We start from the raw sequence: 243,793 nt of genomic DNA on the forward strand, positions 1-243,793 counted from the left end.
GCTGGTTATTTTTTTTTAACTCAAATGTTAGTGCTTTTACTGACTGACTGTATTGGTTTGCACTGGGGGTTTCTCTACATGACTTTTGGTCAGTATTGATACTGCCTCTAACCAGATCTCTACCCTGCCATATCCTCTTACCTCCTGCAATTGCTCAGGAGTCTGCACTGAATGTGAGAATGGCTTCACTGCCACATCTACTCACAGAAAAGTGATTTATGCGTGTCCTGCAGGCCAGAGATGTTCATCTTCAAAGCTCACAGTGGGTAGCATAAGCTTTAGAGACAGATAACACTTTTGCAGGCTGGCACTAGGTTTTATCCCACCCCCAGCAGCAGACCCTGCTGTACCTGAGTGCTGCCCTCCTGCAGCAGACTCCTCGTGCTTCCCACTGAGCCATTCCCCAAGCTAGCACTCAGCAAACTCAGCTGCCTCAACTCATTAGGTGTTCCAAGATGCAAGATGAAGCTCAGAGGAGAACAAGTAAAGATTTTTAGTTAATAAGACTAGAGCAGGAATAACTTGAAACTCCCACTGTAAACCTGGAAATAAACAATTAGAATCAGTTTTAAATCACTGGGGGGTTTTAGTTATTTTTGTGTTTCCTCTCCAATTTAAGGCCTTGCTGAGCTCACTGCAGGCTGGAATGGGTTTCAGATGCAGCTTGCCCTTGGAGTAGTGGCTGAGAATCAAGGCAATGTCTGGAGTAAAAGGGAATGGAATTCACCTTTCCTGCCCCTATTGTCTTTTAAATTGCTTCTGCCTTGCTTTGTCTGAGATAGTTTGATATCTGTTCCTGGGCTCTTACTAGAATAACAGTAGGGAGTCTGTGAAGCTTGCGAAAGGTGATGGGTTAATTACCAACACACTTGTGTGATGGAGAGTGCTCAGGATATTGATGTAGAGCTTTATACTAATATCTACTAATAAACCTTATACTAACATATCACAATAGTATAAAGCTTATTTTTCAGACAGGACAAAATTCACACAAGCTGTAAAAAGGTCCTGCTTATCTCCTCACACAATACCTCCAGGGTCCTCCAACATCCTTGAGGACAGAAACTGGTTCTGCAAGGGACCAAGTGATCAATACCTTTTAGTACATTATTAACACAGTTGGCTGGGGACATGAGTGTTGTCCCACAAAGAGGGGTTCAGTACCCTCTGTGCAACGAGTCAATCTACACCCAGAGCTGAGATATTACTCTGTTGTATGTTTGTGCAGGTATGGGTGCTGGATAGTAATCCAAAATCCAGCACATCCCAGCAGCACCTCCTGTGCTGTATTTATACACAAAACATTATCATAGTCTATATTCAAATGTTATTCTGTTAGTGATTGGTTAGCAGTCCTTCACCCAGCATGTAAATGAATACTCACTCATCTACCCTCTTCTTTTGGGTCTGGGGTGTAAATTGAGTGGGTGGGCTGTGAGTCTGTGGTCCTGATCTCTCCCTGCCACCTTTACCTTTCCCTCAGTAACTGCAGATGTTTGATGGCTTCATGCTAATTAGGCACTATCCAACCTTTGGGCCTTCTGAGGCAGGAGGTTCCCTCCCTGTTATTCTCTGGTCCCTCTTGAAAGATATGAGTAGTCAGGTTAACACAATGACACTGGTGATTTGTGGTCATCCTAACCTCAACAGTGTTACCATAGCCTGGGTATTAACCTCTTCCTCCAGAGCCTGTTTTCCAAGACAGTTAACTTAAAGGGAAATTCCATGCTCTAAAGTGCATCATGAGGGCTGAGGGATGGCTTGTTGTGGCTGTATCAGGTGAGGTGCAGGAGGGAAGACAAGCCAGAGATGATGTGGGAAGCCTGATTAGCCTGCTTTGAGCAGATGGCTTAGAAAGCCACTAGCCTGGGGAAGCAGAGATACAATGATGAAAAGCAGGAATAGGATGTTTATCACCACTGAGCTCAGGGACAGGATTGTCTGAGCTGTGTGTATTGCCAGGACTTCTTCCTGGAAGTATGATCCCACATGAAGTTATTTTTACAATGGGCACAGTGTACAAAGGGTCACAGAACATTAAATCCACCCTTGGTAAGCCAGTCTTGGTCTAATGATAGCAGTCATTGGACTCCTCCTAAAATCAACATCATCATCACAAAGGAATCCCTTACCCCAGGATAACCTTAAAAGACCTGTACTTGCAAGGACAAACAAAACTTAAGCACCAGGTGAAACCTCTTGTCTTGTCTACTTACTTTTGGAGTTACCCAAAAGATTGCTGTGACATTTAGCTTCCTTGGAGGACCGGGGTCTGCTCTGGCTTAGCAAGGTTCTGCCTCCAGAGTTAGAGTGGCCATCTCTCTGGAGATATCAGCCAGCAAGGTGAGAGATGAGAGAGTCTCGTGCATTTGAGTCCTGTTGTGGTAGTCAATCAAAACTATCTCTAGTACTTCTGCTGATCCCCTGAACAGGCTATGGAGTTGGTTTCAGTGCTCTGGGGCTTTATTTCAGTGGGAGCTAATAAAAGTTAATTCCAGCAGCATCGTGGGAGTGGTAGCTGATGTCTTTTGGAGCAACCATAGCCAGATAAGATACTGCAGAGTCTAAATAAAGGTGTCCCTATATAGGCCAGACAGTTCCTGTAGGTGTTTCTTGGGTTTCTAGAGAGCATCCACAAAGCTGGTGCATCCTTTGTCTACCTAACTTTGCCTACTGACCCTCTGTGTCACTGCCACACCTTCATAAAACAACGGGTTTAAAGCTTTACTCACCAGAACCATGTGAACTGAATAAATTCCTGTCTTAGAAATCTCATGATTTCTTCTGTACTGTCTTTGTTATTGATCTGTGCAGAGATCAAGCTGTTACTGAAACCTCCTTCAAAAGGCTGTAAGCAGCTCCTGTGATCTTCCAGTCAGTCATAAACTTTCTAGCTGAAATCCACGTTCGGTCATACCATTAAAGTCCCTTTTAGTGGATTACAAACTTCAGCTCAGCTGGAGGCAATTATTATCTGATATGTATCCTGAGTAGAACATAATTATACTTGTCACTAAGTGGCACTGTGTAAATTACCCTTTAATTGCTACACATCAAATCAGCAGCTACCCGGTCATTTTTCTGTGAAGATAAAGAGTTCCAGTATTAGCTTTGTCACTCTGGCATCTGCCTTCACCAATTCCTCATTTGTCCTCTTCAGTGCTTAAGATGTAATTTTATGTGATGAAACCTTTTTAACATATTTGGCACTGGTTCTTTAAACTCCCCATTGGCCTTAAATATGGTGACAGAGTGTTTAATGTTAAAAACACAGGCAGTGATAGAACAGATATGTCCTTCAAGAACTACTGTCAAAATAATTGTTATGTATCATCTGGGGCCAAAACCTCTTTTCTGTCTGGTATGTTGATAAAACAGGGGCCATCACAGGGGCTGAGGGATGCTGCTGTTTGTCATGATTTCACTGGGCTATGCTTAATTTCTTTTCTCCTTATGATGGAGCAGATAACTGCATTGGAACACTGTTAATGTGGATGCACGTTACACCTCTTAACTCATGATGAGTGAGGAGTGAGATTGCTGTGGTGGAGAGCTGTTTATCTTATCTGGGAACATCTGGAGGCCAGGCCTTGGACCAGACTGCTTCTTTTGGCTGCATTCCCATGCACTAGCTGTCTTTGAGTGGACTGACGTGAGTCCTACTTGCTCCTGTTGCCAGGGCTGGGACAGCTGCACTTACGGTACATGCACTGCCCTGCTCTTGGCTCCCAGGAACCCTTCCCCAAACTCACTCTGCAGCAGCAGCTCTGAATGTTTCTCACCCAAAAGAGTCTCACGTGCTTTCTGCTTTGATGCTGATAGATCTAGAAGCCATTTCAAAAGGCTCAGTTGTATGTCTCTGGGACAAAATGCAGGGGAGTGTGTATGATAGAATAACTGCTGGAAGACTTGTTTTGCTCAAATGGAGGCTCTGTCCACTGCTTTTTTGCAGCATAAAGCAGACAGGACAGGTTGGTTGCAAGGATGGTTGTTGGAATGAGGTATTTTGGTTTTTTCAGTTTCTCTGCCCCTTTCTATTGCTGATACCAGACACCCTTTGGCAAAGAGACTGCAAGAAACAGCCAGGGCTAGCAGCCAGCCTGCCCTGGTTTTACATTCCAAGGCTGTGATTTCTAAAGCAGCTTATGCCATGAAGTGTGGACAGACTGTTCAGAATAAGAGAAGGAACATTTCCAACTCAAGAGAACCTCAGCAGTGTGCTTACGTGAAGCCTTTCTGGTCTCCTGCCTTGGGGTTCAAGTCCTGCAGCTGAAGCAAACTCTTCCTGTCCAGGAAAGGTGCTGCTGCCCTGGCCTGCAAAATTCAACATATGACTAATTCAAAGTCTGTAATCAACGTATAAGTGCAGTTCAAAGTCAATGGCTCCAATTCCTTGCAGTCTGTGAGCCTCCCATTGCAGTGTTTTCAGTTGGGTCCATTCTAGAGGTCCTTTCTCCAGGAATTTGCTGTCTTACAGAGGAACCACTATGTGCTTTTTTCCATTACCTTATTTCTTTCGTACTGTCCTTGTTTTTGGTATAAGGCTTTCTCAAGACATATGTATTGTCAGAGGTTGAGGTCAGGCTGTGAATCTGTGGGTGCTGGGGAGCAGAAAAAGTAGCCTTGAGCTGAACCAGAAGTCTGGCCCAGGACTGGCTCAGGTATTCCAAGGTGATATGAGAAAACAAATCTGAGTTTCTCTTTGTCATCTTTATGAGCAAATCTGTGCAACCTGAGGGGCTAGAAATGCAGTCTGTTGGGTTTAGAATTTTGTTTTTTAAGACAAACAAGATTTTCCAACAGTCCAGGGAATTTAGGAACCACAGTGTTTAAAAAAACCACTCTCCATCGTGACAGTTGGTGGTACAGCAGCTTGTTGTAATCCTGATAGAGCAACCACAGATTGGTTTTAGAAGTCCTTGATTTCCATCTCTGGATTCATTGTTTCCACCCTGTGTATGCACTAAACAACATTTGACATTTATTTTCCATGATCTCAGTTGGGGTGCTATTTAAATGATGAATTTAATGTTATACAACAGTGGGTGAAATTCAAGGTTATGGCTTGATCTCTTTGGGTTTATAGCTGTAGATGCTTCCTCTAGATAACCTACCCCTAAATGAGACCTCAGCACACTGTCTTTAATATATTCAAGCCATGAAAATGGTTTCAGGCTAACCACATAAATGTCCCCCATTAATGAGAGGTCTTGGCAAACTCAGCACCTTCAGTGATGAGCTGCTTCCATGTGCCTTTTGGAAGTAAACCAAAATGTGATCACTGCTTCCCAGCTCTGATGGATTTTTCTACATGCCAGGGTGATTTGCTACAGTGAGTGTCTTCCCACAGCCTCTGCTTCCTCTAAGGGAGGGGTTGCTTTATTCTCACCTAACCAAATGCTGAAGCTGGTTGCTTTATTTATGATCCTGCAGTCTCCATCCAAAGATACGTGACATTATTCTTCTGTTGGTTCCCTTGTGCTTAGCACCACGATAGCAGTGGACCTTTTGGAGCTGTAAGAGCAAAAATGTCCATAACTACATGAAAGTGTTTTCTCAGAGTATCCTTTGAAAGGCTTCTCACTGTCACCAGTGACAAGTACAAATCTTTGATGTCTCTCAGACTTGTGCCTTTCAAAACCTGCCACAATTTCCTTTCAGACCGCTGCTGCTGAGTTGACACTTACAAAACACGGACTTCTGCAGCCCACAGCTGGCAAAAATTGTCCTTAAGCTCTGCCTGGGAGCTCAGTATGGTTTTTGGTGGCTGGTTCCATGAGCTAGATTTTACCTAAGGTAAATTTTGTTTCCCTGAAAAAATCCTGGTGATTACCCTTTCATTCAGGCTTTCTAAATTAGACACGGATGCAAGGAGTGTAATTGCTGTGGGATGTCTGCCATGGAGGCTGGGTGCCATTCTTTGGTAAATATTTGTCAAATTTAATGTTGTGTTTGCTTCCATTGTGGGGTGGTGGTTTTTTGGTGACATTCTTTGTGGTCAAATCCCTGCATACTTGAGCTAATGTGTTTGCTAGCAGGAATGCCTTTGGGAGAAGGTATTGTGATTATTTGCAGGAAGCAAACGTGTCAGCTTTCAAGTGTGAAAATTGTTATTATAAATCCAGGTCTGTGAGTGTGTTTCATCCACTGTGGGACCAGTAGCAGTCTCGTCTGACACTGGTGTCTGTGACAAAAATCAGTGCATATTTTGAAGAAATACCTGCTGGAAATGAATCCAGTTGAAAAAACAACAACTGTGTCTTTTGTAAATTGAGAAAGGAGAAGAAAGAAAATACACAGAAGAACTTATTGTCTTTGCTTTACTCTGAGATGTGGCTATGGCCACCTTGCACTTTCTGATTAGTTATTTTACACTACTTCAATGCTCACTAGTCTCTTCTGAATGCCATGTCACAGGATGGACAATTGGGTTCAGAATTCAGTTGATGGCATCACAGCGGATGCTTTGCCAGTCTGTTTTACTGCAGCAAATAAGGACTGTCTCCACTGCAGGAATTCTTGGAGCTTGTCACTTCTAATGCACTGCTAATCCATCAGTTGCCCAGTCCCTGAAGGTGACTGCTATCTCCATAGTTGTGCCAGCAAACTGTTCCCTTATCTGACCTTTTTTCTTCCCCACCCTCATTAACTGAGGGATAAAAAGTGTTGTGGGGCAAATAGTAGTTTAATGAGTCTGTTGACTTCTGTTTCACAGTGCAGATGAATTGATTTGGGGAAGATCATGAGAGGGAAAAGCATGCCTCATGGCTTTAGTGCTTCAGCATAAGGTACAGTTTCTTTCTCCTTTTCAAAGGAAGCTAATCCTACAGCCAGACAGCTATGGTGAGAAACAGAGGTAATGCTTTCTTTTCACATTTTGATCATCTCAAAAAGTTACCCATTCCTCTGCCAAATAACAACATGTGTGATTCACCAAAATAACCCCCAAAATCCTGTACCGGGAAGCAGTGAATGAGCAAAGGTTTGAGTATCTGGAGAGATGTCCCAGGGCACCCTGGCTTTAAAATGGGCTCAGGATCAGGCCAGTAAGCTGGTGATTGTCAGCCTACCGTGCGAGCAGACTGTGCTTTTAACTACCATCGTGACACTTGCTGAAAAGCTTCCTGTACAGAAAGCAGCAATGATGGACTAACAAGCCTTATTAGAGAACTGGTGGAAGAAAAATGGATTAATTTTTTTTAATGGGTGTCTGGAAAGAAAGACTTTCTGAATGTGAAATCTGCCAGGCAAATAATCAGCTGTAAGTTATTTGATCCTCTTTTACTGGATGGCACAGAAGCAAAACGTGATTCAGATGTTGTTTGCCCACTGTCAGCACAGGTTGAATTTTACCTACTGAGAATGACATGGATTATACACTGGTAAAGCTGTGGCATAAGGAGTGCTCTTGCTTACATGGCAGGATGTTTTCTCCCAGCATCTCCAGCCCTGTCAGTGGTCCCACTTCATCCTGAAAGTATGGGTATTCTCTTTGAGGTAAAGGAGCTCTCATGGTGGATAAAAAAAGATGCCAGCCTCTGCACAATGCCATCCTGCTGGCACCAGAAATGCTGGCAGTGAATGATGGAAGCACAGCATGGTGCCTGTGTGCTCATCCAGTGCAAGCAGCACTCCCCACCACCACTCCTGCTGCTGGAAACGTGCCCTTCCTGCAGTGGGAGCATCAGGGCTCCCCTCTGATGAGGTAGCTCTTGCCCAGCTGCACCAGTTGTTGGGCTGAGGCATGGTGCTGGAGGAGGGCTCAAGACAGACACAATCCAGCTCCTGCTGCCCAAGGTATCACCAGTTCTTCTGGGGTGAGGTCTGACATAGGGAAGATCAGGAAGGGACAGCATCCCCTAGTGTTACCTGCATTTGCCTTTGGATGTTTTTCCTTTCTGCTAAGCCCATAGCATATCCCTGCCTTTTACTTGCCTGCTCAGACTTGTCCTGCTGGCACCTCACTGCCCGTGGACTGTGTCCCTGCAGAGGGAGTAAGGAGGGAATCTGAAGAAGTCTGATCCTCTGAAGAAATACACGGGTGTTCTGTTCAGTGTTACCCCATGAAGTCCTGCCCCTTGATTCGGGTCACCCCCTGAGGAAGGAGATTTTCACATTTGAGTGAGGAATGATCTTTAAATTGACGTAAAACCACTGAATACCAAAAGTCCAGGACACTTCAACCCATCCACTGCAGTGTGAGATACAAACCAGTTTGTTCCACTTGCCAGGCACATAGAGACCAGAATTCCTGAGCATGAAGTGTGCTGGAGTGCTTTGGATAGTTGATGCTTCTGGGAGTAAATGATATCAGGATACTAAATTTTTTCAAACGTCTGTTCAGCCTGACATCAGTGCTGGCACTGAGATGTCTGTGTGCTGTTTCTCCCACTGCTGTCTGCTTTTTCACTCTGCTTTTTGCAATCCAAAAGCCACTAGTATTGCTGGTGATTGGAATAAAACGAAATGCAGAGTCCCATCAGGGAATTCGAATCATTTAAGGAGGGGAAAAAAAAGAGAAAGAAAACAAAAACCTGGAAGAAATTTCACTGCTCATGGCAGATGAGACCAAGAGCCCTCTCCAGTATATGGGTTTCTCCCAGTCTTGCTGCTGGGCTGAGCCCTCCTCCTCACACTCTGCTTTCAGTCTGTGCTCTATCTTGGATGGAGAGACAAATAAAAGTCTGGTGACTTCATAAGTTGGAAAGGTGGCCGTTTGTGAGAAAACTGAGCTCTTCTGAAAAGGCTCATGTTGGATGCCAAGTGATGTTGCCATAAAATGTGACATTCCAGGATGAGTCCTAGCTACAAAATCAGTGATGATGATATCTAGGGAAAGATTCAGATTCCTTTCTAGCCTGATGTATATGGTCTTGGTTTCTAGGCATCTGTCTACTTCATCTGTAGTAACATCAACAGCCAAAACCATTTGATACCTGTCTCTTGACACCATGCCTTAAAATTGTAATTTGTTCCTCAGGCCTTAAAGGCACCAAGACCTGGATGCTTTCTTCATCCTGGTGTCCTGGGACCAGCCTGTCCTGCTAGCAGTGGAGAGGACTTTATCAGCCCTACTTCTAGCCCAGTGCTGCTGGTGGATATCTGACCCCAATGCAACAGCCCAGCCCTGCAGGATGGTTGTCCTTAAAGTGCTTACATCACTTGACTGATCAGTGACAGTTTTGAAGGTTGCTTTTCATATAGATGTGACTGCTCAAAGAAACAAAAAACAACCTCCTTCCTTTTTTTCTGGGCCATGCTGAAATAGCTTGGTGTTATTTTATAGGTTTTAAAATTAGAGATTGATCTACAACAGGGTTTCAATTGCTTCTCTGACCCTGGATGAGCTTCCATATTTTAAGCATGTGGAAAGTCTTTTTGGTAGCCTCTTGAGGCAATCTTTTGCAGTTAAGTACTTTGGTTTGATGTGAAGAGCAAGGGGCTGGGAATTAGATAAGTGAACATATGTGAGACTGCAAAAACATGCTTTTGAGGATGTTCAAAGCATTTCTGCTCTAACTGTAGTGCTGAGGAAGAGGGAGGACAAGGGAGGAGCTGGGTGTATAATTGGACAAAGCCATTCTCCATGTTTCAAAGTGCTTTCAGGGTGAATGGAAATCTTCAGAGGAATGTGTTTTGCACCCATTATGGCTGTGAGATAAAGCACATATTACTGTTGTGCCTGTGTGAGCAGAATAGGCACTGTCAGTCCTGCCAGCTGTTAACATGCTATTATCCAAGTAGCTTCAGATACAACATTGTTATCTAATTATTAATTTGAAAGTACTTATTTAAAGCTTTCCCACCCATGCACATCTGTGGTTTCTCTAGAGTAGCTTTAAAGTCTGATGTATTGAATGCCACAGGGATTGTCACAGAAAACACTAGTAGTCAAGGGGAAAAAAGAAGACAAAAAGATTTGCTGCCTCTGTGTGCTGTCTCCTGCTTTCCCTGCCTGTATCTCTGCCAAAATGGGCAGCATTCATTTAATGCTCAAGTAAGCTGGGGCTCTGGGAGATGGCTCCATGCACTGCAAAATGTGGGTAAGGACTGGAGGCAGTGGGAATGCAGAGTCCCACAGGAGCTGAGCTGGAGCCTGCTGGGCTGAGTGGGATGATCTTCACCAGCTGCACTGGCCTTTGAACTGGTCTCATATTTATTGTGCTTCAAATAATAGTGATTTGCTGTAGGGCCCTGGTGCCTTGAGCTGCAGTTAGATGAAGCTGTTTTATTGTGGCTTGGTCCAGCAAGGGACAATTTCCTGTAGGACAACCACATACTTTATGATGTCAGTTATACTGATTTTCTGTTGCTGTCAGATGCTGACTAATATTCTTCAGGCTCTGCTGATTACAGAGGGTGCATTCTATTCCTGCAATACTGGTCTACAGAACCAGCCACATTTTTTGTAACTCCTGTGCTATCCTCAAAATTATGAATCAAATCAAAGATCAGACACGTTGATGCTCTGACCTATCCCAGAGCTGTTGTGGAGAGTCCCCATTAGGTCTTGCCCCTGCTGAGAGGCAATTCCCTCCCAGGATGGAGAAGAGGCATGAGGTGACTTGATCTAAGTGAACCTGCTTTAGAAGGGGGTTGGGCTGGTCCCTTTCAACCCCCACCATTCTGTGATTTGATGATAGGCATGGGCATGGATATTGAGGTCACCTGCTTGAAGCTGGGATGGACCCCTACACTTCTGGCTGTTAACAGACTGAGCCTCTGGGCCATGTTGAATCTGGGAAGTTTTCACATCCATTAGTACATTCCTGCAATTCTAAGTTTAGCTAAGTGCTAGTCACAAGTGATGTTTTCCAACCCCTTGGGTGCAGAGCAGGGCCCTTATTCCCTGCCTCCTCTGCACTGTGCATCCAGCTGGGTTTGCCAATTGTTCTGGTGCTTCTGACATATTGTTGCTCTTGAGGTTTTTCCAATATAATGGATGCAGGCAACATAGAAATTCACTGTGCTCAATATAGCTTTCTGCTACAGGAATGATGGAGGACAAATTATTCCTCCCTGTGGGGGTCTTAGGTGCTGTTATTACAAGGTTCTTGTATTCCCCTGGCTTTGCTAAGCTGGTTTGGCACTTGCAGCAGATGCTTGGAGGCTGTGGGGGTGATGCTGAGCAGATGTGATACAGATCTCTGGGAAGAAGTCTTGGAAAATTCCTTGGATCAGTGCAAGTGGCTCTTGACTGTCTTACTGTGACCCTTTACCCGAGGCACACAGTTGCTCTTTCCAGGATTGAAAGCTCTGTTACCTTGCTGCTGATCCACCAGCACAGCTGCCTCAGAGCAGGTTAGGAGGAATGTGGTGCTTTTGTTCACATGCACAGCCATCTGTGTGCAATGAACACCACACTTGTCTTCCTCTGTCATGCACAGAAGGACTCAGTTGCTCTCCTGAACACTCTCACATTGACATGACCACATGCATATGTCCACAGATACACTTCCACTCTCCTGTACAGTCATTCTGCTGCCTGTAGACAATTTTTCATTCCCCCATCAGTGGGGGGAATTTTTTTGCTTTGCTAACCCTCAGGAGAGAGCTTTTCTCCATCTCTGTCTGACAGAGTGTTACCCAAAGCTGCAAAAGTCCTTTCCTCCATGCACACTGTCTCATCTCTCTGTTTCAGTGCTCTGCTGTGAGGTTTGTTCTGGTCTGATGTTTCCAGCTCCTGTCCAAGAGAAGTGCTTCTGCACATTGCTGAGAAACACTGGGGGGTAACACACACAGATGCTTGAAGGCTTGTGTGGATAAGCCCTGTGAAAGGCAGTTTCTGCAGTTTCTAAACCCTTCAAAGCCAGTTTTCAGGTGTAGTTTGTGGGCTTGGATTGGCTATGGGCAGCTGCAGCGGGTGTTAGTGCAGCGTTATGCAGTGCTGTGGATACTTCAAGCTCCCGAAGATGCAAATTCAGCTCACCTGCCTAAGGAGAAACCAACTACATTTAACTAATACAAGGGTCATCTGACAGTAGGCTGCTTTCCTTAGCCAATCTATGCAAAATGATAGCTAATCCATTTGGGCAGCATTTTTCCACGTCAGTGATGGATTTACCTGACTAGTCAGAGAAGCTCCAAATACGCAAGTGCAGCTCTTTCATAAGCACATATCCAGAGATATCCATTCTTTTCCCAGCAGGGCAGAAAGGCTGCTTTATTATTCATTGTGGGAGGGGGTGGGGGTGTGGAAAAAGGATAGTTGCTGCAATGGGTCTGGAGGCAGCTGTACAATCTGAGACAGGGCAGAGCCATCCCACAGAGCTGCTAACAGTGGCCATGCACAGAGTGAGATCCCTCCTGATACAGAGACATCTCCTACTGCTTCCTCACTCAGGGACAGAGATAATGTGTGCTGTCTGTGTGGACATCTGACACCATGGCACCAGCTTTGTCCAGGATTAAAGCCTCTCTGTACTAAATACCTTTGCTTTTAACATTAGCAGCTGAAATTTGTTGTTTGTGCCGCAGCTGCTTTTGCAGTCATCGGTCACCTTTGGACTGAACACGTACACAAGCTTTGCAAGAGATACTCAGTGTCCTGGGGAGCTTATATGCTGCATTGGCAAGAGGGACAAAAGTTGGGGCAAATTAGTGATGACAATTTTAAACACAGGAAAAATTAACTGACTGCCCTGGGCCTGCAGGAAAGGCTGTGTTGGAGCCAGCCTAAGTCAAATGTCTTCAATTTCAGCCAAGAGTCTTCAGCATGTCACCATTGCTCCCCTCTGTTCTGTGGGGACACATTGATGTCTTGGTATGGGGAGGGTACAAGAAGCACCCCTTTGTCATTGGGAATGGTTTTTTGTTGTTCAGATGCAGAGATACAGACTGAGATTTTGCTTTTTGCCTCTAAGCCTTTGAAGTTTTTTCCTCCAAAGAAAATGTCTAAAGCAAGTATTTGTGATTCTTAAAACATCCAAGATAATCCTCAAGCACTCCAAACCCAGGCATCAAAACCTATGGGCTTCTCTTTTCAGTCAGGGATTTTAATAACCTAGTGTTCCTGTAAAATGGGAGAAAGGTAACTTGGGTCTTTGTTGGTTGAATACATCTACTCCATGCACTGCAGTCAAACTCTTTAACTTCAACAGGGAGTCTTAGGGTGGCAGGTGCATGCATGGGATAAAACCTTCTCCCAGATGGGCATAGGCATGCCTCTTACTTACCAGCACAACTTCCTTGGACAAGGGCAACCATGAAGAACAACTACAATGAAGTCTGCATGAACACTAAGTGATCAGAGTCCCACAGCTAGTCTTGCTGCATGGTGCTTTGGTGATGGTTTTTTCCTCTTAGAGGTTATATAGGTTTTAGCTCCACCCATTAATTAGGGATATTATAAATTAAAGCTCTTCTCTTGCTGGGATACGCAAGTGTGGAAGTATTATGTTTGCTCCAGGGTATGCTCTGTTGCAAGTTTCCCTGAAGAAGATCTTTTTAAGCACAGGTTTCAAATCCAGACAAATTTGGACAGCAGAAAGCGAATGAAGCCCCAGCAGTTTACGAAGATGTGTTTTTGTTTAATTAGCTAAACTAAGTTGTGATCAACCCACCAGCTAGTACTGATTTATGAAGGATTGCTAATTGGGAAACTGCTGTTACTATTTTTGGTCCATCAAAAAGAAAGCTGGGGACATGATGATATTTTAATGTAACCAGATGGCCAAAGCTATTATACTGAAAAACATCCATGAAGGAGAAGGCTGGAGCAGCACAGGCTGCCCTTAAAGAGAGGAAATGTACCATCTTCTGATACTCCAAGGACTGGAAAGCTTTGGAAATTCTACCTTAATGTTGTATTGTCTTGCAGTGTTGCTAATGTGACCTGGGGTAGACTTCACATTTGAACACTGTAAGTGCTAGTAAATGGAGTACTTTAAAATTCACTAGATCATTTGAGATCTTGGCTGTTACAGCCGAAATTCATACTTAGTGGAGTCAAAGGGTCAAAAATGTTTTGATTGTGGGTGGGTTTGTTTCTTTGTCATTTGGGGGTTTTGTAGTGTGAGTTGATATAACTGCATTAATCCCAGGGGAAATCAACATATTTTTATTGTTTAGAGACTTGGCCATGTAGTTTTTCCTTGATGATCTCAGTTTGCTTGAAATAAGAGACCTGTAGGCTCAGCTGAACACACAGGAAAGGTAGACTTTGTGTAAGATGTATTTCTTCCAGAGATGTCACCCTGAACTGTAATATATCTCCATGTTTGGCCTCTATCCTTTATAGTCAGACTCTTTTCTGTGGGCTACCTCCATATTCCAGCTAATACCAGGTGGGACCCAAGTGCTGCTCTACTCCTGCCTTTCTCCTCTCCAGGTTTTGCTAATAGTTGCCAGACTGTCTGAATATTTTGGCAATACACAAGACAAGGATGACATCCCCTCCATTCTTTTCCTCCCTTGACTCTAGTAGCATTGCTTCTTTCATTTGAAGTCGGGTCTAGCATCTCCAAAGTGGACTTGCTGGAGTCTCCCTTGGTGTAGTTCTAATCCTCCTTGAGGTTATCCTATGGGATCAGTGGAGTCAGTGCTGCTGGGGCTCATGGTACACTGTGCCTTGCTGTGCCTTGGTGCCAAGACCTGGTTGTTCTAAGTATTGAGCTCTCTCCAGTCCCTGTTCTGGATACAGAACTCTAATTTGCCTCAAAGGATATCAGAGAGTACTAGTGACTCACCAGACCCCAGAGATATTCTGCAGGCAACAATTCCAATTGCAAAATGCTTGCAGTTAATGAATTAATTATGTTACACTCTCCTTCAAGCAGCAAACCTGAAACTAAACAAGTGATCAGCAGGAGACTCGCTGGGTGCATCTCCCTTAGCTCAAATAAACAGCACCACAGGAAAAGCCAGAGCACACTCTTGCTGCCTGGTGTGCTCAGAGCTGTGCACCACATTCAATAATTAAAAACAATCAAGATTTCTTAGAAAAGAAAACCTTGGAAAGAGTGTTGCTACATTGGTTCCCAGAGCATGTGGGTACCAGCTGCTGTTGTGCTGTGGATGAAATCTCCCTCCTTCTCCTTCCTCCTTTTTCTTTCCTTTTGAGGCATAGTGATTAAGAGTTAGAGACCTTTGTTGTAGTGTTTGAACCTCAGGTCCATAGGGCTCAAAAAGCTACCTTACTGATGCTCATACTTCACTGCTACCCTTTGCCTTTCTTTCCCTCAAGGATTCATTTATTGTGAGGGTCTGTCTGGCAGTGGGTACACCACTTGTACTGCCTTTGGCACATCTGAAAAAACAGATCTTGGATGTTTTGTGGCTGGAACTGCAGTTGGTGCCAAGGAATTAGCTCTGTTATTAGACTTACAGGATGTCTGTGTGAAACGTGATGCCAGAGCCAGCCAGGACAGTAGTTAGAGTCAGAACTGCTGTGGCAAATCCTGTCCTGTCCAATCCTGTGACAGTGGATGTTTCAGTCTATCACTGAGGCACGTTATTTCACTGATTTCTTAAAATATATTTACTCTTAATTTACCATTTTCCTAGCCAGCTTTCAACTAGCAACACCAGCTACTTGACACATAATTAAATCTAATGACAGTTAAAATTATGCATGCTTGAGTGTTTTGGTCTTTGAAACTAAATTTATGATATTTGCACTTTCTCTTGTGGCAAAAACATGAGCTCTTCTTGTAGACAGATGGCTTTCCAGGTGGTAAACATTTGGGAAGACTGGATTTAGTAGCAAGCCTGCAGTGTGCATATAAAACTGGCTTTTTTGACTGATGGAGTCCCTGATCTCCAACTATGTTGATGGGATATTTGTTCTTGGGAAAGCAGAATAAAAATGAGCTAAACTTTCTCTTAATATGTTTACAGCACCTACTGCATCTTGCCAACTGCTGCAGTTTGGCCTTTAAGCTGCCTGGGAAGACTTGTGGGCGTCACACACACAGAGTGGATTTATGTGCTTTATCCTGTAGCATTCAGACCTCTAACATTTTTGGTTGATAGCTGCTTGAAGTATACACTAAGGGAAGTGAAGTAGCTCTGGTCATAGCATGTGACAGTCTGATGTTGCACTTCAGTAAAGGTAGAGGTGATAAACTGAGGAAAATGTCACCATTTTTAATCAGAAGTGGCTGGACTGGGTTGAAGCATTTTTGCTCTTGGTGCCTTTCTGCACAACGAGCATGTTTGCTTCTTGCATTGCTGATGAGCATGAAGTCAGTGACTTATTATAGCTCCAAGGTCTCTTTCCTGAGTAATAGGAGTTAGCAAATGGTCAATCATTGCATACATAGACTTAGGATTATTTTTCCCTGCATTTCTTTGCTAACATCAGCAATAGATTTATCTGCTGCTTGGCACTCAGAACCTGAGATCTTTTTCTGCAACATTTGCAGTTGGCTCTCAGTTTTACCACACTGAAAAACGAAATCAGCAGCAAATTGTCTGCTTTTGCTCTACCTCTCCTTTCCCAGACTACTTTCAAATATGCCTCTGTGTTCTTGCAGCATAATTTTTTCTCTGCTATTACACTGCCTCCTTGATTATCTTGATTCCACCACATTTCTGGTGTACATAAATCAGTCTCCTTAATTGCAAATCAGGTGTAAGCACAACTGACAGTTGAAATATTGAATTTGGAGATGTAAAAGTGATCAGAAGCATTTAAAATGGACACTTTTTCCTTGAATATGACAGCTCATGAAATAAATACATGGCATAGATCTCCATGCAGAGCTGGCCTGGGTCCAGGGATCTAGGATGATAGACAGCGTGCCTGGGTGTCACTTCAAAGGAAAGCTGGCCAGATACAAGAAAGGGTCTGATACTTTTCATTCAATAAATTCTTCACTCATGCACTGGAGACAGTTGGAGTTTGATCTGGAGAAGGAGTAATGGCTGAGTGAGGGTGTGAGGATCATGCATTTTGAGAAGAAGGGGAAAAAAATCCAACCAAAGCCAGTGTGAGTGTGTGCTGCTGGAGCAGCTCTTCTGGGCCCTGCATGGGGGAGGCACAAGCATGGCTGGGGCAAGGATTTTCAGTAGGGGCATCCTGTTGGTGGTCATGGCAGGCCCAGATGGGACAGCACCAGCAAGAGAAATGTTTTTTTGCTAGGCAGCTCTGCCAAAGTGCAAATTTGCTCTCCAAGATCTGCTCTGATGTAAGCAAACACTAAAGAAAACACTGAAATGATAAGTTTTGTAGCAAGCATCCCAGAGAAATTAAAGGAGATGACCTGCTGCTCTGGAAATCCCACCCCTTGCAACCTGGCTACATCATGGACTAATGACCTAGAGCTAAAGATGTAACCTAGCCACTCCTTGTCCAACTTGGATCTCTAAGTGAAATGAAACCATGCATCATGTTTTGCATTCCCTTCTGGGGGCATGTGCCAAGGTTTTAATCTGGTTAGAGGTGGACTGAAGAATCGCTGCCATGGTTCTTTCCCAGGGAACAAAGTGGGACACCTGCACAGGTTAAAAGGGTGGCCCAAAGCAGCCTCATCTTGTGCTCTTGCAATCACTGGGTTGCAAGAATAAGGAAGGAGCTCAGGTTGGACACACGTATCAGTCAGCTTAAACCAGACTCCATCCGTGGGCGAGAAGGAAGGTTTGTGCCTATGATTGCTCTGACTTTGCAAATGGGAATTGGACAGAGAGTGGCCACTGCACCACTCTCCACTGTGGATGCCCAACCTGGTCCAAGTGGGTTTTGGGCAGAGGGATGCACAATGTGATGAGCAGCTGCTGTTTGCTTTGCTATGTTTCATGAGAGTCCTGTGGCTTGAGCAAAATGGACAGAGGGTCTTTAAAATCGAGTGTAAGGAAATTGATGAATGAAACTTCATCTTGATGTGACAAATTGTGTTGTTTTGCCTCCTAAAGGCTGAAGTGAGACAACTCAGTACTTGTGAAAAAGGAAAAAAAAAGAGAGGATAAATCTTTTCCAGGAGGATTCTTAAATTTCTGGGTGGATTTGGAAATAGTTTGGGTAACACAAACATCATCCTTTTCTGGCAAAGGAACTATCCAACCGAAAGCATTGCCTGGCCCCAGCTGTGGTTTGCTGCCTGTGTCAGTGGGCACCTGGCCTGTCCTAAAGCATCTCTGTCCTGGCCCTTTTGGACACTCCACTGGTCATGATGTATTTGCAGCTATACTTGCTTTGTGTCTTGAGGCATTGCTAAATGCTGCCTGGCTTAAATTAGCAAAAAAAATGGAGTTTTGACTTCTACTACCTGGAGTTCAACTGGTGAAATGCAGTCTGTGGGGCACTGAATGATCTGGAGATGGGGGGTAGATTTAAGATGACAGGATGGTGAAAGAGTTCCTGATCTCACCCTACAGAGAAGAGTGAGCTAGGAAATAAGGTGCATGTGTACTGTGCTTTCTAAAGATCCAACCCACAGTAGCTTTCCTTCACAGCCATGGGAACTGCTTGTGCTGAGCTCGTCTTGAGCTTGTCTGGATATTTCTGAGCAAGGAGAAGTTACAATGGCAGTTTCAAAAAAAACCTCAAAATCAGGCCAAGCTTCCCATTCTGACCCATGATAAACACTTGACTATGTAACTGGAAAATGGTTCATGAATAACAGGCCTCTTCACCTCTCATGCCTGGGCTTCCTCTTCCTTACGGTGTGGTAAAATGATGCTTTACTCTCTCTAATGGGCTTTAATTAATGTGTCTCCAGCCTGAGGATGGTCTGAAAACTAAAATTACTGTTAGTGTAGGAAATAGCCAAATATACTGTTATTTCTGCTCCTCTGAAAACAGGAAGGGAATAGTCCTGAAGTAGGACTTGCTGGGCAGCATACTGCAGTGTAAGCAGGGGGCATGTAAGGTGCAGGAGGGGAACACAAAGTGAGGGGCTTCCAGTTTCTGCAACAGTTCAATGTTAAAACTGCACACAGTCCTCTTTCCTGACATGTGAAAGCTTCCCTACACATAACAAACTTTTAAGCCCATGCATGAAAGAAGCAATTTCTTTTCCAAGTGTATCACCCAGGGAGGGTGGACACTGAGCCCTCAATTCAGGTTCTGTGTAAGCAAAGGGAGCTCAGTGCCAAGTGGTGTCTCGCACTGCAGTTCTGGAGTTACTCCTCAGCATTCATTTGCTTATAATTCTGTAACCTGGTTAGAGTTGTGATGGCATTGCATGGTTGTGTCCTTGCTAATGAGGTAATGGGGCTAATGCAAGCTGAGGACTCCTGCACAGATGTTGGCAGCATCCCAGGAAGGTACTTTTAGACTCATTGGAAAAGTGCCAGGCATCATGGAGGATATATTTATACTACTGATGCTTTATCACCAGTGAAAGCCAGGTCAAGTGTTCTTGGTGTAGGCAGGACTATATTCAGTTTTTGTAGCAGTAAAGCAAAATCATCTCCTGTAAAGGGAAAACGTAACCTCACTAATAGGGAACTAGTGCTTTTATAAGTGAGAATATTAGGGACTTCAGATAGCATGGCTTTGTCCATTGGAAATCATATCTCCTCACCTCCTCTGTCCTTTCCTTCTGGACTTAGTGATGCAGGTCTGGTCCTAGGTGCCCTGAGAATAACAATATCAGTGGTTCCCAGTTCCAATTGATACAGATTGGCAGATACAGTTGTCCAGGACAGATGATGCTCCCTAAGTGGGTACTTGTGTTTGGGGTCAGTGCATTAGGGGATTGCTGAGTGTTCTCTGACTGGCACTATCATGGAAAGCCTGTCTTGCTAATATGAACTACAGACACCTGTGTGAATGGAGAATCAAGCCCATTGCACACACATGAGTGTAAAATAAATGTGAACACCACCAAAACCAGGCTGAATATCCCTGGATATGCCTCAGTCACGTTGTCCAGTCCTACCCCAAATTCAAACTGGATTGCATGTCACAAACATCAGCTGCTTTGTCTTTATTTCATTGTTTTCAGTTCTCATACAACTACAAATTTAGCATTACTGCTAAAGAAAAAGAACAAACTATAGCCATTCACTGGATAACATCATTTTAAACTCTGTGAGACAGCTGACACTACTAAAAATCATGGCCCTATTATAGGCTTTCATTATTGATGGCTGCTTGAGGAGACATACATTGTAAAATATAAAGATAAAAAGCAAAAGGCTGTTTAGGTAGATGTTCAGCTGAATGTTGCTAGTATCAAATCAGTGGCACTGAAGAAAATGAGAGCAGACATACAGCACAGCTCCTGGACTAAATGTGTGCACATTATGGATCTGCTCAGCCTTTGCCTTCATGATGTACACTTTAAATCAGAGCAACACCGAAGACAATATTGATTGTTCTTGGAGATATATTTTACCTTCAGGCACTGCTGTTTCCCAGAGGAGCATGAGCAAGCACATATGTTTCTGTGCAGTGCTGACTGCTTGTGGACAGGGATCTCCCTGAAATCCTCTGAAACCGATTCCTTCTCTGGAAATACCCACTGCTGCTGCTAAGGGACCGCTGTCTGTTCTTCAAGTACTCCCTGTAGTTCTTGGTGAGCAGGGTGTAGAGGAAGGGGTTGATACAGCTGTTGCTGTAGGTCAGGCAGGTTGTCAGATAGTTAATGTTCTTCATCACCTTGGGAGATAAAGGGAGGGATTCATAATACTGGAAGAGCAGCTGCCATATCCAGAAAGGCAAGAAGCAAGCCCAGAACACCAGCACTATTGTGAAGATTAAATAGAGCACTTTTTGGTTTGGCAGCCTCTTGGTCTGCTTGAAGGATGCTGTTTGTGACACCCAGTAAATCTTAGCTAATCGGATGTAAAGGTAGCCAATGATTACCCCTGGCCCCACAATGCTCGTACCAAAAAGGATGGTGAGATAGACCTTGTAGGACATCTTGCTCCAAGTGGGTAGGCAGATGCTTTTGTTGTCCCTTTGCACCAGCTGGATCATGATGAGCATTGGAAGAGTGAGCAGCAGTGACACCAGCCAGATAACAACAGCAATGGCCTTTCGGTAGCTCTTGGACCTCTTCACTGTGTCCAGGGGCTTCAGCACGGCAAAGTAGCGCTCTGTGCTCATGACTGTGAGGGTGAAGATGCTGGCATGCATAGTGAGGAAGTCCAGACTGAACAGGATGCGACAGCCAATGTCCCCAAAGTACCACTTCTGAATGAAGTAGGTCCCAACGATGAAGGGGATGGTGAGAAGGTAGAGCAGGTCTGCCAGCGCAAGGTTGATGATGTAAATGTACATGGAAGCAGATGATCGTAAGTAGTGACACATCACTAGCAAGGTGTAGACGTTGCCTGTCACCCCGATCACACACATGAGGGAGAGGATTGTCCCAATGGTGCAGATGGCAATCATGTCCTCCATGGAACCAGGGGCTGATATGCCATCCCCAGTGGCATTGGTGGAGGCGTTGGGTCTGATTCTGAACAGGCTGCCCTCGCTTGTGTCTGCCACCATGGAGGGGGTTGCAGGAAAGTGGCTCTCCAGCTCATCAGTTAGGGACATCCTCCTGGCCTTTAACTGCCACAGACTTTGTTCATGCCACAGGGATCTGAAGGTCTGCTCCTTCTCCTCCAACAAACGTGAGTGCTGGAAGATGGTGAACCATTTCTTAGTGGGGTCTCACCCAAGGAAGATTTGCATTCCACACTGAAAGAAAGACATCAGAAACCAACATATTAGAAACCTGCCAGAACAACACACATGATGATTTAGCAGCTACGTGTCCCTCAGCACATATCTACCCAATCTGCATGTACCAAAGGTCTTTACCACTGAAACCGCTTGTGTGAAGCTCGTGCTGTTATTTGAAGAGCAGAGTGTTGAGGAGTGACATACCTTACTGTGTCCATGGAGAGGGAACAAAAGAGATTGTGTGTATCATTGGCCCCACTTGCTGTAATCCTTAAACTTAGTTTGGGGTTGGAGGGAAAAAGTATCCTTCCTAAATTCATAACAACAACTTACAGACCTAGCAGCATGATTGCTTAAATCCCTTTGCTAAACTCTTCAACTCTGAAGGAGTAAAAGACCACCAAAAAAGGAAAACAAACTTTGGGTTTACTATTTGCAGCCAAACTGTCTGTTTTGTGTAAATACTTAATACACCCAAAGCACTGTCCAGCATTTTTGCAGTGTTTTCACAGAGCAGCTTCCCTTAAATGAGAAGCTCCTGCTATGTCTTCAGCTATAGTTTCAGATTGTATTTCAATGGTGGAATGAAAAAGGCATTTTATATCTACAGAGCAAGGTGTAGGTGTCACTGTGGGTTTTTTATGTGTGTGTGTGTACAGATTTTTTTCATGATGTCTGTCAAGTGTGATCCCACAGGTTTTCATGTGTCCCTGCACAGAGCTACTTCAAACAGACCTATCTGTGAACCAGCCTTACGTAGTGAGGTGTGTGATTGCAGTGTGTGAGGCATGTAGTCACTCCTGGTACATGGGAGCTTTTGGTTAGCTCAAGCTCAATGCTATACAAATCATGACTGTGTGGCTCTTAATTTATACTGGCTCTGAGTGTAGGCAAAGGGAGATCACACCTACCTGAGAGAAACACTGAAGAAGTAGCTAAAATGCCCAGATTTTAAGGCATACCAAAAGCCTGTGCTAACCACTGCACACAGAAGTGCCTTTGCATTATGTGTTTTCTAGAGCTCAGACTGTCTCTTTGTTTGGAGAGCACTGTGAGAAGGGGTGCTGGACCACCTTGTCTTTGCAGGGCTCAGAAGGCAAAAGCTTCCCTCTACGTGATTCCACTGGGCAGATTGAATTTGTTCTGTCCTTGGAATTTGCAGCTCTTCCCAGTGAGTTTGGTGTCCTTTTGCCTTCATATCAGCTCTGACTCCTTTGTCTCTCTCTTCCCACTAGCTTCTTGTCAGCAGGATTATAGCACCTGTCCTTTCTCCACTGCCCTTGTGTCAAAGACCCTGGCAGAGACCTTTGTAGCCCTTGAGGATGGACAATGTTCATCCTCTTCATGACTTGCCCTCACCTTCTCTTCTTCCCATTACCATGTGCTGCAGTGATGGGTGCTACAGAAGTGTCATGCAAAAACTGTAGAAAAGAGAGCAATCCAGTACAAAGGGAGACTTTTCATCACTTAACAATTGGGATAGAGGTGCAAAGAAAAAGAGAAAACCCCCAACACACAGACCCCATCTCCCACCCGAGACCCTTGGGTACAGGGATCTGAGAGGGTTGTTCTGCAGTGGTCAGTGCTCCTTCAGGCCATCACTGAACTGGTTTCCACCAGCTTCACCAACGTCTCAGCTTTCTCAGACCTTGCAAACAGGAGTCTGCCCCCTCTCTCCTTCCCTCCCCTGCTGCTGTGCAGCCCCTCCTGCTTGGCTTTGGGCACATGTAGCCAGCCTGTCCCTGTATCAGCTTGCTCCCTCATCATCCACTCTATCAACATTCATCTAGGAGCTGTGCTGCCAGGAAAAGCCTTAGGTGTGAAGGAGATGGGATGCTGGGGAAGCTCTGCAGCTCCTCCACCACACAATCCCAGCACACTCAGGTAGAAATGAATGGCTCTGCACAGGATGCTCCTGCTAAGCCTGAAGCTGGTCACACACACAGCTATCAAGCTCAGTTGGATTAGTGATAGCTCATTTTCAGGAGCACATTTCCATGACCCAGGTGCTGTCTTCTTGTAGCTGCCTCACTTTATTTTCTGGGCACTTGTAGCAGTCCTGTGCTGTGCCCATCTGTGCAGTTCCCTGGTGTGGCAGCTGCTGCTGGAGGAAGCTCAACACACCGCGTCTCCCTGTGCTGCTGAACCTACGTTTTGCTTCATTCATAAAATCACTACAGCACTGATCAACCTGGACACTTCACCTGCAAACAGAGCCCATAGCTGGGGAAGCCCTCACTCCTTGAGGAGGAAAAATAAGCAAACTGGGGAAACCTTGCATCTTTTAACATTTACTGCACTCATACATGAACACACACACACACACACACACACACACACACGAGAGCTTGTTATTCCAAGCAGCCATTCAAGCATCTTACAGTCTAAGCAATTTTCTCAGCTAATCCTGCCTTTCCCTCTATATTATCATCACACATGCACATTCAGTAGCTGCAAACAGAAATGAATTCCTCCTGCTCAAACCTTGTTTCTTAAGTCCAGCAGATGAAGTTTCCTACAGGAAATAAAAATGGAGCTAATAATATTAAAGCTGAAACTTCAAAAAGGTAAAAGAAAGGGAAAAATAAAAGAGAAGTATCCTTCTTCGTGGCAGAGAGAGAGAGATCCCCGTGCTCCGTGGCAGCTGGAGAGCAGCGGCAGGAAGGCAGCGTGCTGCCCAGCCAAGTATGTTTGAAATCTGTGCGCTCGGAATACTCTCCCTCTCCTCCCTTCACTCCTGCCTGCTATTTCTGTTACCCAGTGACGTTAGGCAGAGTGTGGCTTTGACTGCAGCCAAAGAAGAGCCTTTTTAAAGAAGCAGCATTTTGAGAGCTGTAGCTTGTTTAGCCAGCTCCCCCCTGCCTGGCTGTGAGCCAGCTGGGGCTGTAGGATGCCAGGGCTTGTTTTCATCCATAGGAAAAGCCATCCCACTCCCTCCCATCTCATTGCAGAGTGCAAACACTTCAAGTTGCTGGAGCAAACCCAATGTGTCAGGGGAGAGGGTCCAGGCCAGGGAGAGTCAGGTTCCTGTGGAAGGGTCGGCTGTCTGGGGAAACAGCAGAACTCGATGCAGAGATCAAGTCCAAAGTGAAGCCAAAGTTTATTTGGGTTGGATGGTGTATTACCAGATGAATCTGTGTGGTGGCATCACACACCAGAGCACCTCACATATTTCAGGCTGGCAGTAACAAGTTGTTTGGGGTTCAGCTGGTTGCCTTTACCTGGCATACTCAAAGAGGGTAAAGGCAGAGCAAGATCAACCAGAGGTACCTAGAGTAAAACACAGTGGGAGGAAGGGACTGCTGCTGAGAAATGCTGAAGCTAAACCAGAGATTGTTTTGTTAGCAGCTGAACGTTGCCCTGCTTGCTTGCACATGATGGGATTGCTTTTTCTCCTAGTTCTCTGCTTTAGCTCTGTGTACCACAGGTATTTGTTCTTGGTTTAGGCCAGTGAGAAGGGGTACACACTTCTCCCAGTATGTCTGCTGCTAGAGATGGGTCTGTGGGAGAAGCCTGCCAGGCTTGTTGCTTGCTTCAGCAGTTTGCATTGGGCAGCCACAGCAACTAGTTGATGCTTCCCAGAATGGGGCTGCAGGGAGATGGCAGCACCTGACACACCAGCCAGCCTGGCCCATCCATCCTGCATCTCTGTCACTGAGAGCTGTTTCCTCCTTTAACTCTTTCCTTGGATGGTTTGTATCTTTTCTTCTTTGTTCTCAACCTTTTACACTGCTATCTGGATGCTTACAGATCCATCTTGTGTCTACAGTGAACCCAGTTTTAGGTGACTGTGGTAGCACCTGGAATGATGGATGAGCACCAGCTGTGGCTGTCCCCGTAACAGGGCAGTGGGTGTGCAAAGCAGGGCCTCTCTGAGATATGTTATTTTGAGTGGGGTGAGGACTCAGTTTAAGAGAAAATACTCATGTGGAGGCTTAATTTTGCAACGAGAATAGTTTTTAGAGCTTTCTGAGCTCTACAGCCCCAACTCAAGCACTCTCAAATGTACGTGTTTTGCTCTGAAGATTTGCTCTAAATCTGCATTTTATGGCTGTTCCTGAGATATCTTTGGTAAAGTGTGGACTGGAAGCTGCTTTGCTCAACGGGCAAGATGGAGCTGCCCAAGTGCATGACTGCACTGAGCACTGATGGCAAAGCATTTGGCAAAGTGCTTGCTTTGTGGGTGGCCCACTGGGAGTGACAAGGTCATGCATGTGGCAGTCTCCTCCTCACCTAAAGAGCAGGGACAATCGACTGCTGTCCTTGAATCCCCTTGCTCCTGCCTGTATGTAGCTCAAAGGGTACATTGGCATGAGCTCTGTGTGAGTGCAGTGATGCTGACTGGGTCCATGGATGCCTCTGCTGAGCATGGCTCTTCAGGGCTGCTTCTATCTCCAGCACGAGGCAAGTGTGTGCAGATCTCTCCAGTCATCTACACTGGAACTGTCACACTCCTGTCACTCTTCTCTCATCGAGGTGCCAGTTGGGTTGGTATTGATTCATGCCAGGGAAAGGAAGGGGGAGTGGTGATGAGAGAAAGTTTCAGGCTAACCCATCAGTTTCCTGGACCTGGTCCCAACCTGGTCCTTCCTTTTTTGATGTTTAAATATTTTAAGAAGGGTCATACCAGTGAGTGTGTTTATCAGGAAATCTCATTGCCCACAGGGCTGCCATTGGGGGCGGGTTGACTCCCGTATGGTCTGTGTCTTGCTGCAGTCTTTAGAGGAGGTGTCTGGAGAGGCATTTGAGAGCAGCGTGGACAGTGTCAGGTTCATAAACTTGGCTCAGAGGAGTATTTGTGGTTGTGGTTTTGCTGCTTCTGTTCCCTTTGTTTTCCAGGAAAACATCCCTCATCTCCTCGTGTCCTGAGTTTCAGGGTTTTTCACATTTGTCAGATGCTATTAGAGCTATAGATGGAATTCCAGCCTGGGTGATTTGTAACAGGAGCAGGAACTGCACAGTCAGTAATGGGTGAAGATAGGAGTCCTCTGAGATATGAAACAGGTCTGTTTAACCATTCAGACAACATCCATTGCTACAGGGCTCAAGTTCTGTGTTCAGTTCCTTCAGAAGTTACTGCACACGTAATAACCATTGTTATCCTCTTAAACACAGGGCAAAGAGACTTCTCCTCCCCTTTGATATGAAGATTTTATGCTAGTGCTAAGTGAATTTTATTGTGTTTGGTTACTGATTCAAACCTCAACCAAACCAGTCAAATCTCTTATGTCTCCTGAGCTGGGCTGTGCACTCCACTGCTGAGCACCACATCACTGAGCACCCCACTGACTGCTGCCCCCTGGTCCGTGTAGGGCTTCTTTGATGTGTTCCACTTTTGCTGGGGAAGTTTTGATACCAGGTTTGCTGACAGCCATGGACTCCCTTGGGCTCTGAGTTGAAGTACAAGTTTGTGTATCACATTTAAAAGTGCTGCTCCCTCTGTGTAGGGAGAGCACATAAAAATGCAGCCAAAATTGATAAAAGAAAAGAATCTCATGAATGTGTCTGCATTCTTGGTCTGGGTCAGGTCTAGGAACACAGGCAAACTCAGGGGAAGATATGATTACCTGACTTGGTTTACTCATCTCCTTGCATAACCTCCTTTACTACCCAGAAGTAGTCAGGATACAGCCTATATCTTGTCTCCACTGCAAATAGTATCACAGAAACTCAAATTAGCTTCTGAGAAGCTGCCCTGACTTTGGGATCACCCCAAGGGAGACCAAGCCTTTGGAGCATCATGCCAAACAGGGCACACTGGAGCCACAGTAACAGTGAGAGCACACAGGAATGGCAGCAACTCTTGAGAAACAGCAGTCATGAGGTGATTAGGACTTGCTGTGAAGGACGTGGCAAGTGTCCCTGGTTACCTCTTGTTCCTAGGAAAGTTGCATTTAAATCCCTCTGTTGCAGCACTCAAGGTCTTGGACACATGCAAATGCTATACTCAAATTCCCAGCTGGTCTCCAACTGTTTTTCACTCTTCCTGCTATCTGTCCCTGCCAGTGAAAGAGCCACCCAAACTCAGCCAATGCATCTGGAGACTTCACTGAGCTTTCTTGGCATTTTTGGTCTTCTCTCTTCCTGGTTTTTTTTTGCAATATGAAACTTCAGTTGTCATTTCTGAGCTGGTACAGCTTTGCTCTTGGCTGCTTTGTGTGACAGCCAGATTCCAGGGGCTGAAATCACTAGTTTGTTTTCCCTCATCCAGGATCTTTCAAGCAGATAGAGGGTTTGGAGCTGCTCTGCTTTCTTCCCTTGCAGAAGGGGTAAATTACAAGGACAGTTTGAAGAGTGGTGCTGAAAGGAGACTGAAAGGTACTGCCTTGGGTTGTTAGCTGCCACGTCTGTGGTGTTTCTGGCCCAAATAATGTCACTGCCAAGGGCAGGGGAAGCAATCCAGATTTTTCCCACTGCTACCCTGAAGTTTGGGTGGGAACAGGCAGAGGGCTCAAGCTCTGACTCCCTGGGATTTGCAGGTAAAACCTACACTATCTCCACCCTGGAGCATTGTGAAGACTGGTCTTGAAGGGATGAGAGAAGCAGAAGGTTCCAGTGTTTCTTCCAGCTTTCCTCTTGGGACTATTCTTATGTCTATAATGAACTGTTGCCTCTTTCCCGAGTTCCACCTTGCTATTGCATGGTTCCATTCAAGATCCCACAGAACACACCTGTTCTTATACAAGTTTCAGTTTTTAGACTCATGGGGTCCAAAGCTTGCTCTGTGTTGTTGGGAGGTACTCTGTGGCCCATATAGGAGTGTGCTGGGGCACGGTGGGCTGACCTGCTCTCCCAGACTGATGGTGTCAGGAGCTGAAATCCACAATGTGGGTTCTCCCTTCAAGGCTTGAAGTCCCTCTGAGGAGTCCTGGTGGCTTCCTTAGGGGCAGGAATGCACGTGTGGCTGTGCCAGGGACCTGAAGTACTGGACATTCAGCTTTGACATCTGGTGTTTGAGATGGAGATGGGGATGAAGAATTCATCTGTTTGGGGATAGCACTGAGCTTGGACAGGCACTGTTGAGCTGTGCTCAGATACACTCAGGAACAGCTCCCTCAGGCACAGCCCTCTCTGTCATTTCAGTCTGAAACAAAATGTGGAAAACAACATTAATACATTACTAGGGGCATTTTTTCAATGCAGAAGTCAAGGTGTTTGATGTTTCCATGTCAAAGTGGGGCTTGATGAAATATCTGTGCATAAATGTTTCTTCCAAGAGAGAAGCAGAGCAGCAGCTACACTTCTTAGTTCTCTGCATGCAGAAGTTTGTAATGTGCTCATTTATGAGCAGTATCTAATGCCAAAGGGCCTTGGTACAAATACAAACAAGGACTTAAATACATTGATTTATGATATATTTTGCCTGGGCAAGTCTGTTTTGCTAAATCTTTTTACCTCCCAGTGTTATTTACCTGTGCAAACCACAATAGTAATGATGATTAGACCCAGCCCATGTGCTATGATTTTCATCAGAGCACCAGTGATGTCTTTGGTTTTTCAGAGGCTTTCCCCCAAAGCAATTACATGTACATGCAAATTTTATAACTCATTTATTCTGCTTTGCTTTTTTTGGTTGGTTTTTTTTGGTCTGCACAAGCTCTTGGGTCTTCTGCCACCATTAGAAATTGTCATGTAACTGCTGGTTCTGAGATGTCTAGAAAAGACAAAGCATCCAGGACCTGCCAAGAAGAAGTTTTCCTCAGCTCTTTTTTACTGCTGCATCAAGAATTGTTCTTTGAGGTATGGAAAACTGTAGAGGACAGAGATAAGGATGTTGGAAATCTTTCCTAATGAGCACATATTTCATATAAGTATAGAAAATGGTGATTAGATGCAAGTGGTTTTATATCTCACATCAGTGATTAATATGTCTGCTGATGGATTTGTCTCAGCCAAACATATACTCCCTAGCCAGGAGCTGTTGTCTGCAATGGGAGAGTGTGTCCTGCCCATGATGGCCCATCATAAGCTTGTCTAAGCCCCAGTTGGTTTTTGGAGAGGTTTAAGGAGTGCTGAAGCTATTTTGGGAGTGCTTATAGCTGGGTTCTGCTAATTGAAATGAGCTGGTGATTTTGCTGACAGCCTTTTGCACTATACAGTGCAGCCAATGTGTCATCCTCACAGCTGCCTCATTAAAACTTTTAAACCAAGCTATACTGTTGGATCCTCCTTGACTTCATGAAGACAGTTCCCCCCCAGCCTGCACAGCCCCATTTACATTTTTATTAGCAAGGTCTGACATATGCTATTTGAGCTCCTTTATCCTTTGACCTCCTCACCTTCTTTTCAATTCTTGGAAGAGCTGCAGTGAGTTTGATTACTCAGGGGAAGGCAGGCAAGCTGTGGTAGGCTGAAGAGGTCATTACTTCCCTCCAAATGCCAAGAAAAGCTTCTTTCTTACAAATGCCTTTTGGGAGAACTTCTTCAGCACAGAAGTGGATGCAGCCTGGGTAATATTTCACATTTTCCTCTGTGTCAATTATAATCTGATTATCTTTTTGACAATATTTGCAGAGTGACTGGGTAGAAGGACACAGACAAGTGCTCCTCTATTCTCTTTATTGCAAAGCACTCGAGATTAACAAACAAAGAAATTGCAGCAGAGATCTCCTAGAAATCCTCCAAATCACCATCAGAAAAGCTGTGGGGAGCACAGTCAAACTGAGAAGCACCTTCCATGGGTCAAAACCTGATGTTAGACTAGATGCAAAAGTTGCCTTGTTACCTCCACTTTCTAGTCTAAATGGCTGTGCTGATCGTATCACTGCTTTGCAGTTCGGTTCAGTGTCCTCAGACATCTCCTCCCTCCAGCTGCCCTGTTCCCCCCTGGGAGGCTATTCTGCATTTCTCACTCTAGTTGCTCATAACTGGGAGTTAGAGGATTTAGGAAAGTGTTTGGGGTCAAAAGACTTGTAGGGAAAAAGTCAAGCTCCCATTATTTCCAGCTAAAGTTCCTGTTGCTGGTCTCAGGTGTTTCCTCAGCATGGAGGTCAGTACACATCCTTAGCCCTTGCTGCCTCTGCCTGGCAACAAAGATTTCTGATGGAGCTTTCAAGCATGAAAGGTTGTCTGGTAGCATGTAATGAGCTGCAAATGTCATTGCATAGAGTTTATGCCACTGTGGACTCCGTGTGGCATTTGCCATCCTGCACACATGGGGTAGAGCTGGAAGGGCCTGGGCACGGTGACAGTAACTGACAGCTGGAGCTGGTAAGGGTCACCTCTTGCAGCAGCAGATGCTGATTCAAATTCTCCTTTACCAAGCTGCTTTTCTATAATAAATTATAATCCCACATCATGCATTTTCCTGCTTACTCTGGTGAGCTACTTCTCACTGGTAATAGCTCAGTGCTGACTTCTAGTGCCTGTCGTCATGTTGCTGTGAAGACAGTAAAGGAGATAGTAAAGTCCTTTTTTCCCCCCTTGTGGCAATGTTGCTAAGTTCTGAGCTGCAGTCCTCATGATGCTGTTTCAACCCCACCTGAGGCTGATGTCCTCTTTCTGCTTTATGCTGTGTTCCCTCGAGTGCTTTCAGGGCATCTCTTGACCAGAAGCATCCAGCCCCTCCCAGCAGTGCAGTGGCAGAAGTCTAGGAGTCACCAAGCAGGAGCAGAGGCAGTGTTCTCCTCTCTAAGCCCCCTCCCTGTGTGGCATGGGCTGTGCAGCACAGATCCCCTAGACTATGGGCAGCCCTAGCTGAAAGAAGTGTCTGGCATGAGGCGTTTGCCCCAGTGGTTCAGTCAGCAGTGTGTGGGACCATTGCCCTGCCCTGGGTGGTGATGGTGGTGGGTTCCAATCCATGGTCAGAGAGGGCTACAGGAGAGGCTGGATCACCCATGAGCTGGTAATTCAGGTGAGATAAACCCTTTCTTCTCCTTAAAATCCAGTACTGGAGCATCTGTCCTCAGATATGATGAGCTTTGTGTGTTTCCCTCCCGTGCCCCATGTGCTGCTGTGAGGTCCCTGCCCAGACAGTTGGGAACGGCTGCCTGCAGAGTACTTGGAAAGGCAAGATTTTGAGCTAAAAGCACTGCCAGCAATGACAGGTGTTAATCAAAAAACTCCAAAGCATGTGCCAGATTTTAAACAGAATGCTTTGCCTTCCATGGGTTGCTTCCTGTGATGAGCAGCAAGTAGCAGATGGGTCACTTGTGCTGGGGAGACAATCCCTCTCTACAAGAACCTCTCCGGCACCAGGGCAAGGTCTGGGCAGCAGCAGTGGACCCTGCAGAGCACAGGGGAGACAGTGCATGGTGTTTGTTTCTCTTGGCTTTTTGATGTAGGAACTGACTGAAGGGTGTTGGGTCAAGTGAGCAGTGGACATGGCACTTCATCCTGACCCGGGAGCTGTTCCTCTCAGGCAGTGATTTCTTTCCTCCTTTCATTTCTCTTCCCTCAGGCCACAGTGATCCTCTGCCTGCTGTCCTTTCCTGCTATTTCTTGCTCCTGTATTTTATAAAACTGAGTAGGGTGTAGCCATTTACATTTTATGTCAGCTCCAATGTAGAAAAAGGGGCTTAATTCCCCAGTCAAAGAGCAGTAGAAAGACAGCAGGTGCCTGGTTTCACTGTTGGAGAGCACATTTTATTGTTTCAAAATACTTTTCTTTGTCTTGGTTTGGTCCCAAGTGACACTTTGCTTAATGAAGGCTTTCTAGCAAGTGAGTGCTGCACCTCCCAATGAGAAGGGGCTGCATGCAGCAACTGGTAGGGACTGAGGATGGGGTTGGGATTGCTGAGGGCTCAGTCACCCCTCCTGGCATGGGGTCCTCAGTGTCTTTCCCCAGCATGGGGTTCTCCTGGAGCTGCTGGTGACCTCCATCTTGTTCCATTCCTTCTACCTCCTCCACCCACTGCAGATTTCCCTTCTTAAACAGTGATCACAGAGGTGCCAGGTTGGCCTGGCAGGGCAGAGATGGGTCCAAGTCAGAGCTTTTGAGAACTCATTACAGGGCCAGCACTGCAGCCCCCTCCCACTATTACCAAGCAAAAGCAGCTCCACACAAACCCATCACACCACACCAAGATAAAGGCCCCTGCTGCCTCCCTGCCCACACTTGGCAGGGCTGAGCTGCTCCAACAGTACCCTCTGGCACAAGTAGATCATGTTCCTCATTCCTGGAGTACTTAACACTTTACTACTCTCACCTGACCCAAACTTTCCATGTGGACACAGCATCTTTCCCAAATTGGCCTCAGTGCTGATATTTTCTTTCACCTCTGCTAATATCCCAGCAGTAGCTGAGCCCAGCTGTGCTGTATCACAGAAAAGCTTATGGCAGCAGCCACAGAATGATCATCACAAAGCTGCTGCATAAAAGTCACCACAAAGCTGTAGCATAAAACACCCTTGTGGCTTCAGAACATTTTTATTGTACCACTGCTGCACATTTGGAGGTCTTGTAAAATCTTCATCTTCGAAACAGAGTGTTCCCAGCAGGCTGAGGAGCTGCCTTTGAAGTGTGTCATGGCCTTTGGATGCTGTGGGCAGCTGAAGAGTGGTTTTTGGGGGGATTTTGGAAGTGATGTCAAAGCCACAGCTGTTTTATTGGTGAGTCAAAGGGAGCAGAATCCCTTGTGCATCCCTGGATTTTCAGACTGTAAATGCCAAAATACAAACATATCAGTGAAAAAAACCCTCCAAAACATAAAAAATCCCACTCAGTACAGAAATCAGTAGTAGGTTGAAGTCCTCTTCTTCTGTGTCTCCAGACCCTGATTGAGCACATCACCCCTTGATTCCCATCTGGATGATATGAGATGTAGTTTTTGGCCATATGACTGAGCTGTCACTGGGGTGGCTGTTACAGCTGCACCTGTGCTGGCTCCTGTTCATCCCCCTGCTTTGGATCCTGCCTCACTCTGCAGCATCTTGGGGCTCCACTTTGTGTGCTTATACATCATAGCTGTGCCCAAAGCCACTCTTATTTCAATGTGAAAGCTGCACCGTGTATGAACTGGGAGAGATTGTCTCTGATGTGTGTGTTTGGAGCTGCAGATGGGTTTCCTACACACCTTCTGGGCTCTGTGTGCTGTGTGCTGGTCCATGGTGCCCATCTGGGCACCCAGCAAAGGAGAGCAGATCAGCACTTTTCCATCCCCACTACTCAAATCCCCACAATTCCATGTTAACCCATAGCCTCTCTGCTGGAGTTGCCAGCACTATTTGCATGCCTTTAGCAGCCAATTTTGAATAAAATTTTCTCCAGGCTAGAACACTGAAGGTCAGGAATACACAAAGGCTTATGAGTCTGGGGCTGGAGGATGCCTCTAAGCAGTTACACTTTGCGAATCACCTGTGTCCAACACAAATGAGACATATTGGTCTGCTGCTGCATGGCATGAGTGGTTGTTGGCACAGCCTGTTGTTGTGAGCCTTTAAGTGTTAACACTGAAGGATCTTAGTGACTTGAAGCTGCCTTGGCCAGCCTGCATTAGTACTGTATGACTCAGTGCAATTAAGTACCCCACAACTTTTTGCAAAGAGCCTCTCAGTGACCTGTACTTGACCCTGTCTGAGGCTCAGTCCCCTTTGGGACATTACCCAAGTGTTAATCCAAGGCTCTGTGCCACAGCAACATCTAGCCATGCCTTCTTGCAGCGTAGCAAGAGCTACTCATTCCCCAGTTGTGCACAGAAAGCTGCTCAGAAAGCAGTGGGAGCTGACAGCATTTCATCTGCTCAGCAGGTATGGGCATCTCCCTGCCTTTGCTTCCTGTGCCAAGTGGCAGCTCTTGCCAGCAGCATCAAGTGTTTCCCTGTCAAACTCCTTTACGTTGCCCTGCTAGCCATGCCTCTGCAGGACCATGGCCATGCCCAGGGCACACAGTGCAGGGACCTACTTGCCTACTTGAATTGTCTCAAATTAGTGACATTGCAAAGAGCCATCATGGTCTTTATTACTGTAGAGGAGCATTTGCTGCTAGAGCCCTGTTATGCCTACAGACCTAGCTGGGAGTCTAATAAACTATTGGGATCAAGAAGCAATTTGACTTCATCTTTACTCTCCAGAATCATGTTGCATCATCAGCAAACTTTGTCCTTTCCCCAGCTCATTTATGAAGGCACTGGATGACTCTTTTCACTTTGAAAATTGACTGTTTACTCCCACACTTTGTTTCTTATCTTTTGACCATTTATTTATTTGTAGGGTGACCTTTGCTTTGTCTGATGGAAGATCACTTGTCCAAGGACCCTTCTGAATGTTTACAGACAATCCAAGCAAAGTGCAGTAATTACATTTCCCTTTTCTACACCCTCATGGGCTTCTTCACAGAGCTCCCATCTATTCCTGGGGCAGAGCCTCTCTTTTGAAAACCTGTGCTGCCTTTTCCCTAGTATGATTACTCATGTGCCTCTTCATTCTCTTTATTCTACTTTCTCCTAATTCATCATGCTTACTGCTCTGTAGTCCCTCTGCTCATCATTGAAACCTTTTTGGAAAACTGGCATCACATGAACCACCTTCTAGTCATCTGCACAAAGAGAGCGTTAAGCAAGTAACATGTCACAGTTAATGATGAAGCTGTTTCATCCCTGGACTTCTTTATAGCTTTTGGGTGAATACAGTTCTTGGTCTGGAAATCAGTTCCTACAGGAGGGGAAGATCATGCTGTGCTGCATTTGTTTTACTTCATTGATTGTCTGATGTTTAACTCACTGTGTAAGAAGAAATCTATGTTTTAGGACATGAGGTGCCTTGCAGTGACATGAAAAAATCCTTGGATTGGGTATGTTGCTTTTGAAAATATCAAATCTGGACTGCTGACCCCAGGTCCTTTCAGAAGGGATAAAGGAGCTGTTAGATGTACCAGAGAACATTGTTCAGCATCTACAGCTCTTAATGTGTAACACCATGTGTTATCTGGGGGGAGGATTTAAAAAGAAAAGGAACAATTTCAAGGTCCCTGCCAACCCTTAAGGTTCTGTGATTCTGTAATGAGCAGAAAGAGAAAAGAATAACTCTTTCTACCACACAGAACATATTCTTTCCTGCTAGGACTGGTTGTGCCCAGGCTCTCGCTGTTCTAGGCTACTCGCTTCACTGCTCTTTGCTTTCTGTGGTCATAAATCTTGGCATCAATCACATTCTTCTTGGAAATATTTACTGTGGATTTTATACACAAGAGTCTAGAAAATGAATCCCCCTAGGGCTCTTAATGCAGATTGGCTGTGCTTAGGCTCAGTGAGCAGGAGTGACTAATGCCAGTCAGCTGTGATGAGGGGTGGGCTGCATATATCTGTTTCAGCTGAAAGGAGGAGGGTTGAACTATATAGTAGTACCAGGGTTAGCAGAGCAAGTCCAGGTTTGAAGGTGGCTGTGGTCTGAGGAGCTGCTGAAACCTTGTAGGTCCAGGAAGGTTGAGAGGCAGCAGGAGTCCTTAAAGAGGAGTATGAGTATGGAAAAGTTGTATGCTTTGTTACTCCTACTAAGAGGCTTTTTTGTGTTTTGTATTTGTACCCAGTATCAGTTGGGCAAGTGGGCAGCAGGAGTAACAGGAGAGATTTGCTCTTATAATAAACTAAAACTGGGGTTGCTGCTTGAACTGCTGGTGGGGTATAGGTAGTAATGCTTTTTGAAAGGTTACTAAAGCCTACACAGACATTGGTGAAAGCCTGAAGAGGTGCTGCTCATATACCTAAGTTGGATAGACACAGGTTTAGCATGCAGAGCCCTTGGAGCTAATGTTGGGGTTATATGCACCCACTTTGTGTTTCAAGTATGAGGGTCGAGAGGAGGAGAAAAGACACCTGCCTGAACCAGTTAAAGCAGGTTGTGTGTTTGTCCTGGGCTGTCCTTGATGGTGAGTGGAAGAAAAACTCTTTTCTCACAGAAGTGTCTGTCAGGTGCACCCTTGCCTGGCATCATTTTGTTGTGAGCAGCAGAAGGGAGCTCTGAGCAAATTGATGTGTCTGGCTCTGTGCTCAGCACCAGTCCCCAAAGCAGGACAAGTGCAAGAGTATTGTGTGGTGCCAATTAGCCCTGCAGCTCATTACAACTAGTTAATTCAGGCACAGGTCTGTGCTGATGTGATTATGCTGCTTCTGGTCCCAAAGCAGGCTCATGTGCTCTGTGTGGCATCACAGTGATTTTGTGGTGTTATGGAGCATCGAGGAGGGAGGGTGCTGGGGGCTTTGTGGGAAGAAATGAGAAAGAAACTGCAGCAGGGGAAGACTGAAAGGAAAGGACCCCCTGGGAGCAGTCACCCAGGGTAAGAAACTGGTGGATTTGATGGTATGTGTGTGGCTGCTATAGAGTGATGAAATGGCTTTGGAGCAGGGGGATGTTTCCCTCAACTGCCCTGGTGCTGCTGGACAGCCTGTGCTGTGATGCTGCAGTGGGCAGGCATCCTGCAGGGAAAAAATAGACAGGCTGAACAGTGTGACACTTTGGTAATAACAACTTGTGCATTGGAAATTAGGAGATGGCCTGCCCCTGTGACCTGCCATTCAGGCTTGCTCTGCTCTGCTGCTTGCTCTTATCAGCCCAAGCTCCCAGCTGTGAGCAGAGCAATCTGCCCAAATCATCCTGCCACCTCTCCTTTGGCCGTGTTGTGGCAGTGACTGAGCTGTGCTGACACCTCACGGAACCTTCTCGTGTTGCGTGGGTTCATGAGCCCAGGTCTTGTCTGTGTGTGCACCAGATACCAGAAACAGCACAGGCTCATTCTTTGCAGATATCTCTTTTGCATTATTTATAGGTAGGGAGTAATTGGCTGTCAGTGCGTAGTACAACTGCTCTTCTGTTTGTCTTGCAGCAGACTATATGTCTTTTTTTTCCTCTCCTCTCTCCAGTAAAGTCAGCTTAAAGTGCCAAAAGATGAGAAAAAATTGTAGCTAGTAAGACTTTGACTTCAGTAAGGCAAGCAGCTCACCCACTGGTATTAACTTAGTAACTCAACAGCTACCAATCCTGCTATTCCTGTTACCTCAGAGTCCAAAATCCTCCTGTAGTTACACTTAAAACCTTTAAGCAGAGTCCTCACATGTCTCATACTTGTCTTCTTGCCATAATCCCTACCTACAGATAATGTAAAGATGACACAATTGCTCCAACTGCTCTGTTCAAATGCTGCTTTCCAGCTGAGATTGACAGCTTGCAGTCCTCCCACCAAATTATTCCTCAATTCATGTACTGTCTCCAAAATCCCAACCTTCTCCAGAGCCCCTTAATGAAACAGATGCTATAACACTGTTAGTCCTGCTTCTGACACAGCCCTATAAGAGCAGAGATGAAGATGACTGATTTGATTAGTGCCTCTGCCAACTTTGGTTAAGTCCAGCCAGCAGCCTTACCTTGGCTGACCTCAGTTTTGGTGCTTCTGATATGAATGGGTCTCTGTTACTCTGACCTTGCCTCTCTTGCAGTCTGCTCTGTTAAATAACCCAGTAGCAGGGAGGTGTGTGGGAGAGGAAGCTTTAAAATGTAATCTTATATTTTTAATATAGGAAACACTTGTTTGAGGGCTTGAGGGGTTTTTTTTCTGTCTTGCAATGGAGGGTAACTTATGGGGCCCTGTGCAGTGGTGAAATAAAGCCTCAAGCTCTATATTTCCCATGCAAAATTGCCAATTTCCATCTGCTGAAATGGGTTTGACTCAGCTGGTGAAAATTTCATAACTGTTGGAGAGTGAGCTATGACAAGGAAGCAATCTGTAATTAAATCCTCAGGGATTAGTTCCCCATCCAGGGTGTGCACTCTTATTACTCTTGTTGCATTTTTATGAAGTCTTTTTTAACTGTGTGCACAGGGAGAGAAAGAGGCTGATGTGGATGAGGCACTGAGGTGAGACTCAGGACGTCTGTGTTCAGCTCCCAGCTCTGTTAATCCTTTCATGCATGGACCTGCACAAGCCATATTAGAAGGGATTCAGCTCATTTAAATTAGGTATGTGGAAGCTCCAGGTTTAGTTTGAGCCAGTCTTTCAGGCTTCATGTGTGAGCTGATGCAGAGACAGAGGAGAACTTTACTGAGCAACTAGCAAGCAGTGTGTTTTAAAAACTGACGAGCCTACAGTGGCCAGTGATGCATCTCCCTGGGAAGAGGACTGTCCTGTCTTTAGGGAGGTAATTCATGCCTTAACCCTGACATAGCTCTTGCCATGTTTACAGCCCCCTCCAAGCTCTATCCCTAGTACTTTGACCCAAACACTTGATTTCTATATGAGGAGTATTGCTTGAGGGATGGCTGCCCTGTCTGACAGCTAAGCTGGAACAGAGTCACTTGGGAATAGAGTGGGTGCTATAAAGGGGGTTAAGTGGTGAGATTCAATATGAAAGTTGCAGAAATAAATGAAATCCAGTGAAAAATAAAGTGGCAACCTTTCCAGCAAGAAGAAATCCAAGCTAATCAGTGAATAATCTTTACAGGTTTGCATTTTTCCTTTTCCAGGAAAGGTGAGGACTACTTAGATTCCTCCTTCTCCCTGGCACAGGTCCATGGCTGTTGACTGGGGTTACACAGGAGACTCTTGGGTACTTTAAGTACTCTTTGGGTACTTTCCCTCAGCTGAGAAGAAATCCCCCCAGCAGCACTGCTCGTCCTGAGAAGGAGAGTCAAGTGAATGCAATGTCCTCTCTGCAGCTGTGCCTGTGATGGAAGGACAAGATCTTTCAGCCAAAGAAATTGACAAATGGACTGTGAATCTTCCTGAGAGCTGCCAAAGAGAAAGGAAAAAAAAGGTCCAGATTGTATGAAGAGATTGTCTGAGGCTCTTCCTGTGTATCTGTCAATTCCTGGAGAAGGGAAGCGGTGTTCTGCCAGGGTTTGAGCCACCTTCCTATCTCTGCTGTGGTGGCATCCCCTCTGGTCTGCACTCTGCTCTTTGTTGACACGTCCATGAGATGGATAGACCTGGAGTCCTCTGCCAGCAGAAGTCTTTGGACTTGTAATCATCTCTGCCATCTCCCCTGCATGGGGCTGTTCCTGAAACCTCACACCATGTATCCCTTTGGATTCTCTGGTACTACAAGAGCACAATGGCTCACGTTAGAGTGATGTCCTGAAAGCTTAGGGACAGGTTTGAGCTCAGATATGTCACAAAAAGATATGTGACTCGAGAAAGATGATGGCTGTAAGGGCCAAAACAGGGCAAGTCTGGGGAAAGAAGTCTTTTCCCCTGTGATTGGACATGGTTGAACTAAAACCAAGCAGAAAATGAGAGCAGGTACTAGGAGGTGTTATTATCCTGCATTGCCTGTTTGCTGTTGTTATGACTCTGCTTATATTTACTTACTAAGGACTGAAGCTGTGATTTTACTTTTGAAAGTGATCTGATAAAGTGCTTTTTAAAATCTTTCATAGAGATAGTAGTTACCTAGCTTTTTTTTTTGCAGAAGATTTGCAGATTAATATGTACAAAGTTGTAATGCAAGGCAGTCATTTTGATCTCTTCTGTCTTATGTGCTGATTTCCACCCCCCACCACCTCTTTTGCATGATTCTGTACAGACATGATAATGCTGCAATACAAATAACTTGCAAACACAAGTGCTTCCTCTGCATCTCAGGGTGATGGTGAGGTTAATGTTGCATCTCCTGTCTGTGCTTCTTCCAGCATCACCAACTTGGCTCCACAGCCATTGTGTCATCATTTCTCGTGGCACTGCGATTGAACAGTAATCTGGGGTTTCTCAGATGATGTGAGAAGCGGCTTTTGGTGCTTTCAGAGCAAGGAAATGAAGTTAATTTTGTTTGGTGGTGGGAGGAAGGGACAGTACAGCAAGGCAGATGATGTTCTGAATCAAGCCTCTTTGCTGAAGGACACATATAATCTGTATGAGGGGAAAAAAACCCTATAATGAAATTTCTAAATCAAATGGAGTGTAACTGTGGTACCAGTTTCTAGGCTGATTTTACTCCTGGCTTCCTCTGTCTGCTGCTGAAGCCTGTATAGCTCTTCCTCCTCTTTTGCATCATTCACATGTTCATCTTGTTTACCTTGTTGCTGTGGAAGAAGTTTGGAGTGTAACGGGGTGTTTGAGGAACAAGCTGGAGTCAGGCTTGCCCTTCTGCACAAGGCAGTGCAGATCTGCTTGCTGCTGAGCTTCTCTGTTAGCCAAATGTCATTAATGGCTTTGGGTCTCAGAGCAGCATTGCCCTGGTCTCATCTTGGCAGGTCCCTCCTTGTAGTATTGACCTTGTCCTGCCTTGGCACAGAAGAACAGTGTGTTCTTTCACCGGTGTTTCTGTGTGCTGCGCCCAGCAGAGCAGCTATTTGTGGGCATGAAGGCTGCCTTCTTGGTCAACTCATCAGGAATTCACTATGACTTTGAAGTGCTGTGTTTGGGAATCATCAGTGTGGCTTTCTCCATTCCTTCCTGGCTCCAAGCAGTCATGTCTGGTGCCTCCATACAGGGCTCATGGCCTGCTGTGGTGACAGTTACTGTAAAACATCTTGCTTGCAAAACACTGATGGGGAAGGTCTTTGTGCTAGCCTGCCTTGGGGATTTAGAGGGAGCCAAAGTCAATCTGTCAAACTCCAGTGTCCCATGTGATGAGTTTTTCCCTCTGGCAGGCTGAATAGGGACAGTGTTGTTGACAATGGCTTTCCTTATTCCATATGCTTTGAAAAATCAGTGCTTGTAGGAGGGAACATCTCCCTCGACTGTGCCTGCTATGCTTAGGCATTGTTCAGAGGTGGTGACATCCTGTTTATCTGTCTGGATGGTTCTCAAAGACCTCTCAAAACAGGACAAATGGCAGCACTTCATCTAATGTGGAATGGTCTCTCCTTTGCTTGTCATCTCTCCTCCCCTTTAACTTACCTCTCTAAATAGGAATATCCCCATGCACTGCTTCAGGGTTGGGCTGCATAACTTCATTATAATGTTATGCTGAAAAATACCTGAAGTTGGAAACATTTCAACAAAAGGACTGTGGTGGTTTGGGGCAACCAGCCTGAGGCTATATTTTCCCCAAAGCAAAAACAAAAGAAGCCCAACATCAGAAACACTCATATAATAGGATACATTTAGGTTAGTAATGTGAAACATCACTGATCACCTTGGCTTCTGTGGTAGTGCTATTTGAAAAGTCTCCAGGCTTCTCTAACAAAGTTTAAATAGCTTTGTTAACAGAGGAGAATTTAAAATCTGCCACAACTTCCTTTAGTGACCTAGGGCCAAAAAAAGAGTGATTTTAAACTCATCTGCAGCAGCCTCCGCAGCCAGTGGGTTTTGGGCTGGATGAGAAGTTCCTTTCAGCTGCCTCATGGGAAGGGCATCTCCCCAGGGAGAGGAGGGAGAAGAAAGCTCTAAAGTCTGATGGCTTTTGTGCTGAGCTGACAGATGATACCAGGATATTTTTAGTATGTTCAAGATGTATTGCTTCTCCAGAACCCAAGCAGTGTACTGTGGTGTTCAGGGATCTCATTTAATAACTGTTGAACGCGAGCTATCCTCATAATGAGGCCAGGAGTTAGAACTGTCAACAAACACATTATCCTGTGTTTTGTTGATGAAAGAGAGCAGAGGTTGTAATACATGCTGGGGGAGACTGACAAGGTCTGAAGTCCCCAGCCAGGATCCTTGCAGTCAAGCCTGGTTCTGTGGTGAGCTGGAGGTGCTCATCATGAGCTTTGCTGGAACAGCTCTGTGGTCCCAGCCACCAGCAGTGCTACCGCAGAAATGAGCAGCATCTTCCCTGCCTGAGCCTGGTAGCTGTTTTCTTGAGACAAGCATTAGTTTTATGTTACATCCCTGCTTCTTGGACTGTGGATTTTCTACATGTGACTGCCAAAATGTCAGTCTGAGGGAAACAGAGGAAGAGAGGAAAATGGCTCAAGCTTTAAAAATCAAAGGAGCAAATACAGCATCCCATGCAGCTGGGCTTGGGAAGTGTTTACACTTAAAGCCAGTGGGACAACACAACATGGCAACAAAACAAATGCATGAACAAGAGCTGTTTTCTCCTCAGTGTTAATCTAACTATCAAAAAGGGACTTCTCCACTTAAAGGAATGACCCCTAGGGCTGGGGAGGTGCAGATAAAACTGAAGCTGGTTAGAACAGTGTGACTCATGTTTTCTGTAATGGCCGCTTCTAATTTCACCTCCTGTTTTCCCTGGAAAGCAAGTAGAGTCTTGTTTCCTTTGGATAGAATAGGTTTAGGGGATGTCAAAACATTTTTCATTTAAATTTTCTATGGTGTTTAAATGTGCAGGCAGTGCTGTTGCTTCGTGGGAGAGGCTTCACCATCACAGTTGGTGACTGAAGCATGTGAGTCTGGATGCACTTTGGCAGCATTTTGGGATCTGTTGTTGACTTACTGCCTGTGGTGGACTGTGATGGATCAGGAGTGAGCTGTGGAGCTGGAGGGAAATCCAGGGTGTTTGATCACTGACAGCCTAAACTGTCATGAGTTGTAGTTTCATGTAGTTGGCATGCTCCTCATTGAGGGTGGGCTCATGGGTGTGTTCCTTCTGAACCATGACAAGTGATGCTCTACTGAGCCAAAAGCTTGCTGGTTTAAAGGTAACTTCTCAAGGCTGTCATATGGGCAAGCTTTCTGCATTTTAGAACCATGGTGTTTGGAAGTGGTTCTGGGCTACATGGTCAAAGTTGCATTATCTTACCTACCTGTTCTGTCCTACTGGCATCTCTGTGGGTCATTGGATAAGGACAAGGGGAATGAAAAGCATGAAGGCAACTCTGCACCTGGAGGAGCTGGAAGGCTTATTTGACCTGTCCTTTACAGAATGGAGTAGGTGAGGCCTGTGAGCCAGATGCTCACTGTTGCCCTTGCTGGAGCGCAGAACTCTTGGAAGCAAGGTGATGGTGTGTTCAGCAGAGGTAGAAGCTCCTCCCTGAAGCCTGTTGATTTGGAAACATGCTGCTACTTTTAAATTGCTGCTCCCTGTGGAAATATTCTTCCCACTTTCTGAGTAGCCACTGCAGTGATTACTGTGAACCTCTGCTGTAGCCAGTGGAGGGATAAAATGATCTGCTTCCAGCCTTGGCCTTCTTGAACTCACTGTACAATGTGCAAAGAGGAGCAAGGGCTGACTGTGCTCTGTGACTACAGTGTGCTCCTTATACTAATGCTACACTAGATGATGAACAAAAATCAGTGGTACTGTAAGAACCCTGATAAATCTGAGGCTTTGCTGTATTGACACTGGGATAAAAATGAAAGGAAAACAACTAAGCAAAACCAGATGTACCTGGAATTCTTGAATGGCTTTTTTGTTATAGCTTGTGTTGATTTATGCCCTGTTGATACATGTATTACACTGGCATGTGACATCTCTGTCTGTGACCAGGATCCCACTAAGGCAGTCCTGTAGCATGATGAAATGATAGTCCTTCGTTTGAGGCCACATGAGACTTGCTGTGATTGAGTCTTCTTGAGCAGAGCTCTTTGAGAGAGTGAAACACTTGGGAAAGGCTTCTGGGGAAAAAAGAAATCAAACCAGGTAGATGTAATGCCAAACTCCTGGAAGATGGCATGAGTGTATGATGGCATCTCATGTAAAGACATGTGTGAAATGACATGTCTCTGTGTGCACTGTCACCCGTTTGGTGTGCTGCTCGAACAAAAACCGGTCCTTTGGAAAATACCAAAAAGAGTGTCAGAATGAGTTATGGGCCTTTGTCTCTCCCACCATGTGCACAGCAGTGAAAGAGTGGCTGGGCTTTGTTAAACATTGAAGCTGGTTCTGAGAAACATGAAAAGATTCACAAAACCATGAGTATCTTAGAAACATGAATCATTAGTGAGTAGTTAAATGCAAACTGTGAAGCAGAACTTGCATTTTTCCTTTTTCTTCTCCTTTTCGGTGAGGCAGCTTATGCTTGTAAGAACTAAACTTCTGTCCTCTCCAAAAGTCATGGCTTTTAAAGAACTTTATTGTCAAGAACTGTGGATGTTTTTTGTCATGTGTATGAATATTTCACCTTGGTTTCTTGACACACTGTTGCTGGGCACTTTCCCTGAGTGCCTTCTGGTTCACCCACCTGCTGCTGACTCTTCTCTGGGTGTTGTACACTCAAAGTAAGGGGAACAACCATTCCTATTAAAGGAGTTCTCAGGAATTCAACATCTCTAATGTATTGCAGCATTGAACATGCTGCACAGGTTTTTAATTTCCTTCACACTGATTAGCAGTCCAGAAAATCCCTTCAAACCAATTAAATCATGTGCACCTGACTGAAGGCTGCTGCAGGCTCCAGGGATTGCTTCAGTACAAAGCCCCATCAGTCCCTGCAGACTCAGGATTTGCCCTGACCTGGGCATCTCCCAACAAGGGGACTAAAAGCCTGCAGTATTTTTGCACTGTGCTTCTTGCTTGGATGAGCAAGAAAGGCAACTTGCTACAGCTGTTGGGTCTTAGGGATGGTTCAGTTATTTCACTGGTTTCAGTTGCTGAAAGCATTTGCATTACATTTGTCCATATTAAAGTTTCATTTAAAGATGAGCTCTTGGGCTAATGGGAGCCAAGCAGTGTGGGAAGGAGAATCTCCTAGTTTTCCCTGCAAGCACAGGGAAAATAAGAGTTTGGCATCTCAGCAGAGCCTCTTTTGGGAATATCTACCAGTGCTTATATGGCAAGTGGTGCCTGGTGTCATGTGGAATGACTCGTCTCACCAGGGTTGAATGGATGTTCCAAAAATTAAGTGCTGGGTTATTTGAACTCTTGCAGCTGGGTTGAAAGAGCAGTCACAGTTGACAGGGTTTTAAACAGGCACTTCTGCCCTCTTTATTTTCCAGGCACTCTGTAAATGATTTAACCACTTCATTATTTTTCAGCTCTAAAGGTAATGGTCTTTATGGCTCTAGTAAAGTGCTATTATTAGTAGTAGCAGTAATCATATTTTCTCCTCTAAGTGCTTCCCTACCTCTGGGCTGAGGCCCCAAAGTGTGTGTGCTGTGCCTTTTCTGACCCTTGAATTGATGAGTTTTCTTCTAATGTTCTTATGCAGGGGCACCACGAGTTACACTGCCCAACCTCCCTCAGAGTAAATCAGCCATACAGCTCCATCTGGCCTTGTGCAGTGAGGTCATTACTAGTAAGTATCCAAAGTCATTAAATCCAACTGTCTTCCTAAGAAGTTCTTGTTTCCTGCCTGCACTAAGATTTTCAGAAGGGAGCCTGGCAGTGGAGCTTGGCTGTTGCTGCCTTATGCGAGCACCACACTGACCTTGTGGGCAACTGGAATGAGCTCAGCACTTCTAAAGAGTGTAACTTTTACTCACAGCAGGCTTTTGAGGCAGTTTATTTTGAAGGATCTGAACTTTGCTTTCTAGATAGGTCACTTGAGCTTGTTCAGTCTGGCATCACAAAGATGGAGATCAACTGGGCAAGGATAAAGTCTGTTTTCCTTCTCCCAGGCTGCTTAGAACAACTGTTAATCTTGTTGACTGACCTTTGAAGATCTGTTACTGCTCTGTTTCTGATGTGGTCTCCAGAATAAACCTGCCCCTTTGCAGTAACATGCTGTGAGCTCATCCCCTCCCTTGGGCTTTCTGTGACACTCATGTATGAGCTTCAATGACAAGACCTTGGGAAGTGAGCTGGGGCTTGAGCAGCATCACACTTGAGGCTCTGTCTTTGGTCATTCTTCAATGTCTTCTCCACTTGCTTCTGCTTTCAGTGTCGTATCAGACCTCGGAGAGTGAGGGTGGTGTGATCAGCGTGCAGGGGGCTGGGGCTGGGGTAGCTGTGCTGCGTGGTGCTGCCCGAGGAGTCCTGGTGAGACTGTGCCGAGCAGTTGCTGAGCCCTGCTTGCGTGTGCTTGAAGCTACTTTGCCCCTACATGCTGGGGCTTGGCTCAGGCTTCGGTGCTGCTCTTCTGTGAAGCAGGATGGCCCTCAAGTGGCTGACGCTGGGACTGGCACAGGAGCTGTTTTATCCTAAGGTGCTCTGGGAAAGGATGCAAAATCCCAGTCCTGCTCTGCAAGGAGACGCAGCAGAGTCAGGGCAGTGCCTGTCCTGGTTTCAGCTGGGATAGAGTTAGTTTTCGCCGTAGTAGCAGCTCCAGGAACGCAAGGCTGAGGAGGAGTGATGCACACCAGCATTTGGAGGAAGGAAATCCACTGTACCATGAATTGGGGAACATGAGAAGAAGTAGGAGTCTAAATGGAGTGAGGTTTCTGCTCTGTGCACAGAACAGCTGTTGTGAGATGCTGAGCACAAATGCATTGCAGGGACAGTGGTGAGGCTGTGAGGTGGAAGATGAGCAAAGGAGAGAGACTTCAGGTGGCTTTGTAGCAGATACCTGTGACTGAAGGGAAGCTTGGTAGTGCCACTGTGTTGAGTTCTGGGCTCCTCACTTCAAGAGAGATGGAGAACTTCTGGAGGGAGTGCAATGCAGGGCTACCAGGATGAGTAGGGGACTGGAACATGGCTCTGATGAGGAAAGGCTGCAGGACCTGGGGCTGTTCAGCCTGGAAAAGACTGACTGGGGACCTTGCCAATGCTGATAAATCCCTAAAGGGCAGATGTTGAGAGGATGAGGCCTGTCTTTTTTTTCTGTAGTGCTCAGTGACAGGACAAAGGGTAACAGGCAGAAGCTGGAACAGAGGAAGTTCCACTGGAACACAAGATCTGTGAATGCATCTATTTTTTCACTTCTTGGAAATGCAGCACAGCATCCCAATTGCAGAAGCAGAAGGATAAGGTTGTGTTGGGCCATGCATGTTTTGGGGTAGAGGAAGACTGGCACTTAAAATGTTTGGTCTGCTGAAGATCTGGCCTGTGAGTCTGGAGATGTTTGGATTCACCTGGGATTACTGTTTCCAGCTCTATTAGATTGGTTCCTCATTTGACATTCAGAGGAAGTTGCTCCTTCCTACTGCTTCTGTTTTGTTTTAAAGCAGATGTAGTGGTTTCAGGGTTACTAAATACAGAAATAAAACCTGACCAAAGTTATCTCTGATTTGCATGGTTCTGAATATAGTGTGACCCTGGGACTGGGAGTGCTGGTGTGACACAGAGCCTAGTTAGGAGTTTTCTTCCAGATGCCCAAGTACAAGCACCATTTCACCTGAGTACTCTCTTTTTTCCCTTCACATTTTGGATCTTTTTGAAAAAATGATGAAGAAATGAAACCCTTGCATGTTTGTGGAAAATAAATAGAAAGCATCATATAGTCCCAATGTTTTCATCTAGAAATGTTTTTATACCTCACCCAGCCCTGCTTCCTCACTGACTCATAGTGTTTATGAGTTTTTTTGCTCACCTGGAGCAGAGAGAGGGTTTGTAACCTAAAGCACTGGAGCCAGAGTGGAAATCCCAGTCACCTGCACAACAGTACTTTGTGCAGCTCCCAGCAATGCTCTGTTGAACACTCAGGTAGGAGTCATAGCCATTGATTCACTTTCCCAGACAGGAATTGTTGACAGATGTGACACAATCCTGTGATCCTCTGTAGTCTGTAAATGGTGCAACATGGGTAAAAGCCCAGAATATTTTCCAAAGTGCCCATCATGCCCCTGGTCTGTCTGATCTGCTGAGATCTGTTGGTGCAGCTCTCTCTCTGGGGCTTTTTGGAGCAGCTCTGTCTCTGCTGCCTTCACACTGTGGTCCATGCTGGGGCGTTGACTCGCATGGCTCCAGCCTCAGCCTCCCTTCTGTTTGACAGTGAGACATGGGCTTACACCAGGCCAGGACTCTTGCCAGAGCTCTGGCACACCTAGGGAATTGGCTCCTGAAATTTTCCCACTCTACTGTAATTGTTACTGGAGGTTTCAGATACAGCTGCTGTTGTGTTTTAACCCCACCTGGCAACTAAGCCCCACAGCTCCTTACTCGCTCCCCACCGTGGAATGGGGAGGAAATCAGAAGGGTGAAAGTGAGAAAACTCAGGAGTTAAGATAAACACAGTTTAACAGGTCAGTTAAAAAAAGCCAAGTGTCCAGTGACTTGAAGCATAAAGCTTTAATATATATAATTTTTCTGCAACAGGATGGATAGTTTTGGATTATTTTGGACTTTTTGAGAATAACGTCTGCTGTCCAGCTCCTGTCTACCCAGGAGCCAGAGCCATAGAGGACTGAAGTATAAGTTTATGCAGTTGTTTGTTTGTTTGAAGTGGCTGGGAGTGCAGTTGTAGCAAGAGGAATACCCTGAACACATATGAGAGAAGTCAGAAACTCGTCTGCTTTAAGCAGTGTCTGGCTTCTTCCTCAGCTGTTTAGGGCACTTTATTTTTGTCTAGTCAACCTTTTCCCTTCATTCTCCTTCTAGTTAAGGACTCAAACTGTAGGAGAGCCCTGAAAGCAGCCCCAGCCCTGTGGCTTTTACTTCAGTTTCTCTCCTGGAGCTGCAGTGGAGGAAGGGTCAATACTTGGCTCCTGACTTTCCATGGGAAATGAGAAATAATAGAACAGATGCAGCTGTGTGTTGGAAATGAAGCAATTTGCATTCTCCTGTGTATTTTTGGAGATCTTATCACAGCTGCAGAAATGTTTTCTCACTATTCCACCATGTCAAAATGTTTGTTTTCTCTCAGCTTTTATTATTTTTAAATGAACTGCAATGCTAAGCTGCTGTGATGCTGAGGTTATGATATGTGTGCCAAGTGAAGTCAGGTTCAGGATGAAGTTAGCCAGCAGACTGCCTTTTTGGGCTTGTGCTTGCTGTGACAGCAAAGGGCTCTTCTCTTCATTGTTTCAAGCATGCAGCACAGTGATGGTTTTTGTGCACATCATTTTCTTGTCCTGCAGGGACAAAGAAGGTGACATTTCTTATTTTGTTTCTCAGGGACTTTCACAGCTTCGTGGACATCTCTTGCAGGTTTTTGTTGGTTTTCTGTGCCCTTCCTCCTGCAGCCCATGTTTCATCTCTTGCCCATGTTTGCATCTTTTTGAGTTCCTTTTTACCCTTTTGGAGTATGTGCTAATGGGCACACAGACAGGGATACACTGTGGGGTTTATGACCTTGTTCTGTATTTCCTTCCTAACCATCCCTGATACTGTTTCAGTTTTTAACTGTAGGTAGCACTGAGCTACACTTTCAGCATATCTACCATAATCCTGACTTTTTAGTCTTGTGAGGGTTGGTAGTTGATAGGAAGCTCACTGCTGTGATGGACAAATGCTGAATTGATTGCCCATGCTTCTTCCCTTCAGTCCCCTCAAGGCAAAACTCTTCTGCTTATGCCCTTATGTGTGTGTATCTGGATAATGGATCTATTGTCATATTAGTAGAGGGGGGAAAAAAGCAGTAATGACTGTAGGTCTGTCTGTCTCTAGACCAGGAATGAGAATGTGAAAGGCTCTGATTTGTCCTCCAGTTCCATTTGTATAATCCATGATTGATGTGCAGCCTTGGGGAATAATGAGGCTGTGAGTTGCTGAGCTTGTACTGTCTGGTCATGTTTACGAAACTCAGATTTATTGTGTTGCACAATGGATAAAACTTCAGGTAAAAAAATGTTGTCAAGAGTTACAGCAACGAGGAAAATATGTGTGGTGTCAACAAAGGAGTGTCCTGATGGACTTGCCTGCAGCACACCAGCATCTGACTATGCCCTATGGAAGGCATCTCTTGGAGAAAAACGTTCAAAAGGGTGAAAGTCAGTGTTAGAGGAACTGATGTGAGTCTTCAGAGAGCCCCAGTTATGGCAAAGGGAATTGGAAAAAAAACAACTTGTGTTCTTGGCAAGAGTCAGCTTTTGGGGTGAAAAGGTTAATTAAAACCAACTAGAATTTGTTTGAATACAGAGGTGGATATCATGAACGTGTTGGGCTGTGCATTTGAGCTGGGCTCATATGAGGGAGCCTTTGGATGCAAACGAAAAAATCCACAAATGCTGCATTATATGGCTGTTGATTCTACCCAAGTGGTCTGTTCGAAGCCACTAAATTGCCAAGATACTGCATTGTGCTTCCCACCATCCAGGACAAGGACTTGTGAAGAGCTAAAGCTTAGACCTCTTGTGTATCCTGGCCTCTGAGTCAGGTAGTGGTACCTCTGGGGTGCAGTCCTGCTTCTCCTTCATGATCCTTTTTGCCTTGTGCTGATGGGCTCTGGATGGTGGCACCCTGAGCAGGGAAAAAGGGCCCTATGGGAGCCTCTATTTGGATACCAGAAAGATATCCCACAGCAAGCAGTAGCTTAGAGTCCCTTGCTGGGAGAATGGAAGCTGGGATGGGTTCTTTGGGAAACACTAGCTACGAGGTTTTGCCTGTAGCCAGCCCCCAAGTGAAGGATGGGATCATTTAGCTGTTGTTCACTCTGAGGTAGGTCAGAGATAATCTTACTGTAAAATGGATGTCTTCTATTCAAGATTTTACACTTCAGCTCAGCCTGAAGTAGTTTGGGCTATCAGGTGTAGGGATTTTTAGACTCTCTTGGTATAAGACAGCTGCTAATGACCAGTAAATATGCTCTGCTCACCACTTGCTCCCAGATAAAAACTGTCACTGTCTTTTAAAACAATGGAAAGTAAATCAGAGTTGCTTTCCTGGCATCTGTACAAGAATGCTGTTCAAATGTAAATATTAAAATTTATCTTCCATGTAAGAAGGATAAATAAGTATTCCTAAATGTCCCGTGACAAAGCTGATGACGTGAGGCAGCCACATCCCGTTGTCTTCAAGCAAGATGGGAGAAGCAGAATCTTTAAATCTTACAAACTTCTATTTAGGTGATGTTTCCAATACTTTTACTGATGAGATTGTGACTAAATAGGCAATGGGTTCCCTTCACTGGGTGGAAGGTGGCATTGCAGAAGCTCCCTGAGGTCTTTCTGGGCAGTGGTATGTGTTAGCTGGGAACTCACCTCATGTGAGATGTTCTCCAGTATACCTGGTCCAGGAGGCAGAGATGACCATGTAATTACCTCACAGTCTGCTTGGTCTTTGTGGAAACAGCCCTGTGTCTGTCAGCAGTGTATGAACAGGTAACTGTGACATTTGGGTTGGGGAATGACTTGCTGGTGGCAGCTCTGCAAGAATCGGGTGTTGTAAGAGATCCCAAACTGAACATGACTGTGATAAATTCAGTGGCCACTCCAGGTAGTGGGATGTCATCTGAAGCACAGTGTCTTCTTTTCTGAGCTCTGTTCAAGGAAGATTTTTGTGCTTCCCTTCATCGAAGTCAGTCAGGCCCTTGCTGCCCTTGTGAGGCTTGCTGGCAGGGGAATGATGGCTGTTAATGCTTGGTGGAAATAATATCTCAGGACCTAGTTGTTTGAGGAACTGTCTTCCACATGAGATAAATGGTATGGTTTGTTTTCTATAAATGAGAAAAACCCCTTCTGCCTTTGGTAGGATATCTAGAAAGGAGGAATCTTGTGAAGTCAATAAATCTAGAGTCATGCTTAACTTGTGAAAATAGAACAATGTGTGTGGCCAGAAGGTGTGTTGGAGTGATGGCTGGTTTGGGAATGCTATTTCCTGTTGGGGAATTTGGGATTCATTAATCACATCATGAACTATTGGGCCTATTCTCTCCACTTCATCTCTCCACCTTCTTCTGAGAAGTTAAAACATATGGAGGAAAACAAGGCACTTGGAGGTCTGACAGGCAGTTAAGCTGGAACACGGCTCTAGACCCATCTCTTTGCCTGAGATATACCTGTAAGACAAATTCTCTTGTTGGCACAGCTGCCTCACTTTTGAAACATGGACAATCTTTTGCTCAGATTCCTCCCTCAGCCTCATGACATTGAGATCTGCTCTGATGCACCATGGGCTGAAGTTTCTCCATAGCTAGAAGGGAAACCCCAACACCAGGTAAGAGAGCGGGGGGGTGAGCACAGCCCAGAGCATAACCAGAGAAAGAAACTCCACCCAGCTTTTCTGCCTTGCCTGAAGTAGTGGTTCAACAAGCCTTGCTGCAGGTTGAGTGTCTGTTGGAACTGTATTGGAGAGGACATGCAAGTCCCTTGCAGTGTCAGAGGTGTTCCCCACCTGCCTCCCTGTCTGCAATGGCTGTCAAGGGGCTTGGGCTGCAGTGGAATTGACGGCTTCTATCTCCTCAGTGTGCACTGAATATTAAGAAGTCATAGGCTTGTGATTAAACATCCCTTTTAAAGAGAAGTAAAAAGAGTCTCTAGATACTTGATACTGATGAAAACAGAGAACAGGCCCAATGGTGTCAAAAGGTCAGGTGTCTATCATCTGGAACACTGATATGGAAAGGGAAGCATTAACTGGTTCTCGTTTCTTAATGGAAGCCGTGATACCTCAGGGAATTGTGGGATTTCCTTCTTTCACTGGACTACAATGTGAGGTCAAGAAAGGAGAAGGAAATCCCCTGTCTTTTGTGCCAGGGCTAAAATAATTCATTTCCTCCAAAAAAGAAATCCATGTCCATAAAGCCCTCTTCTTATAAATGACCAAATTACAAGCAGTAGTGTCAGATCTAAAACGAGTCATACAAGGAAGAGTTCCAGAGGATGTAGCATGTCCCCAGATGGTTTTTGCTGTGATGGTTTTGGTGATTGAGGAAGAGGTATTGTGTCCCCTTTCAACCCCCTAAATCGTAGAATCATAGAATGGTAGGGTTGGAAGGGACCTTTCGAGATCATCTAGTCCAAGCTCCCCACAGAAGCAGGTTCACCTAGATCAGGTCACACAGGAACGTGTCCAGGCAGGTCTTGAAGACCTCCAAGGAAGGAGCCTCCACAACCCCTCTGGGCAGCCTGTGCCAGGGCTCCCTCACCTGAACAGTGAAAGAGTTTTTTTCTTATGTTTAGCTGGAACTTTTTGTGTTCCAGCTTCATCCCATCACCCCTTGTCCTGTTACTATCTACTATAGAAAAAAGGGATGTTCCAATGAGGCTATTGAGCTGTCACAGGCTATAAAAGAGATTCTATTTTCCTCTTGACAGGTGAAGAAAGGGCAGGCTTGTGGAAGTCACCTGCTCCTGTGCAGGAACAAGTCTGGGTATGGAAATAACCTCCTTAAATTGAGTGGACAGAGGTGCAGCCTCTGGGCTTGTAAGGAGATCAGTCTGCATGGCCCAGGTGCTCAGAGCTTCTGCGGTGATACCCAACACTGGAAGAGCTCACCTTCCCTGCACCCTCATTGTCCCAAAGCAGAATGTTCATCTCCCACTGTGCAGATGCTAATTCACACCCAGGATGGAGGTAGTTCCTTTAATTATGGGAATGCACACACACGGGTGCTTGTTCCCAGCATAGCACACCTTGGTCTCCAAACTATGATTATTTATACACATCATTTCTACATATTCCATACATGAATACTTATGCACTAATTTTCCACTGAATGATTGGTCAAAATTTCTTTGCCTAGCATGTAAATCAGCACACATGTCCACTTTGCCTTCTCTTCCTTCTCCTCCTGCCGTAATTCCTCTTCATCTTTTGTCAGGCATGGGCAGTTTGTCACAGTCTCTTGACTCTACCTCCCATTAATCCTATCCAAGTTTCTGCTTTGGACATGCATATACAATAGGGAATTGTTTTAAGATTAATCATTATTCCTATAGACAGGGAAATCATTGAAGTATTTTTAAAGGAAATGGCTCTAATTTAATGCCCTGAGCCTGGAACATAAGACAATGACCCAGCACTGAGTATTTTTCTAATACAGAAGCTGAAGTCCTGGGCTATGACTAGAAGAGCAAACTAAGTAATCCACAGATTCACTTGGGGGGTAGTAGCTGTTTTGCAGCACAGTGATTAAACTGAGAGTTGATCACTTACGTATGATGTCAGCTAAATAAACCCCTGAAATCATGTCTGCCTAAGCTCATCATCCACCTCTTCAACTATGAAGGTATGTTGCTTAGGGAAGACCAAGCATGTAAAAGTACTTCCAGTAACAGGGCTTTCTTCTCAGAGCACAACTTGTAAACACAGCCAACTTATCTGGACCTTTTGGTCTGTGCATCATGTGGTGAAAATAGGGACAAAGTGCAGACACCAACATGAGCAAGTGAGGCAATTGTGGGCTGGGAGGAGGCAGGGCTTTTCTGAGCTATAATCAAAGCTTGTAGCAGTGTGGAGCTGCAACTGCTGCTTGTGACTGGATGCAGTTCACACAGCACAGTGGCTGTGAACTTCAGGGAGATGGTAAAGGATCAGAAAAGGTCATTTTATGTGCCAAAAGGAATGGTCAAGGCAAGCAAAAGAGCTTATGGTGCTGTGGGGCTATCTAGGCTTATAGGGAGGAGGGAAAGAGTGAGATCTGCCAGTCTCCAGGTCACTTTCCTATTGAACCTTGTATTTGCTGATAGTTAAAATGAAATTTGACAACTTTACCTCTAATAAGGGTTTTTAAACCAGTGTGTAAGAAGCAAATCAACACACTGAGTCAATTACTATTCTGTAGAATAGGGTGCTGGGCAGCTAACAAAATCCACCACACCTTACCAAAACCAAATAGGGTCTTATGTGCAGAATAATAACAAAGGAAAAATTGCAGCAAGATATATGAGTGGTCATTGATGATTTCATAGTGAATTATCCTTCTGCATGTGTCTCTTTATCCAACTCATTGTATTATAGTGGTCCCACATTTATATGTGGGGTCCCCTAGAGGTGTGTTTTTCAGTATTTTAATACTGTGTACCCTCAGCAGGTTTGCTGGTAACACCAAACTGGGAGGATTGGCCTGGGAGCTAATGAGGCTGAGGATTTACATGGCATCCAGAGCCATAAGTGGCATGAGGGAATCCCAGTGCCATGCTATCCCATGCAGCAACAAAGGGTAGCTCCTCTAGTAGAGGAGGTTCATGCCTACAGCTGCAGCATGCTTCCCTTTTACTGACCATGGCCTAGAAATCAGAGAAGTAAAAGATCACAATGATGGCTACAATTCAGCTACCTACAGGATCAAGAAGATAACCTTTCTATGATTCTATGATAACCTGTCCTCAAACTTGCCCTTGATGTACCTTCTACTTCAAGGGCAGTGCTCTTGAAGTAGGGACTGCCTGTCAAGGTGTAGGAACTCCCTCCAAGGGGGCTTGGCACAAGGGGGTCTCCAAATAAAGATGTTCCCTAAGTGCTGAACAATGCAGCATCTGGGGGATACAGAACTGGGAGCAGGGAAGTTGCTGATACTGTGACACAGAAACCTTGGGGAAATGGATCTGGTTGGGTCTTTGCTCAACTGTCCAGTGGGTGAAGAATCAAGTACTATGTTTCCTTTCAAAGCAATGGGCTTGCAACAGGAATGAGTTCTGGCCTTTTATACAGGTTTTAAAGGCTCAGTCTATAAAATAAAGTTAATAGTTATCTAAAGTTCACGATGTGGTTCTTGGGCTAACCTGCAAAAGCTCTTCCTGCTAGCAATATTTTGGATGCCTTCATTGGTTTCCTTTGCAGTGAGTCAGTAGTGCCAACATATATGAGACTGTTGTTTGTCAGTGGCATTTCTTGCTGTTCTTCTGAATAAAGCTTACTGTATAAAGAAGGCAGCTTTGCTAGGAAAAGCTTTACCTTTCCTTGTGTTTGCAGCTGTATATGATGCCCAGCTGGTGAATTACTCAGCAATAAAGATCAATTTTATGACATTACATGGATTGTCATAAACAATTATGGCTCCCTTTTTTGTTTCAGCCATAAATTACTTCATGTGCTCTTTTCTTGATGGACCAGATTAGCAGGAAAGGCCCTTGCAAACATGAAAGTGGAGGTCTTATAGTTGAGGTTTGGAAACGAAAACCAGTGACAGGACACAAAGACCAATGATATAATAGCACAATGGTTGTTAATGCTGGGACTTGGCATAGATCCCTGGGCCTTAGTGTTACTCTCTCAGTTCCTAGGACAAAAGATTTATTACAGAAAAATAACAGTTCTCTGAAGCAAAAAGGAATAGAAGCCCAAAACACAAGTTCTAGTCATGCATATGCCTGAGAAAAAGCCTTGGTTCTTCTGTGTTCATAGTATTGGATTTTCATCTCATGTCTTCTGGTTCTTTTCTCACGTTGAGTTTCTGGGTAAGGATCTGACTAAAGTTCATGTTAACATTCTGGGGTAATATTTCTGGATTAAAGGGAAGCAGTTTTATGGTGTCTTGGTGAATCAAAGGAGATTTCTTGATCATAGGAGAAAGTTCATGTTGGAGGTTCTCTCTCTTGGAAGGCAAAAGCAAGCTTGATTTAGGAGTAGCTTAACAATAACCCTGATGGTAGTGACATCAGTAAAACAGAATACAGCTATCTGTCCTTCAACCAGAAAGGAAGTTGTCTGTAAGTTTGTTGGGCTTTGAGGACAAAATTGTATATGGAACTTGGAAAAATTTGCCTTAAAGATAAATTGGTGCATATGCAGGAGTAGGCTTCTGGTCAGCTCTTCCAGGTATCCAGGAGCTTTTACAAATGGTTTAGCAGATACACAGCATCTTGTTTGTGATGTGTCTCTTTCCACACAACTCAAGCCCACAAAGAAAAATCAGTTCCTATTTCTGGGTAAGAGATGGGGAAACGTCTCACTGAAGACATAAATAGCAAAATATATTCTTAATTTATCAGGCAATTTATGGTGCAAGCTGCTGTATATAAACGAAAATGAATGTTGCAAACCAGTTCTTGGATGCTGAAGATCTTTACCTGTCCCTGGAAATAGTGTAGACAGACTATGTTTCCCTAGATGTCTGTTCCATGACTGTAAATAGCAGGCAGTTGAGGAACTGGGATCACTGAGAGACAACACTGCCAGTGAAAATGAAAACCTGCTTGAAACCATGGCTGGAGAAACTCAGTGTTGTGGGCCTTAGGAAGAGGTGAAGCTCCTGTGTGTCTGAGTGTTACCTAATTTTTGTTCTTGGAAACCGGCTGCTTCTGTGAAAAAATACTCAAGGCAAAATTAAAATGAGAATTTTGAATCAAATTCTCAGAATATTGATGTGTTCTATGCTGACAGCTTGCACTGGAACTGGAACACTTCTGCTGTTCAGACAGGCTGGATTTAGATGAATGGTTTAGCAATTTCTCAACTTACTCAACCCTCCAGAGGGGCAAAAACTCCCAATGTGGATCTTTGCTGCAATGTTCCATGGCTACAACTTGTTCCTTTCTGGTTTTTGTCACACATGAGTTAAAACAGTGCTGGCCAACTGTCTTTCTCTAATGGCCTGTTTGGAATAACCATTACTGTTTCCCTTAGAAGAGTCTATTCTTGTCTAGAGAGTGAAAGTGTTTGTCCTTGGTGCCTCACAGCTGAGTGGTGCTGAGGGACTGCTCTTGTCTGGAGCAGCTGAAGGACAGAGAAAGCTCCAAAGTGCAGTTCTGCCCACTTCTACACAGAGGTGTGGAGTCAGCAAGGTGTTAGGACCTTGCCTATCTCCATATCAGGGTACACCTGGTGCCAGGCACGCAGATCTGCTTCTAGTTTCTTTCTTTGACTTCAGACCTTTAGTTAAGCCTTGAAAATGAACACTCAGAATGGTTAATTACGTGTTTTTCTGTCTCTTATTCTGTGTTTGAACCAGTCAGGAAGCTCCCAGTGCAGAAGGATGCTCAAGCTTAGGCCTCCCAATAAAGCCAATGGAAGGCACAGCACTTCTTGCCTCTTGCTGTCATTCAGATTTGCTTTTCATCTCTAATTTGTGGAGTATTGATTTGTTGATTTAATCTCAGAGTTATGTTTAAAAATCTCTTGGTTTATGGTTCGCCTAGTTCTCAAAATGCTCATGCCAGTGTTATTATGGATAAAGCTTCTTGGGTCTTTGTTTTACAGTTTGGGATGGTGTGATTTAAAGATGCTGGACAGACAGTCTTCATGCACAAGTGTATCAGCCTCTTTCCCTCTTTTTCTCCTGTTTATTGTAGAGTTCCTCAGAAGACTGAATGCAAACTTGGATAGCAAATTGTTTGAAGCCTACAAGGGTAGGACAACTGTATCCCTTCCTGGAGTTACCTGTGGAAGACATTTTCATATTTGTTCTCATTTCTCTTTGGAAAGGTTTTGTCAGCAGAGGCGCAGGGGTTACACTGGAGTCAGTGCTTTTCCACTTTCCCAATATACAGCAAATCTTGTTTACTGGGATGTTCACAGCTCTTGAAATAAGAGTCTCACACTCTTCTCATCTTTAAAATCTCTGAGAAACAAGAACATGCTTTGCCAAGTGTCTTTTCATAGAATGTAAAGCTTCATGCATGGGCTTGTCATCTTTTAGCTGCTGCTTGTGTCAGAAGGGAAAAGCTTTCCAGAAAAGCTGAACTAAGCATGTGCAGGCATGACATGAAAGGGCAGGTAGGCACATCAGATGAGAGCAAGACTGGGCAAGTTACTGAAATTAGGGAGAAGGTAGGAGAAAAGGAACCCAGGAAGGAAAGAATAGGGGATCTTGCAGCTGCTATGGTAATGCTGTTTTGAAGATGCTCTTGTGTGGTATCTGTGCTGTGCCCTAGTCGACTGGGACCTTGCTTTGCTTTTCCTTGAGCCTGATTACTGGAGGATGTGCTCCCAGATGCAGCCTCCAAGCAGATGGTGTGAGGGTACAGTGTTCCCTCTCCTCACTTTCCCCTTCACTGGGAGTAGGAAACTCCCTGCTGAAGACACAGATGTCTCCCAGCAAAAAACCCCTGGAAAACAACCATAAATAAGGCAATAGGAAACAAATGGCTGTGGCTAGCGTCAGCTGCAGACATTCTTTTAGTATGTGTGAATTTGGCTGTCTGAACTATTTGTGAATAGCAGAAACACTTGTGTTTAACAAGCTCAATGTGAAGTCACTGTTTAACTATGCTGACAGCCAGAGTGGCAGCCTGTGAAGAAAAAAATAGCAGCCCTATGACCTACTGAGAGAGTGGCTGCATAGCCTTGGGTTTAATTCCTGATCCTGATATACACATTTGTTGATTTGCTGAAGTAAATATTTAACTTGTCCTTCAGAGATCTAGAAGCCTTGTGTATGAGCTGGAGGTGATCTTTCCAGGCCAGCCCAGGTCCTACCCAGAGAAAGGATATGAGGTAAGGGAAGTAAGGAAGGCATTGTTTAAAGAAGCCCTGTTGGTCCCTGCAGAGAAGATAAAACCGAAGCACAGCAGAGCACAGTGTGTGAAATACTGCACAACAGGTCCTTGAAGGCTCCATTCCATGGTCAGAGCTAATAAATGGCATTTGCTGGATTACAGAGCAAATGTAAAAGTGGTAAATTGAAAAATGAATACCTGTAGCATCAATCTTAAAGTGCTTTGCCAAGGCCAATGAGTGTTATTTGTTGTCTGGGAATTAGTGAAGTTTCTTTGATATACCAAGGGCTGTGAAGACCCTCTGCCCCCTGGTCCCAACTGCTCATGCCAAGTTATACAGCGGGCACAACTTCAGTCATGGTTTGACAAGATCTTTTTCCATGCTGAACCTTGACAGGGGATATTCTGAGTTCAGTCCAGCACTGCAGGATCTCCTGCACTGGGATCCTTTGTATGGCAAGTTAGCACCTAACTAGAGTCCATTCACATCCCTGTTGCAATTTACTATTCAGGTACCCATAAGCAGGTTCCTGGGAGGTTTTCTGGGGGCTGTGATTTTTTTCCCCATGCAGCAGTGTGGACTTACCTTGCTGGCACTGCTCAGTGGCACTGCTGCCCTGTGCTCCCGGAGAAGTGAAAGTGAAAATCCAATTGCTCTTGAAAGAAAAAGAAACCACTGGTGTTCCCTTTTTAATCTGGGATCCAAGAGGCTGCTGCATGTCCTGTGCAGATCTCTGGATGAGGAGCTGAACTGGGAGCTGGAAAAGCTGCTCGTGTGCATGGAGAAGGGAAAGGAAGAGGCACAAAGGCTTCCTCGGACACAAACACATTTTGAGGTACCCACTTTTCTTCTTTACAAGTTCCCCACTATTCTTCTTTAAGAGATCCTGTCTTAACAGCCAGTCTTCTCTTACAAATTGTTGCTGCTGCTCTTTTTAAGTAGGCATTTACAGACAAGCACTGAAAAGTTCAGTGGCAGAAAGCTTGCATGTTATCCCCATGAGGAAGAGTGTGTGTTGCTTTGGGTGCGTGATCTTGCTCAGGAAATAACTCTGCTTTTTATAGCCCTGACTGGCAACTTTCAGGCAGCTCTGAACTGCTTTCAAGTTGCTTGTGTGAGTGCAAAAATGTGAGTGTCCTTTTATGTAAGCGTGAGTGACCACTGAAGGAATAGAATAAAACTATTTAGATCATTTTGACCTTCATGTAATTGCCAAATCATTTCCCCCACACACTTCTTTTCTTTTCCCTTGTAGCTCCTTAACATGTTTTGCTACTCCTTTTCAAAACTGCCATCCTGGTAATACTTGCACATAAAGGGTAATTTGCCAGGAAGGTTGTAGTAGAAACCTTTACAACAGTCTCCCTTTTCAAGGAGAAGCTGTCACTCCTGCAGCTGATTGGGCAATTTTTGCCCTGGACTTACTTCTCTGCACCCAAAAGGGACCTGTGGGGAGTGGTTCCTCAGTTTTGTTTTGTTCAGAACAAAAACAAAACAGGGAATCAAAACAGAAAGTGACAGTCAGTAAGGAAATTGGGTTCGTTCTACTTCCCTTAAGGTGCTGCAAGCAGAAAATAAGATGTTAGTTGTGTTTTCTAATGATTCCTGTGGAATATGTTTTTAAGAGCAGTTCCTGAAAAGCTGTGTGCTTCACTCTTAGGATTTTGATAGAGATTTCTCAGCTCAAGCACAGTGTCCTGCTGAGGACTTTCTGCACTGGCTTGTTGGAACTGAGGAAGCAAACTGTGCTGAAAGGTTTGCTCAGCTTTCTCCCTTTCTGTGATTTTGGTTACCTTTGTTTTAATTGCAAAAGCTTGTTGAGAGTCGTATCCAGCATATCAACAGGTGAGACTGGTATTCAAAGTCGTAAAAAGCCCTACCTCTTATGTCAATTCTCCTCCTTTTCTAGGAAGGAACTTAAGAGTGAGGAAAAAAATCTATGGGATCTTCTGAAGTTCTTTATCTTTCATTTTGTTGCTTCCTTATTTCCTTCCATTTTCTTTGAAGTGTTTGGAACTGAATTCCTCTTCATGGAATACTGAGGGTACCAGATCAATCTTGCACTATTCCACCAAGATGGTTCTGCCTGCCCATGTGAGGCATAGGCTCAAGTGCTGATAAAGCTATAGATCCTCAGCGTGTGTGGCTGGAAGAGAGAGAAGAGGCAGGGAAATGCAGGGCTTCCAGTTTGAGAACAGCACCAGATCTGGAAGCATTGGATGTGCTTCATGTGGCTTGAGGCTTGGAAGCACCAGATGTGCTTCACAGTCAGTTGGAGAGGGAAATGCCTCCAAAGCCCAGGGCAGCAGCTCTGCTCTACTGCCTGCTCCATGGCTGGGACTGTGGGTGACCCATGTCTTGTCACCATGGGGGTCCCTGCTGGAGGGACAGCCCCAGCTGAGTTGTGCCAGAGGCAGAGGTTGGTAGGTCTGAGGATGTACATTGGAAAGGGAATGAACTGGTTGAACTTGGGCTGGAGTAGGAAAATGCAGGTGTCCAATCAGAATATTCAAGGTCATCAGCTTTTACCTTTGAGAGATGGTAGAGGTGATGTTGTTGCATTAATGACTCACCATCTTGTTTTGGTGAACACTGGGGTTGTTTATTGTGTTGTGTTTTCTATCAAGAGAGTTTCAGTTATTGATTTTTACTCAAATAGAACTTTTCAAAAACAAACCCCAAAGACCTCCCTGAGCTTTTCAATTTTGTGTTTCTAGTTAAAGCAGCTTCCTTCAGCCAGTGAGGTCAGGTAGCCTTTGGGAAAAGCTTATCAGCTAGGAGTGAATGGTTGATGTTCGGAGAAGGAGTTCTGGATTCTCATGGTTGTTACTTTACACTGTTAGGATCTGGCATTGCTTTGTTACAGCTCTGTAGACAACTTCAGTTGCTCTAAAAAGTAAAGGTTTGTATTACCTTGAAAAGAAAGGCAAGCAGGAAAAAACACTTGGTGAAAAAAATACTTTCTATCCAAAGAAGTATGTTTCATTTGAGATTTCAGTGATTTATTGTTAAAGTAATTTTAAAACTGGTGGCAGGAGGTGGCCAAGACAGCTGAAAACTCTCATAAACCCTGCCAAAACAGAGGATTGTAAGACAAGCCAGTGGGAGGGGTAAAGATGGTAGAGATTTGGTGGATAGTGTTCTGGCTTTGAAAATGAAGAGGAGTAGGAAGTAATGTTACCAAAGATAAAAGGAAGGGAGATATGCTTGAACAGAATGAGAGGAGAGGCAAGGATGAGGCAAGAAGTCTGCAAAAGAGAGGAGAAGGCAGAATGAATGAGGACAGAAGATGCAGAATGAACGAGGACAGAAGATGCAGAATGAACGAGGACAGAAGATTCAGAATGAATGAGGACAGAAGATGCAGACTTCAGTCTGAAAAATAGTGGGGAAAAAAAAATCCACACTTATTGTCCTTAAACTCTGGGAAAATAACTCTGCCAGAGGTGCTGTAGCTGGTCTGTAAATACTGCATGAAGCTGGGGAACGTGCTCTGATGAGAGCAAGGAGATAAAATGCTCTGGAGGTATTTAAAAGACACATAGACATGAGGCTGAGGGACAGGGGTTAGTGGTGGCTGTGGCAGTGCTGGGTTAACCGTTGGACTTGGTGATCTTAAGGGTGTTTCCAACCTCAATAATTTGTGATTCAGTGATTTGAAGGGTACCTTGGGCAGCGTCTGGGCATTCTGCTCACCCATGCAGAGGGAGGCACTAGTATTGTTAACTGGTGCTTTGCAAAGCAGGAGACAGGATAACATGAGTCATGTAAAATGGTGCTGGTTGATATCATTTGGGGAAAAAAAACCCCAACCCAAACAAACCACCCAAAATCAAAGTGATCAGAAAGATTTTTAAATATATGGAAAGAGGATGAGAAAAGATGCTGAGCTCATGTGGTGCTCTGGGTGTTGTTAATGCTTGATGGGGCAAGGAGAAGAGTATACAAAGTTATACAAATAGGAAGGAGCCCTGTGTGTATAAAATGGCAGAATTGGTCCCTGGTGTGACGTGGATGTGGATGGATCAGACCTTTATGGGTACATGTGGAACAGCACCTGGACCTTGGCTTGGTCCAGTATCTCCTTGGCCTGATCCTGTGTGTCTAAAGCTTGGAGCACTCAGATATTTACCCCAGAGCTCAGATTGCCTCCTTAGCCTGTCTGGAAAGGGCTCATTTTTGGCTGTGTTCTTCCTGTCTCACCTGTTCTAGGAATTGGGGTGAGAGTCTCAGCAGCTCTAGACTAGCACAGATGCCATTTGATAAGCCATTAGTAATTACTGCTGAAAAGTTATTACATAATTGTTTTGAAGCCTCTTCAAGATACTTCTCAGGTGGTTACATCCAAAAAAGTTGTTGTAATGAAAGCTTCTAACAAAAATCTCCCAGGGACAAAGCCTTGGTTTGTGTTTCCCAAAGCTAGGCTGGGGAGAGAAGTTAAGTGAATTTTCCAGATATTTCTTTTCTCCTTTGGAAAGTGACAGTTATGTTTTATTAAAGCATATTTCACATACTCAGGATAGTTGTATTGAAATGATTGAGGATGAGTTTCTGACTAAATCCAGGATCTTTTATGGGAAAGAAATACAAAGTTTTTTTGTTTGTTTGTTCATTTAATTTGAAGAGATATTTCCCATGAGGTCTTCTAAAGTAAAGATATAATTCAATTTGACAATAAAGATTTGGTCTTAGGTCATGCAAAACATCCATTCAGCACAAAACATCTTCCTTGACTGGTTTTTTAATGTGTTTTGGAAGTGACAGCAAGTTGTTATTTATGGCCTGTACTACTAAGTGATGTGTGCAGGGTGGCTGCCTTGAGGAGCCTGGGGAACCTGGACATGGAGCCTCCTGTCCAGCAGGCTCAGGAGAGACTTCTCTGAGGAAGACCATATATCTTCCACTGCTGTGATGGGCTCAGAGATTGAAAGGGGTGTGGGTTTGGCATTTGCAAAAGCCATCTTAGAGTGTAGTAGCAGCTGAGGAGCATGAGCACTGCTTTGGCTAGAAGTTTCACAGCACTTGGCTTGAAGTCATTTTCTTTTTGATTGGATAGAGATAATGGATGCTAAACACTGCATTTACTGTCCAAACAGGGAGATGACTGAGGGAGAAGCCTGGTGAGCCTGCCCTGGGATTGTGGAGGATCTAGGAGAGCATCCAGCACTGCTGCAGCTAAGCTCCCAGGACAGCCTTGATGGAATCTTTCCACTTCATTTGCTTATGTTTCCTTCTTCTGACTGTTGCAGCTCCCTGTTCAAGTGAGTCTCTCTGATCTCAATGTTTATCACTGCATGTTAGTAGCTAAAAACTAGTTGTTAGAAAGCTCAGTTGTGTTCAGTTAAAACTAAGACCACAAAACCACTAAGAGGAGAAATTAAGAAGGTGAAAGTTGATTCATTTGGCCTGGATCTGACTTGTGAGGGGTAACTTTCTGAGTCTGTCTGAAGTTGAGTGAGGTGAATCCTCTCTCAAAGGAGAGAAGACTTTATCTTAAGAGAGGACTTATCTCTTTACCAGGAGAGTCTGAATGAATAAAACCCCTTTGTAAGCTCTCAGCACCCTGCACCAGCATGTTCCATCACCTCAGCCAGGCTGCTGGTGCATTTTGGCTTGACTGTAAAACTGTTGCCTACAGGAACATGAAACCGAGTGGGTATCAGGAACCTGGGACTCTGCAGCCAGCTGTATGCAGTCTGGCAGCTCAACTGTGCATGTCATATCTCCTGGGATCTGGATGTTAATTGGAGATAGACCTGATAGGATTGTGTCAAGGGGTTTCTGAAGGGAAGAAAATAAGAACAGATGATTCATCTGAGCCTTTCTGGGCAGAGGACCTCTGAGCTCAACAAGAGAAATATCTTTCAACTCACTTTTAAGTTGCTATCTTCCCAGTTAAAACCCCAGTGACAGCAACAAGGGAATTATGTTGTGTTTCTACACCAAAAATTCTTTTGAGGGCTGGGCCCAGCACCATACAAAAATTGCACACAATGTCTCCTGGGGCTGTCACACTAAAAGTCTGGGGAGGAAAGGGGTAGAAAATAAATTGTCTTTGTTTTCTCATTTAGTTATTGCCATGTCCAGTGACAACCACACTGAGGAGACACTAGACTCTTCTTCTGGCAACACAGCTGTGACAGTCTACCACTGTAAAGACTGTGAGAGTGAGATATGTGAATCAAGTGATTATGCAGGCTTTGCAAAAATTGCTGAAACCAAGCACAGGAAATTCTCAAATGAAGTAATTCAGTTGGAGACCAATGAAACACACATTGTTATGTGCTTTCTGCAAGAAAATACTGTGCCTGGAGGAGTTTATGCCATCTTCTGGCAAAAAGACACGGGACTTGGAGACTCATGTGGCATCCCAGATCCTGGAGGTATGCTCTACTGGGAGCTTGGCTATCAACATTTGGGAAACATATTTCAGTCATGAAATGAACTGTTATAGATTTGGGCAGATAGTGAGATTAATGAGTAAACTAATTTGTCAAAATGAGGGTGTTTTTTGTGAAGGAAGTCATTAAGTAATTCACCAAAATTAATTAAACTGCCTCAGGTCAAACATTGCTTGAAACAACACCCATATGCATTCAGAGAAATTCATGTCACCCTGATTTATAAAGATACTTTGGAGATTTGTTTTGGCAACAGCAATGCTTATGGTCAAAATCTGTGCCAGCTTGCAACAAGTGAATCCTGTCTGCTTCAGGGAGTACACACAGAAATCCAGCTCTGGCCTAAAGGGCTGTTCTCTGTTGCTCTTGTGTACAATTCAGGCAATAACCAGGAGTAATCTGTCCAGCCTTCTCACAAAACTGTCAAAATCAGAGAGCAAAATGCCTGTCAGGACATTTACCAAGTGTCTCCAAAAGGGCAAATCTTCACCTGTGCCACCTGACCCACCACGTAGTTTCACAGAATCACAGAGTGGTGAGAGTTGGGAGGACCCTGCAGAGCTCATCCAGCCCAAGCCCCTGCTAAAGCAGATTCCCTTCCAGCAGAGGGCACAGGAACGTGTCCAAGTGGATTGACCCCCATCTGAGTTGACTTTCAGCCAAGTCAGTGACATTTTCCTAGTTATCGTTTGATTGAATATGTGTACCTATTTGACTTTGCCCTCATGGCTGTAGATGATTCTCTGAAAGCAGCTTTCGTTACCTCTCCTGTTACACTTAGAGCTTTCTAATCTTATTACTGACAGAAGAAAACAGGAGAAAATCCTCAACCTACATATGCTTTTGTTCAGCCTAGTGTATTACATTTCTGACCACTGGTAAACCTTTTGTCTCCTGGATTTGTGCTTACCACTGCCAAATACCTATGTACACACTGAATACAGACAGCTTAGATGTCACTACAACCTGCATAGCAAAAACTGGAATCTGCTGTAGATGGGAGTGCCTGTATCCCTTGCTAGGGGAACAGGTGGATGTGCTGAGTGTGGGATGTGTAGGTAGCAATGAGCTTTCAAGAATCTCTTAGAAGAGGACAAAGCTGTATAATGGCAGAGTGGCAAGCACAATAGACAGGAGATGCCCTCTGGGGTCTCTGACATTTATACAGCTGCTGATCTTGCTCGTTCCTCTCCTTTGATTCCTGTGGGTAAATGAGAGCTGCAAGTTTTTGTAATCATTAGTATTTTAATAGATTTTTAATTACCTTTTTAATTGCAAAAAGGTAATGATAAGCTTTTTACAAATGTTTTAATGTTCTCAGTTACATGTGAAAACATTTTTGCTTTCAAATTTGAAGATTCCCACCATTGGGTCACAGAGCAGTTCATCAGCTGTAGTGAGAAGAAAATCCAAGTGATGACAGGTTGATTTGAACAGTTGGTGAATTAAACATGGTTGCAGCAATCTCCAATTTTTTGTGGTACACGAAGGATTCATTTTTTAACTTATTAACATCTTTAACCTTTTTAACCCTTGATTTAAGATCTCATAAATGATCCATATTTATAACTAAAACTTGTTTTTTCCTTTCAGCTTCCTCACAAAGGTGGGAAGGTGACAGCACTATAGGGAAGATTAAAGTTTGCTGTAAAGCAGAGACGAACATCTTGGTGCCCAACCGTACTCTGATGTGCTACACTGAAATGCTAGATGAGAAAACCAGCAGATCAACAGCTGAAATCCCTGGTGAGAGATATCTCCATTAACCTCTTCAGGTGTTTGTTTGTTCTTTGCTTTGAGAGAGTTTTGCCCAGATAGCTGGATGTGTACAGTTTTACCTGAGAGGGGATCCTCATGAGATAGATGTTCAGAGGTCTCTGCTGTGCTGTGGAGTCAATGATTAGTTTTGAAGGTTGATAGAGACATTCTTTTGTTACAGGTATCTTCATTGTGATACTCTCATTCATCAACTCCTTCTCATGATCAGCTTTTCTGGAGTACAGTGCAGAAGCACCATGCCCAATTCTTCCTAGGTAGTACTTGAGGCAGGCTCATTTCTTGACCCACCTGATTCACTTGGACTCTGTTTTTTCCTACTCTGCAGATAATCCTCAACATTTAGTCAACCAAAAGAGCAGCATTGGCATTGTCACTACACTACTGATTCTTGGCCTTTGTGTAGCACTGGCAGTGTATTGTGTCCGACAGAAGCGAAACGGTCAAGGTACAGTCTGAGAAGATGTTACATTGCCTGTGGGTAACAGGCCTTGCCAGCTGCACTGCTAGTGGGAAAAGCATACAGGGGTTTCTGGCTGGATCTCATTTCCATAAGATGGTTTATGAAGTTGCTAAATTATATTGACTGTGAAGGGGAGGCTGGGCTAACAGCTGCTGTGAACTCCACCTCTGCATTTGGTGCCATGACATAGTCCCCAGTCAGATGGCTTTATTATGAAAAACAAGCACAGAGTGAATCTCCTCACTGCTGCAGCAACACAGCCAAGCCATGGCCCCACTCAGCCTTACCCCAGTGGGATCCAGTTCCTTGGGGCAGTCTGACTGCAACGTCACTGTGCAGCTTCCCCTGTAGAGACACGTCCCAGCACAGGAGCCTGCTGAACCTCCTGACATGGGCTGACAGGTCCTTTGGGTGGATGGCTCCCACTCCCAGTGTACCCACTAATGTGACAGTTTTGAAATGGCTCTTTAAAATGACTTTATTTGTAAAAGAATGTTTTCATTAACCATCTGCAAAGGGGGAAGTTTGTTTTGCAAACTAATGTTCATGGAAAGATGGAGAGTCGTGTGAATAAAATCATCTGGAAATATCTGCCTTCCTCTGTACCATCATCTGCTCTCCCCTCCTCTCTCACAACACAGACTGCAGTGTAAAGTGAGATAATATTAAACCACCTCTCACTTCAGAAATAGTTGTGCTACAGCAGAGTGTAGAAGTTAGGATGCAACTGTGCTCTCGTGTATCCCCCGTGCCGTACATGGTGGGGATTTGTGGAGAGCACACAGGGCCTGTGGATTTGTTTGAGATGGAGATCAGTGAGTTGCTCAGGAATTTCAGATAAATGTAAATTGGGGAAAGACATCTGCAAGCCTGTTAGTTTTAATTATACTAAGGAAATGTTTGCTAACACTGGTCCTATTTTGCTGTTCTTTTCCTAGGTCGTGTCCTAGTGCTCCAACAGGTTTTTAATGGTAAGATTTGACTTTTGGAGGTTTCATTATGGTAAATGATGAAATCACACCAATACAGTGCCAGGAGGGTGTTCACTGAAGCACTAGATGTGTTTTACTAGGATCATGTTCAGTGGAGTCCGTTTCCTCTCTGCATCAAGTCAGAGACTCAAGTCAGAGTTTAGGCCTTGCATGACTTTGCAGTGTTTCCAGTACTCATGTGTTGATCATTTACAGACCCCCTTGATCCCATCTATGGTTAGATACATCATGAGTCTATCTATGAAAAACAAGAGTTACACAAGGGTTTGCAAAACCCAGTGAAGATAACACAAGTCTCACTGCAGTTGTTGTATTAAGACATATTAATAGATACACTGGTGTGACAGGTAAAAAAATTATGGCTGGTGGCTCCCCTGAGATCTTGCCCTGTGATGTAACGCCCAGTGATGTTTCAGGCCTGGCCTAAGCACAGGTTGATAAGCCACAGCAGCCAGGGCAGAGATGACATGAACTTTCTGGGTAAAGAAGCTGCAATTCTTTCACCTTTCAGAGCAAAAGATTGTCCAGTAGCAGAAGGGACAGAGTAGCTGCTCTGAGGAATTCCCACTCCAGATCTCCAGGCTTAAATACAGGCAGCTGGATTATAATTCTCACCAAAGTCAACTTGTGCCTTTGATGGGCTCATGGATCCTTTTCATTCAATTCTGCAGCTGCTGGGAAATACAAAAAGGGTGCTGACTCACAGAACTTCACATCTATTTGAAAAACATCCACCAATGAGGAAATCAGACCTGTATGCCAGCAGCTGCTCCTCAGTGATGATGTACAGTGTTCAACTGAAGAAACAGAGCTCATTTGGTACCAGATGTTGTGGTTGCCCAGCTCAAGGCCTTCATGAACAACATGAGAAACTTCCTGGATCTCCCATCCTCTCCTGCTGTTTTACAGCAGTCATTGCAAAATGTGTGGCTGGCTCAGCTGGTTTAAACCAGCTCAATGCTCTCAGTGGTTTTCAGGGTTGAAACTGACTTCATCTGAAATTCTTCAGAGATTTATGTCTGTGCTCAGGAAAGATGTGTTAGAGGCAGAGGCTCTCTGCATGTCTCCCGTTTCATAGCAGGCCCATATGTCCTTATTCTTTTTAACTCTCAGGTGGTCTGTAAGAGAGAGCATTTTCTACAGGTGACTGGTTTGTTGAATTAAAGAGGCCTTTTGAACAAACATTTGATTTTGCAACCACTTGTAGGTTGAGGACATCTCCTTTGTGTCCTTGTTCCTGTGCAAGGGTGGACAGGAGGGCTATACCCAACTCCTTCAGAAATGACATTGGGTCATGGAAGCCACAGCCCCCTCCCAGGCTGAACAGAACATTGTATCAACCTCCCTGACAAATTAGGTCAGAATTCTGTCAGTTTTAGTGTTGGACACTTTCAACAGTGACTCCAGTATTTACAAAAGCAAATTGATGTACCTGCTCTGTTTCCTTATTAGAAAAGACTACAATATTTCTATATCTGAAGACAGCTTTGTGTATCCTGCATGCAGACAGTATGGAATGAAACCTGCACTTTGGGGATCCCCATGGGTAGTTCACAGGTGCTACGTCATCTTCCAGTGATTCGAATAACCACTAGTTTGCATTAGAACTAATGTAGTTTTAGGTTTCTGAGCAAAAATCAGCAGCAGCACAACTGGAAAAGCAGTTCCATGAAACAGTATGGATACCTGCAGAATCGTTTTTGCGTGGTTTTATTACCCGTAAAGCTGGAGCTAAAAACTTCCATCAGGAAATCTCGTAGGATGTAGTGTAACTCTTGGAATTTGCTGCAAACAAGTCAGAAAGGAAAAGTTCATAATGAAAAACATCCAAAAATATGCTAGTAATTTATTTTACAAATGCAGAAATGCCTTCTGTGCTTAAATGTGGCTCTTCTTTGGCACAGGAGCCCAGTGCTGTCGTCAGCTGGGTTTTTTCCCCTCCCAGTAGGGACTTTACTGATCTAAGATACCCTTTTAACTGAACTCTCAGCTATTTGTTGAATTTATCTTTTCAATTTTGATGTGGTGGAATGCAGCCAGAACTTCATGAAGAGATGGTAATCCCCAGCTATTCAAAGGCTTTAAACATCTACTGAATATTTTGATTGATCCACTTGTGAACCCTGTTGTAGCATGATGAATGTTATGATCTGTTTATTGGATAAGGCACAGCTAAGATTACCTGTAAAGAATCCAGACTCTGCAAGGAGTAGAAAAAACACTTTTTCTCTTTATACATTACCTTAGAACAACTGCATTTCCCCTTTTTTTTTTCCCCAGAACAGGACTGCTGTAATCTTTCAACAGAGCAGAGCTCTGTGTAAAATGAGTGAGGAAGAGGTTTGTTTGGGACAAAAGTCTGGGAAAGGAGCATTCAAGTCAGGTCTTTCACTTTCTGACCCCATTGCAGCTATCAAGGATGTTACTTTTGGTTCTGTTTCCCTCTGCTCCAAATTGTCGCTGTGGGTGCCTTTGAGGAGGTGCCAAGTGGTCCAGCTTACACAGTCAACCTGTAAACTGTGCTTCTGGAGATTTCCAGTCATAAACACAGTATTTTCCTATACCTAGAAAAATATTGCTTTAAAATTGAAGGTAGTTCTTCTGTGTGGTCTTTTGATGAGAAAAACAAATGTGTCTATGTATATCTGTTGAAAAAAATCTATGTGTGTATATATATGGTCAAATTGATAGCTGGCATTGGGTAGTTTTGGTGTAAACTCAGATTTTGAGTTCTTTGGCACAGGAACAAAGTGGCGTTTGAGAGTTCACATTGTATTAACTTGAGGGATTTGGGTTTCACGATGTGCAGATTTATTTCTACTCTTCAACACCAGTTGGGGCCAGAGAGCTGGACATGTTTTGAGAGGAAAGGTTATATGGACACTTCTGCCCAGTGACAGTTGCTTTGCTGAAATAGTCACAAGGTTCAAGACACAGACTGATCTTTATGGGTCACTCAAGAACTTTCCTTTCCATCTCTTCTTTCTTCTGAAGATTATGCAGATTGTGATAGTCAGAGGTATCCCTACCAACTGTTTCACTCTGCCCTTCTCGAGTTGTGTTGTGCTGGTAGACTTGAATCATCCCACATCTCAGGAAAAACTGTTATCAACAGCTTTAAAGAGTGAGAGTGTTTGTTCTAAGCAACTGCATTGTTTTGCTTTGCAATATACAAATATAGGCAAATTTTTGTTTATGAAATAAAAATATAGTAAAGATACTAAGCAGTCTGACTCACCAAATGCCATCATTTGATAGTTATCATTTCATTTCAGTTGCTTTTCTTTTGTGGTTTGTGTTGTTATACTCATCACAATAAAACAACAGTTTAAAACTGGTAATTCCTTGGTAACCCTGTGTTGATTGTGTTGTTATTTGGTATGCTCATCTCCTTCCCAAGCATCACCCTGACATGATTCCCAATCTCATAATCCACTTCTTAAATATTGCAAAAGCAAAGACAAGGAGTAAGAAATGTCTTTTGTCACCTGCTTTTGTATCCAATAAGGGAGATTTTGTAGGGCTAATGGAAAGTTCATTTCACATCTCACTGTTTTCTTTACAGTAACTGATGGAACTGATGAAAGCTTTCAAGCATTCAAGAATCTCTTCAGGAATGCTCCTTTTCCCAGTGTATTCACACAGAGAACAGTACCTGCAAGAAGAGCATCCTATTAGAGAGGGAGTAGGAGCTACCTGTGAACTGTTGCCAGGATTCCCTGCTGCTGGTGTTGAGCAGCTTTTGTGTGCTGCAGGCACTACAGAATGTGTTAAATGTGAAGCCAGGAGGCATGCGTGAGGCACGGCCATGCTGGCACTTAGAAATGACAAACGTTGTCATTGCCAAGGTGCACATCAAACCTGTAGTTTTGGGAGCAGGGTTAGTATTATAATTTAAGGTTTGCCTGAGGTAATGGAGCATCTCTCATCTACTTACTCCTTACAGTGCTAAGAATTCTGCATTCAAGGCCACTAACCAGGCAGGCTGCTATGCCTGTGGGAACGCTGACAGAATTGATTGTACCAAGCACCTACCTTTCCAGTAAGGTCAAAACCGGGAGATATTTGACTGACTTTAGCATTGTGAAGTGCAACTTTGAGCCTACCTTTCCTCAGTTAGCTGTAGAGGGAAGGTAGATGCTCATCATAGAGTCTTTCTAATCCTGCCCTCAGATGTTCAGTAGTAGGAAACTGTGGGCGTTTTAACTGTGAAGTCAACACCAAGTTGTACCTCTCAAGAAATCTCTCCTCCCTCTCTCTCTCTTGTGGTACTAAGACAAAAGCAGCACATGGCTGACTTCTTTTAATAGACAACTGATGTAGCTGGAACAGAACAGGCCAGCTTGTGGCACACAGCCCTTTAACTCATCAGTCAGATAATAGAGACCAGCTAAAAGGCTTTTGAAAATGATGTGGATGTCTTGTCTTCCAACTGCATCACTCTTTCTTCTGCTTCTCTCATGCTTCCCTGGCCAGAACGGTACGTACAACACAGATGCCCTTCCTTTTCACAAGTTTCATGTTTTCTGTCTTTCTTTTTTCATATTTAACTCCTCAGTCTGTTGTCTCAAACAGGTTCCTGGCAAATTCACCAGTAGCAAAGCCAGGAGGAGCTTTGTAAAACATTCTCTGAAGTGATAGAATGAGATTTGTTTAAAAAAAATATGTGATCAGAACTTTTTTACACAGAAGTTACTCTCTGTAGAAAGAAGTGGAAGCTGCTTTCCCAACCATTCAGTATGAACTGTATGTGTATTGTTAAGGCTGACAGGGGCAGCCCACTACTGTATAGAAATGAATATTGATAATTACTACGGGCATAATTATTAAAAGCTGTAATAAAACTTTACCAGAAATATCTACTACTGAATAGTGTAGCTGTTGAGAGTACAAGCTGGAGGCACACTTGGGGAAAACAGTGTGAACCTCAGACAAAAACAGGCTGAGGAAAAAGATGTCTCTAAACAGTCAGCCCTTTTTCAACTCCATGACCACTGGCAACAACCAGCAAAGACGATGACCTGAGAAAAAATCTGTTATCCGTAAACCAGCACGTCTGGAAGGGAGATGCAGTGAAACTTGTGAGAATATTTGAGTGTCTTTGCCATTCTTTAGTCAGTGGTAGTTGAGGAGTTAATACTGATTTCTGCAAACATAATTGAACCCTTGAACTTCTGCCCTGATCTTTTAGAGAAAACAATTGATGGGTTGCGGCTGCTTCTGTTCAGCTGCGTGGGTTCTTGGACCATGAAAGTTTGGGTCAGCTTAGAGGTACATCAGTGATTTTAGGCTGATGGAGAGGAGTTTCCTGGGCTTTCTTTCCCTGCTTGTAAAGGCTGAGTGCTCTGTGCTTCTCCAGCACCTCATTTCTCTGCTGCTTTGGAAGGTGTGCTGACAACTCCTGTTGCCTGAATTTCTTCTCCAAGCATTGCAGGAGGAATGTGCTTATGTATGATCAGGTTGCATTGTTCTACTGTATCTAAATTCTCATGGTCTGGTCTTTCTGTGTTGGGCTTCTGTGACCCTTTAGTAAACTAAATTGATTTAAGTATGTGTGCATGCCTGAACTAAATAATTCTACCCTTTCTCTCCTTTGTTTGTCCTGGATAGGCAATACTCTGTATGTAATTATTCTTCCTTTGCTTTTAATGTAATTTCTTGTAGATGTTTCCCACTTGATCTATCTGTTCCTCACTATTCCTTGCATAAGTACTTATTGTGCAGTTTCCTTTGATAGTGAGGTCGTTAGAGGACTCAGAAGATCTCCTTTATTTCCATTCCTTTGTTGCTTAATACAGGCTGCAGTTATACCCTGTGCAGTTCTTTTCCTAAGAGGCTACATCATCCCATTTCCTGATGATGCTTAAAGTCTCCTTTAAGACTTTAAAAAAAAAGAAGAAAAGATGTAATTTTCTTTCATTCTCTGCCATTTGTTGATACCTTTGAATTCCAGATTTAGATGCCTGACCAATTTCTATTACTGGACAGAGTTTGGGTTTGAGGATCATATTGAGAATCTACAGAGCAGGGTAAATTCTTTGCATGAGTGACAGAAGCCTTCCTTGCCAAGACCTTTTAAGCTTTGGAGAGATGTTGAGTTTCTCAGCCCAGTGAGCATGAAATGTGCTGTAGGTTTCAGGGCAGCCAAGAGATGGTGATTTATACAGGGATAGCAATGTTAAATCCCCATTTTACAGAGTGGTTCTGTTGATGGAGTAGCTGTTTTTGAACACTGCTTCGATATTAATAGGTCAAGAAGAACTCTAATATATTTTCAATTGCATTTCTTATTTTTAGGTGGAGAAAATGAACAGTCAACAGATGTTATCAGTGTTTTGGAAGGAGATTCCATCAGCATAACTTGCTCATTGAACAGTTCAGCAAATGAATTGGGAATGTACTTAACAACTAGCATATGGCCAATCAATGTGCTTCATGTTTCCAAACAGAACAAAGTACAAACCTTTCCTGCTTTGGCTAATCGCATCAAATATTCAAAGGAAGGCAGCAAACTCAGGATAACTCTGCACAATGTACAGGAATCTGATTCCAATGTCTACCAATGCACTACATTTATTTTAATCAATGACCGTCACAAAAGGCTGACTGAGAAGTCAACCATAGTAGTGGTGAAAGGTATTACAGTTCCACCTTTTGTGTCATGAATTAACAAATACTGATATGGATTTTAAATCAAACATTGGAAGAAAGCATGAGAGGGAAAGTCAGACAGAACTTTACCCATGTCTGCTTAGGTAAAGTTCTGATTTAAAGGAAAGTGTGGGTGTGTTCCCTGAAAAGGTGAAGCAAACACATTAGATAGAAAACCTCTAGAACATTGATTCATGACTAATCTAATCCTAGCTACAGATTTTCACATGACTCAGAGGTTGCTGCAGCAGTTTGGAAACTGTGAGGACCTGGAGCTCTTTCCAAATCTTTCTGAATAACTAGCAGTGCAATGAGCCCTTTTTTTGGTAGTTGGTGGGTTTTCTTTTGCGAAATTCTTTGGCTTTTACTATTTTATCTCAAAGGGCAAATTGGCAGCTGGTGCCAGGCAGAGTTTGCAAACTAGGCATCAATGGATAAAGGGATGTGAGGTTATTTCACTTCTTAACGGTTGAATGGGCACAAGTTCTCCCTGTGGCAGTCATTTCTAGTTAATGGAAGATTTGTTTGGGGCTTGTTTTGCATTAGAAGGTGTTTGCATCTGCAATATTCTTTGGCAGCTTATTCCTCTACATACCTGCCTTTCTGATAAGACCATCTAATCTGAGACAACTTGGCCAAAAATTCATTTTCTTGCTTTCCTGTCCCAAAGACACGTGAAACCTTGTTGATTGCTGGGTCTGGAACAGTCATTTATATCTACAAAGACATCATGTCCTTCCTTAGGCTTCTCTTGTCTCAATTCAATTCCATCTGGTTGATTATGTACCATTTCTACAAATTATTCAATCTCTTTTTCATTCTGATCTTCCCTAAGATGCTTACAACCTCCCCAGGTACAAATGGGATAAATTCTGTCTTCATTTTCTCATCCACATTAATGTCGAAAGGAACAGACCTTTAGAAGCAGCTAAACCGACTCAGTCAGTCCTACTTGCAGATGCTGGGGCAGGAGAACATGCCAGGGTGTACTTAAAATCTCAAAGGACATGTAAAAGAAGCCTTTTAAAGAAGTCATTCTACCTAAAGTTTTGTGGTCTGTTCTTTCTGGTTTTGACCTCAGCATTTGCTCCTTAGTTAAAATGCACTGCATAAGCCTGTGGTAGCCATTAATCTCTCTTGTTTTTAGCTAAAAACAAAGTTATTGAGCAGTCACCACTCTATGTCAAGACACAGGCAGGCCACGCTATCAACATTACATGTGTCCTGAAAAGCTCACATGAGGATCAAGGGATCTACTTGCTCAAGACTCACGAGCAGCCTGAAAGAGTGCTTTATGTTTCACATCAGAATACAACTATTGCTCCTGGCTTTGCTCAGCGCTTGGAGTATTTAAAGGAAGAAAAGAAAATAGTGATAACTCTCAACAACTTAGAGGAAAATGACAGTGGTGTCTATATATGTGCTGGTGTGCTGAAGAATTCCTCTGTCCTCGAAGTGAGTCGAAGCGGCACCATCTTACTGATTAAAGGTACTACCCTTTTGCTTGTTTAATCCTAAATAACTCTAGGCATGTTGTGATACAGAAGGTGAACTAAAAGCTTGCATGGCTTTATTCAGGACAGGTAAAGCACTAATGCATGGCCAGACTTCTTCCAGTACCTGGGAAAGAGCTCTCTGAGTGTGCGCTCCTCTGCACCCTCTTGTACTAGGACACAGAAACAGGCACCTGCCTCATACAACCAGAGGGGAGCTATAAAAAAAGAAAACTCACTGTAATCCCCATCTTTTTTTTGTTTTGTTTTTAAAAAGTCAAAATCAGACAACAAGCACCTCAGTGTGGCTGTGAATAATCTGTCAGGTTGAGGGAATGAATCAGTATTTTTAGCGTCCGTTCTCAAACCTTCATGTCACATAAACCTCTTTTTAGAAACCATTCTCTATAGCAAGCCTTTGTGTCTAAAACACTAAGGAGTACAGAATAAGTCCTCAGGCATTTACTTGAAGCACCACAGATAATAGCTGAGATGATCTCACACCCCCTTGTAACACACAGCAAGCTGTGAGAGTATGTTCCAAAAACAGGGCTTTGGGTTTTTCCTTTTTCTTCAGGATTGTGTTGTAACCATTTGCTAAGAAGAACACAAAACCAGCAGTAGAGTGCTTGACTTCACTCTTACTGGTGCAATTTAACTCTGGGCTTTGGTGAGATCTTTGGATAACTAAAATAAGGTTTGCATAGGCCCTAAGAGCTGCAAAGGATCTATCTGCAGTCTACAGAGAAGACTGTGGTCTCATTCTGTGCTGCCAGCCATAACTGATGCAACAACCTAGTAATGTGAGCTGGGGAGAATGGCAGGTGCCTATCAGGGAAGCAGAGTGTTTAACATCTTATGTAGTTCAGATATGCATTAGCTGAGGTTTTACAAAACTGTAACTCTTTCCAGTAGCACTGCTCTGCTCAGGGTATGTATTTCAGACCACAATATCTTCCTACTTCTGTGCTGCTTGCCAATCTAGCTGATATGCAATTCCTATATACTCCTGTCAGAGCCCTCAATATTTATTGCTTTAATACTACAGTAAAACACTTTCTGTTTCCCTTATGAGCGTGGGCTCCAACTTCTGATAAGTGGAATGGAAGCTCTTGCTTTGGGAGAGAGTTCCTCCCTGACCTGTAGTCATCACCAGCCTCTGGAAGAGCACAGGCAATGCCAGAGAAAACACTGATGGGATGATGCATGTGCCTGGCTGGCCAGTAATTAATCTTTTTTAACAGCAAAAATAGAATCCTCCTTCTTCATATTGATAACAGCAATAATTTTGCATGCAGGAGTGGAGCAGGAAGACTGCAGTAACAGTTCCTGGGTCAGCTATGTTCTTATCATCATAGTAGTGCTACTGCTCTGTGCACTGACTTGCTGTGCCCTGTACCATGTTGATGTAAGTATGGTGTTACAAAGCCAAAGCAAAACCAGCTCTGGGTTGAGTGAATATGTGCCTTTGATATTAGTTGTAAATAGCAACTGAGTCAATCAAACATTTGATAACTGTAAGGAATCATGGCTTTCTGTTGTCTCCTCTTTGCCCTTGGTTAAGGTCTCCCAGCTGTAAACTCTTGCTGGTAAAAACTGTACAAAGGGAGTACAATTTTTGCCTGTCCTAGGGAAAAAAGAAGGCAACCAAGAAATGTTTCCTTTGCTGGGTTTATTTACATTAATATTCAGTAGAGAGTGCCCAGAAATAGTGGTACATCCTTCTGCTCCAAAACGATTATTCAAAATCAGCAGAGTATGATTCACAGGCCAGGCCTTTCTCTTGTTCCTCCACATATGGCTTCAGTACTGCTAAAAACCAGCCCTATAACATCATTCTGACAAAGCCAGGAGTCCTGGTAGATGCTGGTCTTTCGAATTATGACTAACAAACTAAGTACAAGCTTTATTTATGTTGGGGATACAGTTACATTCAACTTTTTAAAGAACTTGATGTGTGTAGTCATGTCAAATTGACAATAGAAAGTTAAATAAATAGGTTGACAATTTCCACCTAATTCTCTAAGACCTCATTGTGAAAGGAAATTTGAAAGTACATTTCCACTTCAAACAACCAGACTCCTAAGATGTAAATGGACTCCTTGGTTGGGGTCTTTCCAAGCTCTGTTCTGAATGGCTGCCTGGTCTGTTTTGCAGGTGAAGAAATATTTCCAGAAAAGAAAACCAAATTCAGTATATGAAGACATGTCTTACAGTTCTAGACATAACACCTTGGTCAGAACCAACGCTTACTCCATCGACAACTAAGCTTCTGCCAGCTGGGACTGTGCATGGATCAACTGTTCCTTTACAGGTCTCTCTGTGAGCTGCCTTAGCAACCTGATGGGGTAGCTCAGCTGAAATGCTATCACATACCTTCCTCAGTGGAAAGAACAAACCCTCATTTCCAAAGCTGTTTCTGCTTTTCTGATCATCTATCATTTTGTTTAGTTCTGTTTTTAATATACAGAAAGCAGAGCCTTGCAAGCACCCTGCACATGTGTTTGGAGTTTAGAAAGCAGTATTTTCAGACTGGGCTTCTTTCTTTGATTGATAAATAAGTCTTTCAGGGAAGGTGGGGTAGATGATCTGCTTCTGAGCTTTGCTAAGTGCTCAGGAAGACTGTAACAAGCCTGTTAGTAATATGCAATGGATCCACGTATGCATGGATTACAGTTCCCTTACAAATCCTCATGGGTCTGCCCAAGAGCTCAGGTAGCTAAAACTACTCAAGAGTTACAGCCAAGAATGCTGAAGAGACTTCAGAAACATTGTGGCAGAGAGGTTTACAAGTGAAGTGCTGGGTACGTGTGGGCTTACCTATTCAAAGATCACAACAGTCCCACAGTAATGCAATCAAACCAAACTTTAAATCACTTCCTTTGTTAGAGGTACTGACATGACTGGTGTGGGTCTTGACACGGTTGACAGGCACAATGACTGGACTTGGGGCATGATGGGACATTTTTGGGACAGCAGAAATATTTGTAACATGCTGGTGTTGCCTCAAACTCCAGGTCTCTTAGCAGGACTACACAGCAGAATGCATTTCTACAGGGTGATGACTGTACACATAAGATGAACTAATCTGGGATAAAGCCAATGCTCACTTCCCAGTCTGCATGGGTGAGTCTGATCCAAAGCCACTCTTAACAAGGGCATTTATCAAACACTCAGATCATTCAAGTAGCAATTAGATTTGGCTTAGAACAGATTGCTATGATGAGCTTAACTCTCCTCTAGCTAAGGAAGAGTTACAGCTTCCTCCAGGGGTGTTTTGATTTTGCAAAGCTGGGTTCAGGATGGAAAGCCAACAATCTTGTCTGCCCAGAGGCATAACAAATTGTCCTGTGTGAGGCAGGATTGACAGGGTTGGTTTGTAGTTTCTGGGGACAGGTTGAGGCTGGAACTTTTCTTTATAGTTTCATATTGTATTGGTTTAGGTTTTTTTTGAGGGATTAGGGCTGGTTTGTTGTTGATGAGAATGTATATCTAGAGGAGAACCAGGCAGAAGGGATCCTTGCTCTCTGGAGGTGAGTTCTGCTGCGATCTCAGCTTGCCAAGCCAAGCCAGCTACTCAGGAGAGCCCATTTCCCTCCAAATACCACTTGTGAAATGCTGTGCACCTGACCCAAGGGAGAAATCTGCTCACTCAGGCAGATGTTGGATGGGTGGGTTTACCTTGTGGCAAAGAGGTGTCTGTTGATTGCAGACCCTCCAATCTTCACATAGCTGTACCTGAATAAAATGATGGTTGAAGCTCCCTGGCTGGGAGGAGACAGGTCTGCTGGCATCAAACTTTGAATTTTTAGCTTCTCTCCAAAATTGTCAAGGAGCTGAGCACTGCAAGATGCAACTGGGAGCTCAAGGGCCCCTGGACAAGCTGACCTCTGGGGAGAGATGACGATAGCTCCTCTGGGGCCTTCTGCCTGCACTGCTGAAGGGGCTGGGTCAACAGGCTCAGAAGGGTCAGACTCAGATGTTGTCTTTCAGCCAGGATGTGTTTAGAACAACAGAATCATTTTGGCTGGAAAAGCCCTTCAAGCTGCTGCAGTCCCAGCCCTCCCCTCACCCTGCCCAGCCCAGCACTAACCCCTGGCCCTCAGCACCTCAGCTCCATGGCTTTCGGATCTCTCCAGGGCTGGGCACTCCCCCAGCTCCCTGGGCAGCCTGGCACAGGGGCTGACACCCTGGCTACACCCTGACACTGGCTACGTGCAGCATGCAGGAAATCTTCCCAGTTCCACTTGAAATCTTCAAAGGTTTTAACTTACTTTTTGGTAAATCACTGATGGTAACTTACTGATCTCAACTCTCTCCTATAGCCAGAGCATCCTACCTTGTCTACAGTATCCTCACACGCAGAGGATTTATGTTTAATGTTAAGAGATCATAAGTTTTAATGTAAGAAAGTGAAACAAAGCAACTGCACTAAACATCAGTCAGACTGAACAAAACCTTTTGTGTTAACATTACAATTTTACATCAAGTAGATTATGTGCCCAGCTTGAGGACTCCACTGTGTATAAACAAACTGCTAATAGGGCTGAATGAACTTGCTGATGGTGTTAATTCCTTCCTGTGCAGCTACTCCACAGTTGTTTGGGGTTTGGGTGTTATTTGATTGCAGCAATTGGATGATGATGATTTCTGAAATCCTCCCCAGAGACCATGTCCATGTCCCTAAAGGAGATATTCACCTGAGCTGCTATACTCTTGTGCTTCTGACTATAATGAGAATAACATCTAAACACTGGAGGTGCCAAGAGGAAGATGCTCTCTCATTCTCTCTGTGAATTGGTAACCATAAGTAGTAACTCTCTGGGAGAAGCCTTGAAGTTCATTTCTCTCAGCAGTTCACACCACCTTGAGTCATTTGGTCTCTCTCTTCTTAACACAGTGGAAAACTACATGTTTATTTCTTCACGGAATCTGTGTGAGCTCTGAGTTTCAGAAGCCAGTATTGCATCCACAAATCTGGTAAGACACAGAGGGCTAAATTATGGAGCTGTTTCTCATAAAAGATAAACTTTCTCTGGGGCTTCTTGTTCAAGCAATGCTTTATCAAAGGCAGTAACCATTTCATCCTCAGATGGCTTCATTACTCTGCTCCAATACAACAGAAACAGCTTTGTTTTTTGGGTGCTCTTTCTCTACACGTACAGCCTTACAACTCTTAGACAAGCCTTCTGAGAAACCACAACGGCCAGTTTAGTGCTCATGGTTTGCACCTGCATTGTATTATCTTTGATCAGAGATATAATTGACAGTAAGCTTGTGGGTGAATGACATTTAAGGTATATGACTATTTTGTCATCTGGTTTTTAAAGGTGAATGGAGACAACATTCTGCCCAAATGATTTCTGGGAAAGCAGCTGATTTAATACTCTGTAAATTCCCTGTGTATTTATCTACTACTCTCATTCTCACACACCATAATGCTCACAGTGCAAGCCTGCTGAAAATGGTGGCAGTCAGGGACTAAACTCTAAAAGCTTTTAGACTCAAAACTCTTCCTTTCAAAAAAGAAAACCAATTTAAGGCTTCAAAGAAGCCATTAGGAAGAAACTATGCATGTATGTGTGTATACACTGCAGGTGAAAAAACTGGGGTTCCTAACAACTGTCAGGGCCAAAATCAAAACCAGGCCTTCCTCAGAGAACTGTGTGCTCCTCCTTGGAGAGGCTGTTTTGGAAACAAAACTTCTTGCATGCAGAAATAGATAATTGCATTTCTGTTGTAGCCAAAACAGGAAACAGAGGAGAGTTTCTAGGAGGGTTTCAGCTCACAAACTCCAGTCCAAACAGAGAACGTTCCAAACTGATGCTTTACAACTTTTAGACCTGTTTAGAATTAGGTCAACATCCTCAAAAGGATGTCTATTGTCCTCCTGCTTCTTTTGTTGGCAAATCTTACCATTATGATCATGGCAAGTTAGCAAATGGTCTTGGTGCACTTGGCTGGAGGGAGAGATTGGCTGTTCTTTCAATGCTCGTTATTTAGTAGCAAGGTTTAACACTTGGACCTGAGGGCACCACTTGGATGGAATAAAAAGAGGCAGAAATAGTCATAATAAAAAATAATTACATTCATTAATAACATGCTTTCTTCAGCTAGCTTCTCTTAGGCTGCTCTTATGCCTCAAGAGAAATATTGTGGTCTTTGTGGTAAAGATGCAGAAGCCTGGCTGCTGAAAGGATGCTTAAGGTGTTATGTTGCTGCTCGGCAGTCTGGCTGATCACCATCCTGAGTGTTGGACTCATGATAATGATCTGGCAGAAGGCTGTGGTTTCTGTGTACTAAGAAGGGCCATTGCATGGCTTCTGCAGAGCAGAGAAACTCTGGTGCTTAAGCTCATCGAACACAGCCTCGCTGGGCCTTCGCTGAAGCATCAGCAGCAAGTGACCCGGCCTGCGGTCCCTCACTGTCACGCTCCCACTCTGTGTTACAGCTGGCTGTGGCCATTAGATTAGTCAGTGGAAAGTTCCTTGCTGGGCCAAGTCTAGCCTCAGTCGATAATGTTCTTGCAGTTTACTAACAAGGATATGTCAAGCACCATTACTCTTGTAGCGAGAAGCCCAACACTGAACTCAAGGTGCAGCCTCACCAGTGCTGAGTATAAGGGGACAATCAGTGCCCTGCTCCTGCTGGTCACACTATCTCTGACACAAGCCAGGGTGCCTCATTCGTCACCTGGGCACACTGCTGGCTCACATTCAGGTGGCTGTTGACCAACACTCCCGTATCCTTTTCCTTTAGGCAGATTTCCAGCCACACATCCCCAAGCCTGTATCATTGCCTGGGTTTGTTGTGACCCAAGGTCAGGACCTGGCACTTGGCCTTGCTAAACCTCATACAATTGGCTCAGCCCCTCACTTCAGCCTGGCCAGGGCACTCTGAAGAGCCTTCCTGCCCTCCAGCAATCTATGCAGTTTTATATCACCCAGAAACTTAAACTTATGACTTATTTATGTCATGTAGGTGCATCAGTTGACAGTGCTCAACTACTGAAACCAGCAGCACTGCCTTTCACAAGGTTTAACATTTGTGTAGGTCCTGAATAGACCCACTGGCATCTGAGATGCACTGACCTCTGAGCTCCAGCATGCCCCAGCTATGCTGTTACCACTGCCTGAGCTTGCTGGGTTAAAGCCATGTAATTCAACTGCTGCATGGATGCACCCTGCATATTCTACAACCATCAGCTCCCATTCTGACAGAGTGCAAAGGAGGAACCACCACAGTCTGGAGTATTAACAACAAAGCTGCTTTAGACAGAGCCTAAGCAAGAATCTGTGTGTGTTTGTGAGGGAGTTGGTGGTTATTTACTTATTTTAATTTAAGCAGAGGTATTTTAGAGATTGAAAACTGATTGCTGAATGGGAAGGATCCTGCTCCTACATATTTAGCTGTCTGTTAGGTTCAGAGTTAGTTATTCAACAATTATATTTGAAGGATTATAGGGAAAGTATTTCATTGCAGTACTGGGCACTTTCAGATGTGAGCCCAAGATTCAATAGATCAATAATCTGAGACAGTAAATGTGACCCAAAACTCAGTTCATTTAACAGCTGTGCAGTTACATTTCTGCAGCTACACTTGTGCATTGATCTGCTGTGTTTTCTGCCTGCCAGCCCTAGACTTATTTTGACAGCAGACTGTACCAGTCTGTCTGAGCTGTGACTGGACACTCATGACCTGCTGTTGAATTCTGTCAGCTGTTAGGCAGCCCAGCTGTTGATAATCCCAGGGTTCATGCTAATTTGCTGATATCAAGGATGTTTTCATCAGCCTGAATCATCTATGGACCAATTTGCAGATTATTTGTATCTGCTGGGACAATACATTATTATCACTTCTAAAATTTCCTTTGCTAGTTGAAAGATTCTTTGCTGTTTCAGATAACTTCTTCAATGGTAAATGTTTGGTGTGCTCAGCTATACACACATTCCTTTTTAAGTGACTCTGATTTCCTTTTGTTACACAGCTGGGTATAGCAGCCATTTCAGAGCAGCAGGAAACCAATTCCCTACTTAAGGTTCCCTGCAGTTTAAATGAGCAGGTAATGAGGTGCAGCTGAGGCTGCCTTAGGTGCACAGGGATTCACAATATAAAACAGAGGAGCAGAGAAAGAGGGGAGGTGGATTTGAGTTGTGGGGTAGGGTTTTTAGGTAAGTGTTGTGTTAGTTAAAGAAGAGAGATGTCTTTCTGCATATTCTTCTTTGGTTTTATGTGGCTTTCTAGTAAGCATGGGCCTCGTGACTGAGTTAGAAATACTATTAGTAGCTAACTTATTCCTTTGGGGCATGTTGTGGTGGTTATGGGGAAGAAGCTGGTAAGAGGGGTGCATGAAGCATGACTGCAGAAGGTTGGCCTTAGAAAATACATTCAGCTCTGTGTGCTAGGTTGCTGTGGTAAGTGTGTGAACCATGAGCTTGTGTGGGGAGGCATACAGTGAGTTTTTGAAGGTGAACTACTTGTGATAATTGTCAATACAAAGACACCCTGGAAAGAGTGGGAGAAGTTTGTGGCTGCAGCCCCCTCCCTGATACAGACCTCTCTTTGTGACTGCCTTTGTCTAACAAGTGTCTAAACTAGCCCCTAAGAGAACTTTTCTCTCTTCTGCTATGCTGCATAATCAAAAAAGGCAGCCACATGTAGTGCCTGAGCAAGTAGACACTGTGGTGTGAGTTTTTTCATAGTGCTTGTGTTGGGAACACACTCCCTCAGCTGCAAGTTTAGTCTGTAAGAGGTAGGAGCTGTATTTTCATTCTTTGGTCTCTTCCTCCCCACTTTTGTGCATTACTTGTTTCCTTTGCAACAAAACCAGACACGTCTTCAAGAACCACAAGAACAACAAGTATTGGCTCTGAGGTACTTCAATTTACTGTACCAAATAGCACTTAAAGCTATGTTTAACACTATAAAAAGCCTGGCCAGTTGAGGAGAAGGGAGGTTGTTACTATGAAATCCTTTACAGCTGGAGGAAAAGGAAATATCAGAGGCTATCAGAAGGAAATCCACACTTAATACTCTGTGGTCTCAAATGTTTCTACATGCTGCTTTGTTTCTTATCTGTGAAAGCACGTTTAAAAGACTTTAAATGGTGGGTGTTACAAGAGGAATTGGCATCAATGCTTAACAGGAAACCCCTTGATCACATGTTGGTGTTTAGTGGTATAATAGTAAGTGTTTTTATTAATGTCTGTTCTTATGCTTGGATTGAGCCACCCCTTCCCACCCCTCTGGCATCCCCGTTAATGAGGGAGGAAACCCTCTGGCTTCTTAAAAATGTCCTTCTAAGAGACTGGAAAAGGACATAGGATGTTACTAAGGCACAGCAAGAGGCATCTTGAAAGATGTTGATGCAGAAGCCATGGGCCAAAGCAAGCAAAGAACATCAGAGCTGATAGAAGCATAGAGCTAGAAAGGTCTTTGGTCTGTGCCTCTACTACAAAAGATAATTAGCTGTATCCAAGTCTAGACCCTGCCAGGAGTTAAGTGCTTGCCCAGCCTCTTCCTGAAGGCTCCTGTTGGTGGCATAACTCCAAGTCTGTGCTAGAGTTTAATTTCCTTGTCAGTAGTCTGACCTAATATTGAGCTGTGCTCAAAACACTTCATGTAACTAGGAGTGTCAGGGAAACAGAACCACCCTGCTCTTGGAGTGGAAGGCTTTGGGCCTGGAACAGGGCACCTTGAAGGTACTGCTGCCTGAGGAGAATGACTCACAGCAAATTCTCTGTAGAGCTTGTAGCAACACAAAAGAGTCATGAGAGACATTCTATTGATCTGCAATTTGTGCTTAATAAGAAAACATAATTCCTAAAGCAGTTTAAGCAAAGCAGGGAGATGCATCATTTAGAAGGGCTCCAGAAGGAAATGGGCTCAAGGGACAGACTGATTCACCTACCAGTGAACATTAGTGTGAGGAGCAGAATGTGCTCCCTGGCTGGGCAATGGGAACAGAAGCTGGCAGTTGTGCTCTCACATGTCAGTGGCAGTGTCTAAATCTCTAGAGCTCTCTGCCTATGCAGACAGACACATGTAGGTGTGCAGATGTGCTCACCACCCTCCATCCTGAGCCTGTTCCTATCAAATATTCATCAGAGGAAGATTTTCATCTGTATATTTTGCATTATTCAGACTTGGAAGTACTTCAGTGACTTTCATGTTGCCTACAGGACTTAGATACCAGGGATAAAACAGAGGCCTCTAATTTTCTACATTCAGGATTTCTACTTCATTACAATTCTTTTGAAGATTAGTCTTAATGATTGATCTTTTAACTGAGTCTTCCTCACAGGAAAAAGAACCTCACAGCTGAGAACAGATGAACACACTCCAGAGGAATCTCTGCAACTCGACCATGGGTGGATGATGCAGCTAGTTCTATTTCTTTCCAATATTTGCCTTACCCCAAAAGGCCTGCATTTAGTAGTTATAGATTGTAGATAGTAACAGATAGTTGCTGCTTCCACATACTCCCCCAGGACAAGAATGAGTGCTCTCCTTTGAGTAGTCCTGAGTTTTGTTTGACCAAAACAAACCAGACAATATTGAGGCAGTTTGAACTGAGTTTTAAGCTGTCAGTTTTGGCTTGATACTTTACAGTATGTGATTTATTTTTTTGTAGGGACCATGAAGCACCTGACTTGCTGCTTAAAGAGGCTGAGGATGCTTCCCATCCCCTAAAAGGCAGGTGTGCTGTTGACTGCCACAAAACTTGGATTTGGGGGCAGGCAACAGGCAGCCCCAAATTTATTGAGAATATGATGATAGTCTTATTTTTAGCTCTTTATAAAGTGGCATACAGAGCTCACAAAGAGCTTAACTCGCCTGTCAAGCAAACAGACTCATAGCAAATGGACCAGGTGGTTTGACATGGAGAGAAACAGCTACAACATGCACATAAATAAGCCCCTCAGGTTGTTTGTTACCTCTCTCGTGCTCTTCTTTGTGGCACAGTGTGGATGAAAGAGTGTCTTTGGGTGGGCTCTGTATAGACTTGTGTACAGCCACCTCTGTGCTGAATTTGGTAGTGAAACTGTTGTGGTTTAACCTCAACTGGCAACTGAGCCCCACACAGCCCCCTGCTCAGTCTCATCTGCTGAGGTGGGGAGGAGAATTGTAAAAGTGAGAAAACTCGTGGGTTGGGAGAAAGACAGTTTAACAGGTAAGGCAAAAGCCAAATGTGCAAGTGAAGCAAAACAAGGAATGAATTCCCCAATGCTCATCACAAGTGGGTGTTCAGACATCCCCCAGACAGCCAGGGTCCATGACATCATGGTTGTTTGGTAAGACAAATGCCATCACCCTGAATGTCCCCTTCTTCCTCAGCCTTGTCTGCTGAGCATGATGCCATGTGGTCTGAGACAAATGAGAGAAACAGCTTCTGTTCTGAACACAGTCTGGGTAGGCTGGCTTCAGAGGGGGATGTAGAATTTGGCTGGGACTGAGGGTGATGTTGGACATCCTCCTTTTCAGATACTGTTTTCCAAACATTCCCATTTTTCTGGCTTCTAAGGGGGCAATACATGAAGTACATCATTCTCTGGTAGGAAATAGATGACAAAATGATGGTATTTTCCATTGTCACTTGCTATGAAGAACTCCCTTGGAAAGGCAGGCAGACCTGCTTTGCAGAGCTCTGAGGAGCTCTCAGGTTGTTTTCTTACTGCTTAGCAAAAGGTCTTCTAACTTTATCTGCTTGTGTTGGAGGCTGCTGCAGTTGTGTCTCATGTTAGCAAATCCTACTCCAGGTTAGTAAAAAGATGTGAGCTTTAACATTGGGTAGTTAGAGCAAGTTGAATATTTTTGACCTGAAGAAAATGCAAACTATTAGAATAATATTTATTTTCCACCACAAGCAAAAGGGAAGCTTGGTAGAGTAAACTACAAATCTTCAAGTCTTTCAGACAAGCACCAAAGCCCAAGAGTTGCTGAGCTTCAACATCTGTCACTAAAACCTCTTCTTATGTGTCCATTCTCTGTATATTTGTTTGGGAGCTGGTGGTGTGGGTATGTGTGTGGAAGAGTTTACCCACATCCTTTCCCTTTTCTGTGACTGCTTGTGGTAGCTGTACTGATACAAGGATCTCAGCAGGAAAGAAGACTTTAGTTCTCATAGTTGGAGGAAAAACCTTGAGCGCACCAAAGAGCTCTTCATTTTTGAGCAACATTTTGAGTTGCTGTACTGAGACACTTGATGTGATTTCCAAAAGCTGCAAAATCTTCCACATGCAGAGGTCTTCCTGCTATGGAAGAGCTGAGTTGTGAAAGCTCCTTGCTTCTGTGTCTATTGATTCTGACTGGAGGTGGGCAGCAGCACACAGCTGCCTCATGCCCTGGGCCAATTAGTGACTAGAAATAGCTTGACCTGGAATGTTTTACTGACCTCTCAAGAAATGGGTGAGAAACTATAAATGATGAAGCAAGTGATATAAATATACTTGAAGCAGGTTTCATCTTGTTGACCTCCAGCTGTCTACAATGAAGTCTTCCATTGAGGCCACTTGTAAAGTGTGCAGTAGCAGCAGGATGCTTGCAGCAAAAGATCCTGAGGAGCTGGATATCTCCTACAGAAGCAAAACACAGCACCCACTGCTCCAGTCTAGTGTTCTCCATGGACAATTAGTACAGATGTAGATGTCTGCACTGCAGATAAGTTTGGGCTGATGGCTCCCAGCCCATGGAGTGGATTGTCTTGGAAAAGCATTGGCAGTGGAGCTGGAGCTTCCCAGCAAGGCTGGCATGTGAGTGAGAAGGAGAGTGAAAACAGTGAAGCTACTTCCAGTGATTTCATTCCTGTTAGAGCTTTCATGAAAGGACTTCAGTATGCTTTACACTGAGATTGTAAGACTGTTGTTAATTAAATAATTAGCTGTTTAAAATGTATTTATTAGGGCTTAACAGCCAGGCCACAGATAGGCATCAATTACAGAGCCACAATATCTGCAATAAATGTTTTTCACCCCATAATCAAATAGGGCTTAATTAGGCAATGCTGGGAGAACAGCCATAATAAATAGAGTGGGTAAGACTTGCCTTTATAATTGAGATTTAATCAGCAAACTCTTGTATGTTCATTGAATAATTGATTATTCTACACATTTATCAAGGATTAAAAACTCAGTGGTAGATATGCAAATCCCCTGGTATTAAATACATCTGAAACTCTCAAATAGTGTTTCATGCATATTAACATTGTGTTTAAATCTCAGTGACTGCTTCAGGAGGGTACTTTATTGCTATTTATCACTTATTTTTTTCAAGCTAAACAGCCTGTGTGTTTGTTGCTTTGGAAGGAGATGGACAAAAATAGGGCAAGGGAGAGTGAAAGGGAGATGACACTTGTGCATTGCTGGAATGAGCAAGCTACCCTGGGTGGGACAGCAGGAGGTATTTTTACATTGTCTACTAGTGAGCAGATGAACCAAATGAAGCAGCTAAACACAGGGGAAGATGTACCGATTGTCCCTGAAGAGTTACTGTCATATTTGGTGTGTGATAGAACAAACATAAAGAACTGTCTATGGACAAAAGTGGGGAAAAATAAATAAGATCTCCAGGCAGAAGCCTTAGTGATTGTGTGAGATGGGGATGAACAGTGCCAGTGTTGTTCAAGAACCAGTACAAGGGCTGGCCCATGGGCTAGTTGCAGTTGCTGGAGGGACACCCCTCCCCTGCAAAGAGCCCAGGAGAACAGATTCCTCTTACTCAAGTCATTCTTGCAGACAGCTTTTTGACAAGGTTAAGGATGGAGTAAGAATGCAAACATGAGGTTGTGGTTAGTCATGACAGTTCATGCCTGAAGTGAGAGCTGAGTGGCAGGTTAACACCTTGTTTAAAAGTGAAAGTAGTGTTTGAACCAAGGATAGAGCCCAAGACTGCACCTCAGTAAATCCTCCTGGCTTTTTCATCTTGGGCAGCTCCTACCCTGTCACATGCAGTACTGGGAGCAGAGGTTCTTGGAAGCAAAGCACAGAAATGACCCAGGTAGGAGACACACCAAGCTAATAGGGTTTTGGTCCAACTTTAATGGTTTGTAGCAGAGCACTGATAACAGAGCTCTTAGCATCAGTGCAGAGGAGTTAAATACTTCCCACATTCCTGACTCATGGTGAGCAGTCTGGCAGGAGCAAGTGTCAGCCATGAAGATCTCTAAGAGCTAGGCTAGTATACAAGGGCAATTAATTTCCATGTCATTTGTCTTGTGCTTCTTGTGGAATCACCTTTTACAACTTCTGGCCTCCTAAATATTTTCCTAGGGGCTGAGACTCTTGATCAACTGAATTTAAACCTATGACCTATAATTTAAACCTAAGTGTACATTCCTTTGCTATCTCCTGCAGAGGATTCACAGGGCAGGTGCTCTAAGCCTCTTTCCCACAGCCTGAAGACCCCTCCTCTAAATCTGAGATCTACATTCAAGACTAAGGAGCCAACCAGACACAGTGCAGCTTCTGCAATATGAATGGCTTATTTCCCACTTCTGGAGGCATTTCTTGCTAGCTTTAGTTTGGACACAAGAGGGTGGTATTTCCTCAGGAATTTGTCCAACGGTGTGTTGCAGGGTGAACAAGCTTGTAGGGGCACGTGTTCTAGAGAGAAAAGAACCACGTTTCATTTTCTTCTGGCACGGTAGGATTAGCTTTGCTCCTACATGGTCCAATGCTTGAGTGCTGTGGAGCTGAGTGGACACAGAACATGCTGCCTCTGAGCTAATGCTCATCTCTAAACAGACCTTCTCCCTGGGAAACTGCAGAACACCTTGCTCTGACTCACAGCAATTATTCCACAGTTTCTTCTCATGATCAAGACCCCTGTGAAAGCCCTTCCCCTGATATATTTTCAGGGGTGCAAGCTGTTATCATGCCTCTGTTAGGTCTAGCCATTTCTACAGCAAGTACATCTTTCACCTGTGGTGCACAAATACCTGGATTCCAATTGCTGACTGCACTACTTTTAAATGCTTGACAAACACAGAGGAAGAGCTCTTTCTGCCTCAGGCAGGGATTAGGGCTCCTGACTGTGTGGAGCAGTGTTGAGAGAAGATCCATCTTCAGAATAAGCACATCCTGTTCCTGCACTTCAGATTTTGCTTTCCCCAAGCCAGCCTCACCTGCAGTATGATATCTCAGGGACAGGAATCTTAGGAGGTGGTGAGGGCTCTGCTTCTGATTCCCAGCCCATTTGTATCTCAGATTTGGAAGGAGGACACCGGTCAGTTTAAAAAGCCTGGGAAACATTGCTTGTTGGGAAGTGGCTCATGTTCAGCTTTGGAGGTTCAGCTTTTAAATCCTGTCTGCTGCCATGAACTACCCAAGAAGTGAGTGCCAGTGTTGATCCAACATCACCCTGCTCTGCCATCCTGTCACCTCCCTGGTCTGCTCTCAAGCCTTGGTGTGTATCTACTCTGTGCTGGGTCACTGGCAAGTGCTTCTTCAAGACTGCTGATCTGCTTTGGTCTAACAGGTTTAGCTCCATGCTTAGGTTGGAGACACTGGTTGGCCCAGGAGCAGAGTAAGAACTTCTGGGAATGATTGTCAGATACTCAGTTACAGACAAGCTGTGCACTCTTCCCAGGTGAACAAATGAAGAGGATTGGCTCTCTTAGGAGGTGTGTGATATTGGTGACAGCTGAATGCCTCCAGCCATGTACCTCAACCCAATCTCTCCTCATAAACTAAAGGCAGGAAAGGAGCCTGAGTTGAAAATGTGCTTTAGCTGGGTGTGTTTTTTGCCATTTTAAGGACTGTGTGGTGACCCTGCTGTGCCTGAGACCCTGTGTCACAGTGTCCTGTTCAGGGCCTTTCATTTTGGAAGGCAGAAAGTAGAGCCTTCAGTGGGCCCACAGAATTGTTCCACTCCCTGAACAAGTTTAATGGTAACTCCCACCCTACTCTGTACGTGCTGCCTGTACAGACAGACATTTGGCATTGTCTCCCTGAGTTGCCATTGGGCTCCTTGGACTCACAGTGGTGGCCTGGACCAGGCAGTCTCAACCTCTGGCAGCAGCAACATGAGTCAAATCTCTGCAACTCCCAGCTTTCCCAGAGTGCTGGATGCCTCACTGGATATGTAATCCCTGTGCCTGAAACCAGCAGGAGACAATGCAAAGCAAATCACCCCAGACTAAATACATGGTCAGGATGTGTTGGAAGTTGGCAATGTGGCTGGCTGGGGTAGCCAGAGGAGAGGGAATGGTCAGCTTTCTCTCTAGTTCCAAGATAATGCTTGGGATGTTTTAAAAGACTTTAACATGGGTTTGGAAGGGGAGAGCTGGAGCAGATTCAGCTATAAAAAGCTGGATGAAGGCTGAAGGGTGCAAAGTGCCTGGGAATTGTGAGAAAGATTACGAGCCAGCTTTGAGAGAGGATGGATTTGGGAGCAGATAATCCTTCACAGCAGTTCAGAACAGGACTTTGGCACCTTCCTGTGAATCAGGAGACAGACTTCTGCTCTGTTCCATGATCCTCAGCACCTTTTCGATCTTTTGTATGAGCTGTGCTACACACTGGCAGCAGTTTCTCTGAGGCACCTTCGTTAAAGGAACATTACCAAACCGAGTATCGATTGTCCTGCCTGTTTTACTGTATCTAATGGCTAATGTTGTTGGAGTGGGAAAGAATGCCATAGCACTGACTTAGACCTTTGTGTCTTAATGGACTTATTTTTGTGTTTCACCTGGTTTGCTCAGTGAAATTAGAATGGACTTTGCTTACTTTTTCTGTTCAGAGTCACTTTCTGGCTCTTTGCCCAGCCCAGAAGAGCCTCAAGCTCTCCAGTATTGAATGCTGATGAGAAGTGGGGCCAAACTCTACTACAAAGCACTCTGCTTTGAATAAGGAGACAGCTGTAATAGTGACTGTGACCTTTACTTTTACTTTTCTGCAAACTAGATAACCTAACTTGATGGTGCTTGAAAAATCCTGGAATACTAGTCACTGGGCAGTGCCTGTTCCTGTAAGCTGTGGTTAAAAGGGAAATTAAGAATTCTTGTTATCATTCTGAAGGCAAATACCCACTTGAACATCTTGGTTCTACAACATTTGAGAGGAAGAGTGTGAGATGTTAGATGAGGTCTAAAGGTTGAAATGGCCTCTTCAGCTGAGCATCCTGCCTGTGGGCAACACAGCCAAAACAGCTCTTCCACGAGTCACACTCCTTGCACTCTTCTTTTTCCCTGTTAAGTGAAGAGAGGATGCTTCAGCTTAGAGCTTATTCATCCAAGAAACCTGTGTTTGATCCCCTTTGTCCTCACCCTGCAGGTAGAGAGAAATGTCTATAGATCTTATTATAAGGCTTCAAAGGTAAAATGCAGCTTCTGGAGTGCTGCTCAGGCTGCCTAATAAATTCCCTGTAAAGATCATTTTGCCTGCTAGGCATTCATCCATCCTGGGAAAAGGCATGGGAGACTCCCACCCATTCAGTCCCAGACCATCCCTAGGCACAGCAGCTCTTCTGATAAGCAGTTTGTGGAAGGAGCAGGCAGGTCAATCACTACCCAGTGCAGCAAGGACATGGAAACAACTGTGTATGCTCAGCAGGCAAACCTTAATGATAGGCTTAAAATACCATGGGTCAGCTGGTATAAATCTCTTCTAATGTCATGAGCTGTGCAGGTTTCCATCACCTGAGGCTTGAGTTCTGTATTTATCTGAAAAGTTCCCCAAGGTGACCCTGCTCTGGTAATGCTGCCAGATGACAGAGTTATTTCTCAGGAGACTCTGCTGCCTCAGTCAGTAGGCCCACATGCTTCCTTCTGCTGGAGTTTGAGGGCACTCTCACCTTTTGTGCCATCAGCCCTTCTGTAGCTTCCTCCTGTGCCTTTGTGTAGGTGCAGATGGGACCTGGGGCAGAGAGGAAGCTGCATGCGGGTGAGCTGCTAATGAGGTGGGGTTTGTGCTGTGCTGGGAGGCACATGGCTCAGCCAACAAGCAACTGGAGGAGGCTGGGTAAAGTGTGCTGTAGGTGAGGTGGTAATAGCCCAGATTGCAGTGTTCCTTGTTTCAGCTTTCATTGGGCTATCAGCTCGTTTATCTATAGCTCTGTGTATCTACTTGCTGGCAAGTATTGAGCAACTAGTTATAAATTACAGTCTTTGCTGTTGTTGGCATTTCTGGTGTTGAAACCTTATGCTTTGCACATGTTGATGCATGTTTGCATATACATGGTTTGGTCTCTCTCATCCACAGAAGTTACACTTCTGAAGGAGGGACACCTCCTGTGTGTAAACACACACTGTGCTTAAAGTGAATGTGTTTTTTATGAGGTTACTTCCTTTCCATAAGTGAAACATGACTGTACTTGCAGCCATAAATAATTTTACACCTTTCTTGTTTACAATCTCCCCATGTGGGACAGGAAGAGTAAATAGATATAGGTCTTATCTATTTAAATGGCTAAGGAGGCAACAAGAAGGCTTCAAAAGCATGTTAAAAGTAATGCTTTTTGTACATGTAATTTAAAGAATCTCCTTAATGAGAAGGAAAAGGCATGGGAATGACTACCCAGAGGACAATTCAGAGCTGGAAAAAGTGTAAGAGCTCTATCAGGATAAAAGACACTGAAATCTACAGCTGCCATCAACCCTTCACTGGCTGTATAAAGCTGTTAAATAACAGGAGTCCCTCTTGCCCTCAGTGGCACGGTACCTAGACACACCATGAAGCAATTCCAGCTTCAGCCAGCAATTTGAGGTGTATAATAGATAGTTTACTAATTTCTTTGCTATTTCAGCCAACAGCGATGCAGCAGATATGAAAAACTAGGAGGACAGGAGGAAAGGGATTAAGATCTTACACTGACCAGCCCCCCTTGGGTTTTATTCCCACAGGCAAGTGCTGATGAGCGTTCTCCATTTTGTTTCTTCACTGATTAAACTGAGAAACCAAACCAAAGGACACAGGAGAAAAGGGTTAAAGGATTAGGAGATGGTCTTTGAACTGCCATGTGGCAAGGTAATGAGGCATGAATTATTAAAATGATTTCAATTATAAGCAGCAGCCACGTGCACCGCTTTGCATTGGCTTTCTGCCTCTCTGTAAAGAGACAGCTTTGCAAGTGCTCATGGTTCCTTAGAAGAAATACCACTCTTCCAGAAGTGTTAGTTGTATAAACAGTGTAATTTGTCATTGGCCAAGCTGCTTTTGTGGTTAGATAAGTTGAAGGATCAATGGAATAGGCATGGCTCAGCAGCAAGGCAAACTTGCTCTTTGACAAACCTATAGGAAGGGATTACTACCACAATGCTGAAAGGATATGGGTGTTAGTGGCCTCAAACAGAATGGTGAGCTGGGAGGGACTGGCCTTAGGCTGCTAGTAACACTTACTTCTAAAATGCTTTGGCTTTCATGGAAGAAGAAATATGTTTACACCATGTGTCCTTTTGCTGGTGCATATCTTGAACGTAGTGGCTCGAATTTCACTGCTCAGAGATTTGTAGGCAGTGATCACACTGATTTATGCTCAGCCTCTGTAAAGACAGGCACCACACTGCTAGCTGACTTTCTCATATTTCCTCTTGATCTAAATGCCTACAAAAATGGGAATATTATCAGGAATAGCTCCATCTAGTGACTGCTAAAATCTTTGCACAAAAGTCTCTTGGGTCACAATGGACAACTTTAGCTCAAACTCCTTGGCAAAACTTACATGGCCTTAAAGAGCAGTCACCACAAGTTTGCTTCAGCAGAAGGCTGTAGATGTGCTCTGGGGAGATGAGAATATGATCAGAATTCTTTACCTACCAGATTTAATATTTTGTACTGCTCATGAGTGGCCTGAAGCAGGGAGGAAAGGAATTGAATTATTAGGGCTCAGATCAGTGAGTGAATATTGAAATGTGAGGTATCCTGAAGCTGCATCTCTCAGCAGTCTAGTTAAACTCTTCCTTTCCACTGTTCTCCACACCAAGAAAGTGTTCATGCTCAGAATTCAGATGTACTCAGTTCAGAAAGGTGATGGCTAAAGGCTGCTGGCAGTTGAATGCATCTCTAGTTACTGTCTGTACATTTATCTCAAGAGGGAAAGAGGAGCAGAGGCAAAAAAGTAACATTTGTAGTTGACTTCAATACACACAGAACAACCTCCCTGGAGAAGGAGCAGTGTACAATAGCGACTGCAGAGTTCAACAGATGAAATCTCTTGATCTGGGCAGGGCCCACAGCGTCTCTCAGGACTGTGTCAGCACATCCATCCCTGGGGGAGCATCTGATCCGTGGGGCAGCAGCGAGAGGGCAAGGCAGGAACAAAAACCCGAGCGAAAATGAAGCCGTCAGGCAGGGAAACAATTGCATTGTGTGGGTTTTCCCTCCTCGGAGCAGAGCTGTTTTCAGGGTGACAGGAGGGTTTGCTCCCGCTGCAACCCTGACAGCAGGTGACCATTTCTTGTGCTGCTCTGCAGAGTTTCCCCTCGCAGCCTGTGTGGAAATGGAGGCTGGATCCCCCTGGGCTTTCTGGCTAACAACCGGCTTTTTCTGCTGTGCTGGGAGCAGCCGAGGGGCTGAGCAGGGAGACAGCATTCCTTGCTGCTACATTCACACAGTTCCTGGCACCAGCCAGCTCAGCAAGCTCCTCCTGAAACCGCTCCAGACTCTGAAATCATTTCTATTAGGAAACCATTCATGGTCTAGCTAAAGCCCTAACTGACTCTTTAAAGGCCAAAAAACCACTGAAGCACTGACAGCGGTCAGGAGCCTCTGATGCTGCCTGGCTTGTTTTGGCAGGGCTGAGGGTCTGGGCTGCAATGAGACCAGAGTCCTCTGTTGTGCTCAGGCAGTAGTTTCCCCACATCATTTTGCACTTCCTGCCAGTTTGTACAGAACTGCAATCAAACTCCAACTCTGTTTTCTTAGCTAACCCTTAATGCAGTCCTTGCCCCTTTCTCAGTAAGCACTGTGACTGTGTTCATGGCTGGTGCAGCCCTGACAGGACCTGCCTGTAAATGTGTTAGCTCTTCCATTGCCACAGCTTCCAGAAATGTGTAAGGTGAAGATACATACTCAGGCACTAAGGTGCTTCCCCAGCAGCAAGACTCAGTCTGCTGTGGGTTCTTTGAGGAGATGCTGGAGGTGCAGTCCCTCTCCCCTCCCTCCCCAGTCTGTTCTTAAGTCCTGCTTTGAGGTGGGTATGTCAGCCCAATCGTGCTGTTACCTGCTGCACTGCAGCAGCCTTGTTCCAGTGTTTAAATTACCTCTTTGCTTGTCTCTCTCTAGTGATGATTCATTTTGATTGATCAGCTCTGAGCTGGGTGTGAAGGCAGCTCTGGCTGCTTCATTATTGGCACTGTTGAGCTTTGGATGAAGTTGATTTTTACCTTTTAAAGCCACTGTCTGTTACAGCTCCTCGATCTGTTAGATTTGCTCCTTCCACTGTCAATGGGAAAATCCCCTGGGCCTTTCTGGAGCTTTACAAAGGTGCTTGTACCCAACTGCTTTGGCAATCTTGGACTTCTAGGATTAGGGCTTGTAGGAGTTGATTGGAAATGAGTGTATCGATTTTGAAGGGCTGGTCTGCCCAAAGCCTTAAGTCATGTGCAAGTGTTTCAGTTGCTGCTAGTTGAGGGCAAAATCATCATTTTAAACACTGGGGTAAATGAGATAGATGAAAGATAAAGAAATAAGAAACAAAGCTATGCCAGTGTAAGAAAAGAGAAAGTAAAATGGAATCATGTCCCTAATAGGCAAGGTAGAGACATAAGTGATGGCTAATGCTGGGTGACAGTATATCACCAGTAAACCTGCACCACTGTCCAGATATACTGAGAGTTATAAGCATAATAACAGTCTAGGACTATAACTCCAGATCTGGGTTAAACCAACCGATTTCTGGAGCCTTTTTGTGTCTCTATTTCCCCACCTGTAAAGCTGGATAATAGTAATTTCCTCCCAGCAGGGCTGCCAGTGCTGGCTGGAGCTGGGCTGTGTTACAGCAGCAAGGAAACGGTGGCTGTTATTAATCACTCCTCATATTTTTTCAACAATCTGCATAAATGAATGTTGTTTGTTTTGGTTTTTAAAACTTGGAATCGATGGCTGGACCCAAATTATAGCTGGAAGCTGTGAGGTACAAGAAAAGGCATCCAAATGCTACTTAGTTTGCTCTGTATAGGGGAGAAGTGCTGAGGCTGCATCACTTGCGGCTCCCGAGCCCAGTGCCAGCACACAGAATTCCCTCCTTACAGCTTTTCCATTGCACGTGCCAAGTATCCAGCTCTTCAGTCTGTTATAAATCTTCCCTAATTCTGTAATTGCTTTGGTAGTGATTATAGGCAGACTCTTGTTGATCCTTCTGTGGTTTTCCTTCATCCACAATTTCTGTGGCTCTTTTATTGTTGTTGATTCTTTTTTTCCAGTTCCTTGCTCTCCCCTTTTCCGATTCTAGCAGGCCCCATGGCTCCAGTCCAGTGTCTTCCCTCCAAGCACCAGGCACAGCCCCCTCTGCATCTGGGTCTGGCCTTCAGGAGGAAGGGGCACCTTGTGCCTCTTGCAAATATGAGAAGCAAACATGTAAGTTCATGCATTGAAGCATATGCTGTGAATCACCTGGGACTGGGAGTTACATCCAGGAATGGATTTAGGGATCATGGCAGGCAGGCAGTCATGCATAGTTTTAAGTATGATTGCACTGTTCTCTTAAGTACCCATGGATGTCTCTAAAGATTAGCAGCTACAACAGCAGCTGAGCAATCGTGCCTGGCTGTTGCCTGGCACACACTCAAGTCTGCAGCCAGATTGGTTGCTGCTGCTGAGGAGGTTTGAAATAGGTGGTGTTGAGTCCCACACTTCCTATGCCTCACTTCACTGAAGCAAGACCAGTAAGCCTGGCTTTTTGGAGCTCCAGCACTCTGCTTCTCTTCCACTTTTTCTCCATCCCCAGGGATACATGGTCACTTTTCTAAATTGCACTTGTGAAGCCAGGCTGAGCAAGGGCAGGACCTTCCCACTTGGTGGCAAGTTAGATTCAGATCTCTTCTGTACCACTTTGAAATTACATGATTGAGACAAAACTATAGTTGCTGATTCATTCCTATAGTCTCAACTAAAATTCAGACCATAAAAGCCGTAAACCAGGTTGTATGTTTGGGAAAAACAGATTAAGCTTTTGACAAGTCTGAGAGTTTGACCTGCTTTTGGCTTTCAGACTTGCAATTAGTTTCAGAAGTGCTCAGCTGGCATTTCTGAAAGCAGCCCAGGGATTTTACAGTGATTCTGAAGCAGGTGGCATTCATGTAGGTCAGCTCACAGAGCACTTTGGAGAATGTTGTTTTCAGAGATGAGCTATTCAGAATGCACAACACTTATGACCTTTCCTTCAGACTTCCCTTACATCCAGGTATTTTCCTTCTATTGAACAGACATTGGCTAATGCCTTTCATTTTTTGCTTTATTGTCTGTTAATATATTCTTCAGCTTCAATTTCACATTGCAGTGTTCCCTAACCATGGGAGAGGCTGTTCTATGAAAAAGGCCATCTGATGTACCTTGTGGTTAAGCAGATGTTATCTAGCTTGGTAATGTAATTGGGCATTCTTCCTGGTTCCTCGTGATGAAGGCAGGAGAAAAGAACAAAACCTGATGACTTGATATGAGTAATTGCTTCATTATTTGCTTCTTCACCATAACCATCAGCCCAAAGAAGAGAACAGCATGACCATTAGACCACATTTGATGAGACTGCAATGCTGTGGATCTTTGGTGCTTCACTATCAGATGAAATCACAGGGAAAGGAGTTAAGCACGTGGATAAAGTATTTACTTCTTAACCATATGCACTTAAGCCCACAGAGAGAGGCTGACTGTTGCTAGCTGTGCTCTGTCCTAAGCCAGTGAATCAGGCCTTGGAAAAAGCAGAGAGCTAATGTATGAGGCTTTAGATCAACACAGCTGCCTTGCCTCCTGTATCTGAGCATTGTGGATTGATTCTGAGAGGCTGAACATCTGTGTTCTACTAGAGAGGAGGGAGAGCTGCACTAAATCCTGGCCAGTGGCAAGAGGAAAGTGGCTCAGAGCTGGAGTAGGGCAAGTCTTAGCTGTTGTCCTTGGCAGTGGTGTCTGTCACTGCTGTTCTTTGCATTTAGTCTCCCTGGGTTTGGCAATCAGGTTCATACATGCATTTGGGTACACAAGGACTCTGAACACACTGTCCCCAGTGACACTGAGGAGAGCTAAAGGGGCCTTGTTCACTTGTGAGGTTACACAGATTTAACTGAGATCTCAGCCATCATTTCAAGCCAGAGATTCTCTCTCTCTATATGGGTCTGAGCCCCTCTCAGGCACATCTGACTGCCACATCTCCACAATTCAGTGGTTTTGTTGCTTACGAGTAACAAGTTCCACCAAATGCATTTCATAAGGCTCTCCCTTATTACCTCTTTGCAAGCTGGAGAGCCAGGCTGCTGCACCAGGGCAGAATTGATATGTGCCTGCTGATGAAGCCAGGGCTTACAGGCTCCTTGGATGTGAACTCTGCTGAGTTATCATAGAATCACAGAATGTAGGGGTTGGAAGGGACTTTTAGAGGTCATCTAGTCCAAACCCCCTGCCAAAGCAGGTCCTACCTAGGTCACACTGGGGGAAACAGTTCCAAGTCACTGCTGATCAGTCCTCAAGACCCCTGTGTGCCATGTTCTGCAAAGCCTGTGTTATCCAGGAATGCTATCAGCAACTTTGATCATCAGGCTCATTTCTATCTCCCTCTCCAAGATGTGGGCAGGTATGTTTCTTATGAAACCAACTCACTGAGCACAGAGCCCAATATTCCTGCAGCTGTAACGTTAGGTAGTAACAAGTTAGCCCTGAGTTTTAATCCCAGCTTGGGCAACTACTTGTCAGAGTCATTAAAAAGAAAAACCTGTTTTCTTTTTGTTGTTGTTGTTAAATGAGGATAATGATGAAATTAAGTAATCAGGATGGTAAGTAAGTAACTAACTGTGGCATTGAGTGAGCACTCCATTAGGACTGCAGGGTCAAGGGAGAATGGTCAGTTACCTTATGTTTTAATGTCTTTGAGAAGATGACAGGAAGGAGGACAGATCCTGCCAGTGCTGCAAGTGTTCTATGCTGGTTGGCTGGCTCTTGTCCTTTCTCCCAAGCATCTTGCTGTCCTGGGCACCAGCAACAGGACTTGTACCCTGCAAAGGGCAGAGAGCATGGCTTGAACTTTGCCTTGAGCTGTGCTGCCAGCAGCACAGAGTTCTTCCAGATGAGTGAATGGGTTCAGTGGGCTGTAACTGTCTGGCCCTTTCCTGCTGACTGAGAGCCTCCAAGCTGTTGGACTTAGCAAAGTGCACAGGGTGATCCAGGCCCCATTGCACATGCAGCAGTGCCAAAACCCACCCTCTGTGCCTGCCAGGCCAATTACAGGCTCTAGGCAAGGAGGGTAAGTGCTCTGTTGTGTTTAGACTGGGTCAGTGTAGGACCCTCATCTGCTGGGGAACATGTTTGTCTGGGAGATGCTGCTGATGGAGAAATGACACATGCCACTTGCAGAAAATGCCTTTCATGCCTGCCTTGAAGCTATAACATCCATGTTGCAGCCTATGCCATGAACAACTATGGAACCGTTTTGGTTGGAAAAGACGTTTAAGATCAAGTCCAACCACTCACACTGCCAAGCCCACCACTAACCCATGGCCCTCAGCATCTCATCTGTGTGTCTTCTGAATCCCTCCAGGGATGGAGACTCCATCACCTCCTTGGGCAGCCTGAGACAGTGCTTATTTAACCCTGTGGGTGAAAAAGTTCTTCCTAATCTCCAATCTAAACTTCCCCTGGCACAACTTGAGGACATTTCCTCTTCTCTTATAATTCATTACCAGGGAGAAGAGATTGATCCCCACTTTTTTACAACCTCCTGTCAGGTAGCTGTGGAGAGTGATCATGTGTCTCTTCAGTCTCCTTGTCTTCAGACTGAATGTCCCCAGGTCCCTCAGCCATTCCTCATCAGACTTGTGCTCCAGACCCATGCCCTGCTCTGGTTCAGTGTCTTTCTTGTAGGGAGGGGCCCAAAACTGAACATAGTATTTGAGGTGTGACCTTGTTGAACCTCATACAATCAGCCTCAGTCCATTGATCCAGCCTGTAAGAAGCAGCTGCTGAGGGTATCACAGCTGAGTGAGGCTCAGAGCTGCTGCAGGAGGTGCAGCATCTGCAGCCTTGCTGGGTGCAGGTGCCACTGGGCTCCCAGGAGCCTGCCCAGGCTCACCCCTCAAAGGATCACTGTGTGTGAGGAGTTTGGCATCACACAATGGGGACAAGTGAGATTGACACATAGGCCAGCTCTGCACCTCTGCCTGTGCTGTGCTGGCACAGGACTGCTGGGGGGAGGAAGTGTTTGGCACAGAGGATGGGCAAGGTTGGTGTGGGATGGGTCAGATCTGAGCTGTTATGGCAGGGCTGGATGCATCAGGCTCACAGGGTACCTGCCTGTACAGAGACAGCAGTCTCTCAATCCCTTGCTTTCAGGAACAATATATTCCCTCACTAATCTTACAAAAGAGGAAGGTGGGGGAGGGAGTAAGCTATAAATGACTTACCTATTTGAAGCCTGTGGGCTCTGCATTGTATTAAACATTAACCTGCTCTTCTGAGCCAAGGGACTGATTCTCTTGGTAATTCTGAGCCTGGGCAGCCAAAGAAAAGGATTCTTTGTCAGACAGTATTTCAGGGGGAAAAAAAGAATCCCTTCAGCCATGTTCTGTCTCATGGTGTTTGTTTGGCCCTGTGGTAGAAAGCCTGCTCCACAATTTGCTGTTTGTATTTGTGCAGTGAAGCTGATCAGATGGCTGTACCTCAGCCACAGCTCTGAGAAGGCTGCTCACCAGCAGCCCTGCAAAGGCACAGGCACATGTGTGGAACCATACACTTAATCCCACACCTACATGTGATCACATACTTAATCAGGCACATGTGCACATATATCTGTGTGTAAGGAGAGCAGAGTTGTCTCTTGATCCTTCTGTAATATGTATCCTTACTTGTTAAAAGTAGTTGTGCCCATCAGGGAGATGCAGGCACGAGCAGAGGAGGGGATGAACATTCAAGAGTAGTTTCTGCTCCTGACTGTGCCTTTCCTTGGTCCATGAGGTGAGGTGAGTCACTGTGCTGCTGTTTCTCTGTAAATTGTGACTAATGATTTCAAAAGCAGCCATGGATAGAGTAACATATTGTTGCCATGGGCTTAGAGGTGTGTTTATTTAAGCACAAAGCTCTGGTGGTTCAAAAGTTTCCTTGAGCTCTTTGCTGACATCTCCTTGGTGGAGAACAGAGTACAACAGCACATGGTGGTGGGTTGAGTCGTTGCTACCAGCCTGGAAGGTGGGAGTGCTCCTGAGCAGTTCCAGGGCCAAGTCTGGCTGCTTAGCACCAAATCCCCCAGCAACTTCAGCTACTTCCTCAAGGTTTGTACTAAAGCCTAAGATGGGCTTAGATAATCCTTTTCTTTTTCCATATCTGTGCCAATCTATGGCTGAAAAAACGGTTACAAAACCCAATAGGACTGTATCGTCCCAATCCAGCTCACCTTTTCTCTTTCTCTGTCCCAGTGCAACATCAGGATTGGGGCTGGGGGGCAGAACAGTTTTGCTCCTACCATGGAGAAGTCTAAAACCAAACAGAAAGCTTCTCCTACTGAAATCCTGCCTTCCATCTGGCAGAATTTTCTCATTTGGATGAGACTTGTGCTCTGCACCTTCGTGTGGGTGACTCACCTGAGCAGGATATCTTTCCAGTGATCAACCTGATCCTTCCTGCAGCAGTTCAGGCTCCTGCACCTCACTGTGCCTTTAGTCATAACTCATCTTCATTTGCTCTTGCTTCCTGTGTGTGTTCATGATGCCCCTAGCTTATTGCATTTACATAACTAATTGTCCAACGTGGGTTTCACCAGGCAGCAATCAGGAGCTTCTCTGCTCTCTCTGCAGACCCATATGCTGAGGCACATAAGGAAAAGCAAAATGGAGCCTCCTCATCCTCAGTAACCTGCAGGAGATGCCAGATCCCAGAGCCAGTTATGGGATACATGGCTCTCTGCACCCCCCTGAGCAGTGAGGAACAGCTCACACGTAGCTCTGCCCGTGTCATAACCTTGCTGAGGCATTTTGCTCACCCTTACAGCCTTGAATGAATCCTTTATGTGTGGGTTTGAAGAGGAAAGAGGTGTTTACACCGCAGGGTGCTGACTGGCCAGTAATGCACTTTGAACTAGAAACTGCCTGATTTGAGAGCAGCGCTCACCTGAGTCGCTCTGGCAGTGAAGGGCCGAATCAAAGGCATGGGGTGTGCCAGGCTGGAGGCATGAAACTCCCTCTCTCCCTCCCTCCTTTCGCTTCCCTTTGCCACCCCAGCTGAACACACTGGGATTTCCAGGGCTGGGAGTTGGCAGGAGTAGTCTCCAGGGACCGTTTGCTTTCCGAGGGGGTAATGTGCAGCCACTGGGGAGGCTGAACCCTGCTCTACTCCTGCCAGTGCCAGAAGAGTTGGAACAGCCCATAACTGTGCAGGAGATTAGGGAAGGTGTGTGCTAATTGGAGTGCTGAGCTGCCTCTGGGCTGGAGCCACGCGTGTGGATGCGGTGGCAGAGTGTGTGTCCTCTCCCCTGCCCGGTTCCTGCCAGCAAAAGGATTGTGCCTGCTGTACAGCACCCCAGGGATTGCTCACCCCACCACCTTCTCCCACAGCACCCCAGGGATTGCTCACCCCAGCACCTCACCCTGCAGCACCTAAAGGATCACTCACCCCACCGTGTCTCCTCGCTCCTGCGCCTATGTCCCAGCTCCAAGCGACGGCATGAAGAAATCCTCGTACTCAGGTGAGCAAGTGGCCACCTCTCTGCCTCTCTCTGCTTCTGAGTCTCAACTCTGAAATGTGACCTACTCTAGGTGGTCCTGCTCTGGCAGGGGGGTTGGACTGGATGATCTTTGGAGGTCCCTTCCAGCCCTTAAGATTCTGTGTTTCTGTTACAAAAGAACCCAAAGTACAGCTTGCATAAGCTCTTTTCCTTCTGAGCAGCTCTGTAGTGGAGTAAGCAGTTGTTTCAGTGTGTATAAACTCTGTTGATCAGTGGGAAAGGGCTTAAAAAGCAAAACAAATCCGTGGAAGCCGCTTGTTCCAGGCAAAAGTTGGTGCTGGTGGCACAGAACTTGCTCTTCAGAAGGCACCTGAGCCAGTGTGGGCTGAGCTCTGGTGCTGGAGGGCAACGTGAAATTAAAACTGGGTGGTGGCATTGTGTGTGGCACTGGCTGCCTCTGGGGCTGGAGGGGCTTCTAAATTGGGGATGGAAGAACTGGGATCCCCCAGGATCCAAGACTCTCCCTGCTTCTGACCCTGTCTTTTCTGTTCTTGCCCTGTGGGCTTTGTGCCCTCTGCTCTCACAGTTTCACGCAGGCTCCTTCTGCCTGAGCTAACACAGGAGCAGTAACCATGACTGATGTCATTTCTCTGAGTGCTCTGTGAGATCCTGTCAGTGTTCCCAAGCAGTAGCCAATGCACAACAGAGTGAACAAACACATTGGTCTGTTGCTCAGGTGACTCTGGCAGCTTCTCTACCTGCAGGACTTTGCTCTGCAGCTGATTTCTGCCCAGTTCCAGCTACCAGCCCATGACCCCATGCTCTATAAGCCCAGTTCTGCCTTGACTTTGCCCTAACCACTGCTGGGACATGGTGTCATTACTCTGGCCTCCTCCTAATGTGCTGAGTTGGTTCTGGCTGCACTGTGGGCATGTTTGGGGCAGCTGCTGTGCTGTGAGCCAGTCACTTGAGCCACATCATGGCCAGCTGGACTCTGCCTGAGCTCAAGGCATTAGGAGCTGGGGGTTTGTCTTTGCCTGGAAAATTCCCTTTGTGATGCTGCTGCCTGTTTATTGTTCAAATTAATTAGTAATTTTTCTCTGTTGCACATTTCTCTTTGCTCATTAGTGTTACTAAATAGGCTGCCAGGGAGGTTTTATTAGGGCTTGTATGCTGGGAGCCCAAGAAAGCCTAAGCATGATTATTAGCATGTTGTAATGGATTAAAGTGGGTATATTAATGGTTGTTCTTTGTGCATAGGGAAACCCATTATTTGTACAGGCTCCCTGAGGTGCAGACAGTGGCAAAGCAGCCCTGGAGCAGACAGGAGCAATGCAAGAACAGATCTGCAGATGACTGGCTGTCATAAGAAAAAGCTGTCAATGTTACATGACCTGCTATTAGGACTTCTTGCAGAGGGGGACAAGTGGTCCTTAATTGTTTTGCCTGCTTTGGGTTGATTGTGCTGGAGTGGAGCTCTGGCACTGCAGAACCCCTGACATGACTGATGTGTCTCTGGCCAGTGTCTAAATCCACCTTCAGTTGGTGTTGCAAGGGAAGTCAGTTGACATCTGCTCAGTATCTTTCACTCAAAAGGGACCGTGGTTGTATTTTGCAAACACTGCTTTGAGATTCCTCTTGGTTGGATGCAGCTATTTAAGGAAAAAGAACAGAAGAATTACACTAGCCAGTCTACTCTGCATTAAAGCAACAGGATAATCACAGTGTGACCACCACTAATGCTGCAAAAAGCTCAGGCAGCTCTTCTGAGCAGCTCTCGGTTGCACGTGGCAAAGGCTCCGCTCACAGCATGGCGCTCCTGGCTGTGCTGGGGCTGTGCCTCTCACTGATTCATTGGGCAGGAAGGCTCTGGATGAATCACCCCTGCACTGGGGAGGTCAGGCAGCCTCTGGGAGCTGCACCTCTGCAGTACAGAGCCAGCCCTGCCTGGCCCGTCAGCCTTGGATAGTTATGAATGAGGAGCTAGGATCACAGAATGGTAGGGGTTGGAAGGGACCTCTAGAGATGATCCAGCCCAATCCCTGATGGTCACTTGCTTTGGGGAATTTCACCAGGAATCCAGATTGTTTCTCCAAGACAGGAGTAAGATGTACAGAATATTGCAGACCCTCTGCTGCCAGAGGAATTAGTGAGGTAGCAAAGTGACTTCTTAGCCACAAAGGCTGTGCTTCCCAAGCACATGGCTGAGAGCCCCTGACAGGCTGGAAATGCAGTGCCTGGCAGAGAAACTCCTGAAAATGTTGACAAAAGGAAACAATAGGCATGTTCTAAACACTTTTTGAGGTTAGGGAGCATCACTCACTGGCCTTGTTTGCTCCTCTCCAGTATATTCTGGATCAGTTCTGTTGACTCAGTCTCACTGAACCCAGCTGAAGAATCTCACTTGACTTCACCAGGCTGAAGCTCCAGCTCCATTCTCCTGTATGAACACAGCCCTGCTGCTGTAGTGCTCTCCTGCTGGCAGCCTGCTCCCCAGCCCAGATATACCTTTGCTAAAGTACTTCAGGGGCAATCATTACCCATCTGCTGTGACTTTTGAGCACATGCCACGTTAGTCGGGATAAAGAGTTTGCTTTCAGATGCTTTAACTCTTACCAGCAGAGAAGCTCAGACCTTTGTGCCCAGTAACCCCTTTTTCCTGGAACTTCCTGGCAGCAGCAGTAGGAGGAGGGGAGAGGGTGAAAAGGGGATTTTACATGGCAAGTCAAAAATGAGCAATAACTGCTATCAAAGCCAGCTCTTACGTGTTTGCTTTAGGGATGTGTATTATTTCAGATGCTTAAGTCAAGAAGAAAGGGGGTTTTTTCTGAGATGTTTTACTTGTCCTGGGATACTATTTTTTTAAAGGATTTTGTGATTCTCATTTTCCATTGCTCAAGCACAACTGCACTGCCAAGGCAGCAATAGCAGGACTCATGCTGAATGACACGATGATTTCTATGTATTTTCAAGGATGGTACAAATTATTCTGGCCAAGGACTGTTTGCAGTTTCAGGTTTCTTTAAGATTTGGCATGCACTGAACTAAGAATTACCTTAATTACAGCACCTCCTGAATTATCCATAGTGGCTGTGTGTGACCCACCCTTACCTAAACTATAGACTCCTAATTTATTACTGAAGTGCTGAGGGAGAAATAACTCCTTGAGAAATAACTCATATATGAGCTAAGGCTATAGGAAAAACTGCAGGAGTAACAGGACTGTGATCTGATCCTCACATTAGGATTTGGGAACAGGTTGTTTTATTTCCCATATCATGACTTGCAAAATGATTCCCTATAAAACATGGGCAATCGAATATAAATCAAACTGGAATTGTTTGCACTATCTAGACTGGAAAGCTTTGGGGAAAGAGCTCTGATGGGTTGGTTTATAGTGTCTCAGGATCTCCCACTGTCCCAGCCTGTTGTGTTGCCTCAGTGCTGACACCACAGAGTGTCCTGCAGATGCTGAACACCCTCAGCTCTGGCCCAGGTGTTTGGGGGGGAAGGTGGGTTTGTACCTTGGCAAAGAGCTCCCTGCTTGGGCTGGGTGGGAGCTGCTTGTTGTGGGAGCAGTCAGTCTCCTGGAATGATCTGGAAAAACTGAGAATGAATCTTTTTCAGGCTGATACTGCACGAGAGAGACCCAGTACTATTCCCCCAGTGGCTTTTAATGTCACTGTCATAGAAGTCATTGGTTGGGGCAGAGATGACCCAGTGTTTGCTGAGCCCCATTGTTCTCTCCTCAACCATACCCTGTCTCCTGTCATCTAACTGGTGTTGTGTTTGTCTAGGTCATGGAAAAACAGAGTTGTTCAGACTGATTTTGTTGTTGTTGTTCTACATTTAGTTCCCTGGCCTAACTGCAGTACTAAGGAAAAAATATTGCTTGGATCCAATGAAAACATTCATTTAATCTGAAATTGTCATTTCAATCAGAAATTCAAAATAGTTTGGCTTGAAATACATAAAAATGATGGGGATGTTTTCAGCTTCATCTCCCAGCTTAGCTCTTACTCCCCAAAACCTGCATTGCTGGGCCAACAAGCTGTCATTGAAAAGAAGAAAGATAAAATTGTAGTGAGGGTTTGCAATCAGCCACAAGAAGCCAGATCCTCAGTCTGTGACTGTTCAAACCTGAACTCAGTGCAAGCAATGCCTCTGGCCAGCCCAGATGGACAAACCCCTTTCCACTTGTTACCCATGTGAACAGCTCTGCCTGTGCCTGAGGAGCTGAAGCAAGTCCAAGGTATCTCTTGCAAGGAAATGTTCAGCTGCTGTGGACTGAGAGCAAAGCCCTTTGCAGTTGTGCAGTAACAAAGTGGTTAACGAAGAGCCAGCAGCTGCTGGCATAGCTGGGTAGGGCTTGTGCAAATAGCTGGTGAGTAAGTAAGTGCAGCAGCTTTCAGGAAGGCTTCTGCAGAGCAGCAGGAGCAGAAAAAATGTCAGGGTTTCTATTCACCCCATGTCCTCACTGCTGGTGGACAGAGCTGCCATCAGAGCCACAGGCAGTGAGTAGCTCCCTGCAGCTCCCAGCATGATGGTTATTGAGCTGCCATCTGTCTCTGCTTATATTAAAGGTGAGAGTTTCTGTGCTGGGTTGTCACGTTGCTTACATGTGACTCCTATCTCTCACCTCACTTACAGGATGCCATTTTGGCTCTTTTGCTGCCACATCCCTGACTTCACCCTCTTCCAGGTCTCTGCACTTGAGCAGAGCAATGAAGCCTGGCCTGGGCTTTTTCCTTTCCCATCAGTGGCAAAGCAGAGCTGAAGCCTCTGTAATTGAGGAGAGTTTTGGAGGAGCAGAGGGATGAGGAGGAATGGTGATGCTGGCAGTGCCCTCATGAAATAAATTGCCCCAGAAACACCAGTCCCTTGCCTGAGGATGTGAAAGTTTTATACAAGGTAGATTTGTGTTGGCATTTGATACCTTGTGTTATTGATGTAGCAGGACTATGAAGTGAATTTGTTTCTTGATGATCCAACAGTCGAAGGGCTTTGTGCCTTGTTTTCAGAAGGCTGAGAGCTCTGCAGGTTGGCTTGGCCAACTGTGTGGATGATCTGCATTGTAGGACAAGAGAAAAATGGACTCAAGTTGCACCAGGAGAAGTTTAGATTGGAGACTGGGAAGAACTTCTTCCCTGAGAGGGGTGTCAGCCCCTGTGCCAGGCTGCCCAGGGAGATGGGGGAGTCCCCAGCCCTGGAGACATTGCAAAGCCATGGAGCTGAGGCCCATGAGTTAGTGATGGGCTTGGCAGGGTGATGGGAGTGAGTTGGATTTGATGATCTTAAAGGTCTTTTCCAACCAAAACAATGACATGATTTGGATTAATGTGAAAGATATTTGAGTCCCAATGTCCATGGCCCCTGTCCTTGCTTTACACTCCCAAAGAAAAGAGACAACAAGCATGATGCAGTGAACAGGCCAGTGTCACAAACCAGTGCCATGTCTAGGAGGCAACACTGCCCAAGTTTGCATTGTCTGCTTAATACCTAAAAGCCTTTAACAATTCTTTTGATTACTTTAAAATGAAGAAGGTGTATGCTTTAGAGAATTAGGTTTCTAATGTGTTTGTTTTCTTCTGTGGAGAACCTGTAATTTTCCTAGAGTGCCACAAGTCATTGGAGCCTGTAGGACAAAGGCACACTGATCCTCAGACCATTCTCAGTGACTTTCACAGCCACACAGTCTGGTTTTGTGGCTTAGCAGATGTCAAGAGTTGTTGATGGCAGCTGGCATCAGTCCTGGCAAACTTACCTCTGTGCTTCCTTGCTGCAAAAAATGAGGTGAGAGAGTGAAAGATCCAGTCCAAAAGCACAACTGTTAAATTTTACTTGCATGCTGACAGAATATACTGCCATAGAGGTCAGTGCAATCTGTGGTCATGTGTTGTTGATGGCTTGTGTTGATTGAGGTGATCTTGTTAAGGAAAAATTCTCCTGCAGCAGTGCCACACTGTGCTGGGCTGGCAGGATCAGTGTGACGGCTCTGGTTGTGTGCTCTGCTGTTGCCAGACTTGGCTGTCATGTGCAGGCAGTGGTGGAGCTTTGCTTCAGGTAGCAAAACAACCCAACATCTGTTAGGAAATAGTTTGGAGAAGCATGGGAATGCAGCATGTGGAGAAAGGCAAATAAGAAACCGCAACATGTGGACATGCAGAAAATAACAAAAAGCTCTGTGGGGCCCAAGGGGGTGATTGCTTCCCCAAAGCACCCATCATCTTCTCTTGCCCACCTGGGATGAGCAAGGAGAAGCAGTGCATGTGAGTGCAGAGAATAACAAGCTGCCTGCTCACTGCTTGCAGGGAAATCACTCCCCAAGCCAGTGCTGCTGGCTACCAGATAGCGAGTGGGGCTCTCAGCATGAGGCTGACCTGGCTGCTCTCAGATGAGTGTAAGATGAGGGCAAAGTCTGTAGAAGAAGAAAGGACTTTGTAACACAGCAATTTGTGAAGATTTAACTTGTTGCTATAGATGTGGAAAGTCTTTGCTTGCTTTTTGTTAGCGCCCTGGTGCCAGACAGGAGAGAGTAAGGCCACTTGTCCTGAGGGGTGATGTTAACTGGCCAGTGTGTCTAACAGCACATAGAATCCCAGAATGGTACTTGTTGGAAGGAATCTCTAGAGATCATTCAGCTCAACCCTCTGCTAAAGCAGGTTCCTCTCGATCAGGTCACACAGGAAAACATGCAGGTGGATTTGGAACCTGCAGGGAAGGAGACTCCACATCCACCCTGGGCAGCCTGTGCCAGGGCTCCATCACCTGCACAGCAGTTTTTCCTCATCTTCAAGTGGAACTCCTTGTGTTCCAGCCTGTGCCTGTTACCCTTTGTCCTGTCACTGAGCACTACAAAACAAATACTGTCTCCATCCTCTCGACACCCACACTTGAGGTTTGACAAGGTCCCCCCTCAGTCTTCCCCAGGCTGAACAGCCTCAGGTGCCACAGCCTTTCCTCATAAGGAATATGTGCCAGTCCCCTGATCATCTTGGTAGCCCTGCACTTGCATCTCTCCAGCAGTTCCTCTTGAGCTGAGGACCCCAGAACTGGACATAGGACTCCAGATGAGGCCTCACCAGGGCAGAGTAGAGGGGGAGCAGAACCCCCCTTGACCAGTTGGCCACACTCTTCTTGATGCATCGCAGGATGCTGTTGGCCTTCTTGGCCATGTGAGGGCACATTGCTGGCTCATGGTTACCTTGCTCCCAGGTCCCTCTCCACAGGGCTGCTCTCCTGCAGATTCCCCCAGCCTGTCCTGGTGTGTGGGGTTGTTTCCCCCCAGGGATTTCCCTTCCTGCCCAGTCTGTGTCCTGGGGAAAAGCAGCCGTGTTCCCAGCCTCGCTGGGCAGCCGCTTCCCTGAGGAAGCAGCGGTGCAGTGAGAGAGAGGTAGTACAGTCACTGTGAGTCAGCCTGTTCCCACATCATCCTGCAATGACTTACCAGTGACAAGGACAGCTTGAAGCACCCTCTAAAGGGTTTGTGTTTAAGAGGAGGGTTCACTGCTGCCTGGGATACTGCTTTCTGCTGCAGAAGTCATCATGCAGGTGATGAGTCAGATTTGTAAAAGCCTTTCTCACAGCTGCTGTGAAATGGAGCACTCAGTCCATCCCTGCAGAAGCCCATAAAGGAATCCTGGCTTTGTGCTTGTAGGGCAGCTTCCACTGTCATCTAGTGCACAAAATAGCCTCTCACAGGGCTCAGTGGAATTTAGATATCTTTAGAGCAGAGACCGACATCAGTGTGGGATGGGAGAGGAAAATGTCCAGTGGTGCTACATCTGTTCAAACAGCTGACTGTTCTGGGCAGAACAGGGCTTGTTGGGAAGCCCCTGCTCAAGCTTTAACACTGATCATTGCACTACAGTGCTCTGAAGCACCATGTGAGTTATCTCTGTGCCCTGAACTCTGAGTTTCAGTGAGGGACAGGCTCAAATCTGATGCTCAGAGCATGTAACTGTCTCCTCCATTTCCCTCAAACACCATGCTGCCTTTGAGGCTCCTAAGTCGAGCAGATGGAAGCTAAAGTGGATGATTGCAAGCTGGAACTAGCAGCAAATGAGGGTTTTCTTTTTCATTCTTCTTTTTTTTTTTTTCCTCTCCTTTGTCCATGCCAGATGAGTATTATTTACAGGAAACACTTTGTGCAGCTCTGAGATTTGTTTAGAGAAGGAGTGTAGGGGGAGGAGACAGCTAAAGGCATAATGGAAATGAAAAAGGTCACAGTAATGCTCAAGTCCACGATTTCCTGGTGTGGGAGTTGGGCTATTCTGGGGAGCGAGGGAATAATGGAGCTCAGGCTCCAGCTCCCAGGGGAGAGAGTGCTCACTGAGGGATGATCTGAGCCAGAGCTCAGTACCCAGCAGCTCTCCCCAAGGGCACACAAGGCTAAAGGTAAAGCAGCTGCTGGGAACACAGAGGGTCCCTGATGCTCAGCACATCTGGAGTCATGTCCCATTGCAGACTGTGGCAGTGAGGCTGGAGAGACTCTGAACACACAGGCTTGGGGAGCAAGTTGGAGTCCTGATCCTTATGAGCAGCCCCTGGGTGCAAGTTTGCTTTGGTTTTGATGTTATCAAGAGAAATAGGGATTGCCTATAGCTTTGTATAGTGACAGAATAAACAAAAGAAATGAGGACAAGATGCCCTCAGCAGCTGCTGCTGAGAGCTGCTGTTGAATGACTCAGGGGCTGCGTTCTAAGTGCCTGGACATGTACAAATACAAGTTGCTGAGAAGAATAACAGATCTTAGCAAATTACAAGTCAGAACAAAGGACTTGCACATGATAGACCATGGGAGGTGGCAGGGGTTTGTTGGAGTGAGTTTAAAGTTGATGAAAAGCTGTGAGTTAAGGAGGCTGGGGCCTGCAGGAAAGGTACAGCTTCTGCAACAGAGCAAGTGTTGGCCATTGATCCATCTGGTGGGAAGCTCCCAGCCTGCCCTAGTCTGTGCCTGATGACATTCTACAACTGCTTTGCTCTCCTAATATTCAGTTTCCATCTTCCATCCATTGTGACTTTCAATTTTTTCCATTCAAAGCAACATGTATATATTTCTATCAGTAGGAATAAGGATGAAACATAATTCATTGCCTGCACAGAAGTTAGTTTCAAGCACTGAAAGGTGGTGTGGCCAGCCCAGCCCTGAAATGCCATAATCCTTCTCATCCCCTGGACTGCTTTGGGGAAGGTTTCCAGCTTTGCTAGTTTCCAATGTTCTAGTCATAAAGGAGTCATGTGTGCTCTGTTGCTTTTATCTAAGGTCAGTTACTAGAAGCACCAGGACATCCTTAAATTCAGACCTTTCTTACATGCCCTTGCAGCACTGTCTGCCACATGAAGGTGATTTTCCCCTCTGGTGTCCTGCCTTCATGTGTCTGAGAGTATGTTTCATCAAGCTGGGTGTAATACTGAGAAAAGTGAGTCTGAGTTATGCCCAAGCTATACCAACACCCACCGTGGGATGTCAAATGCCTCTTTGTTTGATGTTCTTTTTTAGCAGATAGGTTATAGCTCTCAGGGCTGTTGAGTAGTTACTGAAGAGCTTGGACTTCTGCAGCCTGAAGGACTGACATTACTGTAGCTAATTGCCCTTCCACATTAATTGTCATTCAGCTCCATCTGTAAATGCTTTCCCAAATTGCTGTACTGACAAGTGAGATGCTTCGCTTGGCCGAGTCCCACGTGTGAGCACGGGAAGGCTGGTGGTGCTGTGGGTTGTCAGGGGATGTCATGGCTTGGGTGGTCTCTCCCATCCCACTTGGCAGCTGCAGTGCAAGGCTGGGATTTATTTCCCAGAGTGGGTTTTTTGTCAGATGAACCTCCCAACAGTGATGTGAAGTAATCTGACAGCTGAATCCTGCAGTTAATGTCGGCAGCTATGAGTTAATGTTGGGGAGGATGAGCTCAGCCCTTTCCAGTTTGATCCATCTGGGCCTCCACATCAGAGCTGCTCTGCTCCTTCATGGGCCAGCTGCTCTCTAGGAAATCAGCATCAGGCATTAATGTTTTACAATACATGTCAGGCTTTTCAGACAGTGTACGTGGTGGGGAGAGGGGTGGAGGTTGTGGCTGAAGGGTTTATTATATGTTTGGCTTTGCTAAGTTGAAGATCATCATGGGAAGAGTAGGAGCCCTGTGCTTGAGCTGTGGTGGAAAGGGAATAGTAAAAAATCACTTCATAATATGTGTTTGGATTAGTGTTCAGGTCTTACTAAGACTTTTATGTCCTTTAGGCCATGAATATAAGTATGGAAGCCTCTGAGAATGGGTATAAGCCAGAGAAGCCTCCCATGTCAATGTACTGGGTGCTTCTTATTGCAGGAATCTGTGTTAAGCCTTTGCACAGACTGCTTCTGTTCCTTGGTGCACAGTTTGTGGGCTGCTGTTGGCAGAGTTTGTGACACAGAGGAAGGCTCAGTGGCTCTGGGCACTGGGAAGCAAGGAGCTAGAAAGTTACTCCAGGGCACAGTAACCCTTGACTTATTTCCCAGTGGCATTTCTTTGTTACAGTTGTTATAAACAGCCTGATGAGGTTGTAGGGGTTCTAATGATCACAGAAAGACTTTTTTATTGATCATTTCCACTCTGGGAACACCTCCCTGAAGAAGTTCACCTTTCTCATGAGTGGCAAAGGAGCCATGAACAGTTTGTAGCCTTGTCTTCAAAACCTTCCCTGGATAATCACAGCACAGGGAGATGGCACAGGGCTCTCTGAATTTGTCAGGCAGACCCCAGGCCCCTGTGTATGCAGCCCACCTTAATATGTGTGGGGTTTTAACCCTGTTAGCTGGACAACAGAAATGACATCCACAGGGAAAAAACACACTGACTTCTTAAGTCAGGAGCATTCAGGGCCAGAAATTGCATATTCCTTTTAAATCTATGTGGCTTGTTGCAGAAGGTGTCATTAGATGGAGAACAGTGGGTCAGAAAAGGAGAAGACATGGTGTTAAAAATACACATTGTGTCTTCAGTATGGCAATAAATTCTGGCTGCATATGGAGAGGAGGCTGCTCAGACACCCTGCTCATGAGTTGTGGCTTTTCTCCTTGCTCCTCATCACCTCCTCTCTGCTGATGGTGGCTGCCAGGATTGTCCAAACAGGCATTGTGGTGGCTGCTTTACTCAGGACTGCTCCATGCTTCTGTGCTTTCTGTCTGGAGATGACCTTGTTTGAATTTTTAGAGCACAAGTTTTGCCAGGGTGGGTTTGTTTGCACTTCTCTCTCAGCAAATACCTGGCTGTGACGTGGAGCTGGGGCAGGTGGTGTGCAGCACCTTGTCTAGTTCCAAGGTACTCACAGTTTCAAGGCAAAATCATGGCTTATTAACACAGCCTGAGGATCTCCTGTTAACCCTGTTGAGTGGAGGGTGCTGGGATCTAGGAGACTCTGCTGCTCCCTCAGTGCTCATGAGGCTGCAAGGATAGGGCAGGCTGAAGCAATCAGCCACACAGATGTGATGGAAGCAGCCTGGTAGATGCAAAGCTGGCCATGCCTGCTCAGGCTTTCTGGCTTTTTTCATGTAGGCAATCTGTCCTGGCTTCTCACACAGGAGGGGAACTTAAGGACATACTAGAACCACAGATAGATAAGCTGGTTAAGTGCAAATGAACTCTTGCACCAGGGCTCCTATGCCTGGCACAGGTGGCTTTTCACATCCAGTGCACAGTTTTAGAGCTTTGCAAAGGGAACAGCTCTAATTCTCATTATGCATGAGGTGAACTTCTGAGGCTGAGCTCAAATGCTGCTGGTCACCTCAATTACAGGGCTCTAACACTCTGCCTTCCTCACCTCAATTTGCAGCCAGCTCCATCCCACCTTCTTGCAAAGCACTTGCCTGGAGTACTTGTCACCTTAAGCTATTTCTCTAGTTGATGATGACAAAATTTGGTGATTCAGACCATGTAGGATGTGAATCTTTGGTAGGAACCTCCTGCAACCACTGTTTTGAGAGAGTCTAGTGTGTAAATGTAAACCTTTGCACCAGTCCTTACTGAACCACATTGCACCCTGTTTGGGTTTTTTGTTTGGTTGTTGTCCACTGCCAGTGTATCAGAATTAATTTGAATCCCAGTATTCTCTAACATACTGGCATTTCATTCACTTGGGGTCATCTTCATCTTTTGTCACCTCTGTTTCTTGTTTCTGATGGTTAGTGTTGTATCCCTTGCTCAAAACTTAGCTGGGAGATCAGGCTTTGGATTAAAAACTGCCTTGGCATAGTCCCTCAGATCATCCCAGACACATCCAAGCCCTGTTGCCTATAGATTATGGGCAAAATAAGACTGTAAACCAAGTAGAGACCTCTGAGTACTTAACCTCCTTTTCTTTTCAAATCATATCATCATAATCTTTGCAAGACAAAACACTGTTTCAGCTGCAGGTTGGCTTTCCTTTTCATTTTGCTTTCTTATGGAATAACCCACTGGTGTTAGATGCCCAGGAGCTCTGGAGGTCAGTGCTTTGTTTGCAAACAGGTAACTTAAAGGCATGAGGAGTGACAGTTCCTTCTGGAGAGGAACATAGCTGTTTCTCATCTTCTCCAGGAACATGGGCTTACCTGGCAGTGGCCTCTGTGCTTGTATGAGGAGAGCAGAGCCATAGAGAGAGGGGCTTCAGGCTGCTCCAAGGGATGAATAATCATGTCCTCTTCTCCTGTGCTCCCAAAGCCTCCTCAAGTGTCCACAGGAAATCTTTTGTGAAAGACATCTGCTTCTGCCACTTCATTGCCAAGGAAACTGAGCTGAAGAGAAATAAGCTGCCTCCTTTGGCTTGTGTGGCCAGGTTGGGGCATAATCAGATATCCTGACTCCTGCTCCTTGTCTAATGACTGTGCAGATGACCAAAGTGCTTCCTATTCCTGTGTCTTCAGTCTTTCAGACATTGATCTTAAAGCTAGGAGAGAGCCAATATCCTGTGTTACAGAGAGCTGGGAAAAAAACAAGGTGGAATTGAATTTTGCCTACACTGAGCCATCTAAAAGCATCTGAATCAGAGCAAGGCCCTGCTGCCTTGCTCCAGCCAGGGGCTGTCAGATGAGTCACCCTATCTTCTACCTCCATCTGGGGCTGGAGATGACTCACCAGCTGCAGAGCCTGACTCCTCTGACTATGGAGCTCCTGAGGAGACTTTACATAAGCAAACACTCAGGCAGTTGCTGCCCTAAGGCTCCAGCTATCTATAGGGGAGCAAGGAGTCAAACCCAGGCCTTTGGAGACTTCTAGGTAGTGGGCATCATTCCTTCACAGACACTAAAGCAGTCAGCCAGCAGCTTGCAGCAATGAGCAGTGGTGCAGGGAGCAACTGCTTTGTGCACCAGCAGTTTTCAGGACTGCCAGCATCCTTCCATGCAGCTGGGGCTGCATCCCCTGAGCTGCTCAGATCCCAGCTGGTTGAGGAACAGCTGGATCATGCTGAGGACAGAGCACCTTTACAGATTTGGTGTCTCAGAAACGGTAAATACCTGTAGTCTGTACCAGGGATCATTCTTCTCTGGCTCCAAAACTGCTCACAGAGAAGTGGTTTTGGGGAGAGGGAGAAGGATGCCAGCAGGAAGCTTGCTGAGACAACACAGAAGCATTTTCTACCCGTGATCTCAGTCTCTAGTGATAAGGCTGGAATTTTGACACCCTCCCAGAACATCCTCCCCTGGCCCTTTGTCGAACCCACAGCTCTGGAGAGGGGAGGGATGCTTCTTCCTGGCCAATGCTGCCACAGGGAAAACACAGGATCAGGGCAGGTTTGTGCTAGAGGGACATGGCAGTGCCATGGATGCTCACTGGACAAGGTGTGTTGTGTCCTCTGACTGTAAAAGATGCAGAACTTTGACATCAGAAGTGACCTGAGACTCCAGACAGAGGAGAACCTTTCAGATTTGGCTGGCTGCAGCCTGTGCATGCACTGTGGCAGGTCACACACTGCTTCATTAGTTATAGCATAAAGAGCAAGTCCATAAACTTCACCATGCTGGGAATCCTCTCTTGTGTTGCTGCTTGGCACAGCACAAGGTCTCAGTAGTGCCAGGGGCAGGGTGTGGGGGTCTGGGGTTCTCAAGACTTGCAGGCTGAGCTTTCCAGGGAGCAGCAGGGAGCAGATCTCATCCTGTGCACAGTCATAAACGTGGGTTATTTGTTACAGAAACAGCAGCAATTGCCTGGTTTGTGGTGGGGATTTTCATAGTGGAGGCTGAGCATGTGTTGGGGTGAGTGGCTTGAGGCAGGTCTCTGGATGGGCCCAGACCTCCAGTGCCCAGCTCTGTTACACCGAGTGTGCCATGTTCCACGTACAATGCAGCCTTTCAGCCACTTCTACAGAATAGGCTTTGTGTCTCCTTGTGTGAGCCCTCTTTTAGGAGAGAAAAGCTTCCTTCAAGGCTGCAGGCAGTGCTCCATGACTTGAAATGGTTTTTACCTGTGCCAGGAGCGATCTCACTCTGCCTTTTGTCAGGGCTGAGCTGTTTGGTGATGCCAAGTGCTTTACCTTTCCTTGCTGGCAGCTGCACAAACCTTTGAGAAGAACAAGTTATGTTGGTCCCACTTGGTAGCTGAGAAGAAGAGTGTGTAATGATGAAGTAGTATCAGGTAGAGGTGATTCCTAAAGCTGAGGTTTATTTAAATGAACCTCTTCTTAATCTTCCTGCTGCCCCTCTGTAGAGCTGACTCTTGGAGAAGCAACATCTCTTCATAAAGAGATGGAGTTATAGGGCTGTTTGTAAAGGCAGTTTTGCAAACATAAGCTGAGCTGCAACATTAGGCACTCAAATACATCCCAAAAGTTGGCTGAAGTTCTGTTCCAATTGCCCTGCTGCAGCCATTATTAAATATAATTGTAAGATACAAGGGAAAACGTTCAATCCACTGGCTGGACTGCCTTGGCTACTTCTGGAGCAGACTTAATAGCAGAAACCCTTCAACTGTATGGGTCCAGGGCCTCATTGTAGTCTTCAGTTGTAACTTCCCTTCTTCCCTGATGTTTAAGGACAGCAGACATTATCTCTATAATCTCCAGTTAGTACCTGAATCCTTCTTTACAGTACAGCTACAATGTAAAGACATTCAATAATGTATCCCTGCAGCTCCTCTGAGCAGAAGTGTACAACTCTTCATTTTACAGGTAGGGAAAAGGATAGATGCAGGAGGAAAGCTCTGTGCAGTGAGTTGGGGTAGAGCCATGGTGGCAGCTGAGCGGTTCCTGACTCCTGTTGCTGAGCTGGTTCTCCCTGGCTGCCCAACCTCAGCATTCTCCTGGGTGAGAGAAGCAAAATGCAGCTGGAGTTGAGGTTCAAGATAAATGTTAGAGTGTGGATGTTTGGTGTCTCACAGGAGCAGCTGTGGTTCTGACCTTATGGTTCTTGTCCAGGGCTCCTCAGAGAGCTCCCTTCTGAAGCACAGCTCAAGTCCTGGGCTTCAGGCAATGCTGTGTAATATCAGAGAGTCACAGGGGTCCTACCAAAGTGATCCAGACTCATCCAGGATCTCCTGTTCTCAATCAAGTGGCCAGACATTCTGTGAATCTTGACTCTGGGTATTTGTCTGAGTTTCTGGCTGTGTAGGGAATGGGATTTAGTGACTGTGGTGGTCCCTTGGCTGCTGCTTTACCTGTTGCTGATTCTTCTGTCTGGATGTTACGTGGCTGCAGTGGAACATCTCTCCTACTGTGTGGAGGACAAAGGCACGTTGTCAGAAGCCTGGACTGAGACTGGGACTCTCCTGTTAGTGTCCAAGTAAAATCCCTGGCTGAGTTTTTCCCCTGGTAATGTCTTCTGAGTCAGACAATGCTCTTGAAACTGAAGGCTGCCCCTTATCTCCTCCAGCCATGAATGAGGAGTTGCTCACTGAGTCTGGGAGTCTAAAGTGGCCTGATGGGGTGTCCTGTTAGCCACAGGCACTGGCACACCTCTACCTCAGCCCCAAGGGTCACCCAGGCTCAGGAGAGCCCTTAACCTCTGCCCTTTGTTGTCTGGAGCCCTTTGGCTAGTGAGCCCTTGTCTCTGTTCTCCTCATACACCCCCATCCCTCTCTGGGAAAGATCAACATTTGCCTTTCAGAGCCTGGCAAACAGAAGGGGTCTGTATCACATCCTGATGGCAGCCCCAGGCTTGAAGGGCTCTGATGATAAATCCACTCATGTTTGTTGCAGAGGGACCTCTGAAATACAAGTTGGGGAGCTCTGTGTGTCTGAAAGAAGAGCAGAGAAGCAGCCAGTGGTCAGCCAGTGGTCACTGAGCAAATGCTGTGGCTGAGAAATAGAATTTGGATTGTGTTGAGGTCACAAGAAGGTGGTGAGAAGTGGATTTAAAATCTAAAGATGACTCTTTCTTTGAAAATCTAAGGTAACCCCTTAGTGCTGAGTGTGCCAAAGCTGCACAGGGTGCCAGAGAGCAGCAGAAAGCCGGATGCTGGGCTGGGAAATTCACACCAGGAGTTCTCCTGTGTGGTCAGAGCCAGAGCATTAGGAGCCTGCAGGGAGTGGGGAGGAGAGCTGCAGGGTGGCTTGGGAGTATTCAATCCATATGGAAATACCACATTGCAGTTTTAAGATTCCTTTCCCCTCCTTCAAAGCTGACAGTGGGTTTCTCCAATTAACCCATGGCCATTACCAGGCAAACCTGAGGCACTTAGATGTGTGCTCCTGAGTCTGGATGCTGTAAATGATTGGGGTTGTGGGTGTTTTGGAAGGCAAAGGATGAGCAGTGATCGTTTTTTTTTGTCTTTGTTTGCATAGTGCTCTGTGTGCTGAGCCTTATCCCTTGTCCATTCAGGCTCTGGGGCTCTGCTATTAATGTTAATCATTAACTAACACATTTCTAACTTGCTCAAGCTCTTGTGGCAGCTGGTAAATGGAAGAGTTTGATTATTTCCTCCTTTGAGCAAGGCAGCAGCTTGGATCAGTTCAGATGCCTTCTCTCCTTTCCATTTCAGCTGGGATGCTACAGGTTCTGCTGAAATGGGTGGGACCAGATCCAAGCTGCCTTCACAATGGCTTTGTGAGCTGTGTAATGTTTTCTTGCAAAACCCCCTCATGTAGCAAAAACTACCCTGAGGACACTGGTTGTCGTAGTTCTTGGGTCCAACTTCTCTCTCAGATTTTAGATGCTAAGGAGAGTGAGAACATTTGAAGACAGAGTAAAGCTACAGGAACAAGATCTCTTTGGAAACCTGGTTAGCTTCAACAGTGAGCTGGAAGTGATTTCAGCCTTGTCAGTAGTTACCAGGTCCATTCCCAATCAGAACAATTTATAAATCCTTCTCCCTTCCCTCCTGCTGCTAAATAAAAGAATCACATAGAGCAGCAAAACTGACAACACATACAAATAACCCATTATTTTCCAACCCTTTCCAATTGGTGTGGACACTTGCATTATAAATATACATTTGTACAAGTCATCTGATGTGTCAGTGTGGTGATGTGGCATCCCCTTTGCTGCCCAGCCTGATTACTGAAACACTCTAACCAGAAGGATCACAGATGATGACTAACATGCTTTCCCATGTGAAAAACTGCTTGTGCTCATTTTTTTTGGTGTGCTTTCATGATTGTCCAGCATATCTCTGAATGACTATCAGCTGTGAGGAATTTGTGGGCACTAAGGAACAGATGATCACGCAGAGTGGTGAAATGATCTCATTATTTCTATCAAGTGAATATCTGAGGATTGAGTTTCCTCACCTCAATAAAGGCACGGGGCTGGGGCATGGTCTCTGTGCTGTTTGAAGGCTATTTTAACTATTGAGCAACTTGCCAAGGCATTTAGAGTCACTCTAATGTTTTAATCTCATCATTGAGATTGAATGTCTCTGAGAAGACAAGATTTTGTTCAACCATGAGCTTGAATTCACAATGACTATATAAAATGTGTGGTGTTGGGTTTTGCAGGTCAGTCAAGGCAATTTACTGGCCTTAAGCTCTATGAATGCATCAATCCCTGAGAATTACTGCAGTCTGAATTAACATCTTGAAGCAAAGCCTGAACTCGAGCCAAGGTTAACGTGCTGGATCCCATATCATCTTCTACCACCATGGTGCTAACTTGGCCTGTTTGCAGTGGCCAAGGGCTCTGGGCAGACCACTGCTGGGCTTGGGGAAGCCCTTCTAAGGTTAAGAAAATGAGACTTGATTCTTATCATTAACACAAGCTTTTGGAGTATTGTTTTTTAGTGTTAGAATGTGTTTGGCACCTGCCAGAAGTATAGCAATGTGGTAGGAATATATGCATCTTGTTAATGTCAATTCTCCTGTGGTTTCCCTGAGGGTTATCTGCAATCCAGCCTCAGGCTGGCTTCTTTCTATGTGTGAACTCATGGCTCCACTTGTATTCATAGTGCTGTGCTGATTAGCAGCGTTGTCTGGCCCCAGCCTGATGATATCCAGCTCCCACATCAGTGAAATGGTTGGTTGTGGTTTAGGCTGTACAGTCTCTGTGCAGCCTTTGACCCAGACACATGCAGCTGGTTGGTGTACCCATGTGGTGGTAGCTGTGTTGGAGATGTGTAGTGGTCTGCTCCTGAGTCTGTAGTCCCTTGGGACCAGCAACAGCATCCCTCCATTCCATCAGCATCCCTCCATCACAGCTCAGTTTGCTGCCAGAGATATTTGATCCAGAATGAAACCATGCACGTGGGTTGAGGGGTTTTGTGTTTTTTTTCTAGCTGTACTCAGCTTCTTTGTAAAGAGTCTCTATTACACAGGGTCTGGAGAAGTGTCTTTTACTCTTCAGGGCATGTTTCTGATTAGTGCTGGAAGTGAACACAATTTTTTCCCTTTTCTGAAAAACCCCATATTCCTTGGGAGGTTGATGTTGCAAGTGGATTGCAAGTTAATGGAAGAGAGGTTACAATCGTGTGGTTCATTGGATTCTGACTCGAAGCAATAGAAACTCTTCTCCCTTTGCTACTCTGCAAGCAGATGACTGTCCCTTACCATCCCCAGCTCCTCCAGAGCCCAGTGACACTCAGAGCTCCATGTGCAGGGCTCTGCCTCTGAGGGCAATGTCCTATGACAGCGTTAAAGCCCTGCAGTTCAGTCTCCAGCAGCTGGTCCAGTGCTTTGGAGAAGGCACTGTGGTGGTGGTTGTGCAGTGTGGATCAAACCATGTGAGTGTTACCCTGTTAGCAGCTCCAGGCCTCATTACTCATGAAGTCTCCACCCATTTCATCTAAGGAGATTTTAGAGCCTGTCTATGTGAAGCAGGATGAAATACAGCTGCCAGTGATGGCAATTCTCTTGCCCACTGCCTAGATAGTACCTGTGAAGTAGATAAAATGAGATGGATTTCACACCCTGTATGGTCCTGAACAGATGGACATAAGAGTGTTATGATGGATATGTACATCCTAAAAGGGAGTGGAAAACTGTCACAGCAGTCTGCACTGGTACCTGTGCCAGCTCAGCATCCATTGCAGGGCACAAAAAGTGACATCTTTGCTGTCATCTAGTGTTCTCCCTAGCTGAGGAGCTGGCAAAGGGCAGGATGGAGAAGAGGAGGTAGAGCTGTGTGCCTCTGCAGTGCCCAGGCTGTGAAGACCCTGTCCTGAAGGGAGCTGACTCTAAATGTTGGCCTTTGCTTTAGAACTGAGGGGTCTGCTCCCCTGCTGAGGGGTCTCCTTCCACCCCAGTGCCAAAGCTGGTGAGTCTAGGGATGGCTCCATGACTTGGCCCAGACCTGTACACCCCAGGAGAGAGCTCTGGAGAGCTGGGAGTGAGGGAATGTCTGTAGGAAGAAACTGGTCTTGGATGGAGACATCTCCAGTGTTGTCTGGACACCCTGCTGCCTTTGTGCTGGGTGAAGAAGGAACCTGAATTATCTGATCTCAGACCCACAAACAGAAGCAAGGGACATGCTGACTTCTCAGATGAGCTGGTGCCACTTTGCTGACTCCAGCACAGTGTGGGGTGTCTCCTGCTGGGTTTGGCCCATCGCTTTCTGACACGACCTCTGTTTGATTTGGGTTCCTTTGTTTGTTTGCTTTTTGTTTTTACTGGACTATGTAGAGAGAGCAAGTTCCTGGGTTACATCCTCTATTGTTTGTCTTCACCCCATGGCTTCTATTGATAGTGGAAATTGTTCATTTGTTCTTTTGGTTTTTACATGGTATGAGTACAGAGGCATAGATCACCTACTGTGAGGAGAAAATAGATTTAAAGTGGCTTGTCTCTTCACTATTACACCCACAAGCAGTTTGGGGTGTACCATGCAAAAACTCTGGTGTTTTGGAGAAGATACACATTGACTGTACTGGAGGTGAACATCTCTGGCAGTTCCTTTGTTAGCTCTAGGTTCAGATTCAGCAAAGTCCACTGACAAAGTCACAGTGTGGCAAGAATCCAGACAGGCTGGATTCAGTCTTCCAGTTCCCCTGCACCACGTCAGCCTCCTTTGCACCAGGGCAAGTATCTGTGAGATGCTCCCGTTTCAGTACTGGAATGCTTCAGCAGCTTCAAGAAGCATGAAATAGTAGAACATTTGGCCCAGTATTGTCTGGAGGGAGTGATTTAAACGTGAGCCTGGCTGGGCTTTCACTTGCACTGACACAACGCAGTTGGAGTGATTCTTGGCTTGGGCAGTAACAAAGGAGCTTCCAGTGAAGTTCAGTGTCCTTCAGTGCTGCTGCCTCTCTGCTGTGCCATATGGTCCCAGCATGTGGATCTGGAGGGAGTTACTCATTGATTATAAAACGTGACAAAATCCTGCTCAGCAAGTGAGCCAAGGTGAGGTTCAGCTTGGGAGTGTTATAACTGTGTCCTGCTGTGGCACATCCGCCGGGCTGGATGAGCTGCTCCTGGATTGACTGACTTTAGCACTTGGACTCTTCCATTTTGATGTCATTCTGCTGGGGATGTGTGGAAACATTCCTAATTTCAGCTCCATGAAGCATATTTCATGATGTTCCTTAGTCCAGTGGGCTGCAAAAAATTACAGCGTGGCTTGAGGGCTTTTGAACCACATGAAGAGGGAAAACCCATAGACACTGTGTCTGGGGTGCAAGACTTTGCTTTTCACTTCACAGCCCAAACCTGGGACTCAGCCTGATGCTTCCACCATCTAAAGAGAGGTAACCCCAGACCACTCTCAGTGTGCTCCCTGCTCCTGCCCACACTGCTGCTTCCTGGCAGGGTGTTCACAGCACCATATTTTTAGCTGTTGCTTTCTCATTCCTGTTATTTTTTTTCTGGACAGATCTCTTCTTGTCTTGCCAGGCTGCCAGCTCTCCCTGCTGTCTATCTGCTTTCCAGGACTGTGTCTTGGATCCTTCCTCAGTGGAGGGGCAGTGGGACATCGTGGATTGGCTCAGACTCTGTAGTGCACCCTCTTCTTTCCAGGTTGGCTGTTAAGGTGTTGGACAGCCTGCATGAATTTCTTGTTCTCTCCTGATTTTCCCTTTTGCTGAAAGGGGATTAACAGCATTATTATGTGTTGTTAATGTTGTTAACAGGAGTTGAAGCAACAGCTGTCAGAAAAGCTTCCCTCTAATACTGTCTCCAGCACAGAGCAAATCAATTCAGCTTGTCCATCTTCGGGGTGACCTGTTTAAAAACGACACGAGTAGTAATTATTGCTCCTCAGAGCAAATTCTTGAGATGGGACAGAGAAGCAGATTCTCAGAGATGTTTGCACAGAAGGCACAAGCTCAGCCAGGGCAGGGATGCTCTGATGGCTGTGCTGCTTTGGAAGCTCCAAGTCCTGTGTGTGTTTTTCCACTGGAGTCGTTGCTGAAGGGAATAAAGCCCATTTCCTCTGTGCAATCCTGTCCAAGCTTGTAAGCTCCTCGCTCTGCTTCCATCCTGCTTTGCCACAGACTGAATGAAGCCTTTGAACATGAAAGGATGTGTTTAACTGGCTCAGCATGGCTGCATATCTGCGTTCTTCACTGTGCCACCCATAAGGGATGTTTTATTCTAGGGAGTTTTTGAGCTATTATGAAAGAGATTTCAACACTACACCTTGGCCACATGCAGGCAAAGGAGCGATGTTCATTCTTCACAAGGAGCTGAGCCAGGACTCGAGGGCTCTTGCAGCTTGTCTGAAGAAGTACTATTTAAAACTCTGTTGAGCAGAGGAAATAACATTTGCCAGTGTCCAAAGAAGCAGTAGACATTTAGAGGAGAGAAAATAATTAAGGGAAAAAAACCCCCAAGCAACTCAGGGGTTGAGTTTAATAGAAGAAAAATGTTTGAAGTTTATAGTGTTGGGTACAGTGTAGAACCTTGAGCCCTTCCCTCGCTGTCACTCATGGCAGTTGCATGCTGTGTAAAGCAGCCTGTCCCATTGCAGTGCAGATACAGCTCTTGAGAAAACAGAGTGAGTGTCTGGCTCTGCTTGTGGCTCTTTGAGGGGCAGAGCTGAGCTGGGGATGGCTCCGAGTGGCGCTGCCCGAGGCTTCTCCATCTGCCCCGTGCTCAGGCAGCACCGCAGCTGCCCTGCCACCAGCCCTGCGGTTCAGGCACAGAACGTTGCAGGCACAGAGGCTTTTTATATTAGAAGAGGAAAGAGAGAGAAAAAATGCACACACATATGCATATATACATAAGCAGAGGGTTCAGAGTGTGAGACACTTTTTCCATGCTGAGTTGCCAGGCGGCTCTTTTCCCTCCCCTCCCTCCATCCCAGGGCTCATTGGTATGAAACTTTTCCTGCCTTTTCTGTTTTCTTTCTGTTTGTTTCAATGTTGCACTCTTCCAGCTGACAAGGTTTGTAAGGTTCCAGCTATGTAATAAACCACAGTTCAGGGATGTTCTGCAGCTTAAATCAGTGCCCGTTTAACCCCTTTGCTTATTGTCCAACAGATGATGGTAGGTGGTGAGAAGATGGTTTAGATGACATAATTGAACAGCATCACCCCCAAAATCTGAGAGCTCCTTACCCATTTGCAGGGTAGAAATCTCAATGCAAAATACTGGTATACTCAGTGAGGGGGGTTGTATTGAGCTGAGGAGCCTTCTTGGCTTCATTCTGGAGCTTGACAGCTTCAGCATCTGATATCCAAGATGATGGACACCATCCTGGAGCTGTTGTTCCTTCCACAGGACCACCAGAGACTGAGGAGCTGCCAGGCCTTCTGGGAGACCCCATATCAAGACATCCTAGCATTTGGGGTACTTTCAGACTATAGTATCCCATGTGAGGCGGTTCACTGTATTTATTGTGTTTATTGTGCTTTTCTTGTGCTAAGAAAGGGGAAACTGAGGCACTAATCAACATACAGCTTCTGTGTGAGGTTAGGTTCCAACCAAAGGCTTGTTAAAGTGAATTCTGGCTCTTGCTGAGGTTTTCAGCATACCTGGAAAGGGAACATTGTGGCAGTCACCACTCTATCAATAGGCAGCTGGGATGGCAGAGAAATTGAACGAGTTACTGATAGATTGGAAGTGTTGCCATAGCTAGTAGATCTTGCTGGCTTACCTGGAGTCTGGGAGCCAGGCAAGTGCCTGGGGGTCACTGATTTCTTTCTGCAATGTGTATGGGAATGCAGGGGACAGGTGTGTCTGAGTTTTGGCTTTTGAGGCAGTGTCTGGTGCAGGATGGATGAAGATGTTCACGTCTCTTTCTCTAGCACAGTGCATCTGAATTAGCCATGTGCTACCCCAATGAGTGTGATGAATCTGTTTTTGTTAAAAAGATGGAGGAGAGTTAGCCCAACATCTGGATTGCTGTGTTCTGGTTTAGCATCTGCCTGGAAGATGGGGTGCATCCCATGTTTCAGCTGGTCTAACCCCACGACAGGGTTCTCGGACATGATGTGTTTGCAGGATTCAGGATGCAATCCAGCCAGAAAGGAGTCACCTCTCACTTTCCTGCAGTGTTGAGCTCACTGGAGAGGCCAAACACCTCTTGGAAGTGGTCTCTTTGCAGGAGTCTCCTTGCTGAGCTGTCTGCCAGTGCAGGATATGTGCTGGTCCTTCCATTCCTTTGCTTTCCTCTCTCACCAAGGAAAACTGTCTCTGTAAGTGCTGCACTTGTCTCTAGGACAAAATATCCCAAAGCAAGAGGTGAACTTGCACATTAATGATTTTTCAAGTCCTCTCTGGTGTTTCTGGAAACCCCACAAACATTGGTGGGTTTGGTATGTTTGAGTAACACGTTTGATATCTTCAGGGAAAGGTGGAGATCTCTCCTCAGGTATTTCTCTGTTTAAAACAGTCTTTAGTGTTCCTTTAATGATTCCAAACAGAAAATAGGCCTCTCCAGATTGAGTCACAGAAGGGAAATCACTTCACATAACGTAATCACATGAACTGCTTTGGCTCATCCAAACCTTCCTCTTACTTTAGGAATCGGCCGGACTGCCAGTGGAAGGCTTCGGAGACTCAGTGACCAGACAAGTCCAAGTAAGTTGCATTAATGTCTCTCTTTGAAACTTCCTCATCCAATAAGAAAGAAACAAAAAGAAGAACCACACTGAAATTTGAGAGAATGCAAGAGATAACTCTCAGAAATCACATCTCCTGTCCTCTGGCCATGGTTTGAGAGGTAAAGCTGAGGGCTAAGAACTGCAGGTGTCTCTGTGCTGTGGAGACAGAGCAGGAGCCAGAAAGGGAAAGAGCAGTGCCTAGAATTCCTTTTGTTTAAGTAAAAAAGGAGAGAGCAATAGAAAATAAAATATTAATTACTTAGTGAATAATGGATCCAGGGAGAGTAATTAGAAAGCCCCATCTCAATTCCAAGGGTCTAATACAGGGCAACAGAAAGCAGGAATGGCCTGAGGTTGAAATACAGCTTCAGTAATTAGCAGCCCTTTCATACTCTCCTTAGCTATTATTTTTTATTGGATGTGGAGATTTATGGATTATATGTGCTTGTGACTAAATTTACACTCCTAATTGCAGCTTAATGTTGCTGAAGCTGTTTCTGATTCAGTAGGAAGGAGGTGGGTGGGTTTCCTTCTTGAAAAAGGTGTTTCCCAGCCACAGGAAAACAGTAGCAGAGGTCTCAGTGCTTGTGAGTAGCTGAGCCCATGTGCTTGGCTTGTGTGTGTGTGACACAGGTGGGGACTGCCCAGGGACAGACACATCCCTGGTGCTTACCTCCTTTGGCCTGACCCAAATTATCCAGAGTGAGTAGAAAACTTCGCTGTTCTTGTCTAAAATAGTAAAAAGGAAGCTGAGACAGCCCATTTCTGGGATTTGCCTTTTGCTGGTGCCTTTTGCAGCTGTACTAGTCCCTCCCAGGGGCCTGTGCCACTCCACAGTTCAAACCCCTGTGTGGGATGTGTCTCTTTGGACATCACAGATGCTCATCTTTCTCATCAGTTGCTTTGTTGCAATTGAAATCTCCCTCCTCAGTTTCTCTGGGATGCTGACAGTTGTCCCTGGTACTTGCTGCCACCACCCTGTCCCTTCCAAGAGCCCCACTTGCCTCCTTCACACCCTGCTCTGGCCACGCTTGGTTCAGGGCTTTCATCTGCTCCCATCCCCTTGGTCTCCCTGTCACTCACAGTTGCTCCCTTGGGGCTCTGTTTGCTATTTCAATTCATCATCTCAGCCCTCATATCCTGTCTCAGCTCTCAAGTGTACTTCTCAAAACAGGCATTTGCAGCTTTTCCCTCTACTTGGGTGGGAGGAGAAAGCCACCCTCAGGATGCCTTCCTGGAGCAGGGCCTTTCAGCACTTTGTTGTATTGAGGCATCAGTAAATGTGGAGTGGGGATTAGACACAGACATCAGGGTAAGCAGTTGCTTAAAGGCCCTGGGAGCTGTGCCTCTACTTGCCTGGCCCTTGTCAAACACCGGGCTGGATGATCTCTAGAGATCCCTTTCCAACCCTACCATTCTGTGATGTTGGGAATATGGTCAGAGTGGGCCATGGCACCCCAAACTAATGTCAAATGGCAGGAAAAATGCACTGAGAGATGGTTTAGCGTGGAGTCACTGTGTAGGTCTGGGTGCTGAAGCTTCATGGCAGCAACTGTTTCACCCAGAACTGAGCTGCATTTTAAAGCTGATGCTTCAAAGCTCGACCACCAAGGCAGAAGCTGGTAGTTTTGAACTGAGATGCATGTTTATCTTCTGCATGTGGGAAAACAAGGCTGCAGCCTCAGCCCTGGCACCGTGTGTTTGCATATCTATATGTCCAAGGACAGAATGGGGAATTGGTACAGTTCCAAAAGTAACTGGAGTGTACAGGATCTAAATTGAAAGACACAGTGCATTTGTTCCAGCTTGTTTTCTTTAGACTCTAATTATATATTTTTCCACTTTTCTAGGGAGAGACCTTTTACATTTTTTCCTTTTCAAGTTAAAAATCAAATGAGCAGCTCAGTGCTCCAGTTTACACTGCAGTAAATATTTATGACTCCATATAACTATGGCTCAATTTCCCCTTGTTTCGGGTCCAAATTTTCCCTGCTGCACATCTGGCCCTGCACCCAGAAGCTTTTATTCCTATGAAAGATAAATTGGGGTCAGGGTGGCTGAGTAGTAGTTGCAAGTGAAGCATTGCAGAAGGGGTTTGCTTTGGGCTCTTTGTCACCCTAAACAAAGAAAGGGATGACATGCATTTCCATGGCCACCATCTCTTGGGATCTAGACAGCTTCAGAGTCATCCACACAGCACATACTGCCTTGGGGCATGCAGTGATGGTAGGAACATGGAGATCTGAGGTTGACCTCTTTATTCTGTGACTCCTCTCAGATTTTTCTTGTTCCTTTGGAAGTGGTTGTATGACATTGGCATTCAGCATTGCTCAGAGCTGCAGTTCCAAGGCTTTGTGGCTGTGCCTTTTGTTTTGTACGGGCCTGCTGCATTGTCCCAGGTAAGCCAGTGAGGTGGGGCTCATCTAGGGTGGTCAATGGAGAGAGATGGAGGCTCTTGGAGAGTGTCAGAGGTCACTTACTCTAGAATGAGAAGAACAAGCTTCTTGAAAGAACCCAAATGCCCATAGGATTATAGGGGATCATAAGTTTTTTAGACAACTAAGTTTAGGATGTGTGAGTCCTATGCTTTGTCTCAGTTTGCTTTTCTTTGGCTGTGAAAGTGGAGTTCATATCATTCATACCTGAAAAATGTCCTGGGAAGGAGGAGATTGATGATCAGGGCACTGAAACATCTTTCTTAAGAGGAGGCTGTGGGACCTGGGGCTGTTCAGCCTGGAGAAGACTGAAGGGGCCTCATCAACACAAGTACCTGAAGGGTGGGTGTCAGGAGGATGAGGTGATGCTTCTGTGTGTAGTGCCCAGTGACAGGACAAAGGGCAATGGACGTGAGCTGGAACACAACCAGTTCCATTTAAATACAGGGAAAAACTCCTTTGGTGCTGAGGTGAGGGAGCCCTGGCCCAGGCTGCCAAGGGAGGGTGTGGAGGCTCCTTCTCAGGAGGTTTCCAAACCCACCTGGACACGTTCCTGTGCCCCTGATGGAGGGGAACCTGTTTTAGCAGGGGCTTGGGCTGGGTGAGCTCTGCAGGGCCCTTCCCACCCCCACCACTCTGTGATTCTGTGGCTCTGGGTTAAGACATTGTTCATGCATCTCTGAGTTGTAACAGGGCTCTGCCTGTATGAAGAGCTGCCACAATTTTTGGCACAGAAGACACTTGTGATGTCCAGCACCCTGCAGATGCTGAGCTAAACCTAACTAGGGTCTGTTCAGTAGAAGGTACGTGGAGCTGGACTCACCACTGGCTCCCTCTTTCCACAGCATTGCTAGTTATGTCAGACCTCATCTTCTGTAGCTCAGCAGTTGGCCAGAGCCTGGGCAGGAGCACCAGCCTGGGATGCAGCCTGACAGCATGAGAACCTCAGCTCAAGGGCTGGAAGCACAGGGGTGATGTCTGAGGCCTGGCACTGTCCCTCCTCCATCAGGACATGGGACCATGCCCATAAGATTGGGATTTGTGAGTGCTTTGGAGGCTCTGTTCACCATGCAATTAGACATAGGCAGAGAAAAAGGAGAGGAGTGGGAAAACCCCTTAATAAAAGGCTCCATCAGAGCTCAGAATTGTGGCCCCCAGAATGCCACAATCACCCGATGTGGGGAGCTTAGGGCAATGTTTTTGCAGAGTGTGTCAGGGAGGTTACTCCCCCTTCACCTTCCTCCACTCTACCTGATGAATTTGCAAGTGAGGAATATTTGCTGACATTTGCCATGCTGATCAGTGATGTGTTCATCAGGCAGAACACAGCCCCAGAGCAGTTGGAGTGGAAGAGAGCAGCGTTGGATTCCTCTCGGGCAGCCAGCTGTGCTCTGTACTTTGATTTATTTCCAGCCTATGATTCATTTTTTGCTGAGAGGAAGGAACTTCTCTGGCAGGGATGATGCAGGAGGGTCTGCAAAAAAGATAGTTTACCAATTTAGCCAAAGCAACACGTTTTTTCTGTGTAGGTGGATGCAGGAAGGAGAATGTCTTCCACTTGTCTTGCATGAGAACTGCTTCTGGACCAGTGCTGTTTGTGAGATGCTTTGTTCGGGTCTCAAAGGACTGGGAGGGGAGCAGGTGCCTCAGCTTTCCTGTTTCAGCCTTTGTCTGCCTGAAGCAGACCTGAGCAGAGCAGGGGCAGGTTGCCAGGGCCAGCTGCAGCCCAGGGCGGGCACAGCTTTGCCATCCAAAAAAGACAGGGTGCTAGCAGCCCCACTTCTGCACTATCAGCAGCTGGCTGAGCATCAACCACAGCTTGTCTCAGTGCTTTTTGGAAGCACAGGGCATAATTTAGAGAGGCATGAAGCTCAAGGCCAGTTATTTGGGTTACATTAGGAAGGGACACTTGCTGATGTCATGAAACCTTCATGAGGGCTGTTTGCCTCATACTGTATGAGTACTTCTCTTGATATAAAGCAGAGGGAGTCCCATCCCAGGCTGTTTGGTGTTTGCCCCACCTTGAGCTCCTTGTCCACCCTTTAGATTGATGGTGATAGACAGAGGGTCCAGAGGCCACAGTGGGTGGACAAGTGTGGGCTGGAGATGTAAGGCAAGGGAGATGGTTCAAAGGTGCTGCTATTGCATGAGCCACTGAGGGCTTGGGGCCTGAGCTCCAGGACCCTGTTGACCATGGTGACACTGCATGGCCATGTTGCTCAAGGCACTCAGGAGATCTCTGCAGAAGTTGGGATCTGCATGAGTAGAAGTGGAGAGAATATAGTCTTACATGAGAACATCTACAAGATCTGTACAGATAGTTCATCCCCGATTTTGCTGTTCCCTGGTTAAGCCCCATGTTTTCCCTTTGATGTTCCCATCTCATAGGTGGGGGAAATAGAGCATCAGAGAAGCTGAAACCTGTGCCTTATGCATTGCCTGGGCATGAATCTGGGCATGCTTCTCCATGAGCAGTGAAATGGAAAGATGTATGGCTGGGTGAGTGGAAGAGCTGAACACAGATAGCTGTGGGCATAGCTTAAATTGGCATCATCACTTCAACAGGGCAGCAGGATTTCAGCAGGGTTCACTACTTTGGGATGCTCCAAATTCATGCAGTGAGTTAAAAGCAGATATGGCAATAGGTCTTGCTGTTTCCATCTCTTGATTTGCTACCTTGCCCTGAGGGCCCTCTTTCCTTTTTACACCTGGGGGTCCATAAGAGAACAACTTCAGGAGCTGGTTTATGGGAGGCTGCAGGTTAGCCAGAATAGTGGAAATAAACAGAAGCCAGGGGCTCCCTAGTGAAGCATGCATGATTGCTGTTACATAAGCTAATTTGAGTGCTATAATAACCATTAGGTTTTTGAGAGTTTATTTCCTCAGGGAAGTGCTGCCACAACTGTTACACATCTCCTGCCTCTCAGACACGGGTGCCCCCACCACACAGCACAGCCTCTCTACGTGGAACTGTGGTATCTGAGCAAATGGAGTTTGGAAACATCTCTTGTAAACCTTGGTCCAGACTTTCAGATTATCCTGACCTTTACTGCATCCTTTTTGGGTTTCCTGCTGCCATACTGGGATCCAGGCTGTGAGTGCAGCCCTTCTGCTCCAGATGGAAGCCCTGGGGATGCACAGCCTCTCCTTGCAGCATGGTATTTTCAGCACTGACTCTGCCTTTCACCTTGACAGAGCAGCAGAAGGGTTAACAGGAGACTTGTGGTTACAGCCTCATTGCTTTGGATGTGTCCCTAGATGAGGTCATATGAATTTCTTTGGGCAGCCTCTATTACCCTTTGTTTTAAGCACCAGGCTGGTCACCCCAGCTGTGCAATCTCTGTGCCAAAGAGCTCCCCATGCACACGAACCACTTGCCTCTGGCTCTCTAATGACTACCCCTCACTTGACATGTGTCCTCTTGGTCATTCTCATCGTGAGGGCAAAGGAGCAAAGGGTCCCTTCTGCAGCAGCATTGCACTTATTGAGGCTCTGCAGGAAATCCCAGCTCCAGGCAAGAAGAAGTTAAAGCCTAAAGGCTGCTCTGGGTTCAGGTGCTTGGCTCCCTGCATGGACACATGAGAACTTGCATAACACAGATATGAGGACTCTGAGCTGCCTGCAGAGCCCTGTGGGGCTCCCACGTGCTTACAGCAGAGATGAGCATTACTTACAGGGGATGAGAGAGAATGGGCACTGTCATGCACAGCTACAAAACTGAATAGTGAGAGATGCCATGGGCCTGTTTGCTATTGAAGGGATGTGCTGAGCACTGACTTGTCCTCTTGTTCCTTTACAATAGCTGTGAGTCATCTCTAGTCTCATGTACAGCCTCTTTTAGTCCCAAAGGGCTACTGAACATCACAGGTGAGTCCTTAAATCTCTTGTACAACATCTGGCACTATGGACTGTGGTGTGAGGAAACCAGAGACAGTGAAATATAAATCAGTAGTTCAGGATTTCATGCTCTGCAGTGTTTGGAGGCTTTGGCTGTGGACTGTGTTTTAAGATAACCATCTTCCTCACTGGAATGAGATACAGGTTTGTTGATGAGTGATGAGGCTCCTGGGGTTGCCCTGAGGAAAGGACACGTAGAAGTGCAGAGTGCAGCTTCTCTGGGACAGGAGCAGTCGTCCTTAAGTGAGGTTATCTATTGCCTTGGGGTCGGTAAGCTTCTAACAGCCTTTCAGAAGAATGTCACATCAGCTGCAGCAGAGAGGGGATGAGAGAGCAGGGAAGGGGAATGGCATTGGAAAATGGCTTTATCTCATTTGTCTCATCCCTCTGCGAAGGACAGAGGAAAGGAGAAACCAAACAGTTCTCTAGAGGAGAGCACAGTGCTCTGAAAGAAAGATGTTTGTTACCACCTCTGCCAGCTCCAGCCCATGTCTTTTGGCTCTAGAGAGTGAAAGGATGTGCTTCCAGCCAAGGTGTCAACAGGTGCTGGAGGAGTGGGATGGCTATGGAAGTGTGTTTGGGGGAGTGTAGTGTCTGTCACTCTTGCCCTGAGGAACAGGGGAAAGATGACTCAAAGGAGGGCTGGTGTGCCTTGGCCTGGTCTGTCTGTGCTAGCTGCTGCAGTGCTGCTTGCCCAAGCAGCTGCTTTCCCTCCCTGCAGTCCGTGTGTCTCTCCTCCCTCTTTATTTCCTTCCTCTTTTTTGTTGCTGAAACGTCAGTTTGCAAATTGCTCTTGGGCACTTTGGCAGCCCAGCTTGTGGCTGCTCAACTTTCCCTCTTCCCCTCGAAGCTGTGTGTCCCTCATCACATGGACAGGGGCAGATTCCCGAGCCCTGGCTGCCCACCACAGGCATCCTCTGAGCCTCCGTGGCCGGCGCATCCGGCGGTGGCTGCGCTTCCCAAAGCCTCTAATTGTACCTTAGGCACAGAGCACTGGTTTGTTCCCTGCTATATTTATCTAGTGTCTCAGACTGGAAAAAAACCAGACAGGAGTGCAGCCTTTTGTGCTCCTTGTTGCAGAGAGATGGCTGGTTTGTAAGTCAGCCCTACAGTTGGGCTGGTGGGTGAAGCACTGTTAGATGGTCAGGGCTAAGCTGGAATGTGCAATGTCTCTGCTGAAATGTTGGTAGCCATGAAAGCAACGTGCCCAAGGAAAGCATCAGTTGCAAGGGGCATTCCTGGTGACTCAATGGAGCAATGTCTCCTTGGATTAATGTTTTTGTGGTTTAATTTCTGGTCAAATGTACTTTCTGGTCAAATGACGTTCAGAGAAGAGTCAGGCCTAGATGGTTCTGCCAGAAGATGAGAGCTGAGGCTGCTGCCCATTTCTGGAGTGTCTTCTCCTTCAGTGGACTGACCCTTCTTCAGCAATGGGACCTTGGGCAAGGTAAGCCCATGGTGGTGTTCTCTGGCTGTATCACACCAAGGCACCATCTCTTTGGTGTGTTGCAGTCCAGCAGCAGAGTGAAATCCATGAAGAGCCCTTTGCCTGTGGCTGTCCCACAGACAGCAGTATTCTGGAGATCCCTGCAGTCAGGGATTCACCTAAAGAAGGTAAAACAAAGATCTCAGCAGGTCTGCCCTCAGCACACGAGGAGCTGCTTCAGCACACTGGAGCAAAAAGTTGCTTCCCAGGCCAGGGTGGCTCCTGGGCTCCTTGGGACAAGCCCCTCAGAAGACAGTAGAGGGGAGCAGTGTGTAATGCAACACGTGTCCTGACTCATTTAATGACCTCAGGAAAGAGAAAAGGCAACTCCCAGAGGTGTTTGCAAGGGTTAGTGCCATGTTTTCCCTTTAATCTGCCTGCTCATGAACCCCAGGTGGTAACTCTCCTGAAGACTTTGCCCCTTGCTGGCTCCTCCTGCCAGACAGGAGCTGTTGCTGTGACCTGCCTGGCAGGCAGGAGGGTGCTGAGCAAATGATTGGTATTCAAAAGAAGAGAAAATACAATAATGCCATTGGAGAAACTCAGCTTTCCCCCAGCAACTGCTCAGTGAGGAATGACCACAGACCTTCTGGTATGCAGTAACCCTCCTGTTTTGGGAACTCAAGTAGGGAGCTGGGGAAGTGTGAGTGTTGAGAGGGCAAGACTGATGACAGGGAGGAGTTCAGGAAGGAAAAGGTAAGCAGAGGATTGTGGAAGAGTTAATATGTATCTGAGACTCCCTGCCCTCTCCTGGGAGAGTGGGTGTCCAGTCCTCCTGCCTTGCCTTTTACCAGCTACTATTGATACACCAGCATATGAGTGTTAAAGCATGAGCAGGAAGCCAGGAGAGGGATTTCCAGCAGTTTGAGGCCTGGGGGCAGAGAGATTGAGAGCCAGCAAGGCAAAGAGCCCTAACAGGGACTCTCCTTAAAGATACACCTCTCCACAGATGGGATGGAACCTAGGGAGACTCGTGTAAGCATATTCTCAAGGAGCTGCATGGGCTTCAGGCAGGTGGGGAGATGCACTGCTGCTGTTTCAGCAATCCCTTGCTGCTGCTGTTGTACAGGAATTACATATCTTACATGAATTACCTGTCATACATGCATACACACATTTCCTCTTGATAGGACAAGAGGAAATGACCTCGAGTTGCAGCAGGAGAGGTTTAGATTGGAGATGATGAACTATTTCCCCTAGTGGGTTGTCAGCCCCTGTGCCAGGCTGCCCAGGGAGCTGGGGGAGTCCCCAGTCCTGGAGCTATTGCAAAGACCCATAGCTGAGGTGCTGAGGGCCATGGGTTAGGGGTGGGATTGGCAGGGTGAGGGGTTGGACTTGAGCTTAAAGGTCTTTTCCAACCAAAATGATTCTACGATTCTACGCTTCTAGGTGGAGATGCACCCTCTGTCCTGGGCACCGTTTTGTCTTGGGGATAGTAACAACTCAGGAGGATCTCTGTCCCTCTGTGTTGAACAAATACAAGTTTTCATAATAAGAAATAATCAGGGAGGGTCAAAACAGTGCTTGGCAACCAAGAGCTATGCTCCAGAGCACGGCAGCTCCTCATCTGCCCAGGTGGGAGAGAGAAATGGAGGAGAGGAGAGGCAAAGTAAGTGTCAAAGAGCAAGGCAGCAGCATTCAGAGGAGAAGTATCTCCCTTGGAAAGATCAGAATCTCCTTGGGGTTTTTTTCCAAATGAAAAGGAGAAATTTATCCAGCATTTTCTTTCTTCCTCATCCTCAAGGCTCATGTAAATGTAAATGAACAGTTCTTGGAGCAAACAGTGAGCAGAGGTTTGGGTACTGTCATCTGCTGGCTGGGTCTAGCCTGGGGGGAAATGGCAGAGAGGGAATATAATGGAGTAACACTTAATTGCCCTGTTTGAGTTTGGACCTGTATTTCCTTATGTGAAAATGCTTCACTGAACATAACCTGGTTCAGGAATGCTCTGCTCTGACACAGTCCTCACTGTGCTCTCCTCCCAGCTCACCAGTACTGCAAGTAGCTGAGCTTATGAAAGAACCAGTTGAACCCCCATTTTGCCTGTCTCTCCAGGCCCTGGAGGTCTTTGGCTGCTCTGGTTGCTTCCCAGCACCTTTGTGGATGCAGCTTGAACCTCTGATCACTGCATGGACTTGCAGAGTTCATCCTTTCCAGCTTACTCAGCAGCAGGGCTGGGGTTACAAGGGGATCCCTGCCTGCTTTGCTAACAACCTGGTACAAGTGGCCAGTTATGACTATGGGACTGCATGTGTGAACTGAATAGAAAAGAAAATAACTCTTCTGTTGGATGAAATGCCACAGGAGCATAATCAGAACATAAACCCAGAGAGGATAGAGGCAGACAAGGAAGTGCTAATAGGATTTACCTGAATACCTGCAGGTGTGTGTACCACGGTGGCTGCTGCTGGGGCTGGTGACAGTGCCAATAGCCCTAAATCCTCCCCTGGCTGCCCCCTGATGCCCTGGGCTCTGTGCCATGTGCAGGGTGGGGGTTGAGCTTGTGCTGTCCTCAAGGCACCTTCCTGATTGTCTATATGGTTGTGCACAACAAACATTTCATTGCTTAACAGAGGGTTTGGACATTGCTGGGCCAGCCTGGGAAAGGTGTGAGAGAGAAAATTCAAACTGAGCCTGGAACAGGGTTTGATTTACTTTCTTTCTTGTGATTTCCTTCCTAGCTTTCTCTGCACCTGGCAGTGCTTGCTGCTGGCTGCCAGCCCTGCTAACACTGAAACCTGTGTGGTGGGGTGAGGGAAAATGGGCAGCCTGTGCCAGGCAGGGCAGCCACAAAGCAAGGCTCCTGCTTTGTTTCAGCTTCTTGTTTGCAAATGGAAATTGAGTTTATCTTTATGGCAGATAGTGGTGGTTTCCTAAAAGTTGCTCCTGTCTCTTCCTTGTCCTTGTGGCTTTGCCAAAAGGCAGCCTTGAACACTAAGACAGCCCCAGTCAGAGGAGTAGTTCTGTCTCTTTGCAGAGCCCTAGATGTGCTTGACTTCCCCCTCAAAACTCTTTTAACACTATTAGAAAATGCACTGTGTATTATATTTGTATATATGCATTATATAATATGTAATATGCATTATATCAGGCCCCATTCTGGCATGATGGGCACAGTGTGGCCAAGCACTCCTTCAAATACAGCCCCCCAGTGCCACCTGTACCTGCAGCAGTGGCAGGAGTGCTTTGCCAGCACTGCTTCAGACACACACAGCTGCACCTTGGAAGGGAGTCCACTCAAATGTGCTGAAGGACTTGAAGTTTGAGTGAGAGCATCTACCTGGAGGTTTTGTGAGCTTAAAGCCCAATTGCATTAAGCATTTGGCTTCCCAAAGTGCTTTGTGGTGATCTGCCCTGTGAGAAATGCCTTTGCTTCGTCCCTCCTAATCACCTGGGTCTTGATGGGTTAAAATGTGTGTGCCCATTTCTCTTCATTCACCTTCTTCCTTTCCTGATACTTCCCCTGAGCTTTCCCTTCCTCTGCAGTGTAAGGAGCTTGGCAATAAAGGCTGCCTGGGGGAGGCAGTGGGGTGGATTTTGTGCTGCATGGGGCTGGGCAGCTCCCTTGAGTCCTTGCTTTGTGTTCAACACCTTCGAGGTCTCAGGCAGGAAACCTGATTTCAGGCTGTTCATGGGAAAACTTTGCTTATTATCCCCTCTCTAGTGCCTTAGGCACTGGCGGCAGGAACATGTAGAGCTTTAATAGCAAATGAACAGAAATTTGGGGAGGCAACTAAACATCCCTGCCCAGGGAATAATCCCCTGGGCATTAGAGAGAAACTTTCCTAAGGAATGACCAGCTTTCTGCTGTCTCTTGTGCAGTGGGTGCTGCTGGCTGGGGTGTGGGACTGACCCCAGAGCTTGGCATTCACTGCATTCCTCCTCCCTCTGCTTTGGTGACAGTGACTCTCCATCAGCTGCTGTGTGAGGGAAACAGGAAGGATTGAAAAGCAGTGAATTGTAAGTCCAGTCTGTCCAAAAGTCCCAGCAGTGCCTGTAACACGTGGAGTCTTTCCTTGGCAGTGTATTCATCCAGCCAGGAAGCAATTTGTCCTTCTGCCCATCTTACAAGGGGGTAAGTGCCAGGCCCTGTCACAGCTCTCACACTGGTGATTTTCCATACAAACTGTGAGTGTTTTGGGGCAAAAAGTGCCATGAGCAAGCACATGAGGGACCTACCAGCACACTGGGCCTCTGTAGCAGCTGTGACTTCCCTGCCAGCATCTCCCATCCCTGCCTCTGGCTGCAGGAGGGATGGAGGCAGTGCCCTTGCATCTGCCTGGATGACTCAGACTGTCAATGGGAATTGGCAGGGGGTGACTAGGGAGGGTCACACAGGGCAGTTTGGGCAGCTCTGTGCCAGCGAGCAGCATGGGCATCGTGGAGATGCTGATGTAGTGTTTCCAGTGCTTGCCCTGGCTGCTGGCCAAGGGGATGTTTCTGAGCAGACCAGCCCATTGCTGCAGCCACACATCCCTTCATCCCAGCCGGGGACAGCAGGGTCTGGTGAGGGGCTCTGCAGGGCTGCTCTTCTCCCTCTGCACCCTTGTGCCCTGTCTCAGGGGAGGAAAATTGCTTTAAAATCCCATCTCTGCTCCACTGTGGGACCAAAGAGAAAGACCAGGAACTTGTGTCCAGAGCATAGACTTTCACTATCACTTTCAGGCTGGCTGCAGAAACCTTCCCCTTATCAGCACTTTGCAGAGGGGAGGAAAGCAAAGCGGCGGCTCGGTGCCAGGGTGAAGCTCTGCAGCGGATTGCACCGGGGCGAGGAAACATGTGCAGTGCTGGGGTCCTGCCTGGTAGCAGCAGCAGCAGCAGCAGCAGCAGCCCATGATGCTGTGCTTGGAATGAAGTCAGCCTTCATCAGCCGAATAGTTTATGCATGAATCGAAACTTCAGACCTGGCAGGGTGGGGGAAAGGCGCAGGAGCTGTGCTCTTTTCAAACGCCGGAGCCAAGGAAGGAGGAGGGGATAGAGGAAATAGCAGGAAAATAAGACTGGGGAAGCAGAGAGGGATTTGAGAAGTTGGATGAGTTGTTCTCTCTGTTATTGCGAGCAGCCAAGTTCCTTAAGCATCTCTTGGTGGATATTAGGAGGGAGCTGTGGAGGCTGGAGCCTGGACGCTCGCACGCTGTAGCTTTAAGACTGTTTTACAGAGGACTCAGGATTTCCAGTTTTCCTGCGCCTGCTGGAGTATTTCAGGGAGTTAACAGGATTTTTTGGGGTCATGCACCCCCTTTTTCTTTTTTCTTCCTCCTTTCTCTTCCCCTCTTCTTCTTTCTTTTCATTTCAAAGAGACAAAGCTACTTCAGTTTGGAGCACAAACATATGATCAGCACATGGAAATGTGGTAATTTGGATGCATTCATGATTGCAACAGATTGAAGAAATTAGACCAGACAAAGAGCTTTTTTTGGAAGAGGAGGAGGAGGAGGCAAGGCAAGGAGGGAGGGAGAGTGGGGGAAAGAAGGGGACGCCACCGAAAAAAGGGACGGCCGTGACCCGCGGATGCTAAATATATCCCGTAGTAATGGAGAGGGACCGCATTTCAGGTAGGCTATTGATCTTTTCATACGTTATACTCTGCCCTCCTGCCTTTCCAGCTGCTTCTGCACTTTAGGAAGAGAATCAGCCACGCTCCGGGTGCATTTCAACCTATTCCTTTACTGATTTCCTTTTCTTTGCAATGCTTCCTTGCTGTGTCTCTCTCCCCCCCCTCCCCTTTTCTTTTCCCCCTGTCCTCCTGAGCCCTGCAGACAGAAGGTGGTCCCAGCAGCAGCCGGGGGTGGGGGCGGGGGGAGTGAAGGGGGAAGCACAGGGGGGAAAAAAAAGAAACTGCTTTCTAGGTCTGGATTTCATTTGAGTCCCTCTCTTTCCCCCCCTCCCTCTGCTCCCATGTGCCGCACGGCGCGGGGGGATGAATGCTGAGCCTGTTAGCTCAGAGCTGCGAGCCGGGGAGAGGGAGGAAAAGAGCCGAGCTCTTGGCATGGAGACGCGTTTCTGCTCTGAAGGTTGGCTCCTGACTTTCCTGTGTATGTGTGTGTGTGTATGTTGTGGCTGAGCTTTCTCTGCTTGCCAAAGGATCTTCCCGCAGCTCTTGCCGCCCCATCCCGCCCGCGGGTCCCGCAGCCGTTCCGCAGCGCAGGCTCTGGGGCTGCGGGCTGTGCGCTGCGCCGCGCGTGGGGACGGCCGGAGCTGGGCGATGGAGCGTGGGGACGGCCGGAGCTGGGCGATGGAGTGTGGGGACGGCCGGAGCTGGGCGATGGAGCTGGGCGATGGAGCGTGGGGACGGCCGGAGCTGGGCGATGGAGCTGGGCGATGGAGCGTGGGGACGGCCGGAGCTGGGCGATGGAGCTGGGCGATGGAGCGTGGGGACGGCCGGAGCTGGGCGATGGAGCTGGGCGATGGAGCGTGGGGACGGCCGGAGCTGGGCGATGGAGCTGGGCGATGGAGCGTGGGGACGGCCGGAGCTGGGCGATGGAGCGTGGGGACGGCCGGAGCTGGGCGATGGAGCTGGGCGATGGAGCGTGGGGGCGGCCGGAGCTGGGCGATGGAGCTGGGCGATGGAGCGTGGGGACGACCGGAGCTGGGCGATGGAGCGTGGGGCGAGGGAGGAATGAATAACTCCATTTAACTTCCCGGCAAATCCTGCCTAATGGTGCGTGTCTGAGTGGTTCCACAAACTGCTCCCGGGTACGTGGAGCTGTTGGGGAGTGGTGTTACAGGGAGCTGCTTCTGCGCTGGCCCTGCCTGTAACCGTTGGCTTCTGGCAGCGGGGAGAGAGGACAAGCAGCGTGGCAGTACCCACAGGGCTCTGCTGCATCAGCAGCACGGCCAGGATCAAAGAGGGAGGGAGTGTCTGTGCCACTGAGCCTGCCCTCCTCCTGCCCCATGGCATGGCACACATCACCCTCCCCCAGCACGGCAGCCCCGGGGAGACACGAGGCCTCTCCTGGGCGTTCCCAGCCGGCTGCTGGGCATCGCTGCTGGGAGGGAAACCACAGGGATGAGAGGAAACACTCAGGCCAGGGTGGAGTGAAACTGTGGCCAGAGAAAGCTACTCCCATGGCTGACCCATAGCAGACCCACTGGGCCCTTTCTGGGATGTGTCAAGAGCACCAGGGGCCCCTGGATGAGGACTTACCTGCAGGAGCATCCTCTGCTCCCCACTGCCTCTGGAGAATGCCGGTGGCACCTTCTCATCCTTCTCTCCATCCCTTTTGCTTGTGCTTTCTCCTCTGGTTTGAGACACTTCAAAGCATTCCTGAGAGCTACTCATAACTAAGAGCCTGGTGGGTGTTTCAGCAGCACAGGGCCTTGGACTGAATTGCCTCTGCCACTGTGTGCAGGCCCCTGTGAGGCAGGGATGGGGACAGAAGAAGGAGTGGCAGCTGCAGTTTAGTCCCACCACAGTTTGGCCTTTCACATCGCCCATTCCATCCTTGTGCAGCACTGAGTCCCCTTGATCCATGCAGAGATGACAGGGAGCTTGGCAAAGGGTCACTGGGAAGAAAGGTGACTCCCTGTTGTGATGTGATCGGGGCTCTTTGTTCCAGAAGAGCATCAGAGGTGGGTTTCTTTCAGCCCTTGAGCTACATGTTCAGCTGCTGTAAGGAGCACAGAGCCCTCATGCCTGGGCTGGCAGCACCCAGGACCCTGCAAGCAGGAAGACCCCAGGGCAAGTGTCTTTGTGAAAAGAGACAAGAGCTCCTGCTGCCTCCCAGGAGCATGAGCAGGCTCTGCAAAATGCTCATGTCCAAGGGTGTATGTGTTTTGGTGATCTTTGCTGGACCTGGCTTTTGTGGGGAGGGGCAGCAGGCAGGGTGTGCTGGGGGGGCTGGGCCTGGGATGGGGGGCTCAGTGTGGAATGATGGATGTGGCCACTCTGTACTCACTCAAGCACAAGGAGTTTGTGAGCTGCATGAGAATTCAGAGCCATGCAGGTCATCTTAGTAGTGTTTCTGATATGCAGCTCTGGCATGAAATATGGTGTGAGGGAATAGGTAGGTGTCAGGTCTTCTCACAGGAGAAGTCAGGACAGGCATCAGTGAGAGCTCTGGCAGTACCAGAGGGAATGCTAAACCCATGTGTGGGGACAGAGGAAACCTGTGCTCAAGGTGGTTCTGAGCACAAAAGTAACAGTATAACCAGGTCAGGCTGTTGTCTCCCAGGTCCAGGGTGCAGCATGAATTCAGCTCTCACTGGCCCTGCTGCTCTGAGGGTCTCACAGGGCCATGGCTCTGGAGAGGAGCAGGAGCAGAGCTCAGCCAGCTTTGGCTTTAGTGACTAACCAAAAGATGACTCAGATGAAAGCAGATCTGTGCAGTGCTGGGGGGCACGTCCCAGTCACTGCTCTGGCCCTAAACATGCTTTTAATTAATACTGTGCTGTGAGTGGGAATAGCTGACTCCTGAGCTGAGTGTGGGGCTGCTGGATGGTGTGAGGGCACCCTGGGGTGGGTGGGAATTGGTCCTAGCCTCTTCTTTGAGGGCTACTTTCCCACAGCTGCTGGAGTTCAGCATGTCCCATGGGATCTCCTCTGCCCAGGGAGAGCTCAGGCTTTCCTTGCACACAGTGGTGTCTCTGACCCAGCGTTCCCTCTCTGAGGATGACAAGCAACTTGTGCTTCTGGGGAAGGCATTGAAGGTGTGAGGAGAGGCTGGAGGTGTGTGCCTGGTTCACTGCCAGCTCCAGGTCACTGAGGGTCTTCCTTGGGCTCTGTACCAGGGTATCAGTCTCATGTGCTGCCTGTGAGTGCTGTTATATGAAGCACCATCTCCTATAACCTACTGGTCCTTTTATATCTGATTAAACTCTCTCACACATATTTCTGCAAGCTAACACTGCATTAAAAGCCTTAACTCTAAATTAATTTGTTTCCAGGCATCCTTCTACAATGGTTTTGGGGCCAGGGAGCTGTGCTCTGGGGCTGCTGTGTCCCTTCCCTCTGCCCCTTCTCTCTGCTGTGCCAGATTGCTTTGGTGGCAGTGGCCTGGAGATGGCTCTCCTGTCTTTCCCTAGCAGATGGCTCTTTTAACTGGTCCAGCTCTTTTTCCACAAAGTCTCAATTGTTAATGCCATGGGGTCTCTTAACTCTTCTTAAAAGGGAAAGAAAGGCCTGCAGCACCCTGAGGTGCACCCTAGGGGTGTACTGAATGGGTATAACGTGATGATACAGGAGTTCTGATCTCCCAGGTAAATTATTTCTGTCACTTTTGCAATTGCACTGTGAAAACTCACTTCAAGAGTTAACAAATGATGGTGAGTAGGTGATTGTAACACCTGACTGCAATGAGCAGCCTGTGCTAGGCAGGGCCAGCAGCTTGCAGCTGGGAGTGCTGGAGGTGCAGGCAATCTGCTGAACTCCAGAAAGAAGGATGTACCATTTAGTAACCCATCAGTGCTCATTCTCAACCTTTCAGTTATAAATCCACTATGTTTGTGTGTGTGTGTGTGTGTGTGTTTAACATGGCTTTCTACACCATACTATACACCTAAATGATCTGAGCAGCAAGGAGGCAGCCTCTGTTTGCAGGGGCTGTGCAGGCAGCAGCTCTCAGACTAAATGCAGCAAGACAGAACATCTTCAGTGGTCCTTGGAGCCACCTGGGAAATACCACATGCCTGGACTGAGAAGCAGAAAAAAGAGTGTCTCAACCCTGGATGTGAGTGCTGGATGTGAAGTTATTTTTCAGAATGTGTGTGTAGCAGGGCAGATGGTTTGGGGTTGCTTCTGATCACTCCAACTTCTCTGTCTCAGGTTTCTTGGTGTCCCTGTTGTTCTCAGGAGGTGGCAGATAAAAGCCTGGCATGCTTCATTTCAGTGGTTTTCTCGCAGCTATCCACCTTTCACCAGCCGTTTTTCCTTTTCCTCTGGCTTGCAGCACATCACACACAAGACACCAGATCAGGCATTTAGAGTCTGGATGGTTCTGCCTCCTGTTAGATCCCACTGCATTCATCCCACTCTGGCACTCAGGGACACCTTCCTGTCCATTCTGCCTTTGCTGGTGGCTGTGGCTCTGTCCTTAGCTTTCCCTTCTACTGTCAGTATCCCACTGCTAATGTCCTGCCCCAGAGCTGAGCCCTGTGGCTTGCTGCAGCCTGTGATGCCCTGTCCCCTAAGGCCATTGTCTTGTGTGCTCTGTGCTGTGAAAAACACCTGCAGCTTTTTTCACCTAAATTTCTTGTTTAAGCATTTACCTTCATCTGAGGTGTTCTGTAGCAACCTGTTGTGACTATGGGTTTTGGCTCATCTAACAGTTGGTCTATGCAGGCCCCCTCCCAGGGAAGGTTTTTGGCTCAAGAGAAGTTCTTCCTCCCTACTCTGCCCTGGGTGAGGCTTCATCTAGAGTCCTGTGTCCAGTTCTGGACTCACTAGTTCAAGAGAAACAGGGAACTACTGGAGAGAGGCCAGTGCTTGGCTACCAAGATGATCATGGGACTGGAGCATCTTATGAGGACAGGCTGTGGGACCTGGATCTGTTCAACATGGGGAAGAGAACTGAGAGGGGACCTCACCAACACTTATAAGTCCCTAAAGGGTGGGTGTCAGGAGGATGGGGAGACACTTTTGTCTGTAGTGTCCAGTAACAGGACAAGGGGTGATGGACATGAGCTGGAACACAAACAGTTCCACTGGAACACAAGGAAAAATTTACTTGGTGCTGAGGTGAGGGAGCCCTGGCCCAGGCTGCCCAGGGAGGGTGTGGAGGCTCCTTGGGAGGTTTCCAAACCCGCCTGGACACGTTCCTATGCCCCCTGATGGAGGGGAACCTGCTTTAGCAGAGGGTTGGGCTGGATGAGCTCTGTAGGTCCCTTCAAATCCCCACCATGCTGGGATTCTCTGGTTTCCTGAGGCTGCTCCACACTGCTCCCAGCCTGCTCTTGGCTGCCTGCTGCTCCCTGGCCAGCGAACACATTCCCGCAGTTGTCTGAGGCACGTCAAGGTATGAAGCATTATCCATTTCCTGATGTCTGCTCTAAAATCTGCTGGAATCTCTGCTCTTCTTCATTAAATATAATCCCATTGTGGGGCACAATCCCTGACATCACAGGTAACACTTGTTGACACTGCTGTGTTGAACTTGGCTAACCTCAGGGCAGGAGCTCCTTTTCTGCCTGTCCTTCTGCTTTGTGCTTTGCTGGATGTCTCAGAGCCTCTCAGCAGAGTGATTCCCATGCTGCTGGGGTGAGGGAGGACATTTCTCATGCAAGTCAGGGCTCTTCCAAGGTCCAGCATACCATAATGCTGAGTAGGAGCAAGTACGTAGTTAGGGAAGTATGTCTGGGTCAACACAGGTCTTCTGTTGTCTTAATGATCCCAGAAGCACAATATCTATGTCTTCTTGGCTTCTTCATGTGGTACAGCTGTAGCTAGTGGACAGAATGATTGGTTAGAGAGCAGTGATGCAGGATGCTGAGTGCTGTCGTTGGGGTCAGGGCTCTGTGCCTGTACCCTGACAGACAGGGAGGAAGGTCCTGATGGGCAGTGAGTCCTGTTTTAGGAGCAAGCTTAGTCCTGAGAAAATTTAGGTGGAGTTTCTCTCTCTGCCCATATTTTCTGTAAGTGCTTGGGAAAAGCCATTTGTGCTTTCATTACTCTTTGACTGTGGGCAAGGATCTGGTGTTTGGGTCTCTGCAGGGAAGCTCTCTGAAGGCTAAAGTGAGGTTGCAGCAGTGTCCTGCATAGGGGAGCTCAGATGTGCAGCTGGAAACTCAAAGCTGTTCTGACACTGCAGCAAAGGGAGCTGTGAGTCTCTCAAATGTGTGTACATTGGATCTGAAGGTGTTCCACTCAGACTGCTTGTTCTTGGTGGCTACTCTGAAGAGCTGTTGGAGGCAGCATCCTGTGTATACATGCTTAAATAAGATCTGTGGCTAATGACCCCTTTTCACCAGGTTTCTTGGGCTGTGCTCACTTGGTGCTTCCCACCAGTTTCTGTTTGCAAGTGCAGATTCCTTCTTGTGAACCAACACTGAAAATTCATTTTCCCATGGTGACCTCTGAGTGGGACTCAGCCCCTCCTTTACCTTTCCTCTGGCACTTCAGGCTGCTGTTATATTTCTATGTCCTGTGCTAGCACCTGGATGCTGCATCCCCAGCCCAGGAGGGCCATGAGCTGCTGATGGAGCTGCTGTTTGAGTGGAAGGTGGAGTGAAATAGCCCTTCAGTGTAACGTGCCAAAGAATGATGGGATGCTGATACCAGGAGGGTTGTTAGAGACTTATGAACAACTCTGTTTTGTGGCTTGAGGGAGAATGAACACAGTTTTACAGGTGAATAACATACACTGGTTTTACAAGCAATAACCACACAATAAACCTGAAAGTGTGTTTTTCACAGAATCATAGAACAGTCCAGATTGGAAGAGACCTCAAAAGATCACCTGGTCCAGACTTTCATGGGGAGGGAACTTAGATGTGATTAGACATGGTGCTGGATAATTTCATCTTGAAAACCTTCAGCAATGTGGATCTCTACCATGTCCCTGGGGAGGTTGTTCCAGTGGTTGACTGTTCTCACTATAAAAAATGTTGTTTTTGTAACAAAACACAGAATCTCTCCTTTTTTTGGCTTGGCCTGGTCCATGCCCATGTGATGTTGGTGCTACATAAACACATCTGTATTAATTTTGTGGTTACATCATTGCCTGATACCTTCTAAACTAAAGCAGTCATTCCTGGAGCAAGTTCTGGTTCCCAGTGAGACCAATCTCAGGAGTGACAAGCATGATAACTTGGATGCAGGATTGGTGGGGGATCCTGCCATTAGCTCCATGATGTCTCCAGCTTGCAGCTTGGACTCTGAGCTGGCAGGGAGGCTGTAGCTCCAGGCTGTGGAAAAGAAGAGGTTTGTTTGCATGTCACGCCTGGCTATCTGATTTGGGAAATTAAAGCGTGTCATTGGGACAACCAAGTTTGATCTCTGGTGCACTGGAGCAGAGAAATTCTCATCTTTTAGTTATTTTGTTGTCTGAAATGTTGATTCTTCAAAATCCCATTGGGTTTGGAGAAGTGTGGGCACTCTCTGATGTGGCTGCTAATGAAGATATCAGTTCATATCTTCAGAAATTACCCTCTTCCTTGCTCCCCACACACAGGACTCTTCTTCTGTGGCCTCCCCAGCTGGGGCAGCACCAGTGCCCCCCACAGCACCCCTGCTCCAGTGAGCCTCTGCAAACCTCTAGCCTGCAAAGAGCATTCCAGAAACTCCTTGCTGGTTTTTGCAGCACATATATGGAGGGCATCCCTGTGTAAGAAGAATCTTGATTGGCTTCACTAACCATCTGGATGCCTTTAAGAAGTACATAGCTGGGGCCAGGTGACTGAGGTCCCTGGACTGAGTTTGCAAGACCCTGGAGTGAGATGTCCTGTATTTAAGTGAGGTTTCCAGGGGCTGTCTTGCAGCAATCTCAGTCTCTGGTTTCTAGTGAGCTAAGGGTGGTTACCAGCATCAGTCTTACACCTCTGACTCTCAAATCTTTCACTCACAGAGACTCATCCCCATCCCCAGGAGTGTGTTAGGCTGGGTACAGAGTGCTCAAGGGCCAGGCAGGGATGAGCTGGAGTACCCATGGGCCACTGGCAGCTTGTGAGAACCCCAGTCCCAAGGACAGGGAGGGATGCACAGCTCCAGGGGAGATGCTGGGGTGCACACAGTGGTCCTGCACATCAAAGGCTGCTGAGGAGGGGGAAGAGATGTTTTGGGTGCTGCCCCCTCCCTTCCTACCTCTAGTTCCAGAGGTGCTGGGTCAGTGCCCATAGGTGCTGGTTTCCACTTCCCAGAGCCTATGGGGTGCTGTGGCCTCCCCCTGCCTTGTACTCTGCTTCAAACCTCTGCTCTGCACCTCATCTCTCATCCCCTGCCTTGATGCTTGGGGGTACACTGGGAGCCAACCACTGGCTTCGGTTTCACCTCCTAAGAGGCTGTGGTTGTGTCTGTCTGTAAAAAGGCAAATCCCTGCTGAGGATTAGAGCAGAGGGCAGGAAATTTCCATCCATGCATTTATGGAGGGGTTTTATTCAGCAGGAATAGATATTTCTCACTAGGCTGCTAAAAGCATCTGGGTGTCCCTGTCCTAAACAGGTCTGCATTTTGGCCCAGCTTTTCCTTAGCAGTGAGTCAGGATTTAAGCTGCATTTAAAGGAATGATCTCGTGGCAATTAGAAGCAGGGCTGCTGGAGTCCTTTTCCTGCCCTCCCACTAAATTGCTCTGTGTCCTCACGTAAATCATTTAACACGTGTGCTCTAACTTCCTATGTGGAAAAAGAGGTAGATGCTTCCCACTTTTCAGAGGCACTTCAGGATCCTCTGCTAGACAGCTGTGAAGGATTTGTCATGATGAAGCTGGGAATTTGACCCCTTTGAGATGCCAGCACCCTGTGCAGGGCTGAGATGAGGCTCCTTACAGGGTGGAGGCTGGTGCTAATCTGAGATGTGGGTCTGAGGAGTAGCTCAACATCAGGCTGGGGACACAAATCTTTCTCACTAGATCCATCTCTGCTGGGGAGTGTGGATCAAAGAGCAAGAACATGGAGTTTATTCCTAGACCATGACAACCCTCCTTTAGTCACCACAGGCAGAGCAAGTGCAGGGAGAGCTTTCTCCAGAGGGATACTGGTGCTGAGCAGTGTAAAATCCTGAGCTGGTGGTGTATTCACAGTGAGAGCACCACCAAACACCAGCCTACAGGTCTCTCTTCTGCTCCCTTCATCAGCAAGAGCCGTCTGACTCTTCCCCTATTCTGCAGTGAGATGGAAGGGCTGTCTTCTGCTGTCTTCTGCTGGTGACCTTCAGCTGAAGTCTTCAAGCATTGCCCCCTCTCCTCCTGGAGATGATGATCCTGCCATTTCCCCCAGTTTGTTGTCCTGATTCCCCTTCCAAAGCATTTGGCAGTGTTGATTTATGGCTTTTCTTCTCCTCTGTGGCTTCTCTTGGCACCACAAGGCCAGTGGGACTTGGGGTGACAAGGCTGGAGCTCCCACTCCAGAAACACTCACCAGGAGGGCTCGTGGTTAAGCAAGCAGCCATTGATTTATCAGGATACAGGTAAAACAGTCACCCTTGAGAGCAGATGAACTGTTGGGCCAGTAAAGGGTCACCATCAGCACCTAAACTATTTACCATTTATTTCTTCTGTAAATTCTTCACTCCATTCCAGTGGAGAACTGATCAAACCCACCTTCAGATGCCTGGTTGACATGTGTGTTGACAGCTGTTCTCCAGGGGAGAAGGCTTGGTTGGAAACCAGCATGGTGGGTGAGCAGATGCTTGGTTGGTTGTTTTGGGGTGGTTTGGAGTGTTTTGGGTTTTTTTTTTTCCAGAAGATGGGAAAAATTCCCAGTGAATGGAGAAAGTGGACTGTGGAAAGTGTATGTCTCATGCTCTCAGTTGAAACAGACCCTGGGGAAGGCATATCCTCCATCAGAGGAACAGAGTTATTGGCCTTGAACCAGGAAACCTTTCCCTCCCCACTCCCCTGTGCAGTGAGAGCCAAGTGCTGTAGGCAGTGTTTCCATACAGAAAGGCTGTCCCTGCTTCCTCTTCTTGTGCCTTTTCACCCCTTGGGACACTTACTGGAGTGGTATGTTGAAGTGCAGGCTGTGCTCCAGGGCTTACTCCCCTTTACTCATCAGTTTTGGGCAGCTGACTGATGTTACTGGTGGTGCTGGGCTCTGTGCTCAGCCTATTTGCTGATTGTGCTGCGAGAATGTGGGGGGTGTTGCTGGATCTTCAGTAATGCTCTTGGTGTTGGCTGAGGCACATACTTTTGCCTACTCCCAACCTGGCTCCAAAATGATACAGCAAGAGGTCATGGCATTGGCATTGGTCTTTGCTTCCCACAGATACCCATGTGCAACCGGGACTGGGGTGCTAAAACTGGCCCTTTATCTCCTGGTTGATCCACAGTGTTTAAGACCCATCTCTGGTGTCCTCTGCTCACTCCTATTGCTGCTCCACAGCCCCCTGGTCACCTTGAGGCTACTCAGAGAGCAGGCACTTTGCAGCTGGAGAGGAAGCTTAACCCTGTACAAAGGCAAGAAGGTGACAGCCAGCAGTGCAGGGGACCAAGGGGGAAGGAAGGGGATGTGCAACAGCAGGTGATGCAGAGGAGGTTTAGCCACAGGCTGATGGGCTGTGAGGCCACTGTGTGCTGTGTGGGTGGGAGTGCTGCAGACCTGGGGGAAGAAAAGATGGAGTATTTTGGAGAAAAAGGCCCTGGGAGGCCGAAGGGGAGGGGTATTGGGAGGGCTTTGTAGCAGCAGGGGTGGGGACTCAGTCTGAGCTCTCCCTTTCTTGGCTTCATGCCTTCCTCCCCCTCCTCTCGCTGCCTTTGAGCGTCCTCTCGCAGGCCAGCAGAGACCCAGCCTTGCCTCATCTCTGCTAAAGCTCAGGCTTGCCTGCTCACCCAGGCTCTGCTCATCTGCCAGACCCTGTGCATGGCAAGAGGAGGTTTGTTTTTCTGGTTATCCCCAGAGTGATGCAGACGCCTGTGTGAATTTAAGCAAGGGGCGGACAGCATGGCCCTCACTTTTCTGCAGTGGCAGGATCCATCATACAGCACCAAGCAGCCATCAAAACAGAGCAGCTTTGATAAACTTCCTCATGTCCCAGGCTGTGTGTTGTCTCGGTGGCTGCCAGCAGAGTTTCTGGTGGGAGCCCCTCTGTGCCCTGGCAGCAGTGAACACTGCACAGCACAAATCATGGGAAATCCGGTTCTGTGTCGGACGTGCTGTTCAAAGGCACCTTGCTTGCACTCAGGACATTCTGCTGACAGATTTTCCCATGAAATGAAAACTGCTAGCTGCTGACATACAAATGTATCCAAAGTGTCAGCTTTTACCATCAAATGGCATTGCTGCTGGCTTAAAATCCAGAGGGCATGGTGATGGAAAACCAAGGATAGCTTTAGGGCCAGAAGTTTTTGTGTTGTTTTGAGTTGAAACTCAGGTTGCTGCTTCTCCCAGCTACAACTACATCCCTGACGAGCTGGTGTGTGGTCCCACGTGCTTGGGAAGGAGCTGCAGAAGCAGGACTGTTCCTTGATTGCCTCTGGCCATCTGGGAGAAGGTGTTTGAGTTAATTGAGCTGTCTCTTCCTTTTCTGTTTAAACAGTAACAGTGTGTTAAACTGTGTAGGTCAGGAGTGTCTGTGGGATGTGTGGTGTGGCACACGTGTAAGGGTGGCTAAGGTGGTATGGAGATGACTTGGAGGCATCACTTACATCTGAAGCCCACATACTTCTGCTGTCCCACTTCTGTCTGTCCAAAGTCCTCAGGCCTCAGTGACTGTCACATGTGTCCCTGCAATCGCTTGAGGTCGTGGCTCCCAGATCCCTGACTTGCCTCTTGCTGTCTCTTGGATGGTTTAAGTCTTTTTCTTGTCTTTAGGAAAGCAAATGAATGTCAAGGGCAGCCAGTGTCTGTAAAGGTGCTTTCTGAGAACAACTGCTCACAAATGAGATTGCTTTTTAAACAAGATACATCAGATCCATCAGCAAAATAACTGATCAAAATACCCCCTTCACAGCTCTCTCATTCATATTGCATCAACTTAAACAATAAAACCAGGCTGGCTTTCAGTCCTTTTCCTGCCTTGGAAAAAAAACTGCTTTAAAAACAAACAGCAAACCTGGTGTTTTCCAGCAGAGATGCAGAACTCGCTCTGCAGGGAGCTGGTGTCTCTCAGGAAGTGCTGGAAGTGGCCGTTTGCATTTAGTACCTTGCTCATCAGCTGTATCTGCTGTGAACAGGAACATCTTATGTTGCAAGGACTTTGCTGGTTTCCATGAAATAGGAAGTTGTCCTTTTAGTATGAAGAGTTCAGGGCAGATTCTCGACTGACGTGGTCTGTCAGGGATCCACCAGCTCCAGCAGCTGAGAGCTTGTTCCCTCACAATCCTGCTGTGCTCGGCGTTTTCCTCGGGTTATATAAACATCTCTGGTTTAGAGATGGAGCCAGGACATGAGATCTGCAAATTACTGACAGTGTCTTGCAAGATGCAGAGCTGCAGCAGAAGCTTCAGCAGCCCCTTGACGTCAGGGAAGGCTGGGAGCCAGCTCGGGCAGAGCAGAGCCATCCGGGATCCTGCTGCAGGGTTGTGCTGTGGCTTGGGGTCAGCCCAGCGCCTGTTGCTGCCCAAAAATGTTGTTGGGAGCTGCTGCAGATACAACCAGAGACTTGAGCCAGGGGGGCTTGGGTACCTGCACAACAAAGGTCACCCTTGAGACTTTTGACTTGCTTGTGTGGCTCCACCTGAAGCCTCTCACCTCCCTGTACTTTCCCAATCCCCTATTGCAGATGGACTCTCCCTCGGTTTGGGATGCTGCAGGAGCTGGACCTGCTCACCCACTGCACCACGAGCAAGTTTTACTCTCTAGGAAGGCGTAGGAGTTGAGGTTTATCTCTGTGCTGGCAGGCAAAGGAGGATGCCACACCTCTGGGAGCTTCTAGGGGCTGGGTGGAGAAGCAGGATGCAAGCTTTGAGGAGCTGCATTTCATGGGCTTGCCTTGAAGCCAGGGCACTTTGAGCTTTCCAGGGGCCTTGGGGAATGAGAGTAGCAATAAATCTGGGTCATAAATAACAGGCCCTTGCCCTTCTAGTGATTTCTGACACATTGTGCTTTTTTGACAACGAATGCAGCAACAGACTGTAATCCACAAGGGCTTTTCTTGGCTCTCAAGCTGAGAAAGTGCTCTAAGTAAGTGGGTTTGGCTGCAAGGAGCTCCCAGCTCTGGGTGTGAAGGTCAGAGGGGAAGGGAATCGAAAGCACAGACAACATATTGTAGGGCCCTTTCATTGCTAGCCTGAGAGATCTTGTTGTTCTCAAATTTGAGCTGCAGGAAGCCTGATGGTTGATGCTGTGTTTGCTCCTATGGGCTCTTCAGTGCTGCAGCTCCAGGAGAGCTGCACAGCTCCCTTAGGAGAAGCACCCGAGAGAAAGTAATGCCTAACAGGTCTAACTGCTGGGGCTGGAAATTCATCCTTGGGTGGCTGGTGTGAGCCCTTATGATAGATGGTAGATAGACATCCAGTTTCTCTTGGGATGTGTCTGTAAGATAGAGTTAAAAAGTAAAGATAGAGTAAGACAGAGTAAAAGATCAGGACAGGAGTGGTAATGAGAGGCAAAAAGTTTATTGTCTTTCGAATGGGAAACTTTTCAGGAAGCCCTAGACAGTGTGAGACATCTAGAACTGTGTCTGGTTTGGGTTGTTTCTCCCTGGAAAATGCTCAGTTCATCTCCTACTAACCATCCTTCTGCTGCATAACGTGAGCTCCAGTCAGGCATCCCCAGGCAAAGCCCTGGCTGTGCTTTGGTGTGGAGAGGCTGTAGCTGTTTCTTTACAAGGGATTCATTTTGCTTTATTCCTTTGTCAGCCTTCCTTGACTTTTGACAGCTCTTCTCCCTGTCAACTAGAACTTTGCTAGGTGTAGAAAGAAAGCACAGTGTTCAAAATGCTTTTCTTTAATGCCTAATCTGTGAAAATGAAAGGAATTGTTTGATAGTATCACTCTGCCTCTGAATAACACATGTTGCCAGGGGTGTTCAGGGAGAGACTGCCTGTTTCTCAGGACAGTGATGTGTTGTCTTCACACTCTCAAATCCTCAGATGCTCAACATATCCAACATACAAGAACTGGGCTGAACTATTTACCCTCTTTAGCACCTGGAAGCAGTCCAGCCTGCCGGTTCCTGCAAAGCTCATCCTCTGGTTTAGTGGATAATACTGATCCTTGTTCAGCTCCCATGCTTTTGTGCCTTGCAAGAGTGTAGGAAACAGCTTGTACTATGCTCAGATCCCAGCTCCTCACTGTAGGAGGCAGCATGAATATTCATTATGCTGTGGAGTGCCTGCTCCATAGTTTTAATCAAACATTTGTTACTACACAGGAATGAGCATGGCAATCACAGCAGATTGTACCTGGTAGCATGTGTAAGTGATGGAGGGTGGTAACAGTAACTAAGGAGGAAGGGTTGTTTCTTTGAACTCATGGTGAAGTATCTCCACAAGTGCACTTACTGGGGTTTGACTTGTGCTGACATTGTCTCCTTGTCTGCCAGGACGAGTGTTTGGTGTCTGTGTTCTGTGTAGTTGTGGATCTGACTGTAGTCAACACACGGCTGACTGAGCTCAGAGACCAGGAGCTACACAAACCTGCATTTTCTCAAGCAATCAGCAAAGCTGCTGAGCAATGCAAATCAAAGTGACAGCCAAATCAAAACAGATCCATTAGAGAGCAGCATGCAGGCTTTATTCTGGGGCTGCACCAATGTGACTAAAAGTGAATCCAAGTGTTCTGAACTTAATGTTATCCTTAGCAGACCAAGGTGTGTTCATATCTCAGCTAAGGAGTAACTTGGAGTGGTTGATGAGGCTGGTAAGGCTACATCTGGAGTACTGTGTCCAGTTCTGGATACCTCAGTTAAAGGGTGAATCCAGTGCAGGGCTACCAAGATGATCAGGAGACCAGAACATGTCTCTGATGAGGAAAGGCTGCAGGACCCGTGGCTGTTTAGCCTGGAGAAGACTGAGAGGTGACCTTATCAATGCTTATAAATCCCTAAAGGGCTGGTGGCAGGAGGATGGGGCCATTCTCTTTTGTGTGGTGGCCAGTGACAGGACAAGGGGTAATAGGCACAAGCTGCAACAGAGGAAGTTCCACTGGAACAGGAGGAGAATCTTCTTTGGTGCTGAGGTGAGGGAGCCCTGGCCCAGGCTGCCCAGGGAGGGTGTGGAGGCTCCTTCTCGGGAGGTTTCCAAACCCACCTGGACAGGTTCCTGTGTGATTTGATGGAGGTGAACCTGCTTTAGAAGTGGTTGGACTAGATGATCTCTAGACATCCCTTCCAACCCCCACCATTCTGAGATTCTGCTCCTTGTCCACAGAGTAGAGCTGGGACAGCCCCTCAGTCAGAGATGCAGAGGGGACGTGGTGCAGGAGGGTCTCTGTAAACAACAGGTGACCTTGGCTTTTGGTATAAGGATGTCCCCCAAGACCTCTGCCCTGAGAGACAGCAGGGTGGATATGTGTTCCTTGGATAAAGAAGTAGATTTTCAGGTCTAAGAGTTTGTTCCAGATGGGCCTCATCAAAGCTGTTGAACACCAAAGCCACATCCCACCTGGGGGTGCTGTAGCTGTGTGACACTACAGGTCTCCATCTGTATATTTAACTGGTGAAGGGGTTTAATGAAGATAGGATATAGGTTTCACTGAAGAGCAGGACAGCACAGAACAAAGTGAGCTCTGCAGTTCTGCCTGTGCTCTCACTTCACCTAAATCCATGGAGATACAAAAGACAGATGAGGTGAGCAGATTTTGCTATGAACGTGGCTGGCAGCGGACACAGATCATGGATTAAACATGTGCATAGCAAGAAGGGGCTTTCTTGAGGCAGACAGAGAGGCCTGCTGTTGCTGTGCAGACCTATTCATCTCCAGCTCTGATGCTAACATCATTATCAATGTGTTTATATGAAGCTTGGCTGCAAAATGACCCATCGTCCTCAAGTTATTTCAAGCAACTCTGTAGTTTTACTAAATACTCCTTTTATTGTGCTGCCAGGAGCTCTCCCTGAGGCCAGTAAAGGAGGTGGCCTGTTTGGCCACACTGATATCTGGACTGAAGGTTCAATTCCTGCATGTCTTAAATCTGTCTGCAGACTGGCGAGTGACCAAGTGGGCACCTCTTTAAGTAATTGATTGCTTATGTGCAAATCAGCCTCTAGCTGCTGCCACAGAGCCTGGCTCACCAAAGTTGCCTCTGTCATCACACTTGGAAACCTCACTGAGTGCCCAGGCTGAATGGTGAGGACAAGGACAGCCCAGCCCTGCTTCTGCATCAGGTCAGCGTCCTTGGCTCCAAGCAAGCGCTCAGAGCTGCTCTGGGCCATCAACACTTCTCTGCAGTGTATGAAATAGCTGTCCACCTTCCAACTGGCAGGCAACGCTCTCCCAAGTGACAAGCAAGTGTTGTGGAGCAGACTTGTTTAGAAACCACCTACAGAAGTGGAACTGGAGTTGCAGATGAGATGCCCCTGGCAGGGGATATGCAGACCTGCAATCTGAAGGACTGGAGCTGGTGACAGCGACATGCAGCTGCAGTGTGATTAAAGGCCCTTCTTGTAGGAGGGAGTTGCTGCTATGTTAAGACTTGTGTTTTGGCAGAGGAGTGCTCCTTGGGGACCCAGGCACTGGATAGAGACAGCAGAGCAGTCTCATTCAACACTTGGGAATGTTATCTGGTTGTTACACCAACCAAAACATGGGGACTGTGGTGCAGGGGGGGTTTTCTGAAGGCACAGAGAGAGAGGGAACGTGTATAAAACCAGAGCTTAGGTCTGCCAGTTTATTCCCTTATGTCAACATAAACATGGCTGTGTTGGTCTGCTCTGTGACCACTCGTCTGGGAGTAACAATATCCCTTGAGCTCGTGGGCACTGCCAGTCCCTGCTGAGTGAGAGAGGCTGGTGCTTGATGCACGCAGCACTTTCCTCTTCTCATTCCTTTATAAGGAAAAACATCTCAGATTTTGTTCCTACCTTATTTTAACTTTTCCTAAACAAGAGCAGTTTAGTTCTGTTGGTGGAACATCTAGTCCAACACTCCCTGCCCTGCTGTGGTTATTACAGGCATTTGGCACTGCAGGTTAAGATGAGGTATTAACACAAAGCCAGCACAGTGAGGCTGAGCTCACAAGAGAGCTGCAAGGAGGGGTTGTGAGTGGATGCAGCCTACCTGGGGGCTGGAGATGCCAGAAGTGATAATGACAAGACAGCACCCCATGAACTTCTCATTGCAGCATGGTTTGATGGGATGGTAGTGGCCACACCTCATCAGAAGGGGAATTTGCCCCACTCCCCTTTCCCTGCTGGGCTTGGGTGCAAACAGGATAGACTGCATGCAAGTGGAGAAAAACTAGCCCTTTTTATCACTGAGAGGGAGCAGCCCCAGCTTTACTCTTTCAGGATATGTCCCACAGCTTGGGAGAATTGCCAGTGGGGGGTTTCTCTCCCCCTCGTACTGCTGGCTCTCCTCTCCCTCCTGGCTTGGTGCCGTTTCTCTCTGTAGCTCAGCCCCCAGGCTGCTCACAGGCCCCTTTCCCATTTAGGGCAAACACTGGATGGCCCCTGCTTTTGGCCTGCTTGCAGCACATCTCCCAGCTGGTTTGTTTAGGGTTTTTTTAATCCTCTTTTGTCTCTGGAGGCTGAAATCCCCAGCATCCCCCAGACATGTCTGCCAGCTATGGCTCGTGCAAAGAGGTGGTTCTTGGAAAGCTGTGCTGGAGCAAGCGTGGATGGGAGGAAACCCAAGTGTTGTCCTGCTCTGGAAGAGACTTAGTGTTGACAGTCTCTTCTAGCAGACAGGGTGAACCTAAGGGTGGTGGTGACAGCATCTGGTCCCTCTTGCAGTAATGATTTCATCTCAGTAGAAAGAAGTGCTTTGCAGCAGGTGGCCAGCACAGGGCTGTGCATGGGTGAGAGCTGAGGCAGGCAGAAGTGGCTGAGCATGTGAAAGGGAAAGGAAGATAAAGGAGATTCCCCTAAAAGCTTGCATGGTGATTCAGGGTTGGGTTTTTTTAATCCAGATTTGTAAATTAACCATGAAACTTCTGCATCTGTAGAAGAGACTGAGTCTGTGTTAGCAGTACAGGGTATCTGAGAGGTGGGGGGAGCAAAGGCTCCTGTCTTGATGGGAGACCTGGATAGAGAGGGCTTTGCCCTGCCCTGGTTTTCCAGCAGGAGAGATGACAGGAGTCTGAGCACTTTGACTGCCTCTTGTATTTGGGGTAGATACTTTGAACATGCAACTCAAGGTTGCTACTTTAGTGTAACTAAAGTGCAGCTCATCTAGCTGGGACCCTGAAGCCCACCTGATCATACTGGGATCTTGTTTGTGGGGGATTACCTTGGCTGTGTCTTCTGTGTAAGTCTGAAAAGGTTGTAATCAACTTTTCAAGGGAACATGAGATGTAAAAGCTAAGGCAGACCTTGTCCTTGCTGAAGGCAGTGAGGTCCCATCTCTTTCCCACTTGCACTGCCCAAGCCTAGGAGTTTGTTAGCAAATTTTATGTATGTGCCTGTACTTTATGTTCCTCATTTTGTGAATGTGCCTGTATGACCTGCTAAACTCTCTGGGGCAGTGGCAGTGCAGGCAGCGGAGCTGAGGGCATAGTTCCCATGGCCAGACCCCTGTTGGGTGGAGGCAGGGACACTCAAGTTCCCATCTGCACAGAGAAATGAGGGCACAGCCCATGGATTTTGGCAGTGATGCCTGTCCCCTTGTACACCTTTTCCCTTCCACCCCTGTGTGATGGAGCTGGAGCAAAGGGGAAGCCACCGGCAGCGCGCAATGCTGCGTGGGTGCTGACTGCCACACCTCAGCATCCCCGCTGCTGGTTTCATTGGCACTTGCCAAAGCCTTTAAAAGGAAAGGAAAATTGTGCTCATTCTTCCTCTCTTTCCTTTCCTCCTGCCCTCATGTCCTCCTCCCACTGTGCTGTAAGCTCCCGTGCTGTGTCCGCGCTGCCCGGAGGAAACCGAGTGGGTGTGGGGCTGGGGCTCCATCTGGGAATTGTTCTTATCAAACTGGTTTATGTCAAATAGGAATAATAACCATAAAAACCCCTTTGATGCTAAGCAGGGAGATCAGGAGGTACAGCTGCTCCCGAGGCCTGACCTGCAGCTCGTGGCGTTTCCTGAGCCTCTCTGAGCTGGAGAGTCTTTGTGCTGCAGCAGATCTCGTTGCATGCCTGAAATATCTCAGAGGAGCGGGGAGAAACAAGCGGGGGCTGGCGCGGGGAGCACGGGCTGCTGGAAACGGCTCTCTGAGAAGCTGGAGAGAGGTATAAGAAAAGCAAGTTTGCTGCCTGAGCTGGTATATTTATGGCTGGAAAGTTTGGGGTTGAAAAGGTCGTGAGCAGGCAGTTGAAAGAGCACAGAGGCAGTGGCTGCTTTCCTGACTCATGCCCCACTCTGTAGTGAGGTGGTCCCATGTAGGTCTGGTAGCCCCATATGGTGGGAGAGGGATGGCGAGTGCCAGAGGAGCAAAGGACAGTGCCCAAGGCAGTTGGGATGTGTGTGGGGAGGCAGGATGGAGTGGGATTTGCACCTATGAGGCTGGACTCGGCGTGGGGAGCCCACATTGCCCCTGCCTCCTCCTCTTGTTGTGTAGGGATGGAGTTTCCAGTCCTGCCTTGGACACCACGTGAAGATGAGACATGCACATCTGGCAGCTGAGTGCATGCACACAGCCAGTTTATTCCTGCAAATTCTCCCTAATTAGGGACTGCTGGGAAGTTTGCAGTAATGGAAACAGCCTCTTTCCAAAGGGTTCCATATTCTGGCTGACCCCCACCTCCCCTTTTTAGCCCTGCAACTGCCATCCCCACGCACGTGGTGGAAATGGAGGGGAGGCTTCCCCTACCTCCAGGTCTGGGCACCGCGGTTTCTTCTGGAGTCAGATGCACCCTCAGCCGCACGGGAAAGCTTTGCAATGGAAAAGTGCAGTGCCATGTGTGTGTGTTAAACTCATTAGAGGATGAGCAAGCTTTCTGAAGCCTCTCGTTTCGGTTAGAACATCTGTGCTGTCACGCGACGCTGCATTTTGTGCCTGTTCGATCTTCAGTTTGCAGTGATTAAGAATTAATATCTTCCTACAAAAGTAATTCAGTTGACTTCCTGCTTGGATCCTAAATTGCACCTCCCACTTTCTTAGGAAAGTCTGACCTTAAACTAAATGAGAAGAGTAAGAGCACGAGACTGAGCTTATTTTAACTGCATGAGATTCAGGCAGATGAAGTTCCTGATCTACTTTCCATTTCCTTCCCCTTCAAGCGTCCTCCGCTATTTCATCGGCACGAGGGAGTTGTGTTTCCCTTCCCAGGCACAGGGGCTGCCAGCCCTCCCCAGTGGTGTGGTGGGGACCCCCCTGCCCTCCCAGGACCACTGAAATGGCTGGGTCTGTGCTTGGTTGGGCTGGGATGATGTGCCTGCCCGGGCTTGAGACAGTGTGTCCCTTTCAGCTCCAGGGTTGTCCCAGAGCACCAGGTTTGCTCCATCTCCAGTTTGTGCAGTGAATATCTGACAAGCTGTAGGGACTGTCTCTTTCCCTATTGTATTATATTTCCTATGAGTAGTGTCCCACCTTGAAGCTTGTTTGGCTTTTTACCCTCTTGATTTCACAGAGGTCCCTTTATATCTCACATTACTAGCTGTTAAAACCTCCTTATTTCCAGGTCTTATTGACCTGTTTATACCACAACAACGTTCAAGGGTTTTATTGTTCCCTTGGCAACAGTGATCTTTGCCCACAGCAGCTCTCCCTCCCCTGTGGTGTGTCTGAGATGCTTCTAGCAGTCCCATCCCCTCTTCACTTTCATTCCTGCTCACTTTTACTGATGCTGGGTAGCCAGGATGACTCGAGAGGGAGAGTTAGTGATTTCTGCTTTGCTGCTGAAAGTATCTAATTGGCTGCACCTTAAGAGTGTGCTTGTATGAAGTGCATGGTGTGGATGGCTCCCAGGCACACTGTACCCTCTGGTGCTGACAGGTCCTTCGTGCTAATGCAGTTTTCATGAACAAAGACTTTATTCAAAGCCCTTTAGGTACTGACCTTCCATCATTCTTCCAGATTTCATCTTATTTCTGTTATCCAGTCTTCAAAGTTATCCAACCCTTTCTGTGCAGTACCTTGTCTCTGCAATGCTAACAGCAGCTGCATAACTGCAGCACTAAGGGACGAGATCTGGCCACGTTTCCTTTGTCTAGAAAATCAGTAAATTAACCAGAAACCTCAAATCAGCAAGCCTATTTTGAACTGATTAAGTCTTTCCCAGGGTCTAGTTTCCTTGCAAAGGAAAGGAAGTGTGACTAGCACTGAAGTGCAGCCATCCTCACTCTATTTCCTACATCTTTGGAAGCAGGAAGAGCCTGGAGTCTTGGGAAAGAACCTTCTTTTCTTTTGGTGACAATTCCTGCGTAATCAGAAGGGCTGGATGCATGCTGTCATCTACATGAAAGCATGGGTGGAGGTGATGGGAACTGCACCTCTGGTTTTCCTTCCAGAGTCCCCCCCATCCCCAGCCAGTAACACCAGCCCTTCCCAGGGAGCTGGGGCTGGGCTCAGCACTGCTCACCATAGCAACCAGACCCCAATTTCAGAGTGATGGCTGGTACAAACCTCACTTTCCTCACCTATAATGTGGACATCATTGCACCTCTTCCTGGTGGATTTGGAAGCAGAAATGTTTTGGGGCAGGAGCACAAGAACTCAGAAGGTGCAGGGAACAGAGGAGAGAAAGGGAAGGTAATTGCAACAGCCTTTTTTGGGGGCTTGGAAAGAAGAGATGTGGCTCCTTCATCTTCAGAATCTGCCTTGTCTAGGTTACACGTCTGCTTCTGCCTGTTCTGCTGCCTGTCTAACAACAGCCAAGTGGATGGCACAGCCAGTGCCACAGTGTGCTTTGGCTTGAAGCGATGCCCTGGGGATGCCAGACTGCTGTGGAGGATGGGGGCTGTGTCATACAGTACAAGAGCTTCCACCCACGTGATGCACCTACTCAGAAAGGTCGGGAAGGATGTTTCATCTTTGATCAGCAGCAAGAAAAGACATTTGGAGTCTCAATAGAAACAGTAGGTGCTTAACAGTAATATTTAGCTGCTCCTACATAGTGCTTTTGGTCAGCAAGTTACAAAACATTTTATACAATAGGCCAGAAACAATAAAGAGTTTTGTCTTCTAATTAAAATAGGAGGTGGAAAGGGAAGATGCTGTGGATGAACGACCTGCTTCTGTGTGAGATAATTGAAGACTCAGGTAGCCACAATGACTCATGGCACCCAGTCTAACCAAGCCTGGTGCTCATGACGGCTGCAGATCATGAGGCTGATAAGAACTGCGAGGGTTCAGAAAAATCTTGACTTGTGGGAGGAAGAAAATCTGCCTGAAAAACTGCATTCTTAGCAGCTTGCAAGGAAATTGTACAGTGCTGTTTAAAATGCATGTGGATAAGAAAGTCCCTTTTCTGCCTTAGCCTGTCCTGATAAGGGATCTTCTAATGCTGATACCTACTGTGTCCTTGGGGGTTTTAACTCTTGATTGGTTTAGATTTTTTTTCCCCTTGAAGTGACTTTTAAAGCCTGTTCTGCATCCCATGTCATCAGGGCAGAGGCAGTGACCAGCACTGGCTGCTTCTGCAGGAGGATGTGCTGTGATCTAGAGAAGTCCTTGAAGGTACATCACTGCCTGGAGGGCAGGAAGGCCCTAGGATAAGGTACCCAAGGGATGAGAGCCAAGGTGTCTTGCATCTACTAGCTGTCCTGACATCAGGCTAGTTTTAGCTTGGTATCTATAACTAAGTGATCAGCAGATTTTGCAGGCTGCCTTTTCAGAGGCAGGAAATCCCTTCTAGACCAACACAACAACTTTGCAGGAAGTTTATTGCTCATATGAAGAGCAGAGTGATGGTGAAGGAAAAAAGGCTGGGCAGTCAGTGCTCTCAGTGGCCTGGCTGAGTATGGAAACAAGAAATATTTCCAATGTAATGTAATACAGTGAAGAAAATTGTAGACTTAAAACTGTCCTGCAGCCAGTGGTTTGCAGAACAGGGGCTGTGCCTTGGACAGCAGTTTCTGTGTAAAGTATGCTGAAGGTCTCAGCTGACCAGGAGCTCGCAGTGACTCCTCTGATACAATAAAAACTTAGTGAAACCCATGGTAGTGTAAGTAAGGGGAGCAGCAAGCAACAAGAGGGATGTGTCCTACTTGTTCCCTTTTGAAAGTCAAGCTCTCTCTCTATTAAAATAGAAATCTAATGACAAACATTTGTGAAATGTTGGGAGAAAGGAGCAGGAAAGCCAGGTAAGTGACTAAGGGACTGAAGAAAATACCTGTCATGAAAGATAGAATGAGCAGAACCTGATTAGTTTATCAAAGGGAGTGTAGATGATGTGATCAGTGTGGGAGATCTTTCATCAGGAGAGGTCTCAGGGTCCTTAATCTCCTTGATCTACCAGACAAGGGCAAAGCAGGGCCTGTGCTGAGACTGCATTTAGCTGAGCAGTGTGACACACACTTGTGCTACCCTGGCAGGGAGCCCCAGAAACAAATTCCAGGGGAAGTGGTGGATTCTCCATCCCTCTGGGACGTGTGCTCAGCTTCCCAGGGCTGCATGACTTTCTAGAAGGTGTCTCGCTAATCACAAGGTTTTGGGTTCAGAATGCAGGTAGAAAACCAGATGAAACAATGTTTGGTTGTTATGTGCAAAGTGGACAAGTGAATGATTTTTCTGGTCTTAAGCTCTTGTAAAGCAGCAATGTCTGACTGTGGCTAAATCAGATAAAGGTGCAAGAAAGTCTCCAGGAGAGAGAAGGATGGACTTATCTCACTGGAGGAAGGCTTGCTCCTCCTCTACTAGCAGGCACTGAGGTTATGTGCTATGGGGTGAGTTGTTTACATACCTTCTTGCTTTAAATATTTACTATTAAAGCTCTGGATATTCTTCTTGTTCTTTAGTTGCTGTAATTTTCCACCTTCTTGTCACCCTCTCAGTGCCTTAGGTGCACATGGGTGCAATATTAACCAGCTGGTTTTAATGAAAATGAACTCCTGCTTCTAGTCCGGATATTTTATTTCACACTTCTTGGGGCTCTCCTGTTGATTTGCTAAACATTGATTGGATCCAGGATGATAACATCATCTTTGCTTGGGGAATGTAGGGTGATTCAGAGAACTGAGACTAGACCAAACTGCCACACACTCTTCTGCTGAAGAGCTTTGAGCTTCTTCAGCAGTGTCATGAGACCTGTGGATGTCAGCGTGACACTCACCACTCACAATCCATCAAACTACAGGGTTTTTTTTTCCTAGTGGTTTGCTACTTCTTGCTTCTGGTTGACCTCAAAAAAACAGAGCTCCCATCACAGTGCCACACTGATCCCTGCATGACCCACTTCAGAGAGTGCCACCAAACTCCAAGCAGTGGGTCTCATCTTGAATCTCCTGGGGTTTGCAAGGGGGGAAGCCTGAACATCGAGAAATGTACTCAGTGCTTCCTCAGTCTGACCCCATGGCTTCTTTCAAATCTTTTTAATAGAATAGATTTTTAGTTTGTTTTGCTTAGTTCTTTTCTCTCCCCCTTTAACTTTACAATGAGATTCCACCAAGGAGTTGGGATGCTTTTGGGAAAGGCTCATTTGTGTTCAGCTCCTCCAGTAAGGGAGTCATCAACACTTTGTATAGCTTTTTCTTTTCCTCCTCTAGCAACTAAGTTACTTATTGACAGCTACATTTGTACCTGCTTGAAGTGGCTTTTGGATGTGACCGCATATGGACACTTGAGATAAATAAAGCCACTTTGTTTTACAAATCCATGTCAGGGGTGTGGGTCAGCCAGAGTGTGACACTGCAAAGGGCAGAGCACCTGTGGATGTGGGGACATCTGAGCCGTGGCTCCTGTTCTCCTCTGACCCATCTGGCAGGGTAATGGAGTTGAGGCAGTGGGAGGCACGCTCCCCATGGGTGCATGGCATGGGGAGGTGTTTGTGTTTCTGTATCACAACTGCACAGAGATGCAGCGCCCGTTCCTCTCAGGACTGTTGTGCTACGTTGGTTTCTGACATCACTAGAAGCACAACAAGTGAAAGAGCTGCTGTGAAAGGGGAGGAAAACCACTATATCTACCTTAATATTTGTCCTTCTAAAGGTGCCTTCTCAAGACTAAGCAGTTCTCATGATTTACAATAATGCCTCGCCTTGGATTAAAACCTCAAGCTATTAACAGTACAGAAAAACCTGAGACTTCTTGAGCCTGGGAAATCGGTGCTGTGTGTTTCGTTTGCTGGTTCACATACGCTCTTGGGGAGTCTGTGGTGTTTGAAGACTTTGGAAGCATAAAATTAAGAGTGTGACATAAGTGATGAAGCATGTGCTTTCTGCAGTAACAGTCGGTAACACTAATACTATTTTGCATAGTTTTTCTTTATGGTTCACCCAAAGTGGACTAAAACCCCAGCCCATTAATTTTTCTTTTCCTGTTGATGTGCCTGGACACGTTTCAGTGGATATCATCACTTTTAAATGACGCTACTCAAACACAGGGTGGGGAGGATAAAAAGAGGGTCGAGAGGGCAGGATCTGAATCAACATGGAAAGGGAGAAACACCAGATAAGGAACAGAGAGATGCACAAACCGACAAGGCTGGAGAGGTGGAGAGGAGGTGGAAAGGGCTGCTGCCAATGCCCAGAGCTGGTGCTTGCCTCTCTGGCTGGGGCTGGAGAGGGGCGAGTGGCTGCAGCGTGGGGCCCAGTGCAGGTGTGCCTGGCTGCACGCTCAGCTTCAGGGCAGGTTTTAAAGCCTCTTCTGCTGCTGCTTCAGTGGTGGTTTTGCAGAGCTGGCTGTTGAGGTGGATGGGATCCGATCGTGACGAGTTAGCACTCCTAGCTAGTGCTGTGGTTTGGTTTGAAGACATTACAAAAATGGAGGAGGGTGGCCAAGTTACTCCGTTCCAAACAAGGGCAAATTGAAAAGCAAAGGGGCTAGAGGTGCTCGAGAACATGAGCAGTGTAAGCCATGCGTTTAGGCTGGCCCTGTCCCTTGCCTGGGGCACCCTCGTGTCGTTGCCCACGGCTGGTGCCTCTCGTCGCGGGTTGGTGCCGCAGATGTCGGACGCAGGCGGAGGCGCGGGGTTCGGCCCCACTTTCCGCTCCGCTCCTCCCGGGGCCGCGGGGCAAGCTGCAGCCTCCTCCACGCTGTCTGCCCCCGGCCGGGGCCCCGCGGGTGCCCCTTCCCCCCGGGGCGGTGCGGGCCGGCGCCGCGTGGGGGGGGCCGGGGCCGGCGTGACGGGCGTGGGGAGCAGCCAGTGCGCGGCGAGGGGGCCGGGCCGGGCCGGGCCGCGCTGGGCTGGGCCGGGCGGGCGGCATGGCAGGCTGCCCGCCGGCGCGGGGGGCGGCAGCAGCCGCTCGCCCTCCGCCATTCATTCGGCCGCAGGCGGCGGCGGCTGCGCGCTCCCGCCCGCCCGCGCCCCGCACAGCCGGGGGGCAGCGCCCCGCGCCCCGCCATGGCCGACCCGGCCGTCAACGCCCACCTGGAGGGCATCATCTCCGACTTCGAAGGTGGGTGGCCCCGGGGACGGGGATAGCGGGGAGTAAGCCTCAGGGCGTGTGTGGGTGCTGCTCGTGGGACTTAGGTGGGGGAAAAGCGGGAGAAGTTGCTGCCGGGCCGGGCTGGGCAGCGCGGAGCCGCCCGCGCCCCTCACGGGCACCGCGCCGGGCTCGGGGGGCCGCGGCAGAGCGGGGCTGAACCCCTCTGGGGTTCCGGCTGCCACCCCCCTACACTCTCTCCACAGCGGTCTGGCTGCCCCCCCGCCTCTCTCCGCTGCTGCCCGGCGGTTCCCGGGGGTCTTTGGGGCCCCGCTGCGGGTCGCAGCTGCCCGAGGGGTCGGGCTGCAGGGGGCGGGGTGCTCGGGGGGCGCCGCCGGTGGAGCCAGGGGCCGGTGTTGTCCGTGCCGCCGGGCTGTGGGGTCTTTTGTTCGGAGCAGTTGCGCCCTGGCGTTATCTCGCTAATGTAGGATTTGAGGGGATGTTTTGCTTTTCCTGGCTTCCCCAAGTTGGTTTATGTCCATTTTTTTTTAGTTGAAAACATACGGCCGGCAAGCTTGTGAAACGCTAGGCACTAGCCCTTCTGTCCACTCCCGGATTTTGGATGCAACCACAGCCCTAGAGTAGGTGGGAGGTGGATGATGAACCCGAGTTTCAGATATGTCCATAGCGGGAGCTGCCCGCCCTCGAAAGCTTTGCAGTTGTCCCGTGGCAGAGTTCCAGTTCCCCGACAGCGTTGCCGTGCTCTCTGATGGAGTATCTCTTTGCAATCCCCTTGGCTTGTGACAGGGATGCCTTCTCCCTGGGGCCCTTGCCCAAAAAGCTGTTTTTTGGGGGGGTAGATAAATCAGCAGAGAAGCGCGCTGCTGCCAGATGGGTACAAGAGTTAGAGACGGGCAGAGAAGGGGTGGGGGGTTGCCTCTGAAGCAGGCATTGAGAGATGGCCTCAGGGGAGCTCGTCTTCCTGAGCAGAGTTTTGGAAGAGCAGCTCCGTCCCTACGCACTCTCACGTCCTGGCAACGACCCAAACTGAGCTTTGTGTAGCGGTTTCTAGAGGGGAAAGAAAAAAAAAAAAGCAAGCAACTAAGAAATAGTGGAGATCTAGGGGCCATCAAGAAAGCTTATCCAGGAGCTGTGTGTGTACAGCTACAGGCTGAGATGACTTCACTCTCGCCCAGTGAATCCAGCCCTGCCTTCGGGAAGGAGCTTGGTGGTGTTTTTCCTGCTGGGTAGCTGAGGAAGCTGAGAGCACAAGGGTTCCTCTTCCAGGTCAGGCAGGAAACGAGTGGCAGAGCTGGGGTCTCTGCAGCCCTCATTTTAGTCACATTCACGTTCTGTTTTTTCCAGCCTGTGGGCTTTCTTTAGCTCAAGCTGGGAGTGGAGGGCTTGCCAGGAGGCTGAGAGAAGTTACGTCCCTTAGGAGAATTGCGACTGACAATTGTTGGGACCCAGAGAATGACCCGAACATAGCACCAGTTTGTCACTCAGGCTTCTACAGCGCCTTTGTAACTGTCCTTTGGGGACTGGTGAGCTTCCCCATCGCAGGGCTCCCGAGTGCTGATGTAATTACAGCCTTTCCTCCCCTGCCCCAATTGCATTTCAGTCTCTGACGAATGAGTAATTCCCTACTTGGATATGATGAAGGCTTTGCTGTGAGCCCTGGGGCTGCTTGCTGGGGCTCTGTGTGCTCCTCGGTGGCACTGAGCCGCTCCGCAGTGCGATTCTGTTTTTTTCAGTCCGTGGAGTGCTTAATAGTTCCTGCCTGTGCTGAGGGAGAGGCTGGGGAGAGCTCTGTGCATCTGCAGCCAAAAGGTCTGGCCTTGCCCTTGAGCAGGGATCCAGGCTACTGTTTCACAATTTAATTAGTTTTCTGGGTTGCATAGCAGCTTCCTAAGAACAAGGCAATTAATTGCTAGCCTGTAGGGCAGGAGATGCAGTGTTCCTGTCTGCTGGGTGGGTATCTCGACCCCAGGCAGCCCATGGCCAAGCAGGAAAGATGAGCCAAAAATACCACGGAGCAGAAACACCAGATCACCCAGGAGCCAGAGCCTTCTTTGTTCTTGTGGGTCACATACTGCCTGCCCTCCCAGATCACTCTGGTTGCTCTTGCCTGCTTTTCCCGTAGCATCCCTCCTTGATGGAGGATCAACAGGTTTTTGTACCTGCTGGGTTGCAGAAGACAGGCAGTAGCAGGCTTGTCTGTGAGCTGCTAGTGTGGGAGCTCTCAGCTTTCATGAGCCTGAGCAGGATGGAAGGACCCTTTGGGATGGGAAGGAGTACAAGATACTCAATTCCAGTTTAATATCCAAATCAAAGCAACATATAAGAGGGAGACACAGCACAGCAGAGTGTGTTCTTCCTTGAACCTGATGATGGGATGGGGATGATTGCATCCAGTATGTATTCACCTTGCACTGAGCTAACAGGTCCAGTGGGGAGGGAATTAATCCTTTTTTATTTGATGGGCAAGAGCTTCCTCATCTGTAATGGGGGAGAGCATTATTAGGTCTGTGGTTTGCTGGGATTTACAGAGCAATAACCATTCTATGCCTGGGTTTATAGATTTTGGCAGGTTTTTGGAAGCATGACTGGTTTAGCTGTGGTTACAGAAGCACTTCCCAAGCTCACCTCTGCCTCAGGGGTAGCTGTGAATGGCTTAGCTCCCTGGAGTCTCACACATAGAGCCCTGAGTGGCAGGGAAGAGAACCTGCAGCAGTAAATCAACCCAAAGTGGTGGGACACTTGTTCAGCATGTTAATGTTGTGTAAACCCCAAACCATCCTGGTACTGTCGGGTTGGGTGATACGGGAGTGTTAGCATCTGTGGTGGTTGACTGCAGAGAGAGGCAGGTGCTCCTGCTCACACCTTTATTTGGTTGTGATGCTGTCTAAAGATAACTCTGCAACATGGTCCTTTGTCTTCCTGCTAAGGATTTGAAGCACTCTGCACTCAGACAGATCTGCTCCAGCCCTTCATCCCAGTGGGATGTGCTGCTGCCGAGCAGAGTCCCAGGGGTAAGCGAGACGTGTTTTTGCTGGCAGTTGCTGATGGTGAGTTGGCAGCAGTGATGCTGAGTGCTCTCTGCCTTTGCCAATGCTGTCAGTCAACACCAGATTAGTTTCCTCATAATACTGAAACACCAAATGTCACAGCGGGTGCAGCGGCAAGTCATGGTAAACACCGAGAGGGGCTGTAAGCCTGTGGAGGAACAGAGTGGTACAGTGGGGTTCAGTGTGATGTCCAGAGCTACAGCCTGGGAGGAACACAGGCTTGCAGAAAACCACGAGACAGCATTTGCTGATGGTTCTTAATCCTTGATGTACCCATTCTCCACAGCCCAGCTCCCTTGGCTGTGTTCTGGCTGGTGAGCAAGCCTCAGTAGGACTGCAGTCTGAGCTGTGTGGAGCTGGGCAGAGGACAGGGAGCCTCCAGCCCTGTCAGGACACCTCAGTGCTGATAGGAAGGCTTCTTTTATTATTTTGTTTGTACTCTTTTTTTTCTTCCTCACTCTTGGACACTTTCCCTGCAGACACATGCTTGCACTGCCCAGTACAGGGTATTTCTAATACTTCAGCCACAGACACTGCCTTGTGCTAAGCTATGTCATGGTTTTAGGAGTTAAAGACAAAACGCCATCAGCCAGGTTGTTTTCAGGAAGGAGCTGTGTTAGAAATACACCTTCCTATGTGCATGAATCTCATAGATTTGTCCTTAAAACTTATTTGAGCACATGCCTGAGATGTCTCTGGGCCGTGTGGCCATGGTGAGCCCAGCGGGCTGCTGGGGCTGACGTGACTGCTGCCCTGGGAGCAGCTGCTGCCCGCGTGCTGCGGATGCTGGGACTCAACCCGGCTGCTAATATTAGCAGGAACGCGCCAGAGGGATGGTCACAATGTGATGTGGCTTCAATTCACTGTGGTGAAAAGCCTCAGAGAGGTGGTGTAGAGGATCTCCCTTGGCTTCAGGATCTCTCCTGTAAGCTGGGCGTCCATGCATGGGGGCAAGCTGGAAGCCTGGGTGTGTGACTAACGTTGCCACGTTGTGTGGAGCACATGCAAAAAGATCTGTCAGGTTATACCTCAGATCATGTCAACCCTAAGAGTGAAGCATCAATTGGAGGATTTCCTGGGCTGTCCTCCCCAAAAAACTGTATTACAACTAGTCTCTTCTGGTACTCTTCATCACCAGCCCAGTAAGGTTAGAGCTAGTGCTGCTCTCCCAGCTGATTGATGTAGCGTGCAGCTCTGAGACAGCAAGTCACCTCTGATATCTTCAAAGATGAGCTTTACAGACACTTCAGATAATTTTCTCTCCTTTCTGCTCTTCCTAGCTGTGTTTCTGAGTCAGAAACAAAAGGATGGAGTAAAGGGGAGCTTTCTGCCAAAGCAGTGTGAGGTGGGAGAGAGAGGAGCCTGTGGGAAGGCAGGAGTTGTGTCTTCCCCAGCAGAAGTTGTATCTTCCCTGCAGAACCGTCCTTTCATGTGCAGAGTGGAAAAATCCTATCTGCCTGTTTACAGCAGCAGAGACCCGCTGTTGTGGGTTGTTCTTTTCCCTATGTATGTGTGGTTCCTTGGGAATAAAAAGGTTGTGAGGGAATGGGAAAGAGAAGAAGAGGACGTGGATCTCTCTGTCCACGTGAGCTGGACTCTAGGGATAGCCTCTGGCTCTGGTTAGGATGTAGTTGTTGTTTATAGTCATCTTATGCAAGGAGGGCTGGGCTGCGTGTCCTTGGGGACGGGCAGCCACTGCAGCATGGAGCAGCGTGTCCTTGGCTCTGCGTCAGCATGGAGGGTTTCCAGTGTTGGCTGGTATAGGTGAGCTCTTGTCCTCTATTTGAGATTAGTTTTGGGCAAAGTGAGGACAGTGTCATGCTAATCATAAAGAAACCTTCCAAAAGTGGCTGGGTGGGAACGGACAGAGGGATGATAAGTCCTTACACCAGGCAGGCACTGCTGATGCCTGGAGGCAAGTGGGGGGTTGGAGTCTATATGCCATACTGACTCTTCCAAGTACTTGCCAGTCTCTGAGATCTTGGTAGCATCTTTCGCTCAGTAAGAGGCTCACCTAAAATATAATTACTCCAGCTTTATTCTTTGCTCATTGCCTGTTGGTGGCTTTTGGCAATGGAGAGAGTAGGAAGCACCTGTAGAACATATCGAGTCATTTGAGTGACCGTATCTACATCTCTTAGCCAATAAATGCTAGCAAATTTGCTGCTAAGTGAAATCCTGACACCTCTGGATGTCCTGTGGCCTGACTGTCTGGGTGCTGGTTTCTTTTTCTGTTCTGCAGCCCTTCCTTGCAGAGAGCTGCTCAGCCTGTTTTCCTGGGAGCTGGAACCCAGGCAGCAGCCACAAGAGCCTGGACTGGGACTTGTCATAAATTCAAAGACAATAACACAGGCTTCAGAGCCCATAATCACCCCAAATATTCATATTTCTGACTCTGATATTTGATAGTTAAGGCCATGTCTTTCTGCAGGACTGTTATATAGACTCTTTCACTCTTTCACCCTCCTGCTGCAATGAGCTCTGGCACCTTCACAGTCTTTAGAGGTGGGGCATGCAGGCAACAAGCCAAGTGACCCTAAAGCCTGGTTAAGCCTTTTTGAAGCCTGTCAAATGAGCTGATGGCTCTGAGTCCAGCTTCTGATGTGCCTATTTGGTGGGGGTCAGGGTCCATCAGGGGAGCTCTTTGTGGGACAGGGGTACCTGCCATGCCCTTCAGCACAAGGCTAGGGTTGTGACCTGGCCACCTCTCAATTTCATACCTGCAGGGTATCATTTGTTCCTGGCACTCCTCTGCTTTACTCATGGAGGCATTAGAAGTTTGCAGCCACCTCTTGTGCTGGAACTGATACAGAAGAGCCTTCTGCAATGCCTTCCCTGCTGCTCAAATGGTGCTGGTGAGGAGTAGCCCTTGGGCAACAAAGGGGTTTATTATTACCTTCAGCTTATTCTGCAATGCTGCCCCAGGTTAATGAGAGCTCTGATGGCTGTGACTCAGACTTTTATCCTGATTGTTTTTTGGATGGAGCTCAGCACCAGCAGCTCTTGGGAACAGCTTCAGAGCAGTGACTGAAGCACAGGGTCTGTCCAGGGTGGCTCTTGACTGGTTTGTGTGACAAAATGTGAGACAAGATGGGGCTGCATCCTCCCAGCACTGCAGCACGTGTCCTGTTGCTAGGACTAAGTCAGGACCTTAGTCAGGGCAAGTTGGGGTAGAGTACCAACCTGTTTCCTAGGGGTAGGCACCTTATGTCAGGCAGCCTCTTATGGATTGCAGGGCAGGGGACACCGTGTCCACAATGGTCTGTGCCACCATCGTCCCCACAGCTGAGTATTCTCCAGCTCATCCCAGCCCTGGGAGTCATGGCAAGGGTTAGTGGTGAGGGCATCTGCACACAGCATCATGTTGACACTGGTGGGCTGAACTGGTTTGGAAAGGGAAGGGCATGATGTGGACTGGGGTTGGGACCTGAGTGTTCTTCCATCTGGCCATTGGAAGTGCAAATATGGGGAAACGTGAAGAGGATGGATTTGTTTTGTGGGGTTTTTTTTAAAGCATGTTTAGTTTACACAAGAAGAGGAAGCAGAAGTGTTCTCTGCCAGCCCTCAGGACATTTGGACAACTGCTGGAATTGCAGTGCTGATTAACCCTTCCAATAGAGTCACCAGAGCTGGCTGCAGTGACCCCAGCAGTCAGTGGGCAGCATGGGCAGTGCTGCAGCCCTGGTCTCCCCCTGGGTCCCTGTTTTAGCCACTTTCACTGATTTATCCTTTTCTGTAGCTTTTTAACCAGCATGTTGCAACATCACTCATCAGAGTGTCTCCTCCAGCAGAGACTTAATCACTTCATGATTTAATCACCCAGTCCCCACCACCCAGGCTGGTGGATCACCTGAGTCACTCTCCAGGTCCCTGTGTGGGTGTTGGCAGTGGTGACTGATGGGGATGGCATTTGGGTGCTTACAGCTTCCTGCACCTGATGTGCTCCCAGCACCAAAGCTGGTACCACAGTGACGGTCTGGGGTCTGCAAGACTGTCCACATCAAATTTTTACCTTCTGGGTAACAATTTTAAGGCATTTTAGAAATATTAGTGAACCAAACCATATTTGCAGTCCCCTGGGAGGCACCGAGGAGATTTATGTCTCTCTCTCCTCCTCTCATTATGAAAGGAAACTGGAGCACAGACCAAAGGCAAGAGCTGCAGAGAGCCTGTGGCAGAGACAGTAATGCAATCTGCTGGACTGGATACCCTGTATTTTATGTAATTTTCTGTACAAGTATGAAATGAATATAAGGGATATAAAATACACTGGGGTCTGCTCTGGGAGCATTTTGCTGAGGGTTAATGGTTATATAAACCAAAACGTAATGGAGAATCAGAGCTAAAACCTTTCTAGAACTGTATTATAGGGACTGGAAAGCTGGGATTTTTGAATTAATCTGAGTTGGATTTTATTATTTTTCTATTCTTAGTCCCAACTTTGCTTTTTGCATGTTCATTTTTGGTAAATGAAGGGTTTGTTGGATCAGTCTCAGGCTGCTTTGTAGCTTTCTGCGTGGGTGGAATGCTGCTTGAAAAGCTTTGCTTAATGTCAGTGCCCTGAACTTGTATTTACCCCCAAATTTCCTCCATAACTCAGCTCTCGGTACTGTTTGCAGAGTTCAGGAAGGCACTGTATATTGACAGCATGTTGTTAGCATCATCTCCTACACATGATTTGTGTCAGATCATGCAATCTATTCTTTTAAATGTTGTTTGTGAAATCAGAAAGAGGATTCATTTCTGCAGAAACCATCCATAACCTGACCCAGGATAGTGTGAGACTCATGCTACAGCAGCATTGTGTATATATAGATATTTATGTGTATGTATTGCAGTGAGATTGGTTTATTAGTCTGAAACCTCCTGGCATAAGCACAGGGAGAGGATCCAGCCACCCTGACTGCTGCCTTACATTGGATGACTGGTAGCTTCAGGAAAGGTGTTTTTAAAGTTTCCTGCCTTTATTTCACCAGATGTAAGAGGGAATCTGAGTTTCTCAGGCTATTTTCAAGCTGTTGCTGTCATTCCAGTGTGTGTAGCATCACTTGCTGCCCACACTGTCAGTGACTTTCCCATTCCCCATGTTTTTGACCCCACTGAGGGATTCAAAGTAGTTGGGAGCACCTTGTTAAGGATGAGATAAGAGATACCCTGCTCTGGCACTGCAGCAATGGTGTGACTCCTCTTCCACTGCAAGACCTTTAGGTTTAATATGTAGTGTATATACACCCTATAAATACATGAAGAACATCCTGCTTGTCCCTCTGTGTCTTTAGTTCACTAAAATGCATTCACCTCTGTTATGGATAGAGGCAGCTATTCAGTGGTGTTATGGCTGATAGACTGGGATGAGCCAAACCCAGGTGGCCTCGCTGTAATGTGGGAAACACACTCTCTGCACTCAAGTTGGGCCAGAAAACCACCGTGAGCATCCTGCTGCCTGGTGACAGGGGTCTGGGAAACTTTAAGGGCCGTGAGTGGTTAATGCTGTGTTGAGTTTCCAAGGGCTCCTTGAAAGATGAGACCTGCAGCCTCCCCCTCTTTCCTCCCCAGGAACAGGAGGTGACCATCTGGTAGCAGTTTAGAGAAAGTCAGAGCTCTCAAACAGTACCATTGTATGGCGTGAAATAACGGGGCGCCTGCCTGCCCTGGTCCCATAAGGCTCTTACGTGTCAAAAAAACCCAAGAAAAGCTTTCTGTGCTTAAGCAAGCAAGCAAATGTAACCCCTGGGTTACAGAGACCACATGAGAAGCAGAGGATGTTTAATGGGAAGCAGTTGGGCGCTGTGGCTGTGGCAGAGCCCGAGGCTCCGGTTGCGAAGCCAGTCCTGGAGGAGTCAGCATCCCTCCTTGTTTATTTTGATCTCCTCCCGAGCTCTGTGCATAGAGGTTTCCTTGTATAATGCATCTCCTCAACTGTTGCTTGTGTATTCTGTTTAAAAAGGGAAGAGAGAAGGAACACATGTTTCTTCATTGACTCCCACTCTGGGTCCCACAGGGTTCTCAGAGACAGGTTGCAGAGTGGGATGAGCCATGAGGGACTGTGTAACCCCAGTGCTTCCTCCCAGGAGATGCAGAACCCTTGGGCAGGAGCCAGAGCCTTTCATGGCATCTAGGCACCCTTGGCCTGGCCAGGACCCCCAAGGAGGTATTTGCCTTCTAGGAGTATGTAGATAGAAAGTCCTGGCTGCGCCACTTGCTTGTGACTTCTCTGGAGAAATCTTGGCTGTTGTGTGAGCTACTGGAGTTTGAAGCAGACCTCTGTGCTCTCTTCCCAGTTTGCAAGAGCCTGAAAAAGCAGCTTTAGCTGGTGGCGTGTGACCTGCTGGTGCCTGGCTGCGGGGTGACTGGGAGTGCAGAGTGACTGGGAGTGCAGAGTGGCTGCACTGTGCAGAAGTCACCAGCACAAATAAAAAGGCACATAAATATTTTGTGACTTCTCAGACCTTGTGCTTGCTTGGAGAGCATTGGAGCCCGGGATGAAAGCGTGCATTTCTTACCCTAAAGAGCCTGACTGGGAGGGACCATGATTGGGTCAAGATTAGGGGTTTGCAGGAGCTGCTGCCATTGTGCATAGCTGACAGAGTTGCCTGCAGCAGCAGCCAGCTCAGAAAGCCCAAATTTTCCTCATCTGCCAGCATTAAATAGGTATTTTTTGAAAGTTGGTCCTGCCTCCCTGGCCCTGCACAGCGGGGCCATGGCTGCATGATGCTGAGCAAACACTGTGACCTCAAGAGGTGTGCAAAGACCTGATCCCCAAAGGACCACAGCAGTGAGCAGTTCCCAGCCCAGGTGCAATGGCTGTGGTCAGGGTCTGGCAGTAGCTGAGGCTGTGTCTGAGAGAAAGCACTTTGGAAATCTCATTTTAGTGGATTTTGGGCTTTCCCTGCTGTGGAAGTAGAACCTTTGGCGGTGGTAGATTGCAGCAGAGCTGCCTGAGTTGGTGTGGAATTAGTTAAAAGGAAGTACATGTCAGTGGTAGTGCCATTTTGTGCTTACAGCCCAGGGAAAGGCACCTCCAGAGGAAGAGGAGGAAGGGCGATGCTCACACCTCTGCCTCTTTCCTTGCCAGCTGCCCCTGACACCAGCCAGCAGGTCAGATGCTGCTGGTGGGGCTGGGGAAGCCCTACGAGCACTGAAAATACCATGGAACATATGATAGTGGGGATAACCCTGCGGCCTGACCATCCCAGACCCTGCTCGGGGCAAGCTCACCCCAGCCTAGGTGTCAGGGACAGACGTGTGCACCTGGAGTTCCACGGGGACCCCTGGCACTGGGCAGGACTGCTGGTGCAGGGCACTGACAGCCCTGCAGTGCTGCCCTGCCCTCAGCTCCTGTTGTTGTAAGGAATACGCAGCTTCCCTGCAGGAAGCTGGGAGGAGAGTCATCTGCAGCTGAGGCTGTTTACTTTCCTTTCTTGGCTCTGGGCAGGACAGGCTATTTTTAAGCTTTTTCTCTTTTTTTTTTTGAGTTTTGTTTCCTGAGGTCCTTCTCTCTTCTCTGTGCAAGGACCAAGAGAGAGGTGTTGCTGTGCAGGGGAGCTGCAGCTGTGCTTGCTCCCACTAAAGGCCACCATTGCTGAAGGTGCCATCCATCACCACCATGTTCATGGTAGTAGGCCTCTGTCTCAGAGGTGGAAACACAAACCCTGTTGGTCACAGTCCCTTTCCTTTGTTGTGCCTGGGATGTTTGACCTTCTCCAGATCATGCTGGACTCAGGGCAGTGGCCAGATATGCCAGCAGGACAAGCTGGGTACCGAAATCCCCATTCAACCAGAGGCACAAGGTGGACATCCCATCCCACAGAGAGCCACGGGTGGGAAAGCTCTTGTGTTGTCCCCAGGCAAATCCATGACAATGGAAGGAATGACTTTGAGATCTGGAGCTCTCAGGATTTTGCTGTCAGAAACTGTGCTGAGCCATTTCTAACCCACCCTTGGGGTGACAGTTCCTTGTACAGCCTCTTGCTACCCCACTATTGCTCGTCAGGCCTGCAGTTCCAAGCATGGGAAGTGTTATACAGATGGCTTAAGTCTCCTGGGGCTGTAATCATGATTTTGCAGCTCTTCCTTAGGCTTTTTGAACTCCTTTGTGTCTGGGCTTTGACCTTTTTCTCCTTTCTGCAGCAGTGTTCAGAAAGACCTGGAGAAAAGCCATTTTTGGTTGTTGTTGTATTCAATCCAGCCCTTCAATAAGGGCAGGGAATGGCTGTGCTCCAGAAAGAGCATGCTGGTGGCATCCTGGGTAGGTTCACCCTGGCATTGAGGCACTCTGAGAGTTTGAAGTCAAAAGAAAGGGCCATGTGCAGCAGCTCCAGCATTGTCATCAAGTGACCCACCACCCAGCCACTGATGCCACCACTTCTTTGGCAGTAGCACATGGCAGGGGAACTCAAAGGAGCTGAGATGATGGTGGTGGTTCATACAATGAGCCCTGGAGATTAGCAGGGCTGTTTGTACCCATAGCTCATCATTGAGTCAAAAAAATAAATCCTCAGAGCTCTTGAGAAATTTCCAGGGGGCATGTTCATTAAGGAGAGATGCTTGACAGCTTTTCCTTTGCCACCCATTTCCTTTAGAGCGTTGCTTTTCAAACTGTTCCTCCAGACACGTCTGTCATGAGGTGATTAGGCTGCTCTGTTGAGGGCAATAAATGGAGACTGAGGTGTCTGGTTGGAGGAGCAACGAGCAGGTTTTAAAAGCCAGACATGGACAAGGCTGAGGTCCCATCCATCAGGGAGCTAGCAGTGTGTGGCCGGGCCATGTCCTCCACTGCTTCTGCCTGCCTGGCTCTGCTCAAGGCTGGGGAAAGGCTCCCTGTTGCCTTGCCCCTTCCACTCCCTTTGTTTTCCTGCAAAATACAAACTGGGCTTGACTGTTGTATTGTTTTTAAATTGGGGGTTTTGGGGGGAAAAAAATGGCTAAAATGTTGTTTTCTGGATTAAGGGTGTGATGGAGAAGGAAAACAATAGAAAAATCTGTGCTGGAGAGTGTGGGCTTTGGCTTAGGTTTGGAGACCTAAGTTATGGATGTGTTGGAACAGCTCTGAAGCATGGGACTTTTTTTAATTAATTGTTCTGGGGGTGCTGAGAACTGGGACTTGGATGCAGACCTGCAGTGGATGACGTGTGGCAAGCATGGACTGCAGGGCAGAGGCTGCTGCAGAGAGCATCTCGCCTCTGCAAAGCGAGCGGTGACATGGCTGGAAGGGCTCCATGGGATTCAGAAAACAGAGCAGATAAAATGGAGGAAAACCACCTTTATTTTCCTTTATTGCCTCCTTCCCTCCTCCTTCCAATGTCTGAATATTTTTGAGCTGCAGGACAGACTGTTTTGTGACTTAAATGCCTTTCCTGGTTTTTATATGTTGGATATTGTGTTTTGTGCTTAGATGCTTTCCTCTCTTTGTAGCCATAAAGCAGCTGTGGCTGTTTCCATCAGGTTGATATTGAGCGTGGGTTGCCCTGGATGTTCCTCCCTGCCCATGCCAGCTGGGACTCCCTCCCCAGGAGCCCATCCCAGGCACCAGTCGCTTCCCGGCAGTTCCAGTGACGGGGTCTGACACTGAGCTGGGGGAGGCAGCTGTGTGCCTTGTGCCTGTGTATGAACACACAGAGGCTCCTGGGAGGAGTTTCTGCTGACTCATGAATACGGAGCATCCTGGGGAGGCCTCTGCAATGCCCAGGTGGCTGGTTTTGCAGCCCCTGGTTTACAACTCTATGGATAGAGGCCTCCTTGGATGATGCTTTGTGCCCCCAAACTGAGAGTCTGATACCAGTGTCCATCGGGTTTCCTTAGACATGCTCCTATCTGGAGAGGCTGGGGGTTTCACTGTTATTGTAGGCTGCCTGGCCAGGGAACTGTGTGCTGAGGACACTTGTCTGTGTGCCACTCCACTGTGTGGGGGTTGACTTCTGCATCTGCTCTGCTGCAGCTGAGAGCACAGAGGCACATCCTGCGTGGTGCTGGGGATTGCTGAAGGCAGGACTCCTTCCTCTTCAAGTGCAAATAGGAACATCCAATTTCATGTTGCATCTGCCTTTCTTTGCTTCCTAACTTTTAGGATGCTTAGATTTTAGGATGTCCTGAAAGCCTCTCAGTTGGCGTATTCCTTGTATCAGAGTCTTATGTCAGTGTTTTCAAAGCACTTCAATCTTTGTCTCAGGTGATCTCCAGTTTGTTTTTAGGGTTATGAGCTTCTATGGCTGTCACTTTTGGTTTTCTTGTTGCATTAATATGGATTTGATGCTCTTCGGGGACTGCTTTCCTGTTCCCAACTGGGATTTTGCCAGCAGCACTCACTGGGGAAGCCTGTGTTTATCTGCACATCCTTTGGATGTGAGAGGGAAAAATAGATGTTGGGAGTTGGATCTCTGGCTGTTCCTAAGTCATGTGCTGTGCTCCACTCTGCTCTGCTGTGATGGGGCCCTCTGCCCCTCTCTGACCACACATGGGCTGTGGGTGGGATAGAGTGTGGGGATGATTTCTACTCTGGGGTTGAATTTCCTGGCTGTGGTTCCAGTTCTGCCACTGGGTCTGAAGAAGCAAAGCCTGGCCCTCAGTCCCCACCTGCTTTAAATGGGATAATGAACCCACAGGGGAAGGAGCAGAAATGGGGTTGAGCCTCAGGCAGGGTCTATAAGAGTCTTTTAAGATGCTCAGGTGGATGGTAACTAAATTCTGAACTTCTTTTCATATTTTTCAGCTCTGAAAAGATCTTTTGAGGTCGAGGAGGTAGATCAGTCTTCAAATTCCTCCACCCCACAAAGACGGACCCCGAACCCCCTCCTCAGGTCCACTGTGTCCAGCTCCACGCAGAAGTTTCAGGAACTCGGCACCAGGAACTCGGAGCCGTCCGCCCGACATGCGGACCCCACAGGCCAAAGATCACCCAAGCCCCCTCTGAGGAGAGTGGAGCTCTCTGGACCCAAACTGCCTGAGCCGGTGTCCAGAAGAACAGAAATCTCCATTGACATCTCCTCCAAGCAGGTGGAGAACTCCACCTCAGGGTTGTCGAGGTTTGGCCTCAAAAGAGCAGATGTGCTGGGGCACAAACCCCCCGAGCCCACCTCACGGAGGACTGAGATCACCCTCGGTAAGCCCCAGGAGCCGGGGCTGCGGAGGGTGGAAGCGCCGCCATCAAAGATCCCCGAGATGCCCCAGCGCAGAGCCGAGGCAGCCGCTGCTCCTGGGCCCGACGCGGCCACCAAGCGCGTGGAAATTCAGGTAGCGAAGGCTGCCGAGGCCCCGGCCCCACCGGCGCGGCACACGGAGAGCTCGGAGCCTCCCCTGGCCACCCAGGCAGAGCCAAAGCCACAGCCCCTGCTGATGGAGAGCCCACCAAAGAGAGAAGAAGGTGAGTGAGGCTCGGTGCTGGCGGGTCCTGCCTTTCCCCTCAGGGACACCGAGTGCTGTGTGCTTCTCGCTTCGGTGGTGATGCCTTTTGAGGCTGGTGTGGGATCTGCGCTCAGATGTGTCATGGCTGTTATCCTTGGCTTTATCCTGGCTGAAAGAGCTGTCAGTTTGAATAAAAAATGCTATCAAGCCTATAAGGAAATAGAAAAGAAACTGCAAAAAGGCTGGGCACTTGGCAACAACAAGAAAATGACAGTTGTGCCAGCTCAGGCCCTGTTTGCACACCCAGCGGCCCACACAGGGCTTGGAACAGCCTCTGAGGTGCTGGACAGCTGATGGTCATGGAAGTGTTGATGGGATGGCTTCTTGTTTAGTGTTGTTACCAATAGTTGTGAGGCAGAAACCGCCTCTTCATTAGCAGGAGTCAGGGTTGTTTTGGCCTTGGGGGCCAAAGTGTAATGACATCATGGACCAGAGCCACTATTAAACTGGAGCCCTGGCTTATATTAGCTCTATCTTGTTTTTTATTAATCCCAGATTAAAGCCAGCTTCCCTCCCTCACCAGCTGTCATTTATTCTCCCTAATGTTTTGGAGACTTCTTTTTTCTCTTCTGGCCTGTTAATTATTTTTCCATTCCCCATCACCCACGAGCTCTGTCCTGTGAGGGATGCAGTGGTGGGTTGGAGGGCACCACCTCCCCACCCCTCCCTGTACCTCTCTCTGGGGCTTGTGGGATGGAGTGTGGTGACTGAGCCAGGACCTGGGAGGTCTGTGTCTGGCCCTGGAGCTGGACTGTGCACCCTTGTCTCATCCCAGCAATGGGATGGTTTCCTTCTGCTCCATCTCCTGCCCCTGGGCACAGCCCTGCAGTCACAGGGCAGTAATGCTTGGGTTTTGTGAGTGGATTTCTTTCCCTGTGCATATGTGGCTTTTAGGTGTGGCTTTTCTTAGCTGGGTTTAAAGAGTGGAAGAATGCCTCCAGCAGGCAGCAGGTTGGTCTGTCTCCAGTGGAGCATGGCTGAGCTCCAAGACTGAGCCTAGTGATGGGGTTCAGTCTGAGTGTCCCTTAAGGGCTCTGTGTCCCCAGCTGCCATGTCCGTGGTGCCCAGATCCATCTCTTCCCGTGGATGGGTGCTCAGCCTCATCCTCCTGGATTTGAGCTGCTCTGAGATTCCCAAGCTCTGAACCACAGACAGTTGGGCACTTTAAGCACAGAAGACCATCTCAGCTGCTGAATCTCCCAGCTGCCCAGTGGGAGAAGGAAAGCTCTTTGCATCAGAAAAGACACCAGAAGCCCAGGACAGCTGCTGGGGATGAGTTTTACCCAAGAGCTCAGCTGTCTGGGGTCTGTCTTCCAGAGCGAGCCAGCCCTTGGTCCTGGTACAAAAGAGGCTTTCAGTCTAAATGCCTCCAAGAAGAGCCAGGAGACAACATTGCAGGGTTAGGGAGGGCTCTGGCTCCTTCTCCCTCAGTGTCAGCACAGATGTACAGCCCCAAGTCACTGCCAGAGCCTGTGTCCACTTCCTAATTGTCTCCAATCTCCTCCACTGCTGGGAACTGAGGTTGCCCTGGGCTGCTCTTACACAGAACTCTGTTTCAGGGCACTCCCCCTGCTTGATCCACAGCACTCACCCCAGGGTGATACTGGGCAGGTGGGTGACATCTCCCTGTCACTGATACAAACACACAGAGCAGTTTTGGGGAGGCTGTGCAGGGACTCGCAGGGAGCCCTGTAGATGGAGGCAGGCATGTTGCTGCCACTTGCTAGCTCCAGAGTGAAAGTGTTGTCTCTCTGATGTTTGCAGCAAGTCCTGTTGCCTCTTGTTGCTCCCAGGGTTTGAGACACCCAAGAGATACCCCTGTGGCACCTTGATCCCATTGCTTGGTGACTGTCAAACAGCTAAGAGGGGATGCAGGCAGCTGCTTCCAGCTGCCCTCAGCCCTGTGCTGGGACTTGCTTTCCCCCAGCTGCCTTCCCTTTCACTCCTTGCCAAAAGTATGCAGGAGAGCGTGTTGTGCAGGAAGAGGCCTGTCGGGGGAGCAGGGCAATCACCCAGAGCCTGGTAGTTCAGAGCAAACCACAAAGGGAAGGAGTAATTATAGTGCTGAACTTGGTTAGGGCAGCACGGCTGGTGGCGTGGGCTGAGCCTGCTCTGGAGCTGGAGTTCCCAAGGTGGGAGGAAGGCAGAAGGGTCTTAGTGGGGCAGAAGAGCAAGAAATATTCCTTCCTATCCATGTTCTCCCTCCCTGAGTCCTCCTGCTGTCCTGCACTCCCAGGGAAGCATTGGGTGCACTTGTGTGGGTTTACCATTGAGTTTTGGGCCATTGCTGATAGGGAGATGGGATATGAGTGCACATCACAGGTGCCATGTACCACTGCACCAGTGTCCTGGGCAAAGCTGCACTGTGTGTTCCTAAGGTGGTTGGTGCTTCACAGCTGGGACAGGGAAACGCAGTGGGATGACAGGACCATGTGGATTGCTGTAGTAGGAGCTGCCCAGAGAAATCTGAGCTGAGTTGTGCCTCGAGTGTAGGCAAGGGGAGAATATACTAATCATAGAAGGCAGAAAGACACAAGAAATGAAAAATAAGTGTTAAAAAAAAGGTGAGGGGAAGTGCTGTTTCTGAATGAGTCTGCCTTCACCACCTAGGACGTAGCAAATCTTGATATCCAGATAAGGCTGCTCGTGGGTGATCAGCTCAGCTGAGCTCCTGCAGCATGGGCTGCAGCCCAGTGCCCGCTCCCAGCCAGCCTCAAACCTCCATCCTGCCATGGACATGCAAGGATGGAGAAACAAAGCTATCCGAGCCTTGGGGTACCTTCTGTGGTGTCCTGCAGGGCTGGGCTGCCTTGGTGGAGCTGAGGGTGAGGGATTTGGCTGATGGTTCTGTGATTCTAGGACTCTTAACCCAGTGATGCTCCCTGCTATGAGGAGGCCAGGGCTTAGCAGAGATGCAGGGAGTAATAATTTCCAGTTCCCTGAACTGCACAGCAATTTAACTGTACAAAGAGATTAAAGGTGTAGGGAAATGTTTCCTGACACATTTAGGCTAGATTAACTGCTAGTCTTGTTGTTGTTTTTAAGGGGAAAGTGTCTACAGGCCATGATACCAAACATGGGGTCTGAAATGCAAAGTCCCAGTTTATGATCTCAGGTGCCAAAAATTAGATAATCTGGGAAAATGGAGACCTGCAGCACCAGTGACTTGGAATGAGCAAGCAGGGAGATGAGTGTCCTGTCAGGCAGATGCTGCCTGATGTGGGATGCCACATGCAAAGCTACACACCTGCAGAAGGGACAGTGGGGCTGAGCACCCTCTACTCTCCTCCTCCCCCTGTGCCCTCTGTCCCTGGCTGTGCAGGGGCCAGTGCACCTCAGTTCCTTTTTGGGTGTATTTTGGGCACTGTGGATATCAGGAAGGAGGTGAGGTGATGTAGATGTGATGGTACTTGTGCTGCACATCTTTGACCTCCAGGAATGCTGTTCTCAAACTCATTGTATTGTGTTCAGCTCTGGTCATGTTGGCATTCTTTGTGTCTGCATGGGCACAGTTTCTATGTGCCATTGTGGTTCCGTGTGGGTCCTCCAGCCATCCAGGGAGCCTGCCTGCCCCCAGCCTCCAGTGCAGGCAGCTAGACCCAGGTGCAATCACTCAGAGAATTCACTTGCCCTACTGGAAATCCCTGAGGGCCTGTAGGAAAAGCAGTGATCTTCCCAGTGGAGACTCATTATGCAAAGGAACAGTTTCCCATAGGAAATACTTTGGTTCCCACTTCTTGTCCCAGCCTCTCACCATTTGAGACCAGAGAGAGTGAATCTGTGGATGCTGAGCAGCAGAGTCCCCCTGGCGCTGGGTTTAACATGGCAGGTCTTTTCAATTGCTAGGCTTAGCCTGTGGGATAGGTTGTGCATTGATGTCATTCCTTCCTGAACCTTGCAGGAAGCATGTGAGGCTGAATGTGTCTCTGCAGAGGTCAAAGCCTCCTGTTCCAGGCAGAAGGTGACCAGCTGTATGGCATCATGGAGCATCACAGGGGTGTGAGCCCTGTGCAGTTGCAGGACTCTCCTGGCTCTGCACCTCCATGCAAGCAAACTGAGGCAGCCACTGCCTTCCAGGCAGCCCCTGGGCAAAGAAGTGCCTTTGTTGTGCTGAGAATTGTGGGTGAGGGCTCCTGCCTGCCCTTGGACTTGTGTATGTGTAAGTGATGCTGGAAGGTGATGGGAGATGCAGCTGTGGCTGGGGGCAGTGCGTAAGAACCAGATCCAAGAGTTTTTCTGTTTATCTTGTGGTATTTGCATGTCTGGAGCCCATGGCAGTCGTGCTGAGGAACATGCTCCCCGCCCATCAACTCTTTTGGCATCTTCAAGCTTTCTCACATTTAGGTTAATCATCCTGCAGGCTGATAAGACAAATAAAACCCGTTATCTTGACCAAGATAAAACAAAGAGCTTGCTTTGATCCCCTGCAATGAGGCCTGGCCACTCATTTTGTGACTTCTCTGCTGTCTGCTGAGGGAGGGAAGTGATGGCAATGATGATGAACCTTCTGTAATTAAGAAATCATTTTCTTCTAAACTATTTCAAGACCTCTGTCTCTGCCTGAGATGTTTCTGTTGGCCAGTAGTTGAAGGGACACCATAGGCTGGGTACAGTGCCAACTCTATAAACTGTGTAAGAGGACTTGAGGAACTGAATTGTGATTATAGAGAGATAACTTTGTTTTGAGAAGATCAAACATTGTTGTGAGCAAAACAGATAACTGGACAGCAAGCCAGTTGTGCTCTTTACTCCTCCAGCAAACAAACAGACACACAGACACTTTCATATTGTCCAAGATACCACGACAAAGCCAAAATGAATGTGGCTATAAATGGAAGAAGCAGCTGGTCTTGGATTGCAGCCTGTGTTCAGTCTTCTTTGGGTCCATTTTTTCTTACATCTGTTACAGGTTTTAAGGGAGGGACTTGGGGAGAGAGCTGCTTTCCTTTGGATTGGTTGAACTTGAGCCATTCATTTTGTTGGTCTTCTGAATGGGTCCCTGCATAGAATTCCCTGCATTTCTGTAGGGTCACACACATAAATAATTCACTCTCTTGTATGGTTTCATTTTATCTTGGCATGAAGATAGTACTAGACATATTGAGACAAAGCTGGACCGAAGAGTCTAGCCTAAAACATTTTACAAACAACAAAACTTTGCAGATGTTTGTGCATATATGAAAAGCAAATCATTTTAACAAGCCATCTAAGGTTGCTGTGTCAGCTCAGGAGTGACAGCAGCTGGGGTTTTCAGTTGCTTGGTTGCTCCTTTGCATTGCCTGCAGTTTCTTCTATGTGGAAGCAAGGGGGTGATATGCCAATGCAATTTGTACAGCAGGGATGAAGAATGACTGAAATGAAGCATCATTCAGCACCTTCAGGCTCAAGGGTTGTTGATGTTCTAGCAAATATGAGCATAATCTTGGATTATGTCTGAGTTGAGTGGTTTTATCAGCCCTTGGGTGTTCTCCCCAGCCCTTGGGTATTCTCTGTATTCTGGGTCTGCAGAGGCTTTCTGTGGTGCAGCTCCAGCATGGTCCCTGGCCCATGTTTCCAAGGGGTTCAAAAGTATTTAGTGGGAGCTGGGCACCTACCTCCCTTTGTCTCTTTGTACATTTAACCTTTGTCCATCTGTGAGCAAGACCTTTGCAGGAAATGCTTCAAATGAATCCTTTGCATGTGGCTTCATCCATATCTGTTGCATGGCTTGAGATGTCTGCCCTTGAGCTGATCAGGATGTTTCCCTTAGGCTGGTGTGAATTGTATCCTTTTTCTCTGCTGAATGTAAAGAGAGCCTATGCAATCAACTCAGCTGGAGATGCCCTTTTGGGCAAGACCAGTTTTACTGTCCTATATTATTTCCAGAGTCAAAGAGATAGAGGTAAAAAGGCAAGTTGCAGCAGGATAGAACCATACAGGCCACTAATCCCTTGTTACCAAGAGTGCTTGACAGCCCCTCGAGCAAACCCAGTCCTCTTATATTAGGTTGTTCTGCAAACAGGGTGCTGTGGCCAGTTTACTTCAGTGCACAAGTATGACTCTTTGATGCTTATCAATAGTACTTTAACTTTTTATGATGGCTCTGTCTTCTGCCCTCTCTTCCTTGCTTGCTGTGCATGGAGAGGGACAGATACTCCTTCTCTGTTTCAGAGAAAAGCTCAGGGATCTGGGGAGATCTCAGGGAAAGAAGATTAGATGGGAATCCCAAAGGGTATGGTGCCTAGGAGGAGAGGGTGGTGGTAAAAGTTAATGATACATAAGCTCTTGAAAGGACTCTTCTCAGTTACAACTGTAATGTCAGCTCACCAGTGGTCTGTTATATTGTAGGGCATTGCTTTCAACTCCAGCATGAATGCTCCTGGGGCCTGTTTTGTGTGTGACAGGTAGATCTGGAGGTGTTGCCCTGCCCAGCTTGGGCTAGAGCCCCTTGCCTGTGTTTGCTCCCTCCACATGCTATGACTCTGCATGGCAATTTTTGTTTACTCTGCTTGTTATTAGCTCTGATCTTAAAGGTGGTGCTGCTGCTGCTTTCTGCTGCTGCACCAAAGTAGTGGTGTCCTCTGAACCCTTCTGTGCAGCTCTGGTACATGGAAATACAGGGTGTTTTGGATAAAAAAAGAGAGGTTGCTGTCCTCCATCACACACGTGAGATAATTTGGGCATTTACTGGGAACTCACTCCCATCTGGAGTGGAAATCAGTTCAGGGGCTGAGAAACAGAAAAACATTGAGAAAATGACAAAAAGTTGGAGGCAGGGGGGTCTGGTCAGGATCCTGCCTTTGTTGCTTATTTACTCCTCGTCCTGGGTGAATCCCTCTGCCCACTCCAGTTTGTAACAAGGAGCTGGTGAGTGTGGCAAGACACATCAGGTTTGGTTCTTCCACCGAGTCCTTTCTTCTTTGAGGTTCAGCTGGTGATAAGGTAATTGCTGGTCCTGGCCACAGAGGAACATTGGGGTTGTGAAGGATGGGAAAAGCTCATCTGCCCAGCTTACTGGAGTAGTTCTACAATGAGGGAGTTCCTCAGCTGTCCGGGAGAAGAGACAGGATATCAAATGGTTTCTGTATCAAAACCTCCTGTCTGTTCTGCTCTTCAGCCTGCTTTCTCCTGAATTTGAGAAGTCTGTGGTTTGGAGGGGAACAAATTATTTGAAGGCAAACTTGGGATGTGTGGGGAGCAGGTGTGGGGATGAATGCTGCCTCCTGGCTTATGAGTGATGGAGACTGCTGATGCTGAAGGAAGTGGAGCAGGCACTGATGACGTGTTAGGAGGCCTCTTTACCTCTATGTCATGGTAGGATCAGAGGAAACAGCCTCAAGTTTTGGCAGGGAAGGTTTATATTGGGTATTAGGAAACGTTTCTTCACCAAGGATTGACAAACATTGGAACAGGTTACCCAGTGAAAAGGTGGAGTCCTCATCCCTGGAGGTATTTAAAAGCTGTGGAGCTGAGGGCCATGGGTTAGTGGTGGCTGTGGCAGTGCTGGTGGAACAGTTGGACTCAAAGGTCTTTCCTAACTAAATGACAATTCTATGTCATCCTCCCCTGCTTCCATCTTATGTAGGTAAGGAAGGAGAATGGAGATTACCTTGGAGTTGTCCAGAATTATCCTGGGAAAAAGGAGTAGATCTGAGCAGCTTTTCTGATAAAACATAATTGTTTAGACAAACTCTGGCTGAACTCGCTTCCTCCTGCAGCCCAACGCACGGATGAAGTGGGTGGAAGTGGGAGGCTGAGTTCAGAGGCTGCTCAGGCCCTCCCTGGGGTCACACTGCCCCCAAGATCCCCCATCCACTCCTTTTGATGGCCTTGGAGAAGAGGAGAGGATGCAATTGAGTGCTGTGGGTGATACCCAGGCTTTAGGTAGCTCATTGCTCTGAAATGAGGAGGAGACTTTGACAGTGCAGAGACACAGGGTGGTCCTGGAGGCCAGTGTTGGATCCATCACGGCTCATCTGCAGAGGATGGACCTCGGTTGTGTGTAGTTCTGTGGGATGTGGGAGGTGAGTTTGCTCCAGCTGTGCTCTCTCCAAATGCCAGGTCCTGGGCATAGGTGACTGGGCAGAGCTGTGCACTACAGAGATTCCTGTTTACACTGGAAACCGTAAGAAAGCAGGACTTGGGTGGGATGTGGCCACAGGAGAGGTGTTGTCATGCCCTGTGTGACTCCTACCGAGAGTCACATTGTGGAGTCAGATGAAATCTGAGATCCTGCCATAATGTTGGTGTTCCTCCCACCATCCCTTGGGAAGCAATCTCCCTTTGCCCTACTTTGGTAGTAAATAAAGATTTATTTACAGCCCAGGATTGCACGTCCTGAGGCTGGAAGGTGAAGGGTTCCTGCAGGGCCCCAAAGGAGATTTGAGGTTTTCTCTCTGCTTTGTTGCTTCAGTTTCTAGGCAGAAAAATCTTCCAAAGGAGCAGCACTGTGGGTGGGAGCTTGGTAAAGCATGGGCCTTGGGGCTTGGCTTTGTTTCCCACATGTGTCTGTGTATGTCACCTGGAGAAGAAGAGCTGGGAGGAGGTAGCCAGTGCTCATGTGTGACGTGAGTTGTGGAGCAGCCAGGGAGAGCAGCAGGCTGCCATCTGTCTGGCTCCTGCCTTGGCCACCATTATCCAGCATCTCCACAGAGCCCATGTTTGTGTTGGACCCTGGGGGATTTGGTTTTGTTTCTTATGTTGGGGCTGAAGTTAGTCTTGGTGTCACCAGCAACACTGGCCTTGCTGTCCCTGCTCCAGGGCTCTCCATCACCATCTGCACCTCGCCACTGTCCCTCCCCAGTGGTGTCTGGGCAGATGTCTGAAACTCAGATTGTGCAGTTAAACCATCTTCTTATTTAAATCCCAGTTTAGTTTGAGAGCAAAGCAGTGAGGAGCTTTGGTGATGAAGGAGAGGAGCAAAGGATGAAGAAGTGAGAGAAGAACCTGGCTGTGCTGCCCTCCTGGCCCATGGCTCCCAGCCTGTCTCCTCTGCAACATCACAGTAGCAGAGGATCCCCAGGTTTCTGTCTGTCCTTAGAGTCAGAGCAAGCAGAAAGGAGAGCATTACCTCCTTCTGTTCCTGGATGCTCATGTTTGGCACAGGCTACATCCAGAAGTGTTAAATCTTGGTCCTTCTCTGTTCAAAAACCCCTGGGCAGTGTGGCATGGGTCCCTTTCTCTAGAAAAGGGTCTCTCTGGACCCTTCCCTTGCACCCATGGCCTTGGGCAGGGGGATAAAAGATGAGGCTGAGTGGTGACTGCTCCTTGTCAAGAGGATGATGTGGAGATGGGGCTGAGCTCCACTGGCCTGGCTTTGCTGGATTTCCAGTTCTGCTTTGGCATGGCCTGAAATTGCTCTGTAGAGCTTCAGGGAATCATCATTTGACTTCTCCTCTGCTCAGAGGGGTCTCTTTGGAGTTATTCCAGCCCATTTGTGAGACAGATAGTCTATGGGATGGTTTCTTGAAGGGCAGGCAAACCAAAGCAATCATTTGGGCTTCACTGGAAAAGCAAAACTGGAAAAGCCTCAAATCACAGGCTGCTGAGATGGGGGGATGTGGCTGTGGCTTTGTGCTGGGGAACAGTGCAGCATCCCTCAGGAGGGACACACAGAACATAGTTTTCAGTTTCTGCTTTTCCTTCTCATTTTTTTTTAGGTATTCAAAATTCTTTTTTCTCTTTTATTGCCTGTGGCAATACTTATTTTACTGCTCTGCAGCAGCAAGGACTGAGTAGGCTTCACTGTCCTTCCTCTAATTTCACACTTCCAGCTGCCAGGCTTGGGTTTAAAACAGCTTGCACTGAGGCTGAAAGTATATGAAGAGCAGAGCAATGCCTTGCAGGAAATGGCTTAAGCTTCCTGCTCCCAAGATGGTGTGAGTGTTAAAACAGAACTGGAGAAATATTAGACATCCTACATCCGGCACGGCAGAGGAGAGTGACCCTGGGGTGATGTGATGGAAAGCCCCGTCCCCCCCTGCTGCCTGCACCCAGCGCCTTCCGGCAGGACGAGGGGCCCTGCCAGTGCCCCCCAGCCCCTCCCAGCCCTGACTTTGAAGGCAGAAAAATGGGCAAATTGTTTCCTGCCCCACTGGGCTTTGCTGTGTTTTGCTTTTGTGAGAAATGCGTGGCGAGAGCTGGTCAAAGGTGGGGGGCAAAGTGTCAGCAGAGTGAATTTCCAGCAGAAAATGGAATGTGGGAAAGCATTGGTTTTGATGAAATGTTTGCTACCCGTTTATTTGCCACCTTCCAGCCAGAAGTCTAAATCAGACAATCAGGATCTGAGTCAGTCCCATTTGTTTGGGGCTGAAACAGGACCTTCTGCAGCTGTCAGAGGAAACTACGTTGAAATATTGGTTTAATCAGAGGCAATTTAATAATTCCAGCCCGGGTGACTTCCCACTTCGTGCTGGCTGAGCACCATCTACCTGGCCAGGCGGGAATAGCAGCTGGCTGTCCATTCGGGTCAGAGACACACGGGACTGGAAGAGCGAGTACTTGAGTGCAGGCAGAGAGGAGAAGAGGGCAGCGGCTCTGCAGAGCAGGATGGTCCTCACTGGAGATCTCTGATGGGTGTTGCATCTTCAGATGTAATTCAGCTGCCTGGGGATTATTGAACCCCATTATGGAAAGCTTCTTCAAACCCCAAGTTTTTGGCTGGAGCGTGGAAACTTAGGTAATTTCATTCAAAGTGCTATCAGTTGGCTAAAAAACACCTCTGTCATGTGGCTGGGAGCCCAGAGTTGCAGCGGAGGAATGAGGTGGGAGCTGCAGAGCTGCAGGCAGAACAAGCAGAGTGTGGCTCAGAGCTTTCCTCTTCAGAACCTTGGACTTCTCTGAGCTCACAGTCATGCTGACTTCCTCCTGACAGGCCCTGAGAACCATAAAATTGCTCATAATGGAAGAAAAATGAGACCCTTTACGCTCATGCTGGGACCTGAGTCACTTTGGGCAGCGTGGCTGCTGCTGCAGGAGCAGAAGCAGAGCGTGTGGGTGCACTCTGGGGCGGGTTTACCGTGAATGGAGCATTATGCCCTGCTCCAACATCCTCCTCCCTCTGCCTTTCCCCCTGCTTTTCCTGAAGCATTTCATGTGGGGTAGTGGGAGCCCTGACCACTCCACAGGAGCAAGGACCAGGAAGGGGTAAGTACCGTCCTCAACAAGCAGCTCTGGCTGGGGAGGTGGGGAATGCAGATTGCTGATGCTAACCTTTCCCCATGGCACATAACCCTGCTGAACCCTGAGCAGCACAGCTCGTGGGGGTAGGGATTTGGCCAGGCACACCCTAGTTGTTTTCCCAGGTTTTTCCATGGGGCTCTGTTCACCCGGAAAGCTTTGGCCAGCAAACTTTGGGGAGGGGAAGATGAGGCTGATTTAAATCCCAGAAGTAGTTACAGCTGGCTGAAAGCTGTGTGTTCAGCCCTCTAATAGAGCAGTCATGCCCACTGCTCTTGCACAACATGCTGGGGGTGGTTAAAGCTGGGGGTTGGGGGGATGTGAGCCAGCTCTGACATTGCTTCATGCAGTCGGCGCTGGGGGGCAGGAGTGCAGGGGTGGGCTGGACAGGCTGTAGGGGGGCTGTAGGACTGGAGGGGCAGATTTTGTGGCTCTTTTGTGGCAGAAATACAGTTGTTTGCTTTGGAGTCATCCTCATTTGCCTAAATAACTACAACATTGTGCAGGGACCTGGAGAGTGGGCACATAGAAGACAGGAGATAAAAAGGCTTTGCTGTCACAAATGGTGCTGAGTCTAAGCCTGATACTGCCCTGCTTGCCCAGTCCTGGGGCAGAACCTCACAGATGGAGCCAGTGAGGCAGATACCCACACAGCATCCTCGGGTCTGCAGAGCTCTGGATGGGAGATCACTGGAAACATCCTTCCACAGAAGTGTCCTTCAGGCAATTCAGCATCCCCAGCTTCTGCTGAGCAGCTGTGGCAAAAATGCGAGTCTGTAGGAAGGAGTGAGTGCTGCTGCCATGCAAATCACTATGTGGTTGATTTACTTTCCTTCTTGTTGCCTGATCCCCACTGTCCTGCTCTTAGCCCACCCTCTCTGCAAGGGACATGTCCTTCTTCCCACGGCTCCCGCAGAGGGATGTGGGGCCCCAGGGCTGCAGCAGTGGGAGAGGCACAGGAAGGTTTGGGGAGAGGTTTGAAAGGCTCCGTGAGGGGCAGAGGGCAGTGCTCATCTTGCCAGACCACAGATCCATGAGGAGGCCAAAGTTGAGCTGAATGGGCAATTTGGAGCCTGAGGAATGAGTTTTAGCAAGTCTATGTGAGACCCTGTGACCCTGCCTTGCCCAGACACTGTGTGAGCTGCCTCGCAGTGGGAGTGGGATGGAGTGGGGAGGGCAGTGACATCTGTCTCACATCAGGTAGAGTGGGGCTGTGCTGGACCTGCCTGCAGACCCCAGGGGCTAAACCCAGCACCCAGCCTGTGCCCTCAAAAGGGTAAAGACCAAGAGTGCTTGACCTGGCCAACCTCTCAAAAGTTGGTTCTGCTTGGTCCTCAAACACAAAACCTGAAACAGATGTTTTCCTGATGATTTTCCAGGTGTTTTACCTGCTGTGTTACCTACTCACAGGGACCCCTTGCTGGAGCCAAGGTGCCTCATACTTCATTTGGGTGGAGGTCTGGTCAGCAAAACTTCTTTACTATAAGGGTGAGGGAGCCCTGGCCCAGGCTGCCCAGTGAGGGTGTGGAGGCTCCTTCTCAGGTGGTTTCCAAACCCACCTGGACACGTTCCTGTGCCCACTGCTCGAGGGGAACCCGCTTTAGCAGGAGGTTGGGCTGGATGAGCTCTGGAGGGTCCTTCTAACCCCCACCACTCTGTGATTCTATGGTTTGTGTCTCAAGAGTGCTTTCAGTGCTGCAGGGATGGGGGGTGGGTAGGGGCACTGGGGCATGCTGAAGTCAGCAGCACGCTCTGCTCACAGCTAGAGAGGATGTTTGAAATAAGAGCTGTATCCTGTAGAACAGAAACCCTCAAACCTCACAGGGCCCATGACCTTTAAGAGGCTGTGAGTGGTCTCAGAGCAAAGCCTCTGCCTTTATCTGTAGCCTGAGGAGGAGGAGAGCAGCTTTGGGCAGCTCTGTCACTGCAGTTTATGGTTTCATGGGATGATGGGGCTCAGCTCACTGGCTGCTTTGTGCTACTTGGGTGGAGACAGGGGTTTGGGAAGCTGGTGAGGAGTGTGGTACCTGGTGCACCAGAGCCAGGGGCACATGTTGCTGTGGGTCAGAGGATGCTGCTTCCCCTCCTCGGGTACACACAAGGGGCTCAGTGGGACTTGCAGCCTGGAGCATCCCCTACCCACATTTCCCAGTCCTTGTAGGAAATGGAGACAAGGCTGGGAGGGACCTTTGGTAGATTTCTGTCCAAGAGAGTTGCTCTGAGTACATCCTTCTAAAGTATTCCATTCCACTGGACCAGAAAGTTTGATCTGCTGTTATGATGTTAGGTCTGTGAGTGCTTTGAAGCTATAGACTAGGTGTAACAGAGCCAAACAGGTACAAATGAACCCCCAAATCAAAACACATGTCAAGCATGTGTGGTAGGTCTCAATAAACATTTCTTTTATTCACACCTAAAGCCAATCTCAGCTTTCATGGAGGTAGTGGTTCTCGATGATCCAATGAGAGCTTATTTAGTAGCAGCTGCTAATTTGGATGTCTCCACTTTGCCAGCTAATGTAACCATCTGCCTTCCAGGTCTCTATCCTATGTATGCAGACACTAGAGTCTTGGTCCTGCATGCTGAACTACATGTATGTAATGCTGTGTGGGGTGGAGAGGTGATGGTGAGACCTGGGTGCAGGTGATGGGTGCTTCACTCAGCACTTGGTAGGATCGTGGTATAGATCTGCCCCTAAACATCTCTCAAGTGCTTATATATACATATATTGAAATATGAGGAGTGTTACAGCCTAGTTGGAATTAGATGTCTAAATACGTTTTAGGACATATGTCTCAGCTTTTCTGTGTCTCTGAACCATCACCCTGATGCTGGAAGAGCATCTAAATCCAAGATGTGCCCTGTCACGGGGAGTGGGATGACAGGAGTAGCTGAGGAGAGAGAGGAAGGGGCTGGATGCCATGCTGGGGACTTGGGAGCTATGTTGGAGTTAAGTGACGTTATTAGTCTTCAGAGAGTTTTCAGGCCTGTCTTGATGTTGCAGTGGTGCTGGAGGAAGATGCACATCATGAGTGTTTTAGACCTAGGTATCACAGAATCCCAGATTGGTGGAGGTTGGAAGGGACCTACAGAACTCTTCCAGGAATATGTCCAGGTGGATTTGGAAACCTCCCAAGGAGCCTCCACACCCTCCCTGGGCAGCCTGGGCCAGGGCTCCCTCACCTCAGCACCAAAGCACTTTCTCCTCATGTTTCAGTGGAGCTGGTTGTGTTCCAGCTTATGTCCATTGCCCTTTGTCCTGTCACTGGACACTACAGACAGAAGTGTCCCCCCATCCTCCTGACACCCACCCTTTAGGGACTTACAAGTGTTGATGAAATCCTCACTCAGTCTCCTCCAGGCTGAACAGCCCCAGGTCCCACAGGCTTTCCTCATAAGAAAATTGTTCCAGTGCCCTGATCATCTTGGTGGCCCTGCACTGGCCTTTCTCCAGCAGCTCCCTGTCCCTCTTGAACTGGAAACTGGACAGAGGACTCCAGATGAGGCCTCACCAGGGCAGAGTAGAGGGCGAGGAGAACCCCCCCTTGACCTTCTCCCCACACTCTTCAAAGCTCATGTGGAAGCTTGGGTAGGAGCTGCATTGGATATCCATCACCATTGGTTACTGCACACAGAAGCCAGCTGTCCTTCAGCAGAACTTGGCTTGCCACAGCTCGCCCAAGTGCTGCTGCTGCAGGAGCAGGCAGGGGCTGGACCAAGCATGTCCCCTCACTGCGTGGGCAGGGGCAGAAACTCTCTTCTAGGAGAGGACCATGCACAGGCTGTGAGCCATCACATGCTTGTCCTCTGGCCTGCTGCTTTTTAACACTTCCAGATATAAAAAGAGGGACCTGGAAATACTAGCATAGCTTCTTCCATGTGATGATGGAGTCCATTGCAGGCAGAGCTCAAGCTATAAGCTTAGCATGGCTGACTTGGTAGCTAATTTGCTATAGACACTGTCTGTATTCAGTAGGAAGAGAGGTTTTCTCTAAACAGCAGATTAGGACAACTCAGCTCCAGATCTGGCACCACACCTTTCCTATTTCTCTCTCTACAGCAATTAGGCAGCTTGAACCCATCCAGCCCTTCATTCAATCTCCTTCTTGAGCTACAGGAAGTCCTGTGAGATTACTGAGAGCTTGAATGAGGGGCTTTCTTAGCCTGGCAGAGGCTGAGCAAACCCCAGAGGGCTCCAGTGCCGGGGGAAGAGCCTGCTGCCAAGTTGTAGGAGGAATTCCCACGTTCCTGTTCCTTCCCACTGGCTGCCAAACGCTTGTCTTGTCCACAAAAGCTGATGTATTTGGTTGGATTTAACCTTTTCTCAAAGAAGTGAAAAACAGAGATCTTATACTTTTGGTTTCTGGGTGTGAATTCATGATTCAGTGCTGGTTTTGTATGCACAACACGATTCTGTGGTGGGAAAAGCCGGAGGAGACAAGAGACTTCACATGGGTAAAGTCCTTTATAGCAAGGACTGGGAGCCTGCTCTTCCTTCCTGCTGTAATGAACCCCCAAAACCAGGCTTTAGGTGTCAGCCAGACCTTACTGTTTCGTTAGAAACAAAAAAGGCAGCCCCTGGGATTTCTCACGCTGCGGTGGCTGCAGGTCCTGCCTGGACACACCGGTGTTTCCCAGCAGCAGCGTGTCCAGCCATGGGCAGCAGTGGAGATTCAGGGAAGGAAAATGTTCTTTTTCATTGCTTCTTTTCATGCTGATGGCAGAAAGCATAAATAACACTATTTTTTGGTACCCTGGACCCTCTTTTTATCTGGTTTATCTCCTGTGGTTTGAGTCCCGATAGTAGTGACTGCTAGCAGTCACAGCAGCAGCAGCACCCAGTGCTGTTTAAGTGGTGTGTGAACCACAGGCTGGCCCAGCCCTCTGTGGTTATTGAGTAGGGAGGTGAACTGGTTTGGGGAAACTGAGAATGACCCAAACCTCCACTCCAAGCTCCCAAACATGGGCAAAGAAGAAAAGAGAAAACCAGCAGGTCCTGGGACTGCCTGAATTAATTTCCTGAGGATATCAGCCACAGCCCACGTATGTGAGTGATGCAGAGCAGGGAGAAACCATGCAGAATGAAGAGAGGTCTCTCAAATCCCTCGGTGAGGTTCTTGGTTATCACATATTTGGGCTTTGATGAAGATTCTCCAGCAAATTCCTTCCCTACTCAGACCTGATTATTTGCTGGTTGAGCCCCTTTGTCCACACAGAGCTGCAGAGGCAGGAGCAAAGCTGAAGTCTTTTTTGTTGTGCACACGTGCAGATCAGAGGCTTGTGACACATTCAAGAACAGGAATTGGAGTAGCTGTCCCATAAATGCCGAGCTGTTGATGATAAGAAGTGCAGCCTGTGGCACTGCAACCAGCTCAGGGGTTATGACCGGTGCCACAACCCCGTGGGCTTTTTGGTTTTTAATTTATCTGTGTAAATCTCTGCTCTCCCATTAGTGCCTGTCCTCAGCACTCCCTGAAAATTGCCCAGAAATTCCATCTTGGTGCAATTTAGGATACGCTGCAGCCTGCCCCGAGAACATCTGGTATCTGTGCATCGGGTGATATTAATCACAGCGTGAACGCGGCCAAGTGTTAAACGGCAGAGCCCTCCCACCTCCCCCCTGCAAATGAAGGTTGTTTCAATGTTCCAGCAATAAAATTAACCTAGCAGCCCAGGCAGGCGGGGATCTGGCAGGAACAACTGCTGTGTGGGATGAAGGGATGAAGAACGCTCTGAAATGGGCCAAGAAACCATGTGGTCCTGTGACTTTTTGAATTCCCTTTGGTGTTTGAAGCTATTTTCTAGTCCTCCTCGTCTTGTGAATCCACCGCTGTTCCTGCTGCGTCTGCAACTGCTCCCTCTCCCCTGGTATTTTGTGCTGGGGCTGTTGTTGTTCTGGGTGTAAATGTTGTTTCCAGGAAGGTAAACACCACTCCCTCACTCTGCTTTGCTGTAGAGATATCAGAGAGCTTCACAAGGCGGGAGAGACATTGTTTCTGTTTTGCAGATGAAAGAACAGAGTCGCAGAGGCTGCTGAGAAATGCTTCTGAATCTGTTCCCTTGGGGGATGTATGTGGTTTTGCACCAGGACACTCAGTGGCTTGCTTTAATGCTGGACAGTGAGCAGACAGGACTGGCACAGGGAACATTTTTATTCCCCTTTTCCACACCAGACAGACAGTGGGCAAACCCCTATCAGCACCACACCATTCACACTGCCCTCAAGAAAGCCTGGGTCAGATTTGCCCCACGTTCCACAGGTTGTGGGTGAGGGTTTGTGTTGGGTTTTTTGTTTTGTTTTGTTTTAAATAATAGCAACCACACAACAAAAAAAAAAAGTACAGGACAAAAAGTCAAGAGTGTGTCTGGAGTGCCTTTGGTGCCTCCAGCACGGTGGCTGCTGAGCTTCCAAGGGAGGCAGCCCCAGCGCTGCATGGGAGGGATGGGCCGGGATGATAACAAGAGTCTTGTGTGGTGCCTTTGATGTTGGAGGCTTTTACCCGGAGAGAAACTCGAGTGCTTTTCATGTCTGGTGGTGAGAGCAGGGAGGGATTTGCTTTTCGAGATCTTTTACAAAGGGAAGTGAGGGAAACTTGTCAGAAGTTGGGGGGAGACTTGTTGAGGCGGCAGCTGAAATAGGTGCTGAAGCATCCCTGGCTCTGCATTGTCCCCCTCCTAATCCTTGGCTGAATGAATCTCTCCCTGCCTGGACTCTCCTTAGCCTCGGGGTATAAAAAGCTGTGGCAAGGTCTGTGCTGGAGTCTCCACAGCTGTGCCAGGGGAGTCACAGAGCGGGCAAGCTGGAGCCCTGGCCATGCCATGAGTGGTTGAAGGGTAAGGAGGGGAAAATGCCAGGGGCATGATGCATGGGTGCAGGGGAATGCTTTGTCAAGGCCTGTGCTAAGAGAGGAGGAGGAAGAGGCAGAGCATCTGCTCAGGTTTGCTGTGGGATGGGGATGTGCTCTGGGGCTGGAGCAGGCAGGGAGTGGGAGAGGAGTGTCCCAGCAACCAGTGCTGAGTCCTGGGAGTGAAATGGGTGACAAAAACCCCAACATGAATCAGGTGATGGGGACACCCTGAAATGTCAGGGAGCTGCAGGCAGCCTGCCCTCACCCAGCTCCCAGAGCCCTGCAGTGAAAAGGGACCCTGGTGGTTGTTGATGCCAGGAAAGGGTAAAAGTGCTGTCTGTGGAAGAGTCTATACTGCAATTGGGAGCCGTGCCCCAGGCAGGGGCGGCAGGCATAGTTGTTGGCATCTGCAGAGGCAGTAGAAAGGGGCTGCTGCAGCCTCCCCTACCTGGCAAACTGTGGCTGTGTTGGCTTTGCTGGCTGCATTGGCACTGCTCTTGCATTACCTTCTCCAGGAAACATGTTTCTGTAACATCATGGGGAGTGTGTCCGGTGACTTGAGGGAGGCTGGCAGCCCATGGTTGCCTTTCTCCTCAGTTCCTGCTCTGTAAGTTAGTTGTGAACTAATAGGGGAGAAAACTCCTGTTATCTGATGGCCCATTGTCTTGGGCATGGGGAAAAGCCATCTGAGCATCCTCCTGAGTGCTGGTGGGTGGTGCCAGGCTCCAGGCCAAGGAGGTGATAGGGGAATCCTCTTCTCAGTCCTTTTCTATAGCTCTCAGTGGCTATGTGGGAAATGCTCTCTAAAAGCAGTCCCCTGCTCTCCTCTTCTCTCACCCATCCTGCCTCAGAGCACACACAGAAACCCCCAAACCTGAGCTGCAGCCTGTGCCCTGGACATGTGTCTCTCACTGTGCAGGACATGAGGATAGAAAAGGATGTGTTTGCAGCATATGGAGGACTGTGGTATCCTGGAAGCTGTGACCCCTTCCAAGCGTGGCTATGTACCTCAATGGTAGCTTGATGGTGATGTTTGACCTCACAGCCATTAAGTACATATGTTCTCACTAGTGCGTGCCTGCCATAGCTCCAGGTATGCAGATCCAGTGGGGCCTAATGGCTTGGTGACTAATAACCCAGCAGCAGCAGTTCCTGGATGTCTCTCCATGGGGAATCCAGACTTCCCCTCCCCAAGCACAGTGGAATTTTTATAGCCTGTGGTTTCAAATGCTGTGATTTCCATATGGCTGTGATGCTGCACCTAGCACTGACGATGCTACGCTGGGGCTGGGCAAAACCTGCAGAGAGCCTTGGGTAACGTGTCTCAGCTTTGCTCAGGTGCACAGGAAGGGCTGGGCTGGGAAAGGGAAAAACAACCCTTCTGGGGTTACAGCTGCTGGGTGCTGTGATCTTACAGCTGAATGCAGCTACTTCATTTCATTCATCTACAAAATTTGGTAGGTGCTTGGTGGAGAAGTGTATGATAAAGATAGATTTTGATAGAATCCCAGAGTGGTAGGGGTTGGAATGGCCCTGCAGAGCTCATCCAGCCCAAGCCTCTGCTACAGCACGTTCCTCTCGAGCAGGGGGCACAGGAACGTGTCCAGGTGGGTTTGGAAACCTCCCAAGAAGGAGCCTCCACACCCTCCCTGGGCAGCCTGGGCCAGGGCTCCCTCAGCTCACACCAAAGGAGTTTCTCCTGGTGTTTAGGTGGAACTGTTTGTGTTCCAGCTCATGTCCATTACCCTTTGTCCTGTCACTGGACACTACAGACAAAGGTGTCACCTCATCCTCCTGACACCCACCCTTTAGGTACTTGTAAGTGTTGACAAGGCCCCTTCAGTCTTCTCCAGGCTGAACAGCCCCAGGTCCCACAGCCTTTCCTTATAAGAGAGATGTTCCAGTCCCCTGATCATCTTAGTGACCCTGTGCTGGGCTCTCTCCAGCGATTCCCTGTCTCTCTTGAACTGGGAACTGGACACAGGACTCCAGATGAGGCCTCACCAGGGCAGAGCAGAGGGGAAGGAGAACCTCCCTTGACCTTGTGTGCTGCCCACACTCTTAATATACTGTAAAAAAATAGCAACATGTGGACTGAAGGTGTTAATCTTGCAAATAGAGCTGAGTAGAGTGTCATTCTAAACATGTCTGTCCAAAACTCCTGTGAGAAGTGGGCACATGGCATGTGAAAGTACGAGGAGGGCATGGGGCTGGCAGGTGGGAAGGAGCCGTGGCAGAGGGATGGGCTGACAGAGCCATTTTGGAGCAGGGGGTGGCTGTCAGGGCCATGCTGTAATGCAGGGACAGATGCAGTGCTGTGGGACATGTGCCTGGCTGTTGGCTAGGACACAAAGGCAAAGATAGCTTGTCTATATCCATGGTGAGCATGAGCACCATCTGCTTTGCAGCAGCAGCCCTGGCTTTGTTCCCCTGGGTCCTCAGCCTCGAGGGGAAGAGGCAGAGCTCTGCCATTAACATCCTGAAGCTCTCTGGTGTGTTGTGGCTCACCCTCATCACCCCAAGATGTGGTTGCTATACTGTTGGGCAGCGTTGGGATGCTCACAGGTCCCTCCCCCTGCACCCTCATTGCCAGCAGTGATCACTGTGGCAGCATGCAGCCGGGCATCACGCACTGGGCATTTGGCACAGGTTCTTTCTCCAGCCCCTGATGAATCCCATTAGAATGGATGCTGAGGTCTGGGTGTTCTGGGGGTGCCTTGGGGCCATCAGACTCTGCCAGGCTAAGACACTCATGTCCCCCCTGTGTGCTGCTGCAGGGATGCTGCCCGACTCCATCCACCTTCCCCTGGCTCTCCCTCTCACAAACTTCTGGCAAAGTGATTTCTCTTCTCATTTTCTGGCCCCTTCCCAAACTGGGTTAGCACTTCCATGGGTGCAAAATTTGCTGGAGGAGCCTGGTCAAGCCAGGCTGTAAAAGCCACATTTTCTTTGGGAATCAGATTAAGGCCCCTCTGCGCTTGGCAGCCGTGGTGACATGAAGCCTCTCTTTGTCCTGGATGGTATTTCTGGCCCAGCTGCAGTGGGTTAACCCTTTCTCATCCCACACAGTCATGGTGATGAATGGCCCTTTGCTGAGCAACGGGGACCTTTTCCTTGGGCAGCTGTGGGTGGAAGTGGGGGGCACTGTGGGCTGTGTCCTCCCCCTGCACAACCTGGGGCTGAAGTGGCAGGGTCTTGATGTCTGGACAGGGGACTGCATTGGCATCTGTGTAGGACAGGGACCTGCTCTAATGCTGCTTTCTGCTGCATTGGCATTTTTTATCTCTCTTGAACTGGTGGAAGGGGTCTTGCACTGAGATAAGAGCTCTCTCTGTGCTGGGGAAGCCCTGGGCTGCTGGGATGGCACAGAGAGAGATGAGTAAGACAGGAACAAAAGCCACAGCAGAGCTGTTGAGAGTGGGAGAGCTGCTGATGTGCTCCTCCAACAGCAGTGATCAGGTCAGTGGTGCTCCCTAGGTGCTGGTGCCCAGCCAGGAGCTGACACTGGGCTAGAGGCAGCCAGGAGAGCTGGAGGACTTCATTACCAGCCAGCAGCAGGGCAACTGCAGGCAGAAAGCATCCATAGGACTCCAGGGAAGCCCTCAGCTCCCTTGCCCAGGGTCTAAGGAGGCAGCTTACTTTGGTACTTGGTGCTTGGCTCTGATCTGTCATGGCTGAACAGAAATGAAGGTGATCTCACAGCCATGACCTGAGAGCTGGTGGCTGTCAGCATCTCATGCCACACACCCAGGGCTTGGGTCTATTTCAGCTTTTCTCCTCCACTGTGCCACATTGCTACATCACCTTGGATTGGTTCACATTGCTCTCAGCCTCAGCTTGGCTTATTTATTTATGCAAAAGCTAAATGGTATCAGGGACTCTCCCTTTCTGGTGGCCTGGCAGAGCTAGCAGGGATGCACTGGCTCCCTGCAGCGTGGATACTGTGCTGTTATCAGAACACTCCTGATGAGAGCAGAGCAGCGATTTCCTCACAGGGGTTCTGGAGCATGTCAAAGAGGCCCCAGGAGAAGCTCACCAGGCCTCCACAGGTCTTAATTCTCTCCTCTGCTCCATTGAGTGTTGGGATGGGGTTGCCCCAAGGCTGATGGAGGGGTGCTGCCTTCTCCCACAGCTGACCCCAGGAACAGATGGGGACTGAGGGAGATTTGCTCACAATACCAGGAGCTGCAACACATTTCCCTCCCCCTGTTCTCCTCCTCCTCTTCCCCCATCCTCCTGACCTTTCCCCATTAAAATACAAAGCACTATTATTTGTAGAAAGGCACCTCCATCAGAGGAGACAGCTGGCGCTGCAAGCAACTTGCTGGGGATGGGTTGCTATTAATTAAGCTGCAGGAGACAGCCCAGCAGCTTGAATGGAGTTTTCCTTCTTCTCAAGGTTAGGGTGCCCTAAATTCTTCTTTACCTCCAAAGGGAATTTATAGGTTTAAAAGAGGAAGCACATAAAGGCCAGAGAAAGGCCCTTTATGCATAGCCTGCACAGACGCGTCTCCATCGCACTGCTGGCGCTGAGTCTGTGCAGAAGGGCTGCAGGGACCCTCAGGACACCCCAGCACCCACTTTGCAGCTTGGTTTGTACTAAGTGGATGCTGTGACCCCCAGGGATGTCCCTGTAGTCCTGGAGCATTCCCTTGCCACTGCCTGGGCATTTCCCCATCTAGACAGGAGATGCCACTTTGGGGCAAAACAGAGTTCAAACTACTTGAGCAAGTTTGCTTGAGCTGTGAGGTGACCCCAGCAGCCCAATATTTCGCTCCATATGATTCCCCCTTGCAAGAGGTGATTTCTTTTCCCAAAACTCACTCTCAGCCCCTGCTGTTGAGTCTACTTTGACTGTGCTGATGGTGGTGAGTGAAACAGAGGCAGCAGTAGAGGAGTGCTGGGCCCTTGCAGGGTGTCCCTTGCTGTGAGAGACCCACAGAGAGTCTATCTGTCCACCCTTCTCTTTGCAGGGTGGAGCAAGGCTCTGGGATGCTGCTTTACCCTTTTGAGAGCAGTTTATCCTTTGTGATAATCTAGCTAGGGGTGTCTGGGGAGTAAGTAGACCGTGCCTTTGAGGAGGAGGGGTGAGGGTTGCTCCTAAAGAAAAAGCAGCAGCTGAATGAGCAAAGCGTGTCAGGGCTGAGCTGTGCCATCTGCAGAGCTGTCCTAGTGATTCTCAAGCCGCAGCGTTTTGGTGCCAAGGCAGACTGGTCCCTGCTGAGCAAAACCTGGCCTCAGAGCTGCAGTGTGGGGGCAGTTGCCTGGAAGATGCTGAGCATGCTTTGTGCCTGTCCAGCCCTGCATGTCAGTAGCCAAACCGGTGCCCCCTGCAAGGGGGAAGGATGTTGAGAGGGATGGGGGGTTTTTTCTTGCTGTTTCCAAAAATTTGTGACCCTGAAATGGCTTCCTAGTAAAGCCCATTCCCTTCTGGAAAATGATGGGTGGCTCAAGCATGCTGAGGAGCCTCCTGCTTTGCCTGCTGAAGTGTACAGACACTGCAGATCCTCTGCAGAAGAAATGTGCAGGAGGAAGTGAGGGAGCTGCAGGGGCACTGCTGGGCTGCGGCACCGGGCAGCGAGGCACAGCTTCCCCGGGGAGAGGTGACACACCAAGGACATAGTGCCAGCTACATGCACTGGCTGGTGGCAGCATGGGAAATCATTTTCTTCCCCCATCCCTCCCTCCTGAAGAATGAGCAAGGGCTGGAGGTGTTTGACTGGAGAAGTCCCTCAGTTTTGGTGTGCTGGGAGCAGGAACAGTGTTGTGTCTAACAGGGCTTCAATAAAACAGCCATGGAGATGTTCATAGAGGTTGTTCTCTGTGCTGAGCCGGGACACCTCTGGTCAGTGAGATGGAGCCTGCAGGGCCTCAAGATGCTTCCTGCACCCTGTGATACTTGCAACTCCACTGCTATCTCTGTCTAGGAAGAGTCAAGCCACCAAATAACTCCTTTTCTGAAGGAACTGGTGTGATACCTGCAGAGATGTCTCTCTGACATGGGCTGCTCAGAGAAGCTGCTCAATCCCAAAAGCCAAGTAGCTTTTGACCCAGTACAGCCAGAAGGGAGGAAATACTGGTTTTCTGTGGGTCTTACCATTACAGACCTTCTGGAGAGTTACTCTGCACATTCAGAAGGGACTGCAATGGCTACTTGCCAGAGCCCTTCCCAGGTGGTAACACCTGCAGACCTGCAGCAGGGTCTCAGAAAAGTATTGAGGTTGGGTTTAGATGTTTCTGGTAAAGAGACATCCTTTCTGCTCCTGATAGAAGTGATAGTGTCTCTTTCAGTGTTTATAAAATTAAGTTTTAGTCTCATGGTCTGCAAGCCCACATCCTTTTCTTGGTCATGCTACCTTCCACTGAGCTTGCTGGTGTTCTACCAAGGTCTCTGGGTGTGCTTTTCATTCTGCTATTGATCTGAGATTATAAATATAGCTGGCAGGATTTCCAGCCATCCATCAAAGTCATTGGGGACTGCAGGTGGTCAGCATTGCTGCACAGTTAAAATGATAAAAACAATTCACTAAGCCCTAGCAATGCAGTTTTACCTGGGCTGGTGTGGTGCAGTGTGATTGGAAATGTCCCTTCAGTGTTCCTGAGGGATAAGATGTACTGCTCACACTCCCTGTGCTCAAGGGATTTAAAGTTTTCTCAGAGCTGAGCAGCTTGAGGTGAAGCCTGTCTGTTGGCAGGTACACAGGTCTGATCAGTCCTGGTGAAGCTGGCTTCTTTTGCAGCTGATGTTATTCCTCAAAGCTGAGGATCTGTGTTTGGAGTTGGGAGTATGTGCTGGCCAAGGGCAGAGTGTTGCCTGGTGTCACGGAGACCTGAGGTGCTGCTGGGATGGAGAAGGGCTGGGGAATGGCCCTGCTCTGAGGCAGTTTTCTGGTTCAAGATAAAGGACCATGACTGGGATTCTCCCCAAAGCTCAGGTCCTGTGGAAGCCACTGCTGGTGATCTGCTCCTCCTGCTGCCTCCCAACCTTTCCTGAGCATCAGTGCTGGACCACTTGTGGGCCACCATCTCCACTCAGCCCTACCAGCCCTGCACTACCATGGAGCAGGTCCCCACTGCCCTGTGCAGTATGACCATGACATGGTGAGCCTTGCTTTCACCTGCAAAGCTGTCAGGTGTAGTACTATGGCTGGGACTGCATCAGCCAGGCAGGAAGCTGTCTTGTTATTTCAGATGACTTGCAAGGCTAAGAATTGGATCTGTAGTTAGTTTAGATCCCTTGGTATGAGCTAGAACAGCAAGAGGGCCTCACTAGAATTGTTCTTAACTCTCAGCATTCATTTCTTTTAAGAGAAGAACAATGACTTTGTGATTTTAAAACCCTAAGTAGGGGATTTGGATCCAGTTCTTGGCTCTGTTGTTTTCTCTGTGACCTTGGGCAAGTCACTTCATCTTTCTCTTGTTCATCTCCAGCACAGGAGTAAGGCTGCTTCCTTCCTTCGCCAGTCAGTCCTGCCTCTTTGTGGAGTGAGTTCCTGCAGCCAGAAACAAGCAGTGGGAGAACAAGTATGGCAGGGCCCTGCTCTCCTTGCAGGAGCAGAGGTGGTCCTGTGATAACAAATCCCAGAGATGGCTGTTTGTCATTGTGAGTGCCTCCTCTGTGCAAATAGCCCCAAAGCCTTCATGAGGACAAGTCTGGTTAGCCAAAGCCCAAAGTATTTACTTGCTTTGAGACCAAGGATGCTACTTTATTGTCCTTCTGAGCTGCTCACTTATCCACCTCAAATTGTTCCTGGGAAGGATGAGATAGGAGTTGAAACAAAGCATTTTCTAGAAATGAATCTGGAAAACAACATGTACACAGTGAGAGCTCTCATCCTGCTCCAAGAGTCTTTACAGGGCTTCAATGACCAAGGAGGGGAACTTTTTTGTAGGGTATTTTTTTACCCTCACAGGCAAGACTAAAGCATGTTTGTGGTTTCAGTGTGAAAAAATAACAGCAAGGAGCGAGTCGTGGGTTCACGTGACCGAGCAGCCTGAGTTCACTCCTCTGCTGCAGGTCTCAGTTTGGGCTCAGTGAAGCCTGTGCTGGATGTTTGACAGCTGCACAGTGTTACAGATGTGGTTAATCTAACGGTAGGGACATGAAGAGCAGATCGTATCTGCAAAGCTCACATGCACCTGGGATCCCTCCCTTGTTCCTCCTGCAAGCACAGCACCTGAGTGAGCACTGCTGAGCTGCTTTCCAGCTCTTCTGCCTCTTTCAGCTAAGGCAAGGCTGACTTGCAAACAGACCCAGCTGCCACTTGGGCAAGCCCAGTTTGGCATCTAGCATTGGATTTTCCTGGAGATTAGGGAGATTAAAACACTAATGCCCATTGATAGGGGTTAAGGCTTTATTAAGTCATAAAAAGTGGTGTAATCCAGCAGAACACTGCACACAGCTGCAGCGTAAGCAGATTGAGGCTGAGTTTCCTGCCTGGGTGCTGGGGTGGAGGTTTCTCAGGAACTGGTATTTATGGTACTTGCTGAAGTGGGGGGATGCAAGTCTGGCCCCTAGGAGCACCCATCATTTCCTGGGAAGCTCATGCCAGCTTTGGCCAGGCATGGAAGGAAGGGAGATGCTGCCAGCCTGGCTTGTGGTGGCTGTGCTGTGTGGAGGAAGAGCTGCCAGTGTTCTGGAAGAAGGGAAGAAAGGTGACAGCCATGTGAGAGCCACAGTGGTAAGTAGGGTGGCTGCAGAGCCCTTGGCACAGGCTGCAGGGTTTGCCTCCTCAGCAGGAGTTAGATGTGGCAAATGATGCTGATAACAGATCAAAAAGGATGGGCAAGTACTAGCCCCTGGCTGGTGGGACTCTTCATGGGAAATGGGATCCTTTGGGTATTGAGAGCTGGAAACAAATCCATCTTAACCCTCGTGTTGCCTGCAGGCTTTTCTCTGGGAATGCAAATCTTCTGAGAAGTGCAGGGAGCTAGGAGAAAAACTATCCTGAGATCATTGCATGGGTTAAAATAACATGTCAGAAGCAGGGATCTGAAGGAGGCAAGTTGGCTTTGCATCATGGCTGTGAAGAGGGGAACCCCTTCTGGTCCTGGGGTGCAGGGCCTCCTGCCCAGCAGCACCGAGGGTACTTTGACCCACCCAGGGCTGCTGCTGGGGGGAGCAGGGCCTGTGTCCATAGCTGCTTCTCTCCTTGGTTCTGCTGATGGGAGAGGTGGTGTGGAGCACTGGTAATCAAGATAGAAGGGCAGGAAGAGCTTGTGGAGACAGATAATAGTTTTTTTCAGCTTACTTGACACAATTTTTAAAAGCAAACAGGCTGGGGGGTGTAGGGCTGTTGCTTGGGTGTGGGATGGGGCCCAGGGGTCTTCAAACAGCTTGCACAGCAGAGTGAGCCCACGGTCAGGGGCATTAACACCCGCGGGAGATGGGTTTCAGTCTCTCTCCGGAGAATTTTGGGATGCTTGAAAGCAAAAGGCAAGTTTCAGCCAAAAGGGCCGTGTTGGGGGTGGGGATGTGCCCCCGTCCCTTTGTCCCTGGAGCAGTGGCATGGATGGTGGGGTCTGCTGAAGGGACTGCAGAGTTCGTCGCGGCCTCGCTCCTTTTTCGGGGCAGTTCCCAGCACCGACCCCCACCCTGCATCTCCTACGTGAGCCCTGCAGCGGTGGGGGCTGGGATGGGATGAGCTGCTGCCCGTAAACCCTTCCCCCTCTAAACGTCTACGAGTCCCCCCGGCCCGGGGCTGGCTGGGGGATGGAAAACGCCCTGGGGCGAAACAAACTTCCCGGGAAGAGGCTCCATCCCCCCGGGTCGGGCTGGAAGGGGGGAGGGCAGTGGGGGAGGAGGAGGCAGGGTGATGGGGGAGGAGGAGGAGGAAGGGCTGTGGGGGAGGAGGCGGAGGGCAGCGCGGGAGGAGGCGGGGAGCCGCCGGCTGCCGGAGCCGCCGCCGCCGCGGGTGAGTCGCCGGTGCCCGGGGGCGGGGGCTCCGCGGGGGCTCGGGGCAGCGGCTGGGGGGTGATGAGGAGAAGGGGGAGTGATTTGGGGGGGAGGGGGAGTATTCTGGGGGAGAAGCTGAGAGCGCGGGAGAGGGGGAGCCTGCCCGTTCCCACGGACGGCCCCGTGCGCGGGCTCCCGGGCGCGGTGGGGGGTTGCGGGGGGCGGCGGGGGGCTCGTCCCGCAGCCCCGGCACCGGCCGCGTGTCCCCGCGCCCCGCAGGAGCGGCCGTTGTCGGGCGGCCGCCGGGCCGCGGTGCCGGCATTGTCCCCGATGAATAGCGGCTGTGTCCCGGCACCGGCCGCGCCGCCGCCCCCCGCGAACGGGCTCTCGAGGCGCCGGGGACGGAGCTGCCCTTCGAGGGGAAAAAGGGAGGAAAAAAATGGGAGTAAACAATCCATTTACGTGGCAAAAAGGAAAAAAAGACAAAACAAAGGAAAGAAAAAAGAAAGAAACTAAACAGAAACTCAAATGTTAAAAAAAAGCTAAACTACAAGTCCGTCCTTGAGCCCTGGGTGCTCCCCCTGCCTCGCGGGTTTGCCGGCTCGCTTTGCTGGCCTCCCGTTCCCTTTCTGGCCGTAGCCGCAGGAGCCGGTGGCTGGGTCAGGCGTGGCAGCGGAGCTCGGGGTGGAGGGCAGCGGCTGTGGGCACACGCAGCCGTGCGGGGCCCGGGCCTCGGTGCCCGTGCGGGGCCGGCGGCCGGACGTGCTCCTGCTCCAACGCTTTTTGGGCAAGGCGAGGCTGGGGAGTGCTGCCCGCCTCTTTGTTTTCCAAGCACAGAGCTCCGCAGCGAAGAAGTGATGGGAGTGAGAGGTGCTTTCTCTCGCGCAGGTCCTAGGGAGGGCACCACTGCCTCGGAGACAGCGAGTTAGGAGGGGATTCCCTCGCCAGACTCACCAGGGAATCAGATTTATGGGGGTCCTGGGCACAGGCACCCTGGGCTTGTCTGCAGGGAGCAGGAGCTGCACTGGCTGCCAGCACTTCACTATGTGGGGCTGGTTGATGGAGTAGCTTTTGCCTGCATTGGTGTGCAGGAGAGTTTCCCTGCCACGGGGCCATCCCCAGCGAGGCAGGGCTGGTCTCAGGAAGCTGCTTACAGAGGGAGACCTTGGGGCTGTATGGCCAGAGACCTCTGTGTGCCTGAGGCTGAGGACTGGAGCAGGCAAGACTTGGGATTGTTTATGATCATTTCCCTTCTTAACTTCTCTGGGCAAACAAGAGAACAGCGTAACATCTTTCAGATTTCTGTAAGTGGTTTAGAGCTGATGCCTCACGTGGTTGGAGAAATGATGTAGGACTGCTGGGCAGGCTGCAAGGGCAGGCATGTGTGTGAGCTGGGGAAGGGCAGTGCTCAGCTTCACGGGTACCTGGGACTTTACCAAGAGGACAACTGCAGGGGCTTGTGCCAGAGCTCTCAGAGAGCAGTTTGTGAGTCCAGGCAGAGCTGGCACTGCAGTTTGACCTCTGGGATGAGCTCATTGCATCCCAGCCCAGAAACGTCTGTGACCAAAGCCTGCAGCATCCGGAGGGTTAAGCCAGGAAGGGAAACAGTGATGGGAAGCCCTGAGCATCCATTGCTTGTATATGAAAGAGGGAGCAACGGGTGAGCTGAGGGGTGAGCTGCAGAGGACGGTTTCCGGAGTGGGAAGGGGGAAACGTGCAGTGGGGAGGAAGCACCAGCAGGAATGGCTCACTGCACATGGGTGCCCATGGCCCTGCCTGGTTGCCTACCAAAGTGTCAAAGAGTTGTCTTCTTTTTTTTTAAGCTCTGAAAATGGATTTATATCCTTGTATGAGAAAAAGACTTTAAGCCTGGTACATCTTGTGTGCTCGGGGCACCTGGCCACCTCTCCCACAGCTCCTGTGTGGGTTTGGCTTAACACAGTGTAGTTAAACATGCACTGCTGTTTCTAAGTCATGGCTGTTGGCACATGGGTGGAAATGCAAGCTGAGAAGGAAACATAACCGGTTGGTAGGTGGGCCTGGGCTGGTGTCCAGCCTGAAACTGTAGCTTGATGCCCAGCGATATGGGATGGGCTCCAACTGGGGCCTGACTGTGCCAGCCGGGCACAAACAATTGTAATTGAATAGTAGAGACATCCCTGGTTACAATTTGGTGCTGCAGTGGCCCAGGCTCTGTGCACCAGGTTGAGCCCTCCCTGGGGATGCTGGCTGCCCCTCAGATCTCAGACTAAGACATGCCCCACATTCCCTGGGACCTGCTGTGTCCAGCACTAGGAGATCCTGCTGTGGCTCTGACTGCACAGAAGGCAGCAGTGGTGCCTGGGCCACATGGTTTGCATCCAGCCCAGGCTTTGCTGCCTCTCTCCCGACTCCTCCTGTCCCCTCTGAAGGGAAAGCTGTGGCTTTGCCACCTCCTCCACACGCTGTTGGCTCCATTTCCACAGCTCATGGTCACTGGCTCGGTGTGCAAAGGGGAGAGGCTGGCTGTCTGTAGTTAACCAGGAACTATAAATTCACTCTTTGCTTCTAGAAATGTCTGTTACACCCTACAGACACATTTTTGGGAGCAGCAGTCTTAAAAAAAAATTGAAAGGTTAGTTGGTCTACACTGCTGCCTTGAATACATCTGTGGATGCCCAGCTGCCTGGGAAGCAGTTGAGCTTTCACAGCCTGAAGTGCCAGTGTTTGCTGCTGTGAGTATCTCTCTGTTTGTGTGTACTCATCCAGCAAATCTGGAAGCCTGCCGTGTTTCCAGTCTCTTCTGTGTGGGGAGAAGGGGAGTTATCCCCACTGCACTTGTAGCTCTGCAGAATTCCCAGTTACTTGGTGCTCCCTGCAGCCAAGGGAAGTGTCTGATTGACCCAGCGAGCGTTGTTGGTGTTTCTCCCCTGATTGCGTGTGAGTGGTTTGGATTTGGTGGTAGCGGCAGAGCTTTAGCCTCTTGTCCTCTCACTGGCAGCTCTGTGCAAGCCACAGAACCCCAGGTCCATGACCAGCCCCACGCCAGGATAATCTCTGCCCTCCCAGACCACCAGCATCCCACTCCTGGGAGCAGAGCATAGAGCTGCTGGGTCTAGTCAGGAGCTGGCATACACAAGATGTTCCCTGTTCAACCAGTGGAGACACCAGTCTCCTATAGATCCCTTTCCCAAATCCTTGATTAGGACTGCCAGCCCCAGAGTTCAGGGTTTCAGGTGAACCAATGCTCTGTGTTTACATCCCCTGCACACAGCCAGCCTGGATTGCTGCAGCCAAATTTCTAAGGCCTGGTTTGCTGGCAGCCCCTCACCAGCAGTGTTTTGCAGAGCCCATCCCATGGCCACCCACGCCTGGTGTCCATCTGTCTGGAGGAGTGGGGGGCTCCCCAGGGGGATCCCCTGGGCTCTCCTCCCCATGGGGTGCCTTTCATCTGCTGCTTTGCAGATGTTGGGTTTGGCTCGTGTCTGATGTGCATTAATTACAGCACAAGAGCCCGGAGTCTTTGGCAAAGTCAGCATTGGAGCAGCTGTCCTGAGTCAGGCTGGCGCCCAGGCTGCAGCCCTGGGCCTGTTCCTGCTCGGTGCAGCGCTGCCCTGACAGCCTCGATGCTGCCTGGAGAGGGGTTTCCCTGGCAGAGGAGGCCTAAATATGGCACAAGCACGTGTTCCCACGTGCTTTGTGTTTATCCAGAACACTTGAGCTGGAGGGAGCTGCAGACTCTGGGCTCTCTGCCCCCATTAGCAAAGTGCCCATGTGCTTCCCCAGCCTCCTTCCATACGGGAGGGACAAGCAGCTGTGTTAACTGTGGCACTGGTGCAGCAGAGGTGTGTGAAGTCTGATTCTGCCCTTGCCAAGGACTTGATGGCAATCAGGAATTTCTGGTGGTGGTTATTAATCCATCCCTGCTTGCAGTGACCTGGAAGGGTCATCTCAGGGATGCTATCACAGAGAGGTGCTTTTCCCACAGAGAGCACTACGCATCAAACAAGTACAGGATCTGTCCATGACCTGTCCTGGGCAGTCACTGCTTCTGCTCCAGTCACCCAGCACAGCATCCCCCTATGCCTGTGCTGTGGAGTGGTCCTGCAGCTTGGCCACATCCTGCCTCTGCTGGCAGAACCCCCTTGAAGCCAGATGGGGTGCTGGAGTCCATCTCAGTGCTGGGAAACTAAATAGAAAAGTGAAGGTCAGGGTGGCAGCATTCCCTGTGGGAGTCTGCTGATGCCACGGGAGCATTTGCATCTTTGCATCCCTGCTGTTCTTCAGACACTTAGAGTTGCAATATTTTCTTTTTTTTTTTTTTCCAAATAGGAGCCAAGTTCTAGGAAAAAAATGTCCTTTAAATCACTTTTTGCCCACAGGCAGTAGTGTGGGCTGTGGAGCATCCCGGGTGTCAGCACTGAGAAACCACTCGCTGCCTGCCATCGCCCCAGCTTCCTGTGCCTTTTGTCTTGCTGAGGAGCCCTCCTCCTCACACTGAAGGCAACATGGTACAGCAGCATGTATTTTATTTATTCCAAGTGGAAGGTGGCTTTCTGCTCTGTTTCTTTAGCTTCATTTTTCTGTGTGTGCTGCTGGGCTTTCTCTGTGCTCTTTTCCCAGGCTGCTGTCCCACCCGCAGAGCCAGTGCAGCTCAGGCTCTGTCCCACCCACCCAAGCAGTGCCTGTGGGAGCTAAAGCCATCACCTAGTACCTATTTCCCACATGATTTAGTCTTGTTCTAGTGGTATGTAGGGACTTTTTCGTCACTTTTGGCCTTGCCATTTTAGAATGAGGCTAGTTTGACGTCAGTGGCGAGACCTCGAGCTCTGTGAATAACGCTACTCTGCACAGCCCAGGAGTGAGGTTTGGAGAAAAAAAAAGTGTTCAAAGTGACCCAGCAGTCTTTGGAATCAGTTTTGGGGTTGCTTTTTATTATTTTTAAGTACTTTTTTTTCTGCTTGGCCTATATTTGAGCACGTGTGCTGCGCTGACAGGAAATGAGCGCTTCCGCCTTGCAGACCCCAGCAGGCTCCGGTCTGACGCTGCTCCCGTGGGCTCCTGCCCATCACCAGAGAAGAAAGAATGATGGGCTTGTTTGGAGAAGCCCCTTTGGACCAGCCATACTTCTACAGACAAATCCCTTGGGAGGGAGGGAGAGGAAAGCAGGCAGCTTGGCAGTGTGAGGTTACTGGTTGGACTTGGTGATCTTAAAAGGCCTTTTCCAACGGTAACAATTCTATGATCAGTGGCCAGAAATAAGAGTGGGGTGTGAAGATGAGCTTGGGAGCCATATTGCTGCTTGAAAGAATGAAGATGAGGACTTTGCAATAAGTCCTTTGCAAATCATAATTTTTAAAGTAATAGCAAATATAAATAAGTGGTGCCAGAAGCTGAACACAAGCAAAATGCTTGCTTAGGCTGGTGGCTGCAGGGACACAGCCACTGATCAGCGGCAGCCTGGGGTGGGGAGAGCTCTCTGAAGTGTTGTTTTCCTAGAACTGCATCAGAGGAGCTTGCAAGGCGCAGGCTGACCTTGTGCATGCAGTGCCTCCAGCATTTTAGCTGTATGCACAGGAGGTGACGCAGAGCAGCTGGGGCAGGATTGGAGCAGATCACATCACCCATCAGGGGAAGTTTGTCCTTCCTGGAGGCAGATGTTCTTATCTAGTGCCTAGAGGAGTGGATGGTTCCCCAGTTTTTGTTACAAAGATGTTAAGTGAGGTACTAGGTGTATGTTTGCTTTTCCTGAAGAGTTTTGCTAACCTGGAGCTGTCTTGCAGGGGAGACAAGTGCCTTGTGTCTGAGGGATGGCAGAGGGTTTGGGTTCCTCAGGCAGATGTCAGAATTAGGGCAGTATTGCGAAAGCTTTGTGACTGTGTGGGTGTTGTCTGGCACGACCTGCTTTGATGCAGATGTGTTGGGATTTGGGTTTGCTGAAAGCCAGGGCCAGCAGCCTCTGCTCTGTGTCAGCTGGAGCTCAAGGAGGGCACGTGTTAGCAGATGTCAAGGACTTCTCTGTGTCTGTAAAGCCATCCAGTTCCCTGAAACATGGCCACGAGGCAGTCACACCAGTAATCTGCAGAGCACTGTAATTACAGTGCTATGGAAGAGAGGGCAGGCTGTGTATGTCTGCAAGCCTTTAGCAGCAGCGCCTTGGCACAGGGCTGTGTTGCTAAAAGCCTTTATTGCGCACTAAATAAACCCGCAGACTTGTGCCAAGGGCTGTCTCGGGGCTGGGTCCTGCCCTGTGGTGGCAGGTTGGTTGCTGGTGAATCCTGGTGTGCCTGCTCTTCCCATAGCAGCATCCCTTTGCTGCAGCAGCTTGGTGATGTGAGCAGGGTTCAAGGTAAATCCACCAAGTTAAGCAGGGGAATCAGTGACAGGACAAGGAATAATGGACATAAGCTAGAACACAACCAGTTCCACTTAAATACAAGGAGAAGCTTCTTTGTTGTTGAGGTGAGGGAGCCCTGGCCCAGGCTGCCCAGGGAGAGCGTGGAGACTCCTTCTTGGAAGGTTTCTAAACCCACCTGGACATGTTCCTGTGCCTCCTGCTCGAGGGGAACCTGCTTTAGCAGGGACTGGGGCTGGATGAGCTCTGGAGATCCTTTCCAATCCCCACCATTATGGGATTCTGTAATCTCAAGTCTAGTATGATTACAGGTGAAGGAAGATCTCACACGCCTCCTTCCACTTAGCCTCTCAGTACCCTGAGTCCCCACGCTTTGGATGCAACAGTCATCTCCTTTCATTCCCTGCCAGGAGCAGCACCGTGGTGTGCTGGTCACTGCCTGCCAGCCCTGACCGCCCTCTCTTTGCCCCCGCAGGTCCAGAGGCAGTTCCCAGCCACACACCCAGCATGACGGACGCTCCGCGGGATGTCGGCCCCAAGCAGGCGGCGCCGACGCGGCCGGAGAAGCCTCCCGCGGACTTTGGCTACGTGGGGATAGACGCCATCCTGGAGCAGATGAGGCGGAAAGCCATGAAACAGGGCTTCGAGTTCAACATCATGGTCGTGGGTGAGTTCCCCTCCTGGCGCCAGCTGCCCGCAACGTGCTCAGCGACTTGTTTTTGTTCCTCTGCAACGATGTTTGTCCTCTCTGGAGTGTCCCCGGGCTCAGGGTTGGGGTCTCTGCCTTAGGAGTCAGCAAACCCCTGCTCCCAAGGAGCTGGTTTGAATCCAGCTGTCGTTAAAGCTGTCGGTGTGACTGTGGTCACACGCATCTTGGAGTGCCTTACCCACAGGCACATCGTAGAGGGGAATGCTTCAGGGGATGTCAGGACTCACCAAAGCCTGGCAGAGATCTCCCTTGTCTGCCCCTCCTCAGAGCCCTGCACTGCTTTGAGCAGCCTGAGAACACATTAGGGCTTGCACTGCTGCTGGTATATCAGAGCCCTAATCTTTGCTAGCATTTCCAGCAACTTGGGTCATTCTGCTTGTGAGTTCTCTTGCACTGTGCTGTGCAGCTTGGGCAACCATGCTACAAGTGCCAGGGAAGAAATGCCATGTGGGATTTGCTGGTGGGAATTAAGACTAACAAGATGGGTTTGCATAGCTGGGTCATTCAGCTTGAGTGGTTTCTGCTACGGTGGGACCTGCACAGGAGAGAATGAGAGCATCCCAAGGGTGTCCATGTGCTGGAAGGTTGTGTTTCCAAATCTCACTACCTGCGTGCTCCTGGTCATTAGCTTTCTGAAGCTGCAGGGTGGATGAGATGAAACAGCTTTATTTCAGCTAGAGGCCACTATCTGTAGCTCCTGCTGCAGGGGTCTGCAATCCTGCAGCCTCTGGGCTCCCAGTGTCGACACTGCACCAGCCACTTACCAGTGAAATACTGGGTGTGCTGGAGAGCTGGGCAGGAACTGCAGGGCACCAGGCAAGGGGGAAAATGGAAAGTAAAAGAGACCTTTCTGGTTATTTTCAAGCTATCAGTGTCTGGTGCTGTGGAGCTCCTCACGTGAGCTGTGCTATGCTCCCCAGCTCTAGGCTGTGCAGGTAGCAGCTCTCCCTGTCTCAGTCTTCCAGGGAGGTTTAGGGGGTGAGAAGAGCAAAGCCCATGATGTGACTGGGGCCTCACCATCCCACCTCCTCCTGAAAGCAATTGTGTGGGGTTGTGGATTTGAGCAGGAATGGCAGGTAGGACCCAGCACATCTTGGGGGGAGCTTCCCAGGGTTACATCAGGGCCTGATCCAGAGTTTGTTAATTCAGTGAAAGATATTAGTGTACTGTAGCTTCCCAGCAAGCTTTGCTGATGCTCTGCCTTTCCCGTTTTGATACTTTAATACAGAAATAGATCTATGGAGAGGACTCCCTGGGTGGGAGATCACAGCAAATCCAGTCACTGCAGACCAGTTCTTGGAAGATATTTTAACAAACCCAGCTCTTTGCTGCCAGGAGAGCAGCACTCACAGGGCTAGAGGGATCACAGTGCTGATTCTGAGTGTCCACAAGCAAGATTGGGTGAGCTGAGCCCCCATTTCCCTGCCAGGAGAGACACCCATCCCTCTGCGAGCAGGCTGTGCTGCAGCATTTTGCTTTACAGATGTGGAGGGATGTTCAGGAAAGGGCCCAGCTTTGCCTTGGCAGCTCTGTGTGTGGTATGAAAGCCTGTGCTGCAGCACGACTGGAAAACATTGTTCTTCCCTTGGCAGGCTCTGGGCTGACTGTTTACAGGCTGGGGAATTCATGGCAGCATAAACAAGTCAAGCTCTGGCCCTCTCAGAAGACATGGGGAGGGATGCTGGAGGAGCAGCATTGCAGGGTGCCCTCGGGGAGGGATGCTCTGCTGAGGCAAGGAGGCAGCTGCCAGCCCTCATCCTGCTGTGTTTCTTTAGAGGACAGTTGGGCTTCTAAGGATTAGTTTAGTTCCTTTATTTCCCTCCAGTCTAAGCTGTGAGTCCTTGCATTGAAATCACCGCAGACCCTGTTTTACAGGCAGCAGATGAGGGGAGGGAGGTGGGAGCTGAACACTGCTGCTGTGGAGGTCACTGCCTGCACTGGTGTCCTTGTAATAGAGCTTTTTGAAAATCCTTCTCCACTCTCTTCCAGGATCCCTGTTCAAAAGGGATTTGCTGGCCTAACCAAAGCTCTGAGAGGGGGCTTCAGGCTAAGGTCAGCTTAGCCCTGTGTCCTCTAAGGCTGTGGAGATGAGAAGGTCTGTGCTTCAAAAGAAATCCCAAAGCATATCTTTTGTGTTCATTGTTTGTTACAGAGTGGCTGGAAGGAGAGGAAAGCTGGCTGAGCACAGTGAGGTTCACTGAAACTCTAGGCTTCAGACCAGGGGAGGCATGAGCAGGTCTGACCTGCGCTCAGTCCCTGGGATGCAGCCGTGTCTGTCACTCTCTAAATCCCTGTTTGATCAGGGAGTGGGCTGATAACCAGTGCTGATGTGCTGGTTGACCCTACTATTGGCTTAGTGTGGGTGAAATCCTGTGCTTAAGGATACTCTGTTGATGGCACATGGGATGTGCCATCAACAGTGTCACAGTAGCCAGCTGCACCATGGCTTGGCAGAACAGGGCCAAAGGGGCTCCCCATGGTGTTATGCAGGAGCTCTGTGGTGATTGCAGGGGGCAGAGGATATCTGCTCTGAAACAAAGTGTCTGCTTCTTGGGTTTTGAGGAGTTGCTCTTTTGTTTGCTCTAGATAAATTTTCTCTGAGCTCATGGGACAACTGGCCTGGAGAGCTGAGAACTGCCGGTGTCCTTTTCTCTTAGATCAGCCTCAGCTCTGGGATATAAAGCATGAAAGTGTTTCTCTCTAAAGGCTATTTTTTTCTGAAGTTGTGCAATCTGATGTGCTTCCTGGGACCTTGCTTGTAGTATTTGGAGGAGCCTAGACCTGCTGGAAGGGGTCTATACAGCCAGCTGGTCTGATTGCAAAAGCAAGTCTGATGTGGAAGCAGCAGCAGATACTGCAGGGCTGAGGTCTGGAAGATTGTTGCTGCTGTTAATCCTGTCCAGCTGAAGGCTTGCCAAACTGCTCCCAAGTCTTCCCTATGAAAATGGACAGGGGAGGGTAAAAGCTTCTCCTTCCTGGGATTCTCTGGTCCCTTCACGGCTGCTGAGTGTCACCACAGCCCTTAAAACATCCGTGATGATGTCTCGGGTTACTGTGATTTCAGCTGGATGCAAAGAGCCAGCTCTTGACCTGCTCACTCCCAGCAAGCTGTCTGCATTGGAGCCAGTGAAGGTGCTTGCTGCCTGCACCATCCTCCTGCCCAGGATGGACTCGAGCTCCTTGAGCTGGCGAGGCTGCAGCAAAGCAGCTGCCCCTCTTCCCTCCCTCCTGTAGATCCGGTGCAGGCTGAGTCCATCAGCAACCCCATCCCTTGGCCCCTGAAATACTATCCCGGAAACGAGTGAGTGCTGACCGTGGTTTGTCCTGCTCTTTTCCAGGTCAGAGTGGCTTGGGGAAATCCACATTAATCAACACCCTCTTCAAATCCAAGATCAGCCGGAAATCTGTACAGCCAACTTCTGAGGAGCGAATCCCCAAGACCATTGAAATCAAATCCATCACTCACGGTGAGGCTCTGCAGATCTCACCTGGGGCTTTGGCTTTTGGTCCCACTCTGCCTCGTGTGTCCAGAGACTCTCATCTCTCTGAAGGGACTTTTACCATCCAGAGACGTTTGCAAGGCTGAGAAAACATCTTGTTTTTTTATCCAGCAGCATCGACTTAATTGTAATGGGAGGGAACAAATGAGGTGGCCATAGTGGGTGACATTTCAGGGCAGATGGGGTGCTGCATCCCTTCAGAGGGCTGATTTGTGCCTGTTAGAAGCTGTGAAGGTGCATTTCTCCCCTGGCAGAAAGCTCCATCACCCCAACTGGTTTTATAGGAGTGGGCTTGGCCAGAGCACCCACCAGTGCTTGTCTCACCCGCTGGCTTTCCTCTGTGTTTCAGAGATTGAAGAGAAGGGAGTTCGCATGAAGCTGACAGTCATCGACACCCCAGGCTTTGGAGACCACATCAACAACGAGAACTGGTGAGGTGGCTGCACTGATGTGGGGACTGGGGCAGAGGGAAGGTGACCAAGCTCTGGGACACCCTGACCCTGGACAGCCTAGTCCAGGCTAGGAGAGAGGGTTGTTGTAGGTGGCAGCGCGGTGCCATGCTCCATGGGGCTGATCCTGGTCCCTGTGAGAGCCCACAAACATCCTGCTGTTCTGGGCATGAGACAAGCTTTGTTTGTGGCTGGGAGCAGCTGTGTGCTGGCGTGGCTGGGCCCGGAAAACACTCACGTGGCTCTGATGGCCAAACTCTGCCAGGAGTCCCTGGGACAAGCTGTCTGTGTGCAATAGCCCCCTGGGCTGGGACAGGGCTAGCCTGACTGACCATTGCCAGGTGCCTTCTCCTTACCATGAGCTAGGCTGATCTTGTGTGGTTTGATGATGTTCTTACTCCCATGTCATGACACTGTGCGGGGAGCCGAGGGGTACTCCTGGCCCTGCCCTGCTTAGAAGTCAGGTTCAGGAGGAGAGAAGTGAGGACTTTTCAAGCCCTTGCTTGTCTAAACCAGCCAGTAAATCCCGTCCTGCTGTGGTGAGTGGAGTTGCCAAGCAATGGATGTGTGAGATTTGTCATTTCCCTGCTGCCCAGGGTTGCTGTGTGAATGGGAGCTGACAGAAACAAAATCATTCCCTGTGTGTGTGTTTTGGTTGATTGGTTTGTTTTATGTAAGATGCTGAGCATCCTCAGCTCGGCAGGCTCTGCTTCACACAGGCCAGGGAGTAGGTTCAGAGTGGTCCACATCTCTCACACGGACCCATCAGCCCATGTTTCTCTCTGTCTTCAGCTGGCAGCCCATCATGAAGTTCATCAATGACCAGTATGAGAAGTACCTGCAGGAGGAAATCAACATAAACCGCAAGAAGCGGATCCCTGACACGCGGGTGCACTGCTGTATATACTTCATCCCAGCCACCGGCCACTCGTACGTACCTGCTGGCCTCCTGCTCACCCTTATAGCCTCCCTCTCCTGCTTTCAGTCTGGGGCAGCTCAGCCATCTTTGGGATACCCCTGTGTTTCCTGGGGACTTGAGGACAGCGTGAAGCTCTCCTTCCTCAGGCTGTAGCTTCTGGAGTCCCTGCAATAACACAGCAGAGCTGCTGTACCCCAGAGAAACATGGTGTTTCCTCTTCCAAGTGGCCATCAAAGCCTCCCTGGGCTGGGCTCTACTGAGCTGCTTGCCTTGCTGTGGTGACCTTGCTTGCTCAACAGAGGATGGACACCAATTGTTGAGCTCTCAAAGGCTGCCTTTGCAACCAGAGCATCAGGCTTTTTTGCTGTGCATTTGTAAGAGCAAACAGTCTCACCCTTGAAGGTATTTTGTAGGTTGTTTAACTAGTCTGCAAATGGAACACAGTTTATTCAGCACAGAGCTCTCCTGGCTCTGGCACTTCTCAACGACAGCATCAAAGGCCCAGAACTTGCTCTATTTCCTTTCTTCTTTTTTTTTTCTTCTAGGCACGTAGCCCTCAGCAAAAATCTGGGGTGCTTAAAGTGTCTTGAAAAATGCGACTTAAAGTATCACAACATAAAACGAGACCTAAGTTTCCTTTTGATTTGTGTCAATTCCTTCCACTTCTGGCTCTGTCTGCGTGGGGGTTTTTTTTGGGTCTGTTTTCAAAGGTAAACTTGAGCTGCCAGCACTGTATTAATGTCAGCCTTTTCCTCTTCCCCATGTAGAGATTTATTCCAAGAGAAAAGACTTTGTTTTGCTTCTGTCAGTGGGTAGACCAAAAATGCATCCTTCACTGGAATAAAATGACTACAGGGGCCAGTTATGCTCTTCTTGTGTAACCAGCTGTCGGTTGGGAGCAGAGGGACTGACAAAACGTTTCTGGTTTAATGTGATAAAGCTGAAAACGTTTCAGAGGGAGATGGCATCTTGGCGGTCCTGCTTATCTCTGCCCTGATCTGCAGTCCCTGCCTCAGCAGGTCTGAGTGTTGCAGCGTTCCCTACCTCTGAGCTTTTTCCCTGTGTCACTTGGGAGTGTTTAACCCTTAACTGTGTCTGATGTTTGGGCCCTGCGGCAGCAGAGCTCGCAGAGGCCGGGGCTCTGGGGTGGCGGCCGGCCTCGCGGGGCCGTGCGGGTGGTGGTGTGGGCCCCGGGCCCGGCTCCCCCGCCGGAGCCTCTGCAGTGTGCTCTGGTTTCTCTCAGCCGCCGGCTAACGGCACTTGTGTGGATGTTCAGCTGCTTTGTTTCTTTCTCTGCAATGAACATATGTTTCCAATATCCGAGCGAGCCTGGCGGTTGGAGGCCGTTGTTGCTGAGCCCTGCGCTGGTTCTTCCCCCTGGGCTGATAACCAGCGCATGCTCCGCAGCTGGGACTCGGGCTGTGCTTGCCTGCCCCGGAGTCAGAGTGGGCCTCTGGCTTGTGCCTGCCCTCCCGCCACGGGATGGAGATCAGCTGAGGGAGACAAACCTCACTGGGAGGGAGAGCTTGAGCTGGGCTCCCCAGCTAAAGAGAGACGGGGAACTGCTGGAGAGAGGCCAGCACAGGGCTACAGAGATTATCAGGGCACTGGAACATCTCTCTTATGATGAAAGGCTGTGAGACCTGGGGCTGTTTAGCCTGGAAAAGAGAAGACTGAGGAGAGGTATCTCATCAACACTTATAAATACCTAAAGAGGAGATATCTGGAGGATGGGGTGACTTTGTTTACTGTGATGCCCAGTGATAGGACTAGGGCACGAGCTGGAATGCAAAAAGATCAGCTGGAACACAAGGAAAAACTTCTTTGCTGTAAGGGCGAGGGAGCCCTGGCATAGTCTGCTCAGGCAGGGTGTGGAGTCTCCTTGGGAGGTTTCCAAACCTACCTGGACATGTTCCTGTGCCCCCTGCTCAAGGGCAACCTGCTTTAGCAGGGGATTGGGCTGGATGAACTCTAGAGGTCCTTTCGAACCCCCACCATTCTGTGAGAAGAAATTTTGCTTCTCTGAGAGCCCAAGCAGGTATTGGGTTTCCTTTCAGTTCCCTTGTAAAGCCCAACTTACGTTTCTTATCAGTAGGGATGGGCTTTTCCCCAGTGCTGCCTGATGGTGTGACCACCCCTCCAGCTCTGTGAAGCTGCTGCAGCAGCTCTGGTAGCAGAGGATCACTCTCATTTTGGAGGGTAAGGGTTTGGGAGGCCATGTGATGCAGCCAAAGCAGTGGTGATTAATGTCTGTCAGTTCCTCTCTGCTCACATGGATGGGCATGGATTCAGCATCTTTTCCTTAGCACGTGGATGCTGCAGGCAGCCAGGACTAAGCCTACCAGGTCATTGGGTGAGAGCTTGCTTTTTGTCTTAAATAGAAGTGAGAGATAGGAGGGAAAGCAAGGTGAACCAAGTGCACAGATTCAGGCATTGGAGTGGAGGATTGCTTTACTCCTTTTCAGTTTGGCCCTCCCATCTGGGCAGCTCAAGGGTTAATCTGCAGAGAGGTTTCTGCTGCTGTGTCCCATTGCAGGGACTTTGAAGCAGGCTTTGCAACCCATCTAGTTCACACACACCCTGTCCTTCTTGTAACACTCCCATAAAACCATGTTTGCAAAGGCTGTGACGTGCTGGCAGGGCCTTTTGGCAGCAGCCATGCAGGCCCAGCTCTTTGCCACCCAATCTCAGTGCTGACCCCTGTGAAGCTCTACCTGGCTCTGAAATGGGACTCTGAAGCACCTCAGCCCCAGCAGCCCCTTTTCTGCCTATGTCAGAGCTGCTGGCTGATGGACTGGCATCTACTGCCACTGTGCCCTCCTCAAGCGGGTGATGGGTGCTGAGGCTGGGTGCTGCTGGCTGCTCCCAGGTGCATGCTTAGTGCATGACTCAAATTCTTGCTGCTGCTTTCATCTGGGGCACAACCAAAAGGAAATAATGTGAATTTTGATTCCTGTAATGGTATTTAGAGGGAACCAACAGGAATGAGCCTCTGCTTAGATCCTGTCTGTGTGTGATGGCTGTGGGCAATGCAGAAATAACATGTGCCCAAGCCATGGTAACGTGTGCTCAGCTGCTCTGCTTTCTCCATTCACATAGCAAGAGGGGATGAGGGACCAACTAGCACTGTCCAGGGCATCCTGGAGCCCTTCCTGCAGCTCCTGCTCCAGTCCATCCCCTCCCCTTACGGTTTCTCCATCCTACCTCAGCAAAGCCCAAAGTGTGTATGTGTCTAGCTGTGAGTTAATTATATCAGAGACCATTTGGGGAATGGCACAAAAACAGATGCTTTTCCTTCTTGAGGCCTACCATCTCTTTTGGGATTTGCTTGGAGCAGATTGTGTGCACCTGAAATGAAATAACTCGCTTTCTATTGCTCTTTGGTGTATTTTCTCACTGCCAATCCTCACCAGGAGTTGGCATCAATGTTTGGTGCAGGTGAGCCAAGCTCAGAGCCCTGGCAGAGGCCAGCGCTGCTGTACCTGTGGCTTGTCACAGGATGGTGGTGGCTGAACCCTGAAACTGGTCCCAGCTGTCCTGTGCTGTGCCTCACAGCAGGAGTTGGAGGGGAGTTAGGTCTGGGCTTGCCCCATCATGACCTTGTCTGTATCTGCCTGGGTCTGTGCAGGGCTGGTAGTGGAAGTAAAGCTCTTTGCACTCATCATCATCTTAAGCCATTTATTTTCCTTTGGTGTCTTCAGATGAACATGACATCAAGCAACAGGGTGTGTTCTCGGTGAAAATAATCACTTTTGCCTTTTTGAGGGATACTCAGCAGGAATTGGTAGAATACGTAGAAACCTGAAAAATACCCTCAAAAATATACAGTTTTTAGGGGAAATCCCCTGGTTCCCTTCTTCTGCAGGATGGTACAGGGAGGTGCCCATGGGAGGTGACCTCCATGGATGAGGCACTTGCAGAAGCCCATCAGAGCAGAAAGTCATGTCTAAGGTGCTTTGGGTACAGGCTGGTGTGGGACATGGTCACTGTGCCTGTGTGGGTGCTGGTGGACATGGGCAAGGGCATGGGAGGGCTCTGACTGCCTCCTGCTCCAGGCTTGCTGCTGTCATCCTGCAGCTAGGGGTGAGGGCTCAGTAACTGGGATTTTGCACATCAGTCGAGCTGAAACACAAATGTCTGAGTGATTGCGAATTCATCTGCATCAGCTGCATATGCATCCTGGTCTTCACTCTGAAAGAAAAGCTGATGAAAAGGGCAGGAACAGAATCTCAGTAGGGAAGAAGCTTTAAGAGGGAAAAAATTGTTTGAAAAACAGCAAAGAGAGAGGAGAGGAAAGAAATCTGCTGGGAAGGAGCATAACTGCATTAGTTCCTTGGAGGTCTGGGAAATCCATTATGCAGAGCTCCAAGCAATGTTAGCCAGCAGCAAGCCTGCTTAGATGTATCCATGGGGGGTTCCTTGTGTTTTTTCTTTTCTTTCTTTTTTTCTTTTTCAATAGCCAAAGCTTCTTTCCTGGGGCCCAGGATGATCTGTGACTCCTGAGTTTGTGTTGGGAACTGGTTTGCCCACACACTAACAATGTGCTCTGGGCTACGTGTGACTTTAGCTTGTGGGGATATGGTCTAGGCTGATCCCTGGGAGAGGAGTGGGATTGACTAGGGAAGGGCTTGTCTGGGTCACCAGGGCAGCCTCGAGCTGCTGGTTTTGGGTCAGCCAGAGCTGAGTGGGTGTTTCTGGGGCTGGACATCCCTCCCTTGGCACTGGAGCGGGCAGGGCTGACCTCAGGATGGGGATAGGATACTGCCTGGTGACTGCAAAGGAGCAGGAAATGCCCCTTCTGTTCCCTTTCAACTCCTGTGATGCTTGCTGGGCTTGCAGGAGTCATGCTGAGTCGGGGCGGGGGGCCTCTGAGCCCTTTGTAGGGCTGGAGAAGTCCATGAGGAGTTTGGACCGAGTGTGTTGGTAGTAGGTGCTCTCAGCCACGTTCTGCCCAGGCTCTGCTCTGCTCCGTGCCCCACCACACAAAGGCTCCTGCTGGGTACCTCCTTGCACCTGGGCATTTGAAGTCACCATCCCATTGATCCTGATTTCTTCCCTGGTGCCATGAGCTTCTGATTTGAGGCACAGGACTGATCTCCCCTTAGGGAGGTCTCATTCTTGGCCCCAGCTCTGCCACTGAAGCCTACAGCTCCTCCAAAAGGTGACTTCACCTCTCTCTGCCCCACTTTCACCAGAGACAAGTGGGCTCATGTCCTGCTGGCACATGCCTCTGCCAGAGCTCATGGGGATGTAGAAGTGACAGGGGTATCCCTTTGTTTCTGAGGCTCTGGCCCTTCCCTGTGTTCCATCCTTTCAAACAGGCTCCTTAATGCAGGAGCACCCAAAGGTGCTTCTGTACCCTGGGCTCTCCTGGGACCTTCCGCTTTCCTTTTTCAAGACAACATCTGCTCAACTGTCCTGTATGTGCCTGTGTCCCCATCACCTCCAGAGCCACTGAGGGGAACCTGCAGCCACTGGAGGCATCCCAAGGAGGACTTTCCTCTGGCTGGCTTGGGAAGCCCCAGCAGTTGAAACCCCTTCAGGGAGGACTGAGGAGCAAGGAGAGTGGTGACCAGGTGCCCTCAACGCCATCAGCCTGACATGGAGCAGTGTGGGCCTGGAGAGCTCGAGTGGTTAGCAGGGAGGGATTTCCTCAGGGACTGATCATTGAGGTTATGCAATCTCTGTAGATTTCCTCTGCTGAGACTTTTGTTGTAGAGATTTTCTGACCTCTGGAACAAGCAGTATCTCTTCTGTGCCCTGTGAGCCTCTGGAGAGTTAGCAGAGCCTTTTTCAGCCCCAGCTGATGGATGTGAGCTGCAATCCTGGCTCCCACGTGCCAGCAGGCTGCTGCACAGCACAGGAATAGTCACCTGTGCCATTTCCACATCATGCTGCCCCTGAATGGTGGGTGACAGCTTGGATAAGGCTGGAGGAAGTTTCACTCCGTGGTCTCTCCCCAGCTGGATTGGTGGATGGCGGGCAGGCTGGCCCTGGAGCAGCATTGCCTCTGCTCTCATCCTGCCTTTGACAAGGACACGGGTAGCTTTGGGCAAGTTCCTTTAGTCCTCTGTGGCCCAGCAGCTGTGCAGAGATAAAAGCCCTCTTTCACTTTGCAGGGCTTTGTGAGGGTTTGCAGGTGATAGCAGAGCACTTTGAAAGGGAAATGTTTTAAGTGTTTCTCTGAGACAGACACGTGCTGTCTTGCTTTTGAGAAAACGTCTGTATTTGTCCTACCTGAAAGGACGCGATTCCCCCAGTGTGTGTGGTCTTTGAACATCCCCTCTCTGCCCAGGGCTGCAGCAGCCCCCCACCTCATGAGCTGTGCACAGATCCCCTTTTTTTCTGCTGTCCTTTGCAGGCTGCGACCGCTGGACATCGAGTTCATGAAACGCCTGAGCAAAGTTGTCAACATCGTCCCCGTGATTGCAAAAGCCGACACGTTAACGCTGGAGGAGAGGGACTACTTCAAACAACGGGTGAGGGGCTGGCAGCTCTTATCCAGACTCCAATCTCCTGTCCTCTATCCTTTCTCCCTCCCTGCTCCCCTGCCTTCCCCCATCCTGGGCTGGAAGGGGAGCTCCTGGCCGGGGCCCAGCGCATTCCTCCAGCCGCCGCTCGGCGCGAGCGATCCCACGTGGCCGGAGGAAAGGGCCCGCGCTTCACGCAGAGCCTCGTGTTTCTCTTGGAGCTTTGTCAGAGCAGGATGAGTTTCAAGCTCTTAAGTTTCTGGACCTGTTTTCTGCTGCCTCCTTTGTTGTTGTTTTCAGGCTGGTTTCTGTTATTTTGTGAGGTAGATGGTGTTGCATATAGAGGCTGGACAGCCCATCCTGTGCAGCGCCGTGTGCTGGTGCAGGAGCTGGGGAAAAAATGTGGGTGTGCTGGGTGAGATTCATGGGGGAAGCACAGTATGAAATTCCCTTGGTGAGGGGTTGAGAAGGGGCTGTCTGAGAGCAAAGCAAGGCATGGGCTTTCCTCCATGCCCACATGCCTGGTGCTGCTGAGATGCCCTGCTTTGGGGTGCAGTAAGGTGTGAGTGTAGCTGATGAATGTAGCTGCAGGTGGGCTGGCTTTGGCATTCCTTGCAGAAGGAAGGAAGCCACCAGGCTTGTTGGTGTGTGAGTCTGAGCGACAGAGAAGTAAGGTGAAGGGAAAGGGGGTCCTGCCAAACAGGCAATTTTAGAGGCCACCTCCACTGGTTGTGGAAAACAACTGCACATTGCCAGGGGTTGTTCAGTGCCTCTGTGCAGAAGAGGTTGAACAAACTCCTCTCACACCAGTATCTTCCCAGTTCTTGATGAGCAGGATCAGGCAGGGTTTTGGAGGCTGAATCCAAACTCTGTGAGCAGTTCCCTTTGCAGTGAGCCAGAAGATGCTGGAAGTGGAGCTGAGGTAATGCAGGCTGAGCTTCATCAGTGTGTCAGCTGGTTTGCACGGAGATCTGTGAGGAGCTGGTGTGGGAGGATGGGGGTGGGAGTCCACAGTGCCACATCTGCTCTCTGCAGTGGCTTTTGCAGACTGCTGGTTCTATTCAGGGGTTATGAGTGCACATATCCAGGTATCTGCAAGTGGCTGGCTGCCTCTGGGACTGCACAGTCTGGGACCTAAAATGTCACCTGGGCACTCCCAGCTGTTGATGCTGTTGATGCTGTGCTTGTGTAATGAAAGCCTCTGGGCAGACAGCCTCGCTCACTGCTCTGCGTTGGCTCAGTGCAGGATGAGCTCCCCTGTTCTCTAATTACATTCCTGATTGTAACCAGACTCCCAAAATCCTTCCAGATGGGAGGGAGAAGATGCAGCCACGTTGGCGTGTTTGCAGTGCCCCTTCTGCAAGGGGCTCACCCCCCTTACACTCATGGCCCCAGGTCTGCTGGTACAAATGAGTGGGTGATCAGTCCAGATGGGCACAGGATGAGACCTTTTCCCTTGTGCCTCCAAAAAGCAGAGCCTCTGTGGCAGCTGGAGGTGTAACTGGTTCAGAAAGTTGATAGGTTTTTGAGTTTGGAGTATGCAGGTGCTGGTGAGGCACCAGCCTGGCCTCAGGCTGCCTAGGTTGATGCCAGTGCTGTGCTGAGCTAGTGGAATAGGTTTTGATGTCTTGTGGGGTTGGCTTTGTTGGGTTGTTCCCCTAAAAATACTCTGTGGGTTTTGCTGGGGGTGTGGGAAGGCCAGCTGGGGGATTTCTCTGCAGTGGATCTGCTGCTTTTACCAGCCTGCAAGGCAGGGCTGACACAGAGTTGTTGCTATAGGAAGCAATGGGAGCAGGTACACAGGCTGGGTTTGGGTGTGCAGCTTTGTTGGAGAAGACTGATCCTCTGTGCTCCCCATGAGCTGAGCCTCCACCCAGGAATCAGATTTTAGCATCTCTTTCCCCTTACACAGAGGCAACATCCCTAGAGGCCACTCTTCCACATGGGCTGTGTCTCTATCCCCTCAGGTCAGGCACTGCTGTGACTCCTTTTTAAAGGAGCATGAGCAGACACCAGAAAGCAACTTAGCTTTGTTACATGCCTGGCAGCTGCCTTCCCCATGGCTTGGTGCAGCTTGTGCTGCCTTAATGCCTTTTTCAATCCCAAAGCAATGCTCAACTCACATAACTCATCTCACTCTCAGACGTGTGTTGGCATAAGGTTTGTGCAGAGATTCCAGAGCAAGTGCTTGGTGGATGTGTAGCGGTTAAGTGCAGATGTTTCTTCCCAAGGTGGGCAGTGTGTAGGATGAAGAGGGAAGATGATGCTGCTGGGCATTGCAGGGACCTGTGGGCATTGCTCATGGGAGGGTCTGGGGTCAGGGGGAGCAGGCGCCGTGGTGGGAGCACAGCTCTGCCCCTGTTCCTTCACGTGTCCCTCTGCTCTCCCCTCAGATAATGGCTGACCTGCTCGCCAACGGGATCGATGTGTATCCTCAGAAGGAGTTTGATGAAGACTCTGAGGATCGGCTGGTGAATGAGAAGTTCAGGGTCAGTGCGTGGGGCTGGGGGCGGATGGGCCCCGTGGGCGGGCGATGGCCTGGCCACGCTCTTGCTAAGGGCCTCGTGTTGTCTTCTCAAAGCTCCTGTGCCCCTGTCCACAGAGTGCCCAGGGTCAAGGATCCTGACAGAGCTCAGGGACAGAAAGAGGGTGAGGAAGGCACCATATCACTGCCCCTTCCCCCAGCTCTGTTCCTCAAAGGACCCCTCAGCAGGTCCTGTGGCCCCTTGCCCTGCCCCAGGCACTACTGATGTCTGCCTGTCCCTGGCTGCCTCGGCCTCAGCCCTGGGAGCAGATTTGCCTGTAGGCTGCTCTGCTTTTGTGGCTGTCAGTTCTATGCTGCAGGAAGCAGGTGACTTTTTTAGCTCAATAAAGTGGATTGGACAAAATCAAGAAAGAAAAAAGTCTTCTAGGGACTCTTAAAGTCCAAAGACACCACCTCAGGTCAGGAACTGACTGAGCCCCAGGTTGCCAGATGCTGGGGACAATTTTCAGGGCAGCAGCATGGTACCTTTGGCCTGGCTTTATATTGGCACTTGCCAATGAGATGCTGGGCTAGACTGGTTTTGGGCTGGTTTTAGACTGGTTTTTGGCTGGGTACATGTGCAAGAGATGCTTCTGTGGAGCATCAGGGACAGACCAGCTTATCGCATGAAACACTCTCCTGAAAACAACCTGATCTAGGACTTGCTTGCCAGCCTGGTTTCCTGACCTGTTTTCAGGAGGAAAAGGTAACCTTGGTTTATTCTTTCCTCAGGAAATGATCCCATTTGCAGTGGTGGGCAGTGATCAGGAATACCAGGTTAATGGAAGAAGAATCCTTGGAAGGAAGACCAAGTGGGGCACCATTGAAGGTACTTTGTCCTTGTTTCCCTATCTCTGAGCCCACTTCCCTGCCCTGACAGAGAGTGATGAAGTCTAAACCCAGCAGAAGTCAAAGTGTACCTAGTGCTTCCCTGTCCCTCCAGAGAAAATCACTTCCCCAGTGTGTGAGAACTGCAAACACCTTGGCCAACGCTCCTGGGTGAAGTGCTTGGGCAAAGTGTGGCTCAGGGGAGTGCTGAGTGCTGGAGAGGACACTTCTGGGTGTCCTGTGGGCTGGTTTCTGCTTATTGCACAGTTAAATGCCTGATGGCTGTATTTGAGGGCACATGAGTGATATCCCTGTGTCTCAAGCCCAGGTTAGAGCCTTCTCCTGATCTCTGTACCCTCTGCCATGGATTTGGTTGGGCTTCTCACAGAACCTCTTCTCTCTTTGGCTTTCTTCCCATCTGCATCTTCTTTTTTTCTCCTCCATTTTAAATCATGGCTCAGTCAGGTGGAAACTCCTGGCTCCAGCACAACTACACATTTCCCTGTCTCTGGTTTCTGGCAGCCAATTGTCACATCTCCAGTGTCCTCTCATCTTCCTCCCCCTTTGTTTCATAGGTTTCTCTCATCTATTAGTCTTTTTTAATTGGAGTCCTGTGTTGAGGGATTGGTGAACAGAGATGCCAGGAAAATCAGGGTATTTTAAAGCTCTGCTGCCCTCTTGTGCCCTGTGTCTGGAAGCTCTGAGTTTGATGGGCTTCATTGACCAACCTTTTGTGTGTGGCATCTGCCTTCAGCACAGGGAGGCCCCCAGAGCCAGAGGCCATGGGCAGACTTTGCCCTGCAGTGTCCTGTGTTGCCATTCCAAAAACAAACAGTCAAAAAAGAAATTGATCTTCTAAATTCAAGTGCCTGGTAAACTGTAAGCCATCAGACTAACTGTGGTGGAGCAACATCCTTTGATCTTTCCCTCTTGCAAACATAGTTCTTGCTCCAAGCCCTGTTGAGGCAGCAGTAGCCCATCAGCAGCAGCCACTGGTGTGCCCTGATGCCACAGGGTGCTCTTGGCACAGCTACACATGGAACACTTCTGTAGAGCTGTGCTTGGTGCTCACTGCAAAGCTCACCCTAACCTTTTCCCTGTTTGAGGCCTGCTTAGGCTTGTGTTGGTCCAAAAAGGAGGGGGTCATGGTGGGACATGCTGCAGGGACCTCCCTTGTTTGGTGGGAGATGATGGGAAGGGACTGAGAGTGCTCAGGTCAAGACCTCCCCAAGTACCTACTGAGTTGGGGCAGGTACTTGGGTACCACCAGCCTTTCAGCAGCAAAGAAGACTCGAGTCCTGCACCCTACAGCCTCTGAGCTGTAAGTCCCCCTCTCAGCCCTCCAGGCCCTGATGAGGCCCCAGAGGGTTCTTCTCACCACACTCATGCCACAGGTGCACACTGATGGGGTTTCTCTCTCTTCCTGCCAGTGGAGAACACAACACACTGTGAGTTCGCCTACCTGCGGGATCTCCTCATCAGGTCGGTACCACTGTGCCCTGTCCCTGTAGCCTTCGGTCACCAGGTGGCATCCAAAGAAAAGGGGAGAGCCCAGCCCAGCTTGGAGGAGCTGCTGCTTTGCTCTGCTCCCTCCATCCTCTCCCAGGTCACCCCCACTCAATGGACATGGCTTCAGGGGCTTTCCTCAGCTATACTGTTGAGTTCAGGGAGGAGGGAAGCTGTGGTTGGGCCAGGACACACTCCAGTATTGCTGGCAGTCTGCAGTGTGCCTCCAACTTCCCTGCAAACACCTGGGAAGCCTTTTGGCCTTAGTCATCCCTCACTAGTCCTGGGGCCTACTCCCAGTCCAAAGGCATCACCCTCCTGCATCCCAGGATGATGCCTTTGAGGAGATCACCAGGCCCTCTGCATCCCTGCTGCAGGGCCACAGGAGGCTGAGCCTCCTTGGCTTGCTGGAGGGGGAATTGGGCTCCTAACTTTGGCTGCAAGATAAACTCTGCACACACATGTGAGCTGTTGCTGGCAGATAGTTGTGAGGGGCTACAAAACCTGATCTGAACCCACAGACTCGCAGGACCGGAGTGTTCTCAGATGGGTGTTACACAGCCAGAGCTCCCAACAGGCTCTTGGTACCAGTGAAGGCTTCTGGTCTTGGTTACCCATAAGTGCCTTTGCATCCCTCCTGTGCCCTAAGGATATCATTAAGCACTAAAGTGGGAGGGAGCACTTGGGCTGGGGGAAGGTTTGAAAGCAGAGGGCGAGAGGTGCAAGGGTTGGGGTGGTGAGGCTGGGCTGGCCGAGGTGTGATTGCCCCTCCTCTCCCTTTCCCACAGGACACACATGCAGAACATCAAGGATATTACCAGCAACATCCACTTTGAAGCCTACAGGGTCAAGAGGCTGAACGAGGGCCAGAGCTCCCTCCCCAACGGCGTGGCCGACAAAGAGCTGGTGGCTAACGAAATGTAACCGTCTGGCTGCGTGGCCAGGACCTCGCTCGCTCACGCTCACTATCTCCCCTCTTCCCCCTTTATTTTTATATCAATCCTCTGCCACTGTCCCCCATCCCACCCCCACCCAACCCCCTGCCCATGTTAACTGACCAAATAACCAGTGGCTGCCTCTGCCGTGCGGACTGGGGTTGGCCGCTCAGCCCCCTGTCCCGCATCCCTGGGCTGGGGACTGTCCCCCCAAGGGAGGTCAAGCTGTCAGCGGCCCCCAGCTCAGAGGAGCAGATGTGTGGGCCCCAGGACTCGTGCCTGCCCCTCCCTGCAGAGGCTGCTCTCCGTCCGTTGAAGACAAGGCTCTCTGCAGGTGAACGTAGCCTTTGGAAGCGAGGTACGGTGGTATGAAGAGAGAGCCAAGGCTCTGCCAATCCTTGTTTCCTGCCACCTCCTCCGAGCCCTCTGCAGCCCTCCAGGACCGCTTAGCCCCCAGCCCAACCCCTCTACCTTGCCTACATGCAATAAACTGGGAGTGTTTAGGTGTCACCTCGCCTGTCACCAGCCCCCGGCCAGGCAGAGCGACCTGCTTTGGGAGAAGTGCCTTTTCAGACTGTTACCTTGCAATAGCGTGGGAGAGGGGAGGGAGGGCTTGCCTTGTCTGTCTTTGCAGCCTGCAAAAAGGCCTGTGATACTTTGTAGAGACTCCTTTTCCCTCTCCCTTGGACCACTGATGTGGCTGATGTTCTGGGAACACGTGTGTATTTATTTTCATTCAGCTGGGCGGGTTTGTTTCCCCTGAAGGCTCAGAGGCCGTTTGTCCAAAGGGGGCTGAGAGTGGAACGTCTCTGCAAAGCAATGGTAGGAGGCCGAGGGTTGTCCTGTCTGACCCTTGTGATTTTTGGGGCTTTTCCCTGTGTCAGAGGAGCCTGTTGGGTATTTTTTAATTATGTTTTTAAATCATTTTGGATGCCCCATGTGCCATGTGTGTGTGTAACACCCTCCTGTTGTGCTGGTCCCTGTGCAAGGGGCCTGTGTGTGTGCAGACCGAGCCCTGCAGCTGTGGCGAGGGCTGGGCTAGCATTTGGGGGTACTGCACCCTGTGCCTCCCTCTCTGCTTCCTCTCTTGCTCCTCTTTAGTAAGTTTGCAGGAAATAAGACCCTGCAAAGGGTCAGTTAAATAACGCTGTGCCATGGGAGGTCCTGGAGCAGAGCTCTGCAGTCCTGCCCCCGCCCTGCCTCTGCCTGCCTTCCTGACCTCTTGCTCCATCAGTCTCTGTGTCCTCTGAGGGATAAAACTTTCTGCCAATCACCCTCTTTTGGAGGAAGGGGCATATTTTAATGGCAGTGTGTCCCATCCTCTGGCACTGGAAAGTGCCTGCAGAGCCCACCCAATGTCTCCATGGGGTTAAAACAACCTTCAGCGCGGCTGACCAGGAGGAAGGAAGAGGTTGCTTTAACCTCAGTGGGGATGCCCAGCTGGTGGTGTTCAGTGGAGGGTTTGCAGAGCCTCCCCTAATACACCCCCCCACAACCAACAGCCAAAGGGGTGTGTGCAGAAGGGCATCACAAGGAGAATCCCCTCTCTCCCTTATGTTTCCCCCCACAACAGCACGATGGAGCTGTTGGGGAAGAACAGCTCTCTACTTGCTGACTTGCTATATTTTAGCAAAAGCAAACCCTCAAACAACTATTAACTGAAAAAAACCCAGATTTCAAGCGTTACAAAAGGCCTAGGAAAGGGGAGGAAACTCCTCCTGTGCCAGGCAGCTCTGCAAACACCATCTTCAACTCTTCTTTTCCCTCTGAGTCCATCTCTCCAGCTGGGCCAAGCACGACACGCCGCCTTCTCCTTCGGAACCTGATTTATTGTGGGGTTGTCTTTTTGAAACAAGAAAAGAATACAGTTGAAAAAAAAACCCAAACCACTTTCATCCAGATCTATTAAAATGGCCTTTTGGGGGGGGTTATAAGCATTATGACAAATTTAGTCCATTTTTGTATAAATAATAGTGTTTAATATGTATTTCCCGAAATAAATGTTTTGAATGCAAATAGAAGGAGGTTTGTTTGGAAAGGGGCTGTTCCCAGCCATGGTGGGGTTGTTGTGATGTGGATCCTGAGAGCTGGGGGTGACAGGAGAGTCTTGCTCCTGAACTGCTGGGCTCTGGGGTGAAGATTTTCTTTATTCCTACCCAGCCTTGACTCTTCCCACCTCAGATATCTGCCCCAGGTACTCTGCAAAGTGCTGGTGCTGAGCGTGTCCTTGCAAACCCTGAGGAAGGCAGGTGGGTCCCTTCCATCTGCTGTGGTGAAGCTGTGCTTGCATGTCACACAAATGGAGCTTTGGCTTTGCAGGCAGATGGTCCTCAAAACCTTTGGTGACTGCAGGATTGCCCTAGGAATGCCCTTGGAAGTTGGCTTCACCCTGAGGACTCACCTTCCTGAACACTACATTTCTCCTTGGTATCACAGACAAAACACTGGCCAGGCCTGTGGTTTAATCTGCTTCTTCCATCTCTATTGCATTTTTTTTCCCCTCAAGTCAGTTGAGCTCAAAAGCCCCCTGGACATGGTCATGGTCAACCAGCTCCTGGTGACTCTGCTTGTGAAGGGGTTGCACCAGATGACATCCAAAAGTCCTTTCCAACCTCAGCCCCCCCGGGATTCTGTGGTTCTGGAACTAACACAATGGGAGCAGAAGTCAGGTTGATTGGGTTCCTATGGGTGTGTAGGGTATAGGACAGGCTTATGTACATATTTCTTCTGCTTTTCTGCTGGCACCTGGGTTTCAGAGCGGTGAATTGGCTCCTACAGCATCCAGGGAGGTGTGCAGTGAAGTTTGTTGATGGGCTTCTCTTTGGCCCAGTGCTGAACCCCTCCCTAGCAACACCTCTTCTTTTTATGTGCTATACCACAGTTTCATGGGTGCTTTAGCTCAGACACTACTCACCCCCAGCAGCTCTTCTCTACCAAATCAGTATTGGAGAGAAGCAGCAAGACCAAGGTGTTGTTGCTGTTGTAACTGGAGCAAGGCACAGAGAAAAAGGTCTTGGAGGGAGGGAATCAACATGTAGTTGTAGTAATTAAACATGGGTTTGCTTCTGGACAACTCTACAGAAGCTTTTCCCTGTACAGTGGTTCTTCTTGTGCTGATGTCTGGGTTTTCTCAGTGCTGATGGACATCTGACCATGCCTATGGAGGGAGATGGGGCAGGGGATGCTCTGGGACTCTCCAGGCAAATGCTCTCATAGTGACAGATTGAGAAACAGTTTGTGATTGAGGTGAGGGGAAGGCAAAATTCCCAAGCTCAGCAGTAAGGGCAGCTTTTGTTCAGCCCAGAGGAGCAGCTCTGAGGGTTGCAGGTCTGTTCATGGGAATGGTGAGAGGAATGGCTTCCAGATGTTGGGAAGCTCTGCAGAGGGGGGTGAGCGAAGGAAGAGCAGCACTGCCACATGCTCTGATGGAACAGGGGGTTGTGTGGTGCTATGGGAACGATCCCAGTTGGGGGAAGGGTTTGCCATTGTAAAATCCACCCCTAGCCCCAAAAGCCATGGCCATAGGGCAGGAGTGACCTGGGAGGGTGGCAGGCAGGAGGGCTGGGGCAGAGGAGGAGGTTGCCAAGGGGCTGCTTCCCCTCCCCACACGCTCTCGAGCTGTCTCGAAGGGAAATTTGTCTAACGATGCTGTAGCTGCCAGAAAGGGCCTTGCACTAATGGCATATTGAGTGGCCTCACTTTAACAAATGAGGGAAATGAAGATGAGTGAGAGTTTAATTACCAGCAGGAGCAGGGCTGTGTGCAGCAACGGGCGCTCGCTGCCCTTCGCCGGCTGCAGCAGGGAGAGGAGAAGCCACAGCGCCGCTGGGCACGTCCTGGGCACCAGTGGAGGCAGTGGCTGCTCAGCCAGGCCAGGCTGGAGGTGGGACCCAGTTCCACCTGAGCAGCCTGACCCAGGGAGCATCATCATCCAAAGAGGATGACTATAAATAATAAGAATAAAAGGGAGTATAAATAATTAAAGCAGCTCATATTGAGTGGTTCCTGAAACGTCTGCCTGATTTAAAAACTAATTACTTGGAGGGTAATCACCAGCAGAAGCAGCACATCTATTTACCCACAATGCTGCTCTTCCCTCCTCTTCCTTCCACTCACCCTCTCCTGATTGCTATCCCAGGCATCGGTGCCCAGACTTATCACTCATCCCCAGCACACAATAAACTGTGTTGTACTCGTCCATCTCCCTGATTAATAACATCATTGGAGACCTGTTCAGGGAGGAATAAATCCTCTCTGGGTAGGAGGCCGTGTGCTGGCAGGAGAGGAAGCTGCTGCTGTGTGATACCCCCTGAGCCTGAGCCCTCAGAGCTTGCACCTTGCTCTGCCCCAAAGGGCCGCATCCTGCTTCAGGGACAGTCCCTTTAGATAAGCGTGTGCTACCCAAAAAGTGAAGCACCCCTGAGTCACTACAGGCTGGGGAATGCATCATCACCTATTCAACATGAGCTGCTGTTAGGAGACTTTTGTGGATCATCCCTTACACACCAGCCCGTGGCACATCAAAACCTGAACTGGGTGACGTGGGACCCGTCCTCACGGGAAACATCTCCTTTTGATGTGTGAGCCAGGCTGCAGCAAGGCTGCTGATCTCCAGCTTTAATTACTGGGAAGCTGCTGTGCTGCAGCTGAAAGCCTGGGGTTTCCTTTTTTTTTGATCCTTTTTGACATGGCTGCAGCACTGAGGAGGATTTGTCCCTCCATCTCCATCCAGCACACAGGGTGCTGGCCTCTGCCCACCTGCTCCTCAAATCCACGTTTTTCCATGCCCACAGCAAAGTTTGTAACTCTGCTACAGTTTAGTTGACATTTATTTGGCTGAGCTGGAGTCTAGTCCTGTACAAATTAATAAAGAATTCTCCCCATCAGGCTGATTTAGGAGCAATATTGCTCTGCTTCATTTAGGAAAACAGAATAATTTATTCCTAACTTATGGGATTCAGGAGACTTCCACCCACAGCCCACGGTATTTTCTCATTAACATTACCCAGCTAAGCTAAAAACTGCAATTTCATAAGTCATGCTTCCTTCAAAGGCATATTACCAGCTTCCCAGGGACTCCAGAAGTTTACTGAAGCTTAAAGACATACCTCATAGCATGAAGTAATGTACCAAAGTCCCTCTTCTTATTACTACCGAAACCATCTTTTCTGCAAATTTCCCTCCCTTGAACTATTCCCATCATGAATAACTCTGCCAGGGCAGCACTGTGGGCACAGCCCTGCCTGGGGGCTGGGCCTGATGGGCCTTGGCATCCTGACAGAGCCCTTACAAACAGCAGCACGACACGAGGACTCAGATATTCCAACCAAGCCTGCACTAACACACCTGGATGCCAAGACAGAGACTCTTGGGATTGGCAGCAGCAAAATGTATTGTAAGGAGGAAGGTGTGTGCATAACATAATGGAGGTTTAAGCAAGTGTTGTGGTTCCAGCCCAGGGGGAAACACAGCCCCGTGCAGCCACTCCCCCTCCCCACAGCTCCCATGAGAGGGGAAGGGGAATGGGAAAAGAAAGTCAAGACTTGTGGGTTAAGATAAGAACAAGTGTGACAACTAAAATAACATACAAAATCAGTAAAGAGAATAAAATGTAACAATGGTAATTAAGAGAAACAAAACCCAGGAGAGAGGAAAAAAAGCAAGTGCTGCCCAGTGCTGACTGATGCCCAAGCAGCAATCTGCCCCTCTGGCCAACCTCCCCAGTTTCTATACTGGGTATGATGGCCTGTGGAATGGAGTAGCCCTGTTGCTAGTTGGGATCAGCTCTCCTGGCCATGCTTCCTCTCAGCTTCTTGTGCATACATTGTCCTCCCCTCCACTCCCCATCCCTCCCCAGTCCACTCACTGGCATGACAGGGTGAGAAGCAGAAATGGCCTCGATGCTGTGCAGCACTGCTCAGCAATAACCAAAACACTCCTTGTCATCAGCATTCTCTGCAGTGTAAACCCAAAATACAGCCCTGTGGCAGCTGCTAGGGTGAAATTTAACTCAATCTCAGCTGAAACCAGGACAGCAACTGATAGTGGGCAAAAGGAGAATGGCACAAAGGCATTCTTTATCAAGAAGGTAAAAAGAGGGAAATACTTGGCTGAAAAACAGAAGAAAGGCAGTTGCTGTGTGTGTGTGGCTTTGCCCTCTGTGCCTCTCAGGGCTGCTGCGTCTCTGGGGCTCTGCTGTGGGCACAGCTGCTCCTCTGAGGGCACACGAGCTGGCAGTGCTCCTACAAGGAGATGAGGCTCACAGATATTGATGAGGCTATCTGAGGCTGATGGACTCCTGTGTCCCTGTGAGTCAGCCTCAGCACACCAGCCCCAGCAGCCCTTGGTAAGAAGTCGGGGCTCAGGACTCCCCTCACTTCCCTGCAGCAGCTCCAGGAGAGAAGATGCAGTTTTGCACAGGCTGCCCTGCAGAAACCTCCCTGCTCCTCACCAACAGGATCCCACAGGCCCAGCCAGGCTGTGGGACAACAGACCAACCTTTTGGGCAGCTTTCACAGGGCTGAGAGCAGGCAGGAATCACTGATTTGACATCACTCTGAGTTAAAGTAAGAGCTGATTTCAGGAGGAATCAGGCCACAGGAATACTGATACCCTTTGTCCTTTATCCTCCTCTCTGGGGCTTCTCTGAAAAACCACACATAAGCCAAAAAAGCTTCTTTGTTGTAGTTTCTTTAGTGCTGGGACTACCCACAGTGAGACTGTGGGACAGAGGGGCTGGGGTACAGGGAGGTGTATGACTGTGTGTGAGCTCCTTGAATCACCACCACCCAGGGCTTAGCATCTTTCTTATCTGTACACTGCTTTTAAAGGTGGCTCTCTTTTATGTCACAGCTGAAAGCATTTGCTAGCAAAGTTTGCAGATCTTATTTGTTTGTTTGAGTAAATATTGTAGCTTTTTAAGAACTGTGTCCTGAAATAGCTTTACAGAAGACAACGACGAGGGAGCAGAAAGAGCCTCTGTCCCCTTGTCTACACCCACCCCATCCTACTCTGCACTAGC

At 48.1% G+C, this 243,793-nt stretch overlaps 4 protein-coding genes across 7 annotated transcripts; 3 read left to right on the top strand and 1 right to left on the bottom strand.

The window, feature by feature from the left end:
• Positions 1 to 20,284: 20,284 nt before the first annotated feature.
• LOC104559925 (urotensin-2 receptor) lies at positions 20,285 to 21,433 on the bottom strand. The gene has a single exon (XM_010205101.2). The coding sequence runs from the start codon at positions 21,431 to 21,433 to the stop codon at positions 20,285 to 20,287; it is 1,149 nt and encodes a 382-aa protein (XP_010203403.2).
• A 38,618-nt stretch (positions 21,434 to 60,051) lies between these two features.
• LOC133627194 (uncharacterized) lies at positions 60,052 to 72,371 on the top strand. Of its 2 annotated transcripts, none has more exons than XM_062011047.1 (7): positions 60,052 to 60,241; positions 64,503 to 64,667; positions 65,478 to 65,789; positions 67,401 to 67,553; positions 67,912 to 68,031; positions 68,985 to 69,017; positions 69,550 to 72,371. In XM_062011047.1, the coding sequence occupies exons 2-7, from the start codon at positions 64,604 to 64,606 to the stop codon at positions 69,567 to 69,569; spliced, it is 702 nt and encodes a 233-aa protein (XP_061867031.1). In that variant the 5' UTR covers positions 60,052 to 60,241; positions 64,503 to 64,603; the 3' UTR covers positions 69,570 to 72,371. The 2 variants fall into 2 exon arrangements, with proteins under 2 accessions (XP_061867031.1, XP_061867030.1); XM_062011046.1 differs by having other exon boundaries at positions 69,710 to 72,371.
• A 657-nt stretch (positions 72,372 to 73,028) lies between these two features.
• On the top strand, positions 73,029 to 79,474 carry LOC133627221 (uncharacterized). The gene is made up of 5 exons (XM_062011179.1): positions 73,029 to 73,080; positions 75,336 to 75,674; positions 76,837 to 77,178; positions 78,481 to 78,590; positions 79,340 to 79,474. The coding sequence occupies exons 1-5, from the start codon at positions 73,029 to 73,031 to the stop codon at positions 79,448 to 79,450; spliced, it is 954 nt and encodes a 317-aa protein (XP_061867163.1). The 3' UTR covers positions 79,451 to 79,474.
• A 26,103-nt stretch (positions 79,475 to 105,577) lies between these two features.
• LOC104553472 (septin-9) lies at positions 105,578 to 238,777 on the top strand. Of its 3 annotated transcripts, XM_062010855.1 has the most exons (12): positions 105,578 to 105,994; positions 130,248 to 130,304; positions 184,007 to 184,657; positions 219,408 to 219,599; positions 222,980 to 223,108; positions 223,491 to 223,572; positions 224,383 to 224,520; positions 230,871 to 230,988; positions 233,373 to 233,468; positions 234,236 to 234,332; positions 235,762 to 235,813; positions 236,626 to 238,777. In XM_062010855.1, the coding sequence occupies exons 1-12, from the start codon at positions 105,973 to 105,975 to the stop codon at positions 236,759 to 236,761; spliced, it is 1,770 nt and encodes a 589-aa protein (XP_061866839.1). In that variant the 5' UTR covers positions 105,578 to 105,972; the 3' UTR covers positions 236,762 to 238,777. The 3 variants fall into 3 exon arrangements, with proteins under 3 accessions (XP_061866839.1, XP_061866840.1, XP_061866841.1); XM_062010856.1 differs by lacking the exons at positions 105,578 to 105,994; positions 130,248 to 130,304 and adding an exon at positions 170,156 to 170,263; XM_062010857.1 differs by lacking the exons at positions 105,578 to 105,994; positions 130,248 to 130,304; positions 184,007 to 184,657 and adding an exon at positions 212,580 to 212,617.
• Positions 238,778 to 243,793: the final 5,016 nt, after the last annotated feature.

Source organism: Colius striatus, chromosome 18 (genome assembly GCF_028858725.1).
Source record: "Colius striatus isolate bColStr4 chromosome 18, bColStr4.1.hap1, whole genome shotgun sequence".
In the NCBI taxonomy this organism is placed as follows: domain Eukaryota; kingdom Metazoa; phylum Chordata; class Aves; order Coliiformes; family Coliidae; genus Colius; species Colius striatus.

Excerpts from the sequence above, each read along its gene's own strand:
- LOC104559925 (XM_010205101.2), bottom strand. The coding sequence starts at position 21,433 with ATGTCCCTAACTGATGAGCTGGAGAGCCACTTTCCTGCAACCCCCTCC.
- LOC133627194 (XM_062011046.1), top strand. The coding sequence starts at position 64,604 with ATGGAATCTTTCCACTTCATTTGCTTATGTTTCCTTCTTCTGACTGTT. Across the intron at positions 64,668-65,477 it reads TGTTGCAGCTCCCTGTTCAA|TTATTGCCATGTCCAGTGAC; the intron begins GTGAGTCTCTCT and ends TTTCTCATTTAG. Across the intron at positions 69,018-69,709 it reads GCTCCAACAGGTTTTTAATG|CTGCTGGGAAATACAAAAAG; the intron begins GTAAGATTTGAC and ends TCAATTCTGCAG.
- LOC133627221 (XM_062011179.1), top strand. The coding sequence starts at position 73,029 with ATGCCTGTGGGAACGCTGACAGAATTGATTGTACCAAGCACCTACCTT. Across the intron at positions 73,081-75,335 it reads ACCAAGCACCTACCTTTCCA|GTGGAGAAAATGAACAGTCA; the intron begins GTAAGGTCAAAA and ends TCTTATTTTTAG. Across the intron at positions 75,675-76,836 it reads AACCATAGTAGTGGTGAAAG|CTAAAAACAAAGTTATTGAG; the intron begins GTATTACAGTTC and ends TCTTGTTTTTAG.
- LOC104553472 (XM_062010855.1), top strand. The coding sequence starts at position 105,973 with ATGAAGAAATCCTCGTACTCAG. Across the intron at positions 223,109-223,490 it reads AATCAAATCCATCACTCACG|AGATTGAAGAGAAGGGAGTT; the intron begins GTGAGGCTCTGC and ends TCTGTGTTTCAG. Across the intron at positions 224,521-230,870 it reads ATCCCAGCCACCGGCCACTC|GCTGCGACCGCTGGACATCG; the intron begins GTACGTACCTGC and ends TGTCCTTTGCAG.